Source organism: Bufo gargarizans, chromosome 2 (genome assembly GCF_014858855.1).
Source record: "Bufo gargarizans isolate SCDJY-AF-19 chromosome 2, ASM1485885v1, whole genome shotgun sequence".
NCBI lineage: Eukaryota > Metazoa > Chordata > Amphibia > Anura > Bufonidae > Bufo > Bufo gargarizans.
Genome location: NC_058081.1, coordinates 627,905,493 through 628,193,850, shown reverse-complemented (window position 1 = coordinate 628,193,850; position 288,358 = coordinate 627,905,493). Strand labels below are relative to the sequence as shown.

Sequence of the window (288,358 nt, the reverse complement as noted above, 5' to 3'; positions counted from 1 at the left end):
ACCCACTCCCTCTAGTATTCCTTATCTGCTTTGTGTGTGGCTCAGTATGAAGGGGGTTGAGGGGTCCTTGTCCTTTTGGGGTGCTGACTTCTGATAGTGGTGCCCCATCCCCCCCCCTCTTTCCCCTTGGGTCACAAAGCAGGGGAGTCGGTGTATATGCAGGAAGTGGTGGGGGTCCTTCCTCATTTACCCCCCCCCCCCCTCTTCTGACTTGACTTTATAAGATTTAGCCATTAGATGTCTATCAATACAGTGTATTGTACATTTATATGTGATATAGAGAGACCCACAATGTGTTAGTGGGGGAGGGGGAAGCTCCTGCTGTGACCATTTTCTTTAAATCTTAATCAGCCTGGCCAGTCCTTGTAGAGCCCCTCACTCTTTTATTAGACAAGGGTCAGTCCTAGAAAGCCACTTCTGCCCCTGTTCTAGCCTCATTTTAGCAACAATCAAACATTAAAATGGTTATTGTGTGTCTGGACAGGAGCCAAGAGGAGGAGTTGCTGGTTACATTGTATCCCTGAGGATCCCAGTCTACAGGGGGGTGTTAATAAGAAGCCCCCTCTAGAATTTGGATGCTTATAGTCTGGGGTGTAATAGAGTTTGAGGGTTGTGCTAGAGACTGAGCTCTATAGAACCCTGTCACCTGTGATTTGTTACATAGTGCTCTGGTTGTTACAATGTATCTAAATGTTTATTGTTACATTGTAGCTCCTGGGTTCTTCAGAGGGAAACCCAGTGCTCCTCTCCGTGAATTTACACTGGGGTTTGTTTCTGCCCAGTCAGTTCAGATCTCCTGGATATCTCACTGCCTTGTCTCAGCATTTGCTTCAAGACCAAAGGGGCTTTAAGGGTTAACTGTCAGTCACAGCCACGCTCCTCCCTTGGGCTCTCCTTCAGTCCCCTCCTATACAGTGTCACTAGGGATGTCCCTTAAGGCTGCAGTGCTACTGTTAGCCATATACCCCCCCACCCCCCCAAGCAACTGAGCTTTTAATATGTCCCCCCCCCTCCAAGCAACTGAGCTTTTAATATGTCGCCCCCCCTCCCTCTGACCAGGACCCCTTTGATGGCAGTTTAGTCTGGCAGTGGAAAGCTTAAGTGACTGGTCTGATCTTGTCTGTTATATATCCATAGGCTCGCATTCTACTCATTAATCACAGTTTAGCCATCCTTAGTCCTCTACATATGTTTAGGGTGGTGGGGCTGGGGGTATTAGAATGTTCGGCAATGCTGATGCCCCAGTTGTATTGATCACTGGGCTGCTGTAGTCAAGGTCAGGACGTTTACTGTCTCTTATTGTGACAACGTACCCTTATTGTCTCCTCTAATGGCACTCGACTGCTATGTGGCGGTCCGATGAGTCGTGATCGCAGACAATCCCTATATCGCTGCACTACATGTACAAGTCTTGCCCGTGCTATGTGGAGCAGACGTGCTGTCCAGATGGTGCTGATCGCAAAGGAATCCCGGTCTGCGAGGTCTCCGCCACCGTCTGGACAGCATAAGGGGGCTCCACAGTGGGGATATACTTTATGTTCCAGGATGACAGGTGTACTAGTATATAGGCGATAGCTCCTAAACTGTGCATCGTTATATGTGCTTTATACGTATGTGTATGGAGAGTATATATGTGCTGTGTATGTGTTCTGCATGAATGTTATGTGTGTGTGTCAGTGCTGTGTATATATGTGTGTGTGTGTATGGAGAGTATATATGTGCTGTGTATGTGTTCTGCATGCATGTTATATGTGTGTGTGTGTGTCAGTGCTGTATATATATGTGTGTGTGTATGGAGAGTATATATGTGCTGTGTATGTGTTCTGCATACATGTGATATATATATATATGTGTGTGTATGTGTCTCAGTGCTGTATATGTATTCTGTATAGGTATATGTGCGCTGTATATGTATGTGTTCTGCATACATTTATATGTGTGTGTCAGGGTTGTATATTCTGTATAGGTGTATATATGTGCTGTGTATGTATCTGTTCTGCATACGTGTGTCTCAATACTGTAGCTGTATATGCATGTGTTCTATATATATATATGATTTCTATTCTGTATATGTGTCAGTGCTGTATAGGTATGTATGTGCTGTATATGCATGTGTTCCGTATATATATGTGTCAGTGCTGTATATGTATTCTGTATACGTATATATGTGCTGTATAGGTATGTATGTGATGTCTATATACGTATGTGTATATGTGCTGTATGTGTCTGTATAAATATTGTGTGTGTGTGTATATATAATATATATATATATATATATATATATATATATATATATATATATATAGCTGTGTATTTCTGTTCTGTATTCATGTGTATATGTATTTGCTCTGTGTAGATATGTACGTATGTGTATGTTTCTATATATGCTGTCTACATGTGTGTAACCTCCCTAACATTATTTAACCCATTGAGGTCGGCCAGCTCTTATTGTATGGTATCTCACAATGGTGCCATCCTTGAAGACCTCCACCAAGTCTCTGCACACCCAGTTACGGACTGAGGACCAATAGATACCCACCCTGTAAGGAGGGCAGTGGGGTCTGGAACTGCACAGTCTGATTGATCTCTGTAGGTCATATTGGAGGGGACAATATAGGACAGTTCGATCTACTGCACGCCTCAATGTCTAATACGTGCTGTAGAATTTGAGGTATTGATCCCTGTTATCAGCCATTTTAGACTGAGTCTAGTGGTCGTGTTCCTCAGTGGGGTGACCCTGACCCCATGACCACTCTCCAGTGTCTGTGTCCAGAAGGCTCACACCCTATATGTGGCAGCCATCAGCCGCTGGTCCTGTAACCCTTCTATATAGACACAGTCCAGGAGGACATCGTCTTCTCCTTCCCCTCAGCGTCTTGTTGTCCCCGGCCATTGCTCTCGGATCCTGTTGGGATCTGCAGGGAAGATTCTCATGGAGATCACCTATCAAGAATCTCGCCGCCCTCTGTAGTTTATATATGGACGGCATTCAGGGCCGGTGCAAGGATTTTTGCCAACACAAGCGAAGCTACATTTTGGCGCCCCCCCCCCCCCCCCCACGCTTCTCCTCTCTGTGGTCCTGGTATCTTCTCTCTGCTTCAGACAATGGCTGGTTTAAGGACCATATTTTTCACCCTCTAAGAAACACCTAGGTTTTAGAGGAGGATAATAAGAAAAAAATATTTCCATTACACCTCAGGTCAGACCAGCAATCAGACCCCCAATGTTAATCAGACCCTTAGCTCACAGCCCCAATCAGACCCCCAGTGTTAATCAGACCTCAGATCAGAACCCCATGTCAGACATCATCCCCCAGCCATCAGCCCCCAATGTCAGCCATCAGACCCCCATGTCACATTTCTCCCCCTCAATGTCACATTTTTCCGCCCTCCCCCAGGGTGCGCCCTAAGGCGGCCGCTTGGTCTGCCTTATGGTAGCACCGGCCCTGACGGCATTATTCTATTAGAGGGTGGTTGTTCCTGGCACCATTTTGCTGAAGCCTGATGCCAGTTTGGGACAGCATTTTGGATGTTGTAGTCCTTGCCTCACTCTCTAAGTGCTGGGCCCCTTTAAATAACCCCACAGCTTTTCATTATTAGCTCATTTACACCATAAAAAGGGCTCCTTTAGTGTCAAGTTGCTAAAAATGGTGTCATCATCGTGTCTGTATCTGGGAAAGCTGGGTGGGAACCATTATGGCCACCATCACAGCAGCTTCAAATGCAACTACCAAGCTTTTCCAGAAGCTTGTATGAGAGATGCTGGAAGTTAGGGTATAAAGGCCCACACTTAAGGATATCTGTTGTCGGGGAGCCTGGGATCGATGGGCGATAAATTTTTATCACCGATAATCCATAATGGTGGACACATTGGGCCATCACCCAGCTTTCGCAGACACTGATATACTAGAATGAGTCGTCTTCTGTCAAGACCTCGTATTATAGCATTGCCTTGCCTGACTGTGATATATTTGTGTGCAGGTTGTGGACAGGTGCGAGTGCTGTCACAAAGGGTTAATTGTGGGCCGGCTTGCAGATTCAGCACTTTCCTTGTGCTGCAGTACTGCCCATGTCCACTAGGGGGCCCACTGATCTGTGCTGGGCTTTCATAAGTGGAGCTTGCGATTTGGTTTTATTAGCTGTGTGTTCACTGCTGTTATTGAATGTGTATGTTAATAAGGGTGCGGACTCTGTAGTATGTGAACACATGAGTTTGGCACGCTTTGCCTGTGTTTGAGGTGACAGGACTTGATTACATGTTATCCTATGAACATATTATTGCCATTATTAATGGTCTGTGCTTTTATAAAACTTAGTTCATACGATGGGTATGTGTTTGTGTACTGTGCATAAGTAATACCAGAAATACTTGCTGCAGTCTTCATTCGGATGTTTATGAATAGTAGCTCCTTCAAGACATTTCTCCTGGTATAGCTTACATATGACTGTGTGGTTTAGCTCCACCATGAGGTTTCTCCTGGTATTGCTTCTATATGGATGTGAGATTTAGCTCCACCATGAGGTTTCTCCTGGTATTGCATTTTGGTTCAACTCCTCCATGAGGTTTCTTCTGGTATTGCATCTATATATCTGTGATATTTAGTTCCACCATGAGGTTTCTCCTGGTATTGCTTCTGTATGGATGTGAGGCTCAGCTCCACCATGAAGGTTCCTTCTGGTATTGCTTCTGTATGGATGTGAGGCTCAGCTCCACCATGAGGTTTCTTCTGGTATTGCTTCTGTATGGCTGTGAGGCTCAGCTCCACCATGAAGGTTCCTTCTGGTATTGCTTCTGTATGGCTGTGAGGCTCAGCTCCACCATGAAGGTTCCTTCTAGTATTGCTTCTGTATGCATGTGAGGCTCAGCTCCACCATGAGGTTTCTTCTGGTATTGCTTCTGTATGCATGTGAGGCTCAGCTCCACCATGAGGTTTCTTCTGGTATTGCTTCTGTATGCATGTGAGGCTCAGCTCCACCATGAGGTTTCTCCTGGTATTCCATCTCTTTGGCTGTGAGGCTCAGCTCCACCATGAGGTTTCTCCTGGTATTGCATCAATGTATCTGTGAGCTTCAGCAAAAGTGCTCAACCTTGTTTAATCCAGGGGCCACATGAAGTTTTGTGTCATGTCCACTTGCAGAAAGATTAACTGTGGTTGTGGGATATTATTGTCTTATTTAATTTTTAATTTTTTTTGCATCATGGGATGTTTTCTATCTTCTGAAAATCCAGTTTATTTGGTATGCAAATAAGCCAGTAAGGTGCCCAGAGTGGCGGCACTCTTGCAAGAAGGAGCCCAGGCATGCCCTCATGCTGGGAGCAGGGAAAAGGGGGGCAGAGTTATGGCTTGAATGTAATGTAGGAGGGGTGGGTGGACATTTTGTGTAAGGAGGCGTGCCTGGGCTCCCTACAGCTGACAGGGGTGCCAGGATTTGGATGGGTCAGCAGGTCCAGTAGATGCACTGTCGCTCTGCTCCTCTCTGTAGGACTGGTGGAAATAGGCAAACATTTGGGGATAACTTATTACAACCAGAATACTCCTTTAACTCCCAGAAAACCCCTTTAACATTGGCCAAAGCCTCATGCAGATGTCAGTGGGACACAGTCTGTGGGATACCGGACTGGCAAACTGCGTCATTGTTTGCTATGTCGCCGTGCGCTTCGTGCCGCCGCTGCTGTACAGTAATACACTTGTATAGATCATACGAGTGTGTTACTGTACTGCTGCGGCACAAAGCGCACGGCGTCATAGCAACCAATGACCCAGTGCGCTCCTGCAATGCCAGTCCGGTATCTCACGGACCGTGTTCCACGGACGTCTGCATGAGGTTTAAGACATATGGATGAAACTTGGTTCTTACACAAGATTATTTTTATTATATTTTAGGATGGAACACCAAACTACAGACGGAGGAGGACTGTGGAGGATTTCAATAAGTTCTGTACGTTTGTGCTGGCATATGCAGGATACATACCATACCCAGAAGAGGTAAGTCATCATACGCGGTAGTTTCAGTCAGAACGGTCTTCTGATGACATTGAAGTCTGTGATCTTAAATGGGCGATTAGCTCCAATTCCAGACACAGCCTCTTAACAGATGTGATGTTGTTTTGGAGGGGAAAAGGCAAAACTTGTTTTTGCTGATTCTAGACAACCCCTTTAAGACAAAAAATAGTGGATAGGGCGTAATAATTTATCATGTTATTTGACACTGACAGCATAACAATAATGAAAAAAAAATTAAACTTGCCGTCCTGAACCACCTTCATTCCAACCCATGCTGTTTACCACTTGTAAATGCTGCAGCCAATCACTGGCCTTACTGGTATATAGCACAATACTGTTGAGGCCAGTGATTGGCTGCAGTGGTCATGTGTAATCTATGGGCATGTCACTGCTACAGTCAGGCCTGGCAGGGAGGAGAAGATCGGTGGCACTGGAACAGAGGGGGTTTGAGGGGATTATAAGTAACTTTTTATTTATTTTTCTATTGTAACACTATCCATGCCAATTTGTAAAAAACAAAACAAAAAACAACAACTTGGATAATCCCTTTTTAAAGGGGTTATCCAATTTCTGAAACGGCTCCCCATGTGTCGGGCCCCTCACAGGTAATATACTTACCCTGCTCACTGCGCCGCTCCTGGTCCCCGCACCTCTGCTGCTGCTTCTCCCTGTACACGGATGAAAACATCCGGTGTCGGGGGGAGAGCAGACGGGACGAGCCTCCCTAACGTCACCCGCGATGCTAGGGAGGCTCGTCCCCACCTGCCATTGGCTGCTCCCCCTGACACCGGATGTTTTTTTATCCGTGTACAGGGAGAAGCGGTGGTGTGGGGACCGGGAGTGGGTAAGTATATTGCTGGTGAGGGGGCTTGGCACATGGGGGGGGGGGGCTGTTTCAGAAATTGGATAACCCCTTTAAGGACTCCAAATTATTGAAGTAAAAGGCCCCCAGACTTAAGATAAGTGTGTCTAATATGCCCAGCAACTGTGACAATGCCATGTGCACCATTTTCTCCTCTTAAAGACCTCTTCATCGGGCTGAACGGATCTCTCGGTCTCCTGAGTGAAGGGGCTGCAGGAGACCGGTGGAGCCATCTCAAATTGCATCATAAATTAACAAGCACGCAGCCATAAAGGAGGAGGAAAAAATATGTGCGGTTACACAGGCTTATTGGTTTTTCTGGCAAACTTTGCATTGGTAGAAGTGAATGTAATCATTGAATGTGGGAAGGATCCCTCTGGGAATGTGCAGGCAGGGTTAGTGAGTTTGTGTTGGTGAAAGAGACCCTGTCTGGTTTACAGAGGGAATGGGAGGGGGAAAAACCCCACAATTTTTTATAAATATTCCTTTTCTGCTGACATTTTTTTAGGTATATTATTATAGCAGTAAATATAATCTGGCTAGTCGGTGAATCTGGCTGTCGTTTTGCTGTGACGGCAGACATTTTGTGGTGGTACATATGCTAGGTTTTTCAAAACACCAGAGACATCACAAAGTGGTGATTCCCTGGTTGTGAGATGAGCATTGTGAGTCACTGATCATTTCCTCAAAAACTGGAAAGCTTAGCTTTCGTTCAGCCCACAAAATGGCGGCTGCCACCCAAACTGCAGGTAATAGTGATTAACCTTTCACAGGGTGAATATTTTAGGCAACTTTATATATTTTGCTTGATTATATATTTTTTTTCCCAGCAATAACTTGCAGAGCAATGTTCAGGAAATGTCCTTACCTTTATAGATAAGTATTCTTGTACATGGTGGGAGTAGTAATATAGTATTTATATTCCTGTCTATAGCGGTGTTACTGTAGTCATATTTTTGTATGTAGGGGGCAGTGTTATAGTAGTTCTATTTTACATAGTAGGTATATTCTTGTACATTAGAGGTATTACAGTAATATTCTTGTACATAGAGAACAGTATTATAGTAGTATATTCTTGTACATTAGAAGGTAGTATTATAGTAGTTATATTCTTGTACACTAGAGGTGGTATTATAGTAGTTATATTTTTGTATATATGGGTACATCACAGTGCTAATCCTGTAAAGATATTCAGTTGGTCAATATGATAAAAAGTGATAACGCATACAACATGCATTACTCAGCAGCAGGTGGTGGCATTGAGTGCAGTATAGAATTCCTTCCAGGGTAAAGAATATGTGACATTTTTTAATGTTTACTGAGTTATTGATTTTCTTATGAATAGTTATTATTATTATGTTTGTCAATGTGAAATGAGGTTAACAAAAGGGGATTGTGTATTTGTGTATCTGAGATATCTCGAGTAAGGGGTGATCATTTAGTTTTAATATTAATATTTTTTTTTTAAATAGTCTCCTCAGGAGTCCCCTCTTAGAGCTGGCTCCAGCCCTCCAAACAGCACAGGAAGCACCGTAGACAGCGATAGCTGGGATTCCAGATTCCATGATGTCTCCTCGGCTGGGGTTTTGCCGATCAAAAAGCGAAGAAGCTTTGGGGAGCTAAAACATGACTGCTCCTACCCCTCCATGCTGAAGCACTCCAAGCTCAGCAGCTTCCTCTTGGACCGGAAGAAACTGGACAAAATAAAGAAAAGAAAAAGATGAAGAAAAAGGAGCAACAAGTCGCAAAAGAGGAAGAATACATGAAAGCCATTCATAAAAATAGAGCCAGAGGACTCATCGCCGGAAGAGAGCATGCCCGCTCCAGTCCTAGACCATGCACTGGACCTAAAAATGGCCCTAAAGCAAGAGTACCCCAGACCCAGTATTTGAGAGTTGTAATAATAGTATGGACAGTGCCTCCATCACCATGACCTCTGACGACGCAGAGGAAATAAAGACCGAGTACTCAGAGGTGAACCTGGGCAAGCGAACGGTCATACGGCAGGGAAAGCAGGTGGTGTTCCGGGACGAAGACGGCACAGGGAATGATGAGGACATCATGGTGGATTCAGGTAAGATTGCTCATAGGTGGGATTGGCTTTACCAGTTAACTAACAACATATCTTGCACCACCCTCAACCACCATTAATTGGCATAATTACACTTGTTTGCTCAGTGTTATACCGAAGCCCTAATTTAGTGGCCTGTTCCATTAATAGATTTATTCCACTTTGGTTGCCATGTTATGGATATTATCAGTCCAGTGCACAAAATGGCTGCCACTGCTTACAGCTGTGTCTTTCAGATTATTCTCTTTTGGTTTGTAAGCAGATGTGTTACTTAAAAGCAGGAAATGTGACTGGTATTGAATGCCTAAACTCAGATGTTAAATCTATGGTTTCGATTTGCCCGACAGACATTTTGTAAGGTACCAGTGCAATTTTTATGAAGAGGTAGATTATCAAATCTGTAGTGTATCTTGTCAGATATTGCCTGTATTCCTAGGCATTTATCAAGCTACCGCCTCATGTACATAATAACCTCAGCCACAAAATGGCTGCCCACATTCAGCCAACCCTTGTGTATCAAAGGTAGTGGAAGGTAGCAAGCAGTTGCCCCTGGCAACCACCAGCCTACATTTTCCATTGTAGGCTAGAATGTGCATAACATTTGTTTCCTCTGGTCTGGTTCTGTGAGGTTTGGGATTAATAATTGGTAGCTTTGAGCTGGTAATTCACCATGGATTTGCAAGAAGTTATTTTGCCGGTGTGGCTCATAGGATTTGTCAAGCCAGATGAGTAACTTTCCTAGAAATGCATTACTGCTGGTGAAATGATTGCCAGAGTCTGGCAACTGATAGTGTGGCATTATTATTTACCTGTCTATGATGGATGTGAAAATATTTTTAACCCATATTTCTCATCAAAGTGGCTGCAAACAAAATGGCCCTGTCCTGTGGCCTTCGGTAACTTTTGTAAAAATCCTGCCAAACGGGACTCTCCAGACCGTTGTGTATGCATATTAAAATGTCTACCTTCACTGTTTAGGGGCTGTGGCTACTCTGTTACTTATCATCAAGCTTTGTCCTCAGTGCAGGCGGCCATTTTGTCTACTCTAGCAACAGTCGGCAAACAGGTTAACAAAAGCTGTCTTCCGTTCTAGGCTAACAGAAATGATGGATTATCAAATGCTGATTCAAATGGAAATTATTTTGGCAGTATGAGCAAATTTTTAGGCCGATGGGTCACTTGAGTGGACAAAGCCGCAAGGCCATGTAGCCATCTTTAAAAATGTGCTATTCTGTCTACTGGTAAAATTATTCTGTTCCTCTACGGTAATATCTGATAATCCAGAATTTATAAAAGGTTTTTTTCAAATAGTAGAGCATAGTACATCACATGCCTATACAGTTGTCAGGTCCTAACACCGTCTTTGTCTCCTGTTGCTTGGTCCTTTACCACCCAGCATGCCAATGAAGGCCCCGGGAATTTCCTAATCCCTTATGACACTCGTGGCCAGCAACATTTTATGTCGCTTTAATTATAACAGAGCCCATTTTGGATAAGAATCTGCATGTTGTTACAGCGGGGTGCTTATCCTCCCAATCAGCCAACCTTTATTATTCAGAAAATTTATTATTTTTTGCTTCTATTCTTCCCAGTTAAGATGCAGTAATCATCAACGCCTCCATAGGCGGCGGAAGTTTCTTCAGATTATGGAATTTAATTACACTGATGGATTGGGGTTTATGTCATGTTCATGCTTCATGGTGTCACTGGCATAAAGGAAACCATAGGGGAGAATTAATGAAACTGCCTAAAAGATAAACTGCCTTGTTGCCTACAGCAACCAATCACGGCGTGACTTTTTTTAATTTTCTATAGTGCTCTTAAAAAATTAAAAATGCAATGTGATTGGTTGCTGGGCAACAAAAGGCATTTTTATTTTAGACCGTTATAATGAGGGTGCATTCAACTGAATGTGTGATGGTTGTGTCTGTGTTGCAGACCACAAACCATGGACACCTCGCAGCGCGGTGTGGACCCATTGACTGCGGACATATCCTATCTTTTTCCAGAGCAGAGGCTTCCATGTCCTTCCCATTCCATGCATCAAAAGATATGTCCTGTCTTTAGCCGCATCTTGCGGTTCACGGGCCCATTGGAGTGAATAGGTCCGCACCACTATGCAGAGTGCACATGCCCCGTGCCCGCGTTTTGCAGTCCACAACACGGACACAGCCATCCCACAGTTGTTTTCATGCAGCCGAGGTCTTGGTGCCCTTTCCCAATTTCCTAAGCTGCCGTCTTGAAGCTATTGTTCTGTTATGAGCCAGCCAAGAAAGTAACTCTATGTATTTGATGTCTGACTGTTGTGCTCTTTTGCAGATGACGAATCTTGGCATCTTGTCACTTGTTTCTGCATGAAGCCATTCGCTGGTCGGCCGATGATAGAGTGCAATGAATGCAATACCTGGATTCACCTGTCCTGTGCCAAAATCCGCAAGTCCAATGTTCCAGAAATCTACGTTTGCCAAAAGTGCCGAGACACCAAATTTGACATCCGACGATCAAACCGCTCACGTATGGGATGTAGGAAGCTGTTCTTGGACTGAAAAAACAAAACAAAAAACGAATAGCTGAACAGCCATTGTGTGCACAGGGACTCAGCGGAAGAAGCACATAGGGCTGCACTACTGCGCATATAAAACCAGTATCGTTTCAATAAACTACATTTGTTTTCCGTGGATGCGTACATTGACAGACTAGCAACTAATATTTTTATGTTGGCCATCTTTGCCTGCGTGAAATCTGGCCACAGAAAAGAACTGTTTTATTGCGACGAGTTCTCGTGAACACCTGGCAGCACTGGGGTTAAATGTCCACATAGCAACTTTTAGCCCTTTCCTTGCGAGACCAAAATAATAACAAAAAATTGTTAAAAATTTAACGTTTATCTAAATGCTGCAGTTTGACGGTAATATTTTTCTAGTTCTAGTTCTCAGTATGAAAGACTTAGGTGGAAGTTGAAGTTGTTTTTACATTTAGTTTTTTGGGGCTCCTACACACACACAGGCCGGATTGTTGTACAGAAATATAAAACATTTCAATAAATGTTATTTCCCCTCATAGGTGGTCAGTTTTATATTTACGGATTTTTTTATTTTTTTAAATATTTTTTGTTTGTTTTGTAAATGTTTTGGAGGTTTATCATCTTAGAAGGCTAAATTCACCCTCATGTTAAAGGGTTTCTCCAGGCTTTTAAACAAGTCTGTCAACCTTCTGATCTATTGTTGGAAGGTCAGTACTTAGCCATCCATTAGGCCACCGATTCCCCAGTCTCCTCTGCGTGCTCATACTGGCTGCAGGCTCTTCTGCTCACGTCCCGACTGGATATGTTCCATTTACAGTATGCAACTGAACAGAGACTCGGGGAACAGATCCAGTCTGAGCTCAGCAGAATCGGAAGCCCGATGGAGGTATCGGTACTGACCAGACTGTTTTCCCACAACAGGTCAGAAGGCTGCCAAATTTTTAAACATAATAAATGTCACACATACACCTGGAAATCTATCTACCTCTGTCCATTATATTTCATTCACAGAAGGTGTTAAGAAAAGGGGATTGGGGGGAGGGGAATAGTGACGTTAAATACGTTCTGAATTCCAATCCTTCTTTTCAGTAGCGGCAGACGCTTTTCCTGCTAGACCATCACTTGCCATCAGTTGACATCCTTTCAGTCACCATGGACTGGATGTCCAGTAACTTCTAAAGGCTAATGTTGTCCCGAGGAAATTCCTCTCCTTGACTGTGAAAAATCTGGTCAAAACAGGAAAAAAATGTACAAATTAACAATTTTAAGGGACAATTTAAGCTATGGCTGTAGGTGTCAGCCATTTTGTTTGTGAAATCTCTGACACACTCGTATCTGAGATATGACCACAAAATGGCCGACATCTACTGAGAACTCCTGCAGTTGTCCTAGAAGTGTTGCATTCCCACAAACCTGAGACGGATAATACATAATCAATAGAAATTGAACTACTGTTCCCAGCACAATATTGGGGGGGGGGGGGGGGGGATATACTAGGATTTTTTTTGTCCCATATACCTAATGACATGAGCCTGGATTAATAAAAGAACACGTGGGTTATATTCTAGGAACTAAACCAGACCACCATTGTTACGAGGAGGCGGAATGGCATATGTCATATTGCACAATTTACATTTAATTGACTGAACCTTTGATATTTGGCACAAGTATTGTGGTGTGAGTAGCAGCCAGTGAGATTCAGTCTAGTAGTGCAAGGTAAAAGGAACACATTTGATTAGTTGTTCTAGTTGCCAATTTTTTTTTTTTTTATGTGTGTTGTTTTTTTTTTTTTTTTTGGGGGGGGGGGGGGGTCACAGAAAATGTAACTACTCCCCCCCCCCCCGCCCCACATTATAAATAATAAGGCAATAAGCGGATTTATTTTTATTTTTATCCCTACTTGTATAAAATGGTGTACAGTCTCCCTATTGGCTAATAGAAGGAAAGTTAGCCGCAGCTGCTGCAGAACAGCTCAGTTATGCAAAAACTTAAAATTACTTTACCATTTAAACCCTTTGCTGCCATTTTTTTTTTGCAAACTATGACACCATTTTTTTTCCATCACTATTATTGGACAATTTTTTTTTTTTTTTTTTGAAGACTTAAAGTATGCACTTCAAAGTAAGAGCATTATGTGAAATTTTAAACCCGTTCTTTTTCAAAAGAGACCAAAACAAGGTTGTGAACTATATGGTAATTGTCTTCTACACACACCTTTGTGTATATTTGTCTGCCTATTGTGTGGAAACGGTAATGTGTCCTAATGTTTTACTTTCTGTAAGGCTACAGAGGGGCTTGTATATCATCACAAGTTTGTAGAAACAGCGCCCCTAACTATAGAAATTAGATATTAAATTTTTTTTTTTTTTTTAAATAGTCTCGTAACCAAACACTGAAAACTATTGTAACGTTGGTACTAAACCGCCCTACTTTATCCTACATTCATTTGTACAATGGCACTATCTAAAGTCTGCATCTTTGGCACAGTTTTATGGGGTTATTCTTACTTGTCAGTTGTGCACTTATTTTATTTGTTTTCTTACATGTTCACTTATTACTTTCAAAGCAACAGAGCCAATAGCACCCAGTGTACATGAATATATTTCCAAGTCAGAAGAGATTGTCTGTCTAGAAAACTAAAATATTTTTTTTTTTTTTATAATTGCCGTACATAGATTATTATTTTTTTTTTTATTGGAGTGTGCTGGTCATGACTTGCTCATTTCTGTCTTTTAGGGTGTTTGGTCTTGCATTGTTTAAAGTTACTCTCAGTAATATTCCCGATAACGACATTGGAGGTATTTGTATATATAAATATATCTATCTCGGTTTTGTTTTTTTGTTTTGTTCAATAAGACTGAGAGAAACATTGAACATGCTTCATAGAGCACAGACTGGAAAACATTATGTGATGTACAAGACTTGTGTATTTGCAAGGAAGATGTTTCTGTGAAACTCTGTACATTTGTAAATAAATATATCAATATTTTAACTTCAACGGGCATTCATCATTTTATTCTATATGTCAAGAAAGTAACACATTTATCATGGGGATTTGGCTATGGCACACATAAAAAAATGCCAGAAAAAGCTGATTTGACACTGATTTCGTAGTAAAGAGATCACAGAGGCACGGAGCATTATCAGTCATGTAAATGCTCCGTGCCTCTGCAGTCTGCATCGGGTTTTGGCACTCTTTCACGGAGCGGATGCCACGCACGGCATCCGCTCGTGTGAAACAGCCCTAAGGGAGTAGTCACACTGCGGATTTTGCAGAATATTCCACAACAGAAAATCGGTTCCTTTCACCTGAATGGGACTTGCAGAAATTCACGTGTTGCTGCCCCATTCAAATGAAAGGAACTGATTTTCGGTAGTGCAAAATTCTGCAACAAAATTCGCAGCATGTGAAGGCACATAGGGTACACGTTGCAATAAACGAAAGACCCAACTGGTTCTACCTCATCTAAGGGGTCTCTGGCGCGTCGGCGTGATGTCCTCTGGATCCGGAACAAGGTCCCTGTGGTGATAAAGCAAAAAGAATAATTACATAAGGAAGGGATGGTGACTGTACCTGGTAAATACCTATGAGGGGGCGCTGTGCTGGCCCTGTAAGACCGAGCCATCCCAATATATAATAGGTTAATCTAGGGCATTTCCCCTTACCGCTACCACCCAGTACTCCTAGTGGCCCCTCATTGTAGTAATGCACACCTTTGTGCCCTTCACAGTACGTATGCCCAGTTTGTGCCCCCTCACAGTTATGTCCTCCTTGTGCCGCCCCCCCCCCCTCAAAACACAAATACTTAACTGCATCCATGATGACACACACACACACACACACACACACACTTACATGAATGTAATGTGCCTGGTTCACCAGCAGGTGGCAGAAAATATGGCAGAGCTGCAGTTAGGTAGAATGGAGCTTTTCATTCCATTCTTACCCCTCCCCTGGAGAGAAGTGGGCAAGCCCCACTTCCTGCAGGAAGGGTGGTCCCAGTTTCTAGTCAGTTCTAGGTTACCCACTGCTTGGGGAAGGTGTGCAGGGCACGTTTCTGCTGGACGTGCCCCTCGCCAGCCAGAGCACCCTAAGCTCTGCTGGCCATGGAGGCCAAATCTTAAAGCCTCAGAAGCCAGGAGCATAGTTCCCTGGCATAATTTAAGAGTCAGACTACAGAGAGAAGGTGCAGCAGATAGAAGAATCTGAGTCATGCAGTCAGCCTGTCAGTACAGCAGAGCCAGAGAGAAACATAGCAGAGTTGAGTTTGCCTGCCAGTTTAATGCTAAAGCCTGTTGGGACAAAGATAAAGCTTGAAGATTGTTTCTGATGAATGTTTATTCAAGTAAAGCTGCTGTTCAACTACATACAAGGTCTGGACTCAATATTTCTTTCAAAGCCCTCAATTATTCACCCTATTTATTGCTTTGGAGCCAAAGCCTGGGGTAGGAGCACCGTGACACACATAAAGGGACATTTTAGGCCGCACTATACCACTCACCATTCCTACACCTGGGTTGCGATTCATAGAGGGGGGCCCTTGGGGAGTCGCCCGTTGCACTCCCACAACCAGCAGTGCGATGTGCGGCCTGTGGGGGGAACGTCTGAACTCAGAGGAACAGTGAAGCACGGAACTGCTGGGTGGGTGCGCCCCTCCCTAGCCCCCAGCATGTGCCCCGTCTGCATCCCCTCGCTACGCCCCTTATGCAACTACAGGATAAATTTACAATAAAGAAAATAAATGTTTAACTGTGGTGAAACAGGCTTGATCTTCTATAGCGGCAGACCATGCGACTGCTGTGGGGCCCAGTTGGGATCATCCCCTCTTCTACTGTGGGTGAAAACTTGGTCAGGACTCTACCCTCTAAAGCACGGGTGTCAAACACAAGGCCCGTGGGCCGAATCCGGCCCGCCAGACCTTGTCATGTGGCCCGCCGCCAGCCTTCACCCCTGCAGGAAGTGATAATAAAACTACAAGCGCTCGCCGAGACTGGGAGGAGGGAGGAGGCAGGCTGGGCGCTGGCAGTGTGAGTCATACGTCACGCACCTGCGCCGCCCACTTTATGAATGAAGCAGGCGGCGTGGGCGCATGACGTATGACTCACGCTGCGAGCGCCTGTCCTCCCGGCTTGCCTTCTGCCTACTGAGCGGCGAGCGCTTGTAGTTGTAAGTACCCACAGATCCCCCATAAGTCCGATACAACCGGCCCTTTGACGGTGACCAAACTGCTGATGCGGCCCCCGATGAATTTGAGTTTGACACCCCTGCTCTAAAGGAAAACTAAGAGCATATGAGGCAGTGTAAAAAATGGCCCAAGGGTCATTAAAAGGGGTTTAGGTGGAAACCCTTCTGTCCTGTGTGGGAGGACTAGTTTGATGGTTGCTACGGGGCCCTTACTATTCTATGTACGCGACGCGATTCTATAGCACCTCTTTTTTTCATCGTAAATCGAAAGTGATATATATATATTTTTTTGTTAAAGGCCTAGAAAAACTTGGCACTCCTATTCACAAGTTGAAATTGCAGTTCCATTCCAGTGATGTCAAGGGAACAGCTACAATATCACACACAACCCCTTTAAGATATAATGAAGCTGTAATGAGAAAAGTAAAATAAAACATTATTGGGGAGATTTAGCAACCAATCATCGCACAGCTTTTATTTTGTGTTCTACAGTTGAAAAATATAACCTACTCATTGATTGGTTGCTGCAAATGTTTTTTCTTTTAGGCTATTTTCTTAATTTGCCTCACATTTCTTTTATAGTTAGGGCTCATGCACACAAACGTATTTTCTACCCGTGTCTGTTCCGTTATTGTTCAGTATGTGGAACCATTCATTTTAATGGGTCCGCAAAAAAAACAAAAAACGGAAGTTACTCCGTATGCATTCCATTTCCGTAGGTCCTTACTTCCATTCTGCAAAAAAAATAGAACTTGTCCTATTAAAATATGGAATGCACGCGGATGTTATCCGTATATTTTGCGGACCACAAAGTACATACAGTTGTGTATATGAGTCCTTATTCTGAGACTACTGAGGTTCATGGCTAGGATTCAGTCTGTAAAGAGAGGCCTAAAAAAGTAAAGAAACAAATCTGTAGCTAGTGACAACTTTTCCAACCACAACAACATGCAATAATGGATAGTGTCTAAATGGCAATTTTACTCTGATTTAGGCCTCATGCACACGACCGTTGTGTTCATCCGCGTCCGTTCTGTCATTTTTCACAGTTTAGTGGCGGTCCCATTCATTTCTATGGAGCTGTGAAAAAAACCTGATAGTCCTCCGTTTCTTCTCCGCATCCGTGATTCCAGTCCGTCAAAAAAAAATATAACCTGTCCTATTCTTGTCAGTGGAAAACATTCAAGTCAATGGGTCAGTCAAAAAAAAAACGGATGTACAACTGGTATGTTGTCCGTGGCCTTTTTTTTTTCTACAAGACCTTGGTGCAATAAAATTACACTTTTCATTAACCTTCCTTTTTTTTCCCCTGTCAGACCAAAAAAAAAGGAAGACACAAGGAAACACAACTGAAGCAAAATCGGACACGGACCACTGAAGCCAAATCACTGACAGTGAAAAAACACTGTCGTGTGCATGAGGCCTTACACCCTAATGGAAGAGGCAGAGCCGAACAGAGTAGGGCACATTTACTAAGACTGGCTCTTTACGTCGGTCTTAATTTCCTCCTTGTGCTGCCCTAAGATTCTATGGAAATCCTTGTGCCTGGCGATAAAACTACGCCAGCCCCTGTTCTGTTTCCAGGCGTAAATGTTAGTAAATTTGCTGGGACTGGATTCCAGACCCCTGACACCACCCCCCCCCCCCCCCCCCCCCACCCCACCGCTGTCCTGCCCAACTGGTGAACACAGAGCAAAACTTGCTGTGCAACAAATTATTGTTGCACGGCCGGTTAAAAAGGGGACTTTTGACTAAAATAGTCACGAGTGCCTTAATAAATGTGCCCCGGTGTTCTTTGAATGCCTGTCGCATGCACGTCCTTCTAATGTCCTGACCGTGGGCACAAAGGCGTATGCCGGAGTCCCACCATGGTGTCATTGAGTCATTTAGTTTTGTCACCCCCCCCCCCTTTTTGTGCTTGTTTTCTGCCATTTATTTTTCAGCTAATCTGAGGTGATTTAAGGAAGAGCTGTGATTGGTTCCTCGTTTCCTACCTGTTACTGGGGTACCTGTTTTCTGCCTCTTTCTGATTGGCTGCTCTAACACCTGAAGCAGGACATTCAAGTATTTAAGGAGGTGTTTGGCGGGTCTGGAGCCTTGTCCATTGCCGAACCTGGAAGAGAGAAGACGTCACGTCGCGCCGCCCCCCTCCCTCCTGCATTTACAAGTCGCGGTCCGGAATTATAGGAGGGTTAGTCACCCAGCTTTGCTGGGGGGGACAATTGTGGACATTACTGATGGTTTATTGGTTATTTATTAATTTACTAAATGATTTATTGATGATTTCATGATTAATATTTTATGTAACCCTTAATAAAGGACCGTGGCCATTTTGCACCATATTTAAGTGGTTGTCGTTATTTCTTTATATGTTATATTGTTTTATTGCTCATATGGCACCAAACACTAGACAAAAGTATAGGAAAGTTACCCATAGGAAATGGAGTCCAGCTGCCATTTTCTAAAGGCCCTCTGGAGAACAAAGATGAAAATCTTATTGGTTGCTATGGGTAACTGCTCCACTTTTCCTATGCATACATTTGGTTGAATTTCCTCATCAGTTCTGTATTGAAATGGTTCCTAACCTGTCTCCATAGAAAGGTAAATATAAAGTAAGGCTTACATTTGCAGTGAAATTATTTGGATTACACTGTTCTTTACAACCGTACTCTACCCCTCAGTTGTTAAGTGGTTGTCAGAAGATGCAAGAGGAGCAGATCACTGCTGCGGCCAGTGATTGGATGCAGTGGCGTCAAACCGGGGACCCAAGCGGAGAAGCAGAGGCCGGAGAGCGCAGGAGCCAGGAGTCAGTATCGGGAAGCAGGTCTGTCCAGGAGGGGGTGTTTTCCAAAAAACCCCACCAAATGTGCACAACCCCTTTAAGGCCCCCCTACACATTAATGTATTGTCAGCTGCACCCGCTGGTTCATCTAACAGTGTAATGTGTATCGGGAGCTCCCAACTCTCCATGACTGATGATGTGGGGGGACAGAAGGATAAGGAAAAATGAATATTTTCGCCTGATCCTTTTGCTCTTCCAGGAGATAAGCTGCTGCCAGACACCTCTGCTCTCTCCCTTTTGAATCCACATACATGTTCGGCTGAACTAACGTGTATGTGTATGGAGGAGTCAGGAGAGAGCGCTGTCTACCATACAATGGTTCGGCAGGCAGCTACTGAACGCGTATGGTAGCTTTTAGTCACACTGACATTATCACCTCTATCACCTCCCACCCCTCTTCTAATTACCATCCTTTAAAAAAAATGTTCGATCATGCGAGTATAATCGGATAGTTAGGCTCTTTGATGTAGTTACCCCTGAAAGCTCTGGGGATCAGAGGCCTTAGAGGTGCTGACTGGTACTACAGAGAAGACTGGTGTAAGGCTACATGCACACGACCATGCGTTTTTTTGCGGTCCGCCAACCGTGGATCCGCAAAAAACGGAAGCTGCCCGTGTGCCTTCCTCAATTTGCGGAACGGAACTGGCGGTCCATTGTAGACACGGAGTGCTGTCCGCATATTTTGCAGCCCCATTGAAGTGAAAGGGTTGAACATTTTTTTTTAAAGGACGGTAATTAGAAGAGGGGTGGGCGGTGATAATGTCTTGAATGGGGCTGAGGTGATAATGTCTTGAATGGGGCTGAGCTATAACTAGGCCACGTTACCGATGTACAGTGACATCACTGGCCAAGGAGGAGGCTGCGGTGCTCAAGGCTTCTTCTAACAGCTGATCAGCAGGGGTCCCGGATGTCTGATGGATACTGATGACCTATCCTGAGGATAAGGCCTCTTGCACACAACCGTATGCCCTCCGAGACAGACGGTCTATTAGCGGGCCATATGTCCCGGAGCGGCATTGATCTTGCGCACGGGAGTACACGGCATCATGTCCCGCACGTATATCTCGGAGGGCATACGGTCGTGGGCAAGAGGCCTAAGTCATAAATATATTTTCCTGGATAACCTCTTTAAACTCAGACAATCCCTTTAATGGATATTTTAGGGTAAAAGTCTGTGATATTACATGTCATTTGTATGAGTCATCAGGACATTACAGTGTGTGCAGACTCCTCCCGGACACACAACACTCCCTATGGAGGCAACGTGAGGTTGGCATTCCTGGGATCGGCCCAGTGCAATCCTCTATAATTAGCGTCTTACTGGACAACTCTGGAGACAAGACAGTCACTGAATGCAGCATTAATCCTCACTCACACGTCAGTGTTTCTCGGACGTGTGCTGTACGCGTTCTCCACGGACAGAACATGTCCTCATTCATTTTAATGTGTGTATTCAGCCATGTGTCTTAGCACGGTCTGTGGGTAAGTGCTTTTAGCACAGATGCATGCCTTATTTTGTCCGTGTTCACGGATCCATCACGTCCAGTCAGTGAAACACGGATGCAACACGGACAGCAAAAAACAAACACACGGATCCTACGGAGCTACAGGTTGGAGACCACTGCTGATGAATGGAGTGAGGGGGGTTTAAAAGGCCACAGCTCAGGGGCAGCACAGACTGGGCAATTCCTCAGCACTGGCTTCAGGCCAAGCTGAGTATGGTCTGGTTTGGATGAGACCTTATTAAAAGTGTTGCCCATCCCCCATATCGAGTATCTGGTAGATAATAGCACAGGGGTGTGAAGAGGTTAACACTAGGGCACTTGTATGGAATAATTAGGGTGGCACACGGCTTCTGTGGCTAAAAATGTTTTCAGGACCAATGTATTAAGGTTCATTCACATTTGGGGCAAAATTTTATGTATATGAAAAAAGACATAAGGGGAGATTTATTAAAAGTGGTGCAAAGGAAAACTGGCTTAGTTGCTCATAGCAACCAATCAGATTGATCATTTCATCCAAAGAAGCTCTGAAAAAAAAATGAAAGGTGAAATCTGATTGGTTGCTATGAGCAACTAAGGCTACTTTCATACTTGCGGTAGCCGTTTCCGGCAGGGGAAAAGCCTGCCGGATCCTTGTTACCGCAAGTCCGCTCTGGCCCCATTCACTATAATGGGGGCGGGCCAGAGGTCTAGCCACAGCATAGCAAACATGCCCAGAGGTGGCCGGAATATAACTACAACATGCTGCGTTTTTTGTCCGGACGTCTCTCGGCTTGTTTGCCGTGCTGTGGCCAGACCTCTGGCCCGCCCAATGGGGCCAGAGAGGACTTCCGCGAGCACGGTGAACTTGTGGTAGCACACATCCGGCAGGCTATTCCCCCGCATGAACATCCTGCTGGAAAAGACTGCCGCAAGTGTGAAAGAAGCCTAAGGCCTCTTTCACACGCGAGTGGCGGATTAGGTCCGGATGCGTTCAGGGTACATTCAGTAAAACTCGCACCATTTTGCAAGCAAGTTTAGTCAGTTTTGTCTGTGGTTGCGTTCAGTTTTTTCTGTGCGGGTTCAATGCGTTTTTCATGCATTTTTCACACGCGTGATAAAAAACTGAAGGTTTACAAACAACATCTCTTAGGCCCCTTTCACACGGGCGAGTTTTCCGTGCGGGTGCAATGCGTGAAGTGAACGCATTGCACCCGCACTGAATCCGGACCCATTCATTTCTTTGGAGCTGTGTACACAAGCAAATATTTTCACGCATCACTTATGCGTTGCGTAAAAATCGCAGCAGGGTCTATATTCTGCATTTTTTATGCAACGCAGGCCCCATAGAAGTGAATGGGGCTGCGTGAAAGAGAAGCTGGGCAGCGCAAACAAGTGGATGAGGTGAGTTAAATTTTTTATTTTTTTTAACCCCTCCATCCCTAATTTACTTAGCATTCTGTATTAAGAATGATATTATTTTCCCTTATAACCCGGGTTTGGGTCTGGGTACCAAACATGTCGATTTTTCTCATGCACGTGCAAAACGCATTAAAACGCTTTGCACTCGCAGTGAAAAATTGCGCATTTTCACGCAACACACCCGCATCTTTTCCCCTCAGGTCACCCGCAATTCGTGCGCGCGAGTGCAAAGCCTTTTTCACGCGCTTGAGAAAAATCGGCATGTTTGGTACCCAGACCCGAACCCAGACTTCTTAACAGAAGTTCAGGTTTGGGATCGGTGTTGTGTAGTTTTTATTTTTTTCCCTTATAACATAGTTATAGAAGGGAAAATAATAGCATTCTTAAAGGGGTTCTGCACTTTCAATTAACTGATGATCTATCCTCTGGATAGATCATCAGCTTCTGATCGGCGGGGGTCCGACACCCGGGACCCCCGCCGATCAGCTGTTTGAGAAGGCAGCGGCGCTCCAGCAGCGCCGCGGCCTTCTCACTGTTTAGCGCCGGGCCGCCCGCCCACTGACGTCACGACTTGTATCAACTAGAGTGGGCGCGGCTAAGCTCCATTCAAGTGAACAGAGCTTAGCCGCGCCCACTCTAGTTGATACAAGTCGTGACGTCAGAGGGCGGGCGGCCCGGCGGTAAACAGTGAGAAGGCCGCGGCGCTGCTGGAGCGCCGCTGCCTTCTCAAACAGCTGATCAGCGGGGGTCCCGGGTGTCGGACCCCTGCCGATCAGAAGCTGATGATCTATCCAGAGGATAGATCATCAGTTAATTGAAAGTGCAGAACCCCTTTAATACAGAATGCTTAGTAAAATGTCCATTGAGGGGTCAAAAATAATAAACAAATTTAACTTACCCCATCCACTTGATCGTGTAGCGGATCTCCTCTTCTTTCTACTTTCTTCAGGACCTGGCTAAAGGACCTTTGATGATGTCACTGCGCTCATCACATGGTCCATCACCATGGTGATGTCATCAAAGGTCCTAGGTTGCATTCTTTTTTAACACCTCAATCTACAGTTTACTATGCATTCTGTATTAAGAATGCTATTATTTTCCCTTATAACCATGTTATAAGGGGAAATAATACAGTGAATAGACTTTAATGGGGTCCAGTGTTGCTTTCATCCCTATCATCTCCTAGCAACCATGCGTGAAAATCGCACCGCATCCGCACTTGCTTGCAGATGCTTGCGATTTTCACGCATCCCCATTCATTTCTATGGGGTCTGTGTTGCGTGAAAAATGCAGAATATAGAACATGCTGCGATTTTCTGGATTCAGTGCGGGTGCAATGCGTTCACCTCCCGCATTGCATCTGCGCTGAATTCTCGCCCGTGTGAAAGGGGCCTAAGGCTGGTTGTTAGGTTTAGTCATCAGTTAATGTTTATTGATTAAACATTATTATGTTTATTGAGCCTTGTGGTTATTTAACATGTTAAGGTCCGAGCCATTTTCAGTTTTCACTCCCTTCCTTCCCAAAACATGAATCTTTTATTTTTCTGTTCAGATAGCTGCATTAGGTCTTGTTTTTTGCAGGACAAGTTGTACTTTCTTTTTGTATTGCATATGATGTAGTAGGAATCTGGAAATAAATTCCAAATGGGGTGGCATTGGAGAAAAAAAGCACAATTTCCCCCATTGTTTTCTGGGTTTTCTTCTTACAGCGTTACCTATGTTGTAAAACTGACCAGTGCACTTCATTCTACAGGTCATTGTGATTTGCAGACAATCTGTAGTATTCATCAATATAATTTTGGAATAGGTTTGGTATGGATTTTTGATCATTTTTAATAGCGGTGCACTCCCATTCACTTTTATGGGGAGCTGGCTTGGTGGTGGCTGGACCGGAGTCCTCCAGCCACCACCTTGCGGGGCTCCATTCTCGATATAGGTGCGGGTCCCAGCGGGACCCACACCCATAAGACAATAGGAGCATATCCTAGCGATATGCCCCCATTGTCTATGATGAGACAACCCCTTTAAGTGGTTAATATTTATTGTATTTAACCCTTAATTAAGCACTGCGGGCAATTTTTCCAAGTTGGTATTTATGATAATTGTTTGGTTATTGCAATCCTCAAAATATTCACATTGGACGCGTACCGAAGCTACGGTCACGTGAATGTACCCGACATGTAAAGCTGCCTGTGGTAACAGGATTGGCTTCTACGTTGAGGACACAACCTCCTGACAATGACTAGCCATTTGACATACTTCCTGTCCAATAGTTTCTAATGTGTGAAGACTTTAATGCTATGAACACATGACATGAAACGCTGCATCCCGTGTGCTGGCATTGCCCCATTAGTCACAGCGTGTAACAGTCATACCCTGCAGCATTAGTAAAGTAGATAATATTTGATAATTACTGCAATGTAAAGAATATGACATCATACATATCATCAGCCCTTTATATAACACGGGGGGGGGGGGGGGGGGGGTCCTAAATCTGGAGTGTGTGCTGTCTCCTTCTTGCATAAATTCACAAAAGTCATGCAGATTGATCAGGGGAATGCTTTGGCGGGTGTACCCATAGACTTCCTGGGGGAACTCATAAATGCACAAACAACCAGGGCTCAGCCCTTTAAAGGGGTTGTCCGACCTGATACAAGTGATGGTCTAGCCACAGGACAGGCCATCAACATCTGACTGGCCTGCTATGACGAAGGTTAGCTAAAAAGGAATATTATTCCTGGTAATTCACCTTTAAATTAATTTTCATATGACCAGAAATAAATCATACTCATTGTAAAATAAATTTCTGCAACTTCAAAATATACTTTGCATTTTGATTCTGTGCTATTTCGCAAGGTCAATACTTGCTGGCAATGAATGAAAATATTCTTGTTTCCATCCAATGACTGAAAACCTATCCTGTTTAAATTAAAGAGTGCAATTCAGTGTACTCTAGTGCCACTCTGTGGCAATTAATGTGTACTGCAAGGACATGTTAGCTGGGACAGATTCCCTGCTACTACTGTTAGCCATATTTATGACGTGGGCTTAACTACCAGGGTAGCAGGAGTAGCAGCTTCCACATAGACATAATGTGCAGATAGTGGTAAAATGCCTACACGGTCAGGACAAGGTATTTTGGTGCCCTAGGCAGAGCAGGCAAATTGCACCCCTCTCCCCCCAAGTCAATTTACACTGACCCTACTTTCTAATAAAGAGATTTAAACATGTTATAAGTAGCAGTCACAGGCAGGGGAGCACCCAGGAATTTTGTCTAGGGGGGTCCGAAAGGCAAGAAAATGTGGCATGTTTAGTGCGCTGTGCCAATTCTTTTGCCTGCCCATTTTTCAAAGCCCCCTTTATATTTAAAAATGCGCGGGGAAGGAGGGGGGGGGGGGGGGCGTAGTGTGTTGCACTGATTCTTTTACTTGGCGATTCTAATCTCTGCAGAGATTAACAAACAGACATTAGTTTCCCACATTTCCACCATCTTCACATCTTCTGAACACCCTTTCCTGCCACCCCCAATACTATACTGCAGAAACAGTCCCCCTGGAAATACTACTACCACACAGATAGTGCCCCCTTCAACAATTATTGGCACACAGTGCTCTAAAAAATAACTGCGCCCAGACACTAATAGTATAAAGATAATGTCCCCCAAAAATTATTGTGCTAAGCTGATACTGTGGCAGGGTGCTCCCCAAAGTAACAGTGTTCCCCAAAATAGAAATAATTCTCTGCCAGAGCACACTTAGTAGTGATAATGCCCCTATAGTGCCCATACTAGTAATCATGTTCCTCATAGTCCCCCAGTAGTAGCAAAGCTTCGCATAATACCTCCTAGTACTAATGATTCTCCCTACAATATGACAGTACATGAAATACCCCCATAATGTATGCCAGTATAAAATACCCCTATACAGGGCTCCAGATGGCGACCAAAATGGTTGCCAATGCGACTTAGAATTTAACTTTTTAGTCTTGTCGCCATTTGCGACTAGACCCTCCGCGGCAGCTCTGCAGTTGAACAGCGGCGGGCACAGGAGCTGATAGTTCTCTGCCCCGCCGCCGATGTTCTTCTCAGTCTGAGTCAGCTCGGTCACAGCACACAATAGCAGAGCCGCTGGCAGCAAGGAGGGGAGGGGCTCGGGAGGAGTGTAATCTGATCCTAGAGTGGAAGCTGCTTCTGCCAGCCCCTCCCCTCCCCGCCCACCAACCAATCAGAGCTGAGGAAAGGCAAGCACTAGCAGCTCTGAGTCTGAGTCACTGACACAAGTACAGGGAGTCTAAGAAAGAATCGAATGAGTCACAGGTGAAAAGAATCTAAAGATCCGACTTAGGCCTCATGCACACGACCGTTGTGTGCATCCGTGGCCGTTGTGCCGTTTTCCATTTTTTTTCGCGGACCCATTGACTTTCAATGGGTCCGTGGAAAAATCGGAAAATGCACCGTTTTGCAGCCGAGGCCGTGATCCGTGTATCCTGTCCGTCAAAAAAATATGACCTGTCTTTTTTTTTGGGCGGACAACGGTTCACGGACCCATTCAAGTCAATGGGTCCGTGAAAGAACACGGATGCACACAAGATTGGCATCCGTGTCCGTGATCCGTGGCCGTAGGTTGCTTTCATACAGACGGATCCGAAGATCCGTCTGCATAAAAGCTTTTTCAGATCTAAGTTTTCACTTCGTGAAAACTCATATCCGACAGTATATTCTAACACAGAGGCGTTCCCATGGTGATGGGGACGCTTCTAGTTAGAATACACTACAAACTGTGTACAAGACTGCCCCCTGCTGCCTGGCAGCACCCGATCTCTTACAGGGGGCCATGATCAGCACAATTAACCCCTTCAGGTGCGGCACCTGAAGGGGTTAATTGTACTATCATATCCCCCTGTAAGAGCTCAGGGCAGCCAGGCAGCAGGGGGCAGACCCCCCCCCTCCCCAGTTTGAATATCATTGGTGGCCAGTGCGGGCCCCCCTCCCTCCCTCTATTGTAATAAATCGTTGGTGGCCAGTGTGCGCCCCCCATCGGGCCCCCCCTTCCTCCCTCTATTGTAATAAATCGTTGGTGGCACAGTGTGCGCCCCCCATCGGCCCCCCTCCCTCTATAGCAGTAACAACATTGGTGGCCAGTGTGCAGCCCCCCCCTCCCCGATCATTGGTGGCTGCGGAGTTCCGATCGGAGTCCCAGTTTAATCGCTGGGGCTCCGATCGGTAACCATGGCAACCAGGACGCTACTGCAGTCCTGGTTGCCATGGTTACTTAGCAATAGTACAATAGTAGAAGATTCATAGTTACCTGCTGGCTGCTGCGATGTTCGTGTCCGGCCGAGAGCTCCACCTACTGGTAAGTGACAGGTCTGTGCGGCACATTGCTAAATGAACTGTCACTTACCAGTAGGTGGAGCTCCCGGCCGGTCACAGACATCGCAGCAGCAAGCAGGTAAGTATGAATCTTCTACTATTGTACTATTGCTAAGTAACCATGGCAACCAGGGCTGCAGTAGCTTCCTGGTTACCGATCGGAGCCCCAGCGATTAAACTGGGACTCCGATCGGAACTACGCTGCTGATGGGGGGGGGGGGGGATGGGAGGCCGCACACTGGCCACCAATGTTGTTACTGCTATAGAGGGAGGGGGGGCGGATGGGGGGCGCACACTGTGCCACCAACGATTTATTACAATAGAGGGGGGGGGGGGCGATGGGGGGGCGCACACTGTGCCACCAACGATTTATTACAATAGAGGGAGGGGGGGGCCGCACTGGCCACCAATGATATTCAAACTGGGGAGGGGGGGGTCTGCCCCCTGCTGCCTGGCAGCCCTGATCTCTTACAGGGGGATATGATAGTACAATTAACCCCTTCAGGTGCGGCACCTGAGGAGTTAATTGTGCTGATCACGGCCCCCTGTAAGAGATCGGGTGCTGCCAGGCAGCAGGGGGCAGTCATGTACACAGTTTTTCAGTATATTCTAACCTGAAGCGTCCCCATCACCATGGGAACGCCTCTGTGTTAGAATATACTGTCGGATCTGAGTTTCACGATGTAGCTCATATCCGACAGTATATTCTAACATAGAGGCATTTCCATGGTGATGGGGACGCTTCAAGTTAAAATATACCATCGGATTGGAGAAAACTCCAATCCGATGGTATAAAAGAACTCCAGACTTTACATTGAAAGTCAATGGGGACGGATCCGTTTGAAATGGCACCATATTGTGTCAACGTCAAACGGATCCGTCCCCATTGACTTGCATTGTAATTCAGGACGGATCCGTTTGGCTCCGCACGGCCAGGCAGACACCAAAACGACTTTTTTTTTCATGTCCGTGGATCCTCCAAAAATCAAGAAAGACCCACGGACGAAAAAACGGTCACGGATCACGGACCTACGGACCCCGTTTTTTGCGGACCGTGAAAATAAACTGTCGTGTGCATAAGGCCTTAGTTAGTGACTCATTCGATTCTTTCTTAGACTCCCTGTACAGTGTGCCCCCCCAACACCCCAGTATAAGAAACATTGGTGGCACAGTGTGCCCCCCAACACCCCAGTATAAGAAACATTGGTGGCACAGTGTGCCCCCCTCCCAGTATAAGAAACATTGGTGGCACAGTATGCCCCCCCAGTATAAGAAACATTGGTGGCACAGTGTGCCCCCCCAACACCCCAGTATAAGAAACATTGGTGGCACCGTGCGCCCCCCAACACCCCAGTATAAGAAACATTGGTGGCTCAGGGGGAAGTGCCAATGAGGGTTAAAAAATAATTTTAAAAAATTAACTCAACTCCTCAAGTTGATCGCGTAGCTGCCGGTCTCCTGTTCTTTCTTCAGGACCTGTGGTGATGTCACTGAGCTCATCACATGGTCCATTACCATGGTGATGAATCATATGATGTATCATGTGATGAGCACAGTGATGTCACCACAGGTCCTTTGACAGGTCCTGAAGAAAGAACAGGAGACGATCAATTGGAGGAGGTGAGTTAATTTTTTATTTTTTTTAACCCTCATTGGCACTGCCCACTGCGCCACCAATTTTCATTATATTGAAGGGGGGGCGCACTGCGCCAATGTTTATTATATTGAGGGGGGGGGCACACTGCGCCACCAATGTTTATTATACTGGGGTGTTGGGGGGGTGCACACTGCGCCATCAATGTTTATTATATTGAGGGGGGGGGGCACACTGCGCCACCAATGTTTATTATACTGGGGTGTTGGGGGGGGGTGCACACTGCGCCACCAATGTTTATTATATTGAGGGGGGGCACACTGCACCCCCCAATGTTTATTATACTGGGGTGTTGGGGGGGGGGTTGCGCACTTCGCCACCAATGTTTATTATATTGAGGGGGGGGGCACACTGCGCCCCCCAATGTTTATTATACTGGGGTGTTGGGGGGGGTTGCGCACTGCACCACCAATGTTTATTATACTGGGGTGTTGGGGGGGTGCACACTGCACCACCTATGTTTATTATATTGAGGGGGGGCACACTGCACCTCCCAATGTTTATTATACTGGGGTGTTGGGGGGGTTGCGCACTGCGCCACCAATGTTTATTATATTGAGGGGGGGGGCACACTGCGCCCCCCAATGTTTATTATACTGGGGTGTTGGGGTGGTTGCGCACTGCACCACCAATGTTTATTATATTGAGGGGGGCAAACTGCGCCACCAATGTTTATTATACTGGGGGGTTGGGGGGGTGCACACTGCACCACCTATGTTTATTATATTGAGGGGGGCACACTGCACCCCCCAATATTTATTATACTGGGGTGTTGGGGGGTGCGCACTGCGCCACCAATGTTTATTATATTGAGGGGGGGCACACTACGCCACCAATGTTTATTATATTGGGGGGGGCACACTGCGCCACCAATGTTTATCATACTGGGGTGTTGGGGGGGTGCACTGCGCCACCAATGTTTATTATATTGACCTTCTACTATGCATTCTGTATTAAAGAATGCTATTATTTTCCCTTATAACCATGTTATAAGGGAAAATAATACAGTGAATAGACTTTCATCCTAGCAACCATGAGTGAAAATCGCACCGCATCCGTACTTGCTTGCGCAATATAGAGCATGCTGCGATTTTCACGCAACGCACAAGTGATGTGTGAAAATCACCGCTCATGTGCACAGCCCCATAGAAGTGAATGGGTCCGGATCTAGTGCGGGTGCATTCCGGTATTTTGAATGCCAGATCCGGCACTAATACATTCCTATGGAAAAAATGCTGGATCCGGCATTCAGGCAAATCTTCAGTTTTTTTCGCCGGAGATAAAACCGTAGCATGCTGCGGTTTTATCTTTTGCCTGATCAGTCAAAATGACTGAACTGAAGACATCCTGATGTATCCTGAACGGATTACTCTCTATTCAGAATGCATGGGGATATACCTGATCAGTTCTTTTCCGGTATAGAGCCCCTAGGACGGAACTCTATGCCGCAAAAGAAAAACACTAGTGTGAAAGTACCCTAAAATTTTTAAGTTTAAATCCCCCCTTTCCCAATTTTACATATAAAATATATAAACAATAAATAAATAAACATATTACATAGCGCTGTCCAAACTATTAAATTATAAAAAAATATCTCCTATGCGGTGAGCATTCGCCATTTTTTAGTCACCTTGTCACACCAAAAAATAGGATAGGACTGTTCTATTATGGGCTGAATGTTTCATAAAATGCGAAATGCACGCGGCTTTTTTTTTTTTTTTTTTTTTTTGCGCGGTATTGAGTATCGCAATACTTTTTTATGGTGACGAAAGCGAATATAAATTTTGGTATCAAAACAACCCTATGCCGATCTGATCGGCGTAGCGTTGTCACGATACCAAAATTTTGATTCGGTTTCGATTTGGCGACTAAAAATTTGATTTGGCTCCAAAATTTTTCAGTTCAGGAGCCAATGGCTACTAGGTATTTTTTTTAGTCTGAAGCACTGCCCCTATATAGTGCCCCAATAAATGCCCTCATAGTGCTCCTCTCCCCCTTCCCTAGTGTCCCCCATAATATGCCAGTAAAAAATGCCCCTTCTAAGTGCCACCATATGCCCCAATACTGCTCCACTCCCCCATAGTGCCTCCCATAATGTGGCAATAAAAAATGCCCCCTTAGTGCCACCAGATGCCATAATGTAGAGCCCCCACATCCCCATAGTGCCCCAAAATAATGCCCCTATAGTGCCGTTCTCCCCTACAGTGCCCCCCATAATGTGTAAAAAAAAAAGCCCCTTTAGAGCCCCCATAGTGCTCCTCTCCCCCATGGTGCCCCCCCCATAATGTGCCAGTAAGAAGTGCCACCCCCAAAAAATTGGGCTGTAAGAATTGTCAGATGCCCCCATAGTGCCAGCTCCCAACTTCCAAAAAAGAAAAAAAGAAAACACTGATACTTACCTCCATCAGCAGCGATGTGAAGCAGGCCTCTTCCGGCCTGTGTCCCTGCTGTGTGCTGCCCGGCTCAGGCGGCACGATAATGATGTCATCGCGCCGCCTGAGCTGGCCTCTGATAGGCTGCAGGCATTAGTGCCTGCGGCCTGTCAGAAGAACAGGGGAGGAACACGCCTCTCCCCTGCCGCAGCACAGGCATCTACAGATAAATATGGGGATGAGCGCTCATCTCCTACTGCCCCCCCCCACCGTTGCCACAATTACATCCAGGGCCCCGCCGCCTGTAGTGATCGGCGGTGCGGCCGTGAAGGATAAAATTATATATATTGTCTGGTTGTTCTAGGGAGGGTGTCCAGACCCGCTGGACCCCCCCTGTAGGTGCGCCACTGGTAACAGGTATACCCAATGTATAAATAAATCCAATGACTTACAGATGACGTCTCCACAGATTTCCATTGTTCACTTTCCTTTTCTTCTCCATCTGGTCCAGACCATCATGAGCAGACGTCTTTGGCCAGGGGTGGGCAGTTCTCTCTGCTATATAAAACAGCAGTTTATATAAATGGCACACTGTAGATGGGGGCTGTTACAGATTTTACATTAGGGCCCAGGGGATTAGGTTACATCTCTGCCTTCACTCATTGCTTCTGCAGTCCATGCCCCACCCTCTATAACAAAGAAGCTAGCTGTCCCTTTACCACTGCCATGGGATTATAAATCATACCCAAAACCTATAACCAGCTATATACGATACCTTAATCAATACAAAAATACACGTGGACACCTTAAATGGGTCGAATAAATAAGGACACGGCCATCTTTATTAAAGATTAGCTTAAATTTAATTAACAATAAATCATCATAAAATAAATCATCAATGAATTAACTCATCATTAATATCTTATTAACAAACCAATCATTAGACCAGCCATAAGCTTAGCCTAAACTACTGACTCAACTCGTCCGCTCACCTTATCAGTGAGCGACTTTTACCCTCCTTCTAATAAAGCGGCCGTGACAGAAAGCAAAATAAAAAGAGGGAAGGGCGGGTGGGGCAGCGAAACCTCCCTCAGGTACTCGTTCTGACAGCCCTCAGCTGTCAAACTCCTCTTCTTATAACTCCAACCTGGTCCCAGCCCAAAACTTCCACCCAATCCCAAACCTGTTGCTGGGCATCCCTACTCAATTCTGCCCGGCAACCAATCCCATAGGTCCCTCCCTGACCCAATCACTGACCTCCCCTACTCTGCCCAGTAACCTTCCTGTTCTTAGCCAGAAACCTCATCTTCTTGGCGGGAAAAATTCCCGCCAAAAAGCTCCTAAGTAAGACCTCTGGGATGATTATAATCCCATGAGGATCCCTCCATATTTCATTTTCGGGATCCAAACATTCTATAGCTTCCGCCAATACTGTATCCACTGCTGCCCTGTGTGCCCACATTACTGTACTGACAGTGCTTCCACTGACCCAAAATACTGTACTGCTAAAATAAAAGAGCCAAAGGACACAGCTACAGTACTAGAAAACTATGGTCCCCGAAGTAAACCCCAGACCAGCCCGAAAATTAATACAGACCCCTTGACAAACCCTAAAATTAATACAGACCATAGATTAGCCCCACATTCATACAAACCACAGATAAGACCCCAAATTAATACAGACCCCAATATTCATGTGCCCCCCCTAGATCAGACCACAAAAATTATGTGCCACCCCTCCCATAGATTCCTGCAGACCTCAGACCCCCCACAAAGATCCATGAAGACCTCAGATGAGCCCCCCCTATATCCTTTCAGACCTCAGATCAAGACTCAGTGCATGTAGCAACCGGAGGAAGCCCAGGGGACAGTGAGTGATAGCAATAATGCTCTCCCAGCTCCCTGGCCCACACCTAGTGTGTACTAGTGATCGCTCATTAGTAACAATTAAAATGTTGTTTTTTTTTTGTACCAACATAAAATTGAGTTGTCCCCCCCCCTTTCCTCTGTGGGACGCCTACCCATCATGTGCTGTATTGCGTTTTGCATTTTTGCTGTGTTGTGACATCACTAGATTATTCCTGTACTTTGACATCATATGTGCATTATATCTGCATGTGACATCACTGCATAATTGTAACTAGAGTTGAGCGGACACCTGGATGTTCGGGTTCGAGAAGTTCGGCCGAACTTCCCGGAAATGTTCGGGTTCGGGATCCGAACCCGATCCGAACTTCGTCCCGAACCCGAACCCCATTGAAGTCAATGGGGACCCGAACTTTTCGGCACTAAAAATGCTGTAAAACAGCCCAGGAAAGGGCTAGAGGGCTGCAAAGGGCAGCAACATGTAGGTAAATCCCATGCAAACAAATGTGGATAGGGAAATGAATAAAAATAAAAATAAAATAAATAAAAATTAACCAATATCAATTGGAGAGGGCCCATAGCAGAGAATCTGGCTTCACGTCACCCACCACTGGAACAGTCCATTCTCAGATATTTAGGCCCCGGCACCCAGGCAGAGGAGAGAGGTCCCGTAACAGAGAATCTGGCTTCATGTCAGCAGAGAATCAGTCTGCATGTCATAGCAGAGAATCAGGCTTCACGTCAGCCACCACTGCAACAGTCCATTGTCATATATTTAGGCCCAGCACCCAGGCAGAGGAGAGAGGTCCCGTAACAGAGAATCTGTCTTCATGTCAGCAGAGAATCAGTCTGCATGTCATAGCAGAGAATCAGGCTTCACGTCAGCCACCACTGCAACAGTCCATTGTCATATATTTAGGCCCAGCACCCAGGCAGAGGAGAGAGGTCCCGTAACAGAGAATCAGTCTGCATGTCATAGCAGAGAATCAGGCTTCACGTCAGCCACCACTGCAACAGTCCATTGTCAGATATTTAGGCCCAGCACACAGGCAGAGGAGAGAGGTCCCATAACAGAGAATCTGTCTTCATGTCAGCAGAGAATCAGTCTGCTCGTCATAGCAGAGAATCAGGCTTCACGTCAGCCACCAGTGCAACAGTCCATTGTCATATATTTAGGCCCAGCACCCAGGCAGAGGAGAGAGGTCCCGTCACAGAGGATCTGGCTTCATGTCAGCAGAGAATCAGTCTGCATGTCATAGCAGAGAATCAGGCTTCACGTCAGCCACCACTGCAACAGTCCATTGGCATATATTTAGGCCCAGCACCCAGGCAGAGGAGAGAGGTCCCGTAACAGAGAATCTGTCTTCATGTCAGCAGAGAATTAGTCTGCATGTCATAGCAGAGAATCAGGCTTCACGTCAGCCACCACTGCAACAGTCCATTGTCAGATATTTAGGCCCAGCACCCAGGCACAGGAGAGAGGTCCCGTAACAGAGAATCTGTCTTCATGTCAGCAGAGAATCAGTCTGCATGTCATAGCAGAGAATCAGGCTTCACGTCAGCCACCACTGCAACAGTCCATTGTCATATATTTAGGCCCAGCACCCAGGCAGAGGAGAGAGGTCCCGTAACAGAGGATCTGGCTTCATGTCAGCAGAGAATCAGTCTGCATGTCATAGCAGAGAATCAGGCTTCACGTCAGCCATCACTGCAACAGTCCATTGGCATATATTTAGGCCCAGGCACCCAGGCAGAGGAGAGAGGTCCCGTAACAGAGAATCTGTCTTCATATTAGCAGAGAATTAGTCTGCATGTCATAGCAGAGAATCAGGCTTCACGTCAGCCACCACTGCAACAGTCCATTGTCATATATTTAGGCCCAGCACCCAGGCAGAGGAGAGAGGTCCCGTAACAGAGGATCTGGCTTCATGTCAGCAGAGAATCAGTCTGCATGTCATAGCAGAGAATCAGGCTTTGCGTCAGCCACCACTGCAACAGTCCATTGTCATATATTTAGGCCCAGCACCCAGGCAGAGGAGAGAGGTCCCGTAACAGAGGATCTGGCTTCATGTCAGCAGAGAATCAGTCTGCATGTCATAGCAGAGAATCAGGCTTTGCGTCAGCCACCACTGCAACAGTCCATTGGCATATATTTAGGCCCAGCACACAGGCAGAGGAGAGAGGTCCCGTAACAGAGAATCTGTCTTCATGTCAGCAGAGAATTAGTCTGCATGTCATAGCAGAGAATCAGGCTTCACGTCAGCCACCACTGCAACAGTCCATTGTCAGATATTTAGGCCCAGCACCCAGGCAGAGGAGAGAGGTCCCGTAACAGAGAATCTGGCTTCATGTCAGCAGAGAATTAGTCTGCATGTCATAGCAGAGAATCAGGCTTCACGTCACCCAACATTGGAACAGTCCATTGGCATATATTTAGGCCCCGGCACCCAGACAGAGGAGAGGTTCATTCAACTTTGGGTAGCTTCGCAATATAATGGTAAAATGTAAATAAAAATAGGATTGAATGAGGAAGTGCCCTGGAGTACAATAATATATGGTTAAGGGGAGGTAGTTAATGTCTAATCTGCACAAGGGATGGACAGGTCCTGTGGGATCCATGCCTGGTTCATTTTTATGAACGTCAGCTTGTCCACATTGGCTGTAGACAGGCGGCTGCGTTTGTCTGTAATGACGCCCCCTGCCGTGCTGAATACACGTTCAGACAAAACGCTGGCCGCCGGGCAGGCCAGCACCTCCAAGGCATAAAAGGCTAGCTCTGGCCACGTGGACAATTTAGAGACCCAGAAGTTGAATGGGGCCGAACCATCAGTCAGTACGTGGAAAGGTGTGCACACGTACTGTTCCACCATGTTAGTGAAATGTTGCCTCCTGCTAACACGTTGCGTATCAGGTGGTGGTGCAATTAGCTGTGGCGTGTTGACAAAACTTTTCCACATCTCTGCCATGCTAACCCTGCCCTCAGAGGAGCTGGCCGTGACACAGCTGCCTTGGCGACCTCTTGCTCCTCCTCTGCCTTTGCCTTGGGCTTCCATTTGTTCCCCTGTGACATTTGGGAATGCTCTTAGTAGCGCGTCTACCAACGTGCGCTTGTACTCGCGCATCTTCCTATCACGCTCCAGTGCAGGAAGTAAGGTGGGCACATTGTCTTTGTACAGTGGATCCAGCAGGGTGGCAACCCAGTAGTCCGCACACGTTAAAATGTGGGCAACTCTGCTGTCGTTGCGCAGGCACTGCAGCATGTAGTCGCTCATGTGTGCCAGGCTGCCCAGGGGTAAGGACAAGCTGTCCTCTGTGGGAGGTGTATCGTCATCGTCCTGCCTTTCCCCCCAGCCACGCACCAGTGATGGGCCCGAGCTGCGTTGGGTGCCACCCCGCTGTGACCATGCTTCATCCTCATCCTCCTCCACCTCCTCCTCCTCCTCATCCTCGTCCTCCTCGTCCTCCAGTAGTGGGCCCTGGCTGGCCACATTTGTACCTGGTCTCTGCTGTTGCAAAAAACCTCCCTCTGAGTCACTTCGAAGAGACTGGCCTGAAAGTGCTAAAAATGACCCCTCTTCCTCCTCCTGGGCCACCTCCTCTTCCATCATCGCCCTAAGTGTTTTCTCAAGGAGACATAGAAGTGGTATTGTAACTCTGATAATGGCGTCATCGCCACTGGCCATGTTGGTGGAGTACTCGAAACAGCGCAACAGGGCACACAGGTCTCGCATGGAGGCCCAGTCATTGGTGGTGAAGTGGTGCTGTTCCGCAGTGCGACTGACCCGTGCGTGCTGCAGCTGAAACTCCACTATGGCCTGCTGCTGCTCGCACAGTCTGTCCAGCATGTGCAAGGTGGAGTTCCACCTGGTGGGCACGTCGCATATGAGGCGGTGAGCGGGAAGGCCGAAGTTACGCTGTAGCGCAGACAGGCGAGCAGCGGCAGGATGTGAACGCCGGAAGCGCGAACAGACGGCCCGCACTTTATGCAGCAGCTCTGACATGTCGGGGTAGTTGTGAATGAACTTCTGCACCACCAAATTCAGCACATGCGCCAGGCAAGGGATGTGCGTCAAACCGGCTAGTCCCAGAGCTGCAACGAGATTTCTCCCATTATCGCACACCACCAGGCCGGGCTTGAGGCTCACCGGCAGCAACCACTCGTCGGTCTGTTGTTCTATACCACGCCACAACTCCTGTGCGGTGTGGGGCCTGTCCCCCAAACATATGAGTTTCAGAATGGCCTGCTGACGTTTACCCCGGGCTGTGCTGAAGTTGGTGGTGAAGGTGTGTGGCTGACTGGATGAGCAGGTGGAAGAAGAGGAGGAGGAAGCCGAGAAGGAGGAGGTGGCAACAGGAGGCAAAGAATGTTGCCCTGCGATCCTTGGCGGCGGAAGGACGTGCGCCAAACAGCTCTCCGCCTGGGGCCCAGCTGCCACTACATTTACCCAGTGTGCAGTTAGGGAGATATAGCGTCCCTGGCCGTGCTTACTGGTCCACGTATCTGTGGTTAGGTGGACCTTGCTACAGATGGCGTTGCGCAGTGCACACTTGATTTTATCGGATACTTGGTTGTGCAGGGAAGGCACGGCTCTCTTGGAGAAGTAGTGGCGGCTGGGAACAACATACTGTGGGACAGCAAGCGACATGAGCTGTTTGAAGCTGTCTGTGTCCACCAGCTTAAATGACAGCATTTCATAGGCCAGTAGTTTAGAAATGCTGGCATTCAGGGCCAGGGATCGAGGGTGGCTAGGTGGGAATTTACGCTTTCTCTCAAATGTTTGTGAGATGGAGAGCTGAACGCTGCCGTGTGACATGGTTGAGATGCTTGGTGACGGAGGTGGTGGTGGTGGTGTTGGTGGTACATCCCCTGTTTGCTGGGCGGCAGGTGCCAACGTTCCTCCAGAGGCGGAGGAAGAGGCCGAGGCGGCAGCAGCAGAAGAGGCCGAGGCGGCAGCAGCAGAAGAGGTAGCAGGGGGAGCCTGAGTGAATTCCTTGGTTTTAAGGTGTTTACTCCACTGCAGTTCATGCTTTGCATGCAGGTGCCTGGTCATGCAGGTTGTGCTAAGGTTCAGAACGTTAATGCCTCGCTTCAGGCTCTGATGGCACAGCATGCAAACCACTCGGGTCTTGTCGTCAGCACATTGTTTGAAGAAGTGCCATGCCAGGGAACTCCTTGAAGCTGCCTTTGGGGTGCTCAGTCCCAGATGGCGGCGGTCAGTAGCAGGCGGAGTCTCTTGGCGGCGGGTGTTCTGCTTTTGCCCACTGCTCCCTCTTTTGCTACGCTGTTGGCTCGGTCTCACCACTGCCTCTTCCTCCGAACTGTGAAAGTCAGTGGCACGACCTTCATTCCATGTGGGGTCTAGGACCTCATCGTCCCCTGCATCGTCTTTCACCCAGTCTTGATCCCTGACCTCCTGTTCAGTCTGCACACTGCAGAAAGACGCAGCAGTTGGCACCTGTGTTTCGTCATCATCAGAGACTTGCTGAGGTGGTATTCCCATGTCCTCATCATCAGGAAACATAAGTGGTTGTGCGTCAGTGCATTCTATGTCTTCCACCGCTGGGGAAGGGCTAGGTGGATGCCCTTGGGAAACCCTGCCAGCAGAGTCCTCAAACAGCATAAGAGACTGCTGCATAACTTGAGGCTCAGACAGTTTCCCTGATATGCATGGGGGTGATGTGACAGACTGATGGGGTTGGTTTTCAGGCGCCATCTGTGCGCTTTCTGCAGAAGACTGGGTGGGATATAATGTGAACGTGCTGGATCCACTGTCGGCCACCCAATTGACTAATGCCTGTACCTGCTCAGGCCTTACCATCCTTAGAACGGCATTGGGCCCCACCATATATCGCTGTAAATTCTGGCGGCTACTGGGACCTGAGGTAGTTGGTACACTAGGACGTGTGGATGTGGCAGAACGGCCACGTCCTCTCCCAGCACCAGAGGGTCCACTAACACCACAACGCCCATGTCCACGTCCGCGTCCCTTACTAGATGTTTTCCTCATTGTTATCGTTCACCACAACAACAAAAATATTATTTGGCCCAATGTATTGAATTCAAATTCAGGCCTTTTTTTTACAGACACCTAACACTATCTGGCTATCTATTTAGGTACCGTATTACACTAATACAGGCACAACAGTAACCACAGATTTAGCTGACTATGAATTTGAGGCCTAGTATTTATGCGCTGGGTGACAGGTATATGTTTTACGGACAGAATTAGACTGGGATATGCACAGTAGCGTGTGTGTGAAGTTATTGAGAATGACCCTATCAGCACCTTGAATCTGATATACCCTTTTAGGGATAGATTTAAAATAGCTCTGATACAGCAGAAACCACTAAATTAGGAAATTGCTAAATTGGGAATTGTATTTCAACCCAGAACAAAAAATGTGCTTTGACGGACACTAAATAACTTGCCCAGCCACAACAGTACAGCAGTAACGACAGATTTAGCTGGATATAAATTTGAGGCCTAGTATTTAGGCGCTGGGTGACAGGTATAGATTTACTGACAGAATTAGACTTGGAAATGCACAGTAGCGTGTGTGTGAAGTTATTCAGAATGACCCTATGTGCACCTTGAATCTGATATACCCTTTTAGGGATGTATTTAAAGTAGGCCTGATACAGCAGAAACCACTAAATTAGGAAATTGCTAAATTGGGAATTGTATTTCAACCCAGAACAAAAAATGTGCTTTGACGGACACTAAATAACTTGCCCAGCCACAACAGTACAGCAGTAACGACAGATTTAGCTGGATATAAATTTGAGGCCTAGTATTTAGGCGCTGGGTGACAGGTATAGGTTTACTGACAGAATTAGACTTGGAAATGCACAGTAGTGTGTGTGTGTGAAGTTATTCAGAATGACCCTATGTGCACCTTGAATCTGATATACCCTTTTAGGGATAAATTTAAAGTAGGCCTGATACAGCAGAAACCACTAAATTAGGAAATTGCTAAATTGGGAATTGTATTTCAACCCAGAACAAAAAATGTGCTTTGACGGACACTAAATAACTTGCCCAGCCACAACAGTACAGCAGTAATGACAGATTTAGCTGAATATAAATTTGAGGCCTAGTATTTAGGCGCTGGGTGACAGGTATATGTTTTACGGACAGAATTAGACTTGGAAATGCACAGTAGCGTGTGTGTGAAGTTATTCAGAATGACCCTATGTGCACCTTGAATATTATATACCCTTTTAGGGATAAATTTAAAATAGCTCTGATACAGCAGAAACCACTAAATTAGGAAATTGCTAAATTGGGAATTGTATTTCAACCCAGAACAAAAACTGTGCTTTGACGGACACTAAATAACTTGACCAGTCACACCAGTAACGACAGATTTAGCTGGATATAAACTTGAGGCCTAGTATTTAGGCGCTGGGTGACAGGTATACGTTTACTGACAGAATTAGACTGGGATATGGCCAAAAAATAACCACACTATTGATGGTTAAATGCACTTGGTGTGACAGCTTGACCAACCACACTACTGAGGGTTAAATGCACTTGGTGACAGGCGCAGCTTGCCCCTGATGTAGTATATGGCCAAAAAATAAACAGACTATTGCTGGTTAAATGCACTTGGTGTGACAGCTTGACCAACCACACTACTGAGGGTTAAATGCACTTGGTGACAGGCGCAGCTTGCCCCTGATGTAGTATATGGCCAAAAAATAAACAGACTATTGCTGGTTAAATGCACTTGGTGTGACAGCTTCACCCTGATGTAGGCTTCAGCCAAAAAACAACCACACCATTGAGGGTTAAATGCACTTGGTGGCAGCTTGTGCTGGCGCAACACAAGACACAAAATGGCCGCTGATCACCCCAGAAAAAAGTGACTGAAAAACGCTCTGGGCAGCCTAAAAACAGTGAGCAATTCAATAGCAGCAGTTCAATCATCCACAGCTGCAGATCGATCAATGGATGGAGTCTTTTGGAGGAGTTAATCAGCCTAATCTCGCCCTACTGTCACAGCTGCAACCTCTCCCTACGCTAATCAGAGCAGAGTGACGGGCGGCGCTATGTGACTCCAGCTTAAATAGAGGCTGGGTCACATGGTGCTCTGGCCAATCACAGCCATGCCAATAGTAGGCATGGCTGTGACAGCCTCTTGGGGCAAGTAGTATGACGCTTGTTGATTGGCTGCTTTGCAGCCTTTCAAAAAGCGCCAAGAAAGCGATGAACACCGAACCCGGACTTTTACGAAAATGTCCGGGTTCGGGTCCGTGTCACGGACACCCCAAAATTCGGTACGAACCCGAACTATACAGTTCGGGTTCGCTCATCCCTAATTGTAACATCACTAAGTAGATTATCGCTGTACAGTGACATCATATTCTTTATTATGTCTGTACTGTGACATCACTGTGTGTATGATGCCTTTATTGTGACATCAGTGTGTGCACTATCCCTATACTGTGACTTCACTATGTACATTATCCATGTACTGTGAAATCCCTATCATAGTTGTCAACTATGCACTATGTACATTATGCCTGTACTGTGACATCATTATGTGTTTTAGCCCTGCGCATTTGGGAGACCAATCATAAATGTTTCTGAATTTGGTCATGGTGGAATGGGGCCCCATTGTTACTTGTTAGGCTACATTCATATGACAGCCATTTTTGTAATGGCCTTCACACGGCCATATCTAGAACCCACTGAAGTCAGTGGGGCTATTCACATGGCTATTTTTCTTATGGTGAATAGCGGCCATCAAAAACAATAGCGGCCATAGGACAAGCTGTATTTTTGGCTCGTTTCATGGCAAGATGGACCTCATTGAAATCAATGAGACTGTTTTTAAAGGCCGTTTAGACAGGAGTGCACTCGTCTTATGGTCATTAAAAATGGGTACACTTGGTCTTTCAGGGGTTATATTAAAAAATATATATATAATAACAGTAATAATACTCACCTTATCTACTTACATGTTCCAGAAAACTTGATCTTCTCTAGATGCAGCAAGACCTGACGTTCCCAGCATGATGAACTCATCATGCTGGGAGCGCAGGTCCTTTCCTGCTACATTCAGTGAAGAGGGAATGTCTCTGCATGTGCAAGTAGATAAGGTGAGTATTATATATTTTTTTGTACAAACTGAATTGGGGGCCAAAGTGTAGAAATACTCTGAGCCACTAAGGATGGCATTCATAATACTTCGGGCCAGAATAGTGCTCATTAATAATAATGGGGGCCACAAAAGGGGATATTAATAATATTTGCGGGGCACAAAATGGGGCATTCATAATATCAAGGGCCACAAAAGAGAGCATTAATAACACTATGGGTTACTAATGGGGGCATGGAACTATGGGGTGCGGGAATTGATGTCCAGGGGCCTCTATGGGAGACATTATGTATACAGAGATAGCTGTCAATCACTGATACGACCGCCTCCTTGATTTCAGATTGAGCAGGAATTTAAATCAATGAAATAAAAGTTTTACTGAATCTTTTCCATTGAAACTATATATGAATCTGCTCAGCTCCTCCTGCTCTATAACATGCTGCCTGCAGCTCAAACACCATGTTCAACATGATACAGTCCCTTATAGTAACAGAGGGTTAGAATGTCCAGCCCAGGGCCTTCCTCTGAAACATTGCAAGTGGTATTCTGGCTGTGAAAAGAATCGTGGATCACCATTAGATTAGTATCCAATGTGTGAGAGAGAATCTAAATCGCACATCCTCATTACTATGCTTTTGATACAACTACTGTTATAATTTTAAGCAAGATAAACAATGGCTATACAGCACTTCTTATCATAAATTTGCTATGCACTATTAGGAGGCATTAGTATACAGTTTGATCAAAGAGCATAGGCCCACTTACCACGACAAGGTCGCCTCCTTTTAAGTGGGGACCTACTCTAACTATGGCGCGGCGCAGTGCGGCGACCATCGCGCCCCCACACCGCTCCAGCAGGCAATGGGACCCAGTAGCCACACAACACCCACTGTGCAGAAAAGCCACCAAGGCCATGGGTCCCACTACTCCACCAGCACGGCACAAAAGCAGCGACGGCCACCGTCCAGCACCGCATGTGAACTGGTGCAAAGAGCTCATCTGTTCAATTTTTGAACAAAACATATGCAATTGGTTAGATCTTTGTTAGATCAGGTTAGATCAATTGTTGTTTGCATTAGATCTCACACAGAAGTAGAGATATTAACAGTTATTTGCAGGGGGGGCTAACCCGTCATCAGCCCCCCCCTTATCAAAAAATTGACCAAACAATTAGCTATTTTGGAAGATATTTGTTAGATCAGGTATGATCAACTAGTTGTTTTGTTAGATCTCACATAATTACAGACTTATTAAGTGATTAATGAGGGGGGGGGGGGGGGGGGCTAGCCCCCCCACATGCAATTTTCAGGTAAAATTTGATGCAGAGTAATAGGCCTTCGTTAGCTCCGGTAAGATCAAGTGGTTTCAACGTTAGATCTCATATAAATACAGAGATATTTCACATAAAAATACAGATATTAGGTAGTATTAAATAGAGGGGCTAGCCCCCCCACATGCAATTTTCAGGTAAAATTTGATGCAGAGTAATAGGCCTTCGTTAGATCCGGTAAGATCAAGTGGTTTCAACGTTAGATCTCATATAATTACAGAGATATTATGGATATTTGGTATTACGTCAGGGGGGGGGGGGGGCTAGCCCTCCCACATGCAATTTTCTGGCAAAATTTGATGCAGACTAATAGGCCTTCGTTAGATCCGGTAAGATCAAGTGGTTTCAACGTTAGATCTCATTCAATTACAGAGATATTTCACATAAAAACACAGATATTAGGTAGTATTAAATAGGGGGGCTAACCCCCCCACGTGCAATTTTCTGGTAAAATTTGATTCAGGCTAATAGGCCTTCATTAGAACCGGTAAGATCAAGTGGTTTCAACGTTAGATCTCATATAATTACAGAGATATTATGGATATTTGGTATTACGTCAGGGGGGGCTTGCCCCCCACATGCAATTTTCAGGTAAAATTTGAGGCAGACTAATAGGCCTTTGTTAGATCCGGTAAGATCAAGTAGTTTCAACGTTAGATCTCATTTAATTACAGAGATATTTCACATAAAAATACAGATATTAGGTAGTATTAAATAGGGGGGCTAGCCCCCCCCATATGCAATTTTCTTGTAAAATTTGATGCAGACTAATAGGCCTTCGTTACATCCGGTAAGATCAAGTGGTTTCAACGTTAGATCTCATATAATTACAAAGATATTATGGATATTTGGTATTACGTCAGGGGGGGCTAGCCCTCCCACATGCAATTATCAGGTAAAATTTGATGTAGAGTAATAGGCCTTCGTTAGATCCGGTAAGATCAAGTGGTTTCAACGTTAGATCTCATTTAATTACAGAGATAATTCACATAAAAACTGAGATATTAGATAGTATTAAATAGGGGGGCTAGCCCCCCCACATGCAATTTACTGGTAAAATTTGATTCAGGCTAATAGGCCTTCGTTAGATCCGGTAAGATCAAGTGGTTTCAACGTTAGATCTCATATAATTGCAGAGATATTATGGATATTTGGTATTACGTCAGGGGGGCTAGCCCCCCACATGCAATTTTCTTGTAAAATTTGATGCAGACTAATAGGCCTTCGTTAGATCCGGTAAGATCAAGCGGTTTCAACGTTATATCTCATATAATTGCAGAGATATTATGGATATTTGGTATTACGTCAGGGGGGCTAGCCCCCCACATGCAATTTTCGGGTAAAATTTAATGCAGACTAATAGGCCTTCGTTAGATCCGGTAAGATCAAGTGGTTTCAACATTAGATCTCATATAATTACAGAGATATTATGGATATTTGGTATAACGTCAGGGGGGCTAGCCCCCCACATGCAATTTTCTGGTAAAATTTGATGCAGACTAATAGGCCTTTGTTAGATCCGGTAAGATCAAGTGGTTTCAACGTTAGATCTCATATAATTACAAAGATATTATGGATATTTGGTATTACGTCAGGGGGGGCTAGTCCCCCCACATGCAATTTTCTGGTAAAATTTGATGCAGACTAATAGGCCTTCGTTAGAACCGGTAAGATCAAGTGGTTTCAACGTTAGATCTCATTTAATTACAGAGATAATTCACATAAAACCACAGATATTAGGTAGTATTAAATAGGGGGGCTAGCCCCCCCCCCCCCCCCACCTGCAATTTACTGGTAAAATTTGATTCAGGCTAATAGGCCTTCGTTAGATCCCGTAAGTTCAAGTGGTTTCAACGTTAGATCTCATATAATTACAGAGATATTATGGATATTTGGTATTACATGAGGGTGGGGGCTAGCCCCCCCACATGCAATTTTGTGGTAAAATTAGATTCAGACTAATAGATCTGCATTAGATCCGGTAAGATGAAGTGGTTTCAACGTTAGATCTCATATAATTACAGAGATATTATAAATATTTGGTATTACATAAGGGGGGCTGGCCCCCCACATACAATTTTCTGGTAAAATTTCATTCAGGCTAATAGGCCTTCGTTAGATCCGGTAAGATCAAGTGGTTTCAACGTTAGATCTCATATAATTACAGAGATTTTTCAAATGAAAACACAGATATTAGGAAGTATTAAATAGGGGGGCTAGCTCCCCCCTTATGTAATTCCTAATATCCATAATATCTCTGTAATTATATGAGATCTAACATTAAAACCACTTGATCTTACCGGATCTAACAAAGGCCTATTAGCCTAAATCAAATTTTACCAGTAAATTGCATGTGGGGGGGCTAGCCCCCCTATTTAATACTACCTAATATCTGTGTTTTTATGTGAAATATCTCTGTAATTAAATGAGATCTAACGTTGAAACCACTTGATCTTACCGGATCTAACGAAGGCCTATTAGTCTGCATCAAATTTTACCAGAAAATTGCATGTGGGAGTGCTAGCCCCCCCTGACGTAATACCAAATATCCATAATATCTCTGTAATTATATGAGATCTAACGTTGAAACCACTTGATCTTACCGGATCTAACAAAGGCCTATTAGTCTGCATCAAATTTTACCAGAAAATTGCATGTGGGGGGACTAGCCCCCCTATTTAATACTACTTAATATCTGTATTTTTATGTGAAATATCTCTGTAATTACCGTATATAAGATCTAACGTTGAAACCACTTGATCTTACCGGATCTAATGAAGGCCTATTAGTCTGCCTCAAATTTTACCAGAAAATTGCATGTGGGGGGCTAGCCCCCCTGACGTAATACCAAATATCCATAATATTTCTGTAATTATATGAGATCTAACGTTGAAACCACTTGATCTTACCGGATCTAACGAAGGCCTATTAGTCTGCCTCAAATTTTACCAGAAAATTGCATGTGGGGGGGCTAGCCCCCCTATTTAATACTACTTAATATCTGTATTTTTATGTGAAATATCTCTGTAATTAAATGAGATCTAACGTTGAAACTACTTGATCTTACCGGATCTAACAAAGGCCTATTAGTCTGCATCAAATTTTACCAGAAAATTTGATGCAGACTTTGTATAGACTTTGCTTTTCCCCCCCTCTGGATCAGCACTCCTCCCCATTCGGCTCAGGTGCTTTTAATCTGCAGAAGTCTGCATAGGGTTTAAAATTCCTACCAAATCTCAGTTGGTGTTCCTGAGAGGCTGTGAACAGGTGAGCTCTTTGCACCAGTTCACATGCGGTGCTGGACGGTGGCCGTCGCTGCTTTTGTGCCGTGCTGGTGGAGTAGTGGGACCCAGGGCCTTGGTGGCTTTTCTGCACAGTGGGTGCTGTGTGGCTACTGGGTCCCATTGCCTGCTGGAGCGGTGTGGGGGCGCGATGGTCGCCACACTGCGCCGCGCCATAGTTAGAGTAGGTCCCCACTTTAAAGGAGGCGACCTTGTCGTGGTAAGTGGGCCTATGCTCTTTGATCAAACTGTTTACTAATGCCTCCTAATAGTGCATAGCAAATTTATGATAAGAAGTGCTGTATAGCCATTGTTTATCTTGCTTAAAATTATAACAGTAGTTGTATCAAAAGCATAGTAATGAGGATGTGCGATTTAGATTCTCTCTCACACATTGGATACCATTAGATTAGTGGGGTCTTACCAGCATTAGAAGAAGCACTCCATTGACAACTGCCACTCCTGATAATAGGATTACCAGTGTACTTATTATTATTTGTGCTATATAAAATGCTTTCCATTGATGAACTGTACAAACTGTCCAGAGACTATTGATTCTTCAGTATCACAGAGTCTTGGACGCCTTACGGCCTTTAGACTTACGAACAAACAGGATAAAGAGGTTATCATCTATCCTGAACTCCCTAGATCTATCCACATAGATCTGGAGGCATCTCGAGATGTCCAACGGATGTTTCACTGGATCTCTGGAGGAGGTAGAAAGAGAATACAAAACTGGCAATGAAATAACTTGGTTGATGTTTTGAAACGATGGAACCTTGGGCCTGAAGTATGGAAGAAATCTTAGGAGAACCCGGTCTTGTAGAAAAATGGTATAGGGTTCGTGGGCCGAGAAAGCTTGAAGGTCCGAGACCCTCTTGGCCGAGGTTACCGCCAGTAGAAAGACCAACTTCAAATTTTTTTCAAATCTACCTCTTACAAAGGCTCGAAAGGGGGAGATGCTAACTCCTTGAGTACAACTGATAAATCCCACTGAGGGATGGGCTTCAGTACTGTAGGCTTAAATCTTTCAGCTCCTTTGAGGAAGCATTTGATGAGTGGGTCCCGAGAATAGAATCTGTTGAGGCAGGCCGAAATGGCAGAAATCTGGACCATCAGAGTAGATGGAGCAAGGCCTTTGAAGTATCGCAGAGAGGGGCTGATCTGCAAACGTCACCTGTTTAGAGGCACACCAAGACGAGAAGATCCTCATGATTCTGCAGTAGGCTTTTTTGGTAGAGTCTGCTCTTGAATGTGACAATGTTCTCAGGACAGACTCTGAGAGCCCTTCTATTCTGGGAAGGGACTGATCAACCTCCAGGCTGTCAGGTTGAATCTGTGCAGATCTGGGCAGAGATGAGTGTCCCACGACACCAGGGTCTGCTGAGGGGGGAGCCTCCAATAATGCCCTCGACTCATGTGAATGAGTTGGGTAAACCAGGATCTCTTGGGCCAAAACGGTATGATGACTATCACCGAGGCCTGATCCTGACGGATTTTCATCAATACCCTCGGTATCATGGAAAATGGTAGTAAGATGAAAGCCTGAACCTCCACGGTTTTGACAGAGCATCTATCGCCAGGGGGTTGTCCTCCCTGTAGAGAGAGCAGAACCTCTTCACCTTGGCGTTGAACCTCGTTGCCATGAGATCTACCTCTGGCAAACCCCACTTGAGGACTATCTGCCTGAACATCTCCGGATGCAAGGACCACTCCATCGTCGGTAGACCGCGACTCAGGTGATCCGCGATCATATTGAGGGAACCTTGAATGTGGATGACAGAGAGTACTCTGTCTGACTGTACTTTTACCGCCCTGCCCCAGATTCGGGGGCGAAGTGAAGGAGGGCTAGCCAGATGGCTTGAATATCGCGGAGATTGGAAGAGAGTAGCCGCTCCTGAGGAGACCAAGTCCCCTGGACTAGGGAATCGTCTAGGTGAGCTCCCCAGCCTACTTGGGACACATCTGTTGTCAATATGACCCAGGATGGCTGGGTTATAAACTTCCCGCCCGGGAGATGGAACCACCATTTCAGGGAGCTTCGAGATTAACAAGACAGGGAGCACCGGGAATCTAGCTCGACAGGGCTGCCACCCCACTTGGAAACGACCTCCGACTGTGAGGGTGGATGTGCCACAGAGCCCAATTGACTGCACCCAAAGCTGCTGACATGAGCCCCAACATTTTCATGACAGTCCGGATAGGAACTCGACGAGGAACAGATAAGAGCCTTGCCAGGTCCTGAATCAGAGTTCTTCTTTCTGGAGTCAACTGGAGGGACATCCCAACGGAGTCGACTATAAACCCTAGGTAGGTTACCGAAGTCGATGGGTTCACGTTCGACTTCTGCCAGTTGATGATTCACCCTAGGTGGACCAGAAAGGAGATAGCAATATGAAGATGGTGGGAAAGGACTGGAACCGAAGAGGCCTTTAGGAACCAATCATACAGATAAGGAGTTATGGTCAGTCCCTGAAGTCTCAAAGCTGCCACAACCAAAACCACTACCATGGTAAAGGTGAGAGGGGCAGAAGAGATCCCGAAGGGCAAGGCGACGAACTGGAGGTGCCTGTGGACCCCCGAGACCTGGACCACGATCCTGAAATACTTCCTGGAAGCAGGATGGATCTGGATGTTAAGATACGCATTCTTGAGGTCCAAAGTTGCCATCACGTCTCCAGGATTGAGAACGTGAACCACTGACCTGATAGTTTCCATACGAAACTTTGCCTTCTTTATATATCGATTGAAAAGTCTCAAATCGATAATCATTCGGAGCTCTCCAGATTTTTGGGGGACTAGAAAAATCGTAAAATAAATCCTTAAGCCCCGTTCTCCTGCCGGAACCACCTCCAGTGCGCCCTTGAGAATGTAGGACTCAAGAATTGCCTGCTTGGCAGGTTGTAAGCGCTGGTTGGTGATGAATCTGTCCGGGGGAGGAGATTTGAGACTGATTAGGCAGCCCTCGGATATGACCTTTAAGGACCCAAGGGTCCAGAACTTCCTGGGCCCAAATTTCCTTGAAGTGGGCCAGACGCCCCCCGACAGGTACAAGGGGGCAAGCGATCTGAAATACTTCTGGAAGGACGGCAGGAGTAGCGGGGGTTAACCAAGAGCCTTGGGGAGGCCAATAGTCAGGAGGGCTTTGCCTCCTTGACTCCTCTGCGAGGTCGCTTCGAATTTCTTCGCTGCGCCCCCGCCTCTATGGGATCTTGTGTGTTGGCCAGACCTACCGCCACGGTCTTGCCTGCCCCGCCCCTGAAAGGGCTGTTGGGGAAGACTTTTGCCCTTCTTATCGGAGAGGCCCTCCATGATTTTATCTAATTCTGAGCCGAACAAGCGGTCTGGCTCAAAGGTGAGACCACATAGGTTATATTTGGAAGCATTGTCAGCGACCCATGATTTGAGCCATAATGGCCTGCGGGCTGCTAACACCAGGGCCATTGATTTGGCTGCCAATTTTAATTGTAATTGTGCGGTGTCGCACAGAAAATCCATTGCTAGATTAGCGGTCTTGCAGAATAGCTTCTTCTTAAAGTGCACTCTGCCCTCCTATCAACGGGGTCTTGCAGACTAGACCCATCGTCTGCTGGCACCAAAATGCCCCTGGACAATTTGGCCATAGCCATGTCCACCTTGGTAATGGAACCCCACGATTCCATCAAGGATTTTGCCATGGGAAACATGGTCTTGAATTTTTTGGTCAAGACTGGACCCTTCTCAGGCCTTTTACATTCCATCCGCATGACGTAAAGAAGGGTCTCATCCACCTTAAAGACACGCTGTGCCCGACCGGCAGGATCGGAGGACTCCCCAGTGTCAACATCATGGTCCCGCGACCTGATGGACTTTAACAACTTTTGTGTTTTCTCTGGGGGGGAAGAGGAAGAGACCAATGAAATGGCTGCGGGTCTTTCGACGGGCACGGAGGTATCCATAGGTGCCTGGGTGGGCGCAGGAAGCCTTTCGTCCAATAGGTTTACGATGCCCTTAATGGATTCATCCACGTATCCTTTAACCCACGCATACATCTCTTGCATGGTGGGTTCAGTAGATGGTTGGGGCCTACGACAACCTTCGCATATGGAATAGGGACAATTCTTGTCCAGGATAGCGCTGCAGTCGAAACAGGCCAGATGTTTCCTCTTCGAAACCTATTTCCGGGAATCCGGGTCTCTAGGTGAAGCCATAGCTGTAAGGAATTAAGAATTAGTAAATTCTGCCACCAGTAAAAGAATACCAGAAAAAAACGTAAGCAGAGGCCCACCGAGGGAAACGCCAGAAAGCAACCGCTAGTAGCAATGGAATCTGAGTACAATGTACTAGATAGGCTCTGGGAGCTAGCTTGGAGAGAAGTGTGTGCTGCAAGAGAAAGAGCATGAAAACAGAGGCTCCTTAAATTTAACTGCTTAATACAGTAATCCCCCTCCCTCCCCAATCCCCCGGAGTCAGGGGGCCAAGTATGCTAGCGCAGAGGAAGCAAAAGCTTCCCAGAGCGGAAAAACGCCGCTGACCAAGGACTGGAAGTGACGCCAGAGAGGCCAATGTCACTTCCGGAAGATGGCGGCGCCCGCGGAGACACGGCGGAGCGCCGCACAGACAGAAGAGGGAGGTAAAGGGAAAAAAACTGCCTCGCAAAAAGATAGCCGGGCTTGAGCTAATATAAGAAGCCAGCAGTATAAAAGAATACATGCTTCCCCCAAAAAAAAACAACAGAGGAAAGGGGGGGAACCGCCAGTCCACCTGTCCGGAGGACAGCAACAAACACAGTGGGCTCGGGGGAGTAAAGTTTATTATTGGTACTTGGGTTCATTAAACTTCCGCCGGTTCTACCAGTCCACGGGGGGGGGGATGTAACGGATGAACTCATCAGAAGTTATTTGCAGGAGACAATAATCCCTATCCTACATCGCCACCCTGTGGCAAACTTTGTTTACTACATATAGTATTTTATTCACTAAGTATATCTGCTTTTTTGGGCAGATTTGCTCAGTTTTCATCATTTGAAATGCAATGCAGAGAGTGAAATTGGCAACAAGTCCATTGAAAATATACATCCATATGATCACGTAAGACTTGGATTTTGCAGTGGCTTTGGTTGTGGCATAAAGTTACACCATGTGTGAATCCACCTTGAACAGTGACAAAGGGTTCGATGATTCGAGATCCCCTTTAGATCTCATGCACACGACCGTATGTATTTCTACAAAAAATATGGATGACGTCCGTGTCAATTCCGTATTTTGCGGAACAGCTGGCCCCTAATAGAACAATACTATCCTTGTCCGTAATGCGGACAATAATAGAACATGTTCTATTTTTTTTGTGGAACGGAAATATGGACATTTGAAAAAGGAAGGCACACATAGTAATTTCCTTTTATTTTTGCAGACACATTGAACTTAATGGTTCCGTATACTATCCGCAAAAAGACTGAACGAATACGGAAATAAAATACGTTCGTGTGCATGAGGCCTAAGATACTCCGAGTGCATTCTGTTTCCGTATGTCCGTATTTCCATTCCCCAAAAAAATATAACACGTCATAATATTGTCCGTATTACGGGCAAGGATAGGACTGTTCTATTCGGGGCCAGCTGTTCTGTTCCGCAAAATACGGAATGCACACGGACGTCATCCATATTTTTTGCGGATCCATTTTATGCGGACTGCAAAATACATACGGTTGTGTGCATGAGGCCTTTTTCTGGAGATCAGTGGAGATTCAGGCATCAATCTTCTCACCTGTATACAGATCAAAGAGATCCATAAAACATTATACAGTCAGGTCCATAAATATTGGGACATCAACACAATTCCAACATTTTTTGCTCTATCCACCACCACCAGGGGCGTTGCTAGGGTCTCAAAAGATCCGGGGCACAAGCCCCAATAAATATGCCCCCCCCCCCCCGCCGCACTATGCTGTACTTGCTATACAGCGGCACTTACCTGTCACATCCAGGGCCTCCAGGTGACGTCTCCTCTCTGTCATCATCTTCTCGGTCTGGACAACTTCTCTCAGCCGCCTCGTCTCTGCAGAGTGTGACACACAGATATCTTAGCTTCCTCACTTTCTATCATTATCCCCCAACTGGAGTCCCCACAGTGTTATCCTGCTGCTTTCTATGCCAAAACCTCAACCCCCCCCCCCCCTCATACCCCCAAATACTATCCTAAAGAAACATTACTGCCCCCCATAGTAATAGTGCTCCTCATAGTCCCACCAATAGTAATTCCCTTCTAGAATGCCCTTATTAGTAACACTGCCCCAACCGTGATAATGCTCCTCAACAATGCCCTCCCATATTAATAATACCCTCACAGAGTCCCTAGTAGAAATAAGGCCCCCTATTGTTCCCCCAGTGGCAATAAAGCTCCCTACAGACCCCACAGTAGTAATAAGGCCCCCATAGTGCGCTTAGTAGAAATAAGGCAGATCTACAAGACCCTCCTATATAGCCCCCAGTAGTAATAAGAACGCCTATAATGTCCCCTGGATTTGCAGTGCCCCCTGCAGTTATAATCCTCCCTCCACCATACAGTCCCATGTAAATAACATCACCTCTTCCCCAGCCGCCTCCAACGCACAATCCCATGTAAACATCACCCCCTAAGGCTACTTTCACACTTGCGTTCATGTACTTGTACAGGACGGATCCGCACCGATATAATACAAACGAATGCATCCGTTCAGGACCAATTTGTTTGTATTAGATTTTAATTTCTAAGTCCCAATACGGATCCGTCCTGACTTACATTGAAAGTCAATGGGGGACGGATCCGTTTACAATTGCACCATTTTGTGTCAATGCAAAGGGATCCGTCCCCATTGACTTACATTGTCAGGACGGATGCGTTTGGCTCCGCAAGGCCATGCGGACACAAAAAACGCTGCTTGCAGCATTTTGAGGTCCGCCTCCAAAATGGAACGGGGGACCGCACGGAGCCGAACGAATGCATTCTGAATGGATCCACATCCATTCAGAATGCATTGGGGTTAAACTGATGCATTTGGGGCTGCTTGTGAGAGACCTGAAACGGATCTCACAAGCGGATCACCAAACGCAAGTGTGAATGGACCCTAAACATTAAGTCCCATTTACATAAACATCATTCCCCCCCACCATCCACTTTCAACATACAGTCCCATGTAAATAACATCCCTCCCTCCCCCAGCCACCTCAAGCACACAGTTCCATGTCAATAACATCCCTCCCTTCAGCCCTAAAATACATCCCAGTTAAATAACTACAACTCCCAGCATTTCTCTACCTCTCCCTTCACTTACCTCGCCTGTACAGACATCACTATTAGGCTCCTTCTCCTCTTGACTCCGGTCCAATCCTGAACTGGGAAGAGGCGAAAGACCTTTGGTGACATCACAGGCCATGTGATCAGCAAAACAGGCTGTGATAGGATGACCTGGATGGTGACATCATCCAGGTCATCCTATCACAGCCTGTTTTGCTGATCACATGACCTGTGATGTCACCAAAGGTCCTTTGCCTGTTCCCAGTATAAGATTCAATTGTATTTGCCGTTCTGTGTACGGCAATACAGTTGCATCTAGCAGGCAGGCAGGACATTCGGGGCATGGGACAAAACATCCGGGGCCCAGGCCCCGAATGTTTTAACCTAGCGACGCCCCTGACCACCACAATGGTTTTGAAATGAAACGAGCAAGATGTGCTTTAACTGCAGACTGCCAGCTTTAATTTGAGGGTATTTACATCCAAATCAGGTGAACAGTGTAGGAATTACAACAGTTTGCATATGTGCCTCCCACTTGTTAAGGAACCAAAAGTTATGGGACAGAATAATAATCATAAATCAAACTTTCACTTTTTAATACTTGGTTGCAAATCCTTTGCAGTGAATTACAGCCTGAAGTCTGTAGCGCATAGACATCACAAGACGCTGGGTTTCATCCCTTGTGATGCTCTGCCAGGCCTCTACTGCAACTGTCTTCAGTTCCTGCTTGTTCTTGGGGCATTTTCCCTTCAGTTTTGTCTTCGGCAAGTGACATGCATGCTCAATCGGATTCAGGTCAGGTGATTGACTTGGCCATTGCATAACATTCCACTTATTTCCCTTAAAAAACTCTTTGGTTGCTTTTGCAGTATGCTTTGGGTCATTGTCCATCTGCACTGTGAAGCGCCATCCAATGACTTCTGAAGCATTTGGCTGAATATGAGCAGATAATATTGCCCGAAACACTTCAGAATTCATCTTGCTGCTTTTGTCAGCAGTCACATCATCAATAAATACAAGAGAACCAGTTCCATTGGCAGCCATACATGCCCATGACACTACCACCACCATGTTTCACTGATAAGGTGGTATGCTTAGGATCATGAGCAGTTCCTTTCCTTCTCCATACTCTTCTCTTCCCATCACTCTGGTACAAGTTGATCTTGGTCTCATATGTCCATGGGATGTTGTTCCAGAACTGTGAAGGCTTTTTTAGAAGTCGTTTGGCAAACTCTAATCTGGCCTTCCTGTTTTTGAGGCTCACCAATGATTTACATCTTGTGGTGAACCCTCTGTATTCACTCTGGTGAGTTCTTCTCTTGATTGTTGACTTTGACACACATACACCTACCTCCTGGAGAGTGTTCTTGATCTGGCCAACTGTTGTGAAGGGTGTTTTCTTCACCAGGGAAAGAATTCTTCGGTCATCCACCACAGTTGTTTTCCGTGGTCTTCCGGGTCTTTTGGTGTTGCTGTGCGTTTCTTCTTTTTAAGAATGTTCCAAACAGTTGTTTTGGCCACACACCTAATGTTTTTGCTATCTCTCTGATGGGTTTGTTTGGTTTTTTCAGCCTAATGATGGCATTTTGAGTGTTGACAGCAACAGATTCCAAGAACTCTAGACATTTTATCTGCTCATTGTAATTGGGATAATGAGGGAATAACACACACCTGGCCATGGAACAGCTGAGAAGCCAATTGTCCCATTACTTTTGGTCACTTAACAAGTCGGAGGCACATATGCAAACTGTTGTAATTCCTACACCGTTCACCTGATTTGGATGTAAATACCCTCTAATTAAAGCTGACAGTCTGCAGTTAAAGCAGATCTTGTTCATTTAATTTCAAATCCATTGTGGTGGTGTATAGAGCCAAAAATGTTAGAACTGTGTCGATGTCCCAATATTTATGGACCTGACTGTACATAAGAAAGACTAAAGTTTAGGAATATTTTAGGCAGAGTTCTGATTTAAAGGGGTTATTATGCAAGAATGGTGTGTGTGTGTGTGGGGAGGTTGGCAAACAACCCTACTTAGCTGGACCTATAAAGGGAAGCTTACTTACCTGCTTCCTGCTCCCATCACCTCTTGGCCCGCAATGCTCTGCTTCGCTCCCTCGCTGAAAACATCCGGTTTGATGCAGGCTGCAGCCAATAACTGGCCATGGCAGTGACCGGATCCACTTGCCTCATGTGACCATTTGTCATGAGAGGAGGAGGAGCGGGAAGCCAGCGCGGGGAAGTAGGTAAGTAAGCTTCTCTTTACAGGTTCGGCCAAATGGAACCCCTTTAACGTCTGCCTGCGTCTATGCTGCAAAAAAACCCCCATAAATCTAAAAAATTTATATCTGCGGGCAGAAAACTAATCTCTGAATATTAGCAAAGATAATTGCTAATACTTAGGCATTTACTTATTTTGAACTAAAAATAAGTATTTCAATTGGTCTTAAAAATTAAAAAGTTTTCAGCAGTTTTTAGTTTTTTTTTTTACTACAGGCTCAACTTTTAGTGTATCTGCAGACTATCAGTTTCTGTTTACCCTGAGTCCCATTGATCTGCTGGCTCAGTTTGAGGCCCTCATCTCTGAACCCCTAGGTGGTAACAAGGGCACACCCTTTCTTTCCTCGGGGCACACTTCGGTTCTCGGACCCTCTGCCTGGTGGTAATGGAGGTATAAATAGGTTTTATAGGGTGCAAGGCAGAGGCCCTGAATGTTGCAATGCAATGCAGATGTTGGTGCAGACAATGATGAAGCCCGTATTCTTACAGCAAATAAATGATACTTTACTGATCTACTCGGCAGATTTTACATCCATGCACTTGCAATGGTCAGTACTGTCTTTACAAATGTTTTCGACAATTTCCGGCAAGGTTGTCAATGTGGGAGAGCAGGCAGTTTACTTGTCTCCTCTGAGTTTCTCTACAGATAAGCAATGGAGCCTCTCTAAAATCTGCACAGCCTCCTCAAATTTAGTCAAAGGGCTACCTTTCTCTTTTGCCGCTTTCTGCACTTTTTCTGTGCAACCATAGGGAGGCCCCTCTATATTACAGAATTCTATTACAGGTTCTATTCCTTTCTCAGGTTGCTGACTCTCTTAAAATGCGGCACTACAATGCTTTGCTAGTTCATTAAATGGGTTGTGAAATAATTTTGCAGGACTTGCAAAGGGAAGCTTATTTACCCTTTTCCCAGTGCCATCTCCTTCTTCTCGCGGCCTGCGATGCACCTCGGGGCTACAGTGATGTCAACATCTGGTTTGACATTGCCACAGACAATCACAGGCTACAGCAGTGTTAGGCTTCCCTTGCGGCCCTATCATGATGCAAGGGGAGCTGGCGATGTCAAACTGGATGCTGACATCATTGGAGCCCCGAGGAGCAGCGCAGATCGGGAGAAGGAGCAGGGAGCTGGCACTGGGAAACGGGTAAGCTTCCCTTTGCAGGTCCTGCAGAATGGGAGGGAGGGTTGCAAAAAAAACCTTTAAGTATTTCCGCTGTACCCACTCTGGCAGCAGATTTTAACAAGTGATCAGGCCGTTTCTTAAGTATGGCAAGCTATCTGAAACTACTAGTCCCATTAAATGGCAGTGAAGTCTATAGCCTATATAACTATATGCTTTACCTTTCACTGGCTTGTATTCTTCAGCACCCTCCTTTGTGATGGCCGCGGTGCAGTCTCTTGAGCCGTTTTCTTTTTCCTCAGAGGCTGGTTCACTTGTTTGCCTGCCTATTGCTGCTCTCTCTCACACAGCTTTTGTCTCTCTGGCTTCAGATTTTAGCCTCCTAGCTAAAGGGGTGGAACTGGGCACACACCAATACAGTAAAGGGGCTGGATGACTAACTCCTTACTCTTCATACACAACTTCTGAGGTACACGGTGCATAAAGTATAGTACATTAACCCTTTGCAGTATGCCACCAAGACACTGCATAAGTATGATTAATATTTAAATTATTCATATAAATTTTCTAATATCTGCCATAAATATACAATGCTATCAGAAAGGTTTTCCCATAAAATGGCGTACCCATATGGGGGCTCGTTTTTTGGGCTGTCAACACCCAGCAAACTCCCCCAGGGCTACTATCAGTATCTGACATTTAATAGGCTGCCTATCAGTGTACCAGGGAAAGTTTATGATGCTTTGGAATACAATGTAATCCAAATGATAGAAACAGTCAAATGATTGTTGCTTCAAGTCTCCCAGCACCTTTGCAGGTACTAGAAAGCTAGGATACTTATTGCTCAGGCACCTTCTCACAGGGGAAGTCACCTTAAATTCAGTAGGGAGGCTAGCCATAGGCTGGACAAATTAGGGTATGCACCTACTGGCTCTTTAAGAGCCAGAGGAAGCATGTGCACCCTATGGGCAGACTGAGGCACTGCAGGTAAGAGGAGAAGACTGCAGCCAGTGTGGCGTGGACGGAGCAGCACTACTCCAGCAGCCTTGCCCTCCAGGAAGGAACAGGGAGACACAGACTGGCACAGACCACTGTAGCGGCAGACAATGTGTGTTCTGTCGGCCGTGTATGCTGGGAGAAGAGAGGGCATGGACTGCTGGCATCACACAAGGCACCCTGGGCATGCTCGCAGGTCAGATTACTTCCTGGGATCATGTGATGCTCTTGTTCATCTTCCATGTACTGCTGTCTCCTGTTCTGTAAAATGGATTACACCACTTTTAGGCAGTTGATACGCAACAAATTGCAAAAGCTTTGGATACGCCAAAATAGGAAGGTTTTGGGAAATTCATAACAAAATCCAGTTCATTATAATCAATTTGTTCATCTCTCTGTGTGTCCCCAAAAACTACCAATAGAGTGTTTTTATTATTCAAAAGTACTAAAATAAAATAAAAACATTTTAAACACAGTAAACAGCAAAAAAAAAGCCACAAAAAAAATAGCATGATTGATGCTTTTTCCCCTAATCAATTAATTATATGTACCCAAAATGGTGCCATTGAAAAAATACAACTCATCCTGGAAAAAAACAAGATCTGAAACTGCTACAACAACTGAAAAATAAAAGAGTTATGGGTTTTGGACTGCAATAATATGAAATGAGAATGAAAATTAATTTCTTGGTTATTAAACAGGTTGTCTCACTATTGCAAGTCATATTCATTTTATAGATCATAAAAAGGAAGCATGATCATCATTTAAGTTACACACTGTTAAGAATTCACTTACACAGTATGGTGCCACTTTGCGGTCAAAATGTAATATTGCATATGTTATTCCCTCCTTTGCAGTGAAAAAAGCTATTACCATGAGCTGCTCTGCAAAGAAGAGAGGATCACTATGCAGAGAACTGGCTGTGGCAATGGTGGCTGAGCATGTGTGACCAGCAGCACACAGCTCAGTAGGTGGACGTGCACATTACAAACTACAGATTAGAGTGATATTAGAAAGCAGGAAGTGCTCAACCCCATATGCAGTGGTGCATCTATACAGGGGGAGCAGATCTTGCACTTGTGGTCCGCTGCTAATGGCAATCCCCAGCAAAAATGCATACAATGGAGGATGCCTGCAGCGGACCACAAGTACCATAATGGACTTCCTACACAGGATAGCAAATGTGTGGATGTAATAAACAGTAAAAATAATATAACAAAAACAGGTGCACACTGCAGTCTTACTAACCCTCGTACTGGTGCAAAATTGAGAGATTAGCCAACATATCCTGCTTGGAGGACATGTCTGAGCCCGAGCACCGCGCCAAGGTTTATCAAATAGCTCGGGACCTAACGCTAAACCTACCTGGGCAGTATGGGCAATACCAGGAGCCAGTGGGCAAATTACAGGAGCGCAAGGTCCGACTCACCGTCAATCTCCCAGTAACCTCCAGCATGAGACCATGCATACAGTCGGAGGAGGACGAGAGCTCTGAGCCCCACCCAAGACTAGCTGATATGGCCCTGGTCTCACATGTGCACCAGAATGCTGCCTGTGGATGGAAATGTATAGATACACCACTGCATATGTGGTTGAGCACTTCCTGCTTTCTAATACCACTCCAATCTGTAGTTTGTATATTGAATTTTTTGGATGTGTATAAACTCTTAGTCTGAATGCCCCTTTTGCGATCCACAGGCAGCATTCTGGTGCACGTGAGGCCCGGGCTATATTAGCCAGTCTTGGATAGGGCTTAGAGCTCTCTCTCCCTCCTCCCACTGTATTCTGGAGGTTACTGGGAGATTGACAGTGAGTCGGACCTTGCGCTCCTGTAATTTGCCCACTGGCTCCTGGTATTGCCCATACTGCCCAGGTAGGTTTAGCGTTAGGTCCCGAGCTATTTGATAAACCTTGGCGCGGTGCTCGGGCTCAGACATGTCCTCCAAGCAGGATATGTTGGCTAATCTTTCAATTTTACACCAGTACGAGGGTTAGTAAGACCGCAGTGTGCACCTGTTTAAGTTATATTATTTGGACGTGCACAATACTATACACTTGATCATCAGGTAGCCCATGCTATAAGTAAATGTCAGTGGTGATTGTGACATTTGAGGGGTTAGACAGGTGGAGGGGTCTCCATTTGTCCTTCAGTCTGAGCCCCCAGTGTATAATCACAGGGTTCCAATTCGTAACCATGGCAGCCTGGGGCTTCGTGAAGGCTCCTTGGCCTGCCATAGTAAGTGGCAGGGCTTCATAGAATGCCTGTCAAAATCTCATGGACTCTAGTAGTATTGTATTGCAATCTATGGTACAAGCGATCAGATCACATATTTAAGTCCCCTAATGGGACTAAAATTTACAGTATATAAATACATAAAACATTCAAATGATCCCGCCTTATAAACATATTTGGTATTGTCACTTTAAAAAATGTCCAAATGATTAGTATATAAAACTACTTTGGATACCCAGAGAATGTCATTGCAGGGAAAATTTAAAAATACTTAATTTGTTGTCTTTTCAGCCATGACCCACCCCCGCAAAAAAATAAAATAAATAAATAATAAAAAGGGATCAAAATGTTACCCTGCAAAAACAAGCCTCCAAAGAGCTCTGCAGATGAAAATATAGGAAAAAAAAAAGGTCTGGGTGTTTTTTTTATTTCAATTTCTTTATTGATATACAAAACAAATACTCACAAGATATTCGAGCTTAATATAATTAATGCCATTTTACCCCCAACCCCCCATTTAGCAGAGAAGTATTATCTATTTCTAACAGTGATTTGTCATTCAAAGTAAAAAGTACTGACCGAAGCTGAAAATACCTGAACCAAGAGAGGTTTACTATATTATGTGATAGTTCCACAAATTACTTAATCTCTCTATTCTTAACAACCTGTGTGATATAAAGAATCCCATTCTTTTGCCAAAATTGATCCGTAGCTATACCCTCTAAACTCTGTAAGTGAATATTGTGCCAAAGAGGCTTGAATGTAAGATCTCCCTTCACCCCCAACCATCCTCTAGTAGTAGCCCAGATTTTCAGTAGTGATTTTGTAGTCTCTTTATGGTCCGGTCTCTATTAATCAGTAGGCCGGATTCCAGAAGTGTAAATATATTATTATGTGAGGAGCTTCTCACTAACCTACTCAAAAATGTACTATTTTGCCATTCATAACACATCCATAGCTGAGCAGCAATAAAATATCCTTTGAAACAAGGGAGGTTTAAACCCCCCTGTTCCAAAGGTTTATACAAGTATTCCAATTTGAGTCTCACACGTTTTCTTTCCCAAACTAAATCATTTATTATTCTTTCCATAAGTTTAAAATATGTATCCTCTATCAGGGCCGGCCTTAGGTGTTCAGGCGCCCTGTGCAAGCTAACCTTGTGGCGCCCCCCCCCCCTTACACTAGTGCTGATAATGTGGTAGTGTTAGGCCTCATGCACACGACCGTTGTGTGCATCCGTGGCCGTTGTGCCGTTTTCCGTTTTTTTTCGCGGACCCATTGACTTTTAATGGGTCCGTGGAAAAATCGGAAAATGCACCGTTTTGCAGCCGAGACCGTGATCCGTGTTTCCTGTCCGCCAAAAAAATACGACCTGTCCTATTTTTTGGACGGACAACGGTTCACAGACCCATTCAAGTCAATGGGTCCGTGAAAGAACATGGATGCACACAAGATTGGCATCCGTGTCCGTGATCTGTGGCCGTAGGTTACTTTCATACAGACGGATCCGAAGATCCGTCTGCATAAAAGCTTTTTCAGAGGTGAGTTTTCACTTCGTGAAAACTGAGATCCGACAGTATATTCTAACACAGAGGCGTTCCCATGGTGATGGGGACGCTTCAGGTTAGAATATACTGAAAAACTGTGTACATGACTGCCCCCTGCTGCCTGGCAGACCCCCCCCCCCCTGTTTTTAACTCATTGGTGGCCAGTGCGGCCGCCCCCCCTCCCTCCCCTGTAGTTAACTCATTGGTGGCCAGTGGGCCCCCTCCCTCCCCTGTAGTTAACTTGTTGGTAGCCAGCCCCCCCTCCCTCCCCTGTAGTTAACTCATTGGTGTCCAGTGGGCCCCCTCCCTCCGCTGTAGTTAACTCGTTGGTGGCCAGTGGGCCCTCTCCCCCCCCCCCTCCTAATTAAAATCTCCCCCCTATCATTGGTGGCAGTCATGTACACAGTTTTTCAGTATATTCCAACCTGAAGCGTCCCCATCACCATGGGAACGCCTCTGTGTTAGAATATACTGTCGGATCTGAGTTTCACGATCTAGCTCATATCCGACAGTATATTCTAACATACAGGCGTTCCCATGGTGATGGGGACGCTTCAAGTTAAAATATACCATCAGATTGGAGAAAACTCTGATCCGATGGTATAAAAGGGACTCCTGACTTTACATTGAAAGTCAATGGGGACGGATACGTTTGAAATGGCACCATATTGTCTCAACGTCAAACGGATCCGTCCCCATTGACTTGCATTGTAATTCAGGACGGATCCGTTTGGCTCCGCACGGCCAGGCGGACACCATGTCCACGGATCCTCTAAAAATCAAGGAAGACCCACGGACGAAAAAACGGTCACGGATCACGGACCTACGGACCCCGTTTTTGCGGACCGTGAAAAAATACTGTCGTGTGCATGAGGCCTTACCTGCAGTCCTATGTAAAACCACAGATAACACTAGTGTAGATCATGTGGAAGCGTTACCTTCGTCCTTCGTGTGCCTCGCTGTGTCTATCGCATGGACTCCATGCTGGCGCTGGCGCTGCCTCCTCTTCCATCTTCTTCTTCTTGCCCCGCACAGAACGTTCTGAAGCAGCTGCATCAAGACATAGGAACACTGTGGGCATGGTGATACACACAGGGAGAGACATACACATACAGGGGCGTACACACACACAGGGACGGACAGTCACAGACACACAGGGACAGACAGTCACACACACACACAGGGACAGACAGTCACGTACACACAGGGACGGACAGTCACAGACAAACAGGGACGGACAGTCACAGACACACAGGGACGGACAGTCACAGACACACAGGGACGGACAGTCACAGACACACAGGGACGGACAGTCACAGACACACAGGGACAGACAGTCACAGACACACAGGGACAGACAGTCACAGACACACAGGGACAGACAGTCACAGACACACAGGGACAGTCACACACACACAGGGACAGACAGTCACACACACAGGGACGGACAGCCACAGACACACAGGGACGGACAGTCACACACACACAGGGACAGACAGTCACACACACACAGGGACAGACAGTCACACACACACAGGGACGGACAGTCACAGACACACAGGGACAGTCACAGACACACAGGGACGGACAGTCACACACACAGAGGGACGGACAGTCACAGACATACAGGGACGGACAGTCACACACACACACGGGGAAGGACAGTCACACACAGGGACGGACAGTCACACACAGGGACGGACACACACACACAGTCATGTCATGCCACCCCCCCACCAGGCATTTTGGGGGGTATTAGGGGTTGGATGATGCGGAGTGTGCACATAGCGACCAATCATATCCCCCCCCTCCTAAAGGTAACTGATCTGCTGGGGGGAGGGTGATATGATTGGTGGCACTGGCACACTCAACATCAGCAGCAAGGCGTTAAAGTCCAACCCTTAATGGCCCCTAAAATCCCTGGGGGGGTTGATGTAGTAGCAGGAAAGCACACACTGTCCCCCTGTCCTCTATGAGCCCCCTCCATGGCACATTTTTCCCACTCCATCATGGGCCAGTGGCAGATGGGATCCATCCAGATGTTATCTTTGTACAAAATTGTACTTTGTACTACCAAATACCTGTAAGTTCTGTTCTGACTTGTTATGGTGGAACTGGAACTTGCTTAGTTGCTTGGCTGGCTCAGGCTGTATCTGTTGTGGCTGCTGGCTGGCGCTCGGGCTCGCTCCGCCTCCTTCTTCTCTCTGCCTGTGCGGCAGCTGCGTCACACTCCAGCAGCCACTGGTCTGCTCTGTTAAAGAGACAGGCAGGCCAGGCAGCAGAGCGGAGCGCAGAGCAGCCGCGGGCCCCGCCCCCTCCTCACTCAGTCTCTTTCTATAGTCCGGACCGTGACTTAATGCTGTTAGATGGCCGGCGGGCCGCGGCGGCAACAAAATATAGTAGTAAGTAGATAGACTTCACTTAGAGTTCGGCGGGCTGTCGGCCGCCCGGCGCCCCTGTTGCTATGGCGCCCTGTGCGGCCGCACAGCCCGCACACCCCAAAGGCCGGCCCTGTCCTCTATCCAGGTAGGTATGTTCCTAAGAACATAGAGGATTTGAGGTAGAATCACCATCTTGACCAGTGAAAGTCGATCTGCCCTAGATAAAGAAAGTCTCAGCCAAGTCCCTATTTTTGCCCTAATTTTCATTATCAATGGGATCAAATTGAGTTGTACACAATTTTCAACCTTGGGAGATATCATCATACCCAAGTACTGAAAAGTGTCAGCAACATCTAGCTGGGTTATCAAGGACTCCTTTTGGGGCAACGGCTCTATTGGCATCAGAATTGTCTTCGACCAGTTTATATCTAGGCCCGATACCTCACCAAATAGTTTAACCATCCGGATAATTCTTGGGGCAGTTTTTTCTGTATTATCTATAAAAAAAAGGACATCGTCTGCATATAGGGAAATCCGATCCTCCACGCCTAGTATTCCAAATCCTTTAATTTGAGTGTCCTGCCTAATAGCCAGAGTCAGAGGCTCAATATAAATATCAAATAGGAGTGGTGACAATGGGCAGCCCTGGCGAGTATCTCTATTTAAATCAAAACTGGTAGTAAGGCGCCCGTTGAGACTCAACTTAGCCGTGGGGGATCTATACAATAGTTTAATCATATTTATGAATCTCTCCCCAAAGCCCATCCTGGCCAGGACCCTCCACAGGAATCGCCACTCCACCCTGTCAAAGGCCTTAGAGGCATCCAGTGACAGGATGGAGCAAGCAGACCCCCCAGGGGCCTGTATATTAGCAAAAAGACGATGAAGATTATGGTGAGTGCCCTTATTTGGGATAAAACCGTTCTGGTCCGGATGGACAATGGAGATGACCCCAGAAAGTCTTGTGGCCAAAATTCTTGCGAGGAGCTTTACGCCCGTGTTCAACAATGAAATCAGTCTTTAGGATCCCAGTTCTGTGGGGTCCTTACCTTTTTTTGGAATTATTATTACAGCTTCCGACATTGAACTCTGTAGGGTCCCCTCCTCCACAGACTCAGCAAAGACCCCCAACAATTTGGGAAAGATAACCTCCTTATATTTACTATAAAATTCATATGGGAGTTCATCTGAGCCGGGGGGTGGAGTTACCCGAGCAAAGTTTAATTGCCCCTTCAAGCTCCTGAATTGAGAAATCAGCCTCAAGTACCCTCCTTTGAGCCGAGGTAATAGTAGGGAAAATTATACTGTCAAGACAGACATCCATAATTTCATCCGCAATCCTACAACCAGCTCTATAAAGTTCTGAAAAGTAGTCCAAGAAAACTCTCTATATAGAATTTTGTCTAACAACTATCCTCCCATTAGCCAATCGGATATTGTCTATATTTTTCTTAGGTTCCTGACTCGAGATCACTCTAAATAGAAGTTTCCCCGGACGCCCCGATTCAGTAAAGTATTTTTGTCCCTCAAAGAATAAACTCTGTTGGGCCTTCTCCAGCAGGAAATTGGAATATACTTGTGTGGTTTTCTGCATGGTTTCCCTATTTTCCTCTGTCCTATTTATAAAGTAAGATTGTGTAGCTAAGGAAGCTTGTTCTTTTAAGTTTCCCTCCTTTTCCCCGTACTCCTTTCTCAGGTTAGCAATATTACTAACCATTATTCCCCTCATACAGGCCTTAAAAGTGTCCCATACTACTTGGGTTTTTGCTGAGGTATAATTAGTCTCCCAAAATTGGTTAATTTCCTTTTGTATTATTTCATGATTTTTTCTTACTGATAACCAATAGGGTTAAGTCTAAATGGAGACCTCCTTATTTGTTTATCAGAGTTCGAGGAGTAGGGGCAGATGGTCCGAGAGTGACCTAGTCTTGTACCTCATTCGTTTTACATATCACAGATATTTTTTTTATTAATCAAAGCATGGTCTATTCTGGACATAGATCTACCTAATTTACTAATGCATGAGAAGATCCTTCTCCCCTGTCCCAGACTTCCCCAAACATCCTCGAACCCGGCCTCCAAACAGAAACGTGCAAAGGGGGACCCCTGAACAGAGGCGTCCCCCTTGACACCAATAGAGACCCTGTCGTCCGCGGGATTGATGACACAATTGAAGTCTCCCATAATCAATGTAGGACATTCTGGCCATTTATCCATACATTTTAGCAGAGAGTTAAGTACCAAGAAAGAAAATGGAGGTGGAATATAGACAAAGGCCAGAATACACATCTTTCCCGCGAGCTTACAATATAGGAAGACAAATCTCCCCTGGTGGTCAACAGAGGCTGCCTCGCACATAAAATTAATCGTTTTATGAATAAAGACAGTCACTCCCCTAGAATGACTAGAGAAGGTAGAATGGTACGTGTGCGCAGCCCAGCACCTGGTGACGACCCTGGAGGTCTCCCCCATAAGATGTGTTTCTATCAAACATATAATAGCTGGGAGATGTGAACGCATTAAATAAAAAAACGCTTGTCTTTTTCTTCTATCCCCCAGGCCCCTGACATTCCAGGTAAGAATTCTGATTGACATTATAAAAATGTATAAATAAAAATAAAAAAAAAAACACACACACAACCCCTCCACACCCTAGACACATCACAGCCCCCAAATCCAATTAATCCACCGCATAAAACAGCAGATCCCTCGCCTATGACCATCCCCCACCCCTAGTTAACCAAAGAAAGGGAACAATATAGAGCATAATCTGCCAGCTCTTGATCCCGACAAAACATTGAGCAGTTAGATCACATATGGTTTAGTTCAAGCTACTCCGCAGCTTTCTCCGGTGTATAAAAAAAAAAAAAAAAGTAGTATCATTGAAAATAATCCGGAGTTTGGCTGGGAAGACAAGTGAGTATTTAATATCCCTTTCTCTTAGTCTCTTTTTGACAGTAATAAACAAGCATCTCTTTTCTTGGACATCTTTGGAAAAATCCGGGAAAAAGACCAGTCTATTTCCATCATATAAAACAGGGGGACATTCCCTCGCCCGTCTTAGTACATCTCTGCCTCTTGAAGCCAGCTTATTAACGAGGAGTGTCCGTGGTTGTCTCCCAGGAATTAATTTACCACCTGGCACCCGATGGACTCTTTCTACTAGAAACAAGGGCGAAAAGTGCTCCCTTGGAGAGGCAATCTCGGGGAAGACGTGATGACGTGGCGCTCGCCTCTCCTCCCCGATACTCGGCTGCCTCGCTGACCACCGATTGCTGCGTCTCTCCCTCTGCCTCCTGCTCCCACGCCCGGATAGGAGACCGCGGACCTGAACAAGCGGTGTTGGTGCGTCTGCTCCTCCGTCGGGCCCCTGCTACCCGGTGTCTCCTGAGCCCCTGTGTGAAATACCAGTGGTCGCCGATGTTCTGGGGTGATATCCTGGCGCCTCTGGATGGTTTCTGCATGTGGTGTGCTCCGGTGTCTGTTCCTCTGGCCGTTCCTCTCTGGTCTTCCGGATCCTTCGCCCCTCCTGCAACTTGCGAATCTGCCTGATCTCCCTGAGTGTGTCCCCCTTGTTCTCTCCAGTCGGGCTTCTTAACAGTGAACTGAAGACTGGTGAGATTGTTCCTTACTTCTCCTCCTATTAACACTAATTTTTACTAACTGAGTAACCAAATAATCCTCTAACCAGCTAACCTTTTCAATTTTAAGGACATTTATGCAGCCTCAACTTACATCCATACTCTATATGGGATATTGTACCCATAGGAATTGAGGTACACCGTTGTGGGGAGAGAGAGGCGGTTGGTGAGGAAAATATTATAGAGGAGAGAGACAAGCGGGGGGAGGGGGGGGGGAAGAGAAAAAAAAAGAAAAGGAAAACCAAGGGGGAAGGAGAGAAAGAGAAAAAAAAAAAAAAGAAGGGGGGAATGGCACCTTAGGCCAATAGGCGTTCTGTGGACCTTTCTGGTCAGAAACCGGCTATTAAACCCTCTGAAGGAGGGAAAATAGACCAGTTTTTGAGGTCGCAATACAAGGAACGGCGCTGTGCATGGTGAGCTGTAATTTTTTTCAAGAACTATATCTCATTCTTTAAATTCTTAAAATTAATTCCCTACTTTGTGTCGGTTGTTTTGTTATATAATATGTATAATGGCAATGGTTTTGGTTAGTGTGGGCGTTTATGTATATTTTATCATTTTTTAAATATATTTCTGCCACCCAAGAGTTCATAAAAAGACCTTTAGGGGGGGACACTGACTTTTTTTTTTTGGTATTTTACTTTCTTATTTAAAAAAATATATACTTTATTAGGATGGATTCCAATGACAATTATAGATTAATATTTTTTTTTCTATTATAACATGGTCATAACGGAAAATAACGGAAAAAAACTGAAGCCTTTAAGAGCCATTCCGTTTTGATCCTTCATAATGCAAGTCTATGGGCAGCATAATGGATCCATCCTGGTTTTCATTATGCAGAAGTCCAGTCCTGCATAAAGGAAACCAGGGCGGATCAGTTATGCTGCCCATAGACTTGTATTATGACGGAATGCAAAACAGAAGCCTTTAACTCCTTAAGGACACAGCCTTATTTCACCTTAAGGACCAGACCATTTTTTGCAAATCTGACCAGTGTCACTTTAAGTGGTGATAACTTTTAAACGCTTTTACTTATCCAGGCCATTCTGAGATAGTTTTTTTCGTCAAATATTGTACTTCATGACACTGGTAAAATAGAGTAAAAAAAAAATATATATTATTTTTATTTATTAAAAAAATACCAAATTTGCAAAAAATTGGGAAAAATGTGCAAATTTCCAAGTTTGAATTTCTCTACTTCTATAATACATAGTAATACAAAAATAGTTATTACTTTACATTCCCCATATGTCTACTTCATGTTAGGATCATTTTGGGAATGACATTTTATTTTGGGGGGACGTTACAAGGCTTAGAAGTTTAGAAGTAAATCTTGAAATGTCTCTGAAATTTTCCCCCAAAAACTTTTTAAGGACCAGTTCATGTCTGAAGTCACTTTGTGAGGCTTACATAATAGAAACCACCCCAAAATTACCTCATTCTAGAAACTACACCCCTCAAGGTAATCAAAACTGATTTTACAAACGTTGTTAACCCTTTAGGTGTTCCACAATAATTAATGGAAAATAGAGATATAATTTCAAAATGTCAGATTGGCAGATTTTCAATTTTAATATTTTTTTTTACAGTTTCAAAGCAAGGGTTAACAGCCAAACAAAACTCAATATTTATGGCCCTTATTCTGTAGTTTACAGAAACACCCCAAATGTGGTCGTAAACTGCTGTACGGGCACACGGCAGGGCGCAGAAGGAAAGGAATGCCATACGGTTTTTGGAAGGCAGATTTTGCTGGACAGTTTTTTTTTGACACCATGTCCCATTTGAAGCCCCCCTGATGCACCCCTATAACAGAAACTCCATAAAAGTGACCCCATTTTAGAAACTACGGGATAGGGTGGAAGTTTTGTTGGTACTAGTTTAGGGTACATATGATTTTTGGTTGCTCTATATTAGATTGGTACTATTTTCGTGGGCATACGCCTTTTTGATCGCTTGCTGTTGTACTTTTTGTGTTGTAAAGTGACAAAAAAATGGTTTATTTAGCACAGTTTTTATTTTTTTATGGTGTTCATCTGAGAGGTTAGGTCATGTGATATGTTTATAGAGCCGGTCGATACGCATACGGCGATACCTAATATGTCTATTTTTTACCAATTTCTGGGCCTGACAACCTCACAATGTAATGAATAGCAGATTACACAATTCATGGATTTAACTTTATTTGGGGAAAATTATGTTTTTATTTATTTTTACTTGAAACTTAAAATTTTTTGGGGGGAAAACTTTTTTTTGTCCCACTTTGGGACTTCAACTTTTGGGGGTCTAATCCTTTACAATGCATTGCAAATACTTCTGTCTTGGAATGCATTGGTTGTAAAAGTAATACTGTGTGTATTACTCATACAGCTTCCGGCCTGTGAGATCCAGGGGGCTGGATCTCACAGGCACGTCACAAGAAGACAGCGCGCTGCCTTCCATGCCATCGGGTCCCCCTACAGCCCCAGGGGGGCTTTTGCATAACGGAAACCAGACGTATCTATGATTCCCATAGACTTCTATTATGACAGATCAAAACAGAACACCTTTTAAAGGTCTCCTTTTTTACTTCTGTCTAATGAATTCCGCTATACAAAAATGGAATCCTTAACGGTGATGTGAACCTCCTTTATTTATTTTTTTTATATATTTTTGCCACATAATATTTCTTTAAAAGAAACTCTGTGGAACATGAATTTTCTTCCCAACTTTTTTCTTTTATATGTATATTTATTATATTTTTAATTATGTTATAAACATTTTTAACAATTATTTTACTTATTTGTTACATATTTTGTCCCCTGAGAGGTCACTGAAAGCCCTTTGGGGGTCACAGAGACTTTTTTCTTCTTCGTATTTCTCAGTTATTTCCACTGTAACGGGGGCATCCAAACAAGCGTCAGTTACAGCGGAAACCAGCCCCCTGTGGAGGACTTTGTACAAGGCAGAGCTTTGTTCTCCTCTGACCCGGCTTCTAGTCACTGCATAGCGCTTAATGAGTAACAAACTCCTTCTGTCCTCTCCTCAGATTCCCCGCTGTAACTAACAGCCAGGGAATCTGACCTGCTCCTACTAGACTGCAGGACCAGGAACTGTAATCCAGCGCCATGCCGCTCTCCTGGCAGAAACACTGTCTCAGTTCAGCAGGACAGGGACCCGTGGGTTGTACCCCCTCACAGTAGTTATGCCCATATTGTGCCCCCTCAGTAGTTATGCCTTCATGGTGACCCTTTCACAGTAGTTATGCCCTCTCTGTGCCCCTTCACAGTAATGCAACTTTGTTCCCCCCTCACAGTAGTTATGCACGCTCTGTACCCACTTCAGCGTAGTTATGCCCTCATTGTACCCTGCCCCTCACAGTAGTTATCCCCACATTGTGCCCCCTTCATAGTAATGTTCTCTGTCCCCATAACAGTTGTTATGCACTCTGTGCTCCCATAACAGTTGCTAAGCCCATTGCCATTCTCTGTACCCTCCTCACAGTAGTAATGCTCTTTCTGTGCCCCATAACAGTTGTAAAGCTCATATTGTGCCCCTATAGTGTTAATAAAATAAAAACAGTAAATATTCACCTTGTCCTGTTCCTGATGATCAGATCACCTCTAGCAGTACCCTGCAGGCACAGATCATGCTGCAGAACTGTGTGGGAGGAGAACAGGCAGCTTCCCAGGCCTGCAGGCTACTCCTAAACAGTCTGACAGTGTGATCTGTGTCTGCAGGGCTGAATGGTGAAGCAGAGAGCAGACAGCCTGGAGGAGGTAAGGAGCATATGGAGGTGAACGATCAGTAAGTGAAAGGTGCAGCCAGCTCCTCAGTGCTCTAACAATGAGTGATTTTATCTATTCATCATTCTATTGCTGGAAGCGCTCATTACATCCGTCAGCCGCGACAGCTGGTACAGACCCCCCCCCCGGCACGCCACTGAGGGCATTATTTCTTTCTGCTACGGAGTTCACCATACCTATATTTAAATTTATAATAGTTTAGAATTTTTTTATGCCAAAATACCAAGTATTTTTAATTCCTTTTATATTCATGGGGTACATATGACTTTTTGATCACTCGATATTATGCATTTTGTAAGGCAAGGTGACAAAAGAATAACAGTTCTGGCAGTTTTTATTTATTTATTTTTACAGCGTTCACCTGAGGGGGCATAGCAAGTGATACTTTTACAGAGTAGGTTTTAACGGATGCGGCGATACATAATGTGTCTATTTTTTATTTTTGTTAAGTTTTACACAGTAAAATCCTTTAAAAAAGAATACAATCTTGCTTTTGAGTAATTTGTTTTATTTTTTGATTGGTATCATTTTGGGAGACATGACACTTTTTCTGAGGCAAGGTGACAAAAAAAAAAAGGTTGTTTTGGCACAGTTTTTATTTTTTAAGAGCATTCACATGAGGGGGCATATGTGATATTTTTATAGAGCATGTTTTTACAGATGCTGCAATATCTAAATGTGTCTTTTTTTTGTTCAGTTTTGCACAGTAAAAGCATTTTTGAAAAGAAAAATATCTTGTTTTTGTGTTGCTATTTTCTGAGAGCTACAGTTATTTTTTGAGCTTTTGTAGGGTCTCATTTTTTGTGGGATGAGATGAAGGTTTGATTGGTAGCATTTTGGGGAACATACAACTTTTGTGCTCCCTTCACATACCCCACACATGCCGAGGGCATAGCAAGGGTTAATGCGCTGGCATCGTTGCTTTCATCGATGCCGCCGCAAAAAGCAGGGTCTTGTCTGTCAGTGACTGCCAGACCCCTGCTGCTGATCGGGCAGGCGCAGCTCCTGCAACCGATCAGTGTGCCGTAGATGTATGGTGCTGGTCAGGAAAGGGTTAAAGGGGGATCTGTCACCATGATTGTGGACTATTATCTACAAAAATGCATGAGTAGCACGGCACAAATTGCCATTTCTTATTGTCCTGCTCCTCGTTCCCCCCCTGTCAGCACTCAAAGCTGCGCTCATTTACTCAGTCCAGACTGCTGTGCCATGCTAATATAAAGTATGGGGAGGGGAGGGCAGGGGCAGTAGGAAAATAAAAATGAGTGATTTGTTTTCTGTTACAAAAATGCTACAGTTGTGAGATATTCCCATTACTTATATTGTATTACATTATAATGGCATCACTGATGTTTAAAATGTGCAAGTGCACCTACTGAGCTGAATGACCGTGCAAGCACAGCCACCACTGATGGATTGCAGGGTGGTCATAACCATGGAAGCAAGCAGTGTATGTGATGGAAAAATGAATCCAGACAGCAAAGAAGCAATATGGATAATAATACATTAGTAAGTGCCTTTTATTAACGTTATCTACATGATAAATGCTATTTGCTAAAGTGAGACAACCCATTTGATAGCGAGCTCTGCAAAAGGGCTTAAAGAGGTATTCCGGTTTCATGAAATTAATGACCTATTCTCAGGACAGGTCATCATTTCATACTGGTGGTGGCCTGAATATTGGCACCCTTGACGGTCAACTGTTTGAAGGGGCTGCGTTGCTAGTGTGAGAGCTACATCCTATTCAATGTTTACTTGAACACCTTCTACATTGCGGCGTCTGTACAGTGTAATTACAACTGTTCGTCCCATTCAAGTGAATAAGAGAGGAAGCTGTAACTACACTGCACCACCACTACAATGTCAAGGGTATGCGGATAAATACTAAAGAGTACGCAGCTCTCGCACTGCTGCTGAAGCACCTTTAAACCTCTGATCGCAGGGGTTGCTGAGAGTCCAACCTCTACCAATCCAAAACTGATGACTAATCCTGAGGTTAGGTGATTAATGCCCCTTTAATAGGGAGCTTGACTGACATGGCCAGGTGAGATAAGGCTAGTTTCACACTAGCGTTCGGCTGTCCGCTCGTGAGCTCCGTTTGAAGGGGCTCACGAGCGGACCCGAACGCTTCCGTCCAGCCCTGATGCAGTCTGAATGGATTCGGATCCGCTCAGACTGCATCAGTCTGGCGGCGTTCAGCCTCCGCTCCGCTCAGCAGGCGGACACCTGAACGCTGCTTGCAGCGTTCGGGTGTCCGCCTGGCCGTGCGGATCCGTCCAGACTTACAATGTAAGTCAATGGGGATAGATCCGTTTGAAGATGCCACAATATGGCTCAATCTTCAAACGGATCCGTCCCCCATTGAATTTCAATGTAAAAGTCTGGACGGATCCGCTCAGGCTAATTTCACACTTAGCCATTTTTTGCCAATATAATGCAGACAGATCCGTTCTGAACGGAGCCACCGTCTGCATTAATATGAGCGGATCCGTTCAGAACAGATCCGATCGAACGCTAGTGTGAAAGTAGCCTAACTAGGCAGTAACCTGGTCCTTTCAAAATAGTAGAGGGAAGGGCTGGCAGAGGAAACAAGGGCGCACAGAGTAGCTCTAGGCCATCCTCTGTGCACTTAACCACTCACAGAGTGAAGAGACAGATTGCCAAGTGAAAGTTATCATTACATTCAGCTGAGTTATAATAGGGAGTACAGCTCCGGAGTATATACAGAATGAAACTCAGAATCAGTATAGTATAAGCAATGTATGTATACAGGGACAACCAGCGGACTAATGAGTATATGTTGTATAATATGTAATGAAATGTACTGACAAAGTGACTGAACTATGTATGCTCATAGGCTTATTTTAAATTAGTATGAGTATAAAGCTTAAATTGCTCTACATGCATGTTGGTACTTGTAGTCCCCGGATTCAATGGAGGCCATTTTGGCACTAAAAAATGATAAAAACCATAGGGGGCCCAACATGCATGTGGAACCTACACCCCCTGAACTTCATGGTCGCTGTCATGGCACTTAACAGGTTGAACTTAGTGTTAGGTTCCCGTCTTACAGAGATCACCTTGACGTGTGGCAGACGGGCTCAAATAATTTTGTACACAATGATTTGCCAAGCATCTCTAATTTATAAGCATAGCATTAGCAATATAATACATTTTTGTACTTTATTTGGTTTGCAGAGAGCTGTTGCATTGTATGTTTTGTTCTATGTTGTGTTTTCAGCCATAGCAACGTGCACCTGCGCATTGGGATGTGCTGACTAACCCTCTTTTTTTGCAGTCTAAGGCTACTTTCACACTTGCGGCAGGACGGATCCGACAGGCTGTTCACCATGTCGGATCCGTCCTGCGGCTATTTCGCCGTGCCGCCGCTCCGTCCCCATTGACTATAATGGGGATGGGGGCGGAGCTCCGGCGCAGCACGGCGAAAGCCGCCGGACTAAAAAGCCTGACATGCAGTAATTGTAGTCCGACTGCCGTGCTGCGCCGGAGCTCCGCCCCCGTTCCCATTATAGTCAATGGGGACGGAGCGGCGGTCCGGCAGCACGGTGAAATAGCCGCAGGACGGATCCGACATGGTGAACAGCCTGTCGGATCCGTCCTGCCGCAAGTGTGAAAGTACCCTTATGTATGCTGAGGGAAACCTCAGACCAGACCTGAGTAAACCAACACCTTCTTATATAAGAGACGGGTGAAAATGTCCCATTTTAAAAGAAAAGTCAATTCCTCAAGAATCAGTAAGACTTGGAAAAATATCCTGGTTTATTTCACATTGTATTTATTTCTGCAGCGTGGAGGAGGAAGTAGAAAATGAACCTTTTCATGCAAATCCCTCGTCAGGTCTCTTGGATGGACATTTTCAGGGCGAACTGTCTGGCAGAAGATGAGAGGGACTGACATCCAGGGAACACAGTCTGCTGTGGAGCGGTTAATGAAATCTATCATGGGTTAGACAAATAAAAGCCTTGTGGGTGCACCAAGGAACCCCCGTACCATGTAGACACACAAAATATCATCTTATATTCCACTCTCAGCCTAGAGGATAACAGCGTGTGTAAGGAACAAGGGAGGCCCTTGCGGTAAAATATAGCACAAGAAGCTGCTCTATGGGACAGGGCTAACAGTGAGCAAAGGAAAATAAACGGTGCAATTTCAAGGATAGGCCAAGGAAGAGACTTTGCAAAAAATTAGATGTGCAATTTAAAAAAAAAGTCTACTAAAACCTGTATACATATATATTCAATAAATAGGTCCCTGCCTCCTGGCACATGTCCCCAAACACATGTCATTTGGAATTTTTGGCATGGTAGATGGAAAATAAGTTCCTGCAGTCAGATATTCACAGATCCAGTGTGATTCCAGATTTTTGACCTTCTCATTTTTGACCATCCTGCATCACAGTGTTCTGAAAGAACAGAAAATTTTGCACCAAAACCCCAGAATATTGCAGTCTGTATTCTGATAGGCCAATCCCATAAGTCTGAACCCAACTGCTTATACAGTTTCTGGACCAATGGAATTGCTAGATCAGTGCAATGCATAGCTTAGATGGTAACTGGGCATAAAATAAATTGAAAACCCTATCCTTGCATATCCAGGGCTGCAGACATGTCCAGTTTAGTTAAATGCATTTCCATACTTATGGTTGCAAGTGGATGCCTTCAAATGTATTTAAAGGGGCACTAAACCTAAAATCTGGTTGTCAGGGAGTCCACAATTTTTTCTGCCCTCATGATTAACTACTTTATGTCCCATATCTCCAGCACAGGCATCCTTGAGAAAACTTTACATACCGTAGGTGTAACTGATATTCATTAATACATATTATAACACTGCTACTGATTTTAAAGGGATAGTCCATGATTTAAAAAAAACATGGCAGCTTTCTTTCAAAAACAGCACCACACCCGTCAACAGGTTGTGCGTGGTATTACAGTTTAGTTCCACTGATGTGTAGTGCTCCCTTAAAGACAGAATAATATGCAGATGCATACATCATGTAACAGATAGAAAAAGTTGGGTGTTCAGCAACATAAAGACATCTCCACACGTACCTTACACCAGTTGTTGAAGTACTACAACTTAAAGCGTATCAGTGCAAGCTAGGAGTTGTAGTTCCACAACAGACAGAGATGCACAAGTTGAAGACCAATTGTTATGATTGCACCAAGGGGTAAAACCAATTGAACCTTGAAGGAGAATATGGCTCTGGTAAAACAATGCCATTTTATCAGCATATGCTCATCATTACTATAACATATATTATTTCTGACAACTTTGTTTCTTCTTTTTTAATAATGGATATAGTCTTAAAAAATTCAGCTTGTTGGATTCATGTGCAGATAATCCAGGGTAGATGTTCCAGGTGTCGGATATATGTTTTGAGTATCAAAATTCTGCTCTTGGTATAGGCTAGCCGTCCGCATCGATCTTGTGAGCTGAAAGAATAGAGAAGAAAAGGAGACGATCATAAAATCACACAAAAGGCTAATATCAGAGGCGACTTTGTGAGAGGATATTACCAGGCTCTGCTTGCTTTCCTTGCATGATCTACTTTTATGTGAAAGTGAAATGTAAAATGCTAGAAAATCCAAGATGCATTGTGGAATTGGGGATAGGGGTGGCAATACTTCTACCTTTTAAAGTATCTATAAGGACCAGAGGTGCATTTAGCTCCCAATCCAAGGCCTGTTGAGTTAATACTGCACGCTGCTGTATGTGACAGGCGTGTTCGTATGCAGACCACAAGCAGTAAGAAAACAGTGTCCTGTGCATCTAAACAGGAAGAACGGGCAAGATAAGGGCACTATACTGCATTTAATGATAGTAGGATGGCACTTAATTGAATTAAAGGAGCTTTCTGGGAGTTCAGCATTGATGGCCTATCCTCAGTAGTCATCAGCAAAGCGAGCTTCAGAATCTAGATCCAAAGTAGCTTCGGTCAAAACTTTGTTTGAATACTGTGCAGAGATCCGTCTCTGCATTCAAATGTATGGGCTCCGGTGAGACTTCGGTGAATAACTTTGGCATTCAATTTTTAAAATTGATAACCATTTTAAAACTGTAATCCGAAGTTGGCGTTGGTACCGGTTGGTACCTCAGTACTGAAGCCGACTTCGCATCCAAGTTTTAAAATGGTTTTCAAGTTCAATAATCAAATCCTGAAGTTATTCACCAAAGTACTGCAAGACTTTGTCGAGAACCAATTTCCCCCGCGGGAGCCCATACATTTTAATGCTGTATGGAGACGGATCTCTGTACAGCATTAAAACCAAGTTTTGAGCAAATCAACTTCGGATCTTGGATCTGAAGCTCGATTTACTCATCCGTAATACTTAAGATAGGATCCCCAATATTTAATTTGTCGGGGTCTGACTCCAGGCACCCCCACCAATTAGCAGTTTGATAAGGTTGTGTCTCTCTGGTGAGTGCTGTGGCCTCTTCCTAAGCCGGTGATGTCATGTTGAACAGTCACATGGCCTATTTGCAGCTCAGTGCCCTTCAAGTAAATGGGCCTGGGCTGCAATACCAAGTACGACCAGTATACGAAGGACGGTGCTGTGCTTAACATGCTGTGAGGAAGCTGCAGCACTCACTAGAGCACTGCAACCTCGTAAAACAGCTGATCGACGAGAGTGCTGGGAGTTGGACCCCCATCAATCAGATCCTGATGACCTATCCATAGGACAGGCCAGCAATATTGGGCTCCCGGAAAACCACATTAATGATAGTAGTATGGCACTATTGAAGCAATGTGAGGTATTGTTTGGGTATAATATGTAATAATTTCCTGGGCTCTGTATGGTTGCATCTATTCGGGTACTGGATAATGGTTTTTGGGCACTATTTGTCTTGGCATTGTGGGGAGCTGTCTGGGCATTTTATGGCACTAGATATATTTGGGCACTGTGTGGAATGGTCTAGGCTTTTATCACATGCATTATCTGGACATTGGGTGGCACTGTCAGGGCTACGGCACTAGATATTTGGGCACTATGTGAAATGGTCTGGGCTTTTATGACATTATCTGGGCACTGTCTGGACAATGGCACTAGATATTTGGACACTGTGTGGCATGCTATGGGCTTTTATGACATGAATTATCTGGGCATTGGGTGGCACTGTCTGTGCTCTTTACAGCACTAGATATCTGGGCACTGTGCGGCATGGTCTGGGCTTTGGTTGGTAATGTCTGGGAACTTTAGTTACTATACCACTTTGATGATACGGAGTGGTGGGGGGTGATCACATCCCACATCTCTACGATCCTTGTTCAGATAAAAAGCTTAAATATAAACTCACACTGCTTTGGTATCCTAAGTGGCTCGTTGTCTCCAGACATGACTTGGTGCAGAACCCCTCTGAACTGGTAGAGGATCTTTAGGCTTTTATCTTCCCCAATACATGGGTCATAGAACCCAGGCAGTCCAGCCTAAGAAGGAGGAAAGACAGCCAGGGTCAGCTGCCATTATAAAGGGACAGCGGGAAAATCTTCACCATGGAAGGAAGCTTTAGTGAAGTTACCTTTGAAGCTTCTGTGAGGATCAACTTAGAGTCTTTGACCAAGCACTGCAGGGGCACCGTCACATCAATGACTTTCACTCTCTCATTTCTCCGGCTGTTGTCGGTAACAAATTTGCCATACCAAGCATTCAATATTATCAAGCCTGAAACACAAAAATAACCCTAGGTTGTGAAATTTAGAGATCCTGTCAGCTCTCCTGACATGTCCGTTTTAGTAAATGCTTGCAGTCCCAATGAAATAGCAATTCTGCTGCATCATTTTTTAGAATCCAGCATTATGCCATTCCTCTGTTACTCCTCCTGGAAATGCATGAATGAACTGACAACTTGTCAACATGGTACAGAGTCTGACACTGTCAAATCAGTGCTCACTACTGACAAGGGGAAGAGTAATGCTCAATACACACTAATGATAAAATGACAGAAAATTAACAGATGGGCACTAGGCATCTCAAAAGAAGTTCACCCGTACCCATTTTAGACTCTTCAGTTTCTATGATCCGCCGCACAGACTCTTGCATTAATCGCACCTACAAAACCAGAAAACAACAATGAGGATCACATTTTAGAACTTTTTTTTTTTTTTTTTAGAAGAATTAAAGGAAAAGTTAACCTAAAAGTTGCTGACAGCTGAGGGAAGTAAAGAAGGTAGGATTTAACATTCTTCGTCTCCCACTGTGTATTTTATTCAATGTTTTGGATGCATGTTTAACCCCTTCACGGCCGAGCCACTTTTCACCTTAAATCCCAGGCTGATTTTTGCAAATCTGACATGTGTCACTTTATGTGGTGATAACTTTAAAACGCTTTTACTTATCTAAGCCATTCTGAGACTGTTTTCTCGTCATATATTGTGCTTCATGACAGTGGTAAATTTGAGTCAAAATATTTCATTTTTATTTATAAAAAATACACAATTTACCAAAAATGTATAAAAATTCACAATTTTCTAAATTTCTATTTCTCTGCTTTTTAAAACAGATAGTGGTATCTCCTAAAATAGCTATTACTTTACATTTCCCATATGTCTACTTCATGTTTGGATCACTTTGTAAAGGACATTTTTTTTTGTGGGGGGGACATTAGAAGGCTTACAAGTTAAGAAGCAAATCTTGAAATTTTTCAAAAAAAATCCAAAACCCACTTTTTAAAAGGACCAGTTCAGGTTTGAGGTCACTTTGTGAGGCTTACATAATAGAAACCAGACAAAAATAGCCTCATTTTAGAAACTACACCCCTGAAGGTATTCAAAACTGATTCCACTAACCTTCTTACCCCTTTAGGTGTTCCACAAGAATTAAAGGAAAATGGAGATGAAGGCAGATTTTCAGTTTTAATCAATTTTTTCCAGTAACAAAGCAAGGGTTAACAGCCAAACAAAACTCAATATTTATTACCGGGATTCTGTAGTTTACAGAAACACCCTATATGTGGTCGTAAACTGCTGTACGGGCACACGGCAGGGTGCAGAAGGAAAAGAACGCCATATGTTTTTTGGAAGGCAGATTTCACTGGGATAATTTTAATTTGCCATGTCACATTTGACACCTGGAGTAGAAACTCCCCAAAAATTACCCCATTTTAGAAACTACGGGATAAGGCCGAATGTAGGGGCGAATTATTTTCAGTATGAGATGATGGTTTTATTGGTACTATTTTGGGGTGCATATGACTTTTTATGATGTAAGAATGGCTTTTTTTTTTTAAATCAGATCATTTTTTATTGAACATTTTACAATGTAGCTACACGTTTTATCATATTACGTACAAGGATGACATAGAGACATGCTGTCCATACGGCTAATAACGAAAAGGACGCCAAGCTATGTGCAGTAAACAGATTACAATCCAACCCCCCCACCCCTCCCATCCCACCCCACCCAACCTGCAAGATTCAAAAGGCACATTGTTAAACACCTCTATTCAGACGTCGAAACGACAGCCATGGATCCCACAATTTTTCAAATTTCGCTGGGCATCCACGCTTCTGGTATACCATCCGTTCATAACTCAGCATCACGTCAACCGCACTTAAGAATTCACCTAGCGTTGGCGGCGCTGTCTGTATCCAATGTAAGGCGATTAATTTCCTAGCAACATACAACACTCTACCTATAGCTATTTTATGCACCTGACCGGTGGCCAATTCAGAGACATATCCCAACACACACACTTTCGGGTCAGAGGGTATTCGTACTTTGTAAACGTCCTGTGTCGTCTGACGTACCAACTCCCAGTATCTCCCCAACCTTTCGCACGTCCACATCATATGCAACAAATCTGCAGACACCACAGAGCATCTTGGACATTCATCCGTGGGTCTAAACCCTATACGGAACAAAAAAAACGGTGTTTTGTAGACTCTATGGACAATAAACAGCTGTGAGAGTTTACGCCCTTCACTCAAGGAAGAGAGAGGTATCGCCTCCAGTATGTCAGACCACTGGTTGTCAGTTAATTCGCCAACATCTTTTTCCCATTTACTTTTAGCCGCAAGCGGATGTGACATTAGAAACTTATCAAGCAACATCTTGTATATACAGGAAATCATACCTCTCCTCGCCCCCCTGGACAGAATCAGGTGCAATGCAGCATCTCTCCCCGCCACCATAGTTGTACCTTTAAATGTGGAGTTGTAAGCGTGTCTCACCTGAAGGTACTTATAAAAGTGAGTTCTAGGCAGTTCATACTTCTCCTGAAATCTGGCAAATGACATGAACTTCTTTTCCTCTAAAAGATGTCCCAACCTCAGAATACCCTTCCCTTTCCATGCCCCAAACTCAGACAGGGAGAGGAATTCCGGCAGCACGGGATTATCCCACAGTGGAGTGTATTCCGTATTGCCGAAAACCCCCCTCAGGAGCTTGACCCTATTCCACACGGATTGCATCAAATGTCCCAAATCACCCATCGGACCACTCCTTCCAGCCCCCTTAGTCTCAAGGATTAGCAGTAGGTCACTAGAGGACAAGCAATACTTAAACAACTGACACGACATCTCACTCGACTCCAGTTCCAGCCACCCCTTAAAATGTTGGCATTGAGCCGCCAGGAAGTACACCCAGGGGTTTGGCACTGCAAGGCCCCCTTCCGTTTTAGGATATTGCAACGTTTCCAGCTTAATTCTCGGATGCCCCTTCCGCCATATGAGCTCCCTGAAAGTAGCATTGATTGGAGCAAATTTGGACTTTGACAGCCAGACCGGGGAATTATGTAGAACATAGAGTGTAAGAATGGCTTTTTGACACACTTTTTATTTCATTTTTGTTACGGACGTGGCGATACCTAATATGTATACCTTTTTTTTATTTATTTATTTAGGTTTTACACAATGATATCATTTTTGAAATAATAAAAAAAAAAAAAATTATGTTTTAGTGTCTCCATAGTCAGAGCCATAATTTTTTTAATTTTTTGGGCGATTGCCTTAGGTAGGGGCTCATTTTTTGCGGGATGAGGTGACAGTTAGATTGGTTCTATTTTGGAGGGCATACGCCTTTTTGATCGCTTGGTTTTGCACCTTTTTTTTTTAGCACAGTTTTTATTTTATTTTTTTGACGGTGTTCACCGTTAGGTCATGTGTTATTTTTATAGAGCCGGTCGATACGGATGCAGCGATACATAATATGTCTACTTTTCTTTTGTTCCCCTATTTTGTACAAATTAATTTTACTTTATTTTGGGAAAGGGCTGCTTTTTTTTTTTTACTTGTCACTCTTTTCATTTTTTTCACACTTTTCTTTTTGTCCCACTCGGGGACTTTAAATTTTGGGGGTCTAATGCCCTTTACAAGGCATCACAATACTTCTGTAATAGATTGTAATACACTTCAGCCTGCTTGCCTGAGAGATCCAGGGGGCTGGATCTCACAGGCTGTCATGGAAGGCAGCCACGATGCCCAAGGAAGGCATCGGGCTGCCTTCCCTGCCAACGGGTCCCCGTCAGAGAGGCACGGGGACCCGATGGCCACCCCACACCCGGCAGGATCCCGCGGCCAGTGCAAGAGTTTTCACTGATGCCGGCGCGTACAGCAGGGGTCCGGCTATCAGCGACTGCCGGACCCCTGCCCCGATCAGGCGGGTGCAGCTCCTGCACCCGTCCGAAGTACATATACGGGTTAATAAAGTCTATTATAAAAAAAAAAAAAAAGCTCATTATTATATATATTTTTTTTACAGATTAAAAAAAAAAAAAAATCATCCCATTTTTATCTCTAATGTGCTGCTATGTATCTGTATTCCAGTCCATTACTTTCTACTAAGTCTAGTTTCACATATGCGGCAAGAGATCAGACAGGCTGGTCCAGCAGAGAAGCAGACGCAAATATGCTGAGAATCGGACAGATCTCTGCCGGAACCCATTATAATTAATGAGGTCAGCAGGTAGTCAGGTAATGGCAATCCCGTATCCCAAGAGCTCGGGCAGGCTGTTCTCTGCCGGGTCTCTTGCTGCATATGTGAAACTAGCCTAAAAGAGCACAGGCAATTGTTAGGGCACACTAACAACAGGAAATATGACTAGACAGCACTGGGGTCTTTCAGTGGAAACAGGCATTTGCTTGGGAATACCTAAAAATAACATATCAGCAGGAAAAATGGTCTAACAGCCCCAGGGTCTTTTAAAGGGGCTGCCAATGTCAGAGTTTTTAAAATTCATATAATAAGAAAAAAAAATGCATACTTCCTGTCCTGAACTATATCCATTCCAGTGGCTCCGCTAGATCCAACCGCTTGCTTCAGAACTCTTGTGCCATATACTGCTGAGGCCAGTGACTGGCTGCAGCTGCCATGTGTGGTATATGGGAACATCATGGCTGAAGCAGAGGGTAGGAAAGGAGCAGTGGCTGGAACAGAGGGGGCTTAGGACAGTAAGTGTACTTTTTTTAATTATTCAAATAGCTTCCTTGCCTGCAAAAGAAAAGAAAAAAAAAAAGAAAAAAAATAATTACTTGGAAGGCCCATTTAACCCTTGCGGACAGGGTTTTTGGTAGCCTGGACAATTTTCACAGTTCTGACTTGAACAAATGAAACTAAAATTTAAAAAAAATAAATAAAAATATGCTACCATGTCCCCAAAATCTAATTTTCTTTAAGTGCACAATATACCACAAATAAAAATATAAAAATACAACTAGAGGTAGGTGGAGAGTCCTTAAAAATGATTTCAGGGATTTTGGTCAAAAGCTGAGGGCAAGGACCTCAAAAGGTAGTATTTTCCGAAATACTGCCTGTACCACGAGCCACACAAGAAAGGCAACGGGAGATTAACAAGTGGCTCAAGAACTGGTGTAGGAAGGAGGTGTTTGGGTTCCTGGAGAACTGGGCCGATTTTTCTATCGGCTACAGGCTCTATTGTAGGGACGGGCTGCACCTCAATGGGGAAGGGGCAGCTGTGCTGGGGAGAAAGATGGCTAGAAGGTTGAAGGAGTGTTTAAACTAGGGACTGGGGGAGGGGAATAACGTTATAGGATGGGAAGATAGCGCAGATAGTGACCAGGGTGAGGTAATTGGACTGGGGGAGGAATGGAAGGAGGGACTAGAACAGTTCAGAAGGAAAGGTGTAGGGTAAAAAATATACATAAACCTCTCAAATGTATGTATACTAATGCCAGAAGTCTGACTAATAAAACAGGTGAACTGGAATTAGTGATGTGTGAGGAGAACTATGACATAGTGGGAATAACTGAGACATGGCTGGATGATAGCTATGACTGGGCGGTTAATGTACAAGGTTACAGTCTGTTTAGAAAGGATCGTCAAAACCGGAGAGGGGGAGGGGTCTGCCTTTATGTAAAGTCCGGTCTAAAGCCCAGACTCCGCGAAGATATAAGTGAGGGACATGAACATGTGGAGTCACTGTGGGTAGAGATACATGGAGCTAAAAACAACAATAAATTACTAATAGGAGTTTACTATAAACCACCTAATATACCAGAGTCCACAGAAAATCTACTACTAAACGAGATAGACGAGGCGGCAAATCATAATGAGGTGGTTATTATGGGGGACTTCAACTACCCAGATATAGACTGGGAAACTGAAACTTTTATATCTCATAAAGGAAACAGGTTCTTGGCAATAACCAAAGACAATTACCTCTCCCAACTGGTTCAGGACCCGACTAGAGGGACGGCCATACTGGACTTAGTATTAACCAATAGGCCGGACAGAACAACAGACGTGCAGGTTGGGGGACACCTGGGAAATAGTGACCACAAAGTAATAACCTTCCAATTATCATTCAAAAGAGCGTTTCTACAGGGAGGAACAAAAATACCAAACTTCAAAAAAGCTACATTTAGCCAACTAAGAGAGGCCATAGGCCAAACTAACTGGGACAAAGTCCTCAAAAATAAAAATACAGCCACAAAATGGGATATCTTTAAAAACATCCTAAAATCTCATTGTGAGAGGTACATACCGTATGGTAATAAAAGGTTAAGGAACAAAAAGAAACCAATGTGGATAAATAGAACTGTAAAGAAAGCAATAAATGACAAAAAGAAAGCATATCATTCACTGAAACAGGAGGGGAGCACGGAAGCACTGAAAAACTATAAGGAAAAAAATAGAACATGTAAAAAACAAATAAAAGCGGCCAAACTAGAGACCGAGAGATTAATTGCCAAAGAGAGTAAAACTAACCCTAAAATGTTCTTCAATTATATAAATGTTAAAAAGTATAAATCTGAAGGTGTCGGCCCTTTAAAGAGTAATGAGGGGGAAGTCGCAGAGAGCGATGAGGAGAAAGCAAAGCTGTTAAATATTTTTTTCTCCAATGTATTCACTGAGGAAAATAAATTGTCAGATGACATGCAGAATGCAAAAATAAATTCCCCATTAAAAGTGTCCTGTCTGACCCAGGAAGAAGTACATCAGCGACTTAAAAAGATTAAAATAGACAAATCGCCAGGACCGGATGACATACACCCCCGTATCCTAAAGGAATTAAGTAATGTCATAGCCAGACCCTTATTTCTGATATTTGCAGACTCTATACTGACAGGGAATGTCCCACAGGATTGGCGCATGGCATAAGTGGGGCCAATATTCAAAAAAGGGGCCAAAAAAAGAGCCTGGAAACTATAGGCCGGTAAGTTTAACATCTGTTGTGGGTAAACAGTTTGAAGGTTTTCTGAGAGATGCTATATTAGAGCATCTCAACAGAAATAAGCAAATAACGCCATATCAGCATGGCTTCGTGAGGGATCGGTCATGTCAGACTAATTTAATCAGTTTCTATGAGGAGGTAAGTTCTAGACTTGACAGCGGTGAATCAATGGATGTCGTATATCTGGACTTCTCCAAAGCATTTGACACTGTACCACATAAAAGGTTAGTATATAAAATGAGAATGCTCGGACTGGGAGAAAACATCTGTATGTGGGTAAGTAACTGGCTGAGGGATAGAAAACAGAGGGTGGTTATTAACGGTACACACTCAGATTGGGTCACTGTCACTAGTGGGGTACCTCAGGGGTCAGTATTGGGCCCTATTCTCTTCAATATATTTATTAATGATCTTGTAGAAGGCTTGCATAGTAAAATATCAATTTTCGCAGATGACACTAAACTGTGTAAAGTAATTTACACTGATGAGGACAGTATACTACTACAGAGGGATCTGGATAGATTGGAGGCTTGGGCAGATAAGTGGCAGATGAGGTTTAACACTGACAAATGTAAAGTTATGCACATGGGAAGGAAAAATGCAAGTCACCCGTACATACTAAATGGTAAAACACTCGGTAACACTGACATGGAAAAGGATCTAGGAATTTTAATAAACAGCAAACTAAGCTGCAAAAACCAGTGTCAGGCAGCTGCTGCCAAGGCCAACAAGATAATGGGTTGCATCAGAAGGGGCATAGATTCCCGTGATAAGAACATAGTCCTACCACTTTACAAATCGCTAGTCAGACCACACATGGAGTACTGTGTACAGTTCTGGGCTCCTGTAAACAAGGCAGACATAGCAGAGCTGGAGAAGGTCCAGAGGAGGGCATCTAAAGTAATAACTGGAATGGGGCAACTACAGTACCCTGAAAGATTATCAAAATTAGGGTTATTCACTTTAGAAAAAAGACGACTGACGGGAGATCTAATTAATATGTATAAATATATCAGGGGTCAGTACAGAGATCTCTCCCATCAGCTATTTATCCCCAGGACTGTGACTGTGACGAGGGGACATCCTCTGCGTCTGGAGGAAAGAAGGTTTGTACACAAACATAGGAGAGGATTCTTTACGGTAAGAGCAGTGAGACTATGGAGCTCTCTGCCTGAGGAGGTGGTGATGGTGAGTACAATAAAGGAATTCAAGAGGGGCCTGGATGTATTTCTGGAGTGTAATAATATTACAGGCTATAGCTACTAGAGAGAGATCGTTGATCCAGGGAGTTATTCTGATTGCCTGATTGGAGTCGGGAAGGACGTTTATATTCCCCTAAAGTGGAGAAAATTGGCTTCTACCTCACAGGGTTTTTTTTGTTTTTTTTTGCGCCTTCCTCTGGATCAACTTGCGGGATAACAGGCCGAACTGGATGGACAAATGTCTTTTTTTGGCCTTATGTACTATGTTACTATGTTACTAACTTATAGAATTAATGCACCTAAGAGAAGTGATCTGCATATTTCACTCTAAATATCCAGTATGGACTGGGTGGGGACAGAGGTAAATGAAACCTTATTGCTTGTGGTGTGTTTGGTGCGACCTATTTGATGCTCTATACCAGAAACAGTAAATATTTGAGTCACAGCATCAATAAATGGCATAACTAGGCAGATAGCGGTGATTAGATGAGCAAGTGAACATCTTCTGCCTTATTTTCCACTGATAAAGTGGAGGTTCACAGCTCTCAGTATAACGAGAAACATGGCATGCATGGATCTAGGTCATTATACGGGGCTGAATTTATGGTAACTCCTATATCTGTATTCTAGAATGGGCAGGAGAATGAAGGCAATACTCACTGCAGCCTCTGCTTCTTGCTTCTTCTTTAAGACGTCAGATGCTGAGTCTTCCCTATGTTTCTCTAATTCTCTATCAATTAAAATAAGCGGGAAAAAATGAACAATCAAGGAGTATAAGCTTGTAGAACAGTGAGTGCATCTCTAGAGTATAATACAGAATGTGAAGGCCCTATTACACGGGCAGATTGTTGTTAAAGGGGTTGTCCGGGTTCAGGGTTCATACCCTTATTTTCACCCAGGCATCTCATGCTCCGATGCGCTCCCTTGCCCTGCGCTAGATCGCGCAGGGCACAGGTTCTTTTGTTTTCAATAACACACTGCCGGGTGGAAACTTCCGCCCGGCATTGTGTTCGGTGACGTCACCAGCTCAGATGGGCGGGCCGTTTTACTGGCTAGGGCAGCGCTAAATCCCGCACATCAGTGCCAGTGACATCGCCGGGATTCCTGGCAGCCCCATAGAGAGCCCCGGTACGTCACAGGATCTCCAAACAATTCCTTTGCCCTGCGCGATTTACAGCAGGGCATAGGAGAGCAGCAGAGCATGAACTGCTCCGATGCTCAAGTCAGGGGGGCTGCCTGGGTGAAAATGGAGGGATGTCTGGGTTCAGCTCTGAACCCAGACAACCCTTTAAGATGATCGCTAACAACTCACGGCTAATGATCACGCCATGTAATAGGCGCTCTGCTGCAGGTAAACAATGAGACAGTATAGGGACGAGCAATGCATTAGCAATCACTTGTCCCTATACTGAGAAGGAGATCGCTGCATGTCACAGCAGCGGTCTCCTCCTCTAGCGAGCAGGCGATTACCAGGAGGGAACACTTCCCTCCCAACAATTGTCTGCTCTATCTGCCCGTGTAATAGGGCCTTTACTTAGGCTACAAGATAAGTAATGCATATACACAATAAACACATCAGCAGAATAGCGAGTGCAGCTCTGGAGTATAATACAGGCTTATAAGGGTCCTTTTACATGGGAAGATTTATCAGTGTAATGACTGTCAACAAAATATACCGCATTTTGAACGGTGCTCATTTGAGGATACCATAGTTTTTGCCCCATAAGACGCACTTTCCCCTTCCCTCAAAGTAGGGGAAAAATGTCAGTGCGCCTTATGGGGCGAATACTAATGAGTGCCTCCAATGCGCGTCAGGTCACAGCACAGCCGTGGCAGGAAGAAAAAGAGCGCTGAAGGTGAGAATCGGCGGCGGTGATATGTGGCATGGGAGTGATCTGGGGTCTAAATGGGGGGTCTTATTTATATTTGGGCTCTTATCTGAGGTCTGATTGGGGGGTCATTCATATTGGGGTCTGATTGAGGGTCTTATTAACATTGGGGGTCTGATTGGGGCGGTGAGCTGAGGTCTGATCTGAAGTCTAATGAAAATGTTTTTTTCTTCTTATTGTCTTCCTCTAAAACCTGCGTCTTATAAGGCGAAAAATGAATGACTGCATGAATTTCATGAGATTCAGAATGCATGACCATCAGATGGTTAGAGCAGGCATTTATTTACCTTGTCAGCTGCACTTCTCATGGTTACACAGGGAAAAGTGCTGCCAAAATAAAATATCCAACAATTCGATGTACATGCATTTGCTCGACTGTCAGCTGCTCAGCGGGTCTTTTACACAGGCCAGTGATTGAGTGATCATTTTGGCCAGTAACTGACCAGCGCAAAAGGTTCTTAAAGGGAAAATGCAGTGGAAACTACAGGTAGCAGGTTATAGAGCAGGAGGAGCTGAACTTATATAAAGATTTATGGGAACAGATTCAGTAAAACCTGTAGTTCATTCATTTGAATATCTGCTCATTCTGAGCTTAGGAGTCCTGTAAGTGGTCTTATTAGTGATTGAAAGCCATCTTTGTGCGGACTGTGCATATAGCTATATCTGTCAATCACTGATAGGACCACCCACTGGTCTCCTAAGCCCAGAAAAAGCACAGGTTTAAATGAAAAAGTGATCAATTTTAATGAATCTTTTCCCATAAAACAATATATCAATCTCCTCAGCGTCCCCTGCTACATACCACTCAGCCTGCAGACTCCACTGCATTTCAATATTACAGGTTCCCTTTAAAAGGATTTTACTGGGTAATCAGCGGCACCGTTACACCGCCAGATAATCGATAACAAGCGTTCCTATGCGCGCTTGTTAGGGATTATTGGCAGATTCTCGGCCTGTGTAAATGGGCCATAAGAAATGGTTGGAAAGAAGAGGATGAGCCAAGAACAGAAAATTTTATGATTAGGCCCCTTTCACACGAGCGAGTATTCCGCGCGGGTGCAATGCGTGATGCGAACGCATTGCGCCCACATGGAATCCGGTCCCATTCATTTCAATGGGGCTGTGTACATTTTTTTTCCACACATTTCATGCGTTGCATGAAAAACGTAGCATGTTCTATATTCAGCGTTTTTCACGCAACACTGGCCCCATAGAAGTGAATGGAGCTGCGTGAAAATCGCATCCACAAGCAAGTGCGGATGCGATGCGTTTTTTATGGATGGTTGCTAAGAGATGTTGTTCGTATACATTACATTTTTTATCACGCGCGTGCAAAACGCATTGAATCGCATAGCACCGGCGATAAAAAATAAATAAAATGAATGACTTTGCCTGCGAAATCGCACATTTTTTTACTGAATGCATTCGCAACACATCCGAACCTAATCCGGACACGCTCGTCTGCAAGGGGCCTTAGAGGGAAAAAGTTTAGAATAAACACTCCAGAAACTTATTTGGCCAGTTTAGCTACAGAAAAAAGATCCATCTTAATGCAAACCTGGTGTTTCTTGCCCATAGAGGAGTTGTCTGGTTGAGTTATAGGACGAGCTGTGGCGAGATACTTACTTCTCTTTCTGTGCCTTGAGGTAAGGTTTGATGATAAGCTGATGCATCGCTACATAGATAATAAGGGGTCCCACAGTGGCGTAAAACACCGCACTTGGTAGAAGCTGATCTGTCAGATGAATGGGGAAGAAATACGTCTGACTGGCTCTATTCAACCTGGAATAAAGGAGATCAGGAACAGATTAATAGAAAGCATCTGTAGGGCTCTGAACCACCAAACAAGCCGTAAATTATACTTTGCAACAAATGCTGAATCTCATCTGACCTCGAGTGCAAAACTTGCCACATCTATTATCCCCATCCCTGTAATAGGTGCGCAGCTAATAAGTAGCTGCTGGTCAGCCTGAATGCCGGGACCATCTATCCAAAGCAACTAGCCGGCCTATAAAATAAATTCATCAATGAAAAGAAGTAATACCTCAAACAAATGCGGTTATTTCTTAGGCTACTTTCACACTTGCGTTTTTGTGCGGATCCGTCATGGACAGATCCGTTCAGATAATACGACCGTCTGCATGCGTTCAGAACGGATTCGTTTGTAGTATCTTTAACATAGCCAAGACGGATCCGTCTTGAAAACCATTGAAAGTCAATGGAGGACGGATCGGTTTTCTATTGTGCCAGATTGTGTCAGTGAAAACGGATCCGTCCCAATTGACTTATATTGCGTGCCAGGACGGATCCGTTTGGCTCAGATTCATCAGACCGACACCAAAACGCTGCAGGCAGCATTTTGGTGTCCATCTCTAAAGCGGAATGGAGACTGAACTGATGCAAACTGAGCAGATTCTTTTCCATTCAGAATGCATTAGAATGCAAACTGATCTGTTTTGGACCGCTTGTGAGAGCCCTGAACGTATCTTACAAATGGAAAGCTAAAACGCCAGTGTGAAAGTAGCCTTAAAAGAAAAGTATACATAAATATTTACAGACAACTGAGATCATGTGATATTCTTGGCAGAGCAATGCAGGCTAATTCTGCAATCTACAGTCTTAGGCTACTTTCACACTTGCATCAAAGTTTTCCGGTATTGAGTTCCGTCCTAGAGGCTCAATACCGGAAAAAAACTGATCAGTTTTATCCTAATGCATTCTGAATGGAAAGCAATCCGTTCAGGATGTCTTCAGTTCAGTCCTTTTACGGCATTTGCATGCTGCGCTTTTCTCTCCGGCCAAAATTCCTGAACACTTGCCGGAATTTTTTTCCATTGGAATGTATTAGTGCCGCATTGACTGATCCGGTCTTCCGGTCTGCGCATGCGAAGACCTTCAAAATTGTAAAAAAATGAATACCGGATCCATTTTTCCGGATGACACTGTAGAGACGGATCCGGTATTGCAATGCATTTGTGAGACGGATCCTTACATTGTAAGGCTACTTTCACACTAGCGTTCGGGTGTCCGCTTGTAAGCTCCGTTTGAAGGGGCTCACAAGCGGACCCGAACGCATCCGTACTGCCCTAATGCATTCTGAGTGGATGCGGATCCGCTCAGAATGCATCAGTCTGGCACCGTTTGTCCTCCGCTCCGCTCAGCAGGCGGACACCTGAACGCTGCTTGCAGCGTTCGGGTGTCCGCCTGGCCGTGCGGATCCGTCCAGACTTACAATGTAAGTCAATGGGGACGGATCCGTTTGAAGATGACACACTATGGCTCAATCTTCAAACGGATCCGTCCCCCATTGACTTTACATTGAAAGTCTGGACGGATCCACCGTCTGCATTATATGAGCGGATCCGTCTCAGACGGATCCGCTCTGAACGCAAGTGTGAAAGTAGCCTAAGGTGTGTTTACAATGTGGCAGAAGTGTGCCCCCTTGTGGTCGAAGATGCTATTGTCTTCAATAAGAAAACTTATTGGTGGAGCAAAAAAAAAAAAAAAAAAAAAAAAAAAAGCTGAATGCTGAAAAATTGCATTTATGGATGGGCTTATTCTTTTATATAGCTAGCAAACTGTGATATCAGAACATATCAAGTAAGTACGTTAAATCTATAATTTAAGTCAATAAAGATTTAGTACAAAATAAATATTTGTACACTCATTGACCAAAAATTATGCACCAAAAAGGAGTTGATGGAATGAATGTGATGATAATATATATAAGTGATTACAATATTAAAACATAAGGAGATATTTATAGGGGAAAACTGCACAACTGATAGGACCCTGTTGGGCTGCCTGTAGCCTGGATACAAGATGAGGTATTTGGTTTGGCATGGAGTCATACAGGTTCGGTATGGTATCCTGCGGCACATTTGCTGTGGTGGGTAGTGTGGATCCTGCACTTGTAGGTTGCTGAAGCTGGCGTGCCAGCTGGTCCCATAAATGATCAGGCATGAGAAGGAAGTGATGCCATCTGTAGGTGACATTCCTGGGAAACCTTTGCTGTGTGCAGACGAGCATTATGAAAATGCTGCTGAAAAATGCCAGCTGGAAGCCCTGCCATGAGAGGAACACATGTGGCCATAGAATGTCCAGCACATCAGTACACTAAACGGTCAAAAGATCAGAAAAAATCCCTTTAGGGGTCTCTACCTAATAAAGTATTGTAATAAAAATATATCTTTATTTAATTATTATTAAAACTAAAAACAAATGTGTTCAAAATTATCAGAAAACAGTGAGGTTAAATTACCTAGTAGCTACTAGTGGTTGCTAGCGGCAACTGGGGGATTCATGTCACCTAAATCATCCGATATTGACACCAGCAGGCGCTCTATTTTATATAGATTGTTCGGGTTAGATAGTGTGTGGTTAGTTAACCACTGAAATTGGCATGGGTATATTAAATCTCTCTAGATACTAAGCCTGAATTGGGTGTTTGTTAACTGCATTAACAGTGAGGGTTGCCGCAATACTCGACAGTCTATTTCTGCGTGGTCTGCAGCCGTTTTGCAAGCCACACACACGTATCGACTGTTCTAAGAGCCTGGCACGTGTTATCAATTGTTTGGTAGTAATTCTCAAACTCTACTATAGTGCACACCTCATTCGCAGTCTATTGGCGTGTGCCCGTTTCCTTTGCAGGCTACACGCTTGTATCAACTGTCCTTGGAGTGTCACATAATACTCTGCGCGCTCCAGCTCAATTAGAAACAATGTGGCTAGGAGATGTGTCCACTCTACCACTGTATGTCCCTTGTCTGCACCATACACACCAATTCAGGCATACCACTTCGAACATACATTGCTGGTAACCATTCACACACATCTAACATGCTGACTCTCCGTTATACCTGACGCTACAATTGTCCACCGGACTGTTAGCTGTCTAAAATGCTAGAACGCTACACCTTAACACCCCTCCCGACATGTTTCGCCACTAAGTGGCTTCGTCAGGTGAAAGTGGGGTACCAGCGTGCGCTTTAAAATGCCCGTCTATATGCGCTACAAATGCCCTCCCTGTAATCAATGGCCAATACCGCTGCTGACACCATTGACCGACAGGCGCTTCTTGCTATCGGGCGTGAGCGCATCAGTATGTGAACACAATGTGCGTTCACACCCCTTTACCCGTCACTCACCTTCTCAGGCCATGTTGTCTCCTCCCCACAGGCATCGCTGCTCTGCTAGTGCCTATTCTCGTCAATCACCTTCTCAGGTCGTATAACTCCTCTACACAGGCATCGCTACTCTGCTATTGCCCGTGGGGGGAGGACAGGACTTGAAGCTACTGTTCCTCGATAAACCTCATATGCATGCTAGATGTGTTCTTATGCGCAGAATTGATTACGCATGGTTTACAGTGTGTCATCAGCTCTGAAGACACTGTCGATCCAATGTATTACTCAATATGAGGACAGTATACTACTACAGAGGGATCTGGACAGATTGCAGGCTTGGGCAGATAAGTGGCAGATGAGGTTTAACACTGATAAATGTAAAGTTATGCACATGGGAAGGAAAAATGCAAGTCACCCGTACATACTAAATGGTAAAACACTCGGTAAGGCCTCTTTCACACTTGCGTTGTCCGGATCCGGCGTGTACTCCACTTGCCGGAATTACACGCCGGATCCGTAAAAACGCAAGTGAACTGAAAGCATTTGAAGACGGATCCGTTTTAAATAAGGAGTCATTATAAATTTTACCATAATTTATCCTACCTAAACACTAACAAAGTTGTTATTAAATTAGTTATCATCTATGTGAATTATTTTTTCAAACATGTCTAAATGAAGGCCGTATAAGAAAAGCCTTTATTTAGGCCTTTTGGACTAAGGGTCTGTAGTCTGTGAATCCACCTAGCCTCCTCCCGAAGTAGTCTTTGGTCCAGATTCCCACTTCTAGGGTCCAGTTTGATTTTGGCCAGTCCCCAAAATTTAAGAACATCCAGGTTGCTGTTGTGGATATACGTAATATTTCTATAAAGTGAGGTATCCTTTTCTGTATTGATGGCACTGATATGTCCTGATATTCTCCCCCTTAGCTCCTGTATTGTTTTGCCAACATATAGCTTTGGGCAAGTACAGGATGCCACTACTCCGATAATTAAAAAATTCTCTTATGGTATATTCTCGACCAATGTCGCAATCGTCGGGCTTTTGTTGTACAGGAATTCAAATTCTTCTTTGGATATCAAGCATTGATCCCTGGCTGTCTTCAGAATTGTATGTAATTCACTGAGATACCGGTTTGTAGGGTTCTCTTTCAAAATCTCATGTTTCTTTATCCATCAATAGCCTATTTATCATCTGATCATAATCTGTCCTGTCTTGGACCACTATATTACCCCCTTTATCACTTGATTTTATCACAATGTCCTTAATTCTTCAAGTGCATTGAATTCCTCATATGTCAGATTTTTCAGAATAATATCCGTCTTTATTTTTAATTTGTTGATCAGCTGAGCTACGAATGCTACAAATGTTTTAATGTTTTTTAACTGTGAGAAAGGTGGGGTCCATCTGTATCTGGGTTGAAGGTCTGTCAATGGAGGTATAATCTCACTATAACCCTCACTTTTCATATGAAGACTTTCCAGAGTATACAATGCTTGTTGTTCTTTCTGGATTAATTTACCTATATCAGATGTTGTACTTGCAAATTGTTTGTGCAGTGCTAATTTCCGTGCAAATAAATGTATGTCCTTCACCCAACTAAACTTATCAAACCGTGGTACTGGTGTAAAAGTGAGACCTCTTTTTAGAAGTATAATTTGTGCCTCCGTTAAGGACAGTGCTGACAGATTGATAACCTGGGTCGTATTTAATTCTTCCGTTATTCTGTCTGTATTGGCAGTTCTTTTATGAGGGAAGCCAATATTCCATGGAGTAACGTATTTTTCAGATCCCTGGTTACAGCTCTCACTACCAATTACAGTCATTTTGATTTGTAACCCCATTTGTCCCTGTCCCTTAATTGGATACTGTTCTGCCCTAAAAAAAGGGGGGCTACGGGTGGTGTTGCAAAAATATTTGGCTGACCAGCCAATGTTGGGCCCAGGTTCTGTTGCACTGTAGTATTGGTGATATTTGTGCCTGAGTGCATTAATGATAGTGATGCTGACGCTGGGGTATTCTGCATTTTTGTCGTCATTTTTGGCCTTGTTGAAATGGTATTTCCCATTTGTACTTGAAATGGCAGCTGGCACTGGAGAATGCAAATCCACCCAATAATGAGGGTTCTCCAGTTTGTGACGGCTGGATACATTCTGATGTATTATTAGTCGGATTTCCCGCTTTTTTCAGATTGCGGTATTTATTATATCGGACCTTTCTTTTAGTACCACCTCTGTTAAAATCTTTGGTATTTGTGATTTCAGCCCCGGAGGTTTCAGATTCAGAGTAGTCAGTATACCTAGTGTTTCTCACTGGAAAATGTTGTCTGTTTTTTCCAATTGTTTACACGGTCAGCGTCAAAATCTGATTTATCACGAATGTACAGTCGTGGCCCATAGTTTTGAGAATTACATAAATATTGGAAATTGGAAAAGTTGCTGCTTAAGTTTTTATAATATCAATTTGCATATACTCCAGAATGTTATGAAGAGTGATCAGATGAATTGCATAGTCCTTCTTTGCCATGAAAATTAACTTAATCCCCCAAAAAATTTCCACTGCATTTCATTGCTGTCATTAAAGGACCTGCTGAGATCATTTCAGTAATCATCTGGTTAACTCAGGTGAGAATGTTGACGAGCACAAGGCTGGAGATCATTATGTCAGGCTGATTGGGTTAAAATGGCAGACTTGACCTGTTAAAAGGAGGGTGATGCTTGAAATCATTGTTCTTCCATTGTTAACCATGGTGACCTGCAAAGAAACGCGTGCAGCCATCATTGCGTTGCATAAAAATGGCTTCACAGGCAAGGATATTGTAGCTACTAAGATTGCACCTCAATCAACAATTTATAGGATCATCAAGAACTTCAAGGATAGAGGTTCAATTCTTGTTAAGAAGGCTTCAGGGCATCAAAGAAAGTCCAGCAAGCGCCAGGATCGTCTCCTAAAGAGGATTCAGCTGCGGGATCGGAGTGCCACCAGTGCAGAGCTTGCTCAGGAATGGCAGCAGGCAGGTGTGAGCACATCTGCACGCACAGTGAGGCGAAGACTTTTGGAAGATGGCCTGGTGTCAAGAAGGGCAGCAAAGAAGCCACTTCTCTCCCAAAAAAACATCAGGGACAGATTGATCTTCTGCAGAAAATATGGTGAATGGACTGCTGAGGACTGGGGCAAAGTCATATTTTCCGATGAAGCCTCTTTCCGATTGTTTGGGGCATCAGGAAAAAGGCTTGTCCGGAGAAGAAAAGGTGAGCACTACCATCAGTCCTGTGTCATGCCAACAGTAAAGCATCCCGAGACCATTCATGTGTGGGGCTGCTTCTCATCCAAGGGAGTGGGCTCACTCACAATTTTGCCCCAAAACACAGCCATGAATAAAGAATGGTACCAAAACACCCTCCAACAGCAACTTCTTCCAACAATCCAACAGCAGTTTGGTGAAGAACAATGCATTTTCCAGCACGAAGGAGCACCGTGCCATAAGGCAAAAGCGATAACGAAGTGGCTCTGGGACCAAAACGTTTACATTTTGGGTCCATGGCCTGGAAACTCCCCAGATCTTAATCCCATTGAGAACTTGTGGTCAATCCTCAAGAGGCGGGTGGACAAACAAAAACCCACTAATTCTGACAAACTCTAATAAGTGATTATGAAAGAATGGGTTGCTATCAGTCAGGAATTGGCCCAGAAGTTGATTGAGAGCATGCCCAGTTGAATTGCAGAGGTCCTGAAAAAGAAGGGCCAACGCTGAAAATACTGACTCTTTGCATAAATGTCATGTAATTGTCGATAAAAGCCTTTGAAACGTATGAAGTGCGTGTAATTATATTTCACTACATCACAGAAACAACTGAAACAAGGATTTAAAAGCAGTTTAGCAGCAAACTTTGTGAAAACTAATATTTGTGTCATTCTCAAAACTTTTGGCCACGACTGTATTTCCGATGTTATCTTTCCTTTATCTCCTCTTTCAGGCTTTCCAAGCTTTTTTGTAGCCTGGACTTCTGATTTTTAAAGTCTGAATGTTGACCAAACGTGAGTATTTCTTTTATCTCTTGATTAAGTTGTTCAGAAATGAGCTCAAAATAGTGTCTTTCATAATCAACCATATATTTCAGAAGTCTTAATGAGTTTTCAGTGAGGACACTGTCCCAACCTTTTATGTATTTTGGGTGATCTATATGGATATTTGGTTTTAATGTACTCCTTAGGCCTCTGTAGACAATTTTTTTGGTTTATATACAGTACAGACCAAAAGTTTGGACACACCTTCTCATTCAAAGAGTTTTCTTTATTTTCATGACTATGAAAATTTTAGATTCACACTGAAGGCATCAAAACTATTAATTAACACATGTGGAATTATATACATATCAAAAAAGTGTGAAACAACTGAAAATATGTCATATTCTAGGTTCTTCAAAGTAGCCACCTTTTGCTTTGATTACTGCTTTGCACACTCTTGATGAGCTTCAAGAGGTAGTCACCTGAAATGGTCTTCCAACAGTCTTGAAGGAGTTCCCAGAGATGCTTAGCACTTGTTGGCCCTTTTGCCTTCACTCTGTGGTCCAGCTCACCCCAAACCATCTCGATTGGGTTCAGGTCCGGTGACTGTGGAGGCCAGGTCATCTGGCGCAGCACCCAATCACTGTCCTTCATGGTCAAATAGCCCTTACACAGCCTGGAGGTGTGTTTGGGGTTATTGTCCTGTTGAAAAATAAATGATGGTCCAACTAAACGCAAACCGGATGGAATAGCATGCCGATGCAAGATGCTGTGGTAGCCATGCTGGTTCGGTATGCCTTCAATTTTGAATAAATCCCCAACAGTGTCACCAGCAAAGCACCCCCACACCATCACACCTTCTCCTCCATGCTTCACGGTGGGAACCAGGAATGTAGAGTCCATCCGTTCACCATTTCTGCATCGCACAATGACACGGTGGTTGGAACCAAAGATCTCAAATTTGGACTCATCAGACCAAAGCACAGATTTCCACTGGTATTGTTTGTAAGTTTTTCCCAGATTTTGAAATCCTGTTTGTATATCCATGTTGTTTAGAGGAATTGCTTGGTTTGAAAATACCTGGTTGGCCTCTTGTGTGAAATTATCTTTGTTTATACCCTGTGCTAAAAAGCCTGCCATAACATTTATAGTATGTGGAATTCTTTCCAATCCTAGGGAGTAAATACACGGGGAAATAACCCCTAATCTAACAAGGAATCTTATTGAAAACCCTCATAGGGACCCTCGGGATATTGAATCAGTACACTAAATGGTCTTTTGATATCCTGAGGGTCCCTATGAGGGCTTTCAATAAGATTCCATGTCCAGCACATATCGCAGAGCTGTTAGTGTCCCTCGTATCACTACTAGGGGTGACCGACTGTGGTATGCGATGGCTCCCCAGATCATCGCACCAGCAGTTGGGACACTGTGTCGCTGCACAGCAAAGGCGGGATTGAAGCGCTCACCACAAGGCCTCCATACTTGAACCCAACCAAAATGGGATCCCAAACAAAACCTGAATTCATCGCTAAAAATGATACGGTTCCAGTCCATAACAGTCCAAGTTTCTCGTTCACGACACCACTGCAAACAAAAGTAACGGTGACTGGCTATCAAAGGCAGGACACGTAATGGGTGTAGTCACACCAATTTTCCATCTGCTAAGCACCTAGAAATGGTCTGGGCAGAGAGAGGGGTGTAATGAAGGTGCCACCTGTGTCTGGATGGGAGCTGCTCATGTTTGTCAGTGGATCAAATGATCCTCCCTACTGGTGATCTGTCTGGGCCATCCAGAGCAACGTCAACGTGTGTGCCTGCCCTCATATAACCACTGCTTCCAACACCTCCTAAGAGGTCAGAACAGGGTAAATGGCAGGCAATTCATTGAAACAACAATCCTTCACACCTGTAATCATTTAAATGTCTGCCTGAGACATAACTGAACGACTAGTTTTGCAGTAATCTGACATTTCTATCTGGGTGTGTTATTTTTATTTATTTTTGGCATTGAATGTATATCTTAACGATAATATAGAGTTGAGGTGCAGGGAACATCAATACATATCTCAGCTCATGCAGAACATCACAATATATACCCAAGTTGCAGATCATCTTTATAAAAAGAGGTTCTGCAGCAGCAGAAGTGTTACTTACTTGACTTTTAATGATACTCCCTGTGGCACGCCGACACTCACTGTGGCCCCTAAAACGCTGTGTCTAGAGATCTTCCTCTCTGCGCCATACTCCACCACTGTCCCGAAGAAGCCTGCCCTGAAACACAGGAGACATGGTAACTGGTTCCATTGTTACTAGCAATACATTATCCTGAGACTGCCATGACACACCAGTGCAATAGTCTTCAGGGCAGAGTTCTGCAAAATGTCGACCCTCCAACTGACTACAACTCCCAGTCAGTGCCAGTTTAGTTTCTTAAGGCTGAAGGCATCTGTGTTGGCCCCATGTTCATATGTAGTAATTTATATAATAAAATATATAATAAATATAGTGGCTCACTTTAACTATGGTAAAGGTGCTCCGTTTTTTGGTGACTCACCCCGTCACTGGAAAAGCAATATAAATGTTTTTGAAAAGTAAAAACAGGCACTCACCATCTATATAGTAAGTTCAAAATTAAAATACATTTATTTAAAACATGTTTAAAAAATGATAAGGTTTAAATCAAGCCCGTTCGATTAGGCAAATAGAAGCAATTCAGAATTACCCCCTAAAAAATATAATAAATACAATTATATTCTATGGCATACTTCTTATATAGTCAAGGGCTGTAACAATTAGTGCATTAGTTAATCTATCCTTAGTACGATTGGTGATCAGCTATTAATAGATTTAAGTTAGTATTAGCTTAGTATATACTCTACATTCAATAAACAGTGACTGATATAGCCTCTATGAATAAAAAAAATTAAAATAAATGAATAGTAATAACACACTTCGTAGGTAATGAGAATAAATTTTACAGGTGTTCAAAGTCTTGATAAAAAACATAAGTGACCTTGAATATTCAAAGTTTCAAAAAGGTGGTTATAGCAGAAATCCTTATCCTTTTGTGTTTGATCAATTTGAGATAGGTGAATACGTCTCTTGTTTTAAGCTGAGTACATAGAGAAAATATGTATGTATCAAGGGGAGAAAAACAGAACTGGATCGCACATCCAGAATGCTATGCTTAGATCAAATTAAATTCGCTTCTCGGGGCAATATAAAGGTGTACAGCCCCTTATACTACATGCTGTACCAGAGGCATTAGTGTACATTTTGATCAAAAGGCATAAGCCCACTCACCACGCCAAGGTTGCCTCTTTGAGTGGGACCTACTCTGACAAAAATGGCGCAGCACAATGCGGTGACAAAGCGGCACTGCCCTAGTAGGCGGCAGGACCCAGGAGTCAAACAGCAACCAGCTGTCTGACAATGCCACCCATGGCCCTGGGTCCCACCAACCCAGGGCCGGCCTTTGGGGTGTGCGGCCGCACAGGGCGCCATAGCAACAGGGGCGCCGGGCGGCCGACAGCCCGCAGTGAATCGAATCTTTATTCTGCAGGGGGCAGGGCCTGCGGGGCGGCGGACTTACAACACAGTCACACTCACAGTGTGACACACACTGTGCTCCGGTCCGGACTGAAGGAGTGAGGAGGGGGCGGGGCTCGCGGCAGCTCTGAGCTCCGCTCTGCTGCCTGGCTGGCCTGCCTGTCTCTTTAAGAGAGCAGACCAGTGGCTGCTGGAGCGTAGCCACTGAGCTCCGCCCCCAGAGAGAAAACAGAGCGCGCCCAGCCAGCAGACACAGCAAGGCCCACGCGGCAGCACTAGTCTACAGCTAGAGAACAAGTAGGTATTTTTTATTTGGAGAAATGATTATGATTTATGTGAATGTGCCAACAGTGCCATGGGGGATGGGGGGACGGGACAGAGATGTGCTGATGCTGCCCAAGTGGAAGGGACAGGGAGAAGTGTGCCAATGCCATGGTGACTGGGGGACGGGACGGGACAGAGTCTCTGTTGTCCCCCTTCCCCCAGTCACCATGGCATTGGCACATTTCTCCTCCAGATGGGCAGCATCAGCACATCTCTGTCCCCCCCCCCCCCACCCCCACTCCCCCAGTCACCATGGCATTGGCACATTTCTCCCTGTCCCCTCCAGATGGGCAGCATCAGCACATCTCTGTCCCACCCCCGCGTCACCATGGCATTGGCACATTTCTCCTCCAGATGGGCAGCATCAGCACATCTCTGTCCCACCCCCGCGTCACCATGGCATTGGCACATTTCTCCTCCAGATGGGCAGCATCAGCACATCTGTGACGCGGGGGTGGGGTGGGAGGGCAGAGATGTGCTGATGCTGCCCATCTGGAGGGGACAGGGAGAAATGTGCCAATGCCATGGTGACGCGGGGGTGGGGGGGGGGCAGTGATGTGCTCATGCTGCCCATCTGGAGGGGACAGGGAGAAATGTGCCAATGCCATGGTGACGCGGGGGTGGGGGGACAGAGATGTGCTGATGCTGCCCATCTGGAGGGGACAGAGAGAAATGTGCCAACGCCATGGTGACTGGGTGGGGGGATGTGCTGCTGCCAGCCCACTGGCCCATCTGGAGTGGGAAAAGTGTGCAATGGGTGAGGGGGGGGGGGGGGAGGCTCAGAGAGGACCAGGGGGGGCTCATAGAGGACAGGGGGACAGTGTGCTTTCCTGCTACTACATCAACCCCCCCCCCCCAGGGATTTTGGGGGCCATTAAGGGTTGGACTTTAACTCCTTTCTGCTGATGTTGAGTGTGCACATAGCCACCAATCATATTCCTCTCCCCCAGCACATCAGTTACCTTTAGGAGGGGGGGATATGATTGGTGGCTATGTGCACAATCCGCATCATCCAACCCAACCACTAATGCCCCCCAAAATACCCGGTGTGGGGGTGGGGGGGGGGTATGACTGGCAGGAGGAGCAATGTGTATGCGGGCCCTTGCCCTGCACTCGCTCAGCTGTGCTTGCATACATATCGTGCCCTGTGTCCACTGTCCTGTGCCCACTCTGCTAAAGCCTGGCATAGCCCAGCTTTACCAAAGCAGACAGGCAGGAACTGTGATGTGATCATATTTATCATATGTATGTGTGTGTGTCCGTCCCTGTGTGTGTGTGTGTCTCTTCCTGTGTGTCACCATCACCATGCCCACTGTTCCTATGTCTTGACGCAGCTGCATCAGGACGTTCTGTGCGGAGGAAGAAGGAAGAGGAGGCAGCGCCGCCAGCAGGGAGTCCGTGCGATAGACACAGGAAGGCACACTAAGGACTAAGGTAAAACTACCACATGATCTACACTAGTGTTATCTGTGGTTTTACATAGGACTGCAGGTAACACTACCACATTATCAGCACTAGTGTTATCTGTGGTTTTACATAGGACTGCAGGTAACACTACCACATTATCAGCACTAGTGTTATCTGTGGTTTTACATAGGACTGCAGGTAACACTACCATATTATCAGCACTAGTGTTATCTGTGGTTTTACATAGGACTGCAGGTAACACTACCACATTATCAGCACTAGTGTTATCTGAGGTTTTACATAGGACTGCAGGTAACACTACCACATTATCAGCACTAGTGTTATCTGTGGTTTTACACTCTATTTTAGTTTGACATTTATTGTTTACCACTTGATTGTCTACTGTTATTTTATTTAATATGAATGATTATATTGTGCTTACATGTTTAATACCTTTTGAATAAAAGTTGTATTTTTATCATAGCTTGTAATCTGCTTTTTGGGGACTTAACGGAATGGAAGGTTTTAAATTGAGCAGATATTGGAGAAACGGGTGTGACCACTGAAAGGGTGTGGTTACTGAGGGGTGTGGTTACTGAGGGGCATGGTTACTGAGGGGCGTGGTCACTATGGGTCGCTGTAAAGCTTTCTCGCACAGGGCGCCTAAAGGCCTAAGGCCGGCCCTGCACCAACCCACCAGTACAGCGCCACATGCAGTACTGCACCATGTGAACAGTTGTCTAACACAACATGTCCATTGCTATCAGGAACTGCAGGTCACTGCAGGAGTGCGGATGCCATTAATAAAGAAGAAAGATTAAACATGTATGTATCAAGGGGAGAAAAACAGAACTGGATTGCACATACCCAAAGCTATGCTTAGATTTAATTAAATTCACTTCTCATCGCAATATAATGGTGTACAGCCCCCTATACTACATGCTATACCAGAGGCATTATTGCCTTTTGATCAAAATGTACACTAATGCCTCTTGTACAGCATGCAGTATAGGGGCTGTACACTTTAATATTGCGCTGAGAAGCGAGTTCAATTAGATCTAAGCATACTATTGTGGATGTGCGATCCAGTTCAGTTTTTTTTTCCCTTGATATAGAGAAAATATGGTTCTTTATAATTGATGCACAGAGGTTCAGAAACTGTAATACGATGAAAACTATTTATAAATAAAGGTTCCAAAGAAAAATCCAATTCTGTTTATCAAGGATGGATTACTTAATACACTAATTGTTACAGCCCGTGACTATATCAGAAGTATACCATAGAATATAATTGTATTTATAATTTTTTAGGGGGTCATTCTGAATTGCTTCTATTTGCCTAATCGAACGGGCTTGCTTTAAACCTTATATTTTTTTAAACATGTTTTAAATAAATGTGTTTTAATTTTGAACTTACTCTATAGATGGTGAGTGCCATGCTCATATGTGTCTGCATTGCTGAGAAAAATGATGTGTAACATATGCTAATAAGCCTCTAGGATCAATAGGGGAGTTGCCGCGCTCACCACTTTGACAGGGCCAGGCAGTGAAAACATCATCATCACTTGGCCCTGTCAATCAAAGTGGAGAGGGCGCGGCAGTTGCAGAGAGAGCTGAGCCTCTGGGTGTAATGGCAACGCCCCTGTTGCTCCTAGAGGCTAATTTACATATATTAAAACATACTTTTTCTCAGCAATGCGGGCACATATGAACATGGGACCAACACAGGTGCCTTCAGCTGCCAAGTGTACATGTAACAGGTCAGCCGGTGTCATAGGTACAAATCTGCTGACAACTACCCTTTAACAAGTTAGTGGCAGTGCACAGAAATGCTCCAGAGGGAGCAGACATGCATTACTAGTACAACCATCTGCTTCTGAGGAATGAAAAAAAACTCCATCAGTTAAGCGGTTTTGCCTTTTAGTATAAACAATCCATAGTAAATGCCCCCACTCCCCTGTTAGGATTTGGAGTAATCAATAAGTGCAGTCTCTGGAGTGGCAAGCTCTTGACTTCACTCCTCATGCCACTGACATTGAAAGGATTAAACAACACATGAATCAATTGGTGTGGAGAAAAATAATCACAATTTTATTACCGGAGCACCACAGGGTTAATCCTAATTGGATTGCAATAGGCTCATAATTCACTGTCAGTGCATCGACTGATACGTGGTTCCAGAATAGATACAGCAAGGAAAAGAACAGAGCTATTCTCATTTTTACAGGGCTGACACCGGGTGATGAAATGAGTGCATTGATAGCAAGGACTAATCCCTGGGCGTCACGGCTCTGAAGCTTCTACAATAACCACAGCTGCAGCCTCATACATCTCAATAGAAATCAAAGAGCTAACATAAAAGGTGCAGCTGGCAAGGCTTTTGTTTTTATGGAAAATGTCAAAACTGCAAACATGTTTTAATCTATGGCTAAAGAGGACAACCCTTCTTATATCCTAGCGAGACATACAGCCAATAGAGGAAGGTTCTAATGCGACTCCCACCTATCTGCACGGGCTGAGAGTCCTTGGAAAGAGCAACTTAAGTGTCGTTGGCACTGGATGGACATTCAAAAATGTTGTGCCAAGTGGTTTCTTTGCAATTTAAGTTGATGGCAGTGGTGGGGATGGTACATGTGTTTTCCTGCAAGATGCATAGGGAATATGCTTAGAGAGTTTGCACGGTGGGATTAATATATATTTTGTATAAGAGGCAGAATGAATTTAAACAAAATTGCTTCAATGACTCCCTATGCTTCCTGGTCTCAGCTCAACAGACATGAAATGCCAATAGATGGTTGCTCAGCAGATCAGTGACTTGCTCAGTCAGTCATTGGCTGAGCAGGCATCTCCAGGATGGCATTTCTTCCATGTCGAGCTGGGATCAGGAAGTGTAGACCAGCTGGGACCTGGTAAGCCTTGTAATGGCTGTGACAGGGATCGGTGAGGTGAGTAATGTTCTTCAAAGAGTACCGGTCAGTACCTGTTTTAACACACACATGTATTCCCCATGAAATAACAATCCTGGAGCATATTTTCTTATAAAAGTGTGTTGTGTTGCTCGTCTGTCCTTCCTTCTGGATACAGATGAGTAAATTGATTCTAAACTACCTGGATTTGTTATACATTTCCCAAAAAACTTGTCACCAAACGAATCCAAACTTTTTGCATTTCTGATGAATCAAGTAAAAACGGAGCCCAGCTTAATTTTAAAGTGAATATTGGCGGGGAAAACCTTGATGGAGGATCACATGACACTGTGAGAATGTGGGGGGAAGAGCTTGCCCTAACTGGCTCAGATGTTGAAAGACAGACTGATCAGCCAATCAGAGGCAGTTCGCAAGAAGGTCCTTATGCGTAAAAGAAAAAAAATGCCCTTCTGTTCCCAGCTAGGCTTGTGAAAGAATGGCAGTGTCTGACAAAAAGCTAATTCAGACACAAGTAGGGTTGTTTCGGGTATTGAACTTTCGATTCCTAATCGATACTTCTAGCCCGGTATCGATACGATAGATCTCTATTAGGGTGAATAGACAAGGGATTAAAATATCCCAGGTTCTAGCCCCTAAGGGGGGAAATCATTATTAAATAAACTGTAAAATAAAAAAAATGAAAAAAAAAATTAAACACATCAAAATATTAAGTATAAATCACCCCCTTTCCCAATGTTACATATAAAATATATAAACAATAAATAAAATATTACATATCACCATGTCCGAAAAGTCCAAACTCTTAAAATATAAAAAAATATCTCCTATGCGGTGAACGCCATAAAAGCAAAAAAAATTTTTTTTTTAAAACTGCGTGAGTCGCCATTTTTTTTTTTTGTCACCTTGTCGCCCCAAAAAATAGGATAGGACTGTTTGATTATTTTTTTCTCATGGTATCGAGTATCGCAATACTTTTTTATGGTATCGAGACAGATTTAAAATTTTGGTATCGAAACAACCCTAGCCACAAGCCACTAATCTAGAATGATAGGGACACGATAAGCAGAGTATACAAAGATATATCTGGGAATATTTTAGGAACTTTGATCATGGAAAGCATATAGAGGAAGCAAGGTACTGGTCACTCAAAGTTCTGGATATTCATGCAGCTTGTTGTCAAGTAGTTCTACATTACAAAATCTTACAAGAAAAAGAAACTCAAGTTTCTACAATTCATAGGCTTATTGCCAGCACCCCAATAACATACTTATGTGCCAGTATTGTAATTTGTACATACATACATATATATATATATATATATATATATATATATATATATATTTAAAAAAAAAAAAACAAAAAAAACTTATACTTACCTCCTCCAGCGATGCGATGCAGGCCTCTTCCGGCCTGTGTCCCTCGCTGGCTCTGGCGGCGCGATGACTGTGCCCTGCCGGCGCCCCCCTTCTGACAGCACCCCGAGCGGCCACCCCGTCCAAGTAACGGCCCAGGTACCACATTATTAATGAGCACTAAGAGGATAAGATCGTGGACTGGATGGCTCACTCCTCCTCTCAGTCACAGCAGGATGATGTTGAGGTCACCTCTGAGTCTGACACCATGCCATGGAGCTAGGAGTCACAGAATACCATCTGCTTCTCCTCCTTGCATCTCAAGAAAAGCCTTTCACTTGCAACACCTATTTTCAAAACCCCACCACGCGCTATGGAAGATACACAAGAGTATCTCCCTTTTAAAGACTTGTCTGAGAACAGTCAGCATTTGGATTGCCATGAGGAGATTTATGGGGACCCCATGCATAGCTGTGTTGGTGGTGGTAAAAGTGGCACTTGTAGCCACTATTGTGGCAGTAGTAGTTACACTGGCACTTGGAGTAAATACATAGCAGGAAATAGGGAGAAGGGCCAAGGAGCCCATGATGACAAATCATAGTCTGATAAAAGTGTCATGGAGGGGGCGATGACGACTATGATTGTGTCTTGGACACGACCTAGGACCCAGATTGGGCTGCTGAGGAGTAGGTGACAGCAGAGGGAGAGAGTGGTTGCCGTGGCGGCAACAAAGGGCAGAGACAACGTGTTGCCATAAACTCCCCAAAAAATTGCCAGGGCTAGATCAAACTGTTGTGCCTTTTCATAGGTGTATAATATTTATATCATAATATCCTAATTATAGTGGATTTGATATATAATAGGCCATGTTGTGTTATATTCACCATTGTGTATGTATTTTAAAGTAGGCCGAAAGAGGTTAATGGAAAAGACACAGTTAATATAATTTCTTCTCTGTAGATGTGCCAGTCTGAGAAGAGTCATTCTTGTCTCCTTATAGATTTATGACTGAGATAAGGATATTTTCTAGATGCATCTGGTACTAATTATCCCCATAGTTTAATGCCTATTGATAAGGCAGAAAATCTGTGATGTATATGTATAATAAACATCAAGTTTTAGTATAAGATAATCAGTAGGACATATGTATTGTACTATATTATTGGATATTATGAAGGACAACAATGCATCTATTATCTTATATATTTCTCACTAGGAACGTATACACTCCTGAAGCATGATGAGGAGATTTTTAAGTGTACATTTTATAGTAAGATAGTGTTATTTTAACTAACAATCAATCAACCGTTGGAGTAGATAACAGAAGATTTCACAGCAGCATATCCAGTGTCACTTTTATTGGGAACCAAGAGTGCACACACATAGCAATACGACGTTTCGGCTACACAGTAGCCTTTTACAGTATACTTGAGAAAGGCTACTGTGTAGCCGAAACGTCGTATTGCTATGTGTGCGCACTCTTGGTTCCTAATAAAAGTCACACTGGATATGCTGCTGTGAAATCTTCTGTTATCTACTACTACATGTGGGACGGTGGTGAATTGGCGGTCCCATCATGGCTGATGCATTCCGGATAGGTCAGAAGGTCCATTTTGTGCTGCTCTACAACTATTTCTTATCAACCGTTGGAGTAACAGAGGAGACACACATATCTGTGAGAGTACAAGGTCCATTATATTCTTATCGGTACATAAATTTGAGAGTAGCTTGGGAAATGTCTCAAATGGTCACGATGAGAAGAGAAGATGTAACAAAGTTGCAGCACTCACCGGAATACTGATTACTTCTTTATTCGGGCTTCCTTAGAAGACAGCATGAAGGATCCAGGGGCCCTTGGATCCTTCATGCTGTCTTCTAAGGAAGCCCGAATAAAGAAGTAATCAGTATTCCGGTGGGTGCCGCAACTTTGTTACATCTTCTCTTCTCATCGTGACCTACAGTCTGCATCTCTGTTTTGCTGAGCACCACACAGCGAAGCATATTATACCGCATTCACGGTTATTCAACTACTGACAGCAATACCAGTGGAAGCAGTGCCGCCGTGTCTCTCTCTCTCTCTTTGCAAATGTCTCAAATGGTACCCAAACCTCTGTGTTTTAATTGGTTCATGTGTCAAAGGTAATCCCTTATCTTGGATTTAGGATTCCATATATTATGTGTATAGAATGTAAGAGAAATCAGACCTGTACAGTTAACCCTTAATAGTGATGATGCTAGTAGCTTATGCAATAGTGCCACCTAGGTATGAATAGGTAACATTGCACCAACAGCTGAATTGCATTCTGGGTGATAGTGACATCACAGTCATTATCATATGTACAAGTCTAACCGTCAATAATTGGAAAACTCCAAGTTAGGAAGGTGTGTCTAACTGATAAGTTTGTGATCATAAACCACACACATATGAAGGGGAAGAAAGAAAAAAAAAAAAAAAACAGGGAACAACAGGAGACACAGAAACACAGAGAAACAAAGAAAGAAAAGAGAGACCCCAGGAGAAAAATCCAAATGATCAGAATGGACCTTAGAGCCGACTTCCCATTAGACTATGCATATCATCCGCATTCTTGGGTAATGTATAACTTTATTACGTGTAGTATCGATTGAATTAATTGGCCTGATATTTAAAAACGTCCCACTTTATTGCGGATGTGTAATATTAGATATACTACATCAATATAATCACTATTCAGTAAAGATGCACATTACTGAATAAAAGATCTAATATTGATATCAGAGAGAATGTCCGATTGGAATATTCATTCCATAGTCATATCAGGCTTGATAATTTATAACTTATGTATCAATACTACCCGATATCCGAGATTGGTCATAGTTTGAGCAGAGCAAGGGTTCGTATCTGTCCTCATCACTATTGTGTATATCTCATAATTGTTGTCGGGACGCTTGTATTACATTTTATGTTTGAGAGGTGATATGGAACGTGGGTAGTGGTGTTAGAGCCATCTAGTGGCGAATTTTGGGTACTGCATATCACTGTATGTTATTGCATATTATTGAGTTTGATTGTATTTTGAGTTATTGTATCATAAATTATATATATTTTTGCTTAGACGCTTGTACCACGATTTACCGATTGCACAACCTAATTAAATTATTCTACAAATTATTTTTGAGGTGTTTTATATGTCCACCTCTAGGATCAATTCCCTTTGAAATATTTCCTTTGATCCTTTCTTTTATATAAAGCATTTGGTTTATATCCCCAACATAAATGTGCCAGACATAAGCCAAGTGCGGCTGCGCCTAACTCTGTGCGAGTATCTCTCATCTGACAGTTTCTCCACACTGCTGGGAGACAAAAAAAGTGCTGTGTGCAAGATCTGCAGGAATAAATTAAGCCGTGGGGGTTTAAACACAAAGGTTGGCACCATGACTCTACTGCAGCACATGAAGAGGCATCATGAGTTCCTGTGTTGCGGTAGCCAGGCAGCACCCACATGCAGTACAGTGTCTTTGTCATCTAAATAATCAGTTACTGCTTCTCTTGCTCAAACAACTCTGAACCACTGATGTCACGACCATTGGTCACATGGCCTAGGCACAGATCAGCCCCATTCACTTGATAACCCCTTTAACTCCCACCTGGCCAAGTTGCTGACGGTGCAGTTGTTGCCGTATGACTTAGTGGATTCTGCTGCCTCACTGGAAGATAGCTGCCATTATTCTAAAAAACACACACCAAGGGCCAGATTTATCATTACTCTGACGGCTCACTCCACTTTCACATATGGCTAAAGTCAGTTTTAGCCAAGTCAGATTTATGATCGGCCCTTTAAGACTGTAATAAATGTGGTTTGACGGTAGCAGTTTATCCGTCAGTAAGCAGCTTTACAAAAGTCGCACATCTTTACAAAAAAGTCGCACGTTTTATGAAAAAGTCGCATGTTCTATTAAAAAGTCTCATAAGATAAGCATGGTCCTCACTGGAGTGAAATTGCGACTTTTTTGCGACTTTTTAAATAGTCCCAATAGTAAATCTGTCTACACATTCATTTACATAAGAAAACACGCCCACTTTCAGAAAACTAGCGAGCATAGTGCAGAGCACAAAAAAGTCGCAAATTTGTGCGCAGTTTTAGTGTTTGGGACTTTTTTTAGACTTTTTCACTCCATTATTCTGACCTGAGCTAATGATAAATCTGGCCCCAAGTGTTTATCCTCCTCCTCCCAGGTCGCTCTGCATTTAGGGGAAATAATACATGCTCCCTGCATGGCACAGGTCATACATATTTTCGTGCAATTCTTTTTGTAACAGTACAGTGGCTTGCAGAGTGTGCTGGCCATGTCCAGGAGACTGTCCTTGCATTTCAGCCATTCTTATGTGGCAAAGAATGATATTTTTTTTTTCATGCACCAGACCTCCTCAGCAGGGAGCATGTGTTGTTTCGTGGTCAGGCAGTAGCAGCTCACCAGAGATGCCTGTTGTTTACTGTGGCCCTTTAAAGAGGACAAAACAAAGGGGAGTCGTCCCTCCAAGGGAGAATGGTGCAGCCGCACCTCTCACCAAAGTACTGCTCAGAAGCGTAATATGTGAAAGTTAAAGGGGCAGTAACGTTCTAAAATATGTAACTTTTAATAATACAAGTAAAATTATATAATCCCCTTACAAACATAAACAGACAGACACAAGCGGGACCCTAAGTACGCGTAGACCGCTGGGAGGCGGGTCACGGTAGATGGGGCCCCACGGGCAGACCCTTGTTTAACTTGTGTGGACCCCAAGGATCAGGGGGAACCACACCTGGTGGTGAAAATAAACATGGACGTCCTGTGTCCCAGAGTAAGGGCCAGGACAATGCCTTGTGTGGGTAAGAAAACAAGGATAGATCTTACCGGTACAAAGTTATAGGCAGTGTTTATTCACCGAGCTCAGAAGGTCACCGGAAATGATGGTCCTTTCCCAGCGCATAGATTGGGTGTCCTTTAAAGCAGGGTCTTCGTGAGATAGGCCCTTTAAAGAGGCCACTAAATTTGTCAGTAGGGACAACTTCTACATAACTGATGTCATCCCATATTTATCGCTTAAGCTAATGCTGAAGCAACAAGGGATGTGGAAGAAGAGCAGCTAATGCATCTTGCTGGCCAACCTGTAGCTATTGGGAACCCACATGAATACAGTCCCATGGAGGAGGAAGTGGAGGATAAGAACCTGCCACTGGAGAAGGAGAAGCAGGAGTAGTTGCCTGTGCAGGAGGATGAGTGTAGTGGTGGTGGTCATGACGACACTGGTCATGATAAGCAATCATATCAGCAGAAGGCGTAGTTGGAAAGACCTGGGTACTCGGGTACGCTGACATGAATTGCAAGCTGTAGGCTTGCTTACATACTGACAGGCATTTCGTTCACACAAAGCAATCTGATGATTATTGGATAGCCATGGTTTTAGGCCCTCACTATCAAAGCAAAATGGGGAAATGTTTTCCCGTTGTTCAAAAGGGAGGCCAAATTGCTTTATTACAAGAAAACTGTGTATGCAGCATGCTGCAGCTTCAGTCAAGCAGACACCTGCTGCCTGCGTGCCTCACCAGGAGGCTCCTCTCCACTCCTTGCCAAGTCACCGACCTCCCGCCATGTCTGCTACCACAAGCAACAGAAGCCACAGTAGCAGGCAGTTCAGTATCATCCACATGATGGAGAAATTTTGTTCGTGTGCTGTGCCATGCTGATGCAAACCAGCAAATGGAGATGTACCACTTGAACTCCCAGGTTCAGTCCTATCTGGACTCTGGCCTTTCTCCAATGCATACTGTGTTCCCTGACAACATAGACTTCTGGGCAGGCAGATTGGAACAGTGGCTGGAATCGGCCCAGTATGCTCTCTGTACTGTCTTGAACAGCCTTAATTTTCATCTCAGAGAGGGTTTTCAGCATATCACACCCAAATGGACAAAGTTGTTCTCTGTCAGAGACAAAACATTACTTTTGTCAAAATGAACGAGGCATGGATTTTCCGACACCTCCAGCTGAGACTGATTATTGTAACCACTAGGTGGCAGTATCACACAGTGATGCAGCCTCCTACTGGTGTACATTGTAAAGGAGGCCCAGCAGTATCTTCTAGACTTCTGGGGCTGCTGACTGTAAAGGAGGAGAGAAGGTGTCTGCCTCCTCCTGCCCTCCCTGCTATCAGAAAACTGTGATGCTGGAGAGAAGGACTCCTCTGCGGTTCTGGGCTGATTTCTCAGGTGTGTGACAGCAATTAGCTGTAGGAGACTAAAGGGGGGGGGGGGGGGGATAGGGGGATTTGTTTATAGCAGACACATATCTATGTATGTGTGCTGCTCTCTGCAGGGTTCAGAGTGGCATTGGGGGACGGACGGACTGTGCCATAGATCCCCCAATGCCTCTGCTTTAGGTGCACCCCCATAAGTGCCCCAGCTCTAGATTCCCCCACTATAAAAGCACCCCTAATATTGAATCTTCTCCAGTTGCCCCCCTAATACTACTGCAGCTGCTCCAGGATCCCCACTATTACCCTGCATCAGGTGACCCCAATGTCTCTACTTCAGTTATGACCCTCCATTTGTGCCCTTTGCTCACGTTGCTCCTCTAGCACCTTTGCTTGGGCTTTGTTAAAAGGTTGTGATCTGCAAAGGGGGGTTGGACTTATGCCCAAAAAATTCGGCACAGTGCGTCACATTCTCCAGTATTGACACGTATAGTTTACATGGCAGCAGTGATGATATTCTGTATTTACAGGCATCACTGCTGCCATGTAAAGAGATACTGGTGGTGGAGGATTTAAAGGGGTTGTCCAGGTTTTCAAGTTATCCTCTCCACACCATAGGGCATAACTATATGAATAGTGGGGTACGATTCTGCAACCCCCACTGATCGCAGGAAAGGGTCCTGGTTCCCCTTTTTAAGGTGTGACAGGCTACACATACGCCCTGCTGCTCCATTAATTCTCTTTGGGACCACTGTAATTAGACAGTGCTATACTCCATCTCCGGCAACCCCATAGAGAGTGGATGGAGAGGCAGGGCATATGCACGACCTGCTACTCAGTCAAGAAGGTGGATCAGTGGGGGCTCCAGCGTTCAGACCCACACGGATCTCTTAGTTTTTCCCGATCTTGTGGATAGAGGATAACTAGAAAAGTGGACACAGGCCCTTTAACCCCTCTCCGACTGCCCACTGTGTATATCTGCACATGCCCCATGCACGTATATACACGTGATGCAGCGCTTTAATCCCAGCGCTGATCAAAGCTTAGCCCCCTATCCTTTTACAGAACAGGATTATAAAGGCTCAAAGGGCTCCCTAGTTAAGGCATTTAGCAGAAGGTTTAGATCCCAGGGTGGAAACTTGGGTACCTTCATTGGGATGATTCTATCTACTACCTTGAAGAATCTTATTACCCAAGGGTCAATAGCAAAATGTTTTCCCCCCAGGGCAGAAAGGGCTGAGACCTGTACTTTAAGGGTGCTTTTAGCTAATCCCTTAGACAATCCCTTCTGGAGAAACTCCAGAATCTGTCGGACTGAAATATCACAGGGTAAAGGCACCTGCCCCGATCCCTGTAAAGTCTAAAAGCTTCTTCCAAACTCTCATATAGATAGAAATTGTTACAGCTTTTCTGCTTCTTAGAAAATGTAGACAATAAAGCTTCAGAAAAACCTTGTCTAATTATATCTGTAAAGAATAAATCAAGGCAACTGGACGTACTGTAGATTTCTTGAAAACGTTTCACTCGTTTTTCCAACTAGCTTTCTCAATTCTGAGTGACTGTACAAAAATTCTGGGAATAAATATGTAACTGAATCAACATCTGGTAATTATACCCTTGTCTAATTAGTATTGACCGCTCAAATTCCAGGCCGAAAGGTGCAGACCCCTGACATTTGGATGACATACCGGTCCCTGCATCAGAAGGTCTGGGATCTCCTGAAGGATCCATGGATCTGAGACCGACATCAACCTCATGAGAGAAAACGATGCTCTCTTTGGCCAGAAGGGAGCTATCAGAGCTATTCTTGCGCCCTCGTCCCTGATCTTATTGAGGACTAGAGGAATGAGCTGGAACGGGGGAAAGGCATAGCCCAGGCATGCTCAACCTGCGGCTCTCCAGCTGTTGCAAAACTACAACTTCCAGCATGCCCGTACAGCTTACAGCTATCAGCCTACAGCAGGGCATTGTGGGAGTTGTAGTTTTATAACAGCTGGAGGGTTGCAGGTTAAGCATGGCTGGCATAGCCTAAGGGAAGTTCCATTTCTGAAGAAAGGCATCCACCCCAATTCTTTTGGGTTGAGATAATAAAATCTCTCTACCTTTCTGTTCTGTCTGGTGGCAAAAAGATCGATAGAGGGGATCCCCCAGAGAGAAACTATCTTCAAGAATACAGAAGTGTTCAGGGACCATTTTCCCTGTCTTAGCTGATGACCGCTCCGGAAATCTGCCTGAAAGTTCTTCTGGCCTCTTATGTAGAGAGCAGACAGATGACTTACCATTCCTTCCAAAAATGGAATAACCGGTCTGCTTCCCTCATGAGGGAAACCGATCTTGTCCCCCTTGATGGTTTATGTAAGCTACTGCAGACTGATTGTCCGACATTATTCTGACATGTTTTAGATAAATAAAGGGTAACGCTGTCTCCAAGGCCAGTCTTATGGCTAGCAGCTCTTTCCTGTTTGAGGAGAACATCTTCTGCATTGGATACCACTGGCCCTGAATCATCTGGTCTAAAAAACGAGCTCCCTATCCCCATGGGCTGGCATCTGTTGTTATCACTACTCGATAGGGGTAACCCCAAGGAATCCCCTGACTCAGGTGGGTGCCGTCTTCCCACCAGCATAAATCTTCTAATGTTTTCTTGGAGATCATTATCTTCGAGTCCAAAGATCCCCCAGTTTTCCTCAATGATGGTATTTCTTGCTGTGGCTGTCGAGTATGAAATTGGGCCCATTCCACTGCCGGAATACAGGAGGTTAGTGACCCCATAACCGACATAGATTTTCTGACTGTCAATTTCTGGGCAGTCTGTAACATTTGAAGCTTTGTATGGACTCGCAAAATTTTCTCCTCGTCAGAAAGATTCTTTGCACTACCGAATTCAGGAAAAGCCCTAGAAACACTTGACAAGTTTCTGGCACAAATCTGGACTTTGAGATTGATATCCATCCTAAATCTTCCAGAATGTTCCTCACCCCCTAAACTGCCATCACACAATCCTGCTGAGAGACTGCCATGATTAGAAAATTGTCCAGATAGGGCAGGAATAGAATGTTCCCCTTTCTTATAAATGATGCTACTTCTGCCACAACCCTTGTAAATATTCTGGGGGCCATAAAGAGGCCAAACGGAAGAGCCTGAAATTGGAATTGACGGATACTTCCTTCTACAGTCACTGCCACTCTGAGGAACTGTTGGTGTACAGGATGAAAAGAGATGTGATAATATGCATCCTTTAAATCCAGGACCGCCCAAAAACATTTGTGATACAGAAGATGAACTGCTGATTTGTCTGTTTCCATCTTGAATTTCCTGAGGAGAAGGTATATGTTTAGATGTTTCAGATTATTAATTGTGCAAAAGGAGTTGTCTGGTTTCTTCACTAGAAGCAGCGGAGAGTGGAACCCCTTCCCCTGTTCTGTCACCAGGACTGGTATTAACACCCGCTTCTCTAACAGCTTTATCATTTCTGTCTCCATAACTAAACTCTGCGTCTTTGTGGCTACAAACCTTTTGGGAGGATTTGCACAGAATTCTAACTTTAAACTTTCTCTTATGCTCTTCCTGACCCAATCTCCTGCCACCTTCTCCCACGCGGGAAGAAAAGATTTTAGCCTTCCTCCCACTGGACTTCTGGCGTCATTGCCGTGATGGCTTCTTAGGCTGGAAAGAGGAACTACCGAACAGGAAGCCCTTTCCCCCAGACCCCCTTGATCTAGGGTTCTGGCTTTTATTGATAATTTGCCCCCTATTCTGAAATCTAACTGATGAACGAAAGGGCCATCTGGATCTAGAAAATGGAGTCGAGAAAGCACCAGGAGAAAACCTCTTTTTCTTATCTGCCGCCTTCTTTAAGAGGGAATCAAGTTCTGGACCAAAAAGAAATTGACCCTGACAAGGAATGCTGCACACTGTCTGTTTAGAGGACAAATCTCCATCTCTCCAATTCTTTAACCAAAGAGCTCGGGAGGCAGAATTAGACAAGGAGGAAGCCTGCGCAACCAGCTTAACCAAATTCACAGAGGCAATGCAGAGTAGGCAAGAAGGCCAAAATCTGCTCCCTTGGACACTTTTCTCTAATCTGACATTCCAACCAGATACTCATGGATCTGGCCGTGACAGTGGCAGCAATACTTGGTCTAAACGTGGAGGCCGCAGCCTCCCAGGTGCTTTTTAGAGAAGAATCAATCTTCTTATCTAATAGGTCCTTCAGGAATCCCATATGCTCAAAGGGGAGAGAGTACTTTTTTGAGATCTTGGAAATGGCGACATCAATCTTTGGGGCTTTTTTTACCACCATGTCTCATTTGAAGACCACCTGATGGACCCCTAGAGTAGAAACTCCAAAAAAGTTACCCCATTTTGGAAACTACGGGATAGGGTGGCAGTTTTGTTGGTACTATTTTAGGGTACATACGATTCTTGGTTGCTCTATATTACACGTTTTGTGAGGCAAGGTAACAAGAAATAGCTGTTTTGGCACCGTTTTTATTTTTTGTTATTTACAACATTCATCTGACACGTTAGATCATGTGGTATTTTTATAGAGCAGGTTGCCACGGACGCGGCAATACCAAATATGACAACTTATTTTGGTTGTTTGTTTCAGTTTTACATAACAAAGCATTTTAAACAAAAAGATTCTTTAGTGTCTCCCCATTCTGAAAGCCATAGTTGTATTTATTTTTTGGGCGGCTGTCTTGAGTAGGGGCAAAAAATTTTCGGGATGAGATGGCTGTTTGATTGGCACTATTTTGGAGTGTGTATAACTTTTTGATCGCCTGCTATTACACTTTTTGTAATGTAAGGTGACAAAAAAAGGCTTTTTTTTTTTACACAGTTTTTCATTTTTTTTTTACAGTATTCACCTGAGGGGTTAGGTCATGTGATATTATTATTGAGCAGGTTATTACGGACGCGGCGATACCCAATATGTCTGCTTTTTTTTTAATGCAAGTTTTACACAATTATTCATTTTTGAAACAAAAAAAAAAAATCATGTTTTAGTGTCTCCATAGTCTGACAGCCATAGTTTTTTTTCAGATTTTGGGCAATTATCTTGGGTAGGGTATGATTTTTGCAGGATGAGATGATGGTTTGATTGGCACTATTTTGGGGTGCGTATGACTTTTTGATCGCTTGCTATTACACTTTTTTTTTTTTTTACGGTATTCACCTGAGGAGTTAGGTCGTGATATTTTTATAAAGCAGGTTATTACGGACGTGTCAATACCTAATATGTGCAGTGCATTTAATTTTTTTAATCAGTGATAAAAAAATAAATAAATTTACATTATTTTTTTTTTACTTTTTTTTAAACATTTTTTTGACCCAGACCCGCTTGGTTCTTGAAGATCCAGTGGGTCTGATGTCTGTATAATACAATACAGTACTGTACTGTATTTTCACTTTACACTGATCAGACTTGGCCTTACCATGGGAAGCCGGAAGCGTGAAGGCGTCCGGTTGCCATGGTAACTATCAACCGCTGCCACAACAGAGCAGCGGGTGATGAGGGGGGCCCTCTCCCTCTGTGATCCCGTCAAGAATCGGGGGCTGAAACGGCACAGCAGCCCCCGATTGGAGAGGGAGGAGCTCCCTCCCTGTTAACCCCTTGCATACAGCGGTCCCTATGGACCACGACATGGAAGGGGTTAAACGGCTGACATCTGTGAGCACGTTTCAAGCAGAGTGGCAGCAATGCGGGCGCTGCTGGGGGGGGCGGGAAGATGATCACGCACCCGCCCCCCCAGCACCGCCCGCAAAAGGGGGGGGGGGTTAAAAATGAAAAGTTAGGTCATTTTGACGTTTCTGATCCCCGCGGTCCTCAGAAACTTCCAAAAGAGCTGCAAACCGCAGGTCTAAATTGACCTGAGGTTTGCAGCGATTGCCCTCGGCATTATCACAGAGTGCCTCCTGAATGATTTCAGCAGGCACTCTGTTCCGATCACCGTCCGCCGCTGATTGGAAATACACAGGGCGTAGCATAGGGCGCCCTGTGTCCCCAAGAGGTTAAATGTGCTACACTTAATAGGGCTAGGCAAAAAATATCTTGGTGCGTGCATTGCATGTTTCCTATGTGTGATAGGAACTGCATGTGTCTTGTTTCTGACTGACTTAAGAGCAGGATATCCATATTTGTGTAAGGCTACTTGTCTTTCACACTTGCGGTAGCAGGGTCCAGCAGGCTATTCCAGTGGGTGGGGGGGGGGGGCAGCCTGCCAGATCCGTGCTTATACTAGCCTAAAGTGCCGCTGGAATTCCGCTCTGGCCCCATTCACTATAATGGGGGTGGTCCAGAGGTCCGGCTCCAGCACGGCAAACATGCCGAGAGGTGGCCGGACAAAAACTACAGCGGACTACCGGCGGGCTAGTGTTAGCACAGATGCGGCAGGCTGTTCCCCCGCCGGAACATCCTACCGGACCCTGCTACTGCAAGTGTGAAAGTAGCCTAAATTCTGCCCCATGTATGTTTGTGCATTTTGCTGTGAGTGTCTACCATCATACTTCATCTTTAATATTTCTGTGATCACTGTAAGGGCTCATGAACACGATTGTTGGATGTGTTGCAGTCTGCAAATTGCGGCCTCTAATAGAACAGTCCTATCCTTGTCTGTAATGCCGACAAAAATAGGACATGTTCTATAATTTTGCGTAATGGCCATGCGGACATATAGACATGGAATGCACATGGAGTCATTTCCGTTTTTTTCAGCCCCATTGAAGTGAATGGTTTCACATACAGGCCACAAAAAAATAAAATAAAAATTGTACAGACACGGAAAAAAAATAAGTTTGTGTGCAGGAGCCCTAAAATGGGCCCCCAGAATCAGTTACACTGGTGGGCCCTCAGTACCCCAGAACAAGTGTGTGTGTGTGTAAACAGGACCAGGCATCTTCCCCAGTTGAGGCATACATTTTGATTCTTGGTCCCAACATGTCAGTTTTAAGATGATAACACTGTGTGTGTTTAACCACGATATGCCCCTAATAAAGGGACAACTTTTAGAAAGGTTCTAATATAAAAAGGAAAACAGATGCGACAGAGCAGTGTATTTTTGAACAAACTATTAACACCGGCAAACGTGTTTAGCCATAGCTATATACAGTTGTGTTAAAAATAATAGCAGTGTATTTAAAAAATGTAATAAAGCTCAAAATCCTTCTAATAGCTTTTATTTCCATACACACAAATGCATTGGGAACACTACACATTCTATTCCAAATCAAATCATGAAGAAAAATATATCAAATTTGTGTTGTTCCTCACACAGAATTTTAGAAAAGTGAATATTAGACTTAAAAAAAATTGCAGTTTGCATTCTTCTTTACAAACTCAAACATTCACTAGATAAACTGAAAAATGTTTGAAGATTTTGCTTTCTTTTGAATCACTTAATATTTAGTTGTATAACCACTGCTTCTTAGAACTGTGTTGCATGGAGCCAACCAACTTCTGGTACCTGTGAACAGGTATTCCAGCCCAGGATGATTGGACTACATTCCATAGTTCTTCTCTATTTCTTGGTTTTGCCTCAGAAACTGCATTTTTGATGTCACCCCACAAGTTTTCTATTGGATGAAGATCTGGGGACTGGGCTGGCCACTCCATAACGTCAATCTTGTTGGTCTGGAACCAAGATGTTGCACGTTTACTGGTGTGTTTGGGGTCGTTGTCTAGTTGGAACACCCATTTCAAGGGCATTTCCTCTTCAGCATAAGGCAGCATGACCTCTTCAAGTATTCAGATGTATTCAAACTGATCCATGATCCCTGGTATGCGATAAATAGGCCCAACACCGTCCCCAAACATCCCCATATCATGATGCTTGTGCCACCATGCTTCACTGTCTTCACAGTGGACTGTGGCTTGAATTCAGTTTTTGGGGGTCGTCTGACAAACCGTCTCTGGCCACTAAGTCCAAAAAGAACAATCTTACTTTCATCAGTCCACAAAATGTTGCGCCATTTCTCTTTAGGCCAGTCAATGTGCTCTTTGGCAAATTGTAACCTCTTCAGCACATGTCTTTTTTTCAACAGTGGGACTTTGCGGGGGCTTCTTGCAGATAGTTTGGCTTCACATAGGCGTCTTCTAATTGTAACAGTACTCACAGGTAACTTTAGACCTTCTTTGATCTTCCTGGAGCTGATTGTTGGCTGAGTCCTTGCCATTTTGGCTATTCTTCTCCATTGGAATGATAGTTTTTCGCTTTCTTCCACATCTTTCAGGTTTTGGTTGCCATTTTAATTCATTTGCGATCATTTTAGCTGAGCAGCCTATCATTTTCTGCACTTCTTTAAATGTTTTTTCCCTCTCCAATCAACATTTTAATCAAGGTACGCTGTTCTTCTGAACAATGTCTGGAACTACCCATTTTCTCCGAATTTCAGAGAGAAATGCGTTGTAACCAGCATGTACAATATTTGCTGCCTTCCTTCCTTAAATAATATCAATAATTGCCACCTGTTTTTCAAAGAATGAATGACCTCACTCATTGAACTCCACACGTACTATTATCAGCAGCATCCATGTCATGACTGATGGGTCGGATTTCTATTACGCTACTACACCTGCTAGTAAATTATTTGCCATGTAGAAATATACCACATCAAAAACCTGCTTGGCAGTAAATAAATCTAAGGGAAGAATAATTGAATATATACTGGAACACCTTCCCAATTAAAATATACCTTTTAATAATATTCTATTAAAATCTGGCCTACAGCCGGACTACACACACAAGGAAGGTCGACAAACAATAGATGTCCCCGGTCATCTATTGCCTGCATCTGGGCTTCTATTCCTGGAGGGTCTTGATTGAGAGACGCCAAATTTGAAAATCTCTATTATGAGACATTGTTGATGGAGTATTAGTCTCCACTTCCCCTGACGAACCAGTCGGAAGTTATATAGACTGGGGAAACGTAGCGTTGGGATCTGTGTTTTTTGTATTTGTTTTTCTAGTGTGTCTAACATGTCTAGTTTTTGGTCAATTAGAATAGGGAGATAGAGGGAGAGCTAGTTTAGGCACGAGGACAGGGAACCTCTACCTTCAAGGGGTGTCCCTGGGCTGAGTCTGTTTAGGGTCACGAAGGGACGTTCATAGGATAGGATTATCTCTCCTACTATTAGATATCACAGTTGTGAGCTGTATTACTGCTATTACGACCTACAGACTACCATAATCATCACTAGTGCTAAATAATCATCCTAACGCTTCTTCCACCAGCATTAGATCTCCATCTAGTTATGGAGCACTACACCCATTGACGACTGAGCTAACCATCTGATTCCATCTTTCCTGGTATTTCAGCAAACCGTGAGTAACCAAGTAACCTTTGTTGTGGTTCAACAATATGTGAATATTCACGATATACATATTTAGTATTTCAGCTAACCGTGAAAAATCACAGAATGTGTATCATGTGAACCCATGCAAATAAGGTCATCAGTGAACTACAATATATTGGTTTCCTTAACAATTTTTCTTGGTCCTCAGCTGTGCCCCACACTTAGAGTACCTCGTGTGGGGTGTAATCAAAATCCCCAGGATTGCTCACCAGTCCTGTATTCTCACCTTTTATATAGGTGTAACTGTAGCCATTTCCAATATACCTCCTTGCCATTATAGGACATTGTTTGTCGACCTTCCTTGTGTGTGTAGTCCGGCTGTAGGCCAGATTTTAATAGAATATTATTAAAAGGTATATTTTAATTGGGAAGGTGTTCCAGTATATATTCATGTAGAAATATAATTGATTGATCAGGTTAGTGATGTCTGTCTGCTATTATTTTGAACACAACTGTATGTCAGTGTCACTCTGACATTTGCTATTGCTTTCATTGCGTAAAAGTGCTTAAAAAGGTGGGAGCAGTCAGGAGGAGAGAAAAGAGAAAGGAGGAGAGAGAAAAAAAAAAAAATACCCACCCCACCCAAAAAAAGAATAAGAAATAAAAAATTTCAGGCCAATTGCAGCATATTCAATTTGTGTAGAACTGATTTGGTAACACATTAGATTTTTTATATTTGACAAATGACAAAACGAATGATCTCTATTCCTAGATATTTATGGATTGACAAGTGGCTGTTACCATTACCCATGTCAAAAGAGTGTGTCCTTACACAGTCTGGCACTGGTAGCTTTCACTTTATTAAGGAAATGAGGAAATTACAGAGGAAAAGCACAGTTCTAAGAAAAGGGAAATGCAAGTAGTTACTGCAATATACCGGTACACCATGAGATCTGACAGCTCCATTCCACTAGGTGAGATGGCTGCATCCAGTGGTGGAATGGGAACTTAAAGTGGCCCTGGGAAAAAACCTAAAAGTGGCCCCATGTTGTAGGCGGGACTAAATTGATAAAAGATAGGGCAACATAAGTAGGCAGGGACAACAGAAGTAGACAGGGCCATAGTGCAGCACAAATTACCACCAATCCGCACCTGGCTGCATCCAGTAGCAGAGTGGAGAAATGGCATAGAGAGAGCCACACACACAAGGCCATCTCTCCACACGGTCTGGGGCTAGCAGTGGCTACTGCTGGCAATATTGCCTGGCGAAAGAGGGCAAAGGGACATGTATCGTAAGTACCAAAAAGTCATGCGACCAGAATGAGAAGAACTTCATGATGCAGACATGCAACACATGTACACCAGCCCTGAACATCGAGATTAATTTACCCTTTGTCGCTTACTTAATAGATCCTTTAAGTCGTGTCTGTTCTTCATCTTGAAATTTGTGTTGGTAGCTGACCATCATAAAGGAATGGGGGATTCCAAGCTGAAATACAGGAGACACAAGACCAGACATTTAAGGGTTTGTGCAGTAGAATTATACTGATGACCAGGATAGGCCGTCGATATCAGATCGGCAGAGGTCTTGACCAGTTTGAACAGGTTGCAGAGCTTGTATGAGCACTGAGTTCTCTTCAAAGTTTAACTGCGCGTTGTCTACAATGTAGTGATGGTTAAGTGCATCTATAACTGCTCGTGTCATTCACTTGATGACCAGACTCTAGAATGTTAGCTAGACATTACTGTGCTTCCCAAAAGGCCAGTAGCCTGCCACCCTGAGCATGTGGTGCGTTACATGCTGATTTTGTGTGTGGACGGACTGCAGATTTCACCCTTCTACATTGGGGGTGAAATACTCTGCATTTCTGCAGCATGCAGTGAATATGAATGCCCATCTACACGTATTGTACTGTAATTTACTGCGTATCTGCACTGTGGAATCCATATAGCAAAACTGCAGAGTCTGAACTCGCCCATACTCTGCAGCTTTATTGTCAACTGATACAAAATACATAGGCAACAATGTTCACAAAGCAATCTCTCATCTGGTTCCTCTCTCCAGAGTGTAGTTTGCTAATTGCTTTGTTATCTACAGCATGGTGTGCTTTATTAGATAGATTGAGAGGTTTAAAAGGAAAAAAAAAAGCGAATAAAACCTTCCTTCAGCTATAAAGACCCTACGCATTTTTATTTTTTTTCCTTTTTTAATTGAAATTTTAACCACATGAGCAAGACAGCTGGGAATGAGATTAAGCATCACTTTAGTCAGATGCCAGGGAGTGTGATATTTAAGGATGGGTGCATAAGCAGGAAGGCAAGCTGTTTAACTGCACTGCTAACAGTGACCCTTGGCTAATGTGAAATGTGTCGACTTGCCAGCTTGGGCTGGCGAGTGTGTGAGATAGTGCACTTAGCAGACAATGCTTCTTCCACTGTCGCCTGTATCCAGGATAACTCAGTACACAGCACCCCTTCTGCATTAGTATTTTTAATGTAGCGCACTTTTATATTTATGGGTTTTTCAAAAAGCAATGCATCAGCCAAAATAGCCCAAAAAGGGATCATAAAATGTACATTTATTAAAGAGTGTAATTGAACGGCATAAAACATTCATATAATGGTAATAGCCATTTGGGTTTTAATTATACCCAGTCTCTCCAATTCAACTTAAGTGCAGTGGAACCAGCTCCGAAAGACGACATTCAGCGTAGAGTGAAAGTCTCTGGCGTTTCCTGTGTGGGGCACATATCTAGAGACGCAGCACTCATGCCTTAGCATCGATGATTAGGGTGCGCTGCTGACACACAATCTATTATTGGCTACTATGTGTACATTATATAAGTGTTGCCGCAGTCTCCCAGTCCCGACAGACCGGAAAGGACTACTTGCTGTATAATTCAAGCGGCATTGTATGATAAATTACCTTCTGGAGGTGCACTTGCTATCCTAACACAGGAAATTTATTTACATACTTAAAGAGCTGCACAGAAGCAGACAATTCCTATGATTTAATAAAAGCATTTATGTATATCAAATGAGTGCTTGAAAATAAGCCCTATGCCAGATAAAAGACTGCGATCCTGTGCTGGTTTATGCAATAGGGATATCTGCTCAGGAAGGGTGGAGAAGGTCCAGTGGTAGTCAAATGTGGGGATAATGAGAGCCAGACAGTTTAGGAGAAAATGTGCATGTGGTGGGGGAAGAGGGGAGGGCAGGTGCCAGTCAAGCCCAGGGTGTAAAGCAGGTATTGGTCAAGCTCAGGGTGTAAAGCAGGTATTGGTCAAGCTCAGGGTGTAAAGCAGGTATTGGTCAAGCTCAGGGTGTAAAGCAGGTATTGGTCAAGCTCAGGGTGTAAAGCAGGTATTGGTCAAGCTCAGGGTGTAAAGCAGGTATTGGTCAAGCTCAGGGTGTAAAGCAGGTATTGGTCAAGCTCAGGGTGTAAAGCAGGTATTGGTCAAGCTCAGGGTGTAAAGCAGGTATTGGTCAAGCTCAGGGTGTAAAGCAGGTATTGGTCAAGCTCAGGGTGTAAAGCAGGTATTGGTCAAGCTCAGGACAGAGGGCAGGTGCCGGTCAAGCTCAGGACAGAGGGCAGGTGCCGGTCAAGCTCAGGACAGAGGGCAGGTGCCGGTCAAGCTCAGGACAGAGGGCAGGTGCCGGTCAAGCTCAGGACAGAGGGCAGGTCTTGGTTAAACTCAGGACAGAGGGCAGGTGCCGGTCAAGCTCAGGACAGAGGGCAGGTGCCGGTCAAGCTTAGGACAGAGGGCAGGTGCCGGTCAAGCTCAGGACAGAGGGCAGAGGTCGGTAAAGCTCAGGTCGGAGGGCAGAGGTCGGTCAAGCTCAGGGCGGAGGGCAGGCAAAGACGAGGATCAGTCAGTTCAGAGGGACAGACAATCAGCTGAGTAAATGTGGGCAAAATGTTATACACAGTGATCACAGATAATCACAGTAATAATGTATATTATCCTCACCTGGAAGGCCATAGTGAAGTGGCTCGTCTTTGTGTCCCGGACAATACTAGTGTTCATTGCTGACTGGATGCCCCAACGCCACTGGATGTAACCCATGGTGTTTTTGTCTAGATGCCTTGCTACCATCGTTGTGAGGCCAGGTCTGACTCCCTGGGAGGAAAACTGCAAAACGCAGCTTGTAGTGAAGAAACTATAAGTGAAGAAAAGCATCAAATGAATATCGTATTAAGTCAGTGGGGGGTGGAATGTCTACATATTAAAGTTTAAAACCTAAACATATATAATGGACTGTCACTTTGTAGAAAGAAAGTTCTAAATGGCGAACCGCCCTTACAACTAGTCACTTGACAACTCTGCTCTCTGTCAGCGCCACGCTAATAGACAAAACCCTATGGGGGACATTTACTAAGCATGTTGCGTCAGAATTATGGTGTAAAATGCGGCAAAAAGAATATTTTGATTTGCTTCAAATATAATCAACAGTTTTCTCCAGAATTTTCACCACAAAGAATCACACTAGAAATGAGTTAGAAATGTCAACGTTGGTGTGGCTATGAAATTGGCGCATATTACTCCCCATGTATCATCCTCTTATCAGCAGAAATGGCTCCAATAGTTTCAGACAATTAAGCCAGCTTATGTGGTGGTGTTTTGTGAAAAAAGTAGCATTTATGGCATAAAGATGCGACTTTTTGTCAAAAAGTCACATTATGAAAAGTAAAACCGCTCGTCGTGGGCACATGAGATAGGTAAATATTAAAATAGGATGATCTAAATGAGATAAACAACAGTGTTCGGTAAGTAAAGTGACATTCAACAAAAAACGTCCCGAGTCTGAGACAAAAGTCGCATTTTACCAGTGGAAATGTTACAAATATGCTTCAAAAGTTGCAAATATGTTTCAAAAGTCACAAGTGCAGTCTGGCAGCGATGGCTGAAATGGCGCATTTTAGTGCTATTGGTGTTAAAATGTCACAAATCAAGAGAAACAGGCAGATAATCAAGTTTACATTTATTAATGTCACATTTAAAAAGTGTGTGCCTTTTGATATATGTGGTTAAACAAATCACCACTTTTGATTTGTAATGTTAGTATTATTATTTTTTTGCGCAAATTAAGCCATTATTGATAAATGCCCCCCTATATCTTTGGCAAACCCTCATGATGCACTGCATTGTGGCGGACACGATACTCCATAGTCTGATAGCATGCCGCGAGGGTCTATAAAGGGGTTCTGTAGTTTGTTTAAACTGATGATCTATCCTCTGGATAGATCATCATCTGATCGGCGAGGGTCCGACATCCGGGACCCCCGCCGATCAGCTGTTTGAGAAGGCAGCGGCGCGGTCTTCTCACTGTTTACCGCAGGCCCAGTGACCTCGCAACTAGTATCAACTGGCCTGGGCGTGGCTAAGCTCTGTTCACTTGAATGGAGCTTAGCCCCGCCCAGGCCAGTTGATACTAGTAACGTCACTGGGCCTGCGGTAAACAGTAAGAAGGCCGCAGCACTACTGTCAGCGTCGCTGCCTTCTCAAACAGCTGATTGGCGGGGGTCCCGGCACTTTAAACAAACTACAGAACCCCTTTAAGGCTCAGTGATGTCACCGGCTATAGGTCCAGGTGATGAGTGTTATATGTTGGCACAGTCTTTTTAGCATTTTGTATTATAGTTGGTAAGAAAATAAATGGTTTGGTTATCTCTTTCCTGTTGTGTCACTCAGGGCTAAGGTTTTATACAAAGAGTCATTTTGGGGGGGGGGGCAAAAACAACAAACTGCTACTTTCCTGGACAGAAAGCACAAATAATGGAAATACTTGTATGTATACCCGAGGTGTCACACTCATCATCTACACGTGCCACAGGGAAGGGATAGCACAGATAAGTGTGACGATACCTCTCATTTAGTGAAAGGTATTGTTATATTCATATTCAAATAAGCAGTCAAGTGCACCAAGGGTGGACCCAAGCCACTCTGTGAGCATCTGCCTCTCCTTCTTGACTGACAGGGCCCAGTGATATGACAGACTCAATTTAAAGAAGCACTACCCTAAACTCAGCAGGTTATAATGGGGGCTGCTGACATCAGTAACACCCATGCATGTAATTGTGGAGGTTCTTTGAGCTGGAGATATCAGAGATATTGGGGTAGCAGGGCTTCAAATGGCATTTCCAAAAAGATGAATGGGGCTTAAAGGGAACCCGTCATGTGGATATTTGATTATAATCTAACTAATTATATACAATCATAAACTACTAAAAAGTGCCTTAGATGTATTCACTTAGGCTACTTTCACACTTGCGTTTGATCGGATCCGTTCTGAACGGATCCGATCATATTAATGCAGACGGAGGCTCCGTTCAGTACGGATCCGTCTGCATTAATAACTTAGAAAAATTTCTAAGTGCGAAAGTAGCCTGAGCGGATCCGTTCAGACTTTCAATGTAAAGTCAATGGGGGACGGATCCGCTTGAAGATTGAGCCATATGGTGTCATCTTCAAGCGGATCCGTTCCCATTGACTTACATTGTAAGTCTGGACGGATCCGCACGCCTCGGCGGACAGATGAACGCTGCAAGCAGCGTTCAGCTGTCCGCCTGGCCGTGCGGAGGCGAGCTGAGCGGAGGCTGAACGCCGCCAGACTGATGCAGTCTGAGCGGATCCGCATCCATTCAGACTGCATCAGGGCTGGACGGAAGCGTTCTGCTCCGCTCGTGAGCTCCTTCAAACGGAGCTCACGAGCGGACAGCAGAACGCTAGTGTGAAAGTAGCCTTACTGGTGTGACCAGTGGCGTATCTATCACGAGGCAAACAAGGCATTTGCCTAGGGCGGCACTTGCCAATGGGGCGGCAAAATGCCTTGTTTGCCCCTTGTCCCATCAGTCTCATCTGCCTCCGGTATACTCAGAAGATCCGATGGTATATTCTAACCCCCAGGCGTTCCCATGGTGACGGGGACGCTTGTCTGGGGGTTAGAATATACCATCGGATCTGAGTTTTCACACGCTCAGTGAGAGCGTGAAAACACAAATCCGATGGTATATTCTAACCCCCAGGCGTTCCCATGGTGACCGGGACGCTTGCCTGGGGGTTAGAATATACAGGGCCCCGCCGCTCACAGGAAAACATTTAAAAACGAATCAGTAACCTAAACTTTATTCATTAGTGATGTCTTTACTGTATACCTTACTCTGTCTTTCAGCTCCGGTAACAGCAGGCAGTGCGGGCGGGCGGCGCTCACTCACTGATGTCTTGCGCCTGCGCCGCCTAGTGGGAGGAGCAGGCGCGTGACGTCAGTGAGTGAGCGCCGCCCGCCTGCACTGCCTGCTGTTACCGAAGCTGAAAGACAGAGTAAGGTATACAGTAAAGACATCACTAATGAATAAAGTTTAGGTTACTGATTTGTTTTTAAATGTTTTCCTGCGAGTGTCAGGGGGAGGAGGAATCTGTGGATGCACCGTTTAGGGGAGGGGGGGGGGAATCTGTGGATGGCACCGTTTAGGGGAGGGGGGGATCTGTGGATGGCACCATTTAGGGGAGGGGGGGATCTGTGGATGGCACCATTTAGGGGAGGGGGGGATCCGTGGATGGCACCATTTAGGGGAGGGGGATCCGTGGATGGCACCATTTAGGGGAGGGGGATCCGTGGATGGCACCGTTTAGGGGAGGGGGATCCGTGGATGGCACCGTTTAGGGGAGGGGGATCCGTGGATGGCACCGTTTAGGGGAGGGGGATCCGTGGATGGCACCGTTTAGGGGAGGGGGATCCGTGGATGGCACCGTTTAGGGGAGGGGGATCCGTGGATGGCACCGTTTAGGGGAGGGGGATCCGTGGATGGCACCGTTTAGGGGAGGGGGATCCGTGGATGGCACCGTTTAGGGGAGGGGGATCCGTGGATGGCACCGTTTAGGGGAGGGGGATCCGTGGATGGCACCGTTTAGGGGAGGGGGATCCGTGGATGGCACCGTTTAGGGGAGGGGGATCCGTGGATGGCACCGTTTAGGGGAGGGGGATCCGTGGATGGCACCGTTTAGGGGAGGGGGATCCGTGGATGGCACCGTTTAGGGGAGGGGGATCCGTGGATGGCACCGTTTAGGGGAGGGGGATCCGTGGATGGCACCGTTTAGGGGAGGGGGATCCGTGGATGGCACCGTTTAGGGGAGGGGGATCCGTGGATGGCACCGTTTAGGGGAGGGGGATCCGTGGATGGCACCGTTTAGGGGAGGGGGATCTGTGGATGGCACCGTTTAGAGGGGGATCCGTGGATGGCACCATTTAGGGGCGGGGGATCCGTGGATGGCACCATTTAGGGGAGGGGGATCCGTGGATGGCACTATTTAGGGGAGGGGGATCCGTGGATGGCACTATTTAGGGGAGGGGGATCCGTGGATGGCACTATTTAGGGGAGGGGGATCCGTAGATGGCACATAGGAAGGGGTGGGGTTTAGAGAGAAAGGGGTTTGGCCTTGACAGGAAGGGGTGGGTCAAATTTATATTAGGGGGGTGCCCGAGTTTAGTCTCGCCTAGGGCAGCACATAACCAAGATACACTACTGGGTGTGACAGATGGTAACCTCATAATATACACACAAAGATGCTGCCTGCTAATGAGCTGATTCAAGTCCGGCGTGATGTCATTGAGTCCAGCGTATATTTAATTCAGAGCTATAGCCACTCCCCTGCCCACCTACTGCTGATTCATATGGAAAAAAACTGTCATTCAGCAGCAGGTGGGCGGGGAGAGTCAGAAGCTCATGAATATTCATGACTCATCATTATGAGCTGGAGCTTTTCAATACAAGATGTTGGCAGATTGCCTGGGTCAATTAAAGAAAGTGACCCAGCATTTTGCTAAGCGAATCAGTCACTTATTTATGTTGCCCTTAGTTAGGACACCATAAAACTGGTGACAGGTTCCCTTTAAGCGTGCATGCCCTACTGCTGTCCCATTCATACAGGGAGAAACAGGACCCAAGTTGCTGAGATCAGCGGGGGTACCAAGGTCAGACCACCACCAATTAGGGTTCAAACATAAAGGTTGCTACCATACCCTAGCATATGCCACTGACGTATGGTGAGAGTCATTCCGATCACTTTCTCCCATCGCTAAAACATAGTAGTAGCGGCACAAGGAAGACCCTGTGCTACTGTCTTCTTTATGTTCAGCCTTTTCTGAGCCGGCCATTGACTATAATCGAAGCAAATCCATGCAGAACTGTGAGAAGATGCAGTGGCCAAGTACTTTCTAGTTAACAGAGGGGCTAGACATTCAGTCTATTCAGGGGGTCGTTTAGTTGGCATTTTTGCATTCATTTCCTTTGTGTTTTCGGAGTATCAATCAGACGCCCTTTTTACTTCTCATGGAATATTATGCCAAATGGCAAACTCAGCCCTGCTACATCAGCACAGGCCGACTCTACTATGGGAAACACGGAGACTCCAGTTCTTCCAGCAGACACAAGGCCCTCTATCGGCAGAAGGGAGGTACTGCATGTCAACTGACAATGATCTTTCTGACAGTGGCGTCCTACATACCCAGCTGCAGAGGTAGCTACTACACGAATAATGCTGATGTTAAACAAACAGTGACCTAAATAACAAAGTCTCACATTGACACTGTTTATGGGGGTCATATCCTTATTCCGGATGGGAAATAAATTACCTCTCGCAGAAACGCAAACTGCTTTAAAAATTAATCTAGTGCGACTCATTTCAGCTGTGAAAGTGTGACCTTACTTTCCTGCCCAAAGGATCCTAATTATGGATTTTAAAGCTGCTGTTGAGTATGGCTGACAAAGAGGATGCATTTCGCCTCTGAGCAGGGAGGGGGAGGCAATACCAGGCACATCACTGTTATGGATTAAAGATTCCATCTTCAAGTGATATATTAGGCAAGGGAAGATATAAATTTACACTACACAGCTTGTATAAAAAGCAGGAAGCAGGTCGTATATGGGACAATTTGCCTCTGACCGCCCTCGCTGTTAATGGTTATTGTAACGAAATTCGAGGTGAATAGACAGATAGACAGACAGATAGATCTCATTCTCCTAAACTTACATTATTAAAAGCCAATTATATATCAGTGGCTATTGATCTATTAAGCAAAAGCAAATGGTGCCTCTAGATGCCAGCCCGTCTGAAGACTAGGTGAGGCACTCCACATTCTCAGAGGAAGCCCCCATTTAGCACTGGCCTGCTAATTGCAAATCATTTGGGAATCCTAATAAAGACCTGGGAGGGGGATACTTAAAATGCACATGTTGGCTGCTAGACCAGTGGGTGGTCTAACCCATTCAGTAGATGAATGAAATAATATCAGAAGCCATAACGCCAACCTCATGGCACCCACAGCCTAATAATTGTTTTCAGCCTGACATGGGTTTCGGGCAGTCTATGGACGCCATACTGGACAGGAGGCATTTCTCGGTATTCAGGATCTGGCCTTCTGGAAATCATAACTCAATCATATTTGGTGTTTGTATGACCGGGATGAAGCGTCTCAGGATATGGGATCATACCTGTACCCGCAGTCCCTGTCATACAGCGAGGAATCGCCGTGATTCATATTGCCACCTCAGTCAGTCTTCTGGGAAGGTGGGGCAAAAACCTGAATAATATCAGACGTCCCAGAAGGCCGCACCGAAAGGAGGGAGGTTCCCTCACAGCCCACCCACAGCTGGAATATAACTGCTGCATCTCAGTAAGCCAATCTTCGGAATTTTATCCCTTTTATTTTATCTGTTTTACTGCATTGTTATTGTATGTATATTGGTATCTTACACTGCACTATATGTGTATAAGTCCCTTCCTTGTGGTCTTATAGAACTTGCTCTTTCGGAGGGAATAACGTTACTAGTAGTGTTTCAGAAGATTTTAGGTCCCATATAGATAACTTGTGTTACAGTGTTAAATTTGGGTTGATAGAATATCTGAGTATAGGCCCCTATTGCCTTATAGTATAGGCGGTGGCAGCTATTGTGATAGAAAATATTGGGGTGTTAAAATCTAGGGGAGTAAGTTAGCATAATTCCGTCATCTAGAATAGATGGGTGGGAATTTATGTGGTAAAGTGATTAGCTCACTAGTATAATTCACCCCAGTGACGCGACCCGAGAGTAGGGATCGTGACAGTTATCATGACTAGGGCCAGTTTAAGGGTATGTTTACACACGGTGGATATGCTGTGGATCTTTTTCTGTTGTGGAATTGTGGGCAGAAAATCCATAGAATATTAGGGTATGGCCACATGGTGTAAATGTAACCTGACATGCAATGCAGTGAAAATCTGCAGCATTTACCGTGCCTCGAAAAAGTATTCACATCCCATGAACTTTCTCACATTTTTTCACATTTCACTCACAAACTTAAATATACTTTGTATTGGTCCATCACATAAAATACCAATAAATTAGCAAGTGTGTTTGTGTGTGAAGTGAAAAGAAAATAATTCATGGTTTTCAAACTTGTTAGTAAATAAAAAAGTGTGGTGTGCAGTTGTATTCAGCACCCTGTACTCCGATATCCCTAAATAAAATCCAGTGTGACCAATTGCCTTCAGAAGTCACCTAATTAACAAATATAGTCCACCTGTGTGTAATTTATTCTAAGTATAACTACAGCTGTTCTGTAAAGGCCTCAGAGGTTTGGATCAAACAGCATCATAAAAACCAAGGAACATACCAGACAGGTCAGGGATAAAGGTGTGGAGAAGTGTAAAGCAGGGTAAGGTTATAAAAAAAATATCCCAAGCTCTGAACATCTCACGGAGCACTGTTCAATCCATCATCTGAAAATAGAAGGAGTATGGCACAACTGCAAACCTACAAGGACATGGCTGTCCACATAAACTGATACCCTAGGCAAGAAGAGCACTAATTAGAGAAGCAGCCGAGAGGCCCATGGTCACTCTGGAGGTGCTGCAGAGATCCCCAGCTCAGGTGGGAGAACTTGTCCACAGGATAACTATTAGTCGTGCACTCCACAACTATGGCCTTTATGGAAGAGTGGCAAGAATAAAGCCATTTCTGAAAGCAAGCTATAAGAAGTCTCTTTTGCAGTTTGCCACAAGCCATCTACGGGACACAACAAACACATGGAAGAAGGTGCTCTGGTCAGAAAAGCTAAAACATGCAAGACGCTATGTATGGCGGAAAAATAACACTGCACATCACCCTGAACAAACCATTTCCACTATGAAACGTGGTGGTGGCAGCATCATGCTGTAGGGATGATTTTCTTCGGCAGGGACATGGAAGCTGGTGGAAAACCTGGTAAAGGCTGCAAAAGACTTGAGACTGGGGTGGAGATTCACGTTCCAGCAGGACAACGACCCTAAACATACAGCCAGAGCTACACTGGAATGGTTTAGATTAAAGCATATTCATGTGTTAGAATGGCCCAGTCACAGACCTAAATTCCATTGAGAATCTGTGGCAAGACTTGAAAATTGCTGTTCAGATGCTCTCTCATTCTGAGCTAGAGCTATTTTGCAAAGAATGGACCAAAATTTCAGTCTCTTAATGTGCAAAGCTGGTAGAGACATACCCCGAAAGACTTGAGGCTGTAATTACAGCGAAATAAGGTCCTACAAAGTATTGAATTAGGGAGCTGAATACAAATTTATACCTCACTTTCCAGATTAAAAATTTTGAAAACCATGTATCATTTTCTTTTCACTTCACACATACATGCTACTTTGTGTTCGTCTAACACATAAAATCCCAATAAAATACATTTGAGTTTGTGTGTGTAACTTGGAAAAAAATGTGGAAAAGTTCAAGGGGTATGAATACTTTTTCAAGGCACTGTAAACACCATCATCTACAGTAGAATATACGCAGCAGTTTGGTTATACAGTTCAAGTAAAGTGGGTGACATTTTACCAAATTTCATCCATATGATGCAAGAAACAATCTGCAGCATAAATTGACCTGCAGTGCGACTCCTAAATGTGCAGCATATTAATTTATGCTAAAGATTTAACATTTGCAATGAATAGGTTGAAATCTTCAGCACAATCATCTGCATGTAACACAAGTATTTACGTGATGGTAAATCTTTGGAGTGAAACTGAAGCTCAATTCGATTATAGCGATACAAAATTTATATATTTTTTTTTAGTTTTACTACTTAAAAAAAAATAATAACTTAAAAAAATAAATGTCTTTGCATCGCCATATTCTGCCAGCCATAATCTTTTTATATTACTGTCTATAGAGCTGCATGAGGGCTTGTTTTTTTGTGGGCCAAACTGTCGTTTTCATTGGTACCATTTTTGAGATACATACAACTTTTTGATCACTGTTATTCATTTTTGGGCAGGAATAAGGCAACCAAAAAATGGTGAATCACGTGTTTTCAATTTTTTTTGTATACCACTCAGGAAATATTTAAAATTTTAATAGTTCAGACATTTTCAAAGGCAGCGATACCTGTTAGCTGTACTTTTTTTTTTAATTTGTTTTTATATGGAAAAGTAGGAAAAGTTGGTGATTTGAACTCAATATTTATTTTTTTAACCTTTTAGCTTTGGGGGCTAGAATCTGGGATGTTTATAACCCTTGTCCAATACACCATAACAGAGAACTATTATGGTGAATGGATTTCTGCCGCGCAGCCTGCTAAGCCATGCTTCATGCACAGCTTTGCAGGCAGATTACCATGACAGGCCTGGGAACCTTCAGCAGGCCCCAAGCAGCAGCCTCCCTCTGTCTAACTCCATTGATGCCGCAATCGCTATTCAACAAGACATCTGAGGGGTTAAATGACCGGGTTCTGCGTCATCACCGATCCTGGTCATTGCGGCTAGGTGCCTTCTGTATTATATGTATGGAGCGGGCCCCATACATTCCCTTAGTGGTGGCTGAAGGGGTTAAAATACATTGACCCAAATTTTATCTGGTGCAAATGAGGTTTCTATCCTTTATTCGACTTGCACAAAAAGGGGTGGAGCTTGTTGGAAAGGGGTGAATCTTCATGTTTCAAACACATGATTTGCATATTAAAAAAAAAGAAAATATGAAACAGCATCGGTAATATAGACAGAAAGAGCTAATTTTAGTCACCATAATCAACCCTACCAGGTAGAATGCCTGGTTCAATAGGGTTGATCATAGTGACTAGGGTTGAGCGAATTTGTATAACACTTCGTTTGAATACTGTACAGAGCGAGCGCTACGTACAGTATTAGAATGTATTGGCTCCTAATTGGTACCACGTGGAACCGAACCAGAGTCTGGGAAATGTTTTTTTTACAGTAGAAATTAATTTATGAAGTTATTATGCGAAGTCTCGCGAGATTTTGCGAAGTAATAACTTTGGCTCATAGGAGCCAATACATTCTTATAGTGTATCGCTCGCCCCGTACAGTATTCAAACAAAGTATTATGCGAATCGACTTCAGATGTTTCATCAGAAGTCGATTCGCTCATCCCTAATAGCGACACATGTTTCGATACGGAATGACCATCAGTCTCCTTTCTTGAAATGTTGAGTGTTGTCGCCACTCCTCCCCTCTTAGTAGTGTCAGCCTCTAAGGTCAGCTCTTAGGGACTGAATTACACATTCAATAGAAACATTTCTACGTTTTATTAGGGTTCTTTCACACGAGCGTGACCCTTGCGGGAATCACACTCCATGTGAGAGAGGGATTGTGCGGTCTGGACTACAGAGGCACACAGCGTTATTATGATTGATAATGCTGTGTGCCTCTGCCTGACCTTTCTGTAACAGAATCATACTGACATAAAGCTGTCACTATGATTTAATTACAGAAAGGTCAGGCAGAGGCACACAGGATTAATCAAACATTATAACGCTGTGTGCCTCTGTAGTCCAGACCGCACAATCGCTCTCTTACACGGAGCGTGATTCCCGCAAAGGACACGCTCGCGTGAAAGAGCCCTTAATGTAACCGCTATGGCTGCCCAGACATGAAGCAGTGCATGTAGTAGTTCACCGCACAGATGTGAACTACAGCTGCCATGGTTTTTGGCTGCGAGTCTTGTACAGGTGAAACTCACGGCTTCTCAGCTGCATGAATGGGCACCCTAAAACTGATATTAACAATACTGTCATAGAATTACCATTTTGGTGTGAGATTCCGAAAAATCTTAAGTCCAAACAGGGGTCCCTGAAGGTCACCAGCTCCAAACTCTAGCTGAAAACAAGAACAAAAAGTATATGAGTAGAATTTGAGAATGTTGCAATTTTTGGTATAAAATGTATTGCTTCCACATGTCCCTGAACTGTGCTGCATTCCTGGATACAAATTCTTCAATTTTTCCTTCTTTTATAAATGGTGGGGGACAGTTACACAGAAATAGCTAATGTCGTAGCAAAGTGACCACCACCTGTGCTTAGTTTGCAATAGAATCTGGTGTCATCCTGCTAGAGAAAGCAGTGTATTTTCCCTAAAAATAAAGTAGGCACAAATAGCACTGCCTCGTGGTCTCTTCATCAAGGACACGCTCCTGTGAAAGACGTCTCTTCCTCTGATGTAGGCAACGACAGCAATGCCTACCTGTGAATTATGTAGCTACAGACAGTCCTGCCTTCCTGTAAAGTATGTAGGCATAGTACTACCTTACCATCTCTTTACTAAATAATGTGGGCACAGAAAACACTGATTGCCCGTCTCTGCTTGTAAATGATATACACACGGATAATACTGCCTTTCATTCTCTTCTTGTACATGATGTAGCCACTGATAGTACTGCCTTCCTGTCTCTCATAGTTAATGGAGTGGGCACAGTTAGCCTTTCATTCTCTTCTTGTAAATGATGTAGGCACAGATAGTACTGCCTCCCTGTCTCTAATAGTAAATGGTGTAGGCACAGATAGTACTGCCTCCCTGTCTCTAATAGTAAATGATGTAGGCACAGACAGTACTGCCTCCCTGCCCCACCCTGTACATAATGTAGACACAGATAGTACTGCCTCACTATAAATAAGGTACAATCTGTATAAATAATGTAGGCACAGATAATATTACCTCACTGTATCTCTCTGTAAATGATGTAGGCACAGCTATTACTGCTTCTCTGTCATGTGAATATTTCAGAAATTAGGCCTCATGCACACGACCGTGACGTTTTTTTTCCGCTCCGCAAAAAACGGAAGCCGCCCGTGTGCCTTCCCCAATTTGCGGAACGGAACGGGCGGCCCATTGTAGACATGCCTATTCTTGTCCGCAAAACAGACAAAGAATAGGACATGCTTTATTTTTTTGCAGCCTCGGAATGGAGCAACGGATGGGGACAGCACACGGAGTGCTGTCCGCATCTTTTGCGGCCCCACTGAAGTGAATGGGTCCCCAACCGAGCCGCAAAAACTGCGGTTCGGATGCGGACCATAAGTACGGTCGTGTGCATGAGGCCTTAAACAGATGCTATAAAGACAAGATAGCATATTAGCGTGCAGCTCTTAGAATACAGATTTTGTTTTAGTATTCAAACTTTGTAAACTGTATTATTAGAAGAAGAGCACAATAAAGAAGCTTTATGTTTGTTCTTTAAGCTGGCCATACACATGAAATAGTTTTTGGCCAAACAGCTGGCTCTCCTGATCCTCCCATACATAAGCATGTTCAGCCATGCATGTAACATAGTAAGGGTACTTTCACACTTGTGGCAGAGCAACTGCCTGCTGGATCCAGATGCGGATCCGTCTGACAAATGCATTGAAATACCGGATCCGTCTCTCCAGTGTCATCCGGAAAAACGGATCCGGTATTTTAATTTTTTTGCACTTTTAAAAGGTCTGCGCATGCGCAGACCGGAAAACCGGATCAGTTTTGCCAGAACATTTAATGCCGGACCCGGCACTAATACATTTTAATTGAAATTAATGCCGGCATTCCGGCCAGTGTTCCGGATTTTTGGCTGGAGAGAAAACTGCAGAATGCTGCAGTATTTTCTCCGGCCAAAAAACGTAAGAGGGACTGAACTGATGCATCCTGAACGGAATGCTCTCCATTCAGAATGCATTAGGATAAAACCGATACGTTTTTTTTTCCAGTATTGAGCTCCTGTGATGGAACTCAACACCGGAAAAGAAAAACGTTAGTGTTAAAGTACCCTAACATAGTTTGTAAGGCTGAAATAGAGAGATCCCTCTATCCAGTTCGGCCTGTCATCCTGCAAAGTTATTCCAGAAGACAAATAAAACTGTTATGAGGTAGAAGAAAATTTTCTTCCTTTTAGGGGAAAATTTTTTTTCCCCAAATCTAATGAAGCAGTCAGAATAACTCCCTGGATCAACTACCCTTCTCCAGAAATCTAGTAACTACAACCTGTAATATTATTAAACTCCAGAAATATATCCAGGCCCCTCTTAAACCCTTTTAGTAAGTTCACCATCACCACCTCCTCGGGCAGAGAGTTCCATAGTTGAACTACATTACAGTGAAGAATCCTTTTCTATGTTGATACAGAAACCTTTCCTCTAGATGTAGAGGATATCTGCTTGACCAGTCCTGGGTATAAATAGATCATGGGAGATCTCGCTGTATAAGCCCTGCTCCATTGTAGAAGTAGAACAATGACCACAACGCAATTGCCAGGTCTGGCACATAAACTAATGGCACCTGATGGACCCTCGTTGAATATAATGGGGTCCTTCAGGTTTCCATTAGGGAGTCTGGCATTTTTGAATAAACCTATTACTTATTGTATTACACATTGCATATAAGACATCATTATAATAATATTATTAAAAACTGTCTTTCCTTTCCCCACACCCTCAGACCCCATATGGCTGGGATCACATAAAGAACCCCAACTTAAAAGGGGGGTTGTCCGAGTTATGAAAAAAAAAATATATAGCACTGAAAATCTGATGGGCAGCAATATATAACTAAGCTAAGCAAGTTTTAGGCAAAAAAAAAAATATATATATTTCCTCACTTCCCTGGTTCTTTTCTGGCCCTTTGTTTACATGCAATAAAAACAAATCTCTGCCCCTCCCCCTGCTCTGCTAAGGGAGTGGCTACAAGAGCTGCCCTGAGTGACATGTCTGCCTGCTGGGAGAATCAGCAGCATGTTGTATGTGTAGGACTACAAGTCCCAGCTGTATAATGACACTGCTAAGGGAGTGGATACAAGAGCTGTCTTGAGTGCTGGGAGAATCAACAGCAACTTGTAAGTGTAGAACTACAAGTCCCAGCTGTATAATGACACTGCTAATACACACAGGATCTTCCCCATACCTTCTTGCGCAATGCTCTCTCTAGTCTGTCAGCTCCTGTGCCCAGAATTGTCACTGCCTGCAGCTACCTAGTCTGTGCAGCTGAAAGGGGTTAAGAATCCTTAGGAGAGAGAAGACAGCCCGGCAGTAAAGGGGGGCGTGGCCAGCACAGTGACTTCTGGTTTACAGGCTTGTAAACGAACTTTATCAGAGCAGGGAGAGAAGCTGACATAACAGGTCATGTGACCCTCAGTGAAATCTGATAAACCAGGCACTGCAGATAAAGTGAGTTAATTGCAAAGTTGTTATATTTGCCTAGTTAGGAACATAAAAAGAACAAAAAAATAAAATAACTCGGACAACCCCTTCAAATGTTATTTATTATTTTCATTACTTTGCATATTCCCACATGGTGTCACTCTGAAGACTGACAAAAGTCAGCAGCGGCCGTCCAGACAGGCTGAGATATAAACATCTATTATATTAGATGCACATTCATTAACCAAGAAACAACACACTTGATCTTTTTTTCTAATACTTTCTTTGCATAAGTATTTTAAAAAACTAATCTGAAGTCTGGTTTGGTAATAAGGTACCTGCCAGTACCAAACCTGACTTTGGATTGCTAATTTTAAATGTTTTTAAAGATGCAGAAACGAATACCAAATTCATTCACCGAAGTCTCTCCCGACTTCAGGTGAAACCACCATTGCCTCCACAGAGGTAATACATTTTAATGCTGTACGGAGACAGGTCTCCAGACAGCATTAAAACAAAGTGTTTGAATTAATTGACTTCAGATTTATGATCCGAAGCTCGATTTGCTCAAGCCTACTTAGGGTCATTGTCATGGTGGAAAGTGAACCTGCAGTCCAGTCTGAGGTCTAGAGCACTCTGGAATGTTCCATTCAGCTTTTCCTCAACGCTGACCAGTCTCCCTATCCTAGCCACCGACAAACACAACCACAGCATGTTGCTGCCACAGACATGCTTAAATAAGGGAAGGTATTGGGTAAAGGATAGGGTTTCTTTCCGACATGACACTTAGAATTGAGGCCAAAAAGTTAATCTTTGTTTCATCAGACCAGAGAATCTTGTTTCTCACAGTCTAAGAGTCCTTAAAGGGGTTCTGCAAGGTTCTTTTTTTATTGACGATCTATCCTCTGGATAGATCATCGGCATCTAATCGGCGGAGGTCCGAAACCCGGGGACCCCTTCCGATCAGCTGTTTGAGAAGGCAAAGGCGCTGGCAGTAGCGCAGCGGCCTTCTCGCTGTTTACCACAGACCCAGTGACGGCCACGACTAGTATCACTGGCCTGGGCGAGGACTAAGCTCTATTCAAGCTACTGCCAGCGCCGCTGCCTTCTCAAACAGTTGATCGGCAGGGGTCACGGGTGTCGGACCCCCGCCGATCAGATGCTGATGATCTATCCAGAGGATAGATAATCAGTTTAAAAAAACTGCAGAACCCCTTTAAGGTGCTGAGGAGAGACTTATTTCTGGCCACTCTGCCATAATGCCCAGGATTGGAGAAATGCTATAGTGATGATTGACCTTCTGAAAGTTTCACCAATATGCATAGAGGATCTTAGGAGCTCAGCCAGGCTGACTATTAGGTTCTTGGACACCTCTCAAGGGACTTCTGCCCCCAAAACTTAGGTGGGGCGACCAGCTCTAGGAAGAGTCCTGGTTGTTCCAAACTTCTTCTGTTTAAGATTTATGGAGGCCACTGTGCTCTTGGGATATTTTTTGTACCCATCTCCAGTTATTTCCTCCTAAAGGCAATAAACACTGTGTAGTCATCTGGTGCTCATACTTCCTTCTATTTGTCCACAACATTTTATGAACATAAAAATTATTTTGGCTAGCAGAGATGAAAGGGTGTGTGACTGCAAGAACAGATTACACAGGGTTTGTTTGTAGTCTGTTACCATGGAGACACAATAGTATGCATAAGAGCTGTAGAATTTTATTTTTTTAATCAAAATGATTTGCAAAGCTGTAACAAAGATTACACTTTTCTCACATTTTGGCTCCCTTAATTTTCAGTCATGTATCCTAGAGTTTTAAAATGTTTTTCCCTTCATCTTACATATAATGTATGTTTTTGCTACTGATTTGGTTGTCCTATTTTTTTTTTTTACTTTTTTTAATTTTTATATCCTAAAAGGCCTTAAAACAATATACAATGGCTGATCTATTTTTTATTATAGTTTTCCTCAGTGACAGTAGCTGACATAGCATCCCACAATAAGAGAGATATTGTGAAATTTGTCACAGTCAGAGCTGATCTGGGTCTTTTTAGACCTCTGACCCTGTAGTATCATTCCAAGGACAATGTGATCCGTAACATTTCTGGGATGTATACAGATGCAGCAAAACACTTTCTGTATTTTATACACATTGTCCCCTTAGTGCTCTGTACAATGTGATCCTGTCGTCTCTGAAAAGTCAAGCTGTCACAGACCACCGAGTCTGTCGTATTGCTGATGCAGAATTAAAAGTACTAGTTACACCAAAAATCAAAGTGCAACTCCCTCAGAATAATTATAGGGAAACTAAGCCTTTGATGAAAAATCAAAGGGGCAGAAGCACTGCCCAGATCGCTCTGCCATTTCTGCTTTCAACAACTCTGCTCAGAGTACAGATCCCAAGTTCTATGGATCTATATGATACTGGTCAACAGTTTAAGGTGAGGAGATGTCTGGAAGCAGCTTTCTCCTCTTCCCCCATTATTACCACATACATGCTTGGTTGAATCAACTGTGTAATGGGAATTCAGGATAGACAGCTGTCGGCCGACAGATATTAAAGATGTACGTAGACCTTACCGCTACCGCCATCGCCATGAATGGATTAGTAGTACACAAAGGGTCCCGACCAACATGCACCTGGGATAAAGAGCTGCAAACCGCTATCTAGCTACATTTTCAATTATTTCTACTACCAGTTAGAGTATGCATGAAGCTAATCAGACAAAGAAGAGCTTCGTTTGTTGAATGCAGTGGAGCAGACAATGTTACTCCATGCAACTCACACTCAAGGTTTAACATAGGAACGCATAGGGTTGGGCGATATACTGGTATCTACAATATACAATGGTATTTATCGCCGTTTCTTAATTACCGCAGTGTTTTAGTGACATCATAGGGGTGTTCGCATCGGACAGCGCTGACCTCTTCTAAAGCAGGCGCCGCGTAGGCACATACTAATGTGTTTTGTGCGCCGACGCACACGGTGTCCTCGCCACAGAGTCTGGCGCAAATTACACATTATTACCTGTTGCAGCGCATGTTACACAAGAGGACCGGGGAGCTAAGACTAAGAGCGGTGAAGCTGGTGAGTGAAATCTGATCACTCCCTGGTTCGGGCTTCATAACATGGTGTCGGACAGTGGGGCCACAAGAAGACATTATACTGTATAAGCCCTACACAGTATAATGTCTCCTTGTTGTCCCCATACAGTATAATGTCTTCTTGTTGTCCCCATACAGTATAATGTCTTCTTGTTGTCCTCATACAGTATACAGTAATGTTTCCTTGTGGCCACCATACTATGGGGGCAACAAGGAGAAATTATTGTATATTGTATAGGGGCAAAAAAGAGACATTATACTGTATGGGGGATACAACTTGTAGCCCCTATACAGTATAATGTCTCCTTGTAGCCCCCACACAGTATACAGTAAAGTCTCCTTGGTGCCCCCATAGTATGTGGGTCCACAAGGAGACATTACTGTATACTGTATGGGGGCAACAAGGCGACATTATACTGTATGGGGACACAAGGAGACATTATACTGTATGGGGCTTATACAGTATAATGTCCCTCTTTCGTCTAAATGGGTAATTATTGTGATATATATCGTTATCGAGATAAATGTCTTAATATCGTTATTGTGGGAATATTGTAGGAAGGCACAGAAATCTTCTGCATCATCATACCTCAATGCGCAATTACAAAGTTCATGACAAATTCACCCCTGCTACATCTCCACTAGGAAGCAGCATGCTGACAACCCATAACAGGGTTAAAATAAAGTAACTTCGCCAACAGCGATGCTGTAAGTGACAGCAAATGCAATTATGACCCACAGTGTGTAATGAGATTACATACAATATTGCAGCGTAAGCCTCTTAGCTACAGATATCAGCGCACGGAATTCATTACCGTTATGAATCGCACCATTTCATACAAAACCCACAACACATAATTCATACTTGGACATCGCTCTTCAGTCAGATGAGGGTGCAAAAAAAAAAATATATAAAAAATCCGAGTAGGACCCCACAGATCAGGAAGGTTGCGGCTCCTGAATAACATAATCAGTTAAATGTCTTTGTGCCTTTCATCCTAGATGGAAGCGTTCTGGCCCTGGGCCACTGACCCTATTCAACCCTTAAATTATAACTGGTGTATCTTATTCAATCTCATCTCTTGACTTGGCAGGGGAGTCTCAGTTCTTTGCTGGGCCTGGCGCTTTGGAATAAAAGAGGAGAGGTCTCTCTGGAGAAGACCCGGCTGTCTGATAACTGACTCTTCTCCTCTCTGAATCTAATTAAGGGTCTTTGGATGAATCGCTGCTTTTTTGCATTTCCATTTGGTTACACTCCACTGTATTTTAGGTCTCACAGGTGGCTCGAGACTGCTCTCCAGAGTCTCATGTTAAACCATGTCAGCAGTTCTGCTTGAGCGCAGCCTTTGAAGTTGGAGCGAGGGCTTCCACAGTCTCATTTTCTATACTGTGGGTGACTTTCACATCGGCTTTTCAATGTTAATCTGACATTCTTCAGTCTCAGCAGTACCAAACGCTTGTTAAAGATGCAGTATTTATATACTCACTAAAAATTACAGACAGAGCAGGGAACACTTAAAGGGACACTAAACCTTGAGATGAATGAGAAAAACTCAGAAGGAGAAAACCTATTTGTCAGATGCCAAAGATATTCTGCAAGCTCCACAATCAGGCTTGAAGCAATCTGGCAGAGAAAACAAGTGTTCTGTCTCCTGTTGGACCCATTGATCTTCAACTTGGGATGAGCTAAGGGCCAGGTCCTAGCTAAAAGGGGCTGATCTGTTGCCTTCTGCTGCAGCGAGTCTCCTCCCAGCTAGAAACTGATCAACCAGTTACCCTCAAAGTATTGCTTCACATGAATTAGCACTGGAGGGGGTAACAGAAAATGGATGCCTGGTGTATGTTTTTAGCCTCTGGAATGTGGAATATTGTGGCAATTGATTGTAATATATATTTTACATTTAGTGTCCCCTTTACTACAACAACAAGATTCCTGCTCATTTTGTGTGCCATTTTGAAATGCTCAGTGAGAGCCGATTCTGTTGATGGGGAAGGAGCAGGTTATATGGATTCTTATTGTAGTACAGAATTTTTTATACAAATTCGCCTTTGGCTGCATAGAGTCTGTGCAATTAGCAGCAAATGCATTCTCCAGAAACCACATTTTATACCTGCTACATTAAAACGGGAAATCAGCTATTTACATGGCGGGTCATTGGTTATCACATCCAGGGAATAATGGAAGGAGAAAGGAAATCAGAAAGCAAAGAAAGTTCTAGATTATAGACAAAGCATCAATCAATCCATACACTACTCAAAAAAAGTTAGGGATATTTGGCTTGTGGTTGAAATTTCAGGATGAACTTAATGTGACCTTCTCTAAACTTCTGAATGCACATGTCCAACTGTTCAGTGTTTCAGTACTTTTTGCACAACTTGCCGTTCTCTAACAAGGAGCTTAACGGCAAAATTCACAACAGCTGTTTGATCCATGAACCGTCCAATAAATTTCCTGGTTCAGTTAGAATTGGTATATAAACTGTCCTCTTCATCATGCTGTTCACATTTTGACAAGAGACTAAGATGACACCTAACAATTGATCAACAGTATCTCACCATGGCGAGGCTTCAAGATTATGTTCTCAGTCGGGAAGTGGCCACTGAGCTTAGAGTGTCATCAGCAGGTTGTAACAGAGATAGAAAGAGACTGGAAGAGTCACAGAAAGGCATAGAAGTGGACGTTCTTTGGCCACATCCCACACTGATGACCACTTCATTGTGAACAATGCCCTGCAGAACTGGATGATTAATGCCACAGAACTCCAGGCACATTTAAAGGAAGTGAGAAGCACCCAAGTGTCACGTCAGACTATTCAAAATCATTTACATTAGCGTTGTCTGCGTGCTAGACGACCTGCAAGGATACCTGACCACACCACCAGGCACAGGCATGGACAAGGGACCAATGGGCCTTAGTGCTGTTCACTGATAAAAGTCAGTTAACGCTGAGCAGAAATGATGGCCGCTAACAATGTTAGAGATGTCAAGGAGAGCGCTATGCATCAGCCACTGTTTGCCTTTGGTGGTGTTACAGTGCAGGGGTGTCTAGTCAATACAGAAGTGCCCTACACTTTATGAATGGTACAGTAACAAGCCCATACTACTTGAATAACATCATTAATCCAGCCACTGTGCCTCTGCATGAACAACAAAGTCCTAATTCCATCTTCATGGAGGACAATGCGGCTCATCGAGTTCGCATCATAAGGGAACGGCTGCTGTAGACTGGGGTACCTCAAACGGAGTTGCCATGTAAAGGCTCGCAACACTGTACCCCAGAACCTCAATGACCTGAGGGCAGCCAATCAAGAAGAATGGGATTCCATGCCTCAGCAAACAATAGGTTGACTTAAGAACAGCATGAGGCGTCGTTGTCAAGCTGTAATTGATGTTGAAGACCACACGACAAGTTATTGAGACATTGACATTTTTGTGGGGGTAAACCCACCACTTGTGTTGGCTTTTGTTTCAATAAATTGCTTGAGATGAGGAAATCACCATTGCTGCTTCTACTTAAATGAAAAAAAATATATATATATATATAAATTACAGAATGAAGTGGCCTAAATGGGAGGAAGTGCTCAAAACCCCAAACACTGTAGCGTGTTAATACCCGGGGGAGCAATCCCTCCACATGTGATCCGCTGTTGGGGATTGCCGTTAGCAGCGGATCACATGTGGAGGGATTTCTCCCCTGGGTATAAACACGCTACAGTGTTTGGGGTTTTGAGCACTTCCTCCCATTGCCACTTCATTCTGTGATTTTCTTTCTCGATATATATGGAATGTTCCATAGTTTATCGTTGGTAACATTCTGTTGCACCTGGTAGCCTGTGTCACATGGCCTGTTATAGGTGGGGCTCGCAGACTCCACAGTTTGGCTGTGAGTCGAACGTCAGCACCTACTGGACTGTGTTCACACACTGTAGGTAGGTTAGCGGTAGGACCCATGCCACACTGAGATACCTTGACGGGGTGCCTTGGGGTCCGATATGTTTCTGACTGGAATATATTGGCCAAAGTCTCTGTTTTTAACATCAGCGTGAGGGTTTGGCCAGTACTGTCAGTAGCATATTATTGTGGTGGACTTCTACCTTAATGCTTTACTTTCACGATATAATATCATTGTAGCCCTCCCTTTTACCATCTCGCTCCAACCTTTCCACCGCTCCCTCCCTCCTTTTACATTGTGCGCTCCCTTTACCGTCAAGCTTCCTCTCTGATTCCGTTGCACGCTTCCCCTCCCTTTCAGTTGCCCACTCCCACTCTCACTCTCTTTCCGTCTTGTGCTCCCCTCCCTGTTTCTGTTCTCTCTTGTTCTTTGTCTCCCTTTCTGTATCTATCTGGTATCCACCTAACCTGCATCTCTCTATATGTATCTATCTGTCTACAAATGCACACAAATCTCAAAGTAGTTTGTAATCCTGAACCCCTGCATTTTTTTATTGAAACACCCATGAATAAATCCAAACCTCTATTAGGAAGTGGTATAGTATATATACAGAAAGTGAACAATATTTGACCAGTGCCGGATTTCTGCATTGTCGGATAATTTCTTTCAGGCAAATTAAAGCGGTTGTCTCGCTTCAGTAAATGGCATTTATCATGTAGAGAAAGCTAATACAAGGCACTTACTAATGTATTGTGATTGTCCATATTGCCTCCTTTGCTGGCTGGATTCATTTTTCCATCACATTATACACTGCTCATTTCCATGGTTACGACCACCCTGCAATCCATCAGTGGTGGCCGTGCTTGCACACTATAGGAAAAAGCACCAGCCTCTCTGGTGGCCAGGACCATGGGAGCGCACATAGGCGGGTCCTTTTTTCTATAGTGTGCAAGCACGACCATCCCCTGCTGGATTGCAGGGTGGTCGTAACCATGGAAATGAGCAGTGTATAATATGATGGGAAAATGAATCCAGGCTGCAAAGGAGGCAATATGGATAATAACAATACATTAGTAAGTGCCTTGTATTAACTTCCTCTACGTAATAAATGATATTTGCTGAAGTGACACAAGCCTTTTAAGCATATTACGCTTTTTATAGACGTTACTAACTAGTGCCCTTGGGGGGCTCGGTAATAATTGATACCTCCTTAATCACCTAAACAGATATGGGTCTTGTTGTACAACAAGAGAGGCTGAGCGCTGGAAGAAGATCCCATTAGTTTTGTCCTTCACACAGAGGCAGCGATGTATAAACCCTTTTGTGTCTGACAGGATGGTAGACAGCCATAATTATATAAACACCAGTTTGCAAACTACCTTTCCGTCCTGTTTGGCAATTTATATTCATAATGTGCTGCATGTGCGATTTCTTGTTTGTTCGCTCGGGCGGATGTAGAGATCTTCAGTGTTTATTTTCCACGGTGCTTACCTCTCCCCATCCCTTGGCCGAGGTCACTCGTCTCAACGCTAAGTTTATTGATCCACCCCCATTGCCATTTTGAGTGGAGAGGCTCCCGGAGAGAATGGCCGTGTCTGTTGCTGTTAGCGGAGCCTGGCAGTGAAAGTGAAAAAAAAAACTGATAAATATTTCAGAAAAAAAAAATATATATCACAATAATATCCATTGCTATATGTGACATGCCTGCTTACACAGGCATCCACAGGAATAAAGAGGTTTCTGGGATTACTATGGTGTTTAACAGAGATGCTCATGTAACTTTTTTTTTTTTTTCTTCAGTTTATACCCTTATTCACCATGTAAACCAATCGCTCTGGTTTGTCTCCATCCTGTATGTAGCCCTTTCCGTTCCTGTATCCAACCAAACCCATGATGCACCTCTCCTTTCTCTGCCACACCTCCAGCACCAACCCCATTTGGATTTTTTTGTTCCGTTACAGCATTAACCAAATTAAATAAATATTTTAATATTTTTAATATTTTGAAAAGTAGGGCATTTTTGGACACAGTAATACCAATGATGTTTAATACATTTTTCATTAACTTTTATATGTAAAAAAGGGTGTTTTGAATTAAATTTTTTAAACATTTCTAGGAACTTTTTATTAACTGTGTTTTTAGTCCTTCTAGGAGACTTGACCATGCAATTGTTAGGACTTAAAAGGGTTTTCTGAGATCTTTTTACTGATGATCTATCAATATCTTATCGTTGGGGTCCGACTCCCGGCACCCCTGCCGATCAACAGTTTGAGAAGGCACTGGCGCTTGGAGTAACACCACGGACTTCTCGCAGCTCACCAAGTGGTATTGCGCTCAGCCCCATTCACTTCTATGGGGCTGAGTTGCATCAAGGCCACGTGACTGATAAATGTGACATCACTGGCCTAGGGAAATCTGTGAGAAGGTCGCGGTGCAACCACTGCTAGAAAACCCTTTTAATAGAAACTTCAGTGCCGCAGGCCTTCAGAAGCTTCCCGAATGCCACAGCTACACTCGCGATCTTGTCTGTTCAGTCAACAAAATAAATGATACCTCTGATGCCGAGGTGGCAATTGAGGGGTTAACTGTCCATGATGGACACTTCTGGCAAGTGCATGCTGCATAATACAGCAGTCACTGGCTGGCTATGGTACCTGCTCAGTTCCTGAGTGTGCGCCATATTTAAAACCCCGACTTCCATTGTACATATATAGTGGATGTCGCCAAGAGGTTAAGGGCATGTTCACACATTCCAGATATGCTGGGGATTTTCTATTGCAGAACTGCAGGTGGAAAACCCGCAGCATTTTATAGTACAAGCGAAGAGGTTGAGATTTTACAAAATGTCGCCCACACTCTTTACAGAAAAAAAATATCTGCAGCTAAAATTGACCTGTGGTGTGGATTTTAGATCCGCAGTGTGTAAAATTATGCTGCTGATTTTAACCCCGGATCTCAACCTTTGCAACAAGTCCGTAGCAGATTTTACTGAACATTCGGGCGGATTTACATCCCATGTGGCTGCACCCTAAGTGGGAAGATTCCATCTTAGAAAGTGATTGCATCACTTTATGATCGGTGGGATTCCAAGCACTGAGACCCCCACAGGCTGCTGAGAATGAAAAGGATGCAGTGTAGGATTTGTTGCTGCATCTCTTTGGGCACCCGGCTTCACTTGAATGGGGGTTCACTGCAGATGGCTACAGGTGGCTGGGGTGGTGCTGTGTGGGGGTGAAAACAGTAAAGAGAGTGCAGCATTGCACCAGCACTTTTTCCGCTTCATATTCAGGATCATAAAATATACCCCTTTAGGCCTCATGCACACGACCGTTGTTGTGTCCCGTGTCTGTTGTTTCGTTTTCCGTGATTTTCTGCGGACCCATTGACTTTAAATGGGTCCGTGGAAAACTCGGCTAATGCACCGTTTATCATCCGCGTCCGTGTTTAAAGTTCGTGAAAAAAATATGACCTGTCCTATTTTTTTTTAACGGACAACGGTTCGCGGACCCATTCAAGTCAATGGGTCCGTGAAAAAACACGGAGGCACACAAGATTGTCATCCGCATCCGTTTTTTTCCTATCATTTGCATGGCAAACTTGACTTAGATTTTTTTTTTTACTTTCCTTCATGTCTGGAGATCCTCCAAAAGTAAAGGAAGACACACGGAAACAAAAACGGACACGGATCACAGAACTCCTTTTTGCGGACCGCAAAAAAATACTGTCGTGTGCATGAGGCCTTAATCGTAGCTCAGTGATTTTTGGGACTGGGTGACAGTTCTCCATCTCCTTTAATACTATGTTCTCTAACTTGAATGCAGATAGCGCCTATTGCATTCTTGCTCTGTGCCATCTCATGTAGATGAGGCTCTGGCTAAATGAATAACTGAATCACCTTTATAAATAAAGATGAGCCCATGGTGAATAAAACTGCAGTATTAGATGCTATGTGGGGCTGCTATGCCCTGAAAATTTGGATAGATTTTTATTTGGAGAGAAATTAGCTGTGCGTACCTCAATAGACTGCGAGATGTGCATACGGTTAATTTCAATCTGGGGAAAGCCACTTCCTGGCAGGTCTTCAAAATCTTCATCATAGCGATCAAACAGCTCCGTGGCATCTATGCCAACGCTAATTGTCCCCTGAGAGGCGAGAAATAAGAAATAGAGGGAAAATAAGGGGAAATAAATACATTTAATATCAGCAGCAACAGAGATTGTACTGGCTAAAAGCAGGCTTAGGAGTGAGAGGAGCCAATGCCTGACACTAGCATCTACCAGGAGGGATAGGGACAACTGGAGCACCTGCTAGTAACCAGATGAGAGGGTCATAAAATGCATCATTTCACAGGCCAAAATGCTGATAATAGAGCGAAATCTATAAAAAACAACAAATAAAAAAAACAACAGCACAGTACTAATGAAGTTTGGAGCTGAACAACTTACGTAAAACAGACTGGTTGCTAGGGATATTCAGTCTTAACTACAGGAAGACAACCATTCTGTCTCAGACAAGTTGGAAATGCTCAACCCAAGACTTTCTCTGTCTCTTGAATACATTTAGTTGGAGAATCCCTTTAAGTACCTTCAGCACAGTTTGTCAGAACTATGGGGGAGATTTATCATCTCCCACCTCCGGTTTTCTGGCAGATAAAAGTTGCAAGAGTCGAAACCTTAGATCTGTCTAATACTCAGAAAAATACAGTAATTCAGATTTGCTGTGCGTTTGCCCTTTGCTGGAAGAAAATGCACCATAAAAGCAAGTAGGTTGTTGCAAAAACCGTATCCGTTTTTTGCTGTACCAAAAGTGCAGACAAATGTGAAGTGTGGCAGCACCCTAAGGGCTGTTTCACACGAGCGGATGCCGTGCGTGACATCCGCTCCGTGAATGAGAGCCAAGACCCGATGCAGACTGCAAAGGCACGGAGCATTATCAATCATGTTAATGCTCCGTGCTTCTGCAGTTCGCATCGGGTCTTGGCTCTCTTTCACGGAGCGGATGTCACGCACGTGATCCACTCGTGTGAAACAGCCCTAATGGTGCGAGCTTTCACCAGAGGAACGTGCAAATGTGTTCAGTAAATGTCTGTCTTTTGGCTGGCACCTGGAATCATCATTTCTGTGCAGCAGAATGTCCTGTGCAAAATGCAGGGGGTAAAGCCATTTCTAATCCGCACACTGCGTGGGTGATTGCTGCACGTACAATAAATTCAGACTTCATCTCCACTGATGATCAGGCAATTATCTGGAATGAGCAAAACATTTAAATAATTGCTGCTAAATTGTCCGTGTAAAAAAGGATCTTAAGAGGGATTCTCCATTACACCCAGGTGAAAGTAAAGGGGCTGACAACCTTTTGGGAGTTTTCTGAAAACCCTCCACCTCAGCAGATGTTCAGAGGGAAGCACACTTACCTGCTCCCTGTCACTGTAGTCCCCCGCTGTCAGCATCAGCTTTGACACTGCTGCAGCCAATTGCTGGCCACAACAGTGACCTGCTCCCATAGCATCATAAGAGTTGTCATGCTGCTCCCAGGGATTGGCTGCAGTAGTATAATAGCATATGTTGACAGCGGGGGATTCAAGCAAGGCAGCCGAGGCTGGGGAGTGAATGAGCTGAGACCTAGAGATGGTGAGTAGGCAAGTACACTTACCTGTGCAAGTCTGCCCAGGAGGAGGGGTTTGCCAAAAGACCCTGAAAAGGAGGCCAACCCCTTTAAAAACCTGCCAAAAATCTAATGTGTATCGGGTCTCCTGACTCTCCCCCAACAGATAATGTCAGGAGAAAGGACTGAATTTTTCAATAAGTTCTTTTATTCTCCGTTTTCTCCTCTCTCCACTGACAACACATGCACGATCCTCCAAAGCCAATGTATATGCATATAGGGGGAGAAAGGAGAGATAGGAGAATATGAAGGTGTAGTGGAACCCTTACACTAGAACATGGGGCAGATCAGCAGGAGATTAACCCCTTTGTTCTCTGCAGGATATCTACCGGACTGTTTGTGTGGGGATTATGCTGAAAATTCTGTGTATGGCACAAAAAGTGAGATTAACCCCTTTGTTCTTTGTAGGATTTCTACCGGACTGTTTGTGTTGGGATTATGCAGAAAATTCTGTGTATGTCACAAAAATTGGGGGCAACTATATTTCTTGTGTACTTTTAGAATTTTTTCTAGGTTTAGTTTTACTTTAAGACCAGGCAACTTTCCCCTGTCTATAAACAGACACCGCGTTGCTTCTTTAGTCCGGCTGCGTTTGAAAGCTTTAACTTTTCGGTCATTAATATAATATTAGCATTTTTTTTTCAGTAACACATGGGGATTTATTCCTATTATTTTTATATAAAATGTACAAAAAAAATAAGTCTGTTCTGACAGGCAGCCAGTGAAATTCCCATTGACTGTAATAGTATACTATGGCAATATATGGTACAAGTAAAATATATGTTGTGTTTTTTTTTAATTGTAAAAACACAAAATTTTTTAAATTCTAATTGCCCCACCTCCCAAGTTTACATATAAAAATAAACAAAAAAAATAAACAAAGGTGTTGTCACGTACTAAAATGTCTGAACTATTAAAATATAAAAAATAGAATATAAATGATCAGTCATATATGCCCCTAAAAAGGTAATAAATTACAGCTAGCCCTTAAACAACTCTCTAGAAGGAAACTGAATGTTTTTTTCAAAGGTTTAGAATTTATTAAGTAGTAATAAATTCTAAAACGATATAGGTTTGGTATCGTTGTAATACTTTTGACCTGCAAAATAAGGTGGTCATGCTATTTTTAGCACTCCCTGAATGTCCTAAAAAACAAAACCCAAAAAATCCTTGGATGAAATGCCATTTTTTCTAATTTTATCCCACTAAGGACTTATGCACACGACCATTGTGTGTTTTGTGGTCCGCAAAACATGGCTGGCACGGACATCCATTAATATAACTGCCTATTCTTGTACGCAAAACGGACAAGAATAGGATAGGTTATATTTTTTTGTGGCCCACGGAATGGAGCAACCGACGTGGAAAACAGACGGAGTGCTGTCCGCATCTTTTGCTGCCCCACTGAAGTGAATGGGTCCGCATCCGAGCCGCAAATAACTCGGCTTGGGTGCGGACCAAAACAAGGGTCGTGTGCATGAGGCCTAAGAATGTTTTCCCATTTTCTAATACAAGCTGGCAAAATACAATGGTAAAATAAATGGTGCGATTAAAAACACAAATTGTCCCGTGAAAACAAGGTCATATACAGCTATGTGAACAGAAAACTTATAAAAATGATAACAAAAATAGACTGTGTCCTGAAAGGGTTAAAGAGGTTTTCAGTTTTTATTTATTCACTTTCACCGAGTGGAACCTGTTAAGAGAGATGCTCCGTTGCTCCCGGGCCCTCTTCACCAGACTTTCAGTCCACATCTGTAAACCTCCTCTGTGAACATGGCTCATGTGCGCCGCTGCAGCCAATGACTGGTCTCAGGGGTGACATGTCACCAGGCAGCACATAACAGCAATGACGTGCCACTTGGGGACACGTCAACATTGAGGCCAGTCTTTGGCTGCAGCGAAACCCAACTGTGCAGGACGTTTGCAGTCTTACTGAAAAACTGCTGGAGACAGCTTAGGAGCTACGGAGCAGGTAAGTATAGCTCTCTTCACAGGTCTCATTGGGAGAGGGTTAATTTAAAAAAAATCCTGGACAACCCCTTTAAGCTGCATTGCCACTTCCTGATCATTGCATGCATGAGCGCTGTGTATCCAGCAATCAAGAAGGCAATGTAATTTACCCTGTCTGCCTTCTCGATGGGGAGTCCAGGTGTCTCTGCCAGGCATGCCCACTCTCCTTCAGCTGCCGAATCGCTGCATAATGATATGTGGAGCAATTAAAGGGCATTTCCACTTCAAATCGAGGAAGCTAGTGAATATAATCATTGTATCCACCTCATTTGTTAGGTTTCCTGACTACATATGTTACTGGGCTGGGAGAGCAGGGTAAATCCAAAATATCTGCCCTATATGACCCTACTCCTCCATGCCTGTATCACAACAAGGGGAGATGCTACACAAAGTACCATGGTTGTGTGATCATTGACCAAGCACTACTGGCAGTCTTTATGTTGTCAATCTCAGCTCAATCGCATTAAGTTTTCCAGGTGTTCTTTTTTTCATATTCCAAGTGTATTCAGAGACTTTACAGATCTATCACAGCGGAAGATCTGCTACACCTTCACCCAGTCAATCCAAACACATCAGCCGCAGAAATCTCTCATGTCTGGATAGTTTGCTACAATGCATACTATGGATAGATGCTTTCTGCATCCGTATGTCTTTTCCGCAAGAGAACGTGTCCTATTCTTGGCTGAAAATGCGGACCACAGAATCACTGCAAAACGCAGATCCAATTTTTTTTTTTTTTTGCAGACCTATTGTCTTAAAGAGGACCTTTCATGTTTTTTTTTTTTATTTTTAGTTTAGATAAATACCTTTACTTGTGGGGTACTGATGCTGCCACCCTGTCTGTTTTTTTCAAATATCACTTTTACGCCCTGCTGTGCCCCCCTGCAGTTTTCCCGCTCAGTATGTTAATACTGAGCATCAGTACAGGGAGGAGGAGACGCCAGGGTTTCTCAATGGGCGTCTCCTTCTCCCTGGCCGCGATCCAATCACAACGGAAAGCGTCACAGCTGGGGAGAAGGAGACACCCACTGAGTGACCCTGGTGTCTCCTCCTCCCTGTACAGATGCTCAGTATTAACATACTGAACGGGAAAACTGCAGGGGGGCACAGCGGGGTGTAGGAGCGATATTTGAATAAAAACAGGTAGGGTGGCAGCATCAGCAACAAAAAAAGACAATGGGTCTGCAAAATAATTAAAATAAATTATGGATCTGTGTTTTGCGGACCGCAAAGTACATACGGTCGTGTGAATAAAACCTTAGAAAACCCGAAATATTCATTCAGTACAGCCTCTGGATATAAGGAAGCCAAGGTCTTCGAAATGGTGAAGAATCCAAACAGAAAAGTAGATTAGAAAGTTCCAGAATTTTTCAATCTAATTAAAGGGGCATTCCAATCTTATAAATGGTGACATACCGCTAGGATATGCCATCAGTTTATGACTGCTGAGCTTCAGACCTCTGGGACCCCCACAATCCTGAAAATGAAAGGTGCGCAGAGATGATTGAGCAACTTCACTGTTTTTCCTTGCACAGCGGCGCCCAGGCACACAGAAGCTGGCCCTTGAATGGAGCAGTGCTGTACAGTGGGGGCTGCAGCCCCTTCATTCTCAGGGCTGTAGGAGTCCCAGAGGTCGAACCCTACTGACTATTAGGTATGCCATCACTTTAGGAAATGGGAATTCCCCTTTAAACTTTACTTTAATAACTACTATGCAGGTTCGGTGAGGCAGCAAGCTGTGTTTTGGGATTGGCAGAGGTCACAGCACTTGTTTGCAAGTTCTATATAGTAAATTATAACTTTTTTGAATTTGATTGTCCTTTAAAAAGTTGAGAGGGGAAAAAAAAGAAAAAAAAGAAAAATACTTGGGTAAGATGGATCAGCAAAGCAACAGCCATTAAAAGAAATGAGGCGCGCTAAATCCAGTCAACTGATTAACTTTGCAGCCAAGGGAATGTCGACAACACATTATGGTGCCATGCAGCTTAATGGTATTGCTTCCTTCCCTTCTTTACAGTGGTTGTGGCCTTTCTGAAGACGACGCTCTCAGCTGAAACGGGGAGAAAAGGTTAACAATTCATCACGCGGCCCCCTCCTCGCCGGATTCAATTATGACGAATGTTAGACCCAAATTAATCCACGTAGTCTACTCCGCGTGATTAGCCGCACTATTTATAGGACATTTTTCAAGACTCGATCCCCTGGCCTAGACCTTGCCTCGTATCTCGCTAGTTTACAAGCTGCTGGGAAAACACTTGTGGGAATTCGCATTTCCATTTGTACTCATTATATCTTCCGTGTGGGTGAGGTCATTCTTTCTTAGTTGCTCCAAACTTATCTTCAAGTTTCCTGGTGTACGGAGGAGGAGGCGCCACGCTCGCTCATTTATGAAAGGCTCGCCTCTTTAAAAGAAAAAAAAAACATCTGCCACAGGGCTCCAGAATGAACACACTTTGCTCTTTAGGTCATCCCATTTGAAAAATTGATCCTCGTGCCTTTCATGATCCAAGATGAAGATGTGACCTGCATCTCGATCTCCCTTTGTGTCCTTAGCGGTAATATAGGTAAGTGATGGGGAGAGGTGCAAGCAAATCTCAATGATCTAGATCATGCAGGTGCCTTGCTGTATAAAAGCAGTACCCCATAAAATTAAAATGTGAAAAATAACTGGTCCTAATGTTATACATTCAGCCACTGAAAAGACAGAAAGCAATATGGCAGCTGCGGTTGTCATACAGCTTTTCTCACACCCCGATTCCTAAATCTGCCAAGTCATCAAGCCCTACATAAGGCTACTTTCACACTTGCGTTTTGTGCGGATCCGTCATGGACGGATCCGTTCAGAACGGATCCATTTGTATTATCTTTAACATAGCCAAGACAAAGTCAATGGAGGACGGATCCGTTTTCTATTGTGCCAGATTGTGCCGTTTGGCTCAGTTTCATCAGACATCCAAACGCTGCAAGCAGCATTTTGGTGTCCGCCTCCAGAGAGGAATGGAGACTGAACTGATGCATTCTGAGCGGATCCTTTTCCATTCAGAATGCATTAGAATGCAAACTGTTCTGTTTTGGACCGCTTGTGAGAGCCCTAAATGGATCTCCCAAACGGAAAGCCAAAACGCGAGTCTGAAAGTAGAGTAATGGTACTTTCACACTTGCGGCAGGACGGATCGGACAGGCTGTTAACCCTGTCTGATCAGTCCTTCCGCTATTTCGCCGTGCCGCCGCTCCATCCCCATTGACTATAATGGGAACAGGGGGGTGGCGCTCCGGCGCAGTACGGCAGTGCACGGGGAAAGGCCGCCGGACTAAAAGTCCAGCATGTCCGACTTTTTAGTCTGGCGGCCTCTGACCGCGAACTGCGCCGGAGCGCCGCCCCGTCCCTCCTATAGTCAATGGGGACGGAGCGGCTGTCCGGTGGCATGGCGAAATAACAGAAGGACGGATCCGACAGGGTGAACAGCCTGTCGGATCCGTCCTGCCGCAAGTGTGAAAGTACCCTTAGTCTACTTTCACAATTGCGTTTTTCTTTTCCGGCACAGAGTTCCGTCAAAAGGGCTCAATGCCGGTTAAGAACGGATCAGGTATATCCCCATGCATTCTGAATGCAGAGTAATCCGTTCAGGATGCATCATGATGTCTTCAGTTCACTGATTTTGACTGATCAGGCAAAAGATAAAACCGCAGCATGCTACGGTTTTATCTCCAGGCAAAAAAAACTGAAGACTTGCCTGAATGCCGGATCCGGATTTTTTTCCCACAGGAATGTATTATCGCTAGATCCGGCATGCGTAGACCGAAAAAAAGGTGAAAAAAATAAATGCCGGATACGTTTTGCCGGATGACACCAGAAAGACGGATACAGCATTTCAATGCATTTTTCTGACTGATCAGGCATTTTTAAGACTGATCAGGATCCATCAGTTGGCATACGCTTTGCCGGATCACTCTGCCGCAAGTGTGAAAGTACCCTAATTGTGGGGGGAATTAAAGGGGGTCATCCCACATAAAAATATTCTACAGTTTTCAAACCAGCACCTGAATCTGAATACTTTTGCAATTGCATGTAATTAAAAATATATTATAGCTACTGAGTTATTTAATTACATCTATCTGTATAGCGCCACCTGCTGTTTGCTCCTTTTCAAATTTCTCTGTCCTGCTCACAGACACGGTAGCACAACCTCAGTTCTATCCTTCGACTGCTATCAGCTGCAGCAAAAAGGAAACACCTCTAAGAAAGGACATGCCCCTTAGGCCTCATGCACACAAACGTATTTTCTTTCTGTGTCCGTTCCCCTTTTTTGCGGACCGTATACAGAACCATTCATTTCAATGGGTCCGCAACAAAAAAGGAAGTTACTCCGTGTGCATTCTGTATGTCCGTATTTCTATTCCGCAAAAAAATAGAACATGTCCTATTATTGTCCACATTACGGACAAGGATAGGACTGTTTTATTGGGGGCCAGCTGTACTAGTCCACAAAATACGGAATGCACACGGACGTCACCCGTATTTTTTGCAGATCAGTTTTTTGCGGACCGCAAAATACATATGGTCATGTGCATAAGGCCTTAAGCTGTCAGCTTGATGTAAATCTAGCAGAGCAATGAATTGGGAGATCTGTGGGTCCATGTGAGGTACAGGGTTGGTTCTAGCTTTGTTAGAATGATTGACATATCCTATATGATATCAGATTTTCATTTTTGACATTAATCATGGGATAACCCCTTTAATACACAGATTTGCAACGATTTAATCTGGGAAAGCTGGGTGACAACAAAATGGCCAACATAAAAGGGGAAATTATCAAGCTCATCATAGACCCTGAAAAATGTGCCTAGTAATGGAGCACTGAGGGAGGCACTACTACGTAACTAGGCAGCTCTACCATTCAGAAAAAAATGTGTGCTAAGGTTACAAGTGTAGTTGCAACCCAACTTTCTAGGAAACAGATGTGTATGAGAAATACAGTAATGACTTTCTTGAACAACTTGATAGAGGATGTGAGACTTCTATTTACTGGTGATTTGTTTTAGTTGTATTTTTACAGTAGGCCTCTTTAAAGCGTAGCCATTGCAGGAAGGATGCACTTCATCATAGCAGGCTGTAGATGGCGCCAGTTGCACTGCCATCTATGATTTCCAGTGTCAGTAATATGTGGAAGCTACAAACTGTTACAATCCTGTAAACATAAACACACATCTACATGAACTGTCAATAGTAAACTATGGGGGGCAGATGGCAAAGTAGCCCCTATAGAAAAAATACTGAGCAAAGACCCAGTGAACACTAAGATACCCATTAGGGGCTGTCTCATCTCCATAACCCCTTATCATATGCCCCATTAGGGCATTTAGACATTCTGGCTCAGTGCCCCTTCTAAATCCACACGACAGTATTTTTTTGCGGTCCGCAAAAAGGGGTTCCGTGATCAGTGTCCGTTTTTATTTCCGTGTGTCTACCTTTATTTTTGGAGGATCTCCAAACATGAAGGAAAGTAAAAAAAAAATCTAAGTTTAGTTTGCCATGCAAATGATAGGAAAAAAAACGGACGCGGACGACAATCTTGTGTGCATCCGTGTTTTTTCACGGACCCATTGACTTGACTTAAATGGGTCCGCAAACCGTTGTCCGTGAAAAAAATAGGACAGGTCATATTTTTTTCACGGACTGGAAACGCGGATCACGGACGCGGATGACAAACGGTGCATTAGCTGAGTTTTCCCACGGAACCATTGAAAGTCAATGTGTCCGCAGAAAATCACGGAAAATGGAACAACGGACACAGGACACAACTACGGTCGTGTGCATGAGGCCTAACAAGCAGCATCAGCCATTCATAAACATATTCATTCATAAACACAGCTTTAGGGGTGCACTGGGTGTGGGGTGCATGCACGGGTCTTCTACCGCAAAGTGTCTTCATCGCTAAGTGTCATGCAGTTAAACATGGCAGTTATACGGGGCAGGATACAGGTAGGTTATCCGTACTACACATCCTCACACATTTCTTCCTCAACTATGTGCCTCGTCTCTATGTCCCTTTTTATATGTGCTTTTTACCTCCACATTCACCGCCCTGTTCCTCTTCCGATACCTTCCATCCACATCTGCCCCGCTCTCCTCCACTCCCCCATGTACAGCTCCCATGCTCTTTTCACCTTCCTTAATCAATTGAAACCATCGTGTCCCAGGGTGCAGCACAACAAGCTCTCCCATAAATCCTATAACCATTTGATTTTCCTCTCTTTACTTTTACTTCTTATTTCAGGAGATATCTCTCCTAACCCCGGCCCACCCTGTCCCCACATCAACCCTTCCCCCATCTCTCACAGAAACCTTGCAAACCTCATCAACATTTGTTGTCCACCTTCTTTCCCCTCTTAACTATGTGCTCTGGAATTCGCGTTTAGTCTGCAACAAGCTCCCCTACATTCAAAACTTATTTTTAACCAACTCTCTTAACCTGTTGGTCCTCACTGAAACCTGGATTCAGGAATCTGACATGGCTTCCCCTGCTGCTCTCTTCTATGGCGGCCTACACTTCTCCCATACCCCCAGACCTGAGAACAGACATGCTGGTGGAGTTGGCATTCTCCTGTCCCCACAATGCACTTTCCAGGTCATCCCCCCCCCCCAGTTCCATCACTCTTATTACCTTCTTTTGAGGCTCATACCCTCAGGCTCTTCCATCCCCTCTCCCTCAGAGTAGCGGTTCTATACTGTCCCCCTGGCTCACCCACCCAGTTCCTGGACCACTTTGCTGCCTGGCTGCCATACTTTCTGTCCTTAGAAATACCAACCCTTATCTTGGGAGACTTCAACATCCCCATAAATGGCCCCATCGCCCCATCTGCTTCCCAGATTCTCTCCCTAACCTCCTCTCTTGGCCTTTCTCAACTATCTAACTCTCAGACACACAAAGACAGTAACACGCTTGACTTGGTTTTCTACCAGCTCTGCTCAATCTCCAACTTTAATAACTCTCCTCTCCCGCTTTCTGACCACAATATCCTTTCCTTAACTCTCTCAAATCCCAGCACTCCCCTACCTATTACGTGCACAGAAACCTACAGGCCATCGACCCTCATACACTTACAGACATTCTACATGCATCATTGTCCCCAATCTACACCCGAGAATTTCCTCCATTACCAATTCATGCTACGGACCTATAACTCTGCCCTTAACCTTGCTAAACAGACCTATTTCACCACTCTAATCTCCTCACTGTCCAACAACCTCAAAAAATTATTTGACACTTTAAAATCTCTCCTCAGTCCTAAATTTCAGGCACCCACTACAGTCCTCTCTGCTGAAGACTTAGGCTACTTTCACACTAGCGTTCGGGCGGATCCGTTCTGAACGGATCCGCTCATAATAATGCAGACGGAGGCTCCGTTCAGAACGGATCCGTCTGCATTATATTAGCAAAAAAAAGCTAAGTGTGAAAATAGCCTGGGACGGATCCGTCCAGACTTTCAATGTAAAGTCAATGGGGGACGGATCCGCTTGAAGATTGAGCCACATTGTGGCATCTTCAAACGGATCCGTCCCCATTGACTTACATTGAAAGTCTGGACGGATCCGCACGGATCCGCACGCCTCCGAACGGCCAGGCGGACACCCGAACGCTGCAAGCAGCGTTCAGCTGTCCGCCTGTCCGTGCGGAGGCGAGCGGAGCGGAGGCTGAACGCCGCCAGACTGATGCAGTCTGAGCGGATCCGCCTCCATTCAGACTGCATCAGGGCTGGACGGCTGCGTTCGGGTCCGCTCGTGAGCTCCTTCAAACGGAGCTCACGAACGGAAACCCGAACGCTAGTGTGAAAGTAGCCTTAGCCGCCTACTTCACAGATAAAATAAAACATATCCGTCATGAAATCAGCTCCCAGCCATTAAGTGCTATTCATCCCCCTCCCCCCGCATCTCCTCTGGCTCACTGTCCACATTTGACCCAGTCACGGAAGAAGTCTCCAGGCTCCTCTCTTTTTCTCGTCCTACCACTTGCACCTCTGATCCCATTCCCTCAGACCTACTCCAGTCTCTCTCTCCGGCTGTCACCACTCACCTAACAAAAATTTTCAACCTCTCCCTCTCTTTTGGTATCTTCCCCTCCTCTTTCAAACACTCTATCATTACTCCATTAATAAAAAAAAAAAAACATCTCTCGACCCATCCTGCACAACTAACTACAGACCAGTCTCCAATCTTCCCTTCATCTCTAAACTCCTGGAGCGTCTGGTCTACTCTCGCCTTACCTGCTATCTCTCTGATCACTCTCTCCTCGATCCACTACAATCTGGTTTCCGCCCCCTGCATTAGACAGAAACTGCCCTCACCAAAGTGACAAATGACCTCCTGACAGCAAAATGCAACGGTAACTACTCTCTGCTCATTTTCCTTGACCTCTCTGCAGCTTTTGACACTGTAGACCACTATCTCCTGCTCGCCATGCTCCAATCCATCGGCCTAAAGGACACCGCCCTCTCCTGGTGTTCTTCCTATCTCTCTGGTTGCTCTTTCAGTGTATCATTTGCTGGCTCCACTTCCTTACCTCTCCCTCTCGCTGTTGGAGTTCCTCAGGGTTCAGTCCTAGGTCCTCTCCTCTTCTCCCAGTACACAGCACCAATTGGACAGACCATCAGCAGATTTGTTTTTTATTCAGTATCATCTCTATGCTGATGACACACAACTATAAACTTCATCCCCTGACATCACACCTGCTGTATTACAGAACACCAGCGACTGTCTCTCTGCCGTCTCTAACATTATGTCCTCTCTCTATCAAACTTAATCTTTCAAAAACTGAACTTCTTGTGTTCTCTCCATCTACCAACCTACCTAAACCTGATATCTGCCTCTCTGTGTGCAAGATCGCCATCACTCCTAGGCAGCACGCCTGCTGTCTCAGGGTGACTTTTGACACTGATCTTTCTTTTACCCCCTATATTCAATCTCTCTCCCGCTCATGCCGCCTGCACCTCAAAAACATCTCTAGTATTTCGCCCCTTTCTCACTATGGAAACAACAAAAACTCTCATTGTTGCCCTGATCCACTCCTGCCTTGATTACTGCAACTCACTATTAATTGGCCTCCCCCTCACCAGACTCTCCCCTTTCCAATCTATTCTTAATGCAGCAGCCAGGGTCTCCTATCTGTCCAACCGCTACTCTGATGCCTCCGCCCTGTGTCAGTCATTGCACTGGCTACCCATACACTATCGAATCCAATTCAAACTGCTCGTCCTCACCCACAAAGCCCTCCACAGTGCTGCACCACCCTACATCTATTCCCTCATCTCTGTCTACCACCCTACCCATGCTCTCCGTTCAGCCAATGACTTGCGACTGACTTCCACAAAAATCCGAACCTCTCTCTCCAGGCTCCAAGATTTCTCCCGAGCTGCACCGGTTCTCTGGAATGCCCTACCCCAAGAAATCAGGCTTAATCTCAACATGCACATGTTTTAAGTGTTTGCTAAAAACACATCTTTTCAGGGTGGCCTATCACCTCCCTTGATCGAACCTCCCCATAGCCCATTTATCATTCCCTGAAGCTGAGCCTCCACTGCACTCAGAAGCACTTCGTATATTCGCTGCTGACCGGCTCATGTGGCTTTATATCTGCTCCCCTATTCTCCCAAGATGGCTGCGCTATCGTACATAACAAGCACTTTTACCTTTTGTGTCACCCCTATCCCCTCATAGATTGTAAGCTCTTGCGAGCAGGGCCCTCATTCCTCTTGTTGTAGTAATCAACTTCCCTGTTGCTATGTTATTTATGACTGTTTGAACATGAACCCCTGAATTGTAAGGCGCTGCTGAATATGTTGGCGCTATATAAATAAAGATTATTATTATTATTGGAGTGGATGGATGTAATTGTAATACCACATTTCCCCTGTAGCGGCCACTGCAGGAATAATCGTCATTCAAGGGCAACTTCCCTTCCAGAAAATGAGGTGTTTGTAAGGGGTCTCATATTAAAACGTTTGTCTTTAAAGGGGTGGCCAATTTATGAAACCCATCTTCATATACATTTTTAGGGAAACCTGATTTAAAGGGCACTTATGACCTGTAGGGAGCGGCAGCCAATCAAACATTTGTTACCATTCAGTAGGCTGTGACAACTGTTATACACTTTTCCTTTTTTTTTTATGCCGTTCATTTTATTTGTGTAATTCCCCACTGAATATTTCCTGCCCTGTGCTGGAACCCCTCCACCTTGAAGACTGATGCATTTCCTGTCCTGTCCTGGAAACCTTGCTGGAGAATTAGAGGGAGACTGTCAATGAAACCATGGGGGCGCAGCTCGGCAGGAGACTCTGCGGTACGCTGGACTTCTCTCCAGCATACAGCTCAGGAAAGCTGCACTTACAAATTACTAATTATCAGAAAAGTATTAATGTTGGAGAGGTTGTAAAGGCCCAGACTGAGGAGTTTGAAAAGGTATATGTGTTTAAGGTGGATACATTTTGGTGAAATTGTGGTGATATGGGAGGGGTATCATCATCCCATGGTTAGAGGGGACAGTGATTATAAAGAGTGTGTCGCGCTCTGGATGACCTGTCCAGCATTATAAATATAAGGTTTTAATGAGAATTGTGTCATTTTTTTGTGTCATTTTTTTATTTCACCTGTGGTGGCGCTAAAAGGTAACTCATTGATAGATTTTTCCACAGTTTACAGCTGTTCACTGGGGGGCCCAGTAAAGCTTTCAGTCAAGGGACCCTTCTAACAGGAAGGGATTGTCTAAAGTGGACAACCCCTTTAAAGAGGTTGTGCAAAATTGTAGGAGGGAGGGGTGTCAAACCCCCCCCCCCCCCATTCTGTAGAACCTGCAGAGGGAAGACTTACCGGCTCCCAGCTCCCTCTCCTAGCCTATGATGCTCTGCTCGGCTCTGGCGATGTCAACATCCGGTTTCACTGTGATTGGCTGCTGCAATGTCAAACCAGATGTTGACATCGCAGGCCAGGAAGAGGGGAGCTGGCACCGGGAAGCATGTAAGTGATCTTCCCTTTGCAGGTCCGATTAGATCAGGGTGTTGCCAAAACCCCCTCATTCTTGCACAACCCCTTTAGAGTGCTCAAAGTGGTAAGACACCCACGTTCCAGCCCGCAGCTACATTCGCCAACATGCAAACTGTATGGTTGGGTGGAGTAGGAGGAAAGCCCTATCTGTCAGCATTGCCAAGAGCAATTCACCACCAGAATATACTGTACTGGAAAATGTAAAAGAACACCTGGAAACCTATGCGATTGAGCTGAGACTGGCATCATATAAACTGCTAGTGGTGCTTGGTCAATGATCACACAACTACAGTGGTGCCCCCTGTATGTTGGGTTCTGCAGCAGGGTTTATGGTGAGGCAGGGTGACATGAAAATTGGGGGACATCTCCTTGTTGGGTTACAGGCTGGCACTCTGGCATGGTAACGATTATACAGATGCTGGATATCTTGGACCTGTAGTTTAGCCAAGGAGGTTGTTGGCTGCTGTGCCTGGGAGATCCGTCACCCCATCCAGACCCAGACATTCACAATGGATGAGAGATCTGATGATGGAGCTGGCCAGGGGAGCAGCTGGAGACCCGGAAGAGCACGATGTGTAACGCGGGGAGTGTGTGGGCAGCATTATCTTGTCAGCAGGACTGGTTCCATGATGTCCTGGACACAGGGTCGGTTCTAAGTGAAATGGGGCCCTGGGGCGGAAAACAATAAGGCCCCCCCCATATGACACTTGCTGACTTTAACGTCACTTGGCAGCAGCACATCTCTCCTTCCCTCCCCCCCCAAATGCACATTTCTCCAGCCCAAACAGAACCAGGGCGGGCTAGTACACTGCTGGCACTGGGACGGGTGAGATGGTGCCTGGGATGGATCCGATCCAGTTTAATCAACCAACCAGATTAGTACCAGTAACTGCCCCCCCCCCCCACCCCTCAAAATGCACATTTCTCCAGTCCAACTGACTCCAAACAGAACCAGGGCGGGCTAGTACACTGCACGGGTGAGATGGTGCCTGAGATGGATCCGATCCAGTTTAATCAAGCAACCAGATTAGTACCAGTAACTGCCCCCCCCCCCACCCCTCAAAATGCACATTTCTCCAGTCCAACTGACTCCAAATACAAAAAGAACCAGGGCCGCAGGCTGGGCTAGTAGTACACTGGGACGGCCCAGACGGGTGAGATGGTGCCTGGGACTAAGTAAGTGAGTGGGAAACTGGGAATGGATGGATCATGGATCCGATCCAGTTTAATTAACAACAATATAACCCACCTACCAGACAGTAACTGTAACTGGTCTGTGATGACTGACTTCTGTAGACTGGACTTGGATTCTTGGAAGTTGGAACTTCAGTGGAAGTTTGGAACTTGGCTGGGGGCTGGCTGCCTTCTGACTGTGGGCGGTGGGCCGCGGGCCTTCCCTGGCGCTGGCAGAGTCAGACTGGGCTGTGGCTGGCTGGCAATGGCGCTTGCTTTGCTTGCTCCTTCTTCAATCCAAGTTCTCTGCTCTGGGGGGGGGGCGGAGCCTGTGGCATCGTCAGCCAGACGCTAGACGTGTCTGCCTGTGCCGTGCATGCCGCTGCTCCAGTCTCGAATCTCCTAAAGAGACAAGCAGCGCAGCGCAGGCACAGCCTGGGGGCCCCTCCACTTCAAAGTCCAGTCCAGTTTTAATTATATTACGGCGGCGCGGCGCCGTCTCCAGACCAGACCGCCTGGGCCACCCGGCACCACAGGCACACAATAGAATTATAGATATAGTAGTAGTTGCGGCCGGGCCGGAGCTGGGGGCCCCGGGGGCAATTGCCCCCCCTGCCTCTATGGTAGCGCCGGCCCTGCCTGGACATAACGAAGGCCGGTCAATGTTCCCTTCATGAATACCAGATGAGAACAGTGATAGTAGCTAATGGTGCCCCATACCATGAAACCTGGTGTTGGCCCTGTGTGTTTCCACACTAAGTATAATGGCAGTGGGTGCTCTCCAGCCCTCCTGACAACCCTGATGTGGCCGTCAGTTGCATTCAGTGATGAAAGCAGGATCTGCCTTGGCACTAATGATGGCCGTATCAGAGTTCTCAGGAGTGCTGGAGAGTGTCTACAGCCGTCATGTATGGTGCTATCAGCCATATAAATCCGCTTTGTTAAACAGCCACATTCCTCTACACTATCTGTGTGAAAGCCCCAGTACATCTGACAGTTCTGCAGCTCTAACATTATATTCATGAACCAGGAAGCCCAGGATGAACAGGGCTGTATCTCACCCCAGAAAGCGGAATTCTGAAAAGTACAGAACTGTGGGAAACCACAGCGAAATCTGAATAATGTTTAAATAAATGTAAGAAGTGCAGCATCTACATGAAATCTATATAAGACTTGAGGAAAGAAGAAACTTTTCAAATCCTCTGGATAAAGCTAAAGCATTGGTGCCTCTGGGTGACTTATGCTCCATATAAAAACCCACACAGAGGAATAGATCATCCCCCCTCCCCTCAGGAGACAGGCGCACCACTGAGGCATTACCAGACCGTTCACTTGGGTAACTCTGACAGATAAGAGGCCCCTGTCTGCGGAGTACTTATGAATCTTCACCGGCGTCTACAAGGCTTAGAAGACAACACTCCATCACAGGCTCAGTTATGTGAAGGAAGCCATGAAGTGCTCAGCTTACAAAGTACTTATGGCCAAGACAAAGGAGAAGCAGCTATTATGTGGGGGTTAAGCCCTATTCAAAGCGACAGCATCTAGCAAATTTATTTTCGTTAAAGGGAAACTCCTCCTAAAATTGAAAATTCCCCCAATCTCTCATCAACCTGTAGTGTGAGGCCCAGAAGCATCGGAAAGCTGTCCACCATTGCAACAACTATTGCACTTTTACCATTTACTTTGTGATCCAATTCTTTACTAATTTCAAGATCTCTGCAGGCTGTCAGTGTATGCCAGCATTCTTGATTATATCTAGAGGCTAAAAGCCTGCACAGGCCTAATGCTTTTTACTACAATTGTATGTACCTTACACGATCCGCTATGGATTAAGTCGGGGTTTCTCAACTCGGGTCCTCAGGGCCCACCTACCGGTCAGGATTTGAGAATATCCCACAGAATGAATACCTGTGGTCAGTCCTGATGCATGGACACTAATTATATCACCTGCTCATTACTAAGGAGATCCTGATGACATGACTGGTAGGTGGGTCCCGAGGACCGAAGCGAAGAAACCGCGGGTTAAGTAAAGCAGCCTGAGTCCAGACTGCAGCTCACAGAGAATTGTGTAGCCTGGATGCAACTGTAGCAAACCCTCAGCATTGGATTAGGACCGGTTTTCAACTTCTTCAATTCTCTGTCGGCAAGCAGAGATCTTTGACCCCAGAAGGAAATGAAACAAAATCTAAGGGGAGATTTATCAAACTGGTGTAAAGTAGAACTGGCTTAGTTGCCTATAGCAACCAATCAGATTCCAAAGGAGCTGTGGAAAATGAAAGGTGGAATCTGAAAGTTTCCAAATGAATGGGCACCATCTAACAAATGTAAGGTCAGGGCCTGAAAGACCGAGAGCATCTTACCTGCTAAGGCTCCATCGCTGGTATAGGACAGGAGGATATCCCGACATATCCCTGATGAGATGCTGCGCGTATCCCACTGTCTAGGCATATAGTGCGATAAATCGCTAGAATAGCTTTGTATACATACAGCCAACATAAATGTAGGCTTTACTGCTCCAATGTCAGGGTAATTGGTATATCCATAGATCCTTAGCTTCTCCTAGTGTCTACGCCAAATGTGCGGTGTGAACAGAGCCTTACTTAGCTGCTTGCCATTCCAACCTGGGACAGAATGGTGTTCCACACATTATGGACCCCTGTCTATGATGTCCATATTCCTTAATTTTAAAGGGAGCCTGTCATGTAAATTTCACTAATATAACTACAAGCATCGGCCATCAGAGCGTTGTAAAAGCTTTATAACTATACCTTTAGGTCATCTGCGTGTTTATTCCATGTCCAGGAAAAGCCCTTTTATTCCTATGAAAAAACGCTCCTATGTGCCCAGTGGGCTTTCCTTTTAGAAGAGCCCGCACCTGCCGCCCTTCCCGCTGTCTGCTCCTCCCGCTACCTCCCAAGACTCACTCTCCCCTGACATCACAGCGATGCAGGGGATGCAGGGAAAGGTAGCGGGTGCGGGCACTTTGAAAAGGAAAGCCCACCCAATGGGCACATAGGAGCGTTTTTTCATAGGAATAAAAGGTTTTTTCCTGGAGATGGAATAAACACGTAGATGACATAAAGGTATCGTTATAAAGCTTTAACACGCTCAGATGGTAGATGCTTGTAGTTATATTACTGATATTAGGTATCGACAGATCTACCTATCCACCCATATATGTACACACTGCTGTTCAGGCGTATATGCGCCATGTGTATTCTCCTAAGTAATACCTCTATATCCTGCCTCTACACGATATGTGAGTTTTTGCACTTTGTCTTTCAGATCAAACGAAAACTCCTTTCTCTTCTGCCATTTCCCCGGGGTCCGTCCTCGCTCTAATACTGTGTTACAGCAAAGAGCAGCGCGGCTGAAAACACTAAGAAATTAGCTGCCAATCTCCTTGGCAGAGTGTCAGCTTGTAAACCTTCAGTCCCACGGAGAACCCTTAACTCAACAGATTATTTGATGTTACACCGAACACGTCACGATTTCTAGCCCTTTCCGTGAAAAATCTAAATACTTTTCAGTAGTGGACTGAAGCACCACGGGGGCCCAGATACTGGCATATGGAGTTTTGCTGCAAGATGGTATGCAATGCTGACACAATGCAATACTGTATAGCAAAGCAGCCTTCTCCTGCCCTGGCATGACCCTGGTTGCCTTTTTGGTCAATGAATAGAACTCCAGAATTCCAGTAAATACTGACACCTTTACAAGCAGAAGGATAAAAGCACAAGAACAGGGCGCTGAATGTATCCCTACATAATACATTGGGGGATATTGATTAATATTGGCGCCATACAAGTACTATAAACAGTCATTCAACCCAAAGTAGCAAACACCACAATTATCAACAGGACACACACTCAGTTAATAAATCTGTCATCGTTTTAGTTTGGGTCGCATTTGTAAGCAGAAAAGTGTTGGACAACATGGAAAAACGAGTCACATTTACTGCAACTCTAAAGTCTCGCCCCCTATTTTCTCAACAGGGGTCATAAAAAAAAGGGAGTCCATACATATGGTGCTCAGCCAGAGTGCAATTTTAGCATGCAAATGCACTGATGAATCTGCCTCAGTGTTAAACGCTAATAGCATGCACACAACAGTGTCCGCACTGTGGTCTGCAAACCACGGATCTGCAAAATACGGACACTAGAAATTACTATTCTTGTCCGCTATAGGGGCAACAATAGGACATCTTGTGTAATTTGTGGAATAGACACATGGATGATATCCGTGTGTTGTCAGTTTTTTTTGCGGACCGATAGAAATGAATGGTTCTGTGTGCAATCTGCAAAATATGTGGATCAGACAAGGATTCAAAATATGGTCATGTGCATGAGGAATTATTATTTGCCACCCACTGAGCACAAGAGGATGAAGTCTGGGACTTCTATATACCATATTTTTCGGCCCATAGGACGCAATTGTCTCCGCCCCAAAATTGGGGGGAAAATGTCCCTGCATCTTATGGTGTGAATACTAATGAGCGCTTCCATTATTAGCGCTCATTATTACCGGAGGATCGGGAAGTGGTGAAGGCTCTGTACTCATCGCTTCCTGGTTCTCGGCTGTGCACAGTGTAGGGGCGCTCTGTGACCTCACGCTGTGCGCGTTGCTTCACAGCACAGCCGGTGGCACAAAGAGCAGGAGCTGTGCGCTGCCGGAGAGGAGCAGCGTTGTCCAGAGCAGTAGAGGTAAGTATTTTTTATTTTTTTATGTTCTCTGTGGCATGGGGGGCTGATATGAGGCAATGGGGGCTGATGAGAGGCAATGGGGCTCTTATCTAAGGTTTGATTGGTGGTCATTTACATTGGGGTCTGATCTGAGGTCCTATTGGGGTTTTAATAACATTGGGGGTCTGATTGGGGCTGTCAGCTGATGCCCGATTAACATTGTGGGTCTGACTGGTGGTCTGACCTGAGGTCTAATGAAAAATATTTTTTTTCTTATTGTCCTCCTGTAAAACCTAGGTGCGTCTTATGGGCCGGTGCGTCTTATAGGGTGAAAAATATGGTAATTGTGTCTTTCAACAGGGCAATAATGGTGGTGTGATGAAATGTGAGGCAGCGGTGATGTCATAAATAACCAAAATTGAAAAAATAAAAATAGCTGTAATATAGAAAAAACCAAAAAACTGTCATCCACAGGATAGGGGATAAAACCGCTGGGAGAACTACGAAACGGTCGCCTGTGTGACTGGAGTGGTGGACACTCTGTCCATGGGAGATAGTCAGGTATAATGCTCCGCTATATCCGTCAGTCCCATGAGAAGGGAATGGAGCAGCTGGCAGTCATGTAAACTACCCTTCACATAGGGGACTCACAGATACCTCCTTTCGTGATCAGTGGGGGTCCCAGTGGTTGGACCCCTTATCCTGTGCATAAATGATATGTTCTTATGGGAAAACCCCTTTATGGCCCTCTTGCACATACGAGAAATATGGTCCGAAGCTGCTGACCTCAGCAGGATTTGTCGACTATCTGTATGGGGCCCATTGGAGTCTTCTCCAGCAGATGCAATCAGAGGATCGAGCATGGTATATTTCAATGCCCAATTCTTGTGCTGCCTCAGAGGTGTCTGGCTGAAGCTTATAATTAGGGATGAGCGAATCGACTTCGGATGAAACATCCAAAGTCGATTCACAAAAAAACTTAGATTCAATACTGTATGGAGCGAGCGCTCCGTACTGTATAAGAATCTATTGGTTCTGATGAGCCGAAGTTATTACTTCTCATAACTTCATAAAGTAATTTCTACTGTAAAAAATTATTTCTCGAACTAAAGTTCGGTTCCCAGGTACCACTTGGAACCGAACCCAAGTTCGGGAAATGTTTTTTTTTACAGTAGAAATCAATTTAGGAAGTTCGACTCATCAGAGTCAATACATTCTAATACTGTACGGAGCGCTTGCTCCATACAGTATTGAAACGAACAGTTATGCAAATGTTTCACCCGAAGTCAATTCGCTCATCCCTACTTATAATAATAAATACACATGCATGCTCAGCCATAAGTATATATGTATGGGGGGTATTAGGCTACTTCATTGTCAATGGGGACAAAACTGAACAGAACTGAGTTCATTCCATCCCATTTGGTTGCGTCCCATAGCGGACAGAAAACCGCTGCAAGTTTACTTTCCGTCATGGAATGCGGAGCAAAACAGATCCGGCATGACACACAATGCAAGTCAATGGGGACGTATCAGTTTTCTTGGACACAATAGAAAACTGATCCGTACCCGATTGACTTTTAATGGAGTTCATGACAGATCTAGCATGGCTATTTTGAAGATAATACAACCGGATCCATTCATAACAGTTGTATTATCAGTAAAAGAAGCGTTTTTTCTGATCCCTGCCGTATCAGCAAAAATGCTAGTGTGAAAGTAGTCTGAGGCTACTTTCACACTTGCGGCAGAGGATTCCGGCAGGCAGTTCCGTCACCGAAACTGCCTGCGGATCCGTCAAAACGTATGCAAACTGATGGCATTTGTCAGCCGTCTGACAAATGCATTGAAATGCCGTATCCGTCTGTCCGGTGTCATCTGGAAAAATGGCTCCGGCATTTATTTATTTCTACATTTTTTGCGGTCTGAGCATGTGCAGACCGCAATGCCAGATCCGTTTTGCCGGAACACTCGGGGCCAGATCCAGCATTAATGCATTTCAATGGGAAAAAATGCGGCATTCCAGCAAGTGTTCCGGATTTTTGGACGGTCTCTGTCCTGAAAAGGCAAAAAGACTGAACTGAAGACATCCTGATGCATACTGAACGGATTGCTCTCCATTCAGAATGCATTAGGATAAAACTGATCAGTTATTTTCCAGTATTGAGCCCCTAGGACGGAACTCAATGCCGGAAAAGGATAACGCTAGTGTGAAAGTGCTCTAAGGAGGAATTGCTGTCAGCCAAATGAGTAGTCAGCCGACAATTTTTAAAGGTGTACAATAGAGCAAACCATGGCCGAACACAAAGCCCTTTTATGATATGCAGGCAAGAATCTACTTCACTGGTTGGGAGTATATATATATATATATATATATATATATATATATTACCCATAAAACGAAAGGGAATGATAAAGCTGGAAAGCGGTTAGTGGAGACCGGACATTCGACTGTTAAAGTAAACAACCAGCAGGAGCCGATTGCAAAAGGCGTTCTGCGGCAGTGAATTAAAATTTCAAATAAATGGAATGGTTATTGCCGATAATGCAAATGAATGATCTTGATAAAGACAGTGCAATTCGAGAAATTGGCATACTGGGGCCCATTTGTAGGAAGTCACAGCAGGAGAAAAAACCTGTGCATCAGCAAATCGAAGAGACTGAGGAAATTGACAAAGTTGTGCTTAGAAAGGCGAGCGGCAGGTGTTGTGTTACAAGGGCAGGAAGGAAAAAAAAATAAGAAGCCGGGGCACATACAAAGGGAAGGAGCCCGCAGCTGCCGAGACCTGCTGTCATAGCGAGTCTCACAAGACTGGGGAACTAGAAGGCGCGGAAAAGAAACACAAAACGTCAATATGTACTACTAGAAAAATCACCTGCACAAGACAGAGGCTGGTAAAGTATGTAAGGGGGGGGGGGGGGGGAAGATTGCTGCTAAATTTGGGAGATTCTCTTGTAAGGACACTAGAATCCTATAAGGGCCGTAGGGTTCCTATCACCTCGTTTTGACATAATTAGCTATCAGACAGTAGCAATCCGCTAGTGTCTGCTCTACCAAACAATGCTATTATAATACCTTTGTGTGCAGCCGTTTGCCTAAAAAACAAACTTTTATTAATATGCTAATGAGCCTCTAGGTGCTATGGGGGCGTCTTTTCAGCACCTAGAGGCTCGGTCTACTCGCACAAAATGCCGCCCAGTGCGTCCCTCCAGCCCGCCCATCTCCTCTGGAATGAGATTCTCCCTCTGAGCCAGCGGACGAATTCTCGCGCCTGCGCCGTGCACGTCTGTATTTGGCGCAGGCGCAGTGACTGTCTGAACGCTCCCTGCGCCGGTATCTCCACTGCGCCTGCGCCATCTGTTTCTCGGAGCACTCTGACGTAATCGGCGCAGGCGCAGTGGAGATGTCTGTGCAGGGAGCAGTCAGACATTCACTGCGCCTGCGCCGAATACAGACGCGCACAGCGCAGGCGCGAGAATTCGTCCGCTGGCTCAGATGGAGGATCGCATTCCAGAGGAGATGGGCGGGCTGGAGGGACGCGCTGGGCAGCATTTTGTGTGAGTAGACTGAGCCTCTAGGTGCTGAAAAGACACCCCCGTAGCACCTAGAGGCTCATTAGCATATCAATTCGTTTTTTAGGCAAACGGCTGCACACAAAGGTATTATAATAGCATTGTTTGGTAGAGCAGACACTAGCGGATCGCTAGTGTCTGATAGCTAATTATGTCAAAACTACGTGATAGGAACCCTTTAAGTCTTAATGGTGCCTATCCAGCTTTTCAAGGAACAGATATAACTAAAACACATCTGTAGCAACTCTGCTGCTTTCCAGTTAACTCCCCGATGCCATGACTGTCCTGCTCCTGTTCTATGGGGCACTGTGGGAGGTCATAGGTACTATACAGTAGTCTCGTAGGGAGAACGATAAGCTACATCTTCCATAATGTACTGCATTTTATAATCCTAGCTAGAAGAGTGTCTGTCCGCATAGCATATACCAGACTCACAACGAAGATGAATAAAAATCAGCACACGTGAAAGGGGCCAAATAATTTGGAAATGACTAAATAAAAGGTTATGGACACTATTGCTCACATTTCTTTTACTGCACTATAAAAAAGAGAGAGGCTGGAAACGGGTAGTTGTGAGAAAGCGGACGTGACGGAACTGAGTGTGAATGGGCATTCTGCAGCTTGCTATGAATGAGAATATATGAAAGCAGCAGAAGGCAAGTGCAGCAAAATGTTTAAACCATACATGGTTCACACATTAAAGGGGTAGTCTAGCTTAGGCTACTTTCACAATTGGCTGTCTCGGCTCCAGCTCCAGCTGCTCAAGCCACAGCTCCTGCACTGCAGCCAGATCCGGCAAAACATATGCAAACTGATGGCATTTGTAAGAGTGATCGGGATCCTGATCAGTCTTAAAAATGCCTGATCAGTCAGAAAAATGCATTGAAATGCCGGATCAATCTTTCCGGTGTCACCCGGCATTTATTTTTTTTCACCTTTTTTTCAGTCTGTGCATGCGCAGACTGGAAGGACGGATCCGGGATTTTGAATGCCGGATCCGGCACTAATACATTCCTATGGGGGGAAAAATGGCAGATCCGGCATTCAGGCAAGTCTTCAGTTTTTGTGGCCGTAGATAAAACCATAGCATGCTACGGTTTTATCTTTTGCCTGATCAGTCATAATTACTGAACGGAAGACATCCTGCTGCATCCTGAACGGATTACTCTCCATTCAGAATGCATGGGGACATACCTGATCAGTTATTTGACGGCATTGAGCCCTTTTGACGGAACTCTGTGCCGGAAAAGAAAAACGCTAGTGTGAAAGTACCCTTATGTGAAAATCTCCTCAAAGCTCCACCCGCTGCTTCCAGTGACGCATCTCCGATTCTCTAAGTCTGTGTTTACACACTACAGCAGTGACATAAGCGCTGCAGCCAATGACTGGCCTCAGCGGCATAGGGCACAAGACCGTGGAGGCGACTGATTGCTAGTAGTGGTCATGTGCCATACACAGCTACATCACCACTGCAGCTTGTAAACACAGATTGTGCTGGAAATAGCAGGTGGAATTAAATGTTGAGTTTGCAATCTTTTATTATTTTAAACACATTTAGGCGCTGCGGGGAGATTTTCAAACAAGTCTGACAACCCGCTGTATAACATGTGAAGTCACAAGTTGAGTACTGACCATGAGATGAGCTGCATTTACACTATTCAGTGCTGAAATCTCCCACTATTTCCCTGCCTATTTGGTGTCTGCATAGAGCTTGCTCTGATTATTTGCATATGGTTTCTCAAGTAGGAAAAATTAACTGTCCCATGTGTATAAGAGCTCATCTAACACTGGGTTTATATCTGGAGCAAAATTCTATTTTTCTGTTCCAGTAAAGGAAAAGAAGAACGGAATCGCCAGATCCGGTACATGCTGGACACCAACAGCGCTGAAAGGATCAGACTGATAAAATACCTCTGCATTTTGTCTCTTTTTTGGGCTAGAACCTGCGGTGGAGGCTCCTGCTGTCAACCTCCAGCACAGATTTTCTATTGAAAGAGGAGTGTGGTGAAAAGCTTGCTGCTTCCAGTAGCAACCAGAACAGTGAGTGCTGCTCTGGAGAACACACAAGATTAGTACATAAAGTAATGTCATGCATGTATACAGTGGGATAAAGTTATAAAGACTGGCATTGCATTTCATACATCAGTCTTGATGTAGATTGCACTGGAGTAAGAGGTGCCCAATTTTTTATGAGGTACAGTCTATGAACTTGCGCAGATTACAGGTATAATTTACACCTGTTTCTGATGCAAATTTGCATGGCTTCAGGAGGTGACACATTTTGCTGAGAAAAAAAAAAAGTTGTTGCCAAATTTTTGGTCTTTTTAACTCCACAGAAGGGATGAAAATCAGTTGATAAATTCCTTCCAGGGTCTATGAGCAGAATAGTGAGTACAGCTCTGGAGTACAATACAGAATGTAACTCAAGATCAGTACGGGATAAGTAATGTAATGCACGTACACGGTGACTACCAGCAAAAGAGTGAATACAGCTCTGGAATATAATACAGGATGTAACTCAGGATCAGTAATAGAATATATGTACACACTAATTCCACCAGCAGAATAGTGAGTGCAGCTCTGGAGTATAGTACAGGATGTAACTCAGGATCAGTAATAGAATATATGTACACACTAATTCCACCAGCAGAATAGTGAGTGCAGCTCTGGAGTATAGTACAGGATGTAACTCAGGATCAGTAATAGAATATATGTACACACTAATTCCACCAGCAGAATAGTGAGTGCAGCTCTGGAGTATAGTACAGGATGTAACTCAGGATCAGTAATAGAATATATGTACACACTAATTCCACCAGCAGAATAGTGAGTGCAGCTCTGGAGTATAGTACAGGATGTAACTCAGGATCAGTAATGTAATATTTGTACACAGCAATTCCACCAGCAGAATAGTGAGTGCAGCTCTGGAGTATAGTACAGGATGTAACTCAGGATCAGTAATGTAATATTTGTACACAGCAATTCCACCAGCAGAAAAGTGAGTGCAGCTCTGGAGTATAATAGAGATAGTACAAGATAAGTCATGCACTTCGAAAGTTACTCAACTTTTGAAGTAGATTAATTTGCACATGAACTATAAAAAGATTGTAAAAAAGACATGAGAGAAACACAGGGCTATTGACTGCCTTATGGTATGTGTATTAAAGACAGACTTTACATTCTGCTTATAAAATGCCTTCAATCATGAGAATTTTAGAGGCAATTTTACGAATACACAAGAACTGCAATGATGCAAAGATTATTAAAAAAAAACATCCCTTAAGCGACGCACCAAGTAGTCCCAACTATCCTGGAACATAACAAACACCGCCGTCACTGGGGCTTGCTCACAAACCCAGCACACTTCATAAAATCCTCCCTGTTACAATATGTCTTACACAATTAGGCACGACACAGCAATAGAAGAAAACATTCTGTATATATTTCCCTTCTGGAGAGGTCACCAATTACATTTTCATTGAATGATGTCATCAGTTCCGCCAGCAGTTCATCCAGTAATGGGATTTCAACTCAATACTTGTCTATAGAATACTTGGAATCAGTAAACCAGGACAATTACTTCTGAGAACAGAAAAGGAAAATACAACTGTCTTGTATATTACCAGTTAGAATAAAATAAACCAAAAACATATTTTTAACAAAGAAAACAGAGAAGAGTCTGATCTGATGAAATCTTCTGCACAAAGTAATCACATGTGGAACATGGCGTCAGCAAGTCACTATTGTAGGTCAGCACCTCTCGAGTAGCTGAAACCAAGTGAGTGACTTCTTCAGTTGATCTCTTGAATCTAAACCAGTAGAATTAATATGGAAAGCCTGAAGATGCCATGATAAATGTTGCCCATGGTTAAAGAGGTCCTAATGCACCAGAATCAATGTTACCCAGTGATTAAAAAGGCCTAAAGGCACCAAGACCAATGTTACCCAATCACTAAAACGGCCTAAAGGTACCAATATCAATGTTATCCCATGCATAAAAAGGCCTGAAGGCACCAAATCAAAGTTTACCCAGTGACTAAAAAGACCTAAAGGCACAATGATAAATGTTACTCAAGAACTAAAAAGGGCTGAAACCTCCAAGATCAATGTTACCCAATGACTAAAAAGACCTAAAAAGCACCAAGATCAACGTTACCCAATGATTAAAAAGATAATATACACCAAAATCGTCCTCTTAAATCAATCATAATTGGAAAAAGCTAAAATCTTGAAATATACTATAATAATGCACAAAGCTCTTTCAATTCCATAAAAACATCACTTTTATTTAAATATAATTAAAAACCTCCATATAGGAAGTAGATCCAATATAAATAACTTACAATAGACACTACGCAACTTATAACTACATAACTCGCGTTCCAATTAATAAAATACCTCAGCTCAATAAAAGGTCAAATATAACATGCGTCAACCATAGTCACATAGCCCAAATAACACTAAATAAAACACTGCTCTTCAATAAGCCCATTTTTATGTCGTCCATATAAATACACACTGCTATTACAAATAATGAGGTTTCTCACTGTAACAAAAAGGTGCCCTCAGCACATGCCCAGTTCTTACAGACTCTTCTTAGGATACTTCCCCTCGTCATCAGGACTGCACATACCCAAGAACGCATCTTCACTGAAGCCACGTTGGCCAGGCACCCACCTACATTCAAAAATTCCAAACTTGATAATAAATATAGAAGCTAATAAAGTGCAAAGTGCTATACTGCACTTTATTCCCCTTAAAGGGGTTGTCTTCACCTCGAACATTGGTAGGATATGCCACCAATATCAGATAGGTATGGGTCACATTTCCAGCATGCTCAACTATTTTCGGAAGTCCCATAGAAATGATTGACACCTTGCCAACAATATTATTAGTATTAACAGAGGTTATTTATATGACGATTAAAAAAATAAAAAAATAAGATAATAATAAATAATAATAATAAAGTTATTGGTTCTGGTCGCTTCTTTTCCTATTCAGTTGCATTGACTATAATGCAGCCAAACAGGAAAAGAAGTGCTGCATGTCCAACTTTTTAGTCCGGCGGCCTCTTACCGCGCACTGCCGTGCTTTGGCGGAGCTCCGCTCCTGTCCCTATTATAGTCAATGGGGACGGAGCGGCAGTCCGGCGGCACGGCGAAATAGCGGCAGGAGGGTGAACAGCCTGTCATCCGTCCTGCCGCTAGTGTGAAAATACCCTAAGTACTTTGTAAAAGCTCATCCCTCCATAGGTTAGTTACAACTACTAATCAGACAAAATAGAATCCCTTTAATATACAACGGGGGTTCTGTAATGACCTGTTTCACCAGTCATTACAGACTGTGTAAAGCCAGGGTTGCTCAACCTGCGGCCCTCCAGCTGTTGCCAAACTACAACTCCCAGCATGCCCTAATAGCTGTAGGCTGTCCAGGCATGCTGGGAGTTCTAGTTTGGCAACAGCTGGAAGGCGGCAGGTTGGACATCCCTGCCGTAAGCAATGGTCACAGTTTAACCCTTTGTGCAACCAAAGTTACACACATCCATAAAAAAGGAGGGCCATGTGGGCGAAATGGATTAAAGAAATTGCCCAGGCTTATTCCCATCTGAGACAATGGGGGCATATCGCTAGAATCTAGCCTATTTATTCTCAAATTGTCTAAATCATGTTAAAACAGCAGTTTAGTGCCATTCAATGGGACTAAATCACGAGCAGGTTCGCAGCATTCAAATTTCTGCTGCGGAATACATGGTGGATTCACTGTGTGAATGGGGCCTTAATGGAACATCCCAGAAAAAATGATAGTGTTTTACCTGCAGCGGGGCCTAAAGGATTGCCCCACAACGTCCGTTTTTGGTGGTCTTTGAGTCGCAGTGTCATACCCGGCATGTATGCAAAGTTTTCCCCAGAGTGTTTCTTTAAGAAAGAACGGAATTACAAACTTACAATTCTTTCCGTACTGTTCTAAAGACCAGACTGACGCCTTCGCCTGCTGAACTCACCCTTGAAACACTTGCCCTTCACTCAAATGAAAAATTTGGAGTTCCCATTTAATTAGAAAAAATAAATAAATAAAAGTATGAAAAAAGGTGAAAATATACAGAAACAAAAAGCGGGTTTTTGCAAATTGCTCCATAACGTGCATCTGTTTATGGCTAAACATTTCTGGTTAGAAATGTTTTATTTATCTCAAGTCATTTTATTGAAACCAATAAAAGGTTGGAGATTTTCAACTAACTTCCAATCTAGTATGAAATCATAACAGCTGCCCTACCTAATTCAATGCGAGCATTGCCCGGAGATACATTGTGACTGAATCCCAATAAGCAATTGCTATAAACACCCCAGATGGCTAATTTTATCACAGGACACATCGACTCCGTATTCCAATCCTGCCTTTTATTTTTTACAGCTCACAAACGGCAGAAAGACAGTTTGGGGAATGGGGGGGGGGGTGTAAAGAGGAAGAAGAGGGGGGAGAAGAGGCACAGACAAAATGTCATAGCACTGAAACAACATCGATGTTTTTTTATGCTCGGTAAACACAATTGTTTGCTTAGGTCTTCACTGGAGGGCTTTATGGATGGGCAGATTTCGGTGGAAGGTAGAGTAAACAGTCAATAATTCCAAAGACGAGGAGATGATTTAGTAAGTGGTGGGGGAAGACGGCAAGTCAACTTTCAAGCTTTCAAAAAGGAAACAACGGGATGCAATTTCTGGTGGCTGGCTAGCGGCTGTTATCTGGATTGTGTGACGGCTTGGGACATCCAGCACTTTTTAATGGTTTCAGAGATGGACACGGTAACGCAGCCAAGCCAAAGTGATAATCATATCACTTTGCTGCTTTAGGCCTCATGCCCACTGCAGTATTTTGGGTCAGCATCTCATCCGCATTTCTTGCAGATCACATATGGACCCATTTATTTCTATGGGGGAGTAAAAAAAATGTGTGTGCAGTCCGCATTCGTTCCGCAAATGACAGAACATATCCTATCCATTGTGCGGACGAGAATAAGCATTTCTGTAACAGGGACAGCGGAAAGTGCAAGATGCACAGAGCCGTTATCCGGAGTTTGCGTTCTGCAAAACTGCAACAGCTGTGTGTATGAGGCCTTAAAGAGCACCGGTCAGCTTCCCTAACACGTTTTTAGTACAGATTAGCCACATTATTCTCAACACAGAACTAACATTTTAAGTTATGGATGGGTGATAAATGCATGGTTGCCGGGCATCCAACTGCGTCCAGCCATAATGAGAATGGGGGTCCCCGAGTCCCCATTCACTCCTATGTGACTGACGGTGTGTTATTGGAATGGCTTCTACAACAAGGGGTGAGGAGTGATACTAGAGAGCTGGTGAAATCTTCAACCTTTTGTCTGGAGGACGCAAAAGTTCCTCTGTGGACAAGCTACGGGAAGTGGATTCCATGTGAGCCTTACAACTAGGTCAGACTTGCTTATAAAGGATGCAAAGTCTTATAGTAAGAACGTACAGAAATTTCTTTCATAACAATTTCCTCATATGTCACCTTAAGAAGTCTAAACTCCATGTTCCAAACATCAGGTTCTGCCCGTAATAGTGTCACAACTTCGGTTCAGAACAGAAGACTTAATGAACTATGCTGGGTCAGTTCTTCAAAGGAACCCACTGGAACCTGATGGACACTATTGGCCTATAATGTGGTCTGTCAGGTTTCCAGCATTTGTGATGGAAAGAATAGCTATCTAGATCAGAAAAATGTGGTTGCTTATTTTTTTTCAAAAACAATCACGGCTGTCTACTGGCCCCGCGGTTCTATCATCTTTGCTTCAAAGGCAATAAGCCACTGACAGAAAGATATATAAAAGGTACGTTTCCTAATAGAAAATGCCTGAAAAGGATACTTTATTGTAACACGGTGGGTGGGGGCAAAATGCCCAATGTATCTCAGGCAAAAAACCTCAAAGGAAATCACACTTGACTAAGTCCAGGGGGATATTGGAGGATATGCAAATATATATATATGACCCACACACCAAATGGTCACCGTGGTTAGGGAGGCACTGATCATGACAATCGCTAGATCGCACACAGTGTATCTTGTCCTCAGTGTTAGGGCTCATGCACACAAACGTATTTTCTTTCCGTGTCTGTTCCCTTTTTTTTGCGGACCGTATGCATAACTATTCACTTCAATGGGTCCATAAAAAAAAAAAGCTAATTACTCCATGTGCATTCCGTATGTCCATAATTCCGTTCCGAAAAAAAATAGAACATGTCGTATTATTGTCTGCATTAGAAACAAGGATAGTACTGTTTTATGAAGGGCCAGCTGTTCCGTTCCGCAAAATACGTAATGCACGCAGACGTCATCCGTATTTTTTGCGGGCCGCAAAATACATACGGTCGTGTGCATGAGCCCTTAATGTAGAGCGCAGTAGCTAATTGTTTGTGTTGCTCCCCCACAATAGTATCAAAACACACAGGCTGTTACTAATCACTTTCTAATTAGTCATCCCTCATTTTACATGTGTAGTGTTACCGATAATTCGGATAATCCTTTCTAAATAAACGCTATATTGTTCTCAATAATTCTTCTATTTCTCCGAAATTTTGAAAGGCAATAACAGAGCTAGACAGTGGACAGAGCTCTACTTCCAGCTCCATCCTCATGTCATTTCAGATATTGATGACCTATCCTAAGGATTGGTCAACCATATCTAAGAACCTGGACAACTCCTTTTACCCCATTCTCCTGTCACAGGCTGTGTGAACCTGCACAGCAATGTCAGCAAAGTAGTGAGAGGAAATTGTACTGAGGGTCATCTCTATGGCCTCTTTCACACAGGCGTCATGGTTTTGGGCCGGATAAGATGCGGGTGCGTCGCGCGAGTACAAAACATTTTAATGCGTTTTGCACGCGCGTGAGAGAAAAATAGGCATGTTTGGTACCCAAACCCGAACTTCTTCACAGAAGTTCGGGTTTGGGTTAGGTGTTGTGTAGATTGTATTATTTTCCCTCATAGCACGGTTGCTAGGAGACGATCGGGATGGAGACCCGATCATTATTATTTTCCCTTATAACATGGTTATAAGGGAAAATGATAGCATTCTTAATACAGAATGCATAGTACAATAGGGCTGGAGGGGTTAAAAAAAATAAAAAACAATTTAACTCACCTCATCCACTTGTTCGCGCAGCCCGGCTGGTGATGGATCATGTGACAGACCATGTGATGAGCACAGTGACGTCACCACAGGCCCTTTTCCTAATGCACAGCAAAGATGAAGACAGAAGAGAAGCCAGGCTGCGGGAACAAGTGGATGAGTTAAATAATTTTTTTTAACCCCTCCATCACTATTTTACTAAGCATTCTATAGTAAGAATGCTATTATTTTCCCTTATAACTATGTTATAAGGGAAAAAAATAATGATCGGGTCCCCATCCCGTCTCCTAGCAACCATGCGTGAAAATCGCACTGCATCCGCACTTGCTTGCGATTTTCACACAGCCCCATTCACGTCTATGGGGCCTGCGTTGTGTGAAAATCGCACAAAGTAGAGCATGCTGCGATTTTCATGCAACGCACAAGTGATGCGTGAAAATCACTGCTCATGTGCACAGCCCCATTGGAGTGAATAGGTCCGGATTCAGTGCGGGTGCAATGCGTTCACCTCACGCATTTCACCCGTGCTGAAAACTCGTCCGTGTGAAAGAGGTCTATAAGGTTATAGTAAAAGTGGAATGGGGCGTGACAGCCTTGGGCCTTCCTAGGATCAATGGGTATGACGCCATGAACCAGTAGGTATGGACCTCCCTGTGACACTGCAATACTATGACAGGCACACATGCAACTGACTGGATATATCCCGAAGGGTTAAATGCAGACAGATTGTGCAGTTCTGAGGCGTCGCCCATCCGTCTCGGAGAACATTTTCCCTAGTTTCTCATAAAGAAATGGAATGTATCGTTTGCGCGACACGGATGACTATAGATTTCAATTTACAGTTTTATGACTCGAGTATCAGCTTTTATTGTTAATGAAATTAAAAAGCTGTGATTGACTTCAAAAAAATGTTCACGGCTATGAGAGAGCGGCGGGGGTGCAATATATTACCGGGCTGAGGACGAAAGGGCCCCCGATCAAAGTCTTACAGCAGAGAGGCAATTCAAGTCATCCTACCCTGGATGCTGACAGAACAGCAAAAAAGGTACAAGAAGAAAAAAAACATAAAATGGATATTCAACCAGGAGACGTCATTTTAGAAGAGGGTCTTAATTAGGATCCTGGGGGAGCTGTCAGCATTGCACTCCTCACAGGGTATAATTAGCTGCAAATCAGACAGTGGCTGAGTTATAACCTACAGTCCTTTGATTTGTGAGACTGTAATAAAACAGGTAGCACACAACCTTCGTGGCGAGTCTGTGAACCCAGGTAAACAGATGGCGTTGCTGGGGAAAGACGCGCCGCTGCGACTTTGTTGGGTTCTCAATATTGGTTATTGCAACATATTTTCCATATGAAAACAGTGTGGTGACAGATACGATGAAACAATAAAGAATATTTAGCTGGAGAGGCCATGAGCGCCCTCGTAAAACTGTGATGCCGGTTGAAATAAATTAAAGAGACAGTAATAGTAAAAGTGTGGCATGTGAAAACGCACAGTATTATTTATGAAAGCCCCGCCAGTGAGGGGAGACGCCGTGTGCCGCTCTGTCTCTGATCCTGATACTTCCACGGGGAGAATTTCAATGGGTTTGTGAACTGTATGGAAGAGCTGGGAGGCTTGCGGACATACTTTTAACTCTTTGAGACAATAACAAAGAGGTCCACGGAACATGACACAGCTGCAGGAATCTGAATGGATATTGGACAAGGAATGCTTTTAAAAGGGGTTGTCCAAGACTGGGAAATTGTGACTGCTTTCTTCTCAGGAGGCGGCCAAACCTTTTACTGCAATAGCACACACTACCTGTGGACTAGTTGTGGCACTGTTCCTGCAAGACGGCAGCCATATTTTTCTAATCCTGGAAACCCTTTTAAATATTCCATCACTATAGTTCTGCATCTCCATTGGACTCCTGTACAGTGTTTTGAGTGGACGTTATTTCATTTTTGAAGCAAGTCTATGCTGATTAATGGAGAGCCACAAGTTTGAGATCAATGATTTGAAGGGGTTGTCCAAGTGCTTAATATGGATGACTTAGGAATAAGTCATCAGTATCAGATTTGTGGGGGTCGAACTCCTGGCACCTCCACCCTTCGGCTGTTGGAAGAGACTACAGCGCATTCCCTAGGCCAGTGACGTCATATTCATCTGTCACATAGCCCTAGCCGCAGCTCAGTCCCATTCTAGTCAATAGGGCTGAGCTGCTATACCAAGCACTGCCGCTATACAATAAATGCTGCTGTGACGGGTATGCTTCAAATAGTGGATCAGTGGCGATATAGAGTGTCAAAACCTGACCAGATATTGATGACCTAACCTGAGGATAGCTCATCAATTTTTTCCTTCTGGAAAACCACTTTAAATAGTCCCACATGCACAGGGTGGAGTAGACTTGGGGGCCCACTGTGTAACAATTTTACCTAGATCTAGACCAGTCCAGACTTGAAGCTGTGCTGCATACCTGGGCCTTGAATATGGCTTGGACTTGCAAGCTCCATATCAGATACATTTTTTTAAATGAAGTTCTGTCTATAAAAACACATGCAGATTCAGAATCTACCTTGGGGTTTGTTCGTTGTTGAAGCCGCCTTTCTTCCCGCTCCCTCTGTAACCTCTCAAACTCCTCTCGGATCTCAGCTGCCGTCCTCTTCCTCTCTACCACCTGAAAATCAAGAACACGGAGAAGCTTATTACGTATAACTGACGATTAGAATAATACCAGAATGTTCCTCGTACCTTAAATTATAATGAGCTCAAGATATGGTACATACAAAAACTATAGTAATTTCTTTAACATACTGCATCAGATTCCAGGGTCCCAGCTCACAGACCCCATAGATAAAATCACATCACTACATACAGTACATGACTTCTCGAATGATCTTTATCTCACCTGAGGTACACTTTAAAGTCCAGGTGTCTAAATAATAAAAAACAAATGTACCGTATTTTTCAGATTATAAGACACTTTTTCCCCAGTGCGTCTTACAGTCCAAATGCTAATGACAGCTTCCTTTATGGAACTGGTCATTAGTATGCAGGAGGCACGGTGAGCGGTGAGGGAAGCGCTGCGCAGCTCTACTCACCCTCCTTGGTCTTCTTCTGGGCCCCACTTTGCACTCTGTCCTGATTGCGTACAGCAGGGATGGCCAACCTGAGGCTCTCCAGCTGTTGCTAAACTACAACTCCCAGCATGCCCACACTGCCTACAGCATGGCATGGTGGGAGTTGTAGTTTTACAACAGCTGGAGAGCTGCAGGTTGGCCATCCCTGGCATACAGAGTCAGGACATAGTGCACATAGGCGCATGTGCCTGGTATCACCCTCAGCCCCATTCACTTGAATGTGGCTGAGCTGCTCCTAGGCCACGTGACACAGGAACGTGCTGTCACTCAGCCTATGGAAAACAGAAAGAAGACCACAGCGCTCACAGGAATCCTTTTCAAACAGCTGATCGGCGGGGGTCATGGGTGCCGGACCACCGCCGATCAGATACAGAGGACAGGTATATCAGTAAAAAACTAAAATCTCGGAAAACCCCTTTAACATTTAGAGATATGCAGCCAAAATATGCACAATAGACTGGAGGGGACATCATTGACTTCCAAGGGAGGGAGAGTTTTCTAGGCATGCTCTGTCATCTGTGCAGAGGTCAGGAGGGAGCAGATAAGCTGTGATATCACCTATTGTTAATGGTGGATCCTGTGTTATCTATACAGGGGTGATAATTGTTATTCTAATCCTACCTGTAATGAGAAGGAGGTGACAGCTAAAAAGTGATATGCACAGGCCAAGAAATGGCTATTATTAGGCTTGGCCATCAGTTCAAAAACTGCATGATTGTATTTAATTTTTTTCAAACATGGAAAATTAAAAAATGACCACCAAAAATTCAATAAATATGTATTTGACATTTTTTGATAGGGTACATTTTTTATGTAACATTTTAACTTTTTTAACCAGATTATGTGTGGGTTAACCCAAAAATCCAAGAAAATTAAAGAAAACAAAAAAAAACTGCTTCCAATAAAGCACGTTATCTAGTTCTGTCCCTCCCGCACATGCAAGGAAAATTCTGGACTAATTACAGTATTTATGCCCCATAGACCCGACTATGTAAAGATGGCTCTCAGGGTACATCTGAAAACGACTAGCCAATCTTTCAAAGAGGAAGCTACTTGGAGAAGTGATGACCTCTGCTTTCTATGGTCCACCTGAAACTTTTTGCAAAGGACGATATAATAAAAGACAATAGTGCAGGTAATTAATGCAAAAAAAAAAAAATATACTGGAGCGGAGTGCCTTTTGTCTAAATATCCTTATCTTTAGGAGACACTAATGAGTGTGATAGAAAAATGCCTGCAATAGACACTACAAATCTCAAACTGTACATTAAGCAGATTATATCTAACAGATATAGCAAACGGTTCGTACTTGGCCCATTTCCCTCATCTTTTCCTGCCAAATCCAAGCGACAGAAAGAGAATCCTATTTTTAGAAGGACAATTTCTGAAAATCAGCGGCGCTCAGATTTATCACTCGCCTGGTATTTCATTTCCAATGTTATCTCTCCAAGACCAATAAAATAAAGGCCTGGTTCAGAGTCAAATTATAGATAATCCGCTAACTTATTCAGTTAGCTTAAATCAATTTTATAGACTGCAGGTTTACTAATGCCGGGACACAATTTATTACATATGGGAGAGGAAAACAGATATGAAGGACGAGCGCATTTATTACCATTTGTTATGGCTGTTGTGTTTAAGAGGCCAATGATGTCCTGTAAAATGGGTTTATTTCCCTTTAAAAGTCATCTAATTGCCCCTATTATGAGGTTTATTTAAAGGGGTTGTCCCACGAATAATATTCTACATTTTTCAAACCAACATCTTGATCTGAATACTATTGTAATTGCATGTGATTAAAAATGTTGTATAGCCAGTGAGATAGTCACTGAAATCTATCTGTATAGCGCCACCTGCTGTTTGCTCTATTTCTCATTTCTCTGTCCTGATCACTGAGACTGAAGCACATGATCAGTTCCATTCTTCAACTGCCACCAGCTGCAGTAGAAAGGAGCAATTGAGGCAATGCATGGGCAGATCTCCAGATTCATGTGAGGTACAGGCCTGGTTTTAAGTTTGTTAGAAAGAGATAGGCACGTACTATATGATACCAGATTTACATTGTTTATATTACTCATGAGATAACCACTTTACATTTTGGTCTGAACTAGTTTAAGGTGATAGACAAGGCTTGTTTTGTTCAGAAACCTTGAGGCCTCAGCTCTCTCTGCAACTGCTGCACCCTCTCTACTTTGATTGACAGGACCAGGCAGTGTAATCATCATAACACCAGGCCCTGTCAAGTTCAGAGGGTGCGGCAGTTGCAGAGAGAGCAGAGCCTCTAGGTGTAATGACAACGCCCCCATTGATCCTAGAGGCTCATTTGCAGATATTAAAACTTTACTTTTCTCAGCAATGCGGGCACATATGAACATGGGACAACACAGAAGCCTTCAGCTGCCAAGTGCACATGTAACAGGTCAGCTAGTTTCATAGGTACAAATCTGCAGACAGATGCCCTTTAAGGTGTAAGGTCAAAGCCTTAAAGGGGTTGTGTCACTTCAGCAAATGGCATTTATTATATAGAGAAAGTTAATACAAACCGCTTACTAATGTATTGTTATTATCCATATTGCTTCCTTCACTGGCGGGATATATATTTTCATAACACTATACACACCTTGTTTCCATGGTTACGACCACCCTGCAATTCAACAGTGGTGGTCAGGCTTCCATACTATAGGAAAAAGCAGCAGCCTATGTGCGCTCCCCGTGGTCTCTGCCACCAGAGAGGCGGCCACTACAGTGGGATAGCAGGGTGGTCGCAACCATGGAAACGAGCAGTCTATAATGTGATGGAAAAATTAGTCCAGCCAGCAAAGGTGGCAATATGGACAATCACAATACATTAATAAGTGCCTGGTATTAACTTCCACTACATTATAACCCCTTTAAGGGCTATTATCAGTGGAGACTGCTGCTTGTTGGCATTTTTACTAAGCATCCAGTTTTATACCTTAACACCCGGGACCTTGTGGTGAAGTTAATAAGCTCCTATTTACTGGCAGGCCATATGCTGTAGCGTTTCATGCTAGACGACATGATAGATGGATGGGCTAAGTCTTTCCGAGAGTTCTCTTTATTAACATCTCTCCAGATTGGCAAATAAAAGGAGGTCCATGAGTGGAACACCCTCCATATCGAAATGAGACATGTTCAAGAATCAACTAACTACTTTAGGGTACTTTCACTGTAGCGTTTTTCTTTTCCGGCACCGAGTTCCGTCAAAAGGGCTCAATGCTGGAAAAGAACTGATCAGGCATATCCCCATGCATTCTGAATGGAGAGTAATCCGTTCAGGATGCATCAGGATGTCTTCCATTCAGTCATTTTGACTGATCATGCAAAAGAGAAAACCGTAGCATTCTACAGTTATATCTCTGGCGAAAAAACCCAGAAGATTTGCCTAAATGCTGGATCCGCCATTTTTTTCCATAGGAATGTATTAGTGCTGGATCCAGCATTCAAAATACGGGAATGCCGGATCCGTGCAGACCGAAAAGAAAAAGGTGAAAAAATAAAATAAAATGACGGATCTGTTTTGCCGCATGACACCGGGAAGACGGATCCGGCATTTTAAATGCATTTTTTGGACTGATCAGGCATTTTTAAGACTTATCAGGATCCTGATCAGTCTTAGGCTACTTTCACACTAGCGTTCGATCGGATCCGTTCTGAACGGATCCGCTCATATTAATGCAGACGGTGGCTCCGTTCTGAACGCAGGTGTGAAAGTAGCCTTACAAATGCCATCAGTTGGCATACGTTTCGGAACTGCCTGCCGGATCACTCTGCCGCAAGTGCGAAAGTAGCCTTAATCCAGAGAAACTAAGAAAAATATTAAAGACATCCTATTCAATCAGTCAAAACTGATAGTTGCGGCACCACTAAGTCCCATAGATAATAACGCATGACCACCTCTTCATAGCTATATCCAACCATTGCAGAAGACCCTGCAGACCACTTTTGTCTGCTGGATAGGGGAAGCAAGTTCTTCCCCGTCTAGTAGACATTTAAGGCATATCCTATTGGGATGGATTTCCCACCAATCCACAGAATAGTTGATAGATGCATGATCAATAGAACCAGTGTCCATTCGACCTCACTCACATGACCTTGGAGGTGCTCCACTGATACTTTTTGGGAAATATGGAAACACCATGTGATTTTTACTTTAGGCAGTTGTAGGAAAGTTACCCAGAACTGCTGTTAAGAATCCCCCCCAGAGCCCGATTATTGTGATGAGGTTTTTATTGTAGCAGTGGTGCGGCTCTCACATGGTAAGCGGGGCCATAGAGCTGCTCAGTGCCAGCACAGAGCGGGCATCTAGACAGCACTCGTCTAATTACAGAATATAAAAGGTCTTCATCATGGTTGTTATTGCAGACAATTAAGAGGCTTAGAATAAGCAGAGGCAGTAATGTCTAATGAAATGTAAGGGTTTAATAGATCGCATTTTGTAATACTTTTAATTTCAGCTGAGGAATAATAATAAAAGAAACGCTCCACAATAAATATGCAATAAAATCCTCATATCTGGGATTATTGAACATGTCTGACCACAGGATGTGTCAATGGTGCATGAGAACATTACCAAAAGGAGGACGGAATCAGACCTGAAGTGCTGTGTTCTCACTAGGTGCCCTCCTCCCCCAGTCCCAGCCCACAAGGAAAAGTTAATTTGACCACATATTACAACCCAGTGTCTCTCTTTAAATGTGGCTACTACAGACAATGCTGACAACAGGTCAATTTCTGAATATGATGCAGGCACAGGGCACAGACAGTACTGCCCCCTTCCTGGCTGTATGTGTAAATTAAGTAGGCACAGATAGTACCACCTCGCTGCCTCACCCTGTATCTACCACTAAATGATGTAGGCACAGACAGTACTACCTCCCTGTACCTACCTGTAAATGGTATAGGCACAGATAGTACCAACTCCCTGCCTCTCCCTGTAAATGATGTAGGCACATATAATACTGCCTCCCTGTCTCTACCTGTAAATGGTATAAATATATTTATAAATAAATAATGCCTCCCTGTCTCTCCTTGAAAATGAGGCAAGTACAGAGAATACTGAATCCTGTCTTTCCCTGTAAGTTATGTAGACAGATAGTACTGCCAACTTGTAACTGATATAGATAGATTGTACCGCTTCCTTGCCTCTTCCTGAAAATTATGTAGACACAGCTAGTGCTGCCTCCTTGTAACTGATGTAGATACAGATTGTACTGCTTCCCTGCCTCTTCCTGTAAATTATGTAGACACAGACAGTGCTGCCTCCTTGTAACTGATGTAGATATAGATTGTACCGCTTCCCTGCCTCTTCCTGTAAATTATGTAGACACAGATAGTGCTGCCTCCTTGTAACGGATGTAGATACAGATAGTACCACCTCCCTGCCTCTTCCTGTACATTTCGTAGACAGACAGTGCTGCCTCGTTGTAACCGATGTAGATACAGATTGTACTGCTTCCCTGCCTCTTCCTGTAAATTATGAAGACAGACAGTGTTGCCTCCTTGTAACTGATGTAGATACAGATTGTGCTGCTTCCCTGCCTCTTCCTGCACATTATGTAGGCACAGAGTAAATAGTTTACTGCTCATGAAAGACTGTTTTGCGTTTGTGCATTGCTATTGCAATAAGCAGGTAAGAAAGCGTCACCAAAGCTCATCAGCAATTGTCCAGCTCAAATGTAAGGGAATAGCCACATTTTCTTTGCCAGAGTTCTACAACTTTGTCTAATCTATTTTCTGTACATAATTATGGTGCGGTCATCATCTTGTCTGAGCATTCAGATATATGCTTTACAGCAGCCACATCATGCACAGGAGCCTGTAGATTGGAGATGACTCATTGACATCTATGGAAAAATCATGTGGGCATGCTCTGTGACCTCAAAGTGGAAAACCGCGCTGCTTGATACACCTCCTCCCTTCTTGGTACGGGTTACAAAAGGCACAGGGGAAGGATCTGCAAGGGGTATACCCGAGGATCCCTCCTCTCTCCAACACTGCTGTGGGTAATTAAAGGTCGCAACAATAGTGAAGCCCAGACTGCCACCAGTCACGTGCAAAGATTTATTGTACTTAAAACAGTATACTTAAAACGCATAAAACAATGGTATGCACACTTCGGTATCGCCCGACCATATTTACTGGAATACAATTTCTGAAATTCCTGATCAGTAATTCCTATCAGTAAATATGTGATGCACTATCCATCTAATAACTGGAAAACACTGTTATACACTTATTAATTACAAGAAATCTATGAATTTGTCCTCAGAAAACTTTAGAAAAGCTCTATATGTACAGTATGTCCTGGAAATGCGGAAAAGTAATGTGCAAGTCTAAATGGGAATAAAATAAACTTTTCAAAAATGCAGCTGCTTTTTTTTAGTACTTGCCATAAAGGGTTGTCTGGGAATAAATCACTTTTCACAGAAGCCAGCAGATTGCCTCCGCTATGGAAAGATGCTTAACTACCTGCAGCTCCTGTCCTGAGCACTGCCTCCCGTGTGTCCATCTTCTGGTAACTGGCTTATTTACTTCCTCTCTGGCATGATCATCTGCTCCACTGCAGCCAATGACTGGATTCAGCAGTGATGTGTCCACAAGAGACACATTATTGCTTTAGCTTGTCATTGGCTGCAGCAGAGCAGATGACAATGGCCATGCTGTGGAGGAAGTAACTGAGGGTAGCAGGCAAGTATGAATCTTCTCAAAACAGGCAGGCTTGCAGGCTCCTGTAAAAAATGACTTATTCCCAGATAACCCCTTTAATGCTGTCTTCAAGTTCTGTCTAGCAGTTCAGAGATGACTGCAGACATGCCCAGTAGAGAATTTCCTCCTCTGATAATGAAAGGCATTGGAGCAAAATGAAGATACTATGTATAAGGGACAGGAAAGAACAGATTTTTTATCACCACTAAAACACCCTGCTTATCACTATTTATAGTATAAGGGACAGTGGAGAACACAGGGGAAGTGAGAACTGATTATCTATTACCACTAGAACACCCTGCTTATCACTGGTTATAGTTATAAGGAAAGGGGAGAACACAAGAGAGATGAGAACTGATTATCTATCACCATTAGAACACCCTGCTTATCACTGGTAATAGTATAAGGACAGGGGAGAACAAAGGAGAAGGGAGAACTGATTTTCTATCACCACTAGAACACCCTGCTCATCACTGATTATAGTATGAGGGACAGTATTAAACACAGGAGAGGTGAGAACTGATTATCTATTACCAGTAGAACATCCTGCTTACAACTGTTTTTGATAAATAGGAGCCTTATGGCAGATTTCCACTGCACAGTTTTGCACTGATGAGCATGCAATGAGCAGGAAGGTCTGCACATGCAAATGTGCCTTTAGATTGGTAGAAAATAAAATATATTTATGATTAACCTAGTAAGTCAATTACACAATATTAATAATAGATCATATATTTTTTAAGCTGCAGCCGAAAACACTACTTTCTACTGACTCAGACTCCCAAAACCAGCTTCAACTCTGACTCCATAGCCCTGGTTACTAGCCTAGGAAAATCTGATGAGCTGGTAAACCCCTTTAACTATACATTCTGATTACATTAGTTGGATTTAAGCTCACAGTACACCCTCCCACCAGAACATGGACAAGGGCTGCGAGATAACAGGCCAAGATTTGTTGTACAGTACTGCAAGAGTTTAACCTTTACAAGGGAGAATTAATAACTTTAAATTACGTTATCCGTGACAGTTTTGGTGACATACTGGAAAGGGGGAAAAAAAGATGCTGGCACTTTTCATTTCAAGTCATCAAATTGTAACATGATTTACAAATTTAGGAGACGTCTTGAGGGGCTCACCACAAGGTGAAAACGTCTGGCAGCCGTAATTCTCATCAAAACGTACAGAGACGTACTGAAGTGTGTCTGTAGAGAAAAATACACTCTTAAGATGAAGTAAACACTTGTTCTGCGTTTCGCCTGCACTTCTGCATTTCCCCGGCCGCTGCTGCCGTGTAATCTATATTTGCACAGGCTGATAGTACAGACAATGCATAAAATATGGATAGTTGAAGAATGTGCGATGCATCTGGGCAGAATACAACCAAAAGGCTTCTATAAAACCTGACATGACCTCCTCTTCTTATAATTCTTTTTCCAGAACTATAACATTTTATGAGGAGGTATTTAAAGGTGTTTGATCTTATGCCCTACTAAGGCACATCGAATCAGAGGGAGTCTCACTTGGAACCCCATTAGGTGAGCCATAATGTAGATGCGCTCTGTAAAGGTGGCCATACACATTCAATAGCCTCCCCGGCTAAGTATGTGTATTAAATGGGGAGACGGGAGACACTGATGGTGGCTTATCTCCAGGGAGAACAAATGGATCAGACAAAAATATCCATTTTGCATGATCCTTCTCTCCCCATCACCTGTCGGGAGAAATGCACAAACCCGCCATTCTCAGCGTATTTTCCAACAATACACTAATGCGTCTATACATAAACTAATGTATTAGATTAACAGCCAGTATTACTCGTGTACCCTACTGCAGCAGCTACAGAGGAAAAGTATATTCAGAAGTGCAAACTCCTGATGTGCAATCCAGACATATAATCTGTCATAGGGATCTGAATGTGGACGCCACTGCTTACCAGTACAAAGCCGCTGAAATGACCAGCAAGTACATACACTGCCTGTCCCCAAAAAAAAGTCACACACTCTAATATTTTGTTGGACCGCCTTTAGATGTGGCATTGTTTCGATAAGCTTCTGCAGTGTCACAACATTTCCTTCCAGTGTTGCATTAATTTTTCACCAAGATCTTGCATTGATGATGGTAGAGTCTGACTGCTGCGTAAAGCCTTCTCCAGCACATCCAAAAGATTCTCAATGGGGTTAAGGTCTGGACTCTGTGGTGGCCAATCCATGTGTGAAAATGATGTCTCATGCTCCCTGAACCACTCTCTCACAATTTGAGCCCGATGAATCCTGGCATTGTCATCTTGGAATATGCCCGTGCCATCAGGGAAGAAAAAATCCATTGATGGAATCACCTGGTCATTCAGTATGTTCAGGTAGTCAGCTGACCTCATTCTTGGAGCACATACTGCTGCTGAACCTAGACCTGACCAACTGCAGCAACCCCAGATCATAGCACTGCCCCCACAGGCTGGTACAGTAGGCACTAGGCATGATGGGTGCATCACTTCATCTGCCTCTCTTCTTACCCTGATGCGCCCATCACTCTGGAACAGGGTAAATCTGGACTCAGACCACATGACCATCTTCCATTGAGCCAATCTTTATGCTCCCTAGCAAATTGAAGCCTTTTTTTCTGGTTTGCTTCACTGATTAGTGGTTTTATTACGGCTACACAGCTGTTCAGTCCCAATCCCTTGAGTTCCTTTCACATTGAGGGTGTGGAAATGCTCAATACAATTATGGCGATACCAAATTTGTATCGCTTTTCTTTTGGTTTTATTACCTTAAAAAATTTTTTTTTTTAAAAATCCAAATTTTCTTTGCATCGCAATTTTCTGACAGCCATAGCTTTTTTTTATACTTCCGTCCACAGAGCTGTATGGGAACTTGAGTTTTGCAGGACGAACTGTAGTTTTTAATCAGTACAATTTTTGAGGTACATACTACTTTATGATCACTATTATAAAAAAAAATTGAGGGGGGGGGGGCGCTAAGGTGACAATGTACACCGATCATAAAAAATATTTTTATATTTTAATAGTGAAGACATTTTTGGATGCCGTTATATTTTATAAATGGTTTATTTTTATATGTAAAATTGGCAAAGGGGAGGAGATTTTGATCCCTTGTCACATTTAACGTAATGGAGAACTATTCTGCAGAATGTCATTCACCATATCTACCTGCTGAGCTGCGACTCATGTACAGCTTTGCAGGCAGATTACCATGACAGGTCTGGGAAGCTTCAGCAGGACCCAGGCTGTCATGGTAACTGATTAAAGCCCCACAATCTCACTGTGGGAGCTCTGATTGGAAGGCAGAGGGAGCCTTCACTTTCCCATCACATAATACACTGCTTGTACCCAGGGCTTATGACTATCCTGCAACAATGGTTGTACTTGCACGCTATAGGAAAAAGTGTTGGCTTATGCACACTCCCGTAGTCCTGGCCAACAGAAAGGCCAGCGCCTTTTCCTATAATGTGTAAGCACTACCACCGCTGCTAGATTACTGGGCGATCTTAACTCCCAGATAAGAGCAATGTATAATGTGATGAATGAAGCCAGCAAGGGAGGAAATATGGACAATTACAATACATTAGTCAGTGCCTTGTATTAAAGGGGTATTCCAGTTCACTGGATTGGGTCTGCTTTGAAATCATTGTGCAGGTTTTTACAATTGTCTAATATACTGTAATAAGCCTTTTTGCACTGTTCTCTAGTAATATCTACTTATTCTCCCTCTGCCTTGCTTACACTCTTGCGTCCCTTGGTTACGACCTGTCTGCTCTCTCCTGCTGCTGGTCGATCATGCTCAGTTTCTCTGCTCTGTGTCTAGTCCTAGATCTGTGAATGAGCCGCCTTCTGCACATGGGACTAGCTCTGGTCTGGGATTCTCTGCTCTTAACTTCCTGTCTGCTGAGAGAGAGCGAGCTGAAAGCTGATTCCACAAGGCATGTAAGGGAGATGTGCTCTACATCACCTCAAGCTGGCTTGCTGAATAATCCTGACATGTCACATTAGGCTGAGGTTTTGTTGTAGCTTTCTCGGTTTCTTTTTTCCACTTTTTTTGTGTAGATCTTGCTCAGTGTCACTTGGTCTTTCCCTATCTGCTTCATCTGTTGCTTGGTGTTTCTAACTGCTTTCTGTGTCTTGATGCTGGTATATTTCTACCTTTTATATAGCTGTCTGTCTGTATTTGTCGATTTCTGTATGTCTTGCATACAGGCTCAGACAGATTGACAATCTTACATTGTGTCTGTATGTTTTTCACTATGTATCTCTCACTATTTTCCATCTCTCCCTGTACGTATTGTTCTGTCTTTCTCACAAACATCACATGACAGAGGATGCACTCTTCACTGTGTGTTTCAAGAAAGAGACGCAGACCTGGAAGAAGTAGGGCGCATAATTTAAAAACAGTCACTTCAGGGGCTGATATGTATCAGGTTAGTTTAAGTGCACCACATACACACCAACACTACAGGAGTTGAAAAAAAAAGTTACATAATCGTAATAACCCTTTAACTTTGTTTACATGATAAACGCCATTTTCTGCAGTAAGACAACCCTTTTAACCCCTTCAGCCACAGTGATGCATCTCAAGGTGAGGGAATGTATGGAGCGGGCTTTGCTGTGCTGAGCCAGATCCATATGCAGCAGGTGCCGGCTGTATAATACAGCAGGTACCCGGCCGCAATGACCAGGATCAGTGATGACGCCAAGTCATTTAACCTTTCAGTTGCAGTGTTCTATAGCAATCGAGGCATCAGTGAGGTTAGGCAGAGAAAGGTGGCGGTGATGATTGATTTAAAGGTAGCAGAACTGCAACATGTCCTAAAAATATTACTGCCATGTGTACATTTCTAGCAGAGTAATTCCCTAATACTTGTGGCAACTGCAAACTGCAGCTTTATTTGGAGGATACATTGGGGGTCATTTATTAAGACTGGTGTGTTAGACGCTAGTCTTAATAAGGCCCTGCATTGTCGGTGGATCCGCCGAAATTATGTACAGGCGCCGGACTCTACATAACTTTAGAGGATCCACCACTGCTTCTAAATCTTGCTGGTGTAGATTTAAGCCATTTTCTATGCTAAAAAGGAATGTCCCCTTTCCCAGGCCATTCCAAGTCCACTTTTATTAGACCTGGCATGAGCAGGGAAGAGTCGCAGATTGTGACGCAAAGAACAATTTCTGGCGTAGACTGCAGTGCAAAGAAGCATTTCTGGAGCAGTCTGCGACAAAAAGAACCTTTGCGCCGCAATCTGCGCCAGAAATACGCCTAATATAGACCTATTTCTGTTAGTAAATAACCCACATTGCCTTTCATTTTATTCACTTTCGCCCCTCTTCTGTCTGGTACCTTGTAAGGTTCTTTTATCAGCAGTTTATGTGCAGAAACTTCGCCATGCATTTCTATCCTAGCTAACTTTGTAACCCCTACAGAACTTTAACTTTCCCCTTTCAAAGCGAGAATGAAAACTTCATATCATTAAAACAATCCTAACAAGATGGTGCTTTATAGGAGAATAATGAGTCTCCAGGCAGGACTCTTTGTACTCGTCGACTCACCGGAACGGTGATTACAGAGCCTAATACACATTATTAAGCGCTGGCATTACACAACGGTTCTATAATGATGGCGGCGCTACCTGTTGGGCGCTCTGTGAACGGGAGTCTTCAGGGAGGCAACAAAAACAGTATTAGAAGCGTTTCAGAAAAGCATTTGACCAAAAAGCTCTATTTTTCAGGACGATGTAGTAATTAGTACAATCTGGAAACGACACAGGAGCTTCTGTCAAGTATAAAGCGGCTCCAATTATCCACAGTATATATTTCACGAGTCAGAATGCTACATTTGTAGTTGTTTTTAAGATGGTTTCACGCGTGGTTCTTTCAATTGTTATCTATGGTAGATATGGAAATAAATGAGAAGGCAGCTCCCAGCTCTCTATAGCAGTCATGGGACCCCCTTCTTCAGACAGGTGGCATATCTTGTGGAACATATTTTTAGGGCCCTACTACACGGACAGACAGAGCAGATGATTGTCAGGAGCAAAGCGCTCCCTCCCGTCAATCATCTGCTCGCTAGGGGAGGAGACTGCTGCTATTACATGCAGCAATCTCCTCCTCAGTATAGTGACGAGCGATCGCTAATGCGTTGCTCTTCCCTATACTGTCTCATTGTTTGCCAGCACCAGAGCGCCTATTACACGGTGCAATCTGCCGCCAGCACGCCAGGAGTTTTTAACATGTCAAAAGATCCCGCTCGTTCTTCGGGTAATCGGCGGCAATATTACATTGCAACATGATCGTTAATGAGTGTTCATACGAACGCTCGTTAGCGATCATCTTAACAATAATCTGCCTATCTAATAGGGCCTTAAGTCTCTTTGTCCGGTGGAAAAAAGAAAGCACAATAGGTGCAGCACAGTCAAAGCTCAATCTTACAGCACAGCTGAGAAAAATTATGTTTTACTATAGGCATATTAGCCACTAGGAGCAACAGGGGCATTGCTGTTACTCCTAGAGGCTCTGCTTTCTCTGCAACTGCTGCATCCTCTGCACTTCGATTGACAGGGCGAGGCGCGAGCACATTTACCTGTTAATCAAAGTGCAGAGGGTGTGGCAGTTGCAGAGAGAGCCGAGCCTCTCTGTGTAATAGCAACGTCCTAGTTGCTCCTACCTTGAGGCTCATTTGCATATATAATACATAATTTTTCTCAGCAATGCGGGCACATAAGAACATGGGACCAACACAGATGTCTTCAGCTGCCAAGTGCATATGTAAGGCTACTTTCACACTAGCGTTCGGGCGGATCCGTTCTGAACGGATCCGCTCATAATAATGCAGACGGAGGCTCCGTTCAGAACGGATCCGTCTGCATTATATTAGCTAAAAAAAGCTAAGTGTGAAAATAGCCTCGGACGGATCCGTCCAGACTTTCAATGTAAAGTCAATGGGGGACGGATCCGCCTGAAGATTGAGCCACAGGGTGACATCTTCAAACGGATCCGTCCCCATTGACTTACATTGTAAGTCTGGGCGGATCCGCACGCCTCCGCACGGCCAGACGGACACCCGAACGCTGCAAGCAGCGTTCAGCTGTCCGCCTGTCCGTGCGGAGGCGAGCGGAGCGGAGGCTGAACGCCGCCAGACTGATGCAGTCTGAGCGGATCCGCTCCATTCAGACTGCATCAGGGCTGGACGGCTGCGTTCGGGTCCGCTCGTGAGCCCCTTCAAACGGAGCTCACGAACGGACCAGCGAACGCTAGTGTGAAAGCAGCCTAACAGGTCAGCCAGTGTCATAGATACAAATCTGCTGGTAGATGCCCTTTAAAAAGTAAAAAAAAAAAAATATTTGGTGCAAGCCTCACCGCAGACTGGAGTCTAAGCCACAATTCTAGAATACAACTTCAATTAAAGAATCTGCGCTCCAAAGTTTCACGCAAAAATAGTGGAATTATTCACTCAATGCATAAGGCTTGAAAATGAATCCCATGGAGGGACTGCAACATCTCTTGTGCATTGGGTGAACAAATTCACTATATTGGCTGGAAACCTCGGAGTGCTGCTTCCATTGACGCTCTATTATAGACACATTTAGGACTAGGGGACCAGCTGAACGGCTTACTGCTAAAAACCCTAAAACCTCATTCACACGTCAGTGTTCCAGACAGCACACGTCCCTATTCATTTTAATGTGTGTATTAGCACGGATGCATGCTCTATTTTGTCTATCACGCCCATTATAGTCTATGGGTCAGTGTCAGTTTCAGCTGTGCAGTGTCAGTGAAACACGGATGACACATGGACAGAAAAAACTGACACAGATCCATCAAAGACATCTTTACGGAGGCATCACTGACCACCTTTTCACGGATTTAAGCGTGGACACGGAGGGTTACATTACTCCACATGTGCAGAGATTGGTTGATGGTTTCAGAATAGATATAACGGTGAGGTTTTGGGGAGTGGAACGATGGGACCTCTACAGCATACCTACACCACAAAGCGACTAAGGTCGGGTGACTACAGGATCCAAAGAAACACATGGAGTTACTAGACATCTGTGACCGTTCATCAGGATAAGGTTGCAGCTCAGAGGAATAAATCTTACCTCCCATCCTTCCATCTCCAGTCCCTTCTTTCCATACACATCATAGATGGCTCTTGATTGAGGATCGCTAAGCACTGCAATACAAAAAGACTTATATTAAATGAGTTATACCGTTTTCACACTAAAAGTCCTGAAAGGTTGCTAATAGCAATTTGCAGTGTTTCTAGCATACTAATACCTTTTCAGCAGCTTTTTTAATTCTATCCGCCCCCATAGTGCTGAGGGGCTATTTTAACAACATATAAATGGCAACAACCCCTTTAAAAGATATGGGGATTGCTTGACTAGTAACTCCTCTGGATGTACTTTATCCCATGACTAATGCAAAACATTAAAATCAGACATCATATAGTACACGACAAACTCTTTCTAACAAAGCTAGAACCAGCCCTGCACCTCACATGGATCCAGAGATCTCCCCATTCATTGCTCTGCTAGATTTATATCAAGCTGACTCAATGGGAGTTTGTTTTCGGCTGCAGCTAAGGGGCGTGTCCATCACAGCTCAGGAGGCAGTTGAAAGATGAAACTGAGCATGTGCGGCCTTCTCAGTGAGCAGGACAAAGAAATAAGAGAAAAACAAAACAGCAGATGGCGATATACAGAATACATATACATTTTATTGAATAACTCAGTGGCTATGCAAAATTTTTTGTTACATGCAATTACAAAAAAATTCAGACCCAGGTGATTGTTTACAAACTGTAGAATATTTATTGTGGGACAACCCCTTTAACTATCTATGCAACAGGTGCAGCAATTTGGTAACAGATCAACGGTGATGCAGGGAATTCACTGCTGTTGGTCAGACAGCCACAATACAAGTTATACAACTGATCCTCACCAGTTCCACTGAAGCATATGTAAATCACCATCGAACCCTAAGTCTCGTTGAGTAGAACCAGCAGAGGTCTGGACATTTCTGCTGTAAAATGCAGTTCCAATATGGCTGTATCAGCTAAATGTTCTTTATGGCAGTCTGTATTTTGACTATGGAGTAGCGCATACAGCCCGTCCTAAAACAGCTTGGATGCTGGTGGACTATATGTGATCCTGCAGGCAGTACTAGACTCTCCAGAGAAGTGGTTTACACACACTGGTTCTCCAGCAATTGTGAAGCTTCAACTCCCAGGACTCCCTGATAGCCAACATCTGCTAGGCTATGCTGGGAGTCGTAGTTTTACAACAGATGACGAGTCAAAGGAAAAATGCTGCTTCTAGCAAATGGAGTGATTCTGATAAGACTACATTATGGAACTGCACTTTATGCATTTGTTGGTTTTTCTTGAAATTCACCAAAATGAAAAAAATAACACAAATGATAAAAAAAAAATACTGAAGAATAAGGGGGAAAAAAAATCCAAGATAGCAGCGGTATAATCAGAGAGGCTGTTTAGATCAAAACCACTCTGCAAATTGATTTTTGCATATCTGCTATGGATGGGTACATAACGCCTGATAAGAATGTATTGTCTTTACATTAATTTATCATCCGCCTCACTCTAAAGCTGTTGGGCTTAGCCATTAAAAACACATTTCAAGGCAAGATGGTAAACAGGACTCCTGACACACTTTTACCACTCTAAAACTCCAGGCTACGGTACATGATGTTCGCGGATTTCTTCTCTGCCTAATTACTAGAGAACAACTTGTGTGCTTTCAAAATCAGACCCTGCTAAGAAATATGGGCGATTAGCAAAAACATTTACAAAGCTGAGCGTATTCAATCCAGACGGACACGTCAACAATTCGGAAGGTGGGGGTGTTTAAACCTAACGTAACATTTCAAGTGCAATTCCAGTTTTCAGTTTAAATCAATATAAAACGAATAACTTTTCTGGTTTTGTGTAGATTTGGACTTCTTTTATACACTTCCCTCCATGTACAGTACAGACCAAACGTTTGGACACACCTTCTCATTCAAAGAGTTTTCTTTATTTTCATGTCCATGAAAATTGTACATTCACACTGAAGGCATCAAAACTATGAATTAACACATGTGGAATTATATACATAACAAAAAAGTGGGAAACAACTGAAAATATGTCATATTCTAGGTTCTTCAAAGTAGCCATCTTTTGCTTTGATTACTGCTTTGCACATTCTTGGCATTCTCTTGATGAGCTTCAAGAGGTAGTCACCTGAAATGGTCTTCCAACAGTCTTGAAGGAGTTCCCAGAAATGCTTAGCACTTGTTGGCCCTTTTGCCTTCAGTCTGCGGTCCAGCTCACCCCAAACCATCTCGATTGGGTTCAGGTCCGGTGACTGTGGAGGCCAGGTCATCTGGCGCAGCACCCCATCACTCTCCTTCATGGTCAAATAGCCCTTACACAGCCTGGAGGTGTGTTTGGGGTCATTGTCCTGTTGAAAAATAAATGATGGTCCAACTAAACGCAAACCGGATGGAATAGCATGCCGCTGCAAGATGTTGTGGTAGCCATGCTGGTTCAGTATGCCTTCAATTTTGAATAAATCCCCAACAGTGTCACCAGCAAAGCACCCCCACACCATCACACTTTCTCCTCCATGCTTCACGGTGGGAACCAGGCATGTAGAGTCCATCCGCTAACCTTTTCTGCGTCGCACAAAGACACGGTGGTTGGAACCAAAGATCTCAAATTTGGACTCATCAGACCAAAGCACAGATTTCCACTGGTCTAATGTCCATTCCTTGTGTTCTTTAGCCCAAACAAGTCTCTTCTGCTTGTTGCCTGTCCTTAGCAGTGGTTTCCTAGTAGATATTCTACCATGAAGGCCTGATTCACACAGTCTCCTCTTAACAGTTGTTCTAGAGATGTGTCTGCTGCTAGAACTCTGTGTGGCATTGACCTGGTCTCTAATCTAAACTGCTGTTAACCTGCGATTTCTGAGGCTGGTGACTCGGATGAACTTATCCTCCGCAGCAGAGGTGACTCTTGGTCTTCCTTTCCTGGGGCGGTCCGCATGTGAGCCAGTTTCTTTGTAGCGCTTGATTGTCTTTATGACTGCACTTGGGGACAGTTTCAAAGTTTTCCCAATTTTTCGGACTGACTGACCTTCATTTCTTAAAGTAATGATGGCCACTCATTTTTCTTTACTTAGCTGCTTTTTTTCTTGCCATAATACAAATTCTAACAGTCTATTCAGTAGGACTATCAGCTGTGTATCCACTTGACTTCTCCACAACGCAACTTAAACCTGACAGGGCACACCTGTGAAGTGAAAACCATTTCAGGTGACTACCTCTTGAAGCTTATCAAGAGAATGCCAAGAGTGTGCAAAGCAGTAATCAAAGCAAAAGGTGGCTACTTTGAAGAACCTAGAATATGACATATTTTCAGTTGTTTCACACTTTTTTGTTATGTATATAATTCCACATGTGTTAATTCATAGTTTTGATGCCTTCAGTGTGAATCTACAATTTTTATAGTCATGAATATAAAGAAAACTCTTTGAATGAGAAGGTGTGTCCAAACTTTTGGTCTGTACTGTACATTCAGAGCTGCATTCAAAATTCTGCCATTGAAAAAGACAACTATTTAGCTCCACCCTGCGGTCAGACATGTGACCTTACAGTTAAAGGTGTCCATGCACATTAAATGAACGTTTTCTGAACATGCAGATTGTACGGAGGGGTGCCCCACTTCTTCCTCGACAGCAGATGTCGGAGGTAGAGAGGGACTGGCCATGCTGGATTTCAATATGTCCCATCATTTGTTCTCATGGTAGATATGCCACCTATTCCGTTCCCCATTTGAGGGCATGCATCTAAAGTGTATGGCATTACTAGTTCTAACTGTGTAAGGGTGCATTCACATGACCGCAGTGTTTGGCGGTCCGCAAATTGCAGATCCACAAAACACAGATACAGGTCAGTGAGTGTTCCGCAATTTGCGGACCGCACATGGCCGCCACTATTATAGAAAATGCAATTGCGGATAAGAATAGGACATCCTCTATCTTTTTTGCGGGGTCACGGAACGGAACTACGGATGCGGACAGCATGCAGTTTGCTGTCCGCATCTTTTGCGGCCCCTTTGAAATGAATGGGTCTGCACCCGTTCCATAAAATTGCGGAACGGACGCAGACTCATTTATACAGTCGTGTGAATGAGCCCTAACTGCAATCTCTGCTCCCTCTTATGGCTCTCAGGTAACAGAAAACCAGCAAAATACTGAATTAAAGGGGTATTCCACTTTCATGACAGCTGATCAGCTGTTTGAAGGGGCTGCGGCGCCTGTGCGAGATCTGTGTCCTCTTCGACGTTTATCTGTATGCTGTGGTACAGGGTTATAACAGCTGTTCGTCCCATTCAAGTGAATTGGGAGAGGAAGAGGTCATTACCATGCACCACAATATAGACGGCATGTAGGTAAACAATGAAACGAAGGCAGCTCTCGTACGAGCGCCATAGGCTGCAGCCCCTTCAAACAGCTCATCAGCAGGAGTCCTGATAATAATGATCTATCCTGAGGATAAGTCATTGATATCACAAAACCAGGATACCCCTTTAAGCTTTAGACATGAACAGAGAAGAAATTCCCTTCTGTGACTGATGAGATAATTCAATGTTTTCAGCTAGATCACTGTACATAAGCGTCATTTTGCTATATTTTAAGTCATGTGACCCTTGCACCTAGGAGAAAAGTGTGGAGTTGCATAAATTCAAGCCAATGTTACTGTAGCTGCAACTATGATGTGACCCAAACAATGGCACCCCAATAAAAGTGAATGGGGCCTAAAGGAGTCCTGTAACTTTTCCCATTAACATCCACATAAGTTGAATGGAAAAGTTGCGCCCCACAGGGCACTGCAACAGTCGTCATTCTCACCAGCCTTAGGCTGGTTTCACACGAGCGAGTGTCACGCTCCAGACTCGCAGACCAGCACTGACGGGGTCGCACAGCATTATAGTGATTTATGACGCTATGTAACCCTTACAGTTCTGGAATGTATTGGATAAGCCTGACACCCAGCACCCCTGCCGATCAGCTGTTTGATGAGACGGCATGTGCAGTGCACTGCGCTTGCCATCTCCCTTCTCTCTTCCTGCTTTCCGTTGTACGTCTATGGGACAGCAGCAACGGACAGGAAGAGATAAGGGAGATGGCGCAGTCATCTCAAACAGCTGATCGGTGTCGGACCCCAGGCCAATCTGATATTGATGACCTATCCTAATCGTGCAGCTGCCAAGTAGGGAGCCCGCTGTGAGTGACGGCAGGGTACCCCAGAGAGAAGGAACACAGTCCCTGCCTTCTAGATTGCTGTATACACATATGCATACAGATCAGGAAGCAGTGTGCTGCTTCCTGTCCCGGCCGTCATGTGACTGCCGGGGCCAGGAGAGTGCAGGAGCTGCCGGGTCTTCCACAGACCTCGATCAGCCTTGCACTGAGGCTCTACAGCACAGTATACTGCTGAAAAGCCTCTCTGGGGGGTGTATTTCCCCTTTAACTGGGGCTACTATGTCAGCCCCAGTAACAAGAGAAATCAATAGTGGGGGAAAAAAGGTGAAGTTAAATGTCCCCCAGAGGTCTTGTATGACCTTATGGGGGACACAAAGTGTAAAATTAAAAAATAAAATAAGTGTTTTATAAAAATAATAATAATAATAATAATAATAATAATAATAATTTCCCCCCAATTAAGCCATTTAAAAAATAAAAATTCATTGCGTCGAGCTCTATAAAAATATCACATGATCTACCCCATCAAGTGAATAGAGTAAAAAATAAAAATAAAATTCAAAACAGCTTTTTTATTCACCTCACCTCCCAAAAATGGGAGGTGAGCTCTTACCAGTAATTGGATTTTCCTGAACCCACGAGAGAGAGGACCCGCCCCCAAAAACAGGAAACCTGAGGTACAAAAAGGCGGAGACTCCCCTCCAACTTCAGTATGTCCTTTCCAAGGATTTCAGGAACTCCGCCCATAAGGTTAGTATCACGTAAATATCTATATACACTTTATTTTTTTTTACTGCAACACCCGTGAATAATCATCCAGCACCAATAAAAGAGGGAAGGGATATGGGTGCTGTCGTGGGTTCAGGAAAATCCAATTACCGGTAAGAGTAATCTTCCTTTTTCCCCCTCACCCACGACAGCACCATGAGAGAGAGAACCAAGGAACTCTTAGGGTGGGATAACATCAGAAAGCACCTTAGAACCAAAAGGATAAATCGGAAGGAGAATTTAACTAAGTAGAAAGTGAAGACCAGACCGCTGCTTTGTAGATGTCTTCAATAGTAACTGCAGCTTTTTCAGCCGAAGAGATAGTAGAATGTGCCCGAAGGCCCTGTGAAGGCTCCCTTCCTGAAGACAAATAGGCCAGGTACACCTTGCCAGAGTTTTTTTATTTTTATAAGCTTGTTGTCCCTTATTCCTTTCTTGAAAAAGAATAAACAACAAGGACTTTCTCCAATCTTTAGTTTTAGTTAAGTAATGAATCAAACATCTCCGGATATCAAGGCAATGGAAAGCCTTTCCTTCTCAGATGTTGGATTCTGAAAGAAAGATGGAAGGATGTTCTCCTGAGACTTATGAAACCTGGTGGCCACTTTCGGAATAAATACAGGGTCAAATCTGATAACTACCCCATCATCTAGAAAGGAGTATTTATAGAGAATGCATGAAGCTCACTAATTCTACTAGCTGACGCAAGACCTACTAAAGAGTCACAGTTTAAAGAGGACCTTTCACTTGTATAAACTATGTGAACTGAGTATGCTGCCATATAGAGCAGCGCCCGGGGATCTCACTGCACTTTCTCCCAGGCTGTGAGCTGTGCGCTGCGATTGGCCAGCGTTGCAGCCTAGGAGAAGGAGCCGCCCACAGGACAAGGGAAGACCCGTCTACTATAACTTAAGGAGCAAAGGTACCGGAGCCTATAACGGGAGAACGGAGCGGCGCCCAGGGATAATAGTAAGTGCAGCGAGATCCCCGGGCGCCGCTCTATATGGCAGCATACTCAGTTCACATAGTTTATACAAGTGAAAGGTCCTCTTTAAGAGACAGAAACTTAATTAGAATCTGTTCAATAGGCTCAAATGGATAAATAGTAAGGGCCTCTAGAACTATACTTAAGTCCCAAGAGGCTACCCTTGGGGACACACTCAGAGCTGTTTTGGAGACAGATTTAAATAAACGCACGACCCAAGCATTTGTCGCTATCTTTTCATTAAAGAGGGCCGAGAGTGCTGAAACCTGTACCTTTAAGGTATTGGGGGATAATCCTATCTCCAATCCCTTCTGAAGAAATTCTAGAATCTTATTAACTGGAGCCGTACCAGGAAGGTCTCTAAATTGTAACCCTGCAAAGGACAATAATTTTTGCCAAGTTCTAGTATATATATATAGAGATTGTGACATTTTTTTCCTACTTTTCAACAGGGTATTTATCAATTCATTAGAAAACCCTCTTTTAGCTAAAAGCGGCCTTTCAAGTTCCATGCCATCAGGTGAAGACCGTCTAACTGAGGGGGAAACACCGGACCCTGAGAAAGAAGGCCCCGGGTTGCAGGGAGAACCCATGGATCCGTCACTGACAGTTTTCTCAGCCAAGTGAACCATGGCCTCTTGGGCCAAAATGGAGCTATTAGAATTATCCTCGCCTGATCTTCCCTTATCTTTTTCAGAACTCGCGGAATCAAAGGAAAGGGAGGAAAAGCGTAAGCTAGTGGAAAGTTCCACCTGTGGAGAAAAAGCATCTAGACCACAGGGGGATCCCTCCGGGGACATGGAGAATTTTTTTTCTACCTTCCTATTCTGGACTGAAGCAAAAAGATCTATGTATGAAAGACCCCAGCTGTCTACTATCTGTCCAAAAATTCTCGGATCCAGGCTCCATTTCCCTGGGAAATTATATGACGGCTCAAAAAATCTGCCAGGATATTCTCCTTCCCCTTTATGTGGACTGCTGAGATTGACTTGCAGTATTGCTCCACTATTTGAATAGCTGAGCATTGACATCAGACTTTGGCTTCTGGTAACCCCCTCCCCGTTTGTTTATATTGGATACCACAGTTCTGTTATCCCTGCCTATGATTAATGGAAGTACTTTTAGAATTGCAAACTTTACGGTCATCAACTCCTTCATATTGGAGGATGCCAACTTCAGGCTTTCTTTCTATAGCCCCTGAAACGATAGATCTTGAATGTGGCCGCCCCAGCCCCAAGGACTTGCTTTGGTCGTTAGGCATAATAAGTTGTTCCTTATCCATGGAATTCCCTGACTTAAATTGTCTACATTTCAAAATCTCTAACTTTAATTCTAAGGTTTGTCTCCCTTTTTGCCAAGCTGTCAAAATTTCCCACTGAAGATCTCTTGAGTGAAACTGGGACCACATGACCGCCGGAATACACGAAGTTAGGCTTCACAGGATCGACATAGCTTTTCTCAAGGATATTTTTGGATGATTGATCCAGGTCCGTATCTTTTTCCTTATGTTCAATATTTTGTTCTCTGGCAACAAACACATCTGCCTCCTGGAATCTAGGATCATACCTAGGAATTGCTGTCACTTAAGAGGGTTCGGCTTCGATTTTTTTCCTGTTCAATATCCATCCCAAGTCATCCAGGATCTGGATCACTTCCTGTACCGCTCTGCTGCAGGCATCCTTGGTCTCTGCTACAACCAGAAAATCGTCCAGGTATGGAATAAACAATGTCTTTCTCTCGAATGTGAGACAACATCTCTGCCACTATTTTGGCAAATACTCTGGGCGCCATTGATAACCCGAAGAGAAGGGCCTGGAACTGCATGTGGTTGATGACTACTTTTATCTGTACTGCTACCCTTAAATATTTTTGATGTTCTTGACAAATAGGAATATGAAAATAAGCATCTTTTAAGTCTAGTACAGCCATGAAGCACCCTGGAAACAACATATTTATTACTGACTTTATAGTTTCCATCCAGAATTTTTTTTAGCAGTAAGAATCAATTTAACTTTTTTAAATTTATGATGGTTCTGAAGGAACCATCGGGTTTTCTGACTTGAAAAAAAAACGGAGAGTAAAAACTCTCTCCTTCCTGACCGCTTGGCATTGGTAACCAAAACCTTCTTTCTCTCAGGGATAGAACTTCTGATATTATAGCATTTTCTTCTACTTGTGTTGATTTTGTTACCATGAATCTTGACGGGGGTAGGGAGCGAAACTCCAGTTTCAGGCCCTGACTCAATGTGTTCAAAATCCAGGCACTCCTCGAAATTAATGCCCATGCAGGAAGAACATTTTTTAGTCTCCCTCCCACATGGCATCTGGCGTAATTGCCGACTTCTTTTTTTTTTTTATCTCTAACAGATTTGTTAAAGAAGAAGCCTCTTCCCCCTTTTCTCTGGGACCTAAATTTAAAGTCCTTGTCCGCTTTTTCTTCCTGTCTATTGTGTCGAAAGGAGCGAAAGGGGCGACAAAGGATTCCTCTTGTAGAAAAGACACCTTGTGCCGGAAACTACTTCTTGTCTACCGCTTTTTCCAACAACTCATCCAGGGCTGACCTAAACAAGTATTCCCCTTCACAAGGCACCGCACAAAGTCTCTTCTTAGATTGAACGTCTCCACTCCAGCTTTTTAACCATAAGGCTCTGCGCGCTGAATTGGTTAAACCAGAAGAACGAACAGCTAACTTTATTGCACCTGCGGATGCATCCACTAAGAAATCTACTGCTTTCTTAATGGTTGGAAGGCCCGCTAATATTTCTTCCCTGGGGCATTTATTTTTTAACGGATCTTCTAGCTCCGATAACCAGATTGAGCAGAATGATCGAGCAGTGCAGGTTGAGGCAAAAGAAGGCCTAAAGCTATAAGTTGAAGCTTCCCAAGCCCCCTTTAAAAACCCTCTTTTAATGATCTCATGTTTTCAAAGGGTAGGGATGACTTTTTCGCTACGTTGGAGATAGCTACATCTATTTTGGGAGCTTTATTCAAGGTCCCTGCTACCTCCTCAGAAAAGGGATACTTCCTTTTTAATTTTTTTGAAATATAGACCCTTTTGTTAGGCCTTCGCCATTCTTTTTTAATTAATTCTGATACATTCTTATAAACCAGAAAGGATCTCATATGTTTAGTCTCAAGACCACCAAACATTACGTCTTGCACTGATTTTGGTTCCTTAGCATCTTCTATCCCTATAGTGGATTTAACTTTATAATTTATCTATATCCTCAATCGGAAAAAAATGGTTTTCCTATTTCATTTTCTTCATTTTCAGAAGGGCAAGATGAGGCATCCGAAAAAGGATTCTCCAAGGAATGGAAATCTTCCCCCTCTTCTAAAGCCGAGGAAACCACATTACACATAGTCTGCTTTTTCCTAGGCTTCTGTTCACTAGATGCACTGAACTTTCTTGAGGCCAGAGACGACTCTATTTCAGATCTGACCAAAGACTGTAGGCATTTATAAAATGATGGCGATTCCTCTGCCACAGTTTTCTCAATGCATGGCTTACATAACTTTTTTTCATAGTCAGAAGCCAAGGCACATGTACATATGGCACACTCTTTATGATGCCTTTTAGCCAAAGCTTTTCTTAGGCTTCCCCTAAAAAACATAGATTATATATATATATATATATATATATATATATATATATATATATATATATCTCTATATATCTATCTATCTCATGAGGATGAAAATAAATATATATGCCCGTAAGCCTCTTTCCCCTCCAATAGGTACCAAGGCTGGTTTGGACACTGGATCTTCATTGTGTCCCTCTTTTCTTCCTCCATAGTAGCCACCGGAGTATACCGCTCCCGATTCTGACAGTAAACCAGTAAAACACACGCCGACAGCTCACTTCCGTGTTCCTGTGCATTTTTAGCACCTCCCCTCATCTCATGATGCATCAATATGCATACATGCGTCCAGGCCTCTTTTTGGATACCGGAACTTCCTTCCACAGAGCGGAGTAGAAGCTCCTCCTCCCGGACTTTCTAATCTTCCAATTACCGGGCGCGCGATGCTTACTAGTGCTTGTCAGTCGCACTGAAGCATCATGCCCATAAGCGCTCAGGAGCCTCCAGCCATCGCGATCTAAGGATGGGGACTGCAGGTAACGAAGGGCAGCCACATGGAGAGAAGGAGGTACCACAGGCTTCCCCTCCAAAGACAGGAAACCATACTGAAGTTGGAGGGGAGTCTCCGCCTTTTTGTACCTCATGTTTTCTGTCTTCGGTGGCGGATCCTCCCTCTCGTGTTGCTGTCGTGGGTGAGGGGAAAAAACATAATATCATTAAAAAAGTTGTATGTAACCCAAAATGGTAGCAATAAAAACGTCACCTCATCCTGCAAAAAACAAGCCCTCACACAAGACCATAGCCTTATGGCTCTAAGAAAATGGCAACACAAAAACATGTTTTTTTTTTCTAAAAATGTTATTGTGTAAAACGTAAAACAAACAAAAAAACAAACTAGACATATTTGGTATTGTTGCGCCCGTAACGGCAGGAACTATACAAATATCACATATCACATAATCTACCCCATCAAGTGAACGGTGTAAAAAAAAATAAAAAAAAAAAATATATATATAGAAAAATGACAAACATGACTTTACCTCCCAAGAAATGAGATAAAATGTACCCCAAAACGGTTCTAATAAAAACAGCTTGTCTCGCACAAAATAAGCCCTCATGTAACTCAGTCAACAAAGAAATTAAAAAGTTATCTCTCTTTAAAATCATGACAGAAATTTCCATGTTAGAAAATCCAGATGCCGCTCCTTCCCTTCTGACCCCTGGTGTATTCCCAAATAACAGTTTACGACAACAATTGGGTGTTACTGTATTCAGGAGAAAATGGGTAGCAAATTGTGGAGGGATATTCTCTGGTTGTCTTTTGTGAAAAAGAAAATTTGGATCTAAAGCACCATTTTCTTGTTTAAAAAAAATAAAATAATTTTTTTTTCATTTTCACAGCCAAGTATTATAAATTCAATTTAACGCCTGTTGTGTCAAGTGCTCACTACAACCCCTTAAAAACTCCTTGGGTGGTGTATTTTACAAAATGTGGTCACTTTCTGGGGGTTTTCACTGTGGGGATACCTCAGGGTCTCTTCAACTGCAATATAGCGCCCTAAGACCATTCCAGCAAAATCTACCCACCAAAAACCATATGGCGCTCCTTGCCTTCTGTGCATTGCCGTGTGCCCATACAGCGGTTTACGACCACATATGGGGTGTTTCTGTAAACTGCAGAATCAGGGTAATAAATATTGAGGTTTGTTTTGCTGTTAACCCTTGATGTGTCACAGGAAAAAATGGAAAAAAGTTAAACTTTGAAATTTCACATCTATTTTGCTTTAATTCCTGTGGAATATTTAATGGGTTAACAACCTTTTTACAACCAGTTTTGAATAGTTTGAGGGGGGTCGTTTCTGAAATGGGGTCATTTATGGGTGGTTTCTATTATGTGAGCTCCTCAAAGTGACTTCAGAACTAAACTGGTCCTTAAAGTTGATTTTGGAAATTTAGCTAAAAATTCTAAAATTCTAAACCTTCTAATGTCCTTTTGGATTTTTTATAAATAAAAGGTAGAACATATTGACTCAAATGTACCATTAACATAATGTACAATGTGTCACGAGAAAACAATCTCAGAATGGCATGGATAAATAAGAGCGTTCCAAAGTTATTACCACATAAAGTGACAAATGTCAGATTTGCAAAATTAGGCCTGGTCATGCCAAAGACACCCAGATGCTTCTCTACAAGTGACTCTCCCAGTGTACAATGCATGGACATTATTGCTACCAAGATGCATAACTTTACATTTATACACATTAAATCTCCTTTGCCAATCTTACGCCTAAACACTCCAGGGTGTCCAAGTCAGCTTGTTTTTTAAGGACATCTTCCATAGACTGCACAGTACTATACAGCTTAGTGTCATCTGCAACAGTGCGATTAATTCCATCATCTAGATAACTAAGTTAAATAATAGAGTACCCAGCACCGAACCTGGGGCTACACTACTTATAACCCGGGACCATTCTGAATAGGAATCATTGACCACGACTCTCTGGACACGGTCCTTCAGCCAGTTTTCAATCCGATTACAGACTATACTTTCAAAGCCTATAGGTCTATAATTACCTGTGGAGGACCTAGAGCCCTTTTTGAATATGGGCACCACATCTGCCTTGCGCCAGTCACTTGGCGCTGTACCAGTCCCGAGTGAATCTCTAAATATTATAAACAGGGGCAAAGCAATGACTGAAATGAACAGTTTAATAATTCTTGGGTGTAATCCAGCTGGACCTGTCATGAACACAAACCAATAAATATTATTTGGGTGCCATTTGTATTCTATTTACTAATGTTAAATTAAAGGGACGGTGTCTCTTTAAGGCTTGGCAACACTGCTGGATACAACGAAGCCTTTATACTGCTAATTCTTTACACAAGTCACCGCTATATAGAAAAGCCTTTGCTTTCCTTACAGCTGCTGACCTTCACACTTCCGGCTTTTGTCTTGGACAATGCTGAACAATCGGCCGCTGTGTATAATCTCCAACTGATAATTAAGTCCTACAACACAACACTTCACTCGCCGGCACCTGCTGGAATCTGACGAAAAGCAAATACTATTGATTCCTACACAGGGAACAAGATGGGAGCTTCCAGTATCTGCTGAGTACAGAGGCGTAATCATTAGCGGCACACATCAGTATCCACCGTATGGGTCTTACAGCATATACCGTTTTGTCACATTTTTCGGATTCTGTGTGCTTTAAAATTCCAATAATCCGACAAAATCAGGTGTGGATTCACAGAGTAGCCCTGCAATAGGACAGGGCTTAGAAGGACCGAATGAATTTTCAAGGCTATACGCATAACTTGCTGTTATTTATTTTCTATAGATCCCCAACATCGTTCTTATTGCAGTATATATGTGCAAAGCCGTCTTTCTCACTAATGGTTAAGTTAAGTATCTTGTAAATTATAACCATTCAGTGACTGCTGTAATGGAAAGCAGAGTCGATGTCGCTGACCTCCTGGTGTGCTTGTTTTTATAACCAGCAGGCGATGCCAAGAAGTAAACCTGCAGTATAAAGCAAGGGGATGGACGGAACAGACAGGAGTGCACTCCAGTAGACAACACAACCAAGCTGGAGTCATCAATTATGGGTCAGAACTCACCATAGTACTAGTGATAACAGATGAACCTATGCTTAGAAGCCTCTGTGAACTGAACTGATGCCAGCCCAGCCCATCACTTGACAGATCTGGGTCAGTTTTCTCATCACCAGGGACGTAGTTGTAATGTAATATAAGACAGGGATCCTCTCTTTGGAGTTGTTTGAATCCTTGGTTCACACGACACTCATCAATGGGTCAAACAGAGTCCAAAGGATTTATACAATTTTTAGGTATTCAAATGTATATTCCGACAGAAAGACCATCAACGAGCTAAAATGCAATGTGAGCCCCGCATTAGCTTACGATAGGAATCTATTGGGTGGATTTAAAAGTAAGACTGTGTAAACCTAGTCAGACAGTCTTGAAAGGGAAATGTGTCACCAGAAAATGACCTATTATTTAAATCAGATTTTTAGGTTTAACATATTTTTTAAGAACTTTTGAATTTTTGATGAGGTCAATATCTACATTTTAGGCTACTTTCACACTCGCGTTTTGTGTGGATTCGTCATGGATCTGCACAAACGCTTCCGTTTGCATTATCTTTAACATAGCCAAAAGTCAATAGGGGGACGGATCCGTTTTCTATTGTGCCGTATTTTGTCAGGGAAAACGAATCCACCCCGATTGCGTGTCAGGACGGATCCATTTGCCTCCGCATCGTCAGGTGGACACCAAAACGCTGCCTCCAGAACGGACGCAACTGATGTATTCTGAGCGGATCCTTTTCCATTCAGAATGCATTAGGGCAAAACTGATCCGTTTTGGACTGCTTGTGAGAGCCCTGAAATGGATCTCACAAACTGAAACCAAAACGCCAGTGTAAAAGTAGCCTAAACAAAAACTATAAAATCCTGCAGTTTCCACACTGACCACTAAGGCCTCTTTCACACGAGCGAGTATTCCGCGCGTGTGCAATGCGTGACGTGAACACATTGCACCCGCACTGAATCCGGACCCATTAATTTCTATTGGGCTGTGCACACGAGCAGTGATTTCCATGCATCACTTGTGCGTTGCGTGAAAATCGCAGCATGTTCTATAGTCTGCGTTTTTCACGCAATGCAGGCCCCATAGAAGTGAATGGGGCTGCGTGAAAATAGCAAGCATGCACAAGCAAGTGCGGATGCGGTGCGATTTTCATGCACTGTTGCTAGGAGACGATCGGGATGGGGACCCGATCTTTATGATTTTCCCTTATAACATGTTTATAAGGGAAAATAATAGCATTCTGAATACAGAATGCACAGTACAATAGGGCTGAAGGGGTTAAAAAAAAAAAAAAAAAAAAATTTAACCAACCTTAATCCACTTGTTCGCGCAGCCGGCATCTCTTCTGTCTTCTTCTTTGAGGAATAGGACCTTTGATGGCGTCACTACGCTCATCACATGGTCCGTCACATGATCTTTTACCATGGTGACAGATCATGTGACGGACCATGTGATGAGCGCAGTGACGTCATTTTGCACTTTGAGGTCCTATTCCTCAAAGAAAGAAGACAGAGGAGATGCTGGCTGCGCGAACAAGTGGATTAAGGTGAGTACACTTTTGTTTAACCCCTCCAGCCCTATTGTTCTATGCATTTTGTATTCAGAATGCTATTATTTTCCCTTATAACCATGTTATAAGGGAAAATAATACAATCTGCACAACACCTAACCCAAACTTCAGTGAAGAAGTCCGGGTTCGGGAACCAAACATGCCGATTTTTGTCACGCGCATGCAAAACGCATTACAATGTTTTGCACCCGCGCGGAAAAAACGCAAACATGGAACGCAATCGAAGTGAAAACTGACTTATTTTAGTGTCAAAATTGCACCATTTTCCCTGAACGCATCCGGCCCAAATCCGCAACGCCCGTGTGAAAGAGGCCTAAGGTGTCCGTCTGATGAAACTGAGCCAAACGGATTTGTTCTGACACACAATGTAAGTCAATAGGGATGAATCTGTTTTCTATGACACAATAGAAAACGGATCCGTCCTCCATTTATTGGCTTTCAATGGTGTTCAAGACGGATTAGTCTTGGCTATGTTAAAGATAAATCAAACGGATCCAATCTGAACAGATGCAGACGTTTGTATTATCTGGACGGATCCGTCTGTGCAGATCCATTAAAGGATCTGCACCAAACGCGAGTGTGAAAGTAGCCTAAGCCTAATAGTAGGAGATACATCTTGGTCTGTACAGATCACTTTACTGCAGTTATCCGCTTATCAGTCATTCTAATCCTGCCTGTAATGATATCATCTGTGTGTATAGATAAGACAGGACCCACCTTTCACAATAGGTGATTGTCACAGCTTATCTCTTCTTTTCTTGTATGACCTCTGCACAGGGCACAGAGCATGCCTAGAAAACTCTCCCAGCAGGGTCCCCTCCTGTCCATTGTGTCTATAGACCATGGGGCTGACGTAAAGCAATTTTCTTAAAGGGAATCTGTCACCTGCTTTTACCATCGCTATGTTCACTAAAGTACCTTATTTCCAGCAGTCTTCTTTTTACTTTATTTCGTTTTGTCCTTTTGATATAAAAGCGCTTTTTATGATATGGTAATGAGGCTCCAAGGTGCCCAGAGGGGCGGTTTTTTCCTTCTCCGGTGCCTAGTGACGCCCCCCTGCAGTGCCCAAGAACGCTTCCTGATCCTCAAATAACCTCCCACAGCCCGGCAAACAGTTCCGGCCCCTCCCCACGTCATAGTCTACCTTCTAGAAATGCCCCGTCCTCCTTCCTGTCGGCGGCCAGAAAACTTGTGCAGGCGCGATCATCAACTTCCTCAGGGCAACAGCGCTCAGGTTACATCACTGGGCCCAGCGCATGCCCAGTGAGACTTTTGAGGCTGTTGCCCTCAGGGGCCTGCGCCTGCGCGAGTTTTCTGGCCACAGACAGGAAGAAGGACGGGGCATTTCTAGAAGGTAGACTATGACGTGGGGAGGGGGCGGAACCGTTTGCCGGGCTGTGGGAGGTTATTTGAGGATCAGCAGGCGTTCTTGGGCACTGCAGGGGGGGGGCGTCACTGGGCACCGGAGAAGGAAAAAAATGCCCCTCTGGGCACCTTGGAGCCTCATTAGCATATAATAAAAAGCACTTTTATATCAAAAGAACAAAACAAAATAAAGTAAAAAGAAGACTGCTGGAAATAAGGTACTTTAGTGAACATAGCGATGGTGACAGCTTAAAATGGTAAAAGCAGGTGACAGATTCCCTTTAATGCTTTCTAAATGCAACAGCTCAGGCTGCCCCCATAATCATGTTTAGGAAAGAGAATAAAACAAAAATCTAAAAAAATAAAATAAAAACAGATTAGCAAAAAAGGATATGCGTTACTATCCGGTAGTTAACTGGCAGAAAATATTTTGGTGACACATTTCCTTTAAAGAGGACCTTCCACCACTCCTGACATGCCTGTTTTAATAGCTTCATGCATCCCCCATGTAATAACAATTCTGGAGCATCTATTCTTATGGTAACCAGTTGGGGGCGGGGGGGCAGGTACATTTAAGTCATGCCCCTCTCCCACTAAGCCAATGTTTTTTATTGGACGAAGTTTAAATAGGTTAGAAAAGTGTCTAAACCGCTTAATAAATGCAGTTTAAGGCCTCGAGCATATGACTTTAAATTTTTTTACATCTGATCCACATTTTTTTGAGGATTGGATGCGGTCCCATTCGTTTTAATACAGCCGCAAAAAATGAGAAAAGTACACCGTGCGCTGTCCATATGTCCATCCCTACAAAAAATAGGAGCTCCGCCCAACATCCATACCCACTTAGCTCGTATGCCCGGGCAAACCCGATTTCTCCATTCACATCAATCGATGTGGATGAATAAATCATTGCCGGGATTTTTTGTTTTTATATACAAAGTGTTTGCCAAAGCATATGAACACCGCCGCCCCCTCAGCTCATATGCCTCGGCAAACGTATCTTTTACTGCATTTGACCAAGATATTTATTTCACCTAGCATGGGTATATGTAAAATGACACCCCAAAACACATTCCCCAACGTCTCCTGAGTACGGCGATACCACATATGTGACACTTTTTTGCCGCCTAGATGCGCAAAGGGGCCCAAATTCCTTTTAGGAGGGCATTTTTAGACATTTGGATCCCAGACTTTTTCTCACGCTTTAGGGCCCCTAAAATGTCAGGGCAGTATAAATACCCCACATGTTACCCCATTTTGGAAAGAAGACACCCCAAGGTATTCAATGAGGGGCATGGCGAGTTCATAGAATTATTTTTTTTTGGCACAAGTTAGCGGAAATTTTTATTTTTTTTGTTTTTCTCAAAGTCTCCCTTTCCGCTAACTTGGGACAAAAATTTCAATCTTTCATGGACTCAATATGCCCCTCAGCGAATACCTTGGGGTGTCTTCTTTCCAAAATGGGGTCATTTGTGGGTGTTTGTACTGCCCTGGCATTTGAGGATCTCCGCAATCATTACATGTATGGCCAGCATTAGGAGTTTCTGCTATTCTCCTTATATAAAGCATACAGGTAATGAGATTTTTTTTTTCCGTTCAGCCTCTGGGCTGAAAGAAAAAATGAACGGCACAGATTTCTTCATTCGCATCAATCAATGTGGATGAATAAATCATTGCCGGGATTTTTTGTTTTTATATACAAAGTGTTTGCCAAAAAAATTTAATAAAATAGAACATGCTATATTCTTGTCCGTTTTGCAGGGAAGAATAGGCATTTTAACAATGTGACCTGCGGAAATTGTGGGATCCACATGGCTGGTATGCGTATCACATATGGTCATGTACATGAAGCCTAAGACTTCCCAAAAAATGGCACATTTTCAAAAGTAAATCTGCTCATTGATGACTGGAAAGCTTGGACCAATCTAAACCTCATAATTTACCAACTGAGGAAACACAGTGACCTGTAACCTTGTATGCAAAATATAAAAATAGAATAGGTATTTTTGTGTATGTAGCAGAATAGGTTAAAAAGGGGATCCTTGCTATTCTCTGCTTCCCGATTCTGGCTCGACACACAGGAAATGGCAGGAGATGTCTGCTAGCCAATGACCCACCTCAGCCAGTAAGTGACGGAGAAGGTATCTTCAGGAATTTTATGAGACCAGGAACTGGAGAGCAGCAGGACCCTGTAAAGGTCACAATGGCAATTGAGGGGGTTTCTTTTAAAAACTAACCATATTCTGCCCCATATATCAAAAATTGTACCACCACAGATAACCCTAGAAGTTTAGACCACAATCTAATCGCCCCATCTGCGCAATTCATTCATTTTTTTTTTTTTGGGAGACATGACAAATACCGATCACCTGGGGTTAACAAATCCTAATTTATTTGAATAATGATCTGTTCACGGTCGGATTTACAACTCTGTGACTCAAACATTAGTGACCTGTCACCATTTAAAAAAATAATTATTTCAATAATTAGTCGGATTGCAAATTTCCAGCAGCAGACATTGATTAGAGCGACCTAGGTGAGACAAAGGTGCAAAGCCAGCCGTCATCCTACAAAACCCTCAAAGGAACGTCTCTCCTGCCAGACACACAATTCAAGGGCTGTGAGAAAATTCAATATCTGCCACCAAGGCAGTTTTAGCAAATCTTAAATATCCACTGACCTTCATAGGCCTGGTGGACAAGGTTAAAGAGTTGCTCGGCTTGCTTTTTCAGTTCAGGGTCCCTGTGCTTGTCAGGGTGGTATAACATGCACAGTCTGCGGTACGATGCCTTCAACTCCTCCTGGGTAGCCTGAAAAAGAGAGGACAAAAAAGAAGAAAGCAAATCAGTGACATCTGTGACCTTCTAGTAACATTTATTGCAGATTTGCCACAGGGTTCACCCTATGTATTGCAGAGGGTCAAATCCACAATGGAAATCCACAGCATAAATCGACACAAAGAAGATTTAAGATCCACAATGGGGGGGGATTTCTTGTGCATTTTTTTTCTGCAACGTGTGCATAGGATTGCTTAGAATCTTATCCACTATGCTGTTAAAGTAAGATGCTGAAGAGATTTGCTGCACGTTAAAAAAAAAAAAAAAAGGCAGGATTTCCATCCCACGTGGATGCACTCTGAAGGATATTCTGCATGCTCCTGGCACACAGCCTTGTAGAAATCCTGCAGAGAACAGGGGGTTAATATTCTGCTGATCTGTTCCATTTTCAGTTGGAATACTGGAATAGACAGGGTAGAGGTTGGGAGGCTCCTGCCGCAGCCATTTCTCTTACAGCCAAACCCAGCATAGTGAGGAGGGGGGCAAGGCTGAGCATCTAGGACACACGTACTCAAAAAATAAAATAAAAATAATAATATGTTATTTATTTATTTAGATTCATCAGTTTTAATTATGTGACTAATTAAGATCAAAAGGGAGGAGGAGAATAAATACTGGAATATTTTTGTGCATTCCCTATGTTTAGTGTTCCCTTAACGTGGACCTTTCACCTTGACAAGTGGGGGTACGCTCCGCTGATGCTGGTATAACTTTCCTCTTTTTTTTTATATTGCCCCTTGACTGCCCCTGCTGTGCCCCCATTTTGTATTCAAGCCCTGTATACTAATTAGATAGCATCGGTACAGGGAGAAGGAGACGCCAGCTCTTCTTAGTGGACGTCACCTTCTCACTGGCTGTGCCGCGGTCAAGGCATGGAGAAAAAACTGCTCACCTTCTCCCTGGCTGTGACATACATGGCTAACCTCCTGGGGCACACAAAATATACACACACACTTTCATGCACTTTTGTTTTAAAGTGCTGAGCGGCATTTTCACAATGTTCTAGGTGTCAAAAAATATATGGTATTAGGGGGCGGCGAGTAGGTTTTATTTGTAAATGGCAAAACTGGCCATCAGAGATGCCAAATGTTCAAAAAACCCAGGCACCAAAAGAGTTAAATACCAATAACTTCTACTTGCATCGTTATATGGGTTGTACTATTAGGACAAATTGACACCATGAGGAGGTCCCCAGCTTGGACCTCCCTCAGGCAACCAGTTCAGAGTTCCACAAAAAAAAATGTTGTTCCCATTGTTCCAATATGGTCATTATGAATGTCCCATAGAAGCTATCACAGAGCTTTCCCAGAGAGCTGAATGGCATACCTACCTAGTCATGCAACGGTTTGGAAGTATAGGAGGAAACGAAATGTATCAGTGCTATACAAGAAGCTGAATATCAATCTCTGAGCCGTAAAGGCCGCCATATTGTTCGTTATCCACCTTTCCCAAGTTTCAATCCCTTGGTTCAAGTTAATTCAACACCTCCAGAGCTTCTATTTTCTATAATAATAATAATAATAATAGATACATAAAAATCCAACTTTTTGGAAAGAGACACACAAAAGTCCACCTGGTAATGCAGATTCTGAATCACCACTGTCCTTTGTTGGATATATTTGCAAAAAAAAAATAATCCAAGAGAACCGTAAAAAGACTATGACCAGTTCATAAGCCACATCCAGTGCTTTAACTACATATTAGGCAATATTAGCCCTTTATGACATGTGCACACAAAGTTTTTCTGTAGAAAAATCAGCAAAATAATCCACATTAGAAAACAACGGCTGACCCTCTGAAAACTATGGCAGGTTCTAAGCGTATTTCAAGCTGAAATCCACATGGAAAATCTAGTGTGCATGGTTTTCTGGGATTTAAATACTGATGACCTGTTCTCAGGAAGGGTAATCAATATCTGATTGGTGAGGTCCGTCACTTGGCACCCTGCCGATTAGCTATTTGACGAGGCTGCACCCTTTTCTCAGGCCTGTAATGTCACGTCCATCGGCTACATGACCTATGTGCAACTCAGTCCCAATCAAGTGAATTGATTAAGCTGTAATTCCAATCAAAGCTGCAATATTATGTATGGTGCTGTTTGTGGCACAATGTGAAGGGGCCGCAGGCCATTCAAACAACTCGTCGGGAGTTGGACCTCCACCGATCACATATTTATTACCTATTGTGAGGACAGGTCATCAATATTGGATTCTCAGAGACAAACCCTCTTTCCGAGATATTTTTATTACTAATTAATATCAGATCGGCGGGGGTCCGACACCCAAGTGTATAGAAGTGTATAAGGAACATTAAAGGGACGGCTTCTTGTAATTACACCTGCTCCCCACTGCGATGTCGACGGCAAGCAAGTAAACAATGAAGGGAAGGCTGTGGGACAGCGCGCGGCCTTCTCTTTACCAAGCTCATTGGCGAGGATGCCGGATGTTATACTCATGATATTGATTAGTATCACGAGGATAGGTCATCAATAAAAATATATAGAAAAACCCCTTAAAGTCCATAAGCGAGGACACATACAACAGAAAACTTTCTTCTCAGCACTGTATATTTTATACTGAAGACCATAAACCTTACAAAAAGATCCATCTAGTACACTGAGCTTAAGTACATAGCCTGAGTCAGCAGGGACTGATGTGGTCCAACTTCACAGTCCACCGCTTTACCAAGTAGGTCATCCTATCAGCGTCTAAAAAGTTAAGAGCGGGAGTGACATTGAAGCAAACAGAGACAAATATTTCATGCCAATTACTTTTGACACGCAATGCTTGCACTGACATCACCCCCACACACAAAAACATTAAAAAATGTAGGGTTTTATTTTTCCCTGGGTGCATTAGTACACTATATCAAGGCTGAATCATAGAGTGGGGCAAATATTCACTCAGATTTTGCTGGACAATTTTCAGGAGTCCCAATCATAGGAACCTACTCTATGTTAACAAAAGGACTGTCTAGAATAATAATAAATAAAAAAACAACATCTACTTTAGGCTACTTTCACACTCGCGTTTGGTGCGGATCCGTCATGGATCTGCACAGACGGATTTGTTCAGATAATACAACAGTCTGCATCCGTTCAGAAAAGATCAGTTTGTATTATCTTTAACATAGCCAAGACGGATCAGTCTTGAACACCATTGAAAATCAATAGAGGACGGATCAGTTGGATTCCCAATGGGCCAATTCTTTAAATCTATAAAGCTGGTCAGTCTTATCGGTCTAGTGCACTATGGAAGGGGGAGAGTCGTTTTTCCATAAGTAGGGGTAACAGGCGAGCTGAGGTGAGTAGCATAGTCGGGAGGTTGTTCTTAGATGTCTTTAAAGTTTTGTTGGGACACCATAAGAGAACTAATTTGGGGTCGAGTGTAATATGCGACGAGCAAACTTGGTTAATTAGGGTTTCGATCTGGGTCCAAAAGGGGCATATTTTTTGACTCTCCCACCAAATATGGGATAGGGAGCCAGCTGCCACCCCGCACCTCCAACATGCATCTGGAATTTCTGGGTTTAGTTTATGTAAAACAAAAGTTTTGTACCACCTTGTAAGGAGCTTATAGTAATTTTCCTGTATATTAATGCAGCGGTCCCCAACTGCCGAGCCGCGAAGACTCCAGGCCAGGGGCCGGCGGATCCCATCGTCTGCATTATAGGAGCGTATCCGTCTGTGCAGACACCAGACAGATCCGCTCTGAACGCAAGTGTGAAAGTAACCTAAGACAGGCTTTTTATGCCGGTTTCCCCCGCACTGCTGCAAGATTCTGCTAATTTAAGAGGAGGCTGTTTCACACGAGCGGATGCCGTGCATGTCATCCGCAGCGTGAATGAGAGCCAAGCCCCGCTCTGGACAGCAGAGACACGGAGCAGTAACATGATTGATTATGCTCCGCACCTCTCTGTGATCTTTTTACTAAAATATCACAGTGAGATAAAGTTGTCACTGTGATTTTGTAGTTAAAAGATCACAGAGAGGCAAAGAGCATTATCAATCATGTTAAAGCTCTATGTCACTGCTGTCCAGAGCGCGGCTTGGCTCTTATTCACGCTGCGGATGACACGCACGGCGTTGCATGAAAAACGCAGCATGTTCTATATTCTGCGTTTTTCACGCACCCCTGTTCCCATAGAAGTGAATGGGGCTTCAGTGAAAAACACATCAGAAACAAGTGCGGATGCAATGCGTTTTTCACTGATAGTTGCCTGAATGCATCCGGAACCAATCTATCATGTTCATCTGAAAGAGGCCTTACACACACAATACGTACAGTTATGTTGAGGTGAAGAGTATGGAGTGGGCTTACACACTTAGCCTGCTGCATACGTGATTGTGATCAGCGATGGTGCTGACCCTGGTCATTTAACCCCTCAGATGCCTTCCGATCAGAGCCCCAGCGGTGAACTCGTAGGGCTGACAGACTGGGGCCCAAGCCTGTCATTGATAACTTTGTGAAAAGCAATGCACAAAGCAAGGCTTTTCAGGCAGACTGTCAGAATTCCATAGACCACAAGAGTATTCTATTGTGGTCTATAGGACAATTGATTACAAGATTGCGTGTTAAAGTCTCCTACGGGGACTAAAAAATACAGTGAAAAAAGTAAAAAAAAAAAAAAAAAATATGAAAAACTAAAATTTTAATTATCACCCCACCCCCTTTTACAATTTTACATATCAAAATGAATAAATAATAAAAAAATAAAAAAAATATATATATATATATATATAAACATCCGAAAACGTCTGAACTATTAAAATATAAAAATATTTTTCCTGCATGGTGTACACAGTAACAGAAAAAAAATAAGAAATGTGCGATTAGATAATTTTCACCTTGTTCCCCCCACCCCCCAACAAAAACAAATAAAAAAAAAATCGATTAAAAAGTAATGTAACCCAGAATGGTACGATTAAAATCTACAGTTTACAGCCTTCATACAGCTCTGTAGACAAATATAAAAAACATTTAAGGCTGTCAATATGGCGATGCAGAGAAAAACATATTTTTTTTAAAGTAGTAAAACTAAAAAAATATACAGTACAGACCAAAAGTTTGGACACACCTCATTCAAAAAGTGTTCTTTATTTTCATGACTATGAAAATTGTAGATTCACACTGAAGGCATCAAAACTATGAATTAACACATGTGGAATTATATACTTATCAAAAAAGTATGAAACAACTGAAAATATGTCATATTCTAGGTTCTTCAAAGTAGCCACCTTTTGCTTTGATTACTGCTTTGCACACTCTTGGCATTCTCTTGATGAGCTTCAAGAGGTAGTCACCTGAAATGGTTTTCACTTCACAGGTGTGCCCTGTCAGGTTTAATAAGTGGGATTTCTTGCCTTATAAATGGGGTTGGGACCATCAGTTGCGTTGTGGAGAAGTCAGGTGGATACACAGCTGATAGTCCTACTGAATAGACTGTTAGCATTTGTATTATGGCAAGAAAAAAAAGCAGCTAAGTAAAGAAAAACGAGTGGCCATCATTACTTTAAGAAATAAAGGTCAGTCAGTCCGAAAAATTGGGAAAACTTTAAAAGTGTCCCCAAGTGCAGTCACAAAAACCATCAAGCGCTACAAAGAAACTGGCTCACATGCGGACCGCCCCAGGAAAGGAAGACCAAGAGTCACCTCTGCTGCGGAGGATAAGTTCATCCAAGTCACTAGCCTCAGAAATCGCAGGTTAACAGCAGCTCAGATTAGAGACCAGGTCAATGCCACACAGAGTTCTAGCAGCAGACACATCTCTAGAACAACTGTTAAGAGGAGACTGTGTGAATCAGGCCTTCATGGTAGAATATCTGCTAGGAAACCACTGCTAAGGACAGGCAACAAGCAGAAGAGACTTGTTTGGGCTAAAGAACACAAGGAATGGACATTAGACCAGTGGAAATCTGGTCTGATGAGTCCAAATTTGAGATCTTTGGTTCCAATCACCGTGTCTTTGTGCGACGCAGAAAAGGTGAACGGATGGACTCTACATGCCTGGTTCCCACCGTGAATCATGGAGGAGGAGGAGGTGTGATGGTTCTTTGATGGTGACACTGTTAGGGATTTATTCAAAATTGAAGGCATACTGAACCAGCATGGCTACCACAGCATCTTGCAGCGGCATGCTATTCCATCCGGTTTGCGTTTAGTTGGACCATCATTTATTTTTCAACAGGACATTGACCCCAAACACACCTCCCGGCTGTGTAAGGGCTATTTGACCATGAAGGAGAGTGATGGGGTGCTGCGCCAGATGACCTGGCCTCCACAGTCACCGGACCTGAACCCAATCGAGATGGTTTGGGGTGATCGCAGAGTTAAGGCAAAAGGGCCAACAAGTGCTAAGCATCTCTGGGAACTCCTTCAAGACTGTTGGAAGACCATTTCAGGTGACTACCTTTTGAAGCTCATCAAGAGAATGCCAAGAGTGTGCAAAGCAGTAATCAAAGCAAAAGGTGGCTACTTTGAAGAACCTAGAATATGACATATTTTCAGTTGTTTCATATTTTTTTGATAAGTATATAATTCCACATGTGTTAATTCATAGTTTTGATGCCTTCAGTGTCAATCTACAATTTTCATAGTCATGAAAATAACGAAAACTCTTTGAATGAGAAGGTGTGTCCAAACTTTTGGTCTGTACTAGGGCTGCAAGATATGGGAATTTTGTGTGATTGCGATTAGGGCCCTAAAAATTGCCATAACTATATGCGATGCAATATTTTAAGGGGATTGTGCTAGAGGTCTATTTGCTTGGATTTTCCCATATGAGCCGCTGACGCGGCTGGGTATGGCATAGTTGTGGGGGACCTGTGGAGGGCGCCGAGTTGTGGGGGACCTGTGGAGGGCGCCGAGTTGTGGGGGACCTGTGGAGGGCGCCGTGGTGTGGGGGACCTGTGGAGGGCGCCGTGGTGTGGGGGACCTGTGGAGGGCGCCGTGGTGTGGGGGATCTGTGGAGGACGCTGTTATATGGGGGATCTGTGGAGGACGCTGTTATATGGGGGATCTGTAGAGGACGCTGTTATATGGGGGATCTGTAGAGGACGCTGTTATATGGGGGATCTGTAGAGGACGCTGTTATATGGGGGATCTGTAGAGGACGCTGTTATATGGGGGATCTGTAGAGGACGCTGTTATATGGGGGATCTGTAGAGGACGCTGTTATGGGGGATCTGTAGAGGACGCTGTTATGGGGGATCTGTAGAGGACGCTGTTATGGGGGATCTGTAGAGGACGCTGTTATGGGGGATCTGTAGAGGACGCTGTTATGGGGGATCTGTAGAGGACGCTGTTATGGGGGATCTGTAGAGGACGCTGTTATGGGGGATCTGTAGAGGACGCTGTTATGGGGGATCTGTAGAGGACGCTGTTATGGGGGATCTGTAGAGGACGCTGTTATGGGGGATCTGTAGAGGACGCTGTTATGGGGGATCTGTAGAGGACGCTGTTATGGGGGATCTGTAGAGGACGCTGTTATGGGGGATCTGTAGAGGACGCTGTTATGGGGGATCTGTAGAGGACGCTGTTATGGGGGATCTGTAGAGGACGCTGTTATGGGGGATCTGTAGAGGACGCTGTTATGGGGGATCTGTGGAGGACGCTGTTATGGGGGATCTGTGGAGGACTCTGTTATGGGGTGGATCTGTGGAGTATGCTGTTATAGGGGATGTGTGCTATGACACATAGGGCCATGAGGGGGGCCAGCAGAAGACATATAGCATCTTATGCTGGTCCCCCTCATTGCCCTATGTGTCCCCTCATGTGTCCTAAACTGCGCACATAACTGGCTTTGCATGTAAAGTATTTTACTAGTGTGTGAAACAATCTCTCTCCCATTGATAACATGGCCAGCCTCTGTACTCACTGTCACTATGAATGCACTGCAGCGAGCGGCAGCTGGCCAGCTCTCTGCCGCTCGCTGCAGTGCATTGCATTCATGGTGACAGTGAGTACAGAGGCCGGACCTGTTATCAATAGGAGAGAGATTGTTTCACAGACTAGTAAAACACTTTACACGCAAAGGCAGTTATGTGCGCAGGGCCCCTTTATATATAATAGCGGCATTTTCGGGTAGGCCAAATCGCCATATCGCATTTGCCGATTATCGCGATTCGATTATTTATTCAATTTATCGTGCAGCCCTAGTCTGTACTGTATATATAATTTTTGATCACCATAATCATACTGATCTTTAGAATACAGTTGTCCTGTCATCTTTAAAGTGTTTTTTCAAGTGCCTTTTTTCCAATTTTACTACATCAAATAATTTTTTTCCGCAATACAAGCTATGGTAAAATAAACATCACCATTAAAAAATATATAATTTTTCCTGCATAAAACAAGGCCTTATATGGCAATGTGAACAGAAAATAAAAAAAAATTATGGCCGTGTATAGGAAGGAGCTGTCCCACTGAAATGAATGTGACAGCTTCTTGTAATTACACTCGGTCACCGCTCGCTGCAATGTCGACGGCGAGCAGATAAACAATGAAGGGAAGTCCAGGGCACGGCCTTCTCTTCAACCAGCTGCAGGGTGTCGGAGGATAGGTTAATAATAAAAAAAAATATCTTGGAAAACCCCTTTAATTGTTTGTATTACACACAAAGATTATAGCTCATGGAGGTGGACCATAGGGGAAATGATACGCCAACATTACACCGCATATACAGTCTGATCTTCTAACAAGCGGGTGACGACTTATTACATGCTCAGATATGCGCTCGGTGAATGAGAATTTTTTAGGCTACTTTCACACTAGCGTTCGATCGGATCTGTTCTGAACGGATCCGTCTGCATTATAACTTAGAAAAATTTTCTAAGTGTGAAAGTAGCCTGAGCGGATCCGTTCAGACTTTACATTGAAAGTCAATGGGGGACGGATCCGCTTTAAGATTGAGCCATATGGTGTCATCTTCAAGCGGATCCGTCCCCACTGACTTACATTGTAAGTCGGAACGGATCCGCTCGCCTCCGCACGGCCAGGCGGACACCCTAACGCTGCTTGAAGCGTTCAGGTGTCCGCTCACTGAGCGGAGGCTGAGCGCTGGCAGACGGATGCATTCTCAGTGGATCCGCCTCCACTGAGAATGCATTAGGGCCAGACGGCTGCGTTCAGGGCCGCTTGTGAGCCCCTTCAAACGGAGCTCACGAGCGGACACCTGAACGCAGGTGTGAAAGGAGCCTAAGCATGCTAAAAGATCACGATCAGCGAGAATCTCATTTTATGATCACTGGAAACTATCAGAGCGAGAAGATCGCTCTTTTGCAAACCATATTACGATTTTTCTTTCGATCATTGCAACATCTAATACAGACTTTACACCGTCAACCAATCACAATTAAAAGGAAGGTCACTCCTTTAGAAGACTGTTTATACATTAACCACCTCTCACATTGTACGTCTACAAGCATCAACAGTTAATCGTCTGTCATTCACCACCAGTTCCTCCACTCTCGGGTCTGAAATACACAGCTTCTATAATACCGCCATTAAACAATAAGTCAGCTCTTTGGAATGACGCCTATGCTTAGTGTCTTTTAAGTGCCTCACTTGTCAGATCCCAATCTGTGCCAGGCATGAAGGTTGAACCAAAGATTTCTGAGATTCGTTCAAATTCGGTGTCGTCCTTTAGCTTTTACTCAGCTCTGGAGATCTGCAGGCGTTCACTAAAATCGAAGGACCCTCACGATTTAGATTTCAATAGGAAGGAACCATGGAATGCGATGTTAACTGCAGCAGAACGAACCTTGGCGATCTAAGTAGCAGGACCCCACTGCAGTCAGGTTAGACACTAAAGACACATTTAGATGGTGGAAGGAGCAGCCGACTGCCAGGAAGCAAGGGTTCCCACAATCGGCTGCTTGTTAAAGGGGTTGTTCGGGTTCAGAGTTAAACCCGGACATACCCCCATTCTCACCCAGGCAGCCCCCCTAATATGAGCATTGGAGCATTTTGAATTGCACAGGGCTTTTTTTTTTTTAGGAGATCCGGTGACGTACCGGGCTCTTCATAGGGACTGTTAGGCAAAGGCTTGTAAAACAACTAAAGCAGCGCTAAAGTCCACCCATCAGATCCGGCAAAGTCACCGGCAACACTGCTAGGCGGAAGCCTCAGCCTAGCAGGGTTAAAAACGTAAACAAAAAAGCTCTTGCTCCGAAGCTCTTATCAGGGGGACCGGAGGGGTGAAAATGGGGGTATGTCCGGGTTCAGCTCTGAAACCGGACAACACCTTTAAGAGGAGGTGAAGCCTTTGCATTTATATGCAGCAATCACCACCACAGTATGAGAAAGAGCAATGGCTGCTGCTATTGATCATCCCCATACAAAACCATTGTTCCTGGGCAGCAGATACTATTTAGACAGGACGATCTGCTGTCTGGGAACGATGATTAAGGTGCCCGACTGTCCGCACCTCAGATCTTTGCACCCAATGGACGAGGCCGTGTAAATCCAGCTTAAAGAAGGCACTTGTAATCTGACATGGATTTCCTACACTAAAGAATAATTTTAACATCATGTTCACACTGGGTGGATATGCTGCAGATTTTTTGTCAAGGAAGTATTAAGCTACCAGGAACATGAATGAAATTCTACAAAATCTCATGCACGTGCTACTTGGGTTTCCACCTTTCCCAACAAAAAATATAGGCCAAGTTTACACTGATAAAAGGGGGCGTGGCTTAACATGGGGTGTTTTTTTCATTGATTATATATATAAAGTAGTAAGGTGAACAGAAATGTGTATGGTAAAGTCCTGGAAGGGGTGTATATGTCACCCAGGTTCTTCAACTGGGTGAGGTAAATGAAATCCAGAAAGTAAAAAGTCTCAGCAATGTGTAGGTTGTTGATACAGTTTTGTTAAGTTTATGGGCTGGATTTTATTGGACTGGGGAAGGTAGGCTTGGTAGAGGGACCGCCCCAGTCCACCCCATTCCGGGGCAGGTTTTCCCCTAGCCTGAGGGATCCCCAGCTGAAGCCAGCTGGGATAGTTAAGGGGAAATAAAGCACAGTCCAGGCTGTCAGTCTGGGGAGAGTGATGCCTGGAGAAAGTCTGGGAAGCTGGCTGCCCTGCGGGCTAGAGAAGCCAATTTCTTTGCGAGAGGGGTGTTCAATAGGTGAGCTAGGATCCACTGTATTAGCCAGAGCCCAGACGGGCAGGTGTTTATTTTAGTTTGGTTTGTGGGTTTTTTTTTTGTGCTGGACCTTCACCTTACCCAGTGAGCTATAAATGGGGTTTGCTTGAATTGCCGGAGTATAATGAAAAATAAAGCAGCATTTGAACTTTAACCCTGTGGTCTGCAAGAGAATCTGTCACCGCCACCCTGGGCACCCCTGTGTGTTTAACATTTATTCAGTCTAAATTTTAAAATTATCTCTGCCAGGTATTGACCCATGACCTTCTGCATTGAAGGAAAGACTCTATAGGCCTCAATGCTATCTACATGACCCATCTTGAGGACATGTACATCTATGGATGCCACCACTTCAGCCAGGTGCTGGGGTGGTGGTGTTAAATCGATAAAATCTTCTTCATTTGGTAAGGTACTGAGGAGGAACTAGTCAGTTTCCATGATTTTTTTTTTTTAACCAAATTGACCCAGGTGTAAAATTCACACTAACCCACTCCTCAGACATGATCCAGTTCCTGGATAATAACATTAAGAAAAAAGGACTCACCATGGATTTACATGAAAAGATACAGATAGTATTTGAGATTTGGGAGTCATCATCCAAAATCAATGATCAGATTTCTTCCCTATGGCCAAATGTTAAGGGTGAAAAAGATAGTCCGGGATCAGGATCTAGTAGAATCGAGGCTAAAAGAGATAGGTGATAAATTCAATGAAAGTTGTTATCTTGGACACTTGATCCCCGATTGCCTTGAGGAAGTCAGGAAGATTGATAGGGATCATTTACTGAAGGGCCCTTCTGAACAGACTACTCGGACCGCCATATTCTCTTTATCTCTGAGTACAGTGAGAACAGTAATCAGATTATATGTATTCTCAGGAAGCACTGGTCGATCCTAGGTAGTGATTTCAAGGATATTCCTGAATTTAAGTCTCCGCCCCTAGGCTCCTACCGTAGGAATCGCAATATATAGGACAAAATTGTACGAATGGACCTGGGCTCTAATAGATCTCGTCTAGGTCAATTTTTTGGCTCCATTCGCAAGGATAGTCACCCCTGTCGTAATTGCATAAAATGTCCACTGATGTTAAAAGGCAATAGGTTTATTATTCCCTTTTCTGATAGATCTGTGAAAATCCAACAATATTTAACATGTGACTCTAGTTATGTGGTGTACCTCCTGGAGTGTCCTTGTCATTTATGGTATGTAGAGGAAATCACATGGGATTTGAAAACGAGATTGAACCAACACAGGTACAGCATTCGCAAGAAAAAAAATGGTTTTACCAGTGTCTAAACATTTTACTGAAGCTAAAACATATGAAGAAGGACCTCAGATTTAGGACACTTGAACATTTTTTTATATTGAGAAGGGGAAGAGATAGAACGGCAAAATTAAAGAGAATTATACTGGATTTAAACTCTACAAACTCTACAAACTCTAAAACCTAGGGGTTTAAATGTGGAATTTAAAGTAACAGGTTAGACTAAAAGTTATGAATTGCTATTAGCCTTCAGTAAGGGTACAGAGGGGCGGTAACCAGTGGGGGGGGGTGTACCTGCACAGTCTGACAATGGCAGAACTGATTGGATAGAGTCAGTCTGTGCAGGGACACTCCCCCAACTGGTTACCACCCCTCTGTACCCTTACTGCAGACTGCTAGCAATTCATTCATAACTTCTAGTACAAATAATACAGCAATGGCACAACATAGAGCCATAAGAATAGATGCTCCAGAATTGTTATTACATGGGGAATGCATGAAGCTTTTCAAACAGGAAAGTCAGGAGAGGTGAAAGGTCCTCGTTAATTAGCCTCTTGGTGGGCATCTGTCCCCCCCCCCCCCCCCCCCCTTAGGGTACTTTCACACTTGTGTTGTGAGGATCCGGCAGCCAGTTCCATTGCCGGAATTGGCTGCCGGATCCGGAAATCCATATGCAAACAGATATCATTTGTAGACGGATCCGTCTGACAAATGCATTGAAATTCCGGATTAGTCTCTCCAGTGTTATTCAGAAAAACGGATCCGGGAAACCGGATCCATTTTTGCGGAACACTTGGCATCAGATCCGGCATGAATACATTTCAATGGAAATTAATGGCGGATTCTGCATGTGTTCCGGAATTTTGGCCGGAGGAAAGACCGCAGCATACCGTAAAAGGGACTGAACTGAAGACATCCTGATGCATACTGAACGGAATGCTTTCCAATCAGAATGCATTATGATAAAACTGAACTCAATACCGGAAAATAATAAAACTAGTGTTTAAGTGCCCTTAGTGTCAGGGGACGCGGGGTGGACCGTGGAGGGACTACTGATCCCGCACAATTATCTTTTTAGATTACTTATATGTTGTGAAATAGGATATATCCCTTGATGTGAGGTCTCGACTGGGGCAACATGAAGGTGGTCCCCAGTATTTTCTTCTAATAGGAAGTGGGGTTATTCCTGGATGACTTCAGGATTTCTCCTTCCCCCTAGGGATAATTCCTTGGTATTGAAATGTTTACTGGCAGTGAAGTCTCTGGTACTGTTGCGCTTGTGGGGATGTGAGACGTGATGGTGCATCTGATCTCTTCCTCCGTTTTGGCCAATTGAAGATGCCAAGTCTGGTCCTTATGGAGTCCGGGTCCAGGTGACCCCTATACATGCTAAGTCTTTATATGAGATATAAATCATGTCACATGCTGTGGTTTTTGTCCCGCTGCCTCTCGGCATGTTTGGCTGTTCCCATTATAGTGAATGAGGCCGGGGCGGACTTCCAGCTGCACACTCGTGCAAAAGTTACTACGGATCAGGCAGGCTGTTCCCCTATCAGAATAGCCTGCCTGACAATCCTAACACACAACTGTAAAACTTCCACTCAAGTGGTTTACAAAGTATTACCGGTATCTACACCACAATTACTAGAATACCTAGAACAGTGATGGCTAACCTTGGCACTCCAGCTGTGGTGAAACTACGACTCCCAGCATGCTCCATTTATTTCTACAGAGTTCTGAGAGCAGCCAAGCAAGGGGGCATCTTGGGAGTTGTAGTTTTACCACAGCTGGAGTGCCAAGGTTAGCCATCACTGACCTAGAAGAACAGGATCAACAAAGTGAATGGTCAAGCATCTGCACCGGCCTGTAATCCTTTACACAATAGCATCATACTGTACACCTCTAATACCAGTCAGCCATTTAAATATACTACATATATCAGGCCTGGAGAAATCTAAAGAAAGCCATACACCTTTTACTATATAATACATATTGGGCCAGATTTATCATGACTCTGACAGCTCACTCCACTTTAACATATGGCTAAAGTCAGTTTTAGCCAAGTCAGATTTATGATCGGCCCTTTAAGACTGTAATAAATGTGGTTTGACGGTAGCAGTTTATCCGTCAGTAAGCAGCTTTACAAAAGTCGCACATCTTTACGAAAAAGTCGCATGTTCTATTAAAAAGTCTCATAAGATAAGCATGGTCCTCACTGGAGTGAAATTGCGACTTTTTTTGCGACTTTTTAAATAGTCCCAATAGTAAATCTGTCTAGAGATTAATTTACATAAGAAAAGACGCCCACTTTCCGAAAATTGGCGAGCATAGTGCAGAGCAGAAAAAAGTCGCAAATTTGTGCGCAGTTTTAGCGTTTGGGACTTGTTCACTCCATTATTCTGACCTGAGCTAATGATAAATCTGGCCCATTGTCTTTGATGTGGGTACAGCAAGAGTTTGGGTTATTTTATAAAAAAAATTATAACTTATATCAGTATTAGAGATGAGCGAATTTCAGGTTATGAAACTCGTTCACGCTTCGTTTACTGGTAAAAGGTGAATTGTGTTATGGATTCTGTTACCACAGACCATAACGCAATTCTAAGATGTAATGCCTTTAGAGACATTCAGTTATTCATTCCGTCATAATAGAAGTCTATGGGCTGCAAAACGGATCCGTCCCGTTTCCGTTATGCAGGAGAATTGCGGAACGGATGCAGACCCATTCATACGGTTGTGTGAATGAACCCTTATAATGTAAGGTGGTCCTACTTCTTCTATCTAAGACTTCACAGGAAGCTGGCCTGGACACCTGCCTACTCAGAAGTCATTGTACCTGTGATGTCTGCACAGGAAGGGGTGGGGTCATGACTCAACCATGTGTCTAATTTAAATATCAAAACAGGATTGAATCTCGGCATCTGTCATCAAATTTAAAGGCATTAATCCAGCTAATGTAATGTTTTTGGTCCTTTCTTTAGGCTGCCTCAATCTGTAGAAAGCCGGAATTAGACTTACCGGTAATTCAATTTCCACGAGATCACCACGACGGCTACAAGGAGATTGACCCCTGACCTCTGTAGGGGCAGGAACAGAGAGAGGGTTTAAATCCCCCCCTCCCACCACCAGCACCAGTGTGTCCAAAATTACAGAGACAGAAAAAGTGGTGAGAACAAAACATAATAAACCAAGAGGGTATTCCTTCATAACCTCCCAGGTAACGCAAAAGAAGGGTAGGGAATATATGTGCCGTCGTGGTGATCTCGTGGAAATTGAATTACCGGTAAGTCTAATTCCGGCTTTCCACTTCATCACCACGACGGCTACAAGGAGATATAAAAAATTATAGCTTAGGGGGGGACGACCGCCTGAAGGACTTTCCGTCCAAAAGACAGGTCTGAGCTAGATAGGTCTAACCTATAGTGTTTTGTAAAGGTGTGGATGTTAGACCACGTAGCGGCTTTACAAATGTCTTCAAGGGAAGCTCCGGCCCGTTCTGCCTGGGAGGAGGACATGGCCCGGGTAGAGTGAGCTCTTAAATTTGAGGGGCAAGACAGGTCTTGGGACTCGTAAGAAATGGAAATGGAGTCTTTTATCCACCGTGCTAGAGAGGATCTGGAGGCTTTTAGACCCTTATTCTTCGCCGAGAAGAGGACAAACAGGTTATTTGATCTACGGAAACCTTTTGACACTTCAAGATACCGTAAGACAGAGCGTCTTACGTCTAGAGAGTGGAAGTTAGATTCCCTATCGTTAGAGGGATTATTGCAAAAGGAGGGTAAGACTATCTCCTGGTTACGGTGGAAATCCGATACTACCTTAGGCAAGAAACCCAGATCTAATTTAAGAATAATCCTATCATCGGTGATACGGAGATAGGGTTCCTGTATCGATAATGCTTGGATCTCGCCTATCCTTCTTGCGGACGTGATGGCCACCAAGAAAGCAGTTTTAAACGACAGATGTTTGATGGAACAATCAAATAGGGGTTCAAATGGAGCGAGAGTTAAGCCAGTGAGTACCACGTTAAGGTCCCAGCTGGGGATCCTAGATTTTAGAGAGGGGCGTAGACGGGAGGCAGCTTTCATGAATCTCCTGATCCAGTGATGACTGGCTATATCTCGATCAAAGAAGCAGGCTAGTGCCGAGACCTGTACCTTTAGGGTAGAGGGTCTGAGACCTAGTTCAAGTCCCTGCTGGAGGAAGTCCAAGATTTTCAAGAAATTGGGCGGCTCTAAGTTTGGGGCCGGGTTCCCCATCCATGTACAGAATCTCTTCCAAATTTTTAGATAAATTGAGAAGGTAACTTTCTTCCTACTCGCTTTAAGGGTAGTTATCACTTGGTCCGAAAGCCCCTGTGACCTCAACTTCTGGACCTCAGGATCCAAGCTGACAACCTGAGGAAGCTTGGGTTTGGGTGTAGTATTGGGCCTTGGTGAAGCAGGTCCCTCCTGGCAGGAAGAGGCCATGGGTCCTCTACTGATAGATTCCTTAGAGCAGGGAACCAGCTCCTCTTCGGCCAATAGGGAGCTATCAGGATTAGTGTCGTATCTTCTAGGTAGAGTTTCTGGATTATCCTGGGAAGTAGAGGCAATGGTGGGAACGCATAACTGAGATCCCAGTCCCAACGAATTGTGAGCGCATCCAACGCCCAGGGATAGTCCCGTGGGTTTAACGAACAGAACGTCGGTACCTTTGCGTTTCTTTTGGATGCGAACAGATCCACCTGTGGAGTGCCCCATCTTTCTGCCAGTAGCTGGAACACTTCTGGATTCAAGGACCATTCTGTCTGGTCTATCGACTGGCGACTGAGATAGTCCGCTTCCACGTTCAGTATCCCTTTTAAGTGGATTGCGGAGATGGAATTCACGTGGGATTCTGCCCAGTTGAAAATCTTCTTTGTGATAGACATCAGTTTCTCCGATCTCGTGCCTCCCTGGTGAGATAGGTACGCCACCGTCGTCGTGTTGTCTGAAAGAATCTTTACGTGTTGACCCCTCAGAAGTATCTCTGTGGTTTTCAGGGCTTTCCAGACTGCTTCTAGTTCCCTGAAATTGGAGGACTGAGAGCGGATAGTTGGGGTCCAGGAACCTTGACACCAACGGTCTCCCACTTTCGCTCCCCATCCTTTCTCGCTTGCGTCTGTAAGCACCTGAATGTAGGGGATTTTCTCCCAAACGACCCCCAAGGACAGATTGCTTGTGTTTTTCCACCAATCTAGGGAGGTTTTTACTGCCAGAGGGATCAGGACCTTCTGATCCAAGGAGGCCTGCTGTCTGTTCCAAGCTCTGAGGATCCACGACTGGAGGGATCTGAAGTGGGACTGGCTCCATGGGACGGACGTGATGCAGGACGAGAGAAGACCTAGGAGGCTCATAGCTTCTCTTATAGGACAGGACCTCCTGTGCTGGAATCGTCGGACCTTTAATTGAAGGTTTCTGACCTTGTCTGGCGGAAGGAAGGTATGTTGTGTTCGGGAATCCAGGATAACACCCAGGAACTGGATAGTGCTGGAGGGCACCAGGTTTGATTTCTTCAAGTTCACCAACCAACCCAGATCCTGAACGAGAGACAGAAAGGTTTGTAGGTCTGTTCTGAGTTCTTTCTCTGAATTGCCAATTAGGAGGAAATCGTCCAGGTACGGTATGATCACCAGTCCTTTGTGTCTCAAGAAGGCCATCATCTCGACTACCAGCTTTGTAAACACTCTGGGTGCAGATGATATCCCAAAGGGAAGGGCCGTAAACTGGTAGTGACGGGTTACCCTCTTGTGGTCCTGGATGGCGAACCTCAAGAACCTTTGTGACTCTGGGTGAATTGGGACGTGATAGTATGCGTCCTGAAGGTCTACTGAGCACATCAGGGCATTCCTCTTTATCAACGGAATCAGGGATTTCAGGGATTCCATCCTGAACTTTCGATAGATGACAAATTTGTTCAGGGCTTTCAGATTTATGATTGTACGGAAAGAGCCTTCTTTTTTCTCTACCAAAAACAGGTTTGAATAGAAACCTTGTTTTTGCTGTGTTGGCGGGACTTGTACTATTACGTCCGTTGCCAGAAGGCTTTGAATTCCTTCCAGAATCTTTCCGCGTACTTTGGGGGAATGTGGGTTGGTAACAATGAAGCGGTTTGGGGGAGATGAAGAGAGTTCGATCCGGTACCCGGATCTTATGATGTCCCGGACCCAAGGGTTCGGGGTAATGGACTCCCAAGGAGTCAGAAAATTCTTCAATCTCCCCCCCACTCTGACGTCATTGTTTATCCGAGGGTTTACTCTGGGAGGAGGAGGGGTTATTCCTACCCCTGCCCCCTTTGGGGTAACTCCAGCATCCTGACTTCCCTTTACCCTTAAAGGGATTGTTCTGGCTAGTGGGGGCCCGAAAGGGATATTTCCTTTTGTAGGGTCTCTCTTCTGGGAATCCCTTTTTCTTGTCAGCCGCTTTCTCCAGGATACGGTCTAGGACAGGGCCAAAGACGTATTCCCCTGAGAACGGGATGGAGCAAAGCTTCATCTTTGATGTGTTGTCGCCCGACCAGCTTTTCATCCATAGGGCGCGACGGGCCGCATTGGAGAGTCCCGCGTCCTTTGCAGCGAATCTGACCGATTCCGCTGAGGCGTCAGCCATAAATGCTGTGGCGGATTTTAACAGGGGGAGGGATCTCAAGATCTCATCCCTAGGAGTATTATCTCTGATACGAGATTCCAGTTCCTCTAGCCACAGTTTCATGGATCTTGCAACTGAGGTAGCTGCGATGTTTGTTTTTAAAATAAGCATCGCTGCTTCCCATGATTTTTTTAAGAGGCTATCTGCCTTCCTGTCCATGGGATCACGCAGTTGAGAGGTGTCTTCAAAGGGCAAGGCAGTCTTTTTATTGACCTTTGCGACCTGAATATCGATTTTCGGTGTTTCACTGAAGATTTTAACTTCGTCCGTGTCAAACAACAGCCGGTTTTTAAAGGACCTGGACACCCCCAACCTCTTTTCTGGGTTGGACCACTCGTCCAGCACCATATCCCGTATGTTCTCATTGATTGGGAACACCCGGGTTTTTTTAACCCTGAGTCTCCCGAACATCTCATCCTGGACTGAGTGTGCTTTAGGGGTTTCTTCGACCCCCATAGTGGCCCGGACTGCCCTTAGCAGGTCTGGCATCTCGTCCAAGGAGAAGCAGAATCTTTGATCTGATTCTGAAGTCTCAAGATCAGAGGAGACCGCCTCGTCCTCCCGTGTTCTGGAGGACGAGGCCTCCTCCTCTATAATCTCTGGATCAGATAGGGAAGGGGAAGGGCCCCTATGTCTTTTTGAAGGGGGTGCATCCCTAGATAGAGGCATCTGGGATAAGGAGGTTTTAACTTCCTCATGGATCATGGACCTTAGATCTTTAAGGAAAGAAGGCTGTTCCTCGGCGATCACATTAGATATGCAGTCCTTACAAAGCTTTTTACGGTAGTCGTCCGGTAGCCGTTTGAGGCAGGACACACATTTGGACTGTTTTTTGATCTTTTTCTGAGCCTCCTTAGTGACTACAGGCGGCACAGAAGGGTCTCCAGGGGAGCGGGGTTCAGCCGACATGACTGCACGCTGGCTCCGATGTACGCCGGTACACTGAGACATTCGGCGATGCTGCGCGCGAAAATTGGACTCGGAGACGCTTCTGAATGACGTCACTTCCCCCGGCACCCGGAAGTGACGACGGCCGTTATCCTGAAGCGCTTAGGCGCGCACCCGGCGATAGCCAAACAGGCCCGGCGGGAGATCGCGACCGGGAGCAGGCTCACATATAATAATGGAGCGAGGCCTCCCTCCTTCGCCCCTGCCCAGCGTTAGTACGAAGACCGCAGGAGGGCAGGGGGAACACCCGGTAGGTGTCAGGAAGTTCCGCTTTCATCTTCATCTCCCCGCAGGGAGACTCTCTCTGCCCCTGTCCTCTGTAGGGACAGGAAACACTGGTGCTGGTGGTGGGAGGGGGGGATTTAAACCCTCTCTCTGTTCCTGCCCCTACAGAGGTCAGGGGTCAATCTCCTTGTAGCCGTCGTGGTGATGAAGTGGAAATCAATGTTTTATAATATGTAAATGAGCACCTGGGTGCAACTAAGGCAGAGCTGTTGCACCCAGAGGATCCACTCCCTGTCTCCTATGACGCACCTCCACCACTAAGACTGACAGGCCAGGCAGTGAAAACATATTCATGCCTGGCCTTGAAGTCTCACAGGAGCATGCCGCGCTGTACAGGGATGGAGACACATTCCATCTTCATCTTCATGGCCAGATGTGAATGTTTTCACTGCCTGGTCTGTTAGTCTTAGTGGTGGGGTCGCAGCATAGGAGACAGGGAGTGGACAGGAAGAGGAGTCACCAGGTGCAACAGCACTGTCCTTGTTGCACCCAGGGGCTTAGTTACATATCATAAAACAATTTATGTCAGCTGGATTAATGCTGATGAATCTGATGACAAATGCCCTTTAAAAAAAGATGCAGTGGCCACTACAGGGGTAATATAGTATTGCATGCGGGCATTCTAGGGGACACTGCTTGATGGTGACTCCTTGCTTTCATAGATGGGGATTTGGGGTACAGAGTAGGGAACTCACCTCTATGTTGTATATATACTCTCTATATGATATATATCGTGTGGACTTGCTCTGGGAGACAGGATTAGCGGACGCACTATAGTGGCAACAAGTTCTTTGGATCAAACAGTTCAGTGTTTTATTTATACTTTAGGCAAGTGATAAAACAGTCATATTCAAACAAAAAGTCACCTTGCGGTGTTGGTGGTAATTAACACCATGCGGCAATTCTGCCTCAGAGTCCTTGCTGAGAGCAGCACCAACCTGTTTTCACGGCACACAGGTAGCAAGTCTTCATCCAGACACAAGGCTCCCAGATCCCAACACAGAGACCTGGCTTCAGAGCCCAGCTGCCTATTTAAGGACAGCCAGGTGCTGCCAAAACCCGGACTGGCATTTAAAATCCAGTCCAGTATTTGACCTCACCTGGCTGTAAATCAGCCCAGCAGCACATGCTGGGAGGTAAATACCTGTTTTCCCAGACCAAACCTTTAATGAGCATTAATTCTAGTAAAACTTCAATTTCCCACAACAGCTCTTATAAAGAGATGGAGCCATTTGTGTATTACTCTGTGGTATCCTCAGGCGCCTTATTATTACGCTTGCATGTGCCTCTTATCCATCGCACCTATGCAAAATGAGCAGCATTAAGGACTCAAGATGAAATTAGGCAGACCAAAAAAAAGCAAAGACATAAAATCACCATTTCCGTGGTGCAGAAGTCTGCAAGACGTCTGCGGTGGAAGTAGGTTTCTTTCTTAATATATTTTATAAGGAAAATATTCTGTATTAGCACAGTATGTCTCTCAGGAAAACAGGATAGCGGTTTCTGAATGCTCCCTGGCATTCTCGCGTAGTAAAGATGCTCATTGTGCGCGCCGCTTTTGTTTTCATGGCAAAATAGGAGACTGAAACTTTCTGAAGTGTGACAGGGAGGAATGGGAATCGTATCTACGGCCCCAAGCCATGTGTACACGGCCGTGTTTGTATTCCCTTGTTGCATCTGTACATATCATGCCAAGAAAACGAACAGAACCAAGCAAATTTAGGCCTCATGCACACAATCAGATTTTCGGTCCGCATCCAATCCGGATTCATTTCTATGGGTCTGCAAAAATGTGGACAGCACATGTACGTCATCTGTGTGGCCGTTCTGCAAATTATAGAACATTTCCTATTCTTTTCCGTTTTGCGGACAATAATAGGCAGTTCTATTAGGAAAATGCTGCATGCATGCGGCCGGTATCCATATTCTGCAGATCTGCGGTTTGCTGACTGCAAAATATATATGGTCATGTGCATGAGGCCTTAAAGGGATGTTCTCATCTCAAACATTAATGGCATATCCAGGGATATATGAAACTCCCACAGAAGTGTATGGGTCACACACGTACAGCCACCTCTCCATTCACTGCAGCACCAGACAAAGAGGGGGTCTGAGAGATAGGTGTGGGTCACAGAGACAGGACTTGCATTTATCAGATATTTATGACATATCCTGTGGACATGCCACAAATGTCTAAGTGGAGAATACCCCTTTAAGCATAGATACACCAATTTCCCCGCTTAGATGTGTTGGCATATAAAAGGTGTGGGTAAATAAATGTTAGGGCAAAGTTAGAGCTCAATTACATTTGGGGGTTGTCCCAGAATGAATATTTAGGATCTACCCACAAGATTGACAATAAGTGGGGCCACACCCAACATGAGAACGGAGGTCCAATGTAGCGGTGGTCGTGCATGTGGCAAGCAGTGCACTAACTTTCTCCACCATTCACGTAGAGCAGCACATGTCTGACCACTGCTCCACTCAAATGAGCGAATGAGGGAACATAGGTGGTCTTTGGTGGTCCAAGGGATAAGACACTTATCACCTATCCCCTGGATAGATAAGTGATTATTCTGGGACAACCTCGTTATCTACCAGCACAATAATATACTATATTAAAGGAAATCTGTCACATAGATTACCAATATGAAAGTACAACTGTTGCCATGTAGAACAAAATACCTTATTTCTTGATGTACCCTTCATTCAGCATTTGTGGCTTTTATTTTCGAGTAATCCACTTTTTGTATTATGCAAATCAGGCTGTAAGGTGCCCGAAGCGGCGTTAGTATCTTTCAAAAGGTGCCCAGGAATGCCCCCTCTCCAGTGCCCAGCCAGCCCTCCATCAGAGCCCAAGCACGCCTGTCCAAGCACTGATGGCCCCCCCCCCCCCCCCCCCCCACGTCATTGGGGCAATGTAACTCCCCCCACATATTCTCCCTCAGCCGGATGCAAACAACTCACTACAAACATCATTCATCTAAATGGGAGCTGAGCTGCAGTACCCTGCACGGCCACTACACAGTGTATGGAGCCTCCTGCTTCCAGCTCCGTACACTGTACAGTTTCCGGCGTTGTGGCTGCCAGGTGTCAGACCCCCACCAATCTGATACTGACGACTTATCATCAATATCTATAGCCCTATAGTTTAAATATAACTAGAAACCTATTTAGAGTGAACACCTTAAAGACCAGGAATGTAAAAAGTGAGTCTATTATTTTCTTTTACCCCAAAACAGGGCCACTGTTGTTCTCCATGGGCTTTCTAGTATTGCAGCATTAAAGTGAATGGGATAAGCTGCAGTACCCAACACAACCAATGGACAAGAGTGGCACCGCTTCTGGATTAAAAATAGCAGACCTTTTAATCCTGGACGAATCCTTTAACATCCCTTAATAACAAATCAACATTTTGTCCATGCTGATCCCATAAAACAAACAACATAATTGTATCCTGTGGTGCAAAGTGCAATAAAATCTCTGCCCATCAGCACAACTAATCATGGCAGTAAACCTTTAAGTGCCCTCTTTCATCCATACCACCGGAAACGTGCGCCAACATCACACTGACACATCAGATGTATGGCTCTATCGCCAGACTGGGGAAGGGGGGGGTTAAATGATCTCTCCGGTTCCTTCATTGTCCCGCACGTCACCAATGTTATGGCCGCTGCAGCCCCTCGCCACCTTCTTATCAATTACTGGTTCAAGTGTGTTTGTAGCCATCACTACATGAACCGTGTCCCCTCCGCCCTCCTGGCAGGGGCCTTGTGTCAGCTCCAATACAACATATTACTGTCTGTAAAAACCAAAATGTATCTTATCTGGGCTAGAATCAAGTTACTCATCTTAACTCCATAACCCTTACGACTTTGCGCATTTGAAAGCAGAGGGAATTTATGGCGGAATAAAACCCTGGAGCGGACGACAGAACAGACGGTTTGTGTTCGAAGAACTAGTCGGCTTTATCTGACCTTTTTTATTTGCCAATATAAGTATTTATGTTTCAATTTATTCTGAACTATTGATACTGATGAGAGTCCAGACTTGTGTCTGCGCGGTCGTAAGAGCCGGGGGCTTTCATACGGAGGCTTAATATTGTTTACTTAGTGATAAGAGATCAGGCTCACGTTATGTCGGCGGTACGTTCTGGGCTACGATGGCTCAATATTGTTGTCCTTGCCAGATCTTAGCTAAAAAGAAAAAAAAAAAAAAACGTAAGGAACTTCTTTTCTAGCAATGTTCTTTTTCTTCTATGTCGCCCAGTTATACTCCACTTTTTCTCACTCTTGTAGCCGAGTCTAGGAAGCATCTACATTGCAGCAGATATGGAGATATCATTTAGTCATAGTGTCATCCTGGCTCCATGAAAATGTATAGGGGGTCATTTATCATGCTGAAATACGCCTAAGTTAGGCGTATTTCAGGCGCAGATTGCGGCGCAACAGTTACTTGCACCGCAATCTGTGACTCTGCCCCGCTTAAGCCAGGTCTAAAAAAAGTGTGCTTGGTGTGGTCGGGGAAGGAGATGGGCCGGCAGATCCGTCTCACGTACAATTTTCTATGCCTGTTTCAGGTGTAGAAAAAGGTCTTACAGGGTTTCTACCACCAGAAATACCGTTATGTAGCTGAATGACATTAGCGATGCACTAATGTCAGCGCTACATTACAGTATGTTTCGGACATTTGTCCCTGCAGCTGTTTTTATAAAATAACCACTTTTATAATATGCTAATGAGCCTCTAGGTGCTATGTGGGCGTAAAATCAGCACCTAGAGGCTCCGCCTACTCACCGTTTATCCCGCCCAGATCCTCTTGATTGATGTCACTGTTCCCTGCATCGCAGACGAAATCCCGCGCCTGTGCCGTTCACTATTGTATTCGGCGCAGGCGCAGTGAGTGAATAATGCCTCACTGCGCCTGCGCCGACTACGTCACAGTGAGGAAGCCGGCATCAGGAGAGCGGCCTTCACTCACTGTGCCGATTACAGAAGTGAACGCCGCAGGCGTGGGATTTCGTCTGCGATGCAGGGAACAGTGACATCAATCAAGAGGAGCGGGGCGGGCAGAACATTTAAAAGCGTGAGTAGACGGAGCCTCTAGGTGCTGATTTTACGCCCACATAGCACCTAGAGGCTCATTAGCATATTATAAAAGTGGTTATTTTACAAAAACAGCTGCAGGGACAAATGTCAGAAACATACTGTAATGTAGTGCTGACATTAGCGCATCAGCTACATAACGGCATTTCTGGTGGTAGAAACCCTTTAATGTAAGACAGCAAGGAAGCAGTCTTACATTTAGAACTGGCGCTGGATGCGGCGAAGTTATGGAAACTTGTGCCTCTTTATAACTTCGTTGATCCACCGCCAGCTATATGGCTTTATTAGGAACAGCGTCTAAAACACTGGTCTTAATAAATGTGCCCCATAGTCTCTGCTCATTCCTCTCTATGGCGCCTCCTTTTAGGGCACATTCACACAACCGTATGCATTTTGAGGTCCTAGAAGATAAACACCAGGGGACATCAACTTACGTCAGTTTTGTGCCATAGGTGTGGCAAATCTTGCTGCTGCCTTCTCAAACAGCTGATCGGCAGAGGTCCCGTGTGTCGGACCCCCGCCTATCAGACGCTGATGATCTATTCAGAGGATACATCATCAGTTTAAAAAAACTGCAGAATCCCTTTAAATATATGGCAGCTAGGAGGCTGCAGCAGATTTTAATGTGTTGCACAGCAAGAAGATGCGCCAAATATGAGAACCATGCACCTACTGTTGAACAGCCGGTTAAAAAAGGGCACTTGCAACTATTTTACGTCTAAAATAATCGCAAGTCCCTTAGTAAATGTGCCACATTGAATTCAAATGGTCCGTGGTTCGAATTTGCAGCCAAGAATAGAACATGTTCTGCCTTTTGCTGAAAGGACATACAGATGTGGAAAGCACACGGAGCACAATGAAGTGCGCAATTTAAAAAAATAAAATAAAATGGATACAACACGGATGGCATCCGTATTTTGCAGATCACAAATACATATGGTTGTGTGCAAGGGGCCTTATGCAAAGAACGGAATTCAATCATTAAAGAAAAATGAAAGGAGGAATCTGATTGGTTGCTATGGGTAACTAAGCCAGTTCTACTTTACACCAGTTTGATAAATCTCCCTCATGGCGTCTAACCTGCTGACAGCGTTTTATAGAGGAGGGGGAGCGGAGGAGACTGAAATATAATTATGTGGGAAAATATTCAGTATAGGGCCTCATGCACATGACCGTATTTTGGGTCTGCGTCCTGGATCCATTCATTGATATAGGTCTGCAAAAAATACGGACAGAACACGGATATCATACGTGTGGTATCGGAATCCGTGCTTTGCAGAGAAGAATGGGCATTTCTGTACCAATATTGCGGTATACATCCAGGATCCGTATTTTGTGGATTCCTGGTTTGCAGACTGCAAACTGGATACGGTTGTACGCATGATGCCTAACTTGTGTATTATTCATTTACATTCCTGTTCCTTCTATGCTTAGGAGTCCAGTGGGCGGCCCTAATCCGTGACTGACAGCCTTCCATGCATAAGTGTGGATACAGAGACAGCTATCAATCACTTCATATTAAGAGCAGGGATTGAAATGAATAAAATAAAAATAATTATACGAAGTAAAGAAAAAAAAGTTTATAAAAAAGGTACTGTATACTGAATCTTTTCGACACAAGACTATATATCAATCTGCTCAGCTCCTTCTGCAGATCAGGCGCCATGTCCAATGTGACAGGCTCCCTTTAAGCGTACTTTCACACTTGCGGCAGAGGATTCCGGCAGGCAGTTCCGTCAACGGATGCAAACTGATGGCATTTGTCGGATGGATCCGGATGCCGACCCGTCTGACAAATGCATTGAAATACCGGATCCATCTCTCCAGTGTCATCCGGAAAAACGTATGCGGTATACATTTTATTTGCATTTTTAAAGGTCTGCGCATGCGCAGACCGGAAAGCCGGATACGTTTTGCCGGAACACTTAATGCCGGATGCAGCACTGATACACTCCGGCAAGTGTTCAGCATTTTCTGCCGGAGAGTAAACTGCAGCATGCTGCGGTATTTTCTACATCCAAAAAACGTAAGAGGGACTGAACTGATGCATCCTGAACAGAATGTTCTCCATTCAGAATGCATTAGGATAAAACCGATCAGTTTTTTTTCCGGTATTGAGCTCCTGTGACGGAACTCTATGCCGGAAAACAAAAACGCTAGTGTGAAAGTACCCTAACAAAGGCAGTAAATCAGTCATGAGGGCGTCACCCTTTGATCCAACAAATGCATTAAAAAAGTTGCAAAAACAAGGTTTGGGTCTTTTTTATACCAGAAAATGTGAAAGGGGGGGGGGATTCCCCCCCCAAAGGATCAGATGCAGTCAACTCTATTTTTTCATAAATGTGCTTTATCAGTTTTCTACATAGGGCATCAAAAATACAAAAATAAAACTAAATATAAAATTACTACAGCAGCCCCTTAATTTTACACAAGAGACATTACAATTTGTTTGAACATCCACAAACTGCAACCAAATGAAAAAAAAAGAAAAGAAAAAGGCAAAAGATCTACCCCCCCAAAACAATCTCCTCCCAGCAGTTCCACATCTGCCTCATTGCTTCTGCTTATTGTCCAATTTAATATTTAATGGTAAATACATGTATAGTGTCATCTGCCAGCGGGCGACAGAACGCTGCATCGCAGAACATCTCGCCGATGCCTCATGTCATATTACATATTGCATAGGAACACAAGTCATCAGGCAGCTTCTCGAGCAAGAACATAAACATCCACAAAGCCCAAAAGTCTCGTTCCTCCACTCAGTGCTTACAAGAACAGGTATATAGAGCATTACCCCAAAATATCAAAGTCTGCAGCAGAATAGAGGGTATGGAACCTCTATGGGGGTCCATATGGCTCTGTACTACCGATACACTGTATATACATCAGATATAATTCTAAGGCTATGTCCACACGTGAATGAATAGCAGCGGATTTGCTGTTGCAGATTTTCGTGAAGCAAATCCACAGCGTTGTACCGAACCAGCAAAAGGGATAACATTTTAAGATTCATTTTAAGAAATCTCGTCCAAATGTCTCAGAAAATGCGTATATTGACCTGCAATGCGAATTTGAAATCTGCAGAATGTCAATTTATGCTGTGCATCTCCCCTGTGAATTTCACCCTTTGCAATGGAGAGGGTGGTCCATAGCCTTTTCCGTGGCAAAAAGATCCCCACATGTAATACCTAGGGTTTTTGCAGAGGGTTTGCTACAACTGCATCCAGTCTAGACAATCTTCTGTAAGCTATATATAATTGTTAGCTCCGAATGTTAAAGGGATTCTGTCACCTCCCCTAACCCAAAATCCGATTTTAAAGCAGCCATGCAGCACAGCTTACCTTGATTAGGCTGTGCTCTTCTATCCTGTAATCCGTACAGTAGTTTCTGTAAAAAACGACTTTTATGGTTATGCAAATTAGCCCTGAAGGTGCCCAGAGGGGCGTTTTGTTCCCCTTAGTGAGCCCAGTAACGCCCCTCTTACAGTGCCCAGCCCGCCTTCCTTGCGACTGTCTAACCGCCTCCAGCCTGCCACAGCCTCTCCTCCCTCTCCTCCCCCTCCCTCACGGCCGAACGAACTCTCGCACAGGCGCAGTACCCACTGAGGGCTGCGCCAGTGCGATCTGCAGGAGACTGACGGCAGGAGCTTCATCCTCGTCACTGGGCATGCGCCGAGCCCAGTGACGTCCGATGCTCGCTCTTCCCTGCTGACTGAGGGAAGAGCGAGCATCGGACGTCACTGGGCTCGGCGCATGCCCAGTGACGAGGATGAAGCTCCTGCCGTCAGTCTCCTGCAGATCGCACTGGCGCAGCCCTCAGTGGGTACTGCGCCTGTGCGAGAGTTCGTTCGGCCGTGAGGGAGGGGGAGGAGAGGGAGGAGAGGCTGGGGGAGGTTAGACAGTCGCAAGGAAGGCGGGCTGGGCACTGTAAGAGGGGCGTTACTGGGCTCACTAAGGGGAACAAAACGCCCCTCTGGGCACCTTCAGGGCTAATTTGCATAACCATAAAAGTCGTTTTTTACAAAAACTACTGGACGGATTACAAGATAAAAGAGCACAGCCTAATCAAGGTAAGCTGTGCTGCATGGCTGCTTTAAAATCGGATTTTGGGTTAGGGGAGGTGACAGAATCCCTTTAACAAGGATGCTTCCGTTTACTGACAGCAAGCAGAGATCTTGTGAACGTATAGTATTACTGAAAGCTGCAGAACTTCTCATTATACAGATTTTGGTCCCTTGAGGTAGGACCCCAGCATGTCGTACCTAAAGAAAGAATCCTATTCACCAACTCCCCACCAGTCCACTGCAGCAACTTACCTCCGTTTGGCAATCTTTCGGTTTGCAGCTGGTTTACTTCTGGCCGGAGTAGTGGTGGGTTCACGAGCACTGCTGCAGTCAATGACTGGCTTCAGCAGTTCTGTGTGCCCAAGCAGGACATTACCACTGGGTCAAGAGCCGCTTGGCGGACACACCACCACTGAGGCCAGTCACTGGCTGCAGTAGCACACGTGACCCTATCTAGAAGCAAAGAAGCTGGGGAAACTCATTAAATGGAGCCAGGGTGCTGAATAGGCAGAGAGCAGGAGAGTATGATTCATTTATTAGGTACCACACGTCAAGGGACCTACTTAAAAAGGGACCCAATCCTGGAAAACCCCTTTAAGTATAGGTAACATAAACCTGGAGGGTGCTATTTCTACAAAGAACTGACATCACAGTCGGTGCCGTTATCAACTTCAGTCCAGCTTGGTTAGCATTACACAACCATACCTGTCACATTATTTCCAGCGCACAGATCATGTCATTAAATGGCGAGGTATCAGCGAGCGTTCGTACGGCAACTCTGCAATTTATTTATTCTGTGTGTCACAGCTGGTTAACTGCAGAAAGCGTCTTTCCTAGTCTTTAAAACATTAAATATAGTCCAGGAAGAAACGTCTTAACATTCGCCATTTGATGCCACTCGTATATTCTACTTCTTGTACAAGCGTTCGAGAGGAAATCAAAAACCTAGCCTCAATTTTCACTGTATGAAGAAAAAAAAAAAAAAAGAAAGCTGCCACCTCATCCGGCTTTAATTAGGTTTATATTCACCCCAGTGAAGAGAGAGAAGTAAGCGGTCAGCCCTCGCCACATGAAGGACACACAGGAAAATGGTTATTAGTGTCATTGAAGATATGGAAACTAGCTTTAAAATCGCTATCTCGGGTACTATCACCTCTAGGGTAGCCATGGAATGTGCAATGCTGGATTATAGCAGTCGGAGACGCTACGAGGAACTGTGGGAACTTATGGGAGGATTGCAGGGTAAAGTGTGACAAGTCTAGTATGGCGCACGGGGAGTTAAGTACAAGCAATGCAATTCAGTGGTCACTGGGACCGAAGTGTGGCTTTTTATCACCTCACTGACTAATTATTTTCATAAAACATACATTTTAATGGTTAATTTAAAAATATTTGTTTCCACTCTAAATTTAAAATTCCTCAAGAGTTGGAGAGATGGGAAGCTTCCATCTCTCCAACTCTTGAGGAATTTTAAATTTAGAGTGGAAACAAATATTTTAAAATTAACCATTAAAATGTATGTTTTATGAAAATAATTAGTCAGTGAGGTGATAAAAAGCCACACTTCGGTCCCAGTGACCACTGAATTGCATATATAAAGAAATATAGTGTGACCACCTCCTGAAGGACCCAAAAGTCTGTTGAAAAAATTAAGTACAAGCAAAGCACAAAAAGATATTACCTGCAACCTATCGTGTGCAAAACGGAAACAGGTATTTCAATGTAGCCCATGAAATTTTTCCTCAAGGTCCCCATGGATCATATATTGTGTCCACAGAAGCAGGAAAGATAATATGCCTTTAAAGGGGTTCTGCACTTTCAATTAACTGATGATCTATCCTCTGGATAGATCATCAGCTTCTGATCGGCCGGGGTCCGACACCCGGGACCCCCGCCGATCAGCTGTTTGAGAAGACAGCGGCGCTCCAGCAGCACAGCGGCCTTCTCACTGTTTACTGCCGGGCCGCCCGCCCACTGACGTCACGACTTGTATCAACTAGAGTGGGCGCGGCTAAGCTCTGTTCACTTGAATGGAGCTTAGCCGCGCCCACTCTAGTTGATACAAGTCGTGACGTCAGTGGGCGGGCGGCCCGGCGGTAAACAGTGAGAAGGCCGCAGCGCTGCTGGAGGGCTGCTGCCTTCTCAAACAGCTGATCGGCGGGGGTCCCGGGTGTTGGACCCCGGCCGAACAGAAGCTGATGATCTATCCAGAGGATAGATCATCAGTTAATTGAAAGTGCAGAACCCCTTTAAGATTCATTATATGGATGTGAGGTAAGCTCAATGACAAAGCAGAAACAACAGAAAGTATAGAGTTAAACTGTTGTTGCTGGGCAGGAGTCTTGACCAATCACAGCCAGTTTCACACACAGCCTGTGTGGGAAATTCCACTAGCAGGAGCTGCTGGAATCATTATTCACCAGAGAAAGGAGCTGAACAGATGCACACTCCACTAAGAGCTGTGTTTTCCTAGTGTTAATATAGTGATTAGAACTGTATACTGAACCAGTTAACCAGTTATATGTGTGTATACTTACAGTTCCACCAATTGAAAGCTACAAAGTTCAATCTGAATTCAAATTCCATATTGCAATCCAAATTGCATACATCCATACAAGATCATACTCAACCAATCTGAAAATAGTTACTGCTGACTACATACTGCAAAATGCGACCAAATTCAGCAAGTGAACTATTACTTAGACCTCAAATATACCTCTCAGAGAGATCATACAGTGCTTAAATAACTTAAAGTGAGAGTACAGATACTGAAGAGAGAAATATATCCACCATTTTATGTTAAATGACAAGATTGAACAGTTGAACCACCATCTTATGCATACCGCCATTTTGTGATACTTTATTCAACACGCGTTTTGTACATGACTATCTGATGCGGAGTGTTATATATGAAGAAAAGTTGAAGTTAATAAAGAAGTTATTTCAAGCATTTGGTGTGCTCCTTAAACCTACTGTTTCCATAGAATGGCGCTAGAGGAATTATAGAGTAATAGACAGTCTGGTTAGACTAAAAGTCAGAGATATCAAAATTCTTCTAATGCCACAGCGCAAAAGGCACTTCATAGTGCTGCGCCTGCCACAGATAGTATCAACAGTATAGCAGCATTCTCTGTGGTGGATCCAACCCATTTATTTGAATCTCTACTATGTAATACTTTAATTACTGTGTAAAGGCCGTTGATTACAGCTGATCGCTTGTGTTTTCCGAAGCAAGACCCATGGCGATCAAGTGATTGATGGACCAGTTTCTTTTAAAATACAGGTTGTCTTTATGATACAACCCCACTAAAAAGCATTTGACCTTAAAAATAGAAGAAAAAAAAAAAAACTTAAATTGTCACAGTACTCTCCATAAATCAGCAGTACAGGTGAATATAAGAAAATAATGTATCTTACTAGAGAAAAATACCTGCCTTTGTCAGGTAACTCATTCCTTTTCTACATACTTATATGGGCAGCATGTAATCTAACCCTTCAGTGAGCTGACTGTTCGAGTCAGCAGAGAATGCTAGTCTGGGAGGGTGAGAAGGAAGCATTTTTTTCTCTGATAAGCTATATTACAAAGTTTCTTTTATCCACCTGTACCATGCCATGAGCATTTCAATTCTTGAGGTTTTTTTCGGTTAAATTGTTAAAGAATAATCAGCTGTTACTTATATATTTTTTCTAAAAATCTGGGTGACAATCAAGATGGTTGCCATTACTGCTTTTACAGGGGTTGTCAGCCAGCTTTCCCGAGTATCTGAATGACAAATCTGCCTTGCTAGGGAGGAATATGTAAGAGTGAGGTGACGGGGATGCATCATTCTGTAACAAAGAAGTATAACCACCAAGTTTGCTGTATATCCATACTTCTCTCCTCCCAATCAGTTACTGCAATTAGGAGAAAAAAAAAGTTGTTTAATCAATAATGGAAATTAGGTCTTAAGTGCACCAAAGGTTGGCCTGAGCAGCTCTGTGCAACCTAGCTCTCCTGCTGTCTTTTGCTAGCCACTCCCTCTTTCACTTGACTGATAGGGCCAGGCTTCTGAGTCATCATCATCTCAGCTTTTTTGCGGTGACAAATCGAGAGAGAGGTACGGGTGTAATTAGTGAGGCAGCCCTATGAGGCACTTTGCCTGGTTTAATACAGATTTTACAGGTAATAGATTTCCTTTAGTTCTACATCTACAACAAAGACATTTTATGTTTGAATATCCACAATCTGTTGGGATTTTTTTTTACTTGTACACAGATGCAGAAAAAGAAAAAAAATATCTTACAATCCCCACTTCCCAGCATTTCAATGTCTGCCTCGCTGCTTCTGCTTATTGTCCAATTTAATAATTAATGGTAAATACATGAACAGTGTCATGTGCCAGCGGGAAACAGCGAACACTGCATCGCAGACGCTGCATGTCATATTACATATTGCATGGGAACACCACCAAACATCAGGGGTCTTATCGAGCAAGAACATAAGAATCCACAACACCCAACCATCTCTTTCCTCCACTCATAGCTTCAAAGGGAAAAGAGCCTTATTCCAAAATCCTAGGCACAGCGGTTGACATGGAGCCTCTATGGTGAATGCAATGGCAATGTACTATAGTGGCTTACAAAAATCACGTGCCCCTTAACTTGGGGATGTTTTCCCAAAGAAGCAAGGCTTCCAGGGAAAAGTACTGCAGTAACACTGGTTCCAATGGAGTATGTGTGAATGATCCCTATGAAATCCCTTGAAATTAATGGGTGCGCACCCGTTCCACAAAATTTCAGAACGGATGCAGACTCATTCATACAGTCGTGTGAATGTAGCCTTACTGTGACACAAACATTAATGGTTTATTTTTTATGTCTTAATGTGCAGAAATACTCAACCCACTGAAAGTCAGCTTGTGCTGCAATTACAGATGAACATCTCTTAGGCCCATTTCACACGGGCATAATAATAGCATTCTGAATATAGAATGCATAGTAAAATAGCGCTGGAGGGGTTAAAAAATAAAATTATTTAACTCACCTTAGTCCACTTGATCACGCTGCCCGGCATCTCGTCTGTCTCCTTTGCTGAACAGGACCTGTGGTGACGTCACTCCGGTCATCACAAGTTCCATCACATGATCTTTTACCAATGTGATGGATCATGTGATGACCGGAGTGACGTCACCACAGGTCCTGTTCCTGCAATGAATGCTCACCACAGGTCCTGTTCAGCAAAGGAGACAGAAGAGATGCCGGGCTTTTTTTTTTTTTTTTTAACCCCTCCAGCGCTATTTTACTATGCATTCTGTATTCAGAATGTATTATTTTCCCTTATAACATGGTTATAAGGGAAAATAATAGCAATCTACAGAACACCGATCCCAGACCCGAACTTCTGTGAAGAAAATCGGGTTTAGGTACCAAACATGCGCGATTTTTCTCACGCGAGTGCAAAACGCATTACAATGTTTTGCACTCCCGCGGAAAAATTGCGGGTGTTCCCGCAACGCACCCGCACATTTTCCCGCAACGCCCGTCTGAAAGAGGCCTTAGGGTTTCACTCTAGTAGATTAGCAGATCTAGACACTGGGATTTTTGCCTATTTTTCCAATCATAACTCCCCCAACTCCTTCACATCAGATGGGTTATGTTGGTGTCCAGCAGTCTTCAAGTCATACCATTCGACTGAGGTCTGGGCTTTGACTAGGTCATTCCAAGACATTTATTGTATATTTCCCATTAAACCCCCCAGTATAGCTTTAGCAGTATGTTTAGGGTCATTGTCCTGCTGAAAGGCGAACCGCCGTCCCAGTCACAAATCTCTGGTAAACTGAAACAGGATTCCTCAAGAATTGCCCTGTATTTACTGCCATCCAACTGTCAAAATTTCCAGTCCCTGCCAATAGAAAGCATCTCCACAGTACGATGCTGCCACCACCATGCTTCATTGTGGGAATTAGTCCATCCTCCGTATTTCAAGTTCAGTCTCATTTGACCAGAGAACCTTCTTCCATGGGTTTGGAAGTCTGTCACATGCTGTTTGCTGAACTCCAAACATGTTTTCTCCTGTTTCTCTTTACGCAAGGGCTTTTTTTTTTCCTGGAAACTCTTTCATAAAGCCCTAGTCCAGTGATGGCTAACCTCCGGCACTACAGCTGTGGTGAAACTACAACTCCCAGCATGCTCCATTCATTTCTGTGGAGTTCTGAGAACAGCCTGGCAAGTGTACATCTTGGAAGTTGCAGTTTTAACACGGCTGGAGTGCCGGAGCTTAGCCATCACAGCCTAGTCTGTGGAGCATACGCTTTAGGGTCCATTCACGGATCTGCAATACACCTGGCCGGTAACCCCATAGAACTGCCTATTCTTGTCCGCAATTGCGGATAATTGCAAAACGGTGTGGACAAATTCTATGGACGTGTGACTGGACCCCTACAGTTGTCCTATGGACAGAAACTTCTCCACTAAGGATCTTCAGAGCTCCTCTGGCATTATTGTTCGTGTCTTTGTTGAATCTCTGATTAATGCCTTTCTTGTACACAGTCTCTGAGTTTTGAGCACAACTTCCCCTGGCAGTAATGGCAACTGCTAGTAATTTTAGACCACGGTGTGATCAGCTGGACACGTGGCTCGCCTAACAGGTTTGCAGGGGGGCAATCCCTACTTGTTAAAAGGTTTCTATGATAATAAGCTGACCACAAACTGTCCCCTGCAAGGAATCCTATCAATCAGCTGTAATCTGTGAGAAAACATGGAGATAAGTGTTCAATCTCCCTGCAGCGCCACCACAGGGGAAATGAAGAATTACATAATAAACAAGTTAATAGATTGTCTGTGTAATGCCTCATTCACACGTCAGTGATTTCCATCCATGAAAAAGCACCGCTCTCCTCCGTTGGCCGGGTCCGGTATTGCAGCTCAGCTTTACTGACTTGAATAGGATTGTGCTAAAATACTGAACAGGCCACGGGTGGTCAAATCCTTTCTTCTGACACACCTCTTTAAAAGGTTGCATGATAAACGGAGGATTGTTGAGGGCCTCACTGCTGCGACCTTCATGATCACAAGAACTGGGGTCCTGAGCCTTCTGTCCTTTAGTTCAGTGAGAAGGAGTTTCAATGGGGTGGCAGTCAAGGGCGCACTCTGCCACTCCAATCATTGCCTATGGAGCTCACAGAAACAGTCTAATCCTGTACTGCACTTGGCCATTTTCATCAGCACCATAGACACTAAATAAGGTAGCAGGACTACGATGCATTCAAACTACTCGATGGGGTGCAGCAGTGAGGAGGGCCACAGGGCAAAAAATAATAATAAAGAGAAGAAAGTTCGGTAGAGTGCTTAGTGCCCCCCCCCCCCCCCCGCACACTAGTCAAGGATAAGCATGGGCTGCCTTTACATCACTTGATCACAGGATGGCATGGACTACACGGTAATGCCTAGCCAATCAGAGTGAGGGTCTATACCAAAAATGTCTTGATCGCTGCTGGATGCTTGGCAATGCTACTTAGGAATTTTTTGTCGAAAAAGCGGAGTCTTGAAATATGGAACACAACCCCAGTGGTGTCAAAGCTGTTTGTTCTAGCCTGACTATCAATTATTGAAATCTCACGTCGGGCTGCTGTCTCGCGGCCCACCTCGGCTGCACCACGCGGTTGCTACCAGTCACCTGATTGGCTCTTCTGCTGATTCTTAGTGGTAAACAGGAGGGAAAAAATTGATCCTTGCCCATGAATAATTTCTCGTTGGCCTTTCAACATCGCTTCTGATGTGTTCATCAACCAACACAAAAGGGGCCGTTATTACAGCCGGTGCTGCCGCTGCAAACATCTCCCCTCGTGCTCCGTCCTCTTGACACGACTCTAGCCTTTGTTTCCTCTGCCTCTAATCAGCGCACGCAAAGATACCGGCTGTAAAAATACATTACTTCTATCTTCTCGCGTGCAAGCTTTTCCAGAGCAGAGGAGGCGAGAAAAAAAAGCAGAAAGTACAGCCAAATACATAAAAATGGATTACTTTCAGCTTCATCATACCTTCAGATCTGAAATTGCTTTCAACATTCATAAACTTCACTATCATTTCCCACAAATTCTGCTTTGAAGCACCATTTCCCACCAATTCGGCTTTCCGAGCAATGTCGAGAAGAAAAAAAAAAAATAGAATAGCATGTATATATGAAATCCTGATTTTAAATAGATTTTCGTCTCGTACATGGTAATGAAAAGACAATGATGATCATTTGCATTTCAACTGTGGTTCTAGGGTGGGATTATCGTACTATGCTGTGTTAACCACTTCATATCCAGGCAATGGTTTTCACCTTTTCTTTACCAATCGGAGAGAGTACAGGTCTTATAGGCAGGTCTTTAAAAGGCATCTGTCAGCAGATTTGTACCTATGACACTGTCTGGCCTGTTACATGTGCACTTGGCAGCTGAGGACATCTGTGTTGGTCCCATGTTCACATGCACCCACATTGCTGAGAACATGAAGTTTTAATATATGCAAATGAGTCTCTAGGAGCAATGGGGGTGTTGCAGTTACACCTAGAGGCTCTGCTCTCTCTGCAACTGCTGCACCCTCTGCACTTTGATTGACATGGCCAAGTGATGATGATGTTTTCACTATACAAGACAAAATTTGGTGGGTGTGGGTTAATGGATTTTTAAAGCTGCGGTAACCTTAATGAAGTAGGTTCAAATACTTCTAAATAGACTATCTCCTCCTTAAGCACTGGAGACCTCTGTTAAAGGACCCCTGAAGGTAATCCTGAATTGTTGGAACGAACACCTAGTTCCTTGCAGCAAGATCCAATCACCTGCTGGAGACGGAGATTAGTGTCCAACGCCGGATAATCCCGACTTGTTTGAGAACGAGCGTCTGGTGTTAATAGCGAGATCTCACTATATGCTAGTGGTGAATAGCTGGTCCATTGTACGGTAATTCTGACCCGTATGGAACGAATGACTGAAGCTTTACAGTAAGATCTAACCATCTGTTGGAGAGGCATATCATTGTGCAGTGCATTATAACTCTGACTTTTAAGAACGAGTCGCTGGTGCTATCAGTGTGATCCAACTATATGTTGGAGACAGACAACGGGTCTATTGCACGTTTAATATAGAAGCGAGACAACTACTCTTTGGTCTATGTGTAATTAAGTGAAGTGGCTGGTAATTCATGTGAGAAACAGACTTTAAACATCTGTTTTTCGCATTTGGTTTTTCGCATCTGATTATTCGTATGTTTAATATGAACCAGTGATATCCATTTATAGTAGATCATTCAGTTGCTTTTGGTGCTTATTAATACCTATTTCTATAGATCGCTTTAGATAATTAGCGCGGTATCCGTCATGATGTTTTCACTGCCTGGACCTGTCCATCAAATTGGAGAGGGTGTCGCAGTTGCAGAGAGAGCTGAGCCTCTAAGTGTAATAGCAACCCCCCCATTGCTCCTAGAGGCTCATTTGGGTATATTTAAACATTATTTTTATCAGCAATTCAGGCAGGTATGAACATGGGACCAACACAGATGTCTTCAGCTGCCAAGAGCACATGTAACAGCTATCTCCTGCAGCCTCATAGACAATGAATGGAGTGGGAACCCCCATGCACGACCTGAAGCTCCATTTATACGGGTGCAAGGTACCCTCATTCTCATGATCAGAGGGGGTTGTAGCGATTAGCCCCCACCAATCAGATGGTTATCCAATGTTCTGTGGATAGGGGATATGTTGATTTCATGCACAACCCTAGATCAGGCCATACACATTAGATGTATGTCATCTGAATACACTGATTTCGGAGGGATCGGCTGACTATGTGTATGGAAATCTCTTGACTCAACCCAGATAGCAAATATCAAGTTAGAAAAGGATAAGGCATGTTGTATATGAACATGCTCAATCCTTTTGTTCTTAGGGACTTAAGCCGCCCACAGCTTTCTCCCCTCTCCAATGTGCATGCTCAGCCAAGTTGAGCATGCATGTGTACAGGAGGATCAGGGAGATAGCAGTTCATGTGTTTTGCAGGCATAAATGAGGACCAGTAACCTCTGCTGAAATGTCTGTTTTAGTAACTACTTGCATTCCCCATGCAATGACAATTCTGGAGACTCTATTCTTATGACTATGTTGTACAATTCCTTTATTATTCCTGCTAGAAGTTACAAACCAATGTATGGGTCCGCATCCAATCCACAAAAAAATGCCATCTGAGGGCAAACTAGATGGACCATGTGTCCTGCCGCCATAATTCTAAGCCACGTGAAGCTCTTCTAAGCACACTTTCTGATTGCATATAAAAGGGATTAAAATGTAAGATTGCTTTACACCATTTCTACAAAATGTAGAATAGTACTCATTTTATTAATTTTTCAGCATTTTTTACCGTTCTTATATGGTGTTCATCCCAGGGGCCTTTTAGGCAGGCCACCCAGCATGGCCACACCTGTGGAGGGAATCAGTCACCAGATCCCTGCTGCTGGGTTGCTTCACTCCCCGAACGCCAGTGCAGCTCTCCAGTTTCCCTGTGTCGACATCCTGTTCCAGGTTACATTCACACGACCGTATAAATGGATCTGCATCTGTTCCACAATTTTGCAGAACGTGTGCGGACCCATTAATTTCAATGGGGCCGCAAAAGATGCAGACAGCACACCGTGTGTGTGCTGTCCGGATCCGCTGTTCCGTTCCGCGGCCCTGAAAAATTATAGAGCATGTCCTATTCTTGTCCGCGGCCATGAGCAGACCACAAAACACTTACGGCGGTGTGAATGTAGCCTCTCATGGGTCATTTAGCAGCTGCAGGCAATAACCAGAAGGGTGTTACCAGTGGGGGCGAGTCCCTGCACAGTCTGACAAAATCCATTCAGTGCTGCCAGTGGCAGACTCCGGCAGGTGCTACTCAATATGGATTGCAGCAAAACAACTGGGTCACTTGAAGTAAGTGATTCAGTTTTCCTCACGGTATCCGTCACCAGTTAATGTTGCATCCTCAGGATCAGTGGGGGTCCCAGAGGTCAGCTCCCCGCTGATTATAAAGTGACAGCATGTCCTACCTATGTCTAAATACTTCTTTAAATAATGTTCTAGAGCAGGGATGGCCAACCTGCAGCTCTCCAGCTGTTGCAAAACTACAACTCCCAGCATGCAAAGACTGCCTACAGCTATCAGCCTACAGCAGTGCATGGTGGGAATTGTAGTTTTACAACAGCTGGAGAGCCGCAGGTTAGCCATCCCTGTTCTAGAGGGAAGTGTTTTAGTGAACGGTTACATGTGTCTTGCAACATTTCAAGTCATGACTGTCAGTGGTGTGACAAGGCGACATGTGACATGCTGCAACTGTGACACGGCAGTCGTAAGAAAATGCAGACATGTTCGATTTTGTGTATGTTGCAAGTCGAGCACAACTTTTACTCCATAGGCTTCAATGAGTTGCACAACATGTGACTTGCCTGTGACTTGGCTGTTTTCACAGCCAAATCACAGCTCTAAAATAGTCACGTGGCTACAAGTTGAAGACAAGTCGTCGTGTAGCCGTTTTCCAGGCTTTCAATATTGATGACCTATCCTCAGGATAGGTCATCAATATCAGATTGGCAGGGATCCGACACCCGGAACCTCCGCCGATCAGCTGTATGAAGAAAAGGCACGCGCTATGCGCACGTGCTGTCTCCTGTCTCTCTTCCTGCTCGCTGCTGCTATGTCTATGGCGAGCAGGAAGAGAGACAGGAGATGGCACATGCGCATGACGTGTGCCTATTCTTCATACAGCTGATCAGCGGGGGTGCCGGGTGTTGGACCCCCACCGATCTGATATTGATGACCTATCCTGAGGATAGGTCATCAATATTAAAAGCCTAGAAACCCGCTTTAATATTAATACTGCAATAGTAGTAGATGCTTAGAATAAACTTCCAGCAGATGTGGCTTGAAAATCCACAGAAAGGCTAGGGCTACACGGCAAAATGTGTTACGCGACAAACAACTACATTGCGACATGTGTCATGCGCCATTCATGTCGCGTGACATTTATTGTAATGACAGTCCATTGCGACGCACTGCGACATGCTGCAACATGACAGTCACACAAAAAGCCAACTTGGATGCAGTCGCAGCATGTCGCAGTGCGACACCATGGACTGTCATTACAAAAAATTTCACGTGACATTAGTCACGCAACACAATAGCCGAAGTGAAGTTTCACATGCCTGGGAAAGCATCTATCTATCCTAGGAGAAAAATAATATCTGTTTTGCCCAGGTCGTGCGCATCCCCCATCTTCCCCTTCACGCGGGTCATGTAGCCGCTGCAGCAATGACTTGTACTCCCTGTGCCACTAATGTGAATAGGCCATCAATATAAAAATCCAGGACAACCCCATTAATAATTTTTGACAGCTACCCAATACATTGCTTGGAATATTTAAAGGTGCCATGAGAAAATACAAATAGTCCCACAAAAAAAGCCCCCATACAGTGAATGGAAAAATATAAAATTGCTGCTTTTTGGAGGGCAGATAGCACAAAACCAAAATGTAAAATGGCTGCGTTGGGAAGGGGTTAAAACTGAACTTTAGATATATAAAAAAAAAAAAAAAAAACTGGTTTTCAAGGGTCGACATTAGGGCTGCAACGAATAACTCGAAACAAAAACAAATAAAATACTTGATGCTAATTTTTGGCATCGAGGATTCGTTTGTCATGTGACCACGGAGCGTGAGTGAAGCGCTTGCTATTACTCACGCTCTGTGGTCTCCCGCCGGCCCGCACTGAATCCTGACACATCTTCAGGACATAGTGCACATAAGCGATCGCTATGACACGTCAGGACACGAAGAAGAGGCTCAAGGGTTGTGGATTGTCGGCGGCACCCCTACAGGAAAGGTAAGTATTAAACTGATGACTAGGAGTGGAGGGCACGGAGGACTGATGGCATGGGGGGGCGATGGCAGAGGACTGATGGCATGGGGGGGCGATGGCACAGAGGACTGATGGCATGAGGGGGAGGTGATGGTACAGAGGACTGATGGCATGAGGGGGAGGTGATGGCACAGAGGACTGATGGCATGAGGGGGAGGTGATGGCACAGAGGACTGATGGCATGGGGGGGAGGTGATGGCACAGAGGACTGATGGCATGGGGGGGGAGGTGATGGCACAGAGGACTGATGGCATGGGGGGGAGGTGATGGCACAGAGGACTGATGGCATGGGGGGGAGGTGATGGCACAGAGGACTGATGGCATGGGGGGAGCTGATGGCACAGAGGACTGATGGCATGGGGGGAGCTGATGGCACAGAGGACTGATGGCATGGGGGGAGGTGATGGCACAGAGGACTGATGGCATGGGGGGAGCTGATGGCACAGAGGACTGATGGCATGGGGGGAGCTGATGGCATGGGGGGGGTGATGGCACAGAGGACTGATGGCATGGGGGGAGCTGATGGTGCTAAGGACTAATGGCCAATTATACTGTTTGAATGGCTCCTTCGGCTTACACATTTCATGCATTCCTCATCCAGCATTATTTACAATTTATCCTACGTTAAAAATTAATCATATTTCGTCTTCTTTCAAGAATTCAACGGATGGTAAATTTCAAGGCCGGCAGGTCTTCGGTTATTGAATGGTGGAGTGGTCAATGGGGATTTAGAACCATGGCTGCCCAAGAGCATATTAAGTAGACTTCAAAAAGTATATCTTCACATATTTTAAGGACCCATCTCTCTCTGTAAGCCAGAGCTTTAAATACAATTTGAGGAAGGGCACGCATCTGAAACAAAGGCCCACGGGGTACATCTGGCAGAGGTACAGCTTCTATCCTCTCATCACCTCGCCATGTTTTATTCATTTTGACTTATTTTGTTCTGTCACAGTGAAAGACTCCTCTTTATGTTGACCTCAGTACTTTTCACGTTAAATTACAACCTATTGATATTCCTGGCTCAATCTGCTGAGATATTATATCAACAGCTGTCAAGGCTCAAGCCAAATGTATGTATTTCTTGAAAAAAAAAAAAAAAAAAAAATAGTATGATGGCAAAAATATATTAGGCAATACAAAAGACGGCTAAAAAATGCAACACTGATCCAACGTATGGGAGGGGGCGTTCTGCCTTAGCATTATTTGATGTATAGAACATTGTTTTTTTTTCTTGACCTTCCAACGGGTTCCTTGTCAATTCCCTTTATGCCTCCAAATGCATAGATTGGCAACAAGAACAGCTTTATTTATAGCTGCTGAAAGACAGGACGATGCTGGGAAATTGTAGAGACGAGTAGTGAAAAAGGGAGAGGAGGAGGAGATACAGAGTGGGCGGGTAATTATTCCTTCTCTTCTTGACAAGTGACGTTCATATTTCTTCCGAAAATTTTCCACGCCAACAAACCCCACATTAAAAGAATTAATCGTATGAGGCGACCAAAATGCAAACAAACATAATTAGAAATAATGATAATGCGCCATTATCTATTCTGAACAGGTGCTTTAAAAGGAAATCACATTTACATTGGACAAACAGCGATAATCCGCGGCTAAATAGCGGTAATAAGGATTAAGGATCTAACGCCGTATACATCTTACAGCTGAGTGACTGGTTGTGGCTGGGCTTACCCATTTTATCTCCATCACAGACCATGGATGTAACTTTGGTGGGTCCCTGCACAACACTTAAAGTGGTATTCCTATAAGGTCTCTTGCACATGACCGTATGCATTTTGCGATCCACAAAAAACGGATCTGCAAAGAAATACGCATGTCATCCATGTGCATTCCGTACTTTGAAGAACGGAACAGCTGGTCCTTCAAAGAACAGTATTATCCTTGTCCGTAATGAGGACAATAATAGGACATGTTCTATTTTTTTGCCGAACGGAAATACGGACATACGGAAACGGAATGCACACAGTATTTTTTATTTTTTTTTGCGGACCCATTGAAGTGAATGGTTCTGCATACGAAAAAAAAAACGAACGGACACGGAAAGAAAATACGCTTGTATGCAAGAGTCCTAACAGAAAGAGATGGCCCATTTGACTTCCAGGACTCCCAAGATCCTGAGAGGTTAAACAGCACTGTGGCCTCCACTTTTCTCCATATAGTGGTGCTATCCACCAGCTACGTAGAGAACTGCAGCATACCTATAGCTATGTAAACTGGGTCGTGCTGCAATTCTCTGTAAAGTCTTTAGTCGGGAGCCGCACTATGAGCGAAAAAACTGTGAAGGGTCAAAAACAGTGATACTGTTGTTGGGATCCAAGCAGTGAGACCCCCTACCAATCATAAAGTGGTGTCATATCCCATCACTTTCTGCAATAAGAATACCCCGTTAAAGGGGTTTAGATCATCCAGTGTCCATATCACCTATCAGGACATATTATCATAGAGAAGGGGGGCGCTGCAATGCCTCCATCTCTAGAGAACCCGCCATGATTATGGTAGCCAATTCATCTGACTGGGAACTGTGTCAGCACATATTTCCTGAAGCAGCGCTGCTTCTCGCATATTCAACCCTATCCCACTGCAAAATCAAAACTGGTTCCTAGATTACCAGTTCCTAGTGTGCACTGAATTGCCAGCTACAGGTGAAACTTTTTTTTTGTTCATGATAATGCAAATAAATCCGTTTTGACTTACACTGAAAGTCAATGGGGGACGGATCCGTTTTCAATTGCACCATATTGTGTCAGTGAAAACGGATCCATCCCCATTGACTTACATTGTAAGTTAGGACAGATCCGTTTGGCTCTGCATCATCAGGCAGACATCAAAAAGCTGAATTCAGCGTTTTGGTGTCCGCCTCCAGAGCGGAATGGAGGCTGAAAGGAGGCAAACTGATGCATTCTGAGCGGATCCTTATCCATTCATAATGCATTGGGGCTGAACTGATCCGTTTTGGGCCAATTGTGAGAGCCCTGAAATGGATCTCACAGGCGGACCCAGAAACGCCAGTGTGAAAGTAGCCTTATGAAACCCCAAAGTCACAATTTTGAGGTACCCTTTGCTCAGGGGGTATGGATTAATTAGCTGACTAGAGTGTGACACTTTGAGCCTAGAATATTGAACCTTTCCACAAAATTCAAATTTTAAAAGGGAACCTGTCACCGGGATTTTGGGTATAGAGCTGAGGACATAGGTTGCTAGATGGCCACTAGCACATCCGCAATACCCAGTCCCCATAGCTCTGTGTGCTTTATAGCTTGAAAATATGACTCTTCTCTGGTCACACAAGATATACTCTTATGTTAATTTGCATAAAAGGTGGGAAGTACAAAAATGCATAATACTTATTGAATTCGTTTGCAAATGAAATTAAAAGTGCAATTTATTTATATGTTTAGGGTAACACAATGAACATTTACAAACATTCAGTGAGGGTAGCATAGTAGAGGTTCAGGTTCCAAGGGGTTCTGCACTTTCATTTAACTGATGATCTATCCTCTGGATAGATCAGCTTCTGATCTGCGATGTCCTGGGTGTCGGACCCCCACCAATCAGCTGTTTGAGAAGGCAGCGGCGCTCCAGCAGCGCCGCGGCATCCTCACTGTTTACCGCCGGCCCACTGACGTCACGACTAGCATCAACTAGCGTGGGCGCGGCTAAGCTCCATTCAAGTGAACAGAGCTTAGCCCCGCCCACTTTAGTTGATACTAGCCGTGACGTCAGTGGGCCAGCGGCCCGGCGGTAAACAGTGAGGATGCCGCTGCGCTGCTGGAGCGCCGCTGCCTTCTCAAACAGCTAATCGGCGGGGTCCTGGGTGTCGGACCCCCGCCGATCAGAAGCTGATGATCTGTCCAGAGGATAGATCATCAGTTAAATGAAAGTGCAGAACCCCTTTAAGTTGCATTACTGAAACAAATGGACTTTTGCATAATATTCTAATTTTTCGAGTTTACCCTTTATATTTAACTAAACTTTGTGTTTGCCTCGTATAAAAGAGCCTAATCAGAAGCGTCCAAAATTCACCGACTGCTCTACGCGTCTGTATCCCCATGAACTATTTTATCTGCTCCACTATTTTGGTCCACGTGGCTCTGCTTTTGTTAAATCTCTGGTCCTACCACATCACATAACTATAAGGGTCCAATGACTTGCACCTTCTTTGCTTTGCCAAAGACTTCTCTGTAGTCAGAGACCTCTACACTCAACGTTATCTCACTCCTGCTGCCAACTCATCTCTGGAAATCACCTACCTCATTCTTGCTCTACTGTAACATAGAAAACAACAGTGTTGTGGCCAACAACATTTATTTCTACTGGTGTAAAGTAGAACTGGCTTAGTTGCCCATAGCAACCAATCAGATTCGACCTTTCATTTTCCAATTAAGCTGTGAAAAACGAAAGGTGGAATCTGATTGGTTGCTATGGGCAACTAAGCCAGTTCTACTTTACACCAGTGTGATAAATCTGGCGCCTCCCCCGAATTCAAAAGATTCCCTTAAACAAAATAGGAGAAGATCAATTTCATCTAGACTTTCCCTTTTAGGCTACTTTCACACTAGCGTTCATAGGTCCGTTCGTGAGCTCCGTTTGAAGGAGCTCACGAGCGGACCCGAACGCCTCCGTCCAGCCCTGATGCAGTCTGAATGGAGCGGATCCGCTCAGACTGCATCAGTCTGGCGGCGTTCAGCCTCCGCTCCGCTCGCCTCCGCACGGACAGGCGGACAGCTGAACGCTGCTTGCAGCGTTCAGCTGTCCGCCTGGCCGTGCGGAGGCGAGCGGATCCGTTCAGACTTACAATGTAAGTCAATGGGAACGGATCCGCTTGAAGATGTCACCATATGGCTCAATCTTCAAGCGGATCCGTCCCCCATTGACTTTACATTGAAAGTCTGAACGGATCCGCTCAGGCTACTTTCACACTTTCAGAATTTTTTCTAAGTTATTAATGCAGACGGATCCGTACTGAACGGAGCCTCCGTCTGCATTAATATGATCGGATCCGTTCAGAACGGATCCGATCGAACGCTAGTGTGAAAGTAGCCTAAAACGTGTATGAAGCATGCATACACAGAAACAGGGGATCTGCAGCCCTGGTATTTCCCAGCGATATGGACCTTTGACCACTCCGTCCACAACCCCCCTCATGGGATGCAATCAGGCTTCACACATAAATATACAAGAAGCAGCTGACGTCACGGCACCCTTCCATGATCATGTGTTGATTGACATGGGAAGCACATTCTGTTGCAGGAGAAGTTTGCACCTTTCTGCCAACAAGGTCACAAGCCTCAACAACAAGGTGACGCCACAAGCTGCCATCGAGCTGCGCCTGTTATTAAAATGCATTAGCCGTTTTATAGCTTCATAGATCTAAAGGAAAGTAAATTACAGACAGAATAGCAAAAAACGTATAGAAAGTCTGAGCTGCAAGAGACAAACGAACGCCTGTCTCGGGAGACCACAAAAAGAACGTGTATATAACAGATAAGGAACTTTAGTAGCAACTGAGATGGAGTCTTATACAACACCCATCATGGTTCTTTTTACATAGATAAGCAGTACATATAATTACTACTTTGCAACAAGAAGAGCTTTTTTTCACCTTGCAACAACCTGTAGACCCCTTTCCCTCACTGTAGGCCAGGGGTCAGCAACCGTCGACACTACAGCTGCTGTGAAACTACAACTCCCAGCATGCACCCCTGCTCAGGCTGTTCTTGTAAGGGTTCTTTCACACTTGCGGCAGAGGATTCCGGCAGGCAGTTCCGTCGCAATCCGGACGCAAACTGATGGCATTTGTCAGGCGGATACGGATCCGTCTGACAAATGCATTAAAATACCGGATCCATCTCTCCGATGTCATCCGGAAAAACGGATCCAGTATTATTATTTGCATTTCTAAAAGGTCTGCGCATGCGCAGACTGGGAAGCTGGATCCGTTTTGCCGGAACACTTAATGCCGGATCCGGCACTAATACACTTTAATGTAAATTAATGCCGGATGCGGCATTCCAGCAAGTGATCAATATATTTGGCTGGAGAGAAAACTGCAGCATGATGCGGTGTTTTCTCCGTCCAAAAAACGTTAGAGGGACTGAACTGATGCATCCTGAACGGAATACTCTCCATTTAGAATGCATGGGGATAAAACTGATCAGTTTTTTCCAGTATTGAGCTCCTATGACAGAACTCAATACCAGAAAACAAAAATGCTAGTGTGAAAGTACCCTAACTTCTATCAAAGTAAAAGGAGGATTCTGGGGGTTGTAGTTTCAGAACAGTTGGAGTGTCAAAGGTTGCTGTTACCTGCTGTAGGCGAAATTTCCCCTATAGCCATAAGTAGAGAAGAGAAAGGAAGGGTATGCAGCTGCAGCGTGTCTGTGGGACTGCATGCTTGGAAAGGGGAGGAACAGCACAAAGCCAGAACTGTAGCTAGGCTTTCCTTTAACCAGTTGATTGCCCGTAACCTGTATCTAAACACCCTAGCTCAGGCAAAGTGGCTTGCTGACAGCCCTCTGGCAACAAGCACCAAGCCACATGTCCCAGTTGCCCTCCCCAGTTACACTCCTGTACAACGGGGAAGCATATGACTGGCTTAAAGCGGTATTCTCATCTGGGACATTGATGGCATACCGCTAGAATATGCTATAAGTGACAATAGTTGTCACACATGGGGATGCCCAAAGTGAAGAGAGAGCAGCCGCGCATGTCCGTCCACTTTCCGTTCATCGATATGAAAGTTAAACAAATAGCCCAGTGTTGGCTCAGCTATTTCCACATTGCAATAATGCCTGTACAAGAATCACAGGCGCCTGTACAGGCAATTTTACTCTCTGAAAGAAGTGTCATGTGTATTTCTACTCATTAGGCTTTCTTTGGTCCAGAGTGCTGTTCAGTTGCTGCCGTCCACATCATTAATCCTGGTGGGGTGGCAGGAACTGGACAGGCCTCACACAGGCTGTACCGATACAGCACTCCAGATCATTGCAGGAGCCCAGCAGTGACTGAAGCCAGGCTACCGCTGTAACAGCCAGCACGGAAGATAACAACGATGCTGGATGTTCAACTCCCTAGATGCCGCTGCTATTGCCTGCAGCATCTAGGGAGTTAAACAGCCAGCAGTTAGAAGGACAGGTCTCCCAGTCAACATCAGCCCCCAATGAATGAAGCTGTGGGGAGCTGATGTGGTGCCATGGCAGCTGGGGGTCTAAGGCTCCATTCACACGTCCGCAATTTCGTTCCGCAAAATTGCGGACCCATTCATTTCTATGGGGCAGCACATCGTGCTGCCCGGACACGGAATTGCGGACCCGCACTTCCGGGTCCGCACTTCCGTTCTGCAAAAAAAGAGAACATGTCCTATTCTTGTCCGCAATTGCGGACAAGAACAGGCATATTCTATTAGTGCCGGCAATGTGCGGTCTGCAAAATGCGGAACGCACATTGCCGCTGTCCGTGTTTTGCGGATCCGCAAAACACATTGCGGACGTGTGAATGGAGCCTAACATGGCTGTATGTCTATGTCTGTGCGACAGACACAGCATAATAGACAGCCTGTACTAGTACAGTGATAGGCTATAATGCACTGGTATACAAGGTATACCAGTGAATTATAAAAGCGATGTCTCCTAGTAGAACTAAAACAAGAATAAAATTTGTTTAAAAAAAAAAGGTTTTTTTCCATAAATAATGGTTAAAAACACACATGCACACATACATGTTTGCAGCAACCCATATAATAAACACAGCATTCTATTTATACTCCCCTTAAATAACATCACCACTGTCCTAAAATGTCACCACTGTCCTAAAAAATAAATGTTAGTAAGTCCTGTGTACCCCAAACAATGATACCAATGAAAACTACTTGCTCTGCAAAAAACAAGCAAGTTAAGACTATAACAGCACAAAAATGTTCTGGCTCTTGAGAATGCAGAGGCATAACGGGGCATGTTAGTATTGTTAAAAAGTAGTAACAAAAACATAAAACTACACATATTTGATATCACCCTAATAGTACTGACCCATAGAATAGCAGTAACATGCTAGTTATGCTGCACAGTGAACGCAATGGGGGAACGGCGGGGATCACCCCAAAAAGGTAAAAGTTAATAAGTCATATGTACAACAAAATGGTGTCACTAAAAAACACAATACATCCCACAAAAAACAAGCCCTTAAACAGCTACATTGACAGAAAAATATAAATGTTTTGGCCAGGAAAATAAAAAAAAAAAAAAAAAAAAACGCCACCCAGTGTCTTGTGTTGTACTCCTTGGCTGAAGATACTCCTCAAAAGTGCTAAGAAGAGTATTGTTGTCTTCCTGGAAAATGTTGTGTGACCTCTGCCCATAGCAGTGAATGGAGAGGTGGCCGTGCGTGCACACTGCGCTCTCCATTCACAGCTTTGGTATTTCCAAAAATAGCCGAGCGCCCTACTGAGGCCATGTTCTCTAGATAGGAGAGGATCCCACACCCATCTGCTATCAAATGTCCAAAATGGGGCAAACCCCTTTAAAGCACACATGACACCAGGAGAAGCCTGGGACACATGTGTGAGTTGCATTTTAGGAGATAGGTTGCTTATATAACAATATGCTTGTATTGCTGTGTTTTGGCTTTATCAAGTCCTATAGAGAAGAAAAAAAAAAAAAACACTAACAAAATCATGAGATTTCACCTTTCATTATCCAAAGGAGCTGTGAATAACGAAAGGTGGAATCTGAGTGGACAACTAAGGGCGGGTTCGCACTTGCGTTAGGGTATTCCATTTATAATGGAATTCATAGACAAAATGCAAAACGGAAGCTGTTGAGAGGCATTCCGTTCTGATCCGTCATAATAGAAGTCTATGGGCAAGCATAACGGATCCGTCTGGTTTCCGTTATGCAGGACGGAAAACAAAGTTCTGTCGACAGGACTAAGCCGGTTCTACTTTACATCACTTTGATAAGGCTCCCCCAAAATACAAAAAACAATATGCTATAGTCTATGGGGCAGCCAAAGGTGGCCGAGCACTCTGATGGCGTAGCATCGCACATGTCTGACCGTCGCTCCCTTCAAATGGGAAAACAGGACTTGTAATTGGTGGGGGTCTCAGCTGTGAAAACCCCAAGTGATAACTGCCATTTATAGAAACCTTGATAAAACAGGGGAGCGCTGAAGAATGTGACTTCCCCACGGTCGATGAGCTCTATTGGAAGATGGGTAATTTCTATAAAGGGTGCCTTGGTAAACTTCTGTCACTGGGGTGTACATGGAGAACAGTCCTATAGTAAAGACAAGTACCGTATATACAGTCATGTGAAAAAATTAGGACACCCTTTGAAAGCATGTGGTTTTTTGTAACATTTTTAATAAAAGGTTATTTCATCTCCGTTTCAACAATACAGAGAGATTAAAGTAATCCAACTAAACAAAGAAAACTGAAGAAAAGTCTTTTCAAGATCTTCTGTAAATGTCATTCTACAAAAATGCCTATTCTAACTGAGGAAAAAGATAGGACACCCTCACATGTATTCCCTCTTAAATTGGCTCAGATCTCACACAGGTATATCACACCAGGTGCACATAATTAGTAGATCGTTACTCTGCATGTTGAATGAGGCTTGCCCTATTTAAACCTCAGACATTTAGTTTGGTGTGCTCCTGACTGTTGAAGTGAGAGTGAGCACCATGGTGAGAGCAAAAGAGCTGTCAGAGGACTTCAGAAAAAAGATTGTAGCAGGCTATGAGTCTGGGAAGGGATTTAAAAAGATCTCAAAAGATTTTGAAATCAGCCATTCCACTGTCCGGAAGATAGTCTACAAGTGGAGGGCTTTCAAAACAACTGCCAACATGCCCAGGACTGGTCGCCCCAGCAAGTTCACCCCAAGAGCAGACCGCAAGATGCTAAAAGAGGTCTCCAAAAACCCTAAAGTGTCATCTCGAGAACTACAGCAGGCTCTGGCTACTGTTGATGTAGAAGTACATGCCTCTACAATCAGAAAGAGACTGTACAAGTTTAACTTGCATGGGAGGTGTGCAAGGAGGAAACCTTTGCTTTCCAAGAGAAACATCGAGGCCAGACTGACATTTGCCAGAGATAAAGTTGACAAAGACCAGATGAGTCCAAAATTGAATTATTTGGACACAACAGCAGAGGACATGTTTGGCGTAAACCAAACACAGCATTCCAAGAAAAGAACCTCATACCAACTGTGAAGCATGGAGGTGGAAGTGTCATGGTTTGGGGCTGCTTTGCTGCAGCAGGACCTGGTCAGCTCACCATCATAGAATCCACGATGAATTCTACTGTGTATCAGAAGGTGCTTGAAGAACATGTGAGACCATCAGTTAGAAAATTAAAGCTGAAGCGGAACTGGACCATGCAACATGACAATGACCCAAAACATACTAGTAAATCAACCAAAGATTGGCTGAAAAAGAAGAAATGGAGAGTCCTGGAATGGCCAAGTCAAAGTCCAGATTTGAATCCCATTGAGATGCTGTGGGGTGACTTGAAAAGGGCTGTACGTGCAAGAAACCCCTCAAACATCTCACAGCTGAAAAAGTTCTGCATTGAGGAGTGGGGTAAAATTTCCTCAGACCGATGTCGAAGACTGGTAGATGGCTACAAGAACCGTCTCACTGCAGTTATTTCAGCCAAAGGAGGTAACACTCGCTATTAGGGGCAAGGGTGTCCTATCTTTTTCCTCAGTTAGAATAGGCATTTTTGTAGAATGACATTTACAGAAGATCTTGAAAAGACTTTTCTTCAGTTTTCTTTGTTTAGTTGGATTACTTTAATCTCTCTGTATTGTTGAAACGGAGATGAAATAACCTTTTATTAAAAATGTTACAAAAAACCACATGCTTTCAAAGGGTGTCCTAATTTTTTCACATGACTGTACATGCATATACACCCCCAAGTGCCCTTTCACATTCCCCATGCACGGATGATCACACTAGTCTACACGGTAAACATGAGACTGACCTATTGGGACAATGTATTCCCTAATGTAAATGAAAACTATCAGCAATTTCCAAGTTCTGTGACTACATGAATGCGCAGGAACATAGGCTAAGGGGAATTTTACATGGGCAGACACAGAGGACAACGATCGAGGACATTGATCCCAAATATCACTGGCCGTTCATTATCCCTGCTGTTACTACGATCATTCATCCCTATACATTATCATTGTTTATAAACACATTTCTTTCTACCACAATAATCCAATCTGCTAGCAAATGAGGGTTTGCTTAATTGTTGGCTGATCGAAGACACTATTACAGGGGCCAGATACGATTGTCCCAATCATTTGCTTGTGTCTGGCTGCAAGTGACATTTATCATGTAGAGAAAGTTAATACAAGCCACTTAATAATGTATTGCGATTGTCCATATTGCCTCCTTTGCTGGCTGGATTCATCTTTCCATCACATTATACACTGCTCATTTCCAGGGGATATGGCCACCGCTGCAACACAGACATGAGATGGCTGGAATGGGAACTGCTGTGCTGCACGTGTGCCTATGTGCGCTTCCACAGTCCTTGCCACCAGAGAGGCTGGGGCTTTTTCCTATAGTAAGCTAGCACGACCACTGCTGTTGGATTGCAGGGTGGGTCATAACCCTCTGTATACAAGTGTATAATGTAAAGGCAAAATGAATGGAGGCAATATGGAAAATCACAATACATTAGTAAGTGCCTTGTATAAACTATTGGGGTCATTTATCAAACTGGTGTAAAGGAAAACTATCTTAGTTACCCATAGCAACCAATCAGATTTCTCCTTTCATTTTCCAAAGGAGTTGTGAAAAATGAAAGGTGGAATCTGATTGGTTGCTATGGGCAACTAAGCCAGTTCTACTTTACACCAGTTTGATAAATGACCCCATATGTCTAAATGATAAATGCCAGTTGCTGAAGTCAGTTGACCGCTTTAAAAGTTATTTCCAGCCTTTTCTAAGTGATGGTCTATCTGCAGGATAGGCCATCAGTAGCTGACTGGTTTGTGTCCGACAACTCACCAATCAGCTGTTTGGGTGTAGCTCTGTTGTCAGAAGACGGTGCTGAAGCTACACAGCCCCATAAACCTTGTAGTGGAGGAAGCTTGTTACTACAGCGCTGCCCCCATTCACTCCAATTTATATTAAAATCAGAATCTGATGGTTATATGAATATTATTTACAGACAGGTCAATGGATTTTCCATTTATATGCCTCATATACCGCATGATGTATGAAGCTCTGGAAAAAGAATACTCAGTGGGAACCATGAGGATGGATGTGGCAGGGCGCATAGGGGGAAGCACATTCACTGGAGAGGCAAGCGGGTGCAAGAGAAGCACAGACCAGAAGAAAGGTGAGGGGTTGCACAGAAGGCACAGACCTGGTGCAGTCCAGTCAGCAGGTAGGAGAGGGTGATGCAAGAGAGGTGCAAAGGGGGTACACAGGAGGGACAAGCCATAAATGAGATGAGGGTGAACAAGGGAGGCCCAAACTAGAGGAGAAGAAAGCGAGATGAAGGGCACACAGTCACCAGACAGGAGAAGGACATGCAAGGGAGGCACAAGGATGGCACAGATGAGGTGATGCAGCACAGACAAGAAGAGAGGTCAAGGGGGTGCGGGGGGCACCACAGACAAGATGAGAGGTGATGGGGGTGCGGGGGCACCACAGACAAGATGAGAAGTGATGGGGGTGCGGGAGCACCACAGACAAGATGAGAAGTGATGGGGGTGCGGGAGCACCACAGACAAGATGAGAGGTGATGGGGGTGCAGGGGCACCACAGACAAGATGAGGTGAAGAAGAGGCAAGGACTAGAGGTTAAGGGGACACCGGAGAGGCACGGACCAGAGGGGAGGCAATGGGGCAGTCACTAGAGAGGCTCAGTCATAACACAGGTGAGGGGAAGCACTGCCCAGAGAAAAGAGAGGGGTTAGAGGAGGGAAAAGACAGAGGGAACGCATAAGTGGCCCCACCCAGAGGAGGGCACATATCTGGGTTAGGGGCCCTATATACAGGAAGACAGGAGACGTGAAGCGCCTCTGGGGTTCGGAGAAGTATACTGTATGAGAAGTAGAGCTACGCCGGTAGGAGGCGCTATATTTACTGTCCCTAAATAAACCTCAATGTGACCTGCAGCCTCGTGTCCATTCATATTCTGGTACTTTTTAGTTGAGGCGCCCACCCATAATAGACGTACACAGGGAACAGGCCGGCTGCAGCCCCACTCCGTGTCACCCAGGTGACAGCTCCCGGGGTCACAGCACGATGCCGGTTACAACCGCCCCGCAGACACACGCTCTCCCCGGCCTCTCCAGCCTCACACTCCAGGACAGCAGGCCAGACACCCGCCTACACTCCCAGCCAGACGCTCACCTCCCTGCGGACGTTTAATAGCGAATAATAGTCATCGTTATCCACTTCTTCCTCCATAAAGGCCGCCGCCATCTTCACAACCTTTCACCTTGACTGCCGAGTGCAGCGGGAACATAGATCAGCCGGGGAAGAGGAAGCTCCGCGCAGCGACATCTGCAGGACGGGGGAAGAACTACAGCTGCTATTAGACTTCAGCTGCTGGACAGCTCACCCATTTACTGCCTGTAAGGAAATGTGGGAGATCAGTCAAATATTAACTGTGCTGAAAAGCTAAAATTCTGGAATTCAATATTGACTTAATCATTTGATTTGCATAAAAGGGTGTGGTGTCAGCACATTGATGACAAATTACTAGGGTATGTCCTCAAAGGAGATTGAGGTCCAACTGCTGTGACCACTAGGGGCTGGTGGAGCAAATTGACAGCAGTGCTAAGAAAGTTCTATGTTAATGTGTCTCCTGTCAGTCACAGGGTCAGGCAGGGCTGCCGAGATTTGTAGGCAGTAGCCTAGGGTCCTATTAAATGGAGGCGAGTACAATTTATGGATAAAAAAAAACAAATCTAAAAAACAATGCTATCCCTTTAAATGTCTTTGTATAACCAATTGGACTGTGTGTCTGTGGTACCCCTAGATGGTGCCTATCATTAGAGTGCCCATAGCAACCAATCAGATTGCGACTTTCATTTCCAAAGGGTCCTTGGAAAGATGAGACCTGAAATCTGATTGGTTGCTATGGGCAACTGCCTCATTTTTTATTTTCTTTACACCAGATTAGATAAATCATCCCATATTGCATCTTATTCATTGTTTTGGTCACATATTAAAGTTCATAACTCAGAGTCAAAACTCTTGAAGATGGGAGTCAACTGCCAATTGATCATCCTGACTTCATAGGGATCCTTTGGACCCACTGAGAATGTAGAAAGCCCCTGTGAGAGCCGGTGTAGAGGATGGGAGTGGTAGTGGCCCTGACTTTTCTTGGGGACTGTCGTAGTGAAATTTGTTGTACTGACAAATGAGGCCTGAGTTGAACGTAACAAAGTCCTTTTACTAAGTGCAACACAGAACTTAAAGGGATTCTGTCACCTCCCCTCAGCCAAAAAACGATTTAAAAGCAGCCATGCAGCACAGCTTACCTGGATTAGGCTGTGCTCTTTTATCTTGAAATCCGTCCAGCAGTTAGTGCAAAAAACGACTTTGATTGATATGTAAATGTGTCCTGAAGGTGCCCAGAGGGGCGTTTTGTTCTTCTTAGAGAGCCCAGTACCGCCCCTCTTTCAGTGCCCAGCCCGCCTTCCTTGTACTTTCTAACCGCCACCCCCAGCCTGCCACAGCCTCTCCTGCCTCTCCTCCCCCTCCCTCACGCCAAACGAAGTCTCGCACAGGCGCAGTACCCACTGAGGGCTGGGCCTGTGCGATCATCAGGAGACTGAGGGCGGCAGCTTCATCTTCGTCACTGGGCATGCGCCGAGCCCAGTGACGTCCGATATTAGCTCTTTCCCTCAGTCAGCCTGGTAGGAAGCGCAGAGGATTGCCGATCGGCTGCTGCACCCTGCGCTTTCTCCAGTCTGCCTGCCTTTACTTAATATAATAATACCTAATTCGCCCCAACAAATACTTATTTCTTTCCTGAAGGGAGGGTGGGGAAAGAAATCGCTGGCCGTCTTCACTGTGGCAGGCAGACTGGAGAAAGCGCAGGGTGCAGCAGCCGATCGGCAATCCTCTGCGCTTCCTACCAGGCTGACTGAGGGAAAGCGCTAATATCGGACGTCACTGGGCTCGGCGCATGCCCAGTGACGAAGATGAAGCTGCCGCCCTCAGTCTCCTGATGATCGCACAGGCGCAGCCCTCAGTGGGTACTGCGCCTGTGCGAGACTTCGTTCGGCGTGAGGGAGGGGGAGGAGAGGGAGGAGAGGCAGGAGAGGCTGTGGCAGGCTGGGGGCGGCGGTTAGAAAGTACAAGGAAGGCGGGCTGGGCACTGAAAGAGGGGCGGTACTGGGCTCACTAAGAAGAAAAAAACGCCCCTCTGGGCACCTTCAGGACACATTTACATATCAATCAAAGTCGTTTTTTGCACTAACTGCTGGACGGATTTCAAGATAAAAGAGCACAGCTTAATCCAGGTAAGCTGTGCTGCATGGCTGCTTTTAAATCGTTTTTTGGCTGAGGGGAGGTGACAGAATCCCTTTAAGAATACAAACAGTAGCATCAGGCTTTAGTGCAGTTCTGTTCTGGCACCACCGAGGATATTGAGGCAGGTTGGTTGGTGGTGATTCAGCACTTAGTTGATACTGGCCTACTGGTAGTTTGGTGATGAGGGTGTCTTTGGCCCGTTTTTTCCCTCACTTTGCAGCAGTGGCCATGAGATTTAATTTTTCACGTTTCAAAAGTGTCTGGGACTTTGCTTCTAAGCCAGCCACTACACCTTCAGGATCTAAACTTAGCAAATGTGATGTCAACTAACAGTTAACTTCAGTTTGCAAAATGCCAGCAAAGAGGAGTGTCACGGCTGTGTCATGGTCTGGTGGTAGTGGACCGTGACACTTTAGACGTGCATGCTTGTTTCCAGTGGCAACATGTAGTTTTTAGCATGTTTACACACTTCCCCTTTAAGGTTGTTGTCCCTTCCTATTCTGGTGGGTATGGAGTTAAAGTGTGAGCAAGGTGGAGCTGGGTGTGGGCCACCTTGTTGTACATAGATTGTCATCCTTATGTATCCTCCATGTTCCCTACCTTACCTGTGTTGATGTTTGGTGTGGGTTTATGTTCAGGGTGTGGTGTACGTCTTGTAGTTTCATGTCTGGTCTTTTGGTGTTGTTCGTCCAGCATGTATGCAAGGCGTTTCCCTGTGTGTTGTGCCTCCGGTAAGGGAGCTCCTGGGTTCCTCGGAGGGGGAACCGTGTTGACCACCTGCTTGTGGAAGTGGGCTCCAGGGTTTCCCGGAGGGGGAACCACTAGTCAGTAGCAGTTGTTGTTTCTTCAAGTTGTTGTGGCAGGTAAGTGCTGTTGTTCCAGTGTGTGTTGTTTGCGCTGGGTGCCTACCTGCCAATCTGGTTTATGCTACTGTGTGCTCCTTTCTTGTTGCTAGACCTGCTGGAGACTCCGGTTCATCCCTGTCGTGGATGAACAGGTCGTCTCCTAGCCCTGACATTATTACCAGGGATCTCTAGGGTTAGTAGGGCCCAAGGTTCCGGGTATGATCCCTCCCACCATTTGGGTTCGCTCATACAGTTAGGCAGTTAGGAGGTAAGGGCTAGGATCTAGGAATGTGTTATAAGGTGACTTGCTCCCTTTATTCCTGTTTTCAGGCCTAGCTGCTTCCTCGTTTTCCCACGTTATACGGTGGGGAGTTTCCCCCCACTCCCCACGTGACAAGGAGTCTCTCAATTGGCAGGAAGTCTACAATGGCCAGGAAGAAAGCTGCACCAGGAGATGCAGAGACACCTCAGCAAACTCTGGCCAGGCTTTCTCAGTAATAGATCAGACAGGTGGCTCTCAGAAGTGCAGACACTCCTGACCAGACCCAGGCCAGAAAGCAAGCTGATAGAGCCCAACGACAACGTGTTGATGAGTGGGTCTTCATGCATGATGCTGCTTTCAGTTATGATCCAATGATAACCTATGCCTCACATAGTTTGATCGTGATTAGCAAAATGAAAATTCCATGCACTTTGTATGGTGACTTGAAGTTTCCCAAGGAGGCACCAGGTATATACTGCTCTGAAGGAAAGTGTCACGGATGGTGTTGCAGAAAACTAGAAGACACAAATAAAGATCTTACTGACTTGATCCTAAACTAAGGAACATAAGGGTGAGCCCTATAAAAGCCCTAGATCTCTCCCTGACTGCTCAGCCCATGCAAAGATCTTTATGATAGATAATTGCATGCCCTCGTACCTAGACTGTGTGATACCTGAAAACCCTATAATAGTGAGGGGACACGACCACCGGCTCCTTACACTTAATACGGAGGGAGTCAGGGTCACCTAGGATCAAGCCAACAGGAAAACACAAATAAAGGAATAGACTTAACTGAGGAACCAGCAGTTGCAGCATCTAGCAGTGAGCACAATCCAGGAAGTTGTATAAACCGAAAAGTGATGCAGTATGGGAGGGGATATAAAGGGATGCAATCAGTGCAACTAGATGACAGCTGAGAGAGGGAAACGAGATGACAAAACGAAACCAAAACAAAAGAACCTCAAGCAAGAGGTACTGAACGTCTGTCAGAGCTTCTCAGAGATCTGGCGGTGACAGAAAGGTATAGACATCAGACTTGCCAACTCCTGTGGAGCCACTCAAGTCATTGCTTACAGGCAACCGCCTTAAATAGAGAGATTTTCTTAGCAAAAATCAGAAGATTTGGGGCAAGTCAGAGAGAGTGGTTTCATGCCAACATTTTAGATCCAAGGGCAGATATCCCATTTCATTGAATCTCTTCTGCCAGAAGAGAATCAGGAACATGAATTCCTGCAGATCTACTTCATGGATGATGATCAGGTAGAGGCTAATTCCCACCATGGAAATTTCCCAGCTACCAAGCAGCAAACAATATCTAAATTACAGGAGATGCTATATCAGCATAATCTGTATGTCAAATCTGCTTAAGGGTGCAATTGAAGAATGCCCTCAGATAATTATAAGGCACTTCTTGGCCAACATCAAGGCAGGATCAATGCTCCAATCATTAATGAAGTTGCCATTGTTATGGTTAGTGATAACTTTACTAACTGAGATATCATTTTACAGAAGCATTACAATATGAGAGGATATCTGTATTTCACAAGCCATATGATGCCCTGCCTTACCCCCTTATATTCTGGGATAGACGTGATAGATATCACTTTGGAATCACTCAGGTTCAGACACCAAAAACTGTCTCAGCAATGGACTTTTATGCTTCTATGCTTTTATGCTTCTGCTGAAGATTCACAGTGACATTTCTGCCATTACATATGCTTTGTTGGCATACAGGGACTTGTCTCACCAGTTTATTGTGGACAACTATGAAAAATTAAATCTGAGCTGTTAAATCAAAACACATGAGAGAATTATATCCACCTATGACATGCTGTTCGTAATGACAGATCAGTTGAGAACTTAGGAAGATTTCTGGAAGTTATTTGTGGGAAGCCCACCGCACATACAGTCATGTGAAAAAATTAGGACACCCTTTGAAAGCATGTGGTTTTTTGTAACATTTTTAATAAAAGGTTATTTCATCTCCGTTTCAACAATACAGAGAGATTAAAGTAATCCAACTAAACAAAGAAAACTGAAGAAAAGTCTTTTCAAGATCTTCTGTAAATGTCATTCTACAAAAATGCCTATTCTAACTGAGGAAAAAGATAGGACACCCTTGCCCCTAATAGCGAGTGTTACCTCCTTTGGCTGAAATAACTGCAGTGAGACGGTTCTTGTAGCCATCTACCAGTCTTCGACATCGGTCTGAGGAAATTTTACCCCACTCCTCAATGCAGAACTTTTTCAGCTGTGAGATGTTTGAGGGGTTTCTTGCACGTACAGCCCTTTTCAAGTCACCCCACAGCATCTCAATGGGATTCAAATCTGGACTTTGACTTGGCCATTCCAGGACTCTCCATTTCTTCTTTTTCAGCCAATCTTTGGTTGATTTACTAGTATGTTTTGGGTCATTGTCATGTTGCATGGTCCAGTTCCGCTTCAGCTTTAATTTTCTAACTGATGGTCTCACATGTTCTTCAAGCACCTTCTGATACACAGTAGAATTCATCGTGGATTCTATGATGGTGAGCTGACCAGGTCCTGCTACAGCAAAGCAGCCCCAAACCATGACACTTCCACCTCCATGCTTCACAGTTGGTATGAGGTTCTTTTCTTGGAATGCTGTGTTTGGTTTACGCCAAACATGTCCTCTGCTGTTGTGTCCAAATAATTCAATTTTGGACTCATCTGTCCAAAGAACATTATTCCAGAAGTCCTGGTCTTTGTCAACTTTATCTCTGGCAAATGTCAGTCTGGCCTCGATGTTTCTCTTGGAAAGCAAAGGTTTCCTCCTTGCACACCTCCCATGCAAGTTAAACTTGTACAGTCTCTTTCTGATTGTAGAGGCATGTACTTCTACATCAACAGTAGCCAGAACCTGCTGTAGTTCTCGAGATGACACTTAAGGGTTTTTGGAGACCTCTTTTAGCATCTTGCGGTCTGCTCTTGGGGTGAACTTGCTGGGGCGACCAGTCCTGGGCATGTTGGCAGTTGTTTTGAAAGCCCTCCACTTGTAGACTATCTTCCGGACAGTGGAATGGCTGATTTCAAAATCTTTTGAGATCTTTTTAAATCCCTTCCCAGACTCATAGGCTGCTACAATCTTTTTTCTGAAGTCCTCTGACAGCTCTTTTGCTCTCACCATGGTGCTCACTCTCACTTCAACAGTCAGGAGCACACCAAACTAAATGTCTGAGGTTTAAATAGGGCAAGCCTCATTCAACATGCAGAGTAACGATCTACTAATTATGTGCACCTGGTGTGATATACCTTCGTGAGATCTGAGCCAATTTAAGAGGGAATACATGTGAGGGTGTCCTATCTTTTTCCTCAGTTAGAATAGGCATTTTTGTAGAATGACATTTACAGAAGATCTTGAAAAGACTTTTCTTCAGTTTTCTTTGTTTAGTTGGATTACTTTAATCTCTCTGTATTGTTGAAATGGAGATGAAATAACCTTTTATTAAAAATGTTACAAAAAACCACATGCTTTCAAAGGGTGTCCTAATTTTTTCACATGACTGTAGATGAGTATGCCCAAGATACCATGACTTAAATTAGTAATTTTGAAATTCCAGATCTGTTCATTACTGTTACTTGCAATCTAAATTGGAAACACATTGCGCCAGGGGTGGACTGGCCATAGACCTTACAGGGAGATTTCCTAGTGGGCTGATGCTCGGGGGAGCCACTCAAGCCCTCCTCAGGGTGCCCAGTACGTAACCACTGATGCCCTCGTGAATTCAAATGTATCACCATTTACAGGACAGTGATACAGATTAATACTGTGGCAGCAGAGGAGCCAATGGCTTCCTGCCCCAACATTCACTCTCATAGGAAACAGGCCACTAGACTTGAAGCCTATGAGACAGTGTACAAATGGCACAGGAACCCAGGCAACTCAGAGTCCAAAGCTGGAAGAGGCCTGTGGCCTCCACTAAATATGGTATGGCTGAGCCTGCCTACTTGTGACCTTCTGTCAATTTGGATAGGCCACGTTTATTTTTATTTTTCCAGGCCCAATTTAACTCATAATATAGGCAAGACTTGATTGCTGTAGTCTGTTTCTGAAAACTATAAAGATTGGGTGATGTAATTAACAATGGGCACGTCTTTCATGCACCTTGATGCAGGATATACTCTATTGAGTGACAGAAGAGAGGTCTGTCACATCCTCACATATTGGTTTGCCTTATTGAAAAATCAAGCCAAAAGAGATGAACTCTATCATATGT

The 288,358-nt window shown here is 44.3% G+C and overlaps 1 protein-coding gene and 1 pseudogene across 1 annotated transcript; one reads left to right on the top strand and one right to left on the bottom strand.

The window, feature by feature from the left end:
• LOC122926847 overlaps positions 1-12,962 on the top strand; it is a 14,477-nt pseudogene extending 1,515 nt beyond the window's left edge.
• Positions 12,963-76,358: 63,396 nt separating this feature from the next.
• Positions 76,359-281,002, bottom strand: DNAJC11 (DnaJ heat shock protein family (Hsp40) member C11). The gene is made up of 16 exons (XM_044282132.1): positions 280,881-281,002; positions 224,946-225,075; positions 205,213-205,286; positions 189,813-189,914; positions 153,976-154,104; positions 151,453-151,575; positions 139,613-139,686; positions 128,526-128,715; positions 125,958-126,043; positions 101,641-101,757; positions 91,976-92,131; positions 89,121-89,190; positions 80,621-80,678; positions 80,149-80,291; positions 79,927-80,056; positions 76,359-78,062 (listed from the first exon to the last, which is right to left on the bottom strand). Exons 1-16 carry the CDS (start codon positions 280,950-280,952, stop codon positions 78,037-78,039), a joined length of 1,680 nt encoding a protein of 559 aa, XP_044138067.1. The 5' UTR covers positions 280,953-281,002; the 3' UTR covers positions 76,359-78,036.
• Between the last annotated feature and the right edge of the window lie 7,356 nt (positions 281,003-288,358).

Bases quoted from the DNA above. Each gene is read 5' to 3' on its own strand.
- DNAJC11 (XM_044282132.1), bottom strand. From the start codon at position 280,952: ATGGCGGCGGCCTTTATGGAGGAAGAAGTGGATAACGATGACTATTAT. The intron at 151,576-153,975 runs GTACGCACAGCT...TTTCACTGCCAG, and splicing joins ACATCTCGCAGTCTATTGAG to GCTCCGCTAACAGCAACAGA. The intron at 80,679-89,120 runs GTGAGTATTGCC...CTGGTTTTGTAG, and splicing joins AGCAAGAAGCAGAGGCTGCA to GTGCGATTAATGCAAGAGTC.